The sequence below is a fragment of the Microcebus murinus genome, chromosome 1 (assembly GCF_040939455.1).
Source record: "Microcebus murinus isolate Inina chromosome 1, M.murinus_Inina_mat1.0, whole genome shotgun sequence".
Classification (NCBI taxonomy): domain Eukaryota; kingdom Metazoa; phylum Chordata; class Mammalia; order Primates; family Cheirogaleidae; genus Microcebus; species Microcebus murinus.
In genome coordinates, this window is record NC_134104.1 from 125,116,822 (window position 1) to 125,352,513 (window position 235,692).

At 43.3% G+C, this 235,692-nt stretch overlaps 4 protein-coding genes, 1 non-coding gene and 2 pseudogenes across 7 annotated transcripts; 3 read left to right on the forward strand and 4 right to left on the reverse strand.

Annotated features, from left to right (window-relative positions):
* Positions 1–15,584: 15,584 nt before the first annotated feature.
* CAPN7 (calpain 7) lies at positions 15,585–62,117 on the forward strand. Of its 3 annotated transcripts, none has more exons than XM_076005409.1 (21): positions 15,585–16,018; positions 19,999–20,107; positions 25,006–25,163; positions 26,762–26,829; positions 28,745–28,945; positions 32,168–32,254; positions 36,414–36,540; positions 37,059–37,144; positions 38,419–38,512; positions 40,843–40,989; positions 42,509–42,615; positions 44,046–44,166; positions 51,587–51,731; positions 51,856–51,955; positions 52,248–52,383; positions 52,927–53,002; positions 55,946–56,091; positions 56,888–56,950; positions 57,542–57,672; positions 60,739–60,831; positions 60,924–62,117. In XM_076005409.1, the coding sequence occupies exons 1-21, from the start codon at positions 15,917–15,919 to the stop codon at positions 61,066–61,068; spliced, it is 2,442 nt and encodes an 813-aa protein (XP_075861524.1). In that variant the 5' UTR covers positions 15,585–15,916; the 3' UTR covers positions 61,069–62,117. The 3 variants fall into 3 exon arrangements, with proteins under 3 accessions (XP_075861524.1, XP_075861532.1, XP_075861528.1); XM_076005413.1 differs by lacking the exon at positions 15,585–16,018 and adding an exon at positions 21,460–21,512 and having other exon boundaries at positions 20,004–20,107; XM_076005417.1 differs by lacking the exons at positions 52,248–52,383; positions 55,946–56,091.
* A 2,981-nt stretch (positions 62,118–65,098) lies between these two features.
* Positions 65,099–140,212, reverse strand: SH3BP5 (SH3 domain binding protein 5). The gene is made up of 9 exons (XM_012766928.3): positions 139,813–140,212; positions 138,023–138,085; positions 111,462–111,590; positions 79,190–79,354; positions 72,832–72,962; positions 69,965–70,007; positions 69,022–69,241; positions 67,077–67,337; positions 65,099–66,543 (listed from the first exon to the last, which is right to left on the reverse strand). Exons 1-9 carry the CDS (start codon positions 139,951–139,953, stop codon positions 66,326–66,328), a joined length of 1,371 nt encoding a protein of 456 aa, XP_012622382.1. The 5' UTR covers positions 139,954–140,212; the 3' UTR covers positions 65,099–66,325.
* A 36,137-nt stretch (positions 140,213–176,349) lies between these two features.
* LOC142874944 (U6 spliceosomal RNA) lies at positions 176,350–176,456 on the reverse strand. The gene has a single exon (XR_012922531.1). It is a non-coding gene; the product is annotated as a U6 spliceosomal RNA (small nuclear RNA).
* Positions 176,457–179,895: 3,439 nt separating this feature from the next.
* On the forward strand, positions 179,896–180,916 carry LOC105872701 (cofilin-1 pseudogene; annotated as a pseudogene).
* Positions 180,917–198,180: 17,264 nt separating this feature from the next.
* LOC105872732 (large ribosomal subunit protein uL6 pseudogene) lies at positions 198,181–198,950 on the reverse strand (annotated as a pseudogene).
* Positions 198,951–199,114: 164 nt separating this feature from the next.
* On the reverse strand, positions 199,115–213,732 carry METTL6 (methyltransferase 6, tRNA N3-cytidine). The gene is made up of 6 exons (XM_076005446.1): positions 213,554–213,732; positions 212,370–212,743; positions 211,424–211,558; positions 206,136–206,306; positions 201,749–201,890; positions 199,115–199,871 (listed from the first exon to the last, which is right to left on the reverse strand). The coding sequence occupies exons 2-6, from the start codon at positions 212,592–212,594 to the stop codon at positions 199,690–199,692; spliced, it is 855 nt and encodes a 284-aa protein (XP_075861561.1). The 5' UTR covers positions 212,595–212,743; positions 213,554–213,732; the 3' UTR covers positions 199,115–199,689.
* A 16-nt stretch (positions 213,733–213,748) lies between these two features.
* Positions 213,749–229,739, forward strand: EAF1 (ELL associated factor 1). Its single transcript, XM_012766930.3, has 6 exons — positions 213,749–214,044; positions 216,640–216,734; positions 218,923–219,059; positions 221,036–221,226; positions 224,164–224,394; positions 226,425–229,739. The coding sequence occupies exons 1-6, from the start codon at positions 213,942–213,944 to the stop codon at positions 226,469–226,471; spliced, it is 804 nt and encodes a 267-aa protein (XP_012622384.2). The 5' UTR covers positions 213,749–213,941; the 3' UTR covers positions 226,472–229,739.
* Positions 229,740–235,692: the final 5,953 nt, after the last annotated feature.

Genomic DNA, 235,692 nt, shown 5'->3' on the forward strand with positions numbered 1-235,692 from the left:
ACAAACTTTGGAAAATGGTTTGGCAGTATCTTATTATATAAAGTGAACATATGCATATCTTATGATTCAGTAAGTCCCAGATAGATACCCAAAAGAATTGTATATGTTCACTAAAATACATGTATAAAAATGTTCCTACCAACTTCATTCATAATAGCACGAAACTTGAAATAATCAAATGTTCATCAAGAATAAAATGGATAAGTAAATTATGCAATACGTATATACAAGTGAATGTCATATAGTAATTTTTTTAAAAAGGAATGCAACACAGTTATTGATATAGTCACAAAGATGGCCAAATCTCAAAGATATAATAATGACTTTAAAAATCCAGACTAGGAGGCGGAGCAAGATGGTGGATGAGAAACACCGCCAGACAGAGTGTCTCTGCAGAAAAGACAGATTCTAGGAGAAATTAGAAGAAAGAAGCAAGCAGACAAGCATACATCAAAGGGTCAGAAGGAGGGGTACCTGAGACCCCGGGAGACTCCATGGGAGGAGGGTGCAGAGGAGAACTGGAAGCAGAGACCTCCTGAGTAGCCTGGAGACCAGCGGCAAGTGTAGGTGGAGCTCTTAACTTTCTGCTCCCCTGCATCTTGGACTGCTGGTGGGCTCCCCAGTGGGTGGAGAGACCTGCAGACACCAGCCCAGAGACACCCACCGTAAGCCTGTAGCGGACACAGCAGCAGGTTCCCAACTCCCTTGGGGCATCTCCGTGTGCATAGACCCGAGCCACGACAAGTGCCATATTGCCTTATTCTCCCCTCCCTCCATCCATGACTGCCGAGAGGGACAATATAGCCACCAGCCAGAGGCACCTCCAGGGAACAGGACCTTCCTTTTTGGGGCCCTACAGCTGACTAAGGGGAACTCAGACTAGGAGCTCCCTACCTGCCAGCCCTCCCAAGTGTTACAGGCCCGGTGATCCCAGGAGAATAGGGCAGACCCTGAGAGACATGAACCCAGCTTGGGCTCCCCATGGGTGAATTAGGACTGGCACTCTTCTTCCTGGTGGGGTAAGGGATTGAACTCCAGGGCCCAGAGGTCAGACCTGCGGACCAGATCCCGTGCACCCAGGTCTTGCATTGCCCAGGGCACAGAAGGGACATACGTGAACAGCCTACTGACGTGTGTGTGCCTTCAGAGGCAGGTCAGCATCCTAGAGGGCAACCCTCCTCCCAAAGGGTGGCTGTGCGCCCAGCCCAGGTGGCGTTCCTGAGCAGGGAATCTCCCGGCCGGCATCACAGCTAGCGGAGGCCCGGTGGCGTAAGGTCTGGCCTGCTGGCAAAGGCCCAGGAGTAGCCGAGGAGTTGGGGAAGGTGGAAAGAAGTGAGGCCCGCTCCAGACTGTGGGTCTCAGACAGCCCCAACCCACACGTAGACTTTCTGAATGAGCGGGGCCATTCCAGCCCCTCCCTGACAGCTTTTCCTGGAAGCATAAAACAGAACTTTGACCCCTGCTAACGGCATTGGTGGTGCCTGAGGGCAGGCTTACCCAATGCAGCTCCACCCAGACTCACTCCAAGACCAGCCCTCACTGAGGGGGAGAAAAGGACACACCTGGAAGTCCCAGGGCCCCACTGACCACCTGAGGCACTAGAGTGCCTCTCCAGAGGAACAAGAGCTGGTTACAGCACACAAAAACAACAGCATAGCCTGTTCCTCTGAACAAGTGCCACCTACTGACAGGGAGGACATTCTGCACACATTTTCACAGCACCTACTAACTCATCATATAGGGTGTGGTCGAATCTCACCCACAAACACCATCTACTGGCTCAGAGACTAAACAGGGTGTGTCAATACCCAAACAAAAACCTAAAGACAAGAAGCAACAACTGATCCAGATGGGAAGAAATCAGCAAAGGAACTCCGGAAATATGAAGAACCAAATGGAAACCACACCCCCAAAGAGGAGCACCAGCCCCTTAGAAATGGACATCAACCAAAATCAGACCACTAAAATGACAGAAGAGGAATTTCAAATGTGGATCGCAAGAAAATTCAACAACCTGCAAGAACAACTGGATAACCAAACATAAAGAAAACACAAAAAGACTCCAGGACCCGGAACAAAAATTCACTAAAGAAATTGAAACAATGAAAAAAATTTAACCAAACTCCTGGAAATGAAGAATCAATTCAAGGAACTACAAAACACAGTGGGAAGCCTCAAGAACAGGGTAGATCAAATAGAAGAAAGAATCTCAGAGATTGAAGATAACACTTTCCAATTAAAAAAATCAGTCACAGAAATAGAGCAGAGAAATAAGAGAAAAGAGCAAAGCCTACAAGAGATGTGGGATTATGTGAAGAAACATAATGTGAGGCTCATAGGGTTACCAGAAGGGGAAGAAGAAAACACTCAAAGGTTGGACAAGCTATTTGAAGATATAATAGAGGAAAATTTCCCAGGCCTTGCTAAAAATCTCCAGATACAAGTTCAAGAAACTCAAAGGACCCCTGGGAGATTCAATGCAAACAGGAAAACATCACGACATGCAGTCATCAGACTAACCAAAATATCAACTAAAGAGGCCCTTCTAAGAGCTGTAAGACAAAAGAAGCAAGTAACATACAAAGTAAAGCCAATCCAAATAACACCAGACTTCTCTACTGAAACTTTACAAGCAAGGAGAGACTGGGGCCCCATTCTCACTCTTCTGAAACAGAACAATACCCAGCCTAGCATCTTATTCCCTGCAAAACTAAGTTTTGTATATGAAGGAGAAATCAAGACATCCTCAGATAAGCAAAGACTGAGGAAATTCACCAAGACAAGACCAGTCCTTCAAGAAGTACTCAAAACAGTGTTACCCACAGATCACCACAATAAACACTTATGAATGTAAATCTACTCAAAGCTAAAGATCAAAGCCTAGATAGCACAATGGCTCAAGAGAGAAAACAAAGCAATAAAGTTCAACCCAACATAATGAACAGAAATCTGCTCCACCTATTAGTTATCTCAATAAATGTGAATGGCTTGAACTCCCCACTCAAGAGACATAGGCTGGCTGAATGGATAAAAAAAAAACATAAGCCAAGTATCTGCTGCCTTCAGGAAACACATCTAACCTGCAATGATGCAGCTAGACTAAAGGTAAAGGGGTGGAGAACAATATTTCAAGCAAATGGAAGCCAAAAGAAAGCTGGCATGGCGGTGCTGCTTACAGATAACTTAGTTTTTAAATCAACAAAAGTAATAAAAGACAAAGAAGGTTACTATATAATGGTGAAGGGTACAGTTCAACAAGAAGACATAACAATTCTAAATATATATGCACCCAACCTTGGTGCACCCAGATTCATAAAGCAAACTCTACTTGATCTAAACAAATGGATAAACAACAACACCATAATAGTCGGAGACTTTAACACCCCACTGACAGCACAGGACAGATCCTTCAAACAGAAAATCAACAAAGAAATAATGGACTTAAACAGAACTCTAGAACAAATGGGCCTGACTGACATTTACAGGACATTCTACCCCAAAACCACTGAATATACGTTCTTCTCATCAGCTCATGGGTCATACTCTCAGATTGACCATATCCTAGGACACAAAGCACATCTCAAACAATTTTTAAAAAATAGAAATTATACCATGTATCTTTTCAGACCACAATGGAATAAGTGTATAAATCAATCCTAACGGGAGTTCTCATTTCTACACAAAGTCATGGAAACTAAACAAACTTCTGCTGAATGTTCACTTCATAAACGAGGAAATCAAGATGGAAATGAAAAGATTCTTTGAACTAAATGACAAAGGTGACACAAGTTACCAAACCTGTGGGACACAGCTAAAAAAAACTTCCTAAAATGAAAAGTCCTGGACCAGATGCTTTCACACCCGAATTTTACCACACCTACAAAGAACTGGTGCCTATCCTGTAAAAATTATTCCACAACATTGAAAAGCATGGAATTCTCCCCAATACATTTTATGAAGCAAACGTAACCCTGATACCAAAACCAGGAAAGGATGCAACAAAAAAAAGAAAACTACAGACCAATATCCCTTATGAATATAGATGCAAAAATTCTCAACAAAATCCTAGCCAATCGAATCCAGGTGATTGTCAAGAAAATAATCTGTAAGCTTAGACATGAAATCTTTAAAAATAAAAAAAGAAAAAAAATAAAAAAAATAAAAAAAAAAAAAAGAAAAGAATCTGTCACAACCATGTGGGATTCATCCCAGGGATGCAGAAATGGTTCAACATGCGCAAATCTATAAATGTAATTCACGATATAAACAGAAGCAAAAATAAAGACCATATGATCCTCTCAATAGACGAAGAAAACGCATTTGACAAAATTCAACACAATGAGTGAGATGTGCAACGTTTGGAGGATGGTCATGCTTGAGGCTCTGACTCGAGGGGAGGGCATGGGAAATATATGTAACCTTAACATTTGTACCCCCATAATACACTAAAATGAAAAAAAATTAAATAAAAAAATTTTTTAAATATAAATGAATAAATAAAAATCCAGACTAAAATAGTACATAAATGTATGATTGTAATTGTATAAAATTAAAGGCCAGGAAAAACCAATCTACAGAGATAGAACTTAGAATAGTGGTTATTTCTAGATAGAGGAGGTACCCTAGGAGGTGACATAAAAGAGCCTTCTGAGATATTGGAAATGTTTTATATTTTAATTTGGGTGTGACTAAATAGGTATACACAAATGTAAAGATTTATTGACATATACATGTAAGGCTTGTGTACTTTACTGAAGGATTATCATAACTAAATTTTTAAAAGATTAAACAAATTAGAAGCCTTATGGGCATAGACAATTTGGAGCTGGATATATTAGCAAAATAGTGGCTCTTATTAAATTTTATATGGAATTGTCCAGGCTATGAACCTTACAAGAAATCCCTAAGACCTTGGAAAGTGATCTACAAACTGGCACCCCCACCATAACCCTTTAGAGAGAAAAGGCCACACCACAGTCGAACTACTAAATTAGGAGGGATCAGCACTCCAAGACAAACAGTTCTGGCTCACCCTGGGGGGAAGATTTCCCTCATCCTCACTGAAGGAATGTCTGGAGGCTCCCCATGAGGATAGTTTAAAACGCAGAAAATATAATGTGGAAATTCTGCATTACACTCAGAGACAATGTAGATGGAATGGAGCGCTGAGCAGGGAGCTGTTCTTAAGGCAGGGAAGAGGAACCACCACCAGGAGGTGAACAAGTCACGTAAGCACTCGTTTTTCATTTTGAACTAAAAGGGCTCCTTTTGGGTAGTAGCCAGCTGAGAGCTTTTTCTTTCACGTCCTGCTGATGTTTTAATTCTAATCACATTGGTACGGCTCCCTGTGCCTAGGAAAGAACTGCATATAAGCCAACATAATTTCCATTTATTGCATAATAGGAATATTTGCTACAGTAAAACATAATTTCTTATGGAAAGGGAGAAAGCAATCATTCACCGTTTCTCATCAGAAAAGTATAAACTTCCATAATTTGATGTCATTGCACATTTAATCTTTGGGAATTTATGGGGTGGAAGCTCCTCTAAATTGCTATGCCAGGAAAGGATTGTGGATACTATTTTAGACATCAGCCAGGTGGAAACTGTAACTACTAAAACAATGACAATTCCTCCTCCAGTCCCAGAAACCTTTACCCCCTTTACTTGAAACAATGTACTTTCTTCTTCTGGATACTACAATCAGTTCCATAGCTAACTAGCATAGCTTATAGCATAATAAAAACATATTTTACTTATGACATACATATTATTAGAAGATAGAAACCATACAAGTAAATTGAATAGAAAATTTAACACGAAGAAATGCTAACTCTTAAAAATTGGTTAACTACTAAAAGGGATTTAAAAAAAAAAAAGGACTCTCAGTTCTACAGAAATAGCAATTGCAGAAAGCAGCTGGTACTTCTATGGCTGTGAGAATGGGAACACGGAGGGAACTGAGAAACTGAGGCAAGGGCTACACGCCCTGGCAGGCTGAATGAGAGTCACACCTCTGCAGAGGGTGTGGTTGCCACAGGCACACGCATCTCACCAGAGCAATGTGTTGGAAGGAGAGGCTTACCCCAGCTGGCACAGAAACTTCTGGAAAGTGTGGAAGAAAACTGGCCCATTCACCAGAAGATGAATTTAACACACACACAAAAAGAAACCGACCCATACTAGGAACATGCTGAGTTGTAGGGAAACCTACTGAAGGGCACAGGGTATAGCTAGCGCAATGGACCACTAGTTGGAAGAGAAGGAGCAGAATGCCAGTAGGAGGTACAGAAACTTTCCAGAGGACCCGCACACAGGAAGGGGCACTGAGCCTCACCGTTACCAGGCCACATGCATGCTGACTGGGGGCTGCTGTACCAAAATATGGCACACTGAAAGCAGGAAAAAGTCTGCTCTATGGCTTCTGACTTTGTGGTGTCCTCTTGTATCTTCTATTGGCAAAACGTAATACTGAGTCAGCTAACAAAAGAGAAATATCTGTAGAGTTCAACTCCAATATCACAAAGGAGAACAAAGGAGAGTTGATTTGGCACTGAAAGGCAATAAATTATTATCCAAATCTTTGACTCATCATCCATGTCCCCTTCTACACACATTTCAACTTCCGTACAAGGAAGCAACACTATATTCCACTTAACATGATGCTGCTATGCCTTTGCAAGTGTGCTCATCCTGTCCCCCAAGTGAGACGTATGGTGCCAACAATCACTGTATCCACCACTGACTATACTCAGTATTCCACAAATTCAGTCACAGCCCCCCAAAGTATTCTATTACCTGAACCTAAATTGTGGCCAGGTACAGTGGCTCACAACTGTAATCCTAGCACTTTGGGAGGGTGAGGTGGGAGGATGGCTTGAGGCCAGAAGTTCAAGATCAGCCTGAGGAACATCGAGAAACGCTGTCTCTACAACAAATAAAAAAAATTAGTCAGGCATGGTGGCACATGCCTACAGTCCCAGCTACTTCAGAGGCTGAGGCAAGAGGATCACTTGAGCCCAGGAATTCCAGGTTGCCGTGAGCTATGATGATGCCACTGCACTCAAGCCCAAGCAACAGAGTTATACACTGTCTGAAAAAATAAAAATAAAGAAAAGACTAAATTGTAAAGTTAACATCCCCCAAACTTGAAAATAAATGATGAGGCAGCTAACCAAGATAAAGAAACAGGGCCAGATTGACTCTCCTGACTTTCTTATATATATTCCTTATGTATATAAGATACATATAAAGCCTATAATACCTATAAAACATCATTTTACCACACATTAGACACTATGCAACAGAAAACTCTGATTACTGAGAAACAGGGAACAAATAGGGTAAAACCTATGGCTGCCCAACTTCATGCCTTCAGAAAATTTCCAGAGCAGGATGCAGATTCCTGGAATTAAGGAAGAAGAAAGAGGTGATTTCCCAGAAAGACCAAGTTATCTAACATTCCCAGGGCAGAGCGCTGGAAAGAAAAGTGATCTGTTCAGGGTCCTCAAGTAACAGATTACTGATGAGAGCCTGCACGTGAGGAAACTATCCAAGGCCGAGGAAAGAACCACTGACAAGAACAGAGGAAGCAGCACTCGGCACTCACACAGGGCCGGAACTAGTGTGTGTTCTCACGAGCCGTCTTGGAAAACCTCAAGATTCACAGGACATTGAAGAGAGTATACAGAAGGGTCTTGCCTCGGTAATGGAAAATAATTAGCCCTCCACTGACCACTGCTTCTGTCCTGCCTAACAAATCTTAAAAGCAAATCCCCCCAAATCAGATTTTTCCAAGCAAATCAACTGAGTCGCAGAACAAAACTCAAAAATATATATAGGAATGCAAAAATATCCAGCACTCAAAAAGGTAAAATTCACAATGTCTGGCATACACAATCAAAAATTACCAGTCATGCAAAGAAGTAGGAAAATACAATCCACAATGAGGAGGTAAATCAATCAATCAAAACCAATCCAAACTGACAGAGATATGCAAATTAGCAGACAAGAACAATAAAATGTTTATTATAATCATATTTCCTGGGTTTAAAAAATTGATACCTGAAAGATATAAAAAAGAACCAAATTGAACGCGTAGACATAAAAACTCAGTGTTGGAAAGAAAAAATATACTTGATGGGGTTAATAGCAGATTAAACATTGTAGAAGAAAAGATTAATAAGCTTTAAGGCATAGCAATAGAAACTATCTAAAATGAAACAGAAAAAAAGAACCAAACACAGCATCAGTGTGCTATAGGACAAATTAAAAAAACCTAAGATACATGAACTTAGAGCTCTAAAAAGAAAGGAGAAAGAACACAAAATACATCTGAAGAAATAATGGCAGAATAATTTCCAAATTTGAAAACTGTAACACCATAAACTCAAGAGGCTCAACAAACCTCAGGCATAAGAAGAAAGAAGAAAACCACAACAAGGCACATCAAAATGAAGCTACTCAAAACCAGTAATAAAGAGAAAATTATTAAAGCATCCAGAGAAAAATTAATGTTAAGTACAGCGGCTGTGGCCCTGAGAAGCATACATATAAGTGCAGGTAGCCAACAGAATTTGGTGGGATTAGGGAAGATGGTGACATTGAAGCCAAGTCTTCCACGTATTCATTCTTCCCATAAATATGTTCTTTCAGCACTTCTCTGGCAACTGGCCTCTGCTAGGTGCAGGGGGCAAGGGTCGTGCAAGAGCACATCCCAGGAGTCTTTGCCGGAACAGCTGGCAATGAGTTGAGAACTCATTAGGAGAGCCTCAAGAGCCAGAGTGAACAGAGGTCCTCTGCTTCCCACGAGCACAGAGGAAACTCACAACACAGCATTCTAATGCCCCTCGAGTTAGCCTAGAACTCACCAAATTGCAGCACTGGTGCACTCCATGGGAACCCATTTATTTTCAAGACTTGGGGCTCCCTCCTCCCATAGCTAGACCCAGGTGTTCTTACAAGTTCTGGAAGCCACCATGGCTCTCTATTTACCTGTGATCTTTTCTCTCTGGAATTTAGTTTATCAAGTTTTCTTTGCATGCATTGTTTCTCTTGCTCACATATATATATATTTTTAAGACAGAATCTTACTCTGTTGCCCGGGCTAGAGTGCTGTGGTGTCAGCCTAGCTCACACCAACTTCAAACTCCTGGGCTCAATCGATCCTTCTGCCCCAGCCTCCCGAGTAGCTGGAACTACAGTCACGCGCCACCATGCCCAGCTAATTTTTTCTATATATTTTTAGTTGGCCAATTAATTTCTTTCTATTTTTATTAGAGACAGGGTCTCCCTCTTGCTCAGGCTAGTTTCGAACTCCTGACCTTGAGCGATCCACCCTCCTCGGCCTCCCAGAGTGCTAGGATTACAGGCGTGAGCCACTGCACCTGGCCTGCATGCATTGTTTCCCTAGGAATGTAAAATTCTTATTTTTCTGGAATTTTCTTGCCATTATCCTGAGAAATGTTCTTTGTGTTATCCATCTTTGCCAGAAGTGGAAGTCCTTTCACCTCCATAACTTTTTGTTACAAAAATAGCAAAGAAAAGTTGAAACAATAGTAAACATCCATCTTACTGTGTAGGAGCTGTTCTCTGTGAATTCCAAATTCTGAAACACATTTAACTTAAGGATGTGGCGAAAAACTGTGAACCTGCACTCATCAACTATAAGAAAAGGCCCTGATAAACACATTGCCTGTTAATGACTGAGCTCTTCAGAGGGTTCTGTTGTTGCCTCTATTTCTCAAGATGATTAGAGTCCAGGAAGTAGAATTCCAAACAGCTCAGAGGTAAATGAGATAAAGACAAAATGGTTCTGCAAGCATTTCTTCTGCCCCGGCACTGACAGATTATCCCTAGAACAACCAGAAGAGTAAAAAGCATAGCCCAGCGTTGCTGGATGTAACTGTGTCAAATACTTCACATGTGCCAGGCACTGTACTATAAGGGCTTTACAGACATTATCTCACTCAATCCTCCTAAAATATTATGAGGTAGGTACTAATATACCCATTTTACAGAAGGGAAAATTAAGGCTTCAATCTGTTAGGTAGTGTGCTCGGGGTTTGCAAAGTTAAAAAATAGTAACAAAAATTATGCAATGACTTTCTCCATCAATGTGCTTGTCTTTGCCGTATGGGGAGGAAATATTTTTAATTCTTGACTTTGTTCAATGAAAACTAAAAGTGTAAGATTGATGGATTGTATCAGTGTCAATTTCCTGGGGTTATGATATTGTACTGTATAACTATAGTTTTGCAAGATATTACCTTTGGCAGAAACTGGGTAAAGGGTACCTGAGATCTCTATTATTTCTTACAATGGCATGTTAATTTAGAATGATCTCAAAATAAAAAGTTTAATTTTAAAAAAACTAAAATTGTCCCACAATGATGGTATCTCCTGACTTATTTTATACCTTTTTGAGAGATGATACAATACTTTGGGCAATGCAATAAGAAAACTCAGGGAGAGTTTCATAATGATTATTTATTTCATTATTACTTCATCCATTTAGGCAATCCACCCTTATTCTGTTGTCCTGCTATTTTAGTATTTTTTAAGTATAGCTTGGAATTATAGAGCATGATGGAATAATTCATAGAGTGATAAAACAGCAAAATATTATAACATCGAGGGGAAGATCCCAAAAAGGTAGCTTAGATCCCAAAAGATAGCTTAGATTATAAAATGACCCAGTGGATCCAACAGTAATTGCTAGATAGAATTAATTTTACTATATATGTATATACATATATATTTAAGAAAATTTTCTCTTGGTTCTTGGAAGATCTCTAATAAAGAATAAAAGTTATTGAAATATCAATTACAAATATTTAGAACTCCTCTATAAAGAAACTCAAAAACCAAAATTAGGTCTAGTGGTCCACAATGGTATACTGAGGGTTAAGACAGAAATCCAAACCCTTTACAGGGCCTATAAAGCCCTGCATGGTCTGGTGCCTGACCAAGCACCACCCTCCAAACACACACCTCCCTAGCCACTTTGGATATCTCATCCTGCTCACTCTCTCTGCTCCAGCCACACTGGCCTTCTCCCATTCCAAGTTCAGTCTTGCCCCTGGCCACTGCACAAGCAGTTCCCTCTATCTTGAGGGAAGTCTTGGTTGACTCTCTCGTTTAGGTCTGTTTCCCTTTCATAAGCTCTTACAGAACAGAGCTGGTTATCTTTGGAGTACCCTCTGCATGTGTAAGTATTCCTTCACTAATGGACTTTATTTATTGATGTCTGTGTTCCCCTACTAAGACAAGAGCCCCATAAAAGGAGGGCCATTCCTGTTTTCATGCACTATTGCATCCACGGGTGTCAGCGTTTACCCCCTCTCTCTCCTGAGACCCCTTTAAAACTGCAGTCCCCAACTTCCATGGCCCGTTAGGACCAGACTGTGTGGACAAGCCAGAGAAGCTTCCTCTGTATTTACAGCCGCTCCCCATTCCTCACATCACCACATAAGCTGCACCTCCTGTTAGGTCAGTGGAGGCATGAAATTGTGCATGTGAGGGATCTAGGTTGCAATCTCCTTATGAGAATCTAATGCCTGATGATCTGAGGTGGAGCTGAGACGGCGATGCTAGCGCTGGGGAGCAGCTGCAAATACAAATTATCACTAGCAGAGAGATTTGTACAATAAATGGAATGTACTTGAATCATCCTGAAACCATCCTGCCCCTTGCCCTGGTCTGCGGAAAATTTGTCTTCCATGAAACTGGTCCCTGGTGCCAAAAAAGTTGGGGCCCACTGCTTTAAAATTATGAAAAGGAATAAACTACAAAGCAGAGGATCAAAATAACAGCATGTGGGACCACCATGGTCTGTAGATGTGCAATGCTGTCTCACGGTATTTAGAAAAACATTTAACATTGTTTTTATTTAAAAATCAGGAATTATTATAACAAGATTTGAATTTCCAGCTTCTCTTGATAAAAAAAAAAAATTGGGCCCACATTCCATTGAACTGTCTAGAGTTGAGCAGTGGTTGACACAGTTATGTGGGACATTTATCTCAAATTCACTTCTTACCCCCAAGCCTGCTTCTCAGATTTCCATTCCTTGCCTCAGGGAAGCTGTTATCCCCAAAGAGTCTCAAAGAGGCTTGGGCTTGATAATCATTGTGCTCTTCAAGGACTGTATTTTAAATAAATGCTTGGTGAAAGGATAAATTAGTGACACAGCCCTTATGAGATAACATGCAGCTATGCCCCAGTGCCTTATTTAGCTGCAATGTCGCAAGAGAACACCAGGTGGGCTGTGCTCTCCATAATTTTCATAAATCCAACACGGCTGGTGATGCTCTGTGCTAAATAGGATGAATTGTCCCACCCATGCTTAAGAGATGGTAGCCACCAATGACCAACAGCAACATACCATGCATCGTGAAGGGTCACAGAGGAAGAGATCAGGAAGGAAGGAAGCTTCAAGGCAATGGACCCAGCACAACAGAGGAGGGACCACAGAGAAGGAAATAAACTCACTGCTGTCTTTGCTGTCATCAGCATGACCCAGTCCCCCTGAGCACTGAACTTCAAAGCCATGGAGCCATGGTCAAGAGGCTTGGCTGGCAATAAGCCTTGAGCTCTCAACACCTCCTTTCTAAATCTAGAGCAGTTGTTCTCATAACGTGGAGTCTGCACCGGCAGCATCACCTGTCAGAACCAGTCAGAAATGCAGATTCTAAGGTCCACCCAGACCTACCGAACCAGATTCTCTAGGGTGGGGCCCAGCAATCTGTGTGTGAGCAACCCCTCAGGTGACTCTGAAGCAGTTAAAATGGGAGAACCACTGCTCTGAACTCTCATTTCCCATCACTTCCCACAGCCAGACCCAGGGAACCCTAATCCCCCAACACGCTGGGCTCAACATTCCTGCCTCTAGTTGAGCCTGAGCCATCCCTCTCTTCCTTCCTTGCTTTTCTCTTATTCTGCCTTCAGTATTTCACTCAACCATCATCCCTGCTTCTGGGACACTCCCCAGGCTGATTTAGATGCTGCTACTGTGCTCCTCCCAGCCCCTGACTTAGCTCTCTTATCAAACATCGAATGATGCTTTTAATTGCTGGCTGACACATGTCTGGCTCACTACAGTGTGAGTTGTTGGAGCCGTTTTAGTTTAATCCTCAGTGCTTTGCCAACCAAATTTTTAAAATTTGTTGAACGAAGTAATAAATGACCATCAGCTTGGTTGGCAACCTTGAAAACAGTAATAATAATAATTGTATCTCTTCCACCTACAGAATTTTATATACCTATATATCCTAACTTAATTTTATATATATTTCCTAACTATAAATTCAAAATAATGGATTATATATGTGATTATATACAATTTATAAGTCCCCTGCAAGTCTGAATTTCAAAAGTATGTTTTGTTGCTTCTGATTATAAAACCAGCTATAGTCAGAAAGTGCCAAGGAATTCAGCCATCAACAGCAAGGAGCTTGCTGAGCAGGAGTGGGGTGCTGACCAGTGTCTTCTCAGGCTCCTCCCTCTCTCCAGCTGTGTCTCAGCTGTCAGTGGGGGAGGCTCCCATGCTGCAAGCTGAGGGCATGGTGACGAAGCAGCTCTGAGTGCTTACCACTGGACAGCTTCTACTGCGGTAAATGTCACAGAGCTGGCCTAAGGTGGAGGTGCTACTAGACATTCTGGTGGACGCTGCACAGAGACAACCTGTCAGGAGCATCCACCAACAAACTCACAGAGTTTTTTGGATAATTCATGAGTGCAGAATATGAGGTCAATGTGTTAATGTCAATTCTCTTTCTATATACTAGCAAATTAAAATTAAATAAGCAATATCCTTTACGATAGCATCAAAAATATGAGATGCTTAGAGATAAATTTGTCAAAAGATGAGCAAAACTCGTGCACTTAAAAACTACAAAACATTGCTCAGAGAAATTAAAGGAGTCTTGAATAAATGGAGAAATTTACTGTGTCCATGGATTGAAATACTCAAGTTAGCTAAGACTGCAGATATTTGGAAGCTTCAATTTGATTTTATCCCTGCTCTGTCTCACTCTCTAATATTTGTCTCTGTATCTTCAGTGTCTAACTCTGTACCTGGCACAAAGTAATTTAGTATTCACTGAATAAATGAACAAGGAATAAGGATTAAATTTCTTATAGAAAATAGGGAATATATGAGTAAGTATAGGAAGGGATCACAACTGCCTAAGAGTGCTAGAAAGGGCTTTTTTCAAGATGGACTAAGAATTCTATAAGCTGTGATGAGAAGAGGAACATTAAACACAGTAGTCCTGTTTTGAATGAGTAAAACTGTATTCATCTGCTGTAGCTTGGGGGTCAGTTTGTGCAAGACAGTGACTGAAACACATTAGAAATATGGCCTGAGCTCATGTACTGAAGGACCTTCTACTTTGTGCTAAGTAATTTAGATTTCATTCCTCAAAATCAAGACAGAGGAGGGTGCATTAGATTTAAGTAGGTGGATGCACTCATTCAATATTTTAAAATATTTGTTGAACACTTGCTCTGGACCACAGCTTGTTCTCAATGCTGGGATAAAACTGGTAAACACAGGAACTGTCATCTCTGCTTCAGGTTTAAAACTGTAATAGCCAACTCTGAGAACCATCTTTGTACCAGGCGCAGAATCAAGTTCTTCATGTTCTTTACAAAAGCTTTATGAGGTGGTGGTTGTTATTAACTATGTGAATAAACAGAGTTAAAGAAATAAAGACATGAGAGTCCCTTTTAAACACAGGCCAAATGACTGAATTGTTTGAAATAAAATTAACAAAAAATTAAAAGCACACATTTAAAATGTCCAGTTCAATGAGTTTGGACAAATGTATACATTTTTTCACCACCACCAAGATATAAAACATTTCCGTCATCCCAAGGGATTCCTTTGTATCCCTTCCTAACCATTGATCTGCTTTCCAAATTATAGATTAGTCTGTTCTAGTGTTTCTTATAAATAGGATCATAAATTTTGTACTCTTGTGTCTTGCTTCCTTGACTCAGCACGAATTTTTAGTTTCATCCACAGTGTGGCGCCCATCTCTAGTTCATTTTTAATAACTGCTGCATTCAGACTTGTAAGGGAGAGACGTTAAACAAATAATCATGTAATTAAGCATTTCGTTACAACAACATTAAGGTACCCTGAGGCTTACTAACGAGTGAGAATATATTACCTTGTTTGCTAACAATTAAATCAATACCTACTTAGGTATGCATTGGGGGACTATAGGGTCAAGATTGAGATTGTGGAAAATAAATGTAAGACCCTTATATCCCCACGTTACGTCTCTATTTTTTTGTTTTTTAGTCTGTCCAGGTGATTCTGGAATTGCTCTTCATTGGCTCTATGCCTACGCTCTACACTTCGTAAACGAAAGGCTCGTAAGGCGCATGTCCCTCTCCTGGCAAGATTATCCAACCAGCCTCCACCCGCACCGCCACCTCCACGCAAGCGGAACAGGCGGGCGCACCTCGGACAAGGCACCTGGCCTCGCCCGCCCAATCCTGGGTGCTCTGGTGCACGTGACCGCCGCGGCGCCCTGCCCCGCCACCCCCTCCCGCCGCGGGTCGGCCCCGCCCACCGCCGCGCACTCAGGGCCTCAGCCATCCCAGCTCCGGAGCAGCTCCAGAGGAACTCCCGAGGGCCAGACTGCGCCTGCGCGGTGGGCGAAGCGAAGGACGCGGCCGCGGCGAAGCTGGGCGGCCCGGCGGGCTGCGCCAGGGGGGCGCAGCGTCGCGGAGGGGCCCGGACCGGAACCGGGAAGGCGAGCTTTCCTCCCTCTACCGCCGAAAGTAAACTTCCGCGGCGCTCCCGCGTCTTCGCCGCGGCTGCTGCGCCGCCGCAGGCAGTGAGCAGCAGTCCTGCGACAGGGCCTCGCTCGCTCTCCCTCCCCCGGCGCGGGGCCGCGGCGCCATGGACGCGACGGCGCTCGAGCGGGACGCCGTGCAGTTCGCCCGCCTGGCCGTGCAGCGCGACCACGAGGGCCGCTACCCTGAGGCTGTGTTTTACTACAAGGTAGGGGCGGGAACCGCCGCTTCGGCCGGACTCTCTCCAGTCGGAGTCCGGCGGGGTCTGGTTGCCGAGGCGACCGGGCCCACTGGCTTTGGTCTTCCATCTCCCTCCTCCTCCTCCCTCCACCTCGTCGGGGGGCGGAGACCCGGGCTGCGTCCCGCGCCCGCCGGGGCCCCTGCGGCTGTGGGGAGGCTTAGCTGCGGCTTCTGGGGCCCCGCTTCTCTGGCTGCGGTCTGGGCTGGCGGTGCCCGCCGTAGAGCTGCTTACGGAGCGGTAGTTAGTAGCCATTCTTGCGGTCGCTTGGCTCCGGTTTATGGCCATCAGGAAGTGGTCTGTGATATATAGCAACATAATGCGTGTGCCTTGAGGAAAATAATAAAATGGAGTAAAATTCATTCTCTTATCCTGTCATTTGATGTACAGTTGTTAGGAAGGAGGGTACTTTCTGAGAAATGTGTCGGGCGATTTTGTCTTTATGTGAACAACGTAGTGCGTTTACACAAACCTAGGTGGTACAGCCTACTACACACCTAGGCTCCTGGTATAGCCTATTGCTTTTAGGCTGTATGCTATTAGTACAGCGTGTAACTGTGCTGAATACTATAGGGAATTTTGACACAGTGGTGTTTGTGTATCTGAACATGTCTAAACATAGAAAAGATACAGGAAAAATACATATAAAAAGTAAAAGTGGTACACCTGTATAGGGCACTTGGCCATGAATGAAGCTTGCAGGCCTGGACCTTGCCCTAGGTGAGTCAGTGAGTGGTGAGTGTGAAGGTCTAGGACATTACTGTACACTATTGTAGACGTTATAAACACCGTACACTTAGGCTACACTCAATTTATTTAAACATTTTTTTCTTCAATAATAAATTAATATTGGCTTACTATAACTTTTTATTAATTTTTTTAACTTTTTGAATTTTGTAATAACATTTAGCTTATGACACATTGTACAGCTGCACAAAAAATATTTTCTGTTCATATTCTGTAAGCCTTTTTCTATTCAAAATTTTTTTCTTTTTACTTTTCAAAACTTTTTGCTAAAAACTAAGACAAACACATTAGTCTACACAGGGTCCGTATCATCAATATCACTGTCTTCCATCTCCATATCTTTTTCCACTGGATGGTTTTCAGGAGCAGTAACAGACATGGAGCTGTCATCTTCTGTGAGAACAATGCCTTCTTTGGAATACCTCCTGAAGGACTTGCCTGAGGCTGCTTTACAGTTAACTTTTTTTATGAGTAGAAGAGGAGTACACTCTAAATAATTAAAAGTATAGTATAGTGAATGCATAAACCAGTAACATAGTTGTTTATTATCAAGTATTGTATACTGTACATAATTGCATGTGCCAGACCTTTGTACAACTGTCAGTGCAGGTTTGTTTACACCACCATCACCACAAACACAAGTAAAGTGTTGAACTGTACTACAATATCACTAGGCAGTAGGAATTTTTCAGCTCCATTATAATCTTAGGTGACTACCATTACATATTCCATCTATCCTTGCCTGAAAGGTTGTTATGCAGAGCATAACTATATATCTTTACAGTTTTTCTATGCATGTGTGTATACACTTCTTTAACAGACTTGGATTGTACTGTTTTTAGTAATAATAGTTGCTTAATAGTTCAATATGTGAATGTACCATAATTTATTTACAAATTATTCGGTATTTAGGTTCATTCTGGTTTTTCAGCATTATAATGGTATAATTAGTATCCTTATAACTAATGCTTTCCACATTTTCTTGTTATTTCTTTTGGATAAATTAGTGGGAATGGAATTGCTAAATCAAAGGGTATGAGCTTCCACTGTCCACTGTCTGCTCTCCAATCCTGAGGATTTGCAAATACACCCCTCCAGCTCTAGCCAGTTGTGATGGTAGCTGTGTGATGATGTTATCACCTTTTCTTTTAGAAAGAATGTCAGACTTTGATAATACTGTACAGTAGTAGTAATTTTTTCCATAAGTATGCACTATCAATAAAGCTTGAAATTAATATTATCTTTATTTTATGATCTTTAAGAGATTTTTGGTGCATTTCCGTATTGGACTTTTTTGACAATTATATAAGCTGATTTTTTTTAAAAGAAAAATTATGTGTTTTAGTTTTATGAAATAACTTTGACAAATATTAACAGGTTAAAATAATGCCATGTAAAAATTACCTTTCTAAAGCAAAAGAAACTGCTATGCAATGCCTCTTGTTTTCCTGTAGGTTTACATACATGGCACTTAGGAAGAACTTTTATCCTTGAGAAATTCAAAAAGTGATTTATACCTCTAGAAATTATTTATATAAACTTTGTCAGTTTAATGTTTTCTGCCCTGATACCGTTCTTTAAGCAGTTTCTTAACTGTTAGTTACTTTTGAGTATAAATAAAATGAGTAAAATAAAATTGATACCAGCAATTTTAAGAATTAGCTTTATTTTTTTAAGCAAAACTATTAATATTTGAATATCAAGAATTACCTGCAAGAAGGGGTAATATATACTGAAGGGGGAATATATTGAACAGGTAATATATATTATATACTTATATATAACCGTCAACTTATTGAAGTTAAGTGCAGCTATAACATTTAGTTAATGGTGGTACATATGATACAATATTTAATGTTTACATGTAAATTTATAATTTTCTTTCCTGAAATATCTGAGTTACAGAATCTAAGGAAGGTATATGTTTTCTTTTTTTTTTTTTTGAGACAGAGTCTCACTTTGTTGCCCAGGCTAGAGCCTGCCGTGGCATCAGCCTAGCTCACAGCAACCTCAAACTCCTGGGCTCAAGCAATCCTTCTGCCTCAGCCTCCTGAGTAGCTGGTACTACAGGCATGTGCCACCATGCCCGGCTAATTTTTTCTATATATATTAGTTGGCCAATTAATTTGTTTCTATTTATAGTAGAGACAGGGTCTCTCTCAGGCTGGTTTCCAACTCCTAACCTTGAGCGATCTGCCCGCCTTGGCCTCCCAGAGCGCTAGGATTACAGGCGTGAGCCACTGCACCCGGCCGGTATATGTTTTCTATCCCACAGCCTTCAGGCTGAATTTTGACCAGAGTCGAAACTGTACTTTTCTGTCTGATTTTGTTCAGTCCCGTAAAACAACTGCTGCTCAAATAATTGGATTTAAAAAGTGATCCTCTGTAGATGACTTCTTTGGAAACAGGTGTGAGGCCCCATAAAGTGTACCTTTATGGTTTACTGCAGATAAAGTGCTGTTACTTGGAGAAATCTCTTTCTGCTTTTCTAGGTGGTAGTATTGTTAACCTTCCAAGAATGGTGATGGGGAGAATGGAATCTCTTCCTCACTAGCTATAGCATAACTGGCTATGAAAGTTATGGAATAACTGGAAAAAGAATCCAGGTTTTCTTAATTAAAATAAGTTTATTTCATGCAACTGAAATCTTCCTTAAAATGTGTCACCCCTGGCCAGTATTTTCTGTAGAGAAGAATATTTTCTTTTTACCATGAGACGAGATATTTAATCTTTATAATTTCTCGTAATCTTTTCTTGATATTTAATTTTATGTTAGTGTTTATTATGTTTTATTGTTTTGAAGGCTCAATTCACATTTTCAAGGCATATAATTTTAAGTCTGGTGTAAGGAAAATAGAAAACATGTAAACCACTATTCTAAAGAAATGTTTATGATCACTCCCTTATACTTGAGTTCATAAGTTTTCAACAGTATGTGAAAATTGAGAGCATTGAAAACTGAAGAAAGTACTGGGGCCAATGTAAAAGAAGAAAAGAATTAAAAAAGGAAAAAAATAGAAAACTGAAGAAAAGATATTTTTTTGGTTTTTCATGAAGTATAACTCATTGACTATATGAAAAAAAATGCTGATCTCTTAAAGACATTTTGTCATTCATGGAAACCAATAGTGAATTAGAAAGTGGTAAGCAAAATTAAAATTGTAGTACATCTGTTGGATTCCTTGAATTCTTTTTATTTTTAGGAAGCTGCACAAGCCTTAATTTATGCTGAAATGGCAGGATCAAGCCTAGAACGTATTCAAGAAAAAATAAATGAGTATCTGGAAAGAGTTCAAGCTTTACATTCAGCAGGTTAGTAAAGGACTACTAACCTTGTCACTGTATTTTTTTCCTTCTCTCTCATCACATCTTTTCATGTTTCTCCTCTTCATTTCCATCTTCCGATCTTGTTCCTCACTCTGTTGCTGCTCATTCCTCCTTTGGCAATCACCTCTTTAAAAATCATAATATGGAAGTAAATGATACATCTATCAAAAGGAACCTTAGGGATAATATAGTCCAATTTCCTAATTCTTTGGAGGTACAGAGATGGTGAATTATCTACGGTCAATTTATCATCAGCAAAATTAGGATTAGGACCCTGTTAAAGTCTTTTAAAATATCTGTCACATGTCCCTTCATGATACTAAAATTAAGTGACTATTCTTAGTCACTTAGTCACTATTTTTAGTGTTTAAAGACTTCAGCAGTAGTTCACAGTTTCTTCTCTGTCAGCATCCTCTACCTCCAGACCTTTGCTAAACTCTTTTTTTAAACCGTACCTTGGAAAACAGACATGTAAGAAAATATGTGGAACAGTTCATATTTATTTTTGTAAATAGTGTGACAAGTGCTATTATAGAAATGCATATGAGCTTAATGATTATTTTTGTTGGTTAGAGGCAAGTGGTTTCATGTCAAAATATGCTATTCACATAGGTAGAAAGTTATCACCATTGACATTTGTTTTAGAAATGTGTTTCTCTAGAGCAGGGGTCCTCAAACTTTTTAAACAGGGGGCCAGTTCACTGTCCCTCAGACCGTTGGAGGGCCGGACTATAGTTTTAAAAAAACTGTGAACAAATTCCTATGCACACTGCACATATCTCATTTTGAAGTAAAAAAACAAACGGGCAAAAACACCCACATGTGGCCTGCGGGCTGTAGTTTGAGCACACCTGCTCTAGAGGCTCTTTTTAACCTTCTTTTTCTGTTACTGTATAATAAAGCCACAAGCAGAGTCCATCTTTATTCTGATAGACTTTGAGCTACTTTCTACCACTCATTCTGAATAGGTATGAACAATTATAAGCACATCATTAGGATACAGCAGATTTGACCATAGGATTCCTTGTTATGACAATCGCCTTAAAATAAGATAGTTTATATTCAGACAGTGCCCAGAAATTGCATATATTGAAAATTGGACTGTCTGTGTTATTGGGGCCTCACTAGATACCAAGTTATGTTGATTCATGTATTCAGAATACCATATAATTCAAAAGAACTTCATTTTCTCAGCCAAGTAAATGAAAGTCTTAAATTTAACTGCCCAATAACTAGGAACTTTGTTTCATAAATAATGTTTTCAAATAAAATTATCTTTGAAGTGTGGAAAGTAATCTTTCATGCTTACTTCCATGATCTCCCTGTTTTTTCCATAGATATTTTCCTTCATTTCAACAACCATTTATTGAGTGCATGTTTGGGCTATATGGTAAGTACTGGGTGATAGATGAGTGACAGTCCATGCCCACAAGAAGCCTTTAATCATTTGTGGAGAGATAAATGTGTAAACATTACACTTCATGAAACTCCCTTTCTGAAGCATGCTAGACTTAAATTTTAAAGCAAAGTGCTCCAGAAGATAGAAATCATATGGTGATAACTATTCCAGGAGTAGAAACTCTGGTGGCTAAAGGCATATTTCCATCTTTCCCTTCTATATATACACATTCAATCACACTTATGCCATAGGCTATTACATTTATGCCAACTGGATTACTCTTTAAACCTTTGAAGTCCTTGTAACAATTGGGGAAAAAATAAGAATCACCTTTTTTCTAAAGCATTTTTTTAAAAAAAAATCTTCCTACTGTGTATTAAATATAGATAAGCCCAAAAAATTGCATTTGATTTTTGGGAAATTCTAAACATTAATATTTATAAATGTGACAATTTGGTCACAGAATGAGACAATCCTGATCTCTTGAAGAATAAAGTCTTGCCAATGAAATAATGGATTTTTAAAGCATAACATACCTTAATTATTTTGCCAAGTTTTGACCCATTTTGTTCCATAAACATAATGTGATCTTCAGAGAATTAAATGATTTCCTTATTTATTTAATTATTATTTTAAACAGAAGTGTCCTTTTTCAAATAAAAATCCCGTTTAGAACCCTAAGTTTTTGTTTTTTTGTTTTCCTGAGACAGGGTCTCTCTTTCCTAGGCTAGAGTGAGACCCTCATAGCTCACCGCAAGCTCAAAGAATCCTCTTTCCTTAGCCTGCCAGGTAACTAGGTTTATAGGTATATACCACTACACTAGGACAATCTTTTTAATATTTTATAGAGATAAGGGAGGTCTCATTTTTGCCCAGGCTGGTCTTGTTGAACCCCTGGGGCTTCAAGTGATCCTCCTGCCTTGTCCTCTCAAAGTACTAGTATTAACAGGCATGAGCCACCATGCCAAGCGTAGAACCAGTTTTTTAAAACAAGATAATCTGCTGGCAGTCAAGAGACTTGAGAGAGAAGTTAATTTTGGGGTGGGGAAAGGTAATAATATAGTTTGAAATTAACCAGTGTAGTATAAAGAGCTCAAGACATAGGATTAAAAGATTTATGTTGAGACCTACCCTTCCACTTGTAGCTATGAAACCTTAGACTAGATCAGTAATTCTCAATGGAGAGTGATTTTGCCTTCTAGGAGACATTTGATAATTTCTGGAGAGATTTTTGGTTTTAACACTGCAGATGGAGGGGAATATGCTACTGGCATCTAGTTGGGTAGAATTATCCGGCTCAAAATGTCAATAATGCCAAGGCTAAGATACTCAGGGCTAGGTAATTTTAACATTTTTGAGTTTTAGTGTCTTCATTTTATAAATCGAATTAGTATATATTTCAGAGAGGTGTTGACGAGGATTAAAGTTTTAAAAAACATTAGCACATAGCTTTAAGGAACTAACAAAATGTAAAGCTTTTCTTAAATAATAGGTTTAGCGATACATAATTCACATACCATAAAATTCACCCTTTTAAAGTATACAATTCATTGGTTTTTAGTGTACTCCGAGAGTTGAGCAACATGGCCACTATCTAATTTTTAGGATATTTTCATCACCCCAAAAGAAAACTCCTGCCATTCCTCTGACCCCTAGCCGCTACTAATCTACTTTCTGTTTCTATGGATTTCCCTATTCTTAATATTTCATAAACATGGAATCATGCAATAGGCCTTTTGCTGGCTGGCTTCTTTCACTGAGTTTAGCGTATTGATATACCAAATTTTTGTTTATCCATTCTTGAGTTGATGGACATTTGGGTTGTTTCCATCTTTTGGCTGTTACGAATAACACTGTTATAAACATTCATGTACAGGTTTTTCGTGGACATTTTCAATTCCCTTGGAATTCCACCCAGGAGTAGAATTATAGGATAATAATTATGTGTGGGTTGTAGGATAGCTTTTTGCAGAACTTTCAAATTGTTTTCCAAAGTGGCTCAACTTTTTAAGGAACTTCCAAACTGTTTTCGAAAGCGGCCACACCATTTTACAGTTCAGTGTATCAGGTTCCAGTTCCTTTACATCCTCACCAACGCTTGTTATTATTTTAGCCATTCTTGGGGGTACAAAGTAGCATCTCATGGGTTTTTTTTTTGGTTTTTTTTTTTGAGACAAAGTCTCACTTTGTTGCCCAGGCTAGAGTGAGTGCCATGGCGTCAGCCTGGCTCACACCAACCTCAATCTCCGGGGCTCAGCAATCCTACTGCCTCAGCATCCCGAGTAGCTGGGACTACAGGCATGCGCCACCATGCCCAGCTAATTTTTTGTATATATTTTTTTAGTTGGTCAATTAATTTATTTCTATTTTTGGTAGAGACGGGGTCTCGCTCAGGCTGGTTTCGAACTCCTGACCTTGAGCAATCCGCCCGCCTCGGCCTCCCAAAGTGCTAGGATTACAAGCGTGAGCCACCACGCCTGGCCTGTCTCATGGTTTTGATTTGCACTTTCTTGATAGCTAATGATGTTGAGCATCGTCTCATGTGCCGGTTGACCTTTTGCATATTTAGATCCTTTGCCCATGTCTTAATTGGGTTATCTTTTTATTGTTGAGTTGTAAGAGATCTGTATATATTCTGGATGTAAGTTCTTTCTTTTTTTTTTTTTTTTTTTGAGACAGAGTCTCGCTTTGTTGCCCAGGCTAGAGTGAGTGCCGTGGCGTCAGCCTAGCTCACAGCAACCTCAAACTCCTGGGCTCGAGTGATCCTCCTGCCTCAGCCTCCTGAGTAGGTGGGACTGCAGGCATGCGCCACCATGTCTGGCTAATTTTTTCTATATATATTAGTTGGCCAATTAATTTCTTTGTATTTATAGTAGAGATGGGGTCTTGCTCTTGCTCAGGCTGGTTTCGAACTCCTGACCTCGAGCAATCCGCCCGCCTTGGCCTCCCAGAGTGCTAGGATTACAGGCGTGAGCCACTGCGCCCAGCCTAGTTCTTTCATAGATCTTTATATTAAAAACAAATGGAAATATTTTTTCAAAGAGCAGGAAAAATATATGGTAACTTATTCTGACCCTAGGAGAATAGGAAAAGCTAGAACTGTTTCATCAAGGCTTAGTATATTACATAATTATTGTCTGTAACTAAAAAAAAATATTTTTAATTATCTTAAAATACAATGGAGTTTAAGTAAAGAGAGTGCTGGTAGGGGGAGAAAAATTAGAGGGAAAAAATTTTTAATAAATAATACATAATTAATGTTAACAACTGGAGCCCTTTTTTTAGGCCTTAAGATTAAAATGAAAAGGGGGGAAATTAGTCCTTTTTTAAGGATTTTTTTAACCTTGCTAAGCTTTTTAAATGAAGGATTATAGAGTTTATAGATTATAGGTAAATAATATCTTAAATGTGTTTATGTGGTATGTTGTTCCCTGGCTATGTTTAGGTAATACTTTTTCAATATAGGCTTTTTTTCTCATCCTAGTTCAGTCAAAGAGTGCTGATCCTTTGAAATCAAAACATCAGTTGGACTTAGAGCGTGCCCATTTCCTTGTTACACAAGCTTTTGATGAAGATGAAAAAGAGAATGTTGAAGATGCTATAGAATTGTATACAGAAGCTGTGGATCTCTGTCTGAAAACTGTATGTATAACTATAAATTAAATTTGGTGGAATTATGCTAAGAAATGTCTTCTTTTACTAGTGGATTTTAATAACTTCTTGAAGAAAAAAGCTACTCTATCATTATAAATGGAACTAAGTTACTCCTCAGTAAAAAATCACGAAGAGTGTAAGGTTAACAATAGGTTTTTACATTTTGTTAAAAATTTTGACGGCATTGAGGCCAGACACAGTGGCTCACATCTGTAATCCACCACTTTCATACTGAGGCAGGAGGATCATTTGGGGCCAGGAGTTTGGGACCAGTCTGGGCAACATAGCAAGATCCTGTCTCTACAAAAAATTTAAAAAATGAACTGATTGTGATGGCATGCATATGTAGTCCCAGCTACTTGGGAGGCTGAGGCAGGAAGATCCTTTGAACCCAAGAGTTCAAGGTTGCAGTGAGCTGTCATTGGCCACTGCACTCCAGCAGCCTGGGTAACAGAGCAAGAACTTGTCTCAAAAAATGTTTGGGGGCTGGGCGTGGTGGCTCAGGCCTATAATCCTAGCACTCTGGGAGGCCAAGGCAGGCCGATTGTTTGAGCTCAGGAGTTCTATACCAGCCTGAGCAAGAGCGAGATCCTGTCTCTACTAAAAAAATAGAAAGAAATTAGCTGGGCAACTAAAAAAAGAAATATATATATATATATATATATATATATATATATATATATATATATATATATATTAGCCAGGCACGGTGGTGCATGCCTGTAGTCCCAGGTACTCGAGAGGCCGAGGCAGTACGATTGCTTGAGCCCAGGAGTATGAGATAGCTGTAAGCTAGGCTGATGCCACGGCACTCTAGCCTGGGCAACAGAGTGAGACTCTGTCTCAAAAAAAAAAAAAAAAAATTATTGATGTCATTGGGTCACTAAGCAATTATTTTTTAAATTATAAGACCTATTTTTTAACCTTTTTATACCTTAATAACCAAAATTAACTTACTGTAGGAATAATTCATCACAAATCTATTAGTATAAAATAAACTTACCCTTTTTTTTCTATTTCATACACTAAAAAGTAAGGTAGTGGATTGGGAGAGCTTTATTAATTTGCAGTGTAAAATCCATATGCTGAGTGGCTTTATTGTTCTCTGAGGCGTCTTGGTTGGGACTCTACCTTCAAGGGACATGTAATGCATAAGAGAGCAGTGCATTTGACAGGAGGATGAGGTGTAGTAAAGGCTGGTGTTCTCACTGTCTTTCAGCAGGCTGGCTTTTGGGCAGGTCTCTTGTTCTAAGAAACCACCTAGTCTGATTTCTGTAGGTGACTGAGACCACAGGTATATGCTGATCTTCTGAGGTTCCTACCCACTCCGCCTTCCATGGCACCATGGTTGAACAGTTGTGGTCTAGTTAGCACTTATTAAGTGGTTTAGAGTTTACCTCAGTGACAAATATTCAACACTATTTTAAATGATGTCTTTAAGGATGAAAATAAAATGACCATCTTTGTTTATTCTCTCATAATTTCAAGAAGTGTAATGTGCATTGTAAATTATTTTTGCTTAGAAATACGTATGAAGCAAATTTAAAAATAAGTATGCTTTAGAATGTCTCTTTCTTTCTCTTAAGTCTTATGAAACTGCCGATAAAACCCTACAAAACAAACTGAAACAGTTGGCTCGACAGGCACTAGATAGGTGAGTTTTGATCACTCAAGTTCTTATCCATGGATGGCATGTATTGTGTTACCACATAACAGATTTATCTAAATGTGTGGTAGAGGTCATAGTAACAAACCTCCGTCTTTAAACTGAGATCAAGAGAAAAACCTACTTTTTTCCTCTGAGTGAACTTACCTTCTACCTGCTTTAACCTCAAGAAGTATCAAATCAGTCAAGAAATGTTTTTAGTTTTTACCATGTGTAGAGCAGAAGTAATTATGATATTTGCAATGGAAGAGTTCCCTTCTATTGTACACTATCAGACTTCCAAAGAGATCTTCCAGAGAGCCTCCCAAATCTACTACTAAAAATAGAAAAATTGAGAATGAACTTGCTTATAGCCATACACATGCCCTAAATTATACCTTGTGTGTAGCTCCTTTACCTCTTAGCTCAAATGTCAACTTTTCAATGAGGCCTGCCCTATTTTGTTTAAAATTGAATCTCCCTAGCACTTTTATCCTGCTTGCTCTATTCTAGTGTTCTTTCCCATAGCTCTTAATACTTTCTAAGGTATGTGAGATTTACCACTTATTATATTTGTTGTTAATGTCCATGTCCCCTCTAACTCCTACCCTCCAAATGTAAGCTTTGAAGGCAGAGGATTTTATCTATGTTATTAATAAAGACAGTAACCAAGTACTTAACAGTGCCTAGCATATCATATGTACTCAGTAGATATTTGTTGACAGAATGATTGGATTTGTACAAGAGAATTTATGCCTCTTAAAAGAGTGTTTTAAACAAAGGAAAAGGGTGGAAATTGCATTTAGACCTATGTCATGGATTAATAAAATTGTCTTCTTTTGAGGCTCTGACTAGATAGCTGTACACCCAGCCCTTCTTTTTTTATTGAGGTATAATAGTCATCCCTCCTTTTTATTACTATAATCTACTAACTTTAGTTTTCTTAAATTAATGAAGATATGATCACCTGACACACAGTTGTTGTCTCCATCTTAACTTTTTTCCCCAGACAGAATCATAGGTGACTTTTATTACCAGTGTGGATAGCCCATCAAATATTCTTGAGTGCATCCTTAGAAAAAGGGGTGGGTCAGTCATGGGCTTCTTTGAGGATCTGTTGAAAATTGTGGATCCACTCTCTAGGGAAATGTACATAAAATTTTTTTTGCATGTCATTTCAGAGAGTTTACAAGATTCCTGAAGCTCATATATGGAGCTCAGGTTAAGAATTTCTGTTTTTTAAGCTTGTTCTTTGATGGAACAACCTTGAAATTCCTTTGCATATCATGTAAGACCTTCCATGATCCAACCCCTGCCTTCCTTTCTCTTGTCTCCTGCTGCCTCTTGTTTGTACTTTTCACAGGGGCTACACCAGTTCTTTTGAAATTACCTTCACTCACTATGCTGTTTCATAGTTCTGCACATTTACACCTGTTCCTCTCTTTACTTAGAATGCTTCTTCACTCCCCAAGTAAAGTCCTCTGCAGCTCAAGCATCAATTTAGAGCACCTTCCCTGATTTCACCCTCTCTTCCCAGTCATTAAATCAGTAACTTGTGTTGTGTGTTCATGCGCATGTAATACTTCCATCCTAGCATCTATCATTTTTGATGCAATTATCTTTCCTTACAGAACTATGAACATCTTAAGGGAAAAGATTGTTTTATACATTCTGGTATACTCTTACTTTGCATAGCATCTGGTGTACAATAAGTGCTCAATTAATGTTGTTGGCATATTGTTTTCAAAAACCTTTGAGAGTACCTTAAGAAGTGAGATGTTAATTAGTATGTAAGAATTTTATATAGTGATTTTAAATCAGGAATGCTCCTTAACTAGTTCTCAGAGTAAATTTTATTTCCTAAAAAGCTTAAATGTGAAAAGAAAAACTAGAATAAATGTTTCTGTGCCTCTCTCTATTATAGAGCAGAAGCATTGAGTGAGCCTTTGACAAAGCCATTTTGTAAAATCAAGTCAACAAATATTAAACCAAAGCCACCTCCAACAAGAGCACATTTTCCACTAGGATCTAATCCCTTCCTTGAAAGACCTCAGCCATTTATAAGTCCACAGTCATGTGATGCACAAGGACAGAGATACACAGCAGAAGAAATAGAAGTCCTCAGGTAAATCAGTTTATAACTCATTGTAATGAAGAATTTTATTAACATAATCAATGTAGGTAATTTTATTCTCATTAGCTTTGCTAAATTGTATTTAGATCTTTGCTATACTGTGTTGTGCTATTATGTAATTATACATTTTATCATCATGTGACCACTTGAAATAGTTAAAATTTGTTCTAATATATTTTATTTTATTTTTTTTTTTTTTTTGAGACAGAGTCTCGCTTTGTTGCCTAGGCTAGAATGAGTGCCGTGGCGTCAGCCTAGCTCACAGCAACCTCAAACTCCTGGGCTCAAGCAATCCTTCTGCCTCAGCCTCCCGAGTAGCCGGGACTACAGGCATGCGCCACCATGCCCGGCTAATTTTCTATATATATTAGTTGGCCAATTAATTTCTTTGTATTTATAGTAGAGACGGGGTCTTGCTCTTGCTCAGGCTGGTTTCGAACTCCTGACCTCGAGCAATCCGCCCGCCTTGGCCTCCCAGAGTGCTAGGATTACAGGCGTGAGCCACCGCGCCCGGCTACTAATATATTTTAGTATTAGCACTTTTACTAAACATTTTATGTTTTTTCTGAAAATCCTTGTATTCTACAAAATTGAGCACTAAAGGTTAGTAGCAAAATAGAGCTATGGCAGACCACTCATAATCTGTACAACTTTGTAACTAGAGCCCTAATGGGGAAAATATATTGTTGCTTTGAAAGAGTAGTCTAGGCTGGGGTCAGCAGACCAAAGCCTTGAGCTGTGAATAATTTTTACATTTCTTTAAAGGGCTTTAAAAAATAAAACAAAGCTAGGTATGGTGGCTCACATCTATAAGCCCAGCACTTTGGGAGGCTGAGGTGGGAAGATTGAGACCAGCCTGAGCAACATAGTGAGCCCCTGTCTCTACAAAAAATTTTTTTTAAAAAAATTGGCCAGATATAGCTGAGCGTGGTGGCTCACACCTGTAATCCTAGCACTCTGGGAGGCCGAGCCGGGAGGATCGCTCAAGGTCAGGAATTCGAAACCAGCCTGAACAAGAGACCCCATCTCTACTAAAAATAGAAAGAAATTCATTGGCTGACTAAAAACATATAGAAAAAATAGCCCGGCACGGTGACACATGCCTGTAGTCTCAGCTACTCAGGAGGCTGAGGCAGGAGGATCGCTTGAGCCCAGGAGTTTGAAGTTGCTGTGAGCTAGGCTGACACTATGGCACTCTAGCTGGGGCAACAGAGTAAGACTCTGTCTCAAAAAAAAAAAAAAAATAGCCAGATGTAGTGGCATGTACCTATAGTCCTGGCTACTCAGGAGGCTGAGACAAGAGGATCCCTTCAGCCCAGGATTAGAGGTTACAGTGAGCTATTAATCACACTACTTCATTTCAGCCTGAATGACAGAGCAAGACCCTTTCTCTGAAAAAAACTAAAAAGAAAACAGAAAAGGCCGGAAGAATGTATGTCAGAGACCTCATTGTAAAGCTGGTGGGGAACCTGCACCCTTCTGATTTCAAGATTGTTCTTTTTTAAGCACCAGAGGAAGCAAGAAAAGCTTCATCTTTCTCTGCTGCACCCTTTTTTAATAAAAGGGGTTGTTATGTAAAATTTGGATTCAGTCGAAAGGCATGGCACTTAAGGACCAGGAAGGCCACATTTTCTCCTTAAGGCCACAGGTTCTCCACTCCTGAACATTTGCCAACCTGTGTTCTAGCCAGCCAGCTCAGTATACATGAAAGGAGCCTCAGAAGATATTAAAAATGTAAAACACAGCTCACGCCTGTAATCCTAGCTCTTGGGAGGCCGAGGCGGGCGGATTGCTCAAGGTCAGGAGTTCAAAACCAGCCTGAGCAAGAGCGAGACCCCGTCTCTACTATAAATAGAAAGAAATTAATTGGCCAACTGATATATATATAAAAAATTAGCCGGGCATAGTGGCGCATGCCTGTAGTCCCAGCTACTCGGGAGGCTGAGGCAGAAGGATCACTGGAGCCCAGGAGTTTGAGGTTGCTGTGAGTTAGGCTGACGCCACGGCACTCACTCTAGCCTGGACAACAAAGCGAGACTCTGTCTCAAAAAAAAAAAAAAAAAATGTAAAACACAATAATGTGGAAATCCTTGATGGCCTTCTGAACCAGTGTAAATAGGATAAATCTCTGAGTCAGTGTGGCTGTTCTTAAGTTGGACACTGGAGGAAGTTCAGCCTGGTTAGATCTATGTAAGTCATGTAGGTGCTCGTTTTTCATTTTATAAAATTGAACTGAAAGGGCTCCTTCCTAGGTAGTAGTCATCTGAGAGCATTTTTCCTGCTGAAGATTTTAATTCTACAAATTTGACTCCCTTTGCCTAGGAAAAATTGCATATGAACCAACACAACACAAAATAGGACAAAGAAAGTAATTTTGGAGCTGAGAGACATTCAATTTATAAAATCCAACACTTTGGCTACTCAGAATCCATATGCTCTCTTCTACATACGTTAGAAATTACATACTACAACAATACAACTCTCGTTTTCCACCTAACAAAATGCATTTATCCTTCATACAAGTGAAAAATTTTCATCATCTCCTTAAAATGAGGGTACAATACTCCCAGCAGTCATTGTATCAGTTGCTGACTGTGTTTTTTAATTAGTCCTAAAGTTCACTGAATATTATTAACTAAAGACTAAATTGTGAAGTTACCCTGCAACTTCTTGTAAATAAAATAAACAGATACGAGAAGTAAATAGTTCATATGTACAAATAAACATACACGAAACAAGGAGAAAATATACATGGCTACCACAAACCTCATTTCATTAATTTGTCAACAGACCATAGCTGATATCTATCTGTGACACTTCTTCCTTTCACTACCCTAACTGGAAAATACAAAGATATTTTTTAGTTGTAAATGTCATGTTTTTTAAATTTGGGGCTTAGTATAGAATTGGCTTTGTGTCCTGGACTCTTTCATTACCTCTAGAATAGGCCTACCGTGAGATGAGCGTTTTGTTGTGAGGGATGTTTGTTTTAAAAGAATACTCTTACTGAGTTGGACTGAATCAATTATTATCTGGTATTTAATTACTTATGAAAATTTTATGCAAATAAAGATATCTACAGTGTGAGGTTGTCAGTTTAATTTTAATACAGTACCATATCTTGTCATTGAAATTTTAAAGAGTTTAAGATTGGAAATTGGGATAGACTTGGAATGTTTACTTTAGGTGTTTTTTTTTTCTTATGTTTTATAGGACAACATCAAAAATAAATGGTATAGAATATGTTCCTTTTATGAATGTTGATCTGAGAGAACGTTTTGCCTATCCAATGCCTTTCTGGTAAGTAAGCACTGTTGCAGTTTTTTAGGTGCCAGATCATTTTAATTTTTTCCATACATTTCAGTACTCCTAAGTCCAGTTTAATTCATACTCTCAAAATTAAAGTTTCTCATAAAAAAAAAAAATTCGGCCGGGCGCTGTGGCTCACGCCTGTAATCCTAGCTCTTGGGAGGCCGAGGCGGGCGGATTGCTCAAGGTCAGGAGTTCAAAACCAGCCTGAGCAAGAGCGAGACCCCGTCTCTACTATAAATAGAAGGAAATTAATTGGCCAACTGATATATATATAAAAAATTAGCCGGGCATGGTGGCGCATGCCTGTAGTCCCAGCTGCTTGGGAGGCTGAGGCAGAAGGATCACTTGAGCCCAGGAGTTTGAGGTTGCTGTGAGCTAGGCTGACGCCACGGCACTCACTCTAGCCTGGACAACAAAGCGAGACTCTGTCTCAAAAAAAAAAAAAAAAAAAAAAAAAAATTCGTTGGAAGAGAGGAGTGGCTGTAGGAAAGAGATGGGGCAACATAGCAAAAACACCTTTGTTATTTGCCTTGTTATGGGTATATTTGGATCTCCTTTTGCCTGACATACTCATAGTGCCAAGCACAGCACCTGGCACAAAGTAAGTACTCAGTAAATATTTGTCCAGTTGGTGGTTGACTCTCACAGAAATACAAGCCAGTAAAGGAATTGCATGGAAAAGTGGAGTAGAATGACAGTATCATTATTAACTAAGAAGACCCAATTCAAGAGAGGGTTATTTATGAAAGTATTAGTTTAGCACATTGTTCCAGGTCAGTGGCAGCTTGTCAGGAGTCTTAAAAATATTGTTTGGTTCAGAACTCCCAGCTTCTAGCCCTGAGGAAATCAATCTTCAGTCAGATGTATGTTAAGAGCATTCATCAAAGCATGTTACAGTAAAAAATTACTGAAACAAAGTATCCAGCAATATGGGCATGATTAAATAACACATCCATCCATACAGTCAACTATGCTACCCAAATGAAATACATCTTTAAAAAATATAGGAAAAAATACAACATAGAAATAAAAAAAGAACATATTTTCTTTAGCAGGCACCAAAAAAACCTTATACATGTAACATTCAAACTTTTTTTTTCTTGTGTTTATAGATACATTGAAAAAATGATATAAAGAAATACATCAAAATATTTACAGTGGTTATCTCTAGGTAGCAAAATTGGGTGATTTAACTTTTGTAATCATGTTATGTTCATTATCAGAAAAAATCATCAAAGTTGAATGCTTACTATGTATAGAATATAAAGGCTCTATGGTAGAACAAAAGGGCTACTTTTCATTTTCTAGTGTTTTGCTGTTCTTGATTGGCCAACAGTTAGATGTCTGAAAGCCAGTAGGTTATCAACATAATTTTTCCACTCAGGCAACCATGTGATGCTTGGTGACTGACTGGGATCTAAGAAATTTTTGTATCCAAGAAACTTTATAGCACTTATGTTAAGAGGAAAGTTCTATAGCCAAACTTCCCAGTTCTAAATCCTGTGTAATACTGGGCAAGTTGTTAAATCTGTTTGTTTCCTCATCTCTGAAATAGGAATAGTAATAGAAACTACCTCATAATGTTTCTGTGATGATTAAATGAATTAAGGGTTAACTGCTAAAAGAAATAATTATTTATTTTGTTTAATACTAAATTATATAATAATTTGGTTGTATATTTCAAATACTTTAAAATTTTTTATATCTCTTGGACCAATAATTTTGCTTCAGGAAGCCAATTCTAAGGAATTATTTAGAGATGTACTCAAAGATTTACATAAAAGATATTCATCAGTGTTGATATAATTTTGAGAATGAATCAGTTATTCTGGTTTGTTGTTGAATATATCCAAGTAGAGATTTAAACTTATAGTTTCGATCTTTGTGCAACAAATTAAGATAAATCATATTTTTAATGTTTATGAAACAGAATGTCCATACAAAAAATATTATATAGCCGTGAACAATCAAGTTTTCAAGGAATTTAATAACATAGGAAAATGATCACAATATAATTTGAAAAGTAAAATATAAAACCATATAAACTCCTTTAATTTAGACATGGAACTTGGCACCTGTTGCAGTTGGAAATTTTTTTTCTTTCTTAATGGTAACATGCTTAATGTCTTCCACTCTGGATTATAAGCCTTAGAAAGACAGAGACCATATCTATTTTAACTAAGTTGCAACCCAGTTCTTAGCACAATATCTGGCAAGTTGTAGGTACTCAATAAATATATACTGCATTAATTTAATTTAGAAAAAAATCAAGAATAAAAGAATAAATACTAAAATTAACTACTCTAAGTGGCAAGATTTTTTTCTCTCTTTCTAGATTATTTTATTCTGAGAATAATCGGTAGTAAAGTAACAGTAAACATTTTAAAACTGAGGTAATAGATTAACAGGAAAGGGCTCCATAATTTATAAGTGGTTATCTTTGGTTATATATATTGAACAATTTTTTAAAGTTTTTTTCTACACTGGTCATGTATTATTTTAAAATCATAAAATAAGCATTATTGAATAAAAATTATGTTTATAAAATACTTTAATCTTTAAAGTTCTAAGAAAAAACATTGGATTTGGTAATTTAGTGGTGACTTAAGAGAACAGATATCATGAAATCTTGAATTTACCCTTTATTATGGTTATATCGCAGGTTATTAATACTAAGTAATTAGGTTATAATGAGCCTTAATTTTTGCCCTCAAAATTTTGTAATAGTTGTACTTAAACTTTTCTAAATTCAGTCAGCTTACTTCTATTTACAGTACCAAAAATTTTACCTGGAACACTAGTGGTTCTGTAAGATGAGCAAAGAAGTTTTGTATGCTATATTCTGCTTTAAGAGATTTACAATAAATGTTGGCTTATTAAAAGTCTAGAAGTGTCCTGCAGTGAAAAAAAGCAGTACTTTATCCAGGAGTTTACAGATCACCTGACTACAGAGTCTCTTTCCCCTAATATCTATCAGCATTCTTTGAAAAAAGATTGTTACATTTGTTTTAGTTTGTGTATCATATACCTTATATTATCCAAAAATCTTTGAAATCCAAAGATTTGTTGCACTTACTCTAGAAAAGGTTTGGAGAAAGGTAGATGTTTATTTGGTGCTCTACATCAATTTTTGAGATATGTTACAACACACAGTGAGTAGAGGGTAATGGATGAGAATGGTGGGTTTGGGACCAGAAACCAGGATTCAAATGCCAGTTCTGCTACTACTTAGCTATATGACCTTGATAAGTTACTTAATCACTTTAAGCGTTTTCTAAAAAATATTTGTTGTTAAGAGAGTTGTTTTGAGGACTAAATGGATAATGTGTGTAAAGCACTTCAGCATGATACCTGGCACATGGTTAGTATTTAGTAAATTAGTTACTCATTATTAGCCTTGTAGAGAGGAATTTGTTAAGAGCCAACATAGCTTCCTAGGTCCTTTTGGGTTTTGTTTTTTTTTTTGAGACAGAGTCTCACTTTGTTGCCCAGGCTAGAGTGAGTGCCGTGGCATCAGCCTAGCTCACAGCAACCTCAGTCTCCTGGCTCAAGTGATCCTCCTGCCTCAGCCTCCCAAGTAGCTGGGACTACAGGCATGCACCACCATGCCTGGCTAATATTTTGTATATATATTTTTTAGTTGGTCAATTAATTTCTTTCTATTTTTAGTAGAGACTGGGTCTTGCTCAGGCTGGTTTCGAACTCCTGACCTCAAGCAATCCGCCCGCCTTGGCCTCCCAGAGTGCTAGGATTATAGGCGTGAGCCACCACACCCGGCCCTAGGTCCTTTTGAATGAATCAGCTCGTACTATTGTCAATGGCTCCATTTTATTCATGAATTTCTATCATGAATTTCAGCATAACTATCTTAAATTAATCTTTTAAATTATTAAAGAAAATATAAATACAATGAATTTAGATTGTTCTTCTGATTCAATGATTTATGTATGTCTTTTAGTTGGGGGAAATGATCAGGTTGACTGGATTTAAGTGTAAAGAGCCATATTTGATTGGTGGATTATTTTAGGATAACATAAGTATAGCTAATATCACTATACCAAAAAAAAAATCTCTAAGCAATTCAGTTTTGACTTTGAATCATCTTTTAAGATTAATTTTATTGTTTTAATTTTTATCATTACTTCAGTGATAGATGGGGCAAGCTACCATTATCACCTAAACAAAAAACTACATTTTCCAAATGGGTACGACCAGAAGACCTCACCAACAATCCTACAATGATATATACTGTGTCTAGTTTTAGCATAAAGCAGGTAAACATTTATTTTTTATAATTTTATATGAAAGTTAGCATTGTAAAGTAATTTGAGTATAGATTGGGTGTTTTCTTAGATTTTTATTTTTTATTCAGATGCATGACTATAATTGGAAAAATTATTTACTCTGCACAGTTTGACTGAAGCATACTGAAATAATATAAATATGAATAACTGTTTTGAGCAAGTATAGATTTTTATGTAGACCCCATTTATCTTTAGGTGGTTGTAGATGATAAACTTGAGTATCTGAATTTCACCTTTGATAAGAGATATAAAAGATAGAAAAACATTTATTTAAATATTCTAAACTTCACTGAAATACATTATTCAATTTTTCTAGGATTTGTTTTAATAAAATATGAGTCAGCAGTATGGCATTTCTGTTATTTTCCTACTCAAATAACAATCAAGATTTTAGTATACAAAGTCAGGTGTTTGATGCAATGCTTAAATATTGTGATAGTGTTGAAATTGAATAAATGAACATGTTAATAAATTATTCTTATTAATAGACAATAGTATCGGATTGTTCCTTTGTGGCATCATTGGCTATTAGTGCAGCTTATGAAAGACGATTTAATAAGAAGTTGATTACCAGGTAAAATTTTATATTTCTCCCTTTAACTCTTCATATAATTGTCTCTTAACTAGAAATTAAAAACTTAGGCCTTATTTGTGTAGAAAGTGGAGAGGGCATATCACTCAGAAAATTATGACCCTTCTGTAGAGGTTAAGCTGATGATTTATGAATGTGGAAAAATATGCTAAAACAGTCTAAGAACATAGATACACATGTAGTTAATGTATGTGGAATTATTAATATGTTTTGACATAAATGAAATTGGTCAAAGTAAAATCATATCATATTGATAATACTTGATATATATAATAAGGTAGCCACTAGCTACATGTGGCAATTGAGCACTTGAAGTGAGTTATTCTGAATTGAGTTGGGCTACAAGTGTAAAATGTTACATGAGATTTTGAAAATTTAGCACCAAAAAAATGTAAAATTGCAGACTATCTCACTTTTTTGTATTGGTTATATGTTGAAATCATATTTTGGATATATTAGATTAAATTAAATTATTAAAATTGGTTTTACCTTTTAATGTGGCTACTGGAAAATATAAAATGGCATAATCTCTGTTGGCTAGAACTGCTTTAGAACATACTGAAATGTTTCTGAGATACTACTTCTTTCAGTTTTTTAAAAAAATAGCTTAAAATCATTCATTGTAAAAATTATTAAGCACTATAATTTTTTTGCTCAACTTGTCCTGAGTGGCTTTTGTGTTAACTCCTTTGAGAGTACAAAGGTGAATTAGATTCAGTCCTTAGTTTCCGCTATTTGCCATATAAGTAAATAATTTGCAGTATGTTTGATTTGGTCTAAATTTATTTAAAAGAAAATTGATACTGATAGTTGTCACAAGTATCTTATGTAATTTTATGTAACCTTATTTCAGAGTTGCACCTTATTGCCTTAGTTGTGATTAGGCACAACTAAGTTGTGCCTTGAAGTTGTGCCTTAAAGTGGTCTTCTCTTTACTTCTTATGGTCAGTGGTAAAAGATTATTTTAACTGGCTTAAAATATATCCACTTAATGATTTATTAAAGTGTGTAATTAAAAATTGAGCACTTTTCAGAATGTTGTGAAATTTATGCCTTAATACAAGATACTTAAGTATTTATAGTAAATCACAGACTGGGATAAAATTCTTTTTCTAGGCCTATTAAAGGAAAATATTCTCCTGCTTATTTTTATGAAATTGCCAAGAGAGTAGCATATGTCTAAATGAAATATCTTGTATAGTAGTTGATATTAAATACTAATGTCAGTATTTTAATATTTATTTTCCTTACAAAAGCATAATTTACCCTCAGAATAAGGATGGTGAACCAGAGTACAATCCATGTGGAAAATATATGGTAAAACTTCACCTCAATGGTGTGCCAAGAAAGGTGAATAATATCTCTTCCCACCCCCTACCCCTTCTCTCTCTGCCTTCCCCACCTTTGACTCTTGAGTGGAATCATTAAGAAACGTTATCTATATAAACATTTTTAAAGTCAGTTTAGTTGAATTTGAGTCTCTAGTATGTATTACTATCAGTAACATTGTAGATTAAAAATAAAAACAAGACAAGTATAAAGTTGTTTTTAAAATGATTTTGTTACTGACTACCTGTCCAGGAGAAAAAAAAAAAATAAAGAAAAAAAAAAAAATAAATAAAATGATTTTGAGAAAATTTATACAAAGTTTTAATAAGTATCATTGAACTAGGATTATTAATGCTTAAAATAAATTTTAATCTGAAAATTATTAGTTACCTTTTTTGATTAAAAGGAAATCAGACACTAAATCTGTTAGGTCAGAAGAATTTATATGTAGTCATAACTTGAGATGTAAGAAGCCTGTAAAATTGTTTTCTTTGCAAAATATATGCATAATTTTAAGTTATACTACTTTAATTTCTTTAAGGATTCTGAACTCTGTTATGAGGGCCTTGTGTTATTAGGATTCTCTGGCACCTATCTAATCCCAGATCCATGCATCAATGTCAGCATCACCCAGGAGCTTGTTAGAACTGCAGAATTTCATGCCTTACCCCAGACCTACTGGATCAGAATCTGCATTTTAAAGAGCTGCCCTGGTGATTGCAGTCTGAAAATCATTGCTCTATAGCTCAATAATACAGTTGACCCTTGAACAACACAAGTTTGAACTGCACGGGTCCACTCATACACATGGATTTTTCTTCAACCAACATCAGTTCACAGGATGTGAAACTCATGTATACTGAGGGCTAACTTTTCATAATGTGTACAGGTTTCACAGGGCCAACTGTGGGACTTGAGTATGCTCAGATTTTGGTATGTAGAGGGTTCTAGAACCAATCCCTTGTGTATGCCAAGGGACAACTATACTCAATTTTAGTGTATATAGAATCACCTGGAGGGCTTATTAAAACAAACTCTGCTCATGCCCAGAGTTTCTGATTCTGTAGGATTGGGATGGGACAGAATTTGCATTTCCAACAAGTTTCCTGGTGTGCCAGTGGCCTTGTCTGGAATACCCTTTGAGTATTTAAACTGATTACTTAAAGACTAAACAAAATTATTGAAAATGTTTTTTCTGAACTATAATTCTTTTATCTTTTTTATGCAAGTGTACTCTATAATGAACTCTAATTCTTAACCTCTTATTGAAAGAATCTTAAAACACAGTTGTATAATCTTCCTATTAGTGTTAAATCAGAATTCTTTTTTTTTTTTTTTTTTTGAGACAGGGTCTCACTCTGTCACTAGGTGTAGAGCGCAGTGGCATCATCATAGCTCACTGCAACCTCAAACTCCTGGGCTCAAGTGATATGCCTGCCTCAGCCTCCCAAGTAGCTAGGACTGCAGGCACATGCCACCATGCCTAGCTAATTTTCCTGTTTTTTGCAGAGACAGGGTCTCGCTCTTGCTCAGGTTGGTCTGGAACTCCTGACCTCAAGCAATCCTTCTGCCTGTGCATCATAGAATGCCAGTATTACAGGTGTGAACCACCACGCCTGGCCTCCAAAATTCTTCTTAATCCCATTTCTCCCAAATCACTCTTTCATATGAATTAGAAACTATATCTTTGTGGTGATTATTTCCTCTATTATTTAAATATATTATTAGCCATAATTTTTTACTTTTACAACTATACATGAGTCTTTTTTGCAGGTTTGGCTTAGAATGACAGCAAATAATATGCTTGTTTACCTTAATAGTGAGATGCTTTTGTAATTATTTTAAATATAATATTCATTTCTACTATAGAATCTCATACATGTTGAGTATCCTTTATCCAAAATGCTTCGGTCCAGAAGTGTTTTGAATTTTGTAATGTTTGCAGAATACATGCAGGTTGAGCATCCCTGATTCAAAGATCAAGAATGTTCCAGTAAACATTTTCTTTGAGTATCATATTGGCTCTCAAGAAGTTTTGGATTTTGGAGCATTTTGAATTTTGAATTTTTATGATTTGTGATACCCAGCTTGTTATTTTGGTGGTAGTTAAATGACATTTAACCAATTGGTTCAAGCTTATCACCTGACAGTGAGATTAGCTTGTAAGATTAAAGATATCATATGAAAATAATCAGTATTTTATAATTGGTCTGATTCTGAAAACATGAACTTGCCATTACCTTACTAATAGACATACTGTGCTTTTTATTTTATCAGTATGAAAGATGTTGTTTTTCCTTGATAGAAAGGATTTTAAGGTATTTTATGCCATCTTTATGTTCTCTCTCCAGGTAATAATTGATGACCAGTTACCTGTTGATCATAAGGGAGAATTGCTTTGTTCTTATTCCAACAACAAAAGTGAATTATGGGTTTCTCTCATAGAAAAAGCATACATGAAAGTCATGGGAGGATATGATTTTCCAGGATCTAACTCAGTAAGTAATAGATAGGATGATCCAGACTTATACTATTTAATACGATTATTTTAAATTTGAAAAATTCTTTTTTTTTTTTTTTTGAGATAGAATCTCACTTTTTGCTCTGGCTGGAGTAGCTCACAAGAACCTCAAACTCCTGGGCTTAAGGAATCCTTCTGCCTCAGCCTTCCAAGTAGCTGGGACAACAGGCATACGCCACCATGCCCAGATAATTTTTTCTATATATATTTTTAGTTGGCCAATTAATTTCTTTCTATTTTTAGTAGAGACAGGGTCTCGCTCTTGCTCAGGCTGGTTTCGAACTCCTGACTTTGAGCAATCCGCCCGCCTCGGCCTCCCAGAGTGCTAGGATTACAGGCATGAGCCACCGTGCCTGGCCTGAAAAATTCTTTATGTTGTTTTTACTTTTAGAAAAAAACAGGTTATCAACTCCTGAAAAATGTTGATCCCTTATTATGGGAATACATATTTTCTTGTATAAGGATAGTACACTGTATAATTTCATATCCAGGAAAGCCTAAAATGTCTGTCTACAGTTATTTTGGGTTACAGAACCAATTAAATAACAGTATACCTTTCCAGAGCAGCCTATTCAGATCAAATGGATATGTCATATTTTCATCCTTAGGTATATTTTAATTTGTAAATTCAGGTTTAACTTTAACACAATTTAACCTGTAAAATGGAGATGTGTGTCAGTGTCCTTTAATTACATGAGGTAAACTAGTAGACTTAAGCCAGATATTTGTCAGATTGGCATGACTAAATTTTGACACTAACCAGCCTGTTAAAAAAGGTATTTAACCTGTTTTGGCCTCTTTGCATGTCTGTAGTATATGGATAATATTCACCTCTCAGAGTTGTAAAGATGAAGTAATGTATGCAAAGTACCCATCATTCTTAACTGGTTAGTTTCCCTGCTTAATACCAGGCCTCCTTCAGGCTTCAGGTTCTTTTTAATGCTAGGCAAAGAATGTGTAGGTCATGGTTAAATGCAATAGGATGTATTTAACTCTGTTAAATGTAACTATCCTGTTACAGTTTCTTTCTTGCCAGCCTGCACTTTGAGTTGCTGTATCCTTCAAATACTTTTAGTTTAGTTTTGTAATCCCTTGCATGTTAATTTACCCAGTATAGCTTAGAAAGAATGGGAATGTATGTGAAATATTAGAAGTGACTATTATATTGTAAGAACTCACTAAATGGTGAGTGAGTGACTGTCATTATCAAAGCAGTTTTTTCTGTTACACGTTTTGAGTTCTTATCATATTCACCGGTAAAGCAATTCTCTTGTATTTGGAAAAAGTAGCAAAGGTTATAAAGAAAAAACATGTGTGTTTAAATCCAGTTAAGAATTCGAGTTAAAGAAGAAATTTATTACTGACTGAAAACAACTACCTTCTGATTTATTGCTACCTAAATCATTGTACCAAATCAGTGAGATTTAATAGCTGCCCTGGGGATTTATTTAAGATCTTAAATATGATGTTGACAGTCTGACGTGTTTATGCTGCAGAATATTGATCTTCATGCACTGACTGGATGGATACCGGAAAGGATTGCTATGCATTCAGATAGCCAAACTTTCAGTAAGGATAATTCTTTCAGAATGCTTTATCAAAGGTAAACATTTCTTTTTCCTTTCTTTCTTTTATGGTTAAAAGAGGCCATTTGAAAACATCATGCCTTATTTAGAATAGAGATTGCAGAAGCTGTCATTTTTAGTTGTTATGAGGGCAGTTGTTTTTAAAATAGAATTCACTTTATGTACTTACTACCATCAGTCCTCAGTTATCCCCATTGATGGTTATGGTTAATCCAAATGGTAGATAATCCAAAATATTTTAATCTGGAAGACGTAAAATAAAATTTTTTTTTTTTTTTTTTCATACAGAGTCTCACTTTGTTGCTCAGGCTAGAGTAAGTGCCGTGGCGTCAGTTTAGCTCACAGCAACCTCAATCTCCTGGGCTCAAGTGATCCTCCTGCCTCAGCCTCCCGAGTAGCTGGGACTACAGGCATGTGCCACCATGCCTGGCTAGTTTTTTTTTCTATATATATTAGTTGGCCAATTAATTTCTTTCTGTTTATAGTAGAGATGGGGTCTCGCTCTTGCTCAGGCTAGTTTCGAACTCCTGACCTCGAGCAATCCGCCCGCCTCGGCCTCCCAGTGTGCTAGGATTACAGGCGCGAGCCACCACGCCCAGCGAAAAAAGTATTTTGTACTTACTAATTACTTACCAATTTGAGGAAAGGTGGGAAAAGAGAAGTCTCAGAATTTAAGCCTTAAATGGATAATCCATACATAGGGACTGGAAAATTGTTTAAATAATACACACATTCAGTAGCAAAACTAAAAAGCTCTGATTTGCTACATAAAATGATGTTCCTTTTTGGGAAATGCATTTGGTATTTCACATCTTTATGCTTATTTGTAATCCATGTGAAAATTTAGCATTTGCTTTCCTTCGTTGATAGATTTCTACCTGAGAATTAAATAGTCTAAAACTGGAGGGAAGAAAAGAAGCCAGGAATGTGATAGTATATCTGATATGCTGCGACTTAGAAATGTACTTTTTTTTTTCTTTTTTTTTTTTCAAGACAGGTCTTGCTTTGTTACCCAGTCTGGAGTACAGTTGGAGTGCGGTCATAGCTCATTATAACCTCCAACTCCTTGGCTTAAAGGATCTTCCTAACTCAGGCTCCCAAGTAGCTAGGGTTACAGGCATGCACCACCACATCTGGACAATTTTTTTTATTTTTTGTTGAGATGGGGATCTCACCATGTTGCCTAGGCTAGTCTCAAAATCCTGGCCTTACACAGTCCTCCTTCCTAAGCTTCCCAAAGTGCTAGGATTACAGTTGTGAGCCACTATGCCCAGCAGAAATGTACTTGTTGAAAGCTCTTCAGGGATCTTAGGAATAGCCCATTTTAGAAAAAAAATTAAATTTATAGAAATTTTCATGTAAATGATTAGAATAAAAGATAAGGTGGTGTGATGTGAGATTAAAAATGTGTTTTCCTTTAATTAGTTGTCTTTTGGGGTTATTCCAGATTTCACAAAGGGGATGTCCTCATCACTGCATCAACTGGAATGATGACTGAAGCTGAAGGCGAGAAGTGGGGTTTGGTTCCCACACATGCATATGCTGTTTTGGATATTAGAGAGTTCAAGGTTTTGCCTTCAATCTTTTTCTCTTATTTTTCTTGTTTGATTAGACATTGCAAGGATTGTAAATGATTTATCAGACTTTTGAATACTGACAAATCAAGGTTTAGGTGGAGTTTTTAAGCCATCTACCTATTGCATTAAACAACCTGACCTCTACCATTGGAGATTATGAACTTAAAAAGTGGAAAATGAAATCATAGTGATTGCACAGATATTTATTACAGAATAGAAGTGCTGTTCATCTCTTTTTCTTTTCTATAAATAGCAGTTTTGAGGTGAATACACAGCCCTCAAGGTTCTAGGCTACATGTTAGTACTGAGGTCAGTCACACAGTGTTAAGCTCTAGGGCATAGTAGACACTGCATAATATTTGTGAAAGGGGGAAATACAGGAAAGTAGCTAGGTATAAGACATCTGCAAATTATTGGGTTTGTGTGAGCAAGTATTTCTCTTTAAGCCCTTGCATACTATCAGGCCTTTCAGACCCTTTCTTTGCAATACCTGGGCTCAGATGTTATTCGGTCATTAAATATGAAATGTCCGATTTTAAATCAAAAGTTTAGTTGATTATATCTCTAATAAGAAGCAGTACAATTAATCAAAGTATGTGCCTAAATTATTAACACAGTTTGGCCATCTTAATGGTAGCTTGCTTAGGCCAGCAGCAAAGCCTAGAGAGTAAGTGGCAATGAAATCATGAAAGATGTTTTCCACAGCTTGTTGAAAATCAAATATTTTTCCTTGCAAGAAGTGTTCCAAAGCTTGGAAGAAGTGGTAGTCAGTTGGTGCAAGGTCTGGTACAACAGATGACAAGTTTCAAGATGACAGTCATACAACAGATGACAGTTTCCAAGTCTAGCTTCTGTAGTTTGGGCAGCATTGTTTTTTGTGACATGTAGTCTTGCAAGAGGATTGGCCTGTCTCTACTGACCAATTTTGGCTGCTTAATCACAAGCAGCCTCATCATTTTGTCAAATAGGTTGCAGTAGACATCTACTGTAATCAATTGACCATGTTTCATGAAGCTGTAGTGGATAATGCCAGTGCTGGACCACCAAGCAGACACCATTAGCTTTTTTGGATGAATATTCGGTTTTAGACTGTGTTTTGGCACTTTATGCAACCATTGTGCTGCTCACTTGGGGTTATCAAAAATAATCCATTTTTCATCACACGTAACAATACAGTGTAGAAATGGTTTGCCTTTATGTTGTGACTGCAAAGAAAGGCAAGCTTTGAGACAGTTTCTCTTCTGATGGCCATTTAATTCATGCAGAACTCATCTATCCAGCTTCTTTACCTTGCCGATTTGTTTCAGATGGTCCAGTTTTGTTGGATTAGTAATGTCAGCCCTTGCTGCTAATTCATGCGTAGATTGAGATGGATTTGCTTCCACTACAACTTTAAGCTCATCATTATCCACCTTGGTCTCAGGTCACCAGCATGGTTCATTTTCAAGATTAAAATCACCAGAACAGAACTTTGCAAACCATCGACATACTGTGCATTCATTAGCCACATATTTCCCAAACACTTTCTTGATATTTTGAGCTGTCTACACTGCATTGGTTCCACAACAGAATCATATTTTAAAATAATATGAATTTTTGACTTATCCATGGTTTCACAAAAATTGCTCTAAAAAATATATTTGAAAGATAATCACAAGCCAAAATGCATTTGAAAGAATGAAGATGTACCTTCAGAATAAATAAAATGGGAAGTGTTGAAGTGAAATGTCAGAGATATCAACTGTCAAACCTACTACTTGAGGAAATCAGACATTCTATAATTCATAACCTAAGAGAATATTTGACTTCATTACTTCTCAGGTTTTCGTTAGTTATTTTTAACTGAAAATTTGATTCTATGGATTATAAAGCACAAAGATTATTTAGGAAAGACTCTTCCTTAGTAATAGAAACAATAGAAAGTAGTAGAGATCAGTTAATAATAACTGAGTACCACTCTGTGTTCATTAGACTGGTTTTCTTATGTGGCACGTGGATTTACAGCCATGCATTGTTTAATGACAGGGATACATTCTGAGAAATGCATCTTTAGGTGATTTCATCATTGCGTGAACATCATAGAGTATACTTACAAAAACCTAAATGGCATAGCCTACTACACACCTAAGCTCTATGGTATAGCCTATTACTTCTAGGATAAAAATCTGTACATCATGTTACTGTACTAAATACTGTAGGCACTTGTAACACAGTGATATTTGTTATCTAAACATAGAAAAGATACAGTAAAAATGTAGTATAAAAGATAAAAGTGCTATACTTGAATAGGGCACTTATCATGAGTGGAGCTTGCAGGCTTGGAAGTTGTTCTTCCAAGTAAGTAAGTGAGTGAGTGGTGAGTGAATGTGAAGGTCAAGGACATTACTGTAGACTTTATAAGTACTATATACTTAGGCTACCCTAAATTTATAAAAAAAATTTCTTCAAAAATAAATGAATCTTAGCCTAGTGTAATTTTTCACTTTTTTTTTTAACTTTTTGACTCTTTTGTAATAACACCTAGCTGAAAATACAAACGCATTGTAGAACTGTACAGAAATAGTTTCCTTATATCCTTACTGCTGCATCAGCTTTTTTCTATTAAAACATTTTTTTTTACATTTGAAACTTTTTTGTTCAAAACTAAAACACAAATGCACACATTTTTCATGTTTATTGGCCATTTATATACCTTCTTTTGAAAATGCCTGTTCATGTCATTTGTCCACTTTTCAGGGGGCTTGCTTTTTTCTTGTAGATTCTGGATATTAGTCCTTAGTCAACACATAGTTTGCAAATATTTTCTCCTGTTCTATAGGTTGTCTGTTTACTCTTCTGATTATTTCTTTTGTTGTGCAGAAACTTTTCAGTTTAATTAAGTCCCATTTGTCTGTTGGTTTTCTTACATTTGGTTTTGGAGTCTTAGTCATAAATTCTTTGTCTTCAGTGTCCAGAAGAGTTTTTCCTGTGTTTTCTTGTAAGATTTTTATTGTTTCAGGTCTTATATTTAAGTCTTTAATCCATCTTGAGTTAATTCTTTCATATGGTGAGAGATAGGAATCCAGTTTCATTCTTCTGTATATGGCTATGCAGTTTTCCCAGCACCATTTATTAAAAAGGGTGCCCTTTCCACAGTGTATGTTCTTGTTGACTTTGTCAAAGATCAGTTGTCTGCAAGTGTGTGGTTCCTCTCTTCTGTGTGTCTATTTTTATACCAGTACCACACTGTTTTGGTTATTACAGCCTTGTAGTATAATTTGAAGTCAGGCCATTGCCTCTCCTGCTTTGTTGTTTTTGCTTAGGGTTACTTTGGCTGTGAAGTGTTTTTTTTTTTTTTTTTGTTCCATATTAATTTTATAATTTTTTGTCTAATTCTGTGAAAAATGATGTTGGTAGTTGGATAGGAATTACACTGAATCTGTAGATTGCATTGGGCAGTGTGGTCATTTTAATAATATTGATTCTTCTTGCAAAAGACTTAGGATTATAAAAAAAAATTAAAAAGAAAATTATTGATTCTTCCAGTCCTTGAGCATGGGATATTTTTCCTTTTGTTTGTGTCATCTGTGATTTCTTTTATCAGTGATTTGTAGTTCTCCTTTTAGAGTTCTTTCACCTCCTTGGTTAAATTTATTCCTAGGTATTTTATTTTATTTTATTACTATTTTTTGCAGCTATTGCAAATGGGATTTAGTTTTTGATTTAGTTCTCAGCTTAGTTGTTGGTGGTATATAGAAATACTATTGGTTTTTATATATTGATTTTATATCCTGACACTTTGCTGAATTCACTTATCAAATCTAAGAGTCTTTTGGCAGAGTCTTTAGGTTTTCTTGGTATAATGTCAACAGATAATTTGACTTCCTGTTTTCCATTTAGGGTGCCCCTTATTTCTTTCTGTTGTCTGATTGCTCTGGCTAGGACTTCCAGTACTATGTTGAACAGAAGGGGTGAAAGTGGGCATCCTTTTCTTGTTTCCATTCTCAGGGGGAATGCTTTCAACTTTTACCCATTCAGTATGATGTTGGCTGTGGATTTGTCATATATGGCTTTTATTATTATTCTGAGGTATGTCCCCTTCTATGCTGAGTTTTTTTAGAGTGTTAACATGAAGGGGGATACTGGATTTTATCAAGTGCTTTTTTTGTATCTATTGAAATGATTGTTTTTATTTTTTTTTAATTCTAGTTTATGTGTTCAATGACATTTATCTACTTGCATCTGTTGAACAATCCTTGCATCCCTGGGATAAAATTCATTTGATTATGGTGAATGATCCTTTCATATGCTGTTGGATTCTGTTTACTAGTATTTTTTTTTTCTTTTTTCTTTTTTTTTTTTTTTAACAACCCAGTCAATATAGCATGTTTACTAGTATTTTGTTGAAGATTTTGCATCTGTGTTCATCAGAGATAGTGCTCTGTGATCTTGTTTTTTTGTTGCACCTTTTGCTTTCGTATCAAGGTGATACTGGCTTTGTAGAGTGGGTTAGGGAGGATTCCCTCCTTCTCTATCTTTTGGAATGGTTTCAGCAGGATTGGCACCAATTCTTTGTATATCTGGTAGAATTTGGCAACTGAGAATCCATCTTGACCTGGACTTTTTTGTTTTGGGGAGATTTTTTATGACTTATTCAATCTTGGTACTCATTATTGGTCTGTTCAGGGTCTGTTTCTTCCTGGTTAAAGTTCGGGAGGTTGTTATGTTTTCAGCAGTTCATCCATTTCCTCTAGGTTTTCTAGGTTGTGAGCATATAGTAGTTCATAATAGTCTGATGATCTTTTGTATTTGCACAGTGTCAGTTGGTAATGTCTCCCTTTTCATTTCAGATTGTGTTTATTTGGATTTTCGCTCTCTTCTTTCCTTGGTTAGTCTAGTTAGCGGTTTATCGATTTCATTTGTCTTTTCAAAGAACTAACTTTTCATTTTGTTGATAGTTTGTGGTATTTTTTTGCTCTGTTTCATTTACCGTGTTTCCCCAGAAATAAGACAGGGTCTTATATTTATTATTCCTCAAGAAGACACTCTAGGGCTTATTTTCTTAAGTACGGTACAACAATCTTACATTTATTCAAACATAATTAAGTTGTCATCTTCTGGAACATCATCATAACTCTCCAAACCCTGAATTCCATCCTGAATTTCTTGCAACTCTATTTCCTTTGGAACCATTGGCCCCGATCTCTCATGTCGAGCAATAGAGCTCTCATGGGGCAGATGAGAAGGGCTGCTCATCTTCTTTACCGCTCCACACGAAATGCATGGGTTGTGCAGATATGCTGCATAGCCACACCCATCAGTAGGTCTTATTTTCGGTGTAGGGCTTATATTGCACAAATGCTTAGAGATCCTGGAGGGCTTATTTTACAGGTAGGTCTTATCAGGGAAACACAGTAGTTCTGCTCTGATCTTTGTTATTTCTATTCTTCTAACTCTGTATTTGGTGTGCTTTTATATTTCTAGATCTTTGAGGTACAATGTTAGGTTATTAATTTGTGATCTTTTCTACTTTTATTTTCTTCTTCTTTTTTTTTTTGTTGTTGTTGTTGCTTGTTTGTTTGGAGCCAGAGTTTCACTCTATTGCCCAGTCTAGAGTGCAGTGATGTCTTCATAGCTTACTGCAACCTCAGATACTTTTCTCTTGCTAATTTTAAAATTCTTTCACTTTGACTTTAATTATTCTGATTATATTATACTGTGGTGAAGTCATTTTTGCAGTGTTTTGCCAGGAGCTTATTGAGCCTTTTGTATCTGAATGTCTAACTCTCTTCATAGTTCTGGGATGTTTTCTTCAATTATTTCCTTAAATAGGTTTTCTAAACTTTTTGGTCTTTCTCAACCCTCAGGGAATACCAGTAATTCATAAATTTAGTCGCTTTATGTAGTCGCTTTCATAAATGTAGTCTACATTCATAATTGTAGTCGCTTTCAAATGCTTTGTTCATTTTTTTTTTTTTTTTTTTTTTTGAGACAGAGTCTCGCTTTCTTGCCTAGGCTAGTGTGAGTGCCGTGGCGTCAGCCTAGCTCACAGCAACCTCAAACTCCTGGGCTCAAGCAATCCTACTGCCTCAGCCTCCCGAGTTGCTGGGACTACAGGCACGAGCCACCATGCCCGGCTAATTTTTTTTTTTATATATATATATATATTAGTTGGCCAATTGATTTCTTTCTATTTTTATAGTAGAGACGGGGTCTCACTCAGGCTGGTTTTGAACTCCTGACCTTGAGCAATCCGCCCGCCTCGGCCTCCCAGAGTGCTAGGATTACAAGCGTGAGCCACTGCGCCCGGCCTGTTCATTTTTTTAATTCTTATTTTTTTCTGACTAGATTTTGACGTGTAATCCAGTCAGACAAAGCAGAAATGTTTTCAAGTTCTGCTTCTGTTCAATCTAGTCTATTCTTGAAGCTTTCGAATGTGATTTTGTATTTCCTTCAATTAATTTTTCAGCTCCAGAATTTCTGGTTTTTTGTTTTTGTTTTTTTTTCATGGTATCTATCTCCTTGGTAAATTTCTCATTCATATCCTGAGTTGAATTTTTTTATTTTTTCCAAGACTGATGGTGCCAGAGCAACTTCACACTGGCAGCAGTGCTCGTGCGTCCTGAGGGGCCAGTTCTTGGGCCTTCAGGTGGCTTGCTCAGAAGCTAGTAGTTGAAGCAGAGGGCCAGGTGTGTGCCCCTAAGTTGGTGTGATGTGGGAAATGGCAGTAGTGGTGGTGGAGCTGAGCTACCCACTAAGACCCAAGTGATCTGTGTTGATGTTACTGAGAGAAGAAAGGATAGCTAAAAGGGATCAAAGAGGGCCTTCCAGGAAAAGGGAACATCATGAACAAATGCTTTTAGAAGCAAAATTGAATACAGATTTTATGAGATTATGAAAGCCTAGATTATAGCCAGAGATATATGGGATGTGAGTACTGAAAATATAAAGAGGGGCCAGAATAGAGTGAGGTTTGAAAAGACAGTGAATACTTGATGCTCTAAGGCAGCAATAAGAGAACTTCCTGTGATGATGGAAACATTTTGTATCTGTGCTGTCCAGTGCATTAGCTATTAGCTAAGTGATCATTGAACACTCCAAATGCGGCTAATGTTAAAAATTTAAAAAAAAAAATGTTTAAATAAATGTGACTAGTGGGTCTAAGGAGCTGACTTTTAAATTTTATTTAATTTTAATTTAACTATATGTGGTTAGTGACTACTCTGTTGGACAGCATAGCTCTAGGGAGTAGATAGCCATATACAGTTTTTGATCAGACATACGACTTGGTGAAAAGTGTTAAAGTATTTCAGGTTGATTTGAAGGGAAGAAAATTGATAGGTACTCAAAAGTCATCCTCTCTAATAATAGAATGGTGTAACTAATAAAATTTTTTTGGCAACTTAATGTTTTCTCCTGTTTTTGATAACAGGGGCTGCGATTTATCCAATTGAAAAATCCTTGGAGTCATTTACGTTGGAAAGGAAGATACAGTGAAAATGATGTAAAAAACTGGACTCCAGAGCTGCAAAAGTATTTAAACTTTGATCCCCGAACAGCTCAGAAAATAGACAATGGTAAATAAATCTTTTAAATTTTAATACCGTATGTCTTCAAATAAAATGTTTTAATAAGATGAAATGTATTTAAGTCATTTATCATCAAGTATTTTTTTAGAGTAACAAAAATATTAATTTTTAGGAATATTTTGGATTTCCTGGGATGATCTCTGCCAGTATTATGATGTGATTTATTTGAGTTGGAATCCTGGTCTTTTTAAAGAATCAACATGTATTCACAGGTAACTTTTTGCATTTCAGAGCATAGTTTATAGTGTTCTCCACTTTTTTCTTTTTAAACTGTAATGGCTAATTTAGGAAGACTAATATTCCCTCTTTTTGTCATGGTTACTGTCTTATAATAGTTTTCTTTCTACTTGGTGATGCCAAAAATTTTAAGAACAATAAAACCAAACCAAAAAAATCTGATAGTTTAATTGTAGTTGAAGTAAAACACTTTTTAAAATAGTGTTATATTTTAACTCTATAAGAAATTTAATTACCATCTTCTTCTTTGTTGACTTTATCTTTTAGTACTTGGGATGCTAAGCAAGGACCTGTGAAAGATGCCTATAGCCTGGCCAACAACCCCCAGTACAAACTGGAGGTTCAGTGTCCACAAGGGGGCGCTGCAGTTTGGGTTTTGCTTAGTAGACACATAACAGACAAGGTACTGATAACCTTCTAATGATATCCTGTACAGAAATTTTTTTTAATACAGTTAGACCATTGTGAAACATTTGATTTGATCACCAACCTGTTTAATTTATATAGGTACTCGGAAAATAGTGTTTTCTCAGACAAATGTATATTTTCCTCCAGGATTTATAATCATACACTTAAAATATTGTTCAAAAGTAATCTCTAAAGAGAAATGTGAGGGAGTTTATGTGTTTTAGTGAAAGTTTGGGGATTGATTATATATACTTTAGAACTTAAAATATCCTGAAGAGAATTTGGAAATGTTAAGTCATTAGTCTTGATTTTATAAAAGCTAACCATAATCTCAATAGTTTCAGAATTTTATTTAATGTATTACTTCATACAGTTTGGTCATCTATTGAAATGACAATTTAATTCAGAAAAACAATGTTTTTATAGCAATAAATAGCTGGGAAAAAATACTCTTAAAATTAGAGGATTTTTTTAAACATTAAATAAAGAGCATTTGGAGCTCACTTTTCTAACCACATTGGATTCTTTGTGATTTTAGGATGATTTTGCAAATAATCGAGAATTTATCACAATGGTTGTATACAAGACTGATGGGAAAAAAGTTTATTACCCAGGTATGTGTAGTAGTCAAGAAAATATTAAACATACATTAAAATTTTATTTACATGACTAAGTTGAAAAATGACAAATTTTATGTAAATATTATGCAGAAATTAACAATTATGTTGACAGACTAATAGAAACCACTCAAACAGATTGGGTGGATATTTATGCTGCTCTTTGTCTTGTTTTGATTTGTCATTAGCGACTCCAGGAATTTGGTATTTCCACATTCTTGCACATTGATGTCAGAATTTTAGTTCTGAAACTTAAATCATGCCTTTTCTGTGCTCAAAAATATTCTGTGGTTTTTGTGGGCTCTAGTATAAAATCTGAGCTCTTCAGCGTGGTATAATAAGGCATTTTATATGCTGGCCTTCATCCACCTGCCCCCTTTATTTCACACCTCAGCTTTTCATAGTACCGTCACTGAGTTACTTGCTAGTCTTGAATATACCAGGCCCTTGTTGCCCCTCTTTTCACACCATTTCCTCTGTCAAGACACGCTCTCCGTGCCCTTTACCCACAGACCCTATTCTGCTTAGTGAACATGGTTAAGATTTAGCCTTAAATGTCATCTCCTCAGTGATAACCTTTCCAATTTGCCAGGCAAAATCAATCTTTCCCTCCACAGGGCTTCTGAGGCATTTTACACATTATATTGAAACCACTTTGCTTTCACATCAAAAGAAAAAAAAGTTATCTCTTAGTGATAGGAACTGTTTTAAGGCCAAAGGGAACAGTGGTGAACAAAACAGGACTCTGCTTTCATGGACTTTATGTTCTAGTTAGGGAGGAGATAAGCAAGAAACATATCAAGTAGTGATACGTGTGTGTAAAGAGGTAGAATAAGGTCATGTGTTAGTGACTAGTTGGTTGCTTTGATTGGGTGGTCATGGAGAAAGGGGTAAGAGGAACTGTACATGACAAAAAGGAGTCAGTCGTGTAAAGAAATAGAGGGAAAAGCATTACAAGCAGAGGGAACAGTGAGTGCAAGGGCCCTACAGTGAGAAAAGATTGGTGTGCTTTGGGAATGGAGAAAAGGCCAGTTTGCCTGGGTAGGTCAGAAAGGTATACAGAGGTCAGATCACATGAGGTTCTTACTAAGCCACAGGAAAAGGTTTGGGGGTCTTTGGCAGATCTTAATTAGGAAAATGACATGATCTGATGTTTTTAAAGAACATTTTTGTTCTTTTAAATTTATATTGGAGAGGGCCAGAACTGGAAACAAAGAAACCAATTAAGCAGTTTTATTTATGTAAGCAATGATGGTGATTTGAATTTGGGGCAGTAGGAGTGGACAGATTTTGGTTTCAGTAGGATTGTCAGGACTTAATTGAGTTGAAGTCCTTAATTGTCAGGACTTAACTGAGGAGGGGTGGAATCAAGGACGACTTCTGGTTTTTTAGACGTGAGCAATAGAAAGGTGTACCTTTACTGAGATGGGCAAGAATTGGTGGGGAGAGGAGAGGGAGCAGATCTATTGTGGAGTAAAATCAAAAATTAATTTTTGGTTTGCTAAAATTGTGATATCTATTTGATATATTCAAGTAAAGATGCCAACTTGGCACGTGGATTTTTTAGTAGTTCTAGGGTAAGGTTAGAGGTACAGATTGAGGAGTCAGGAACATATAGATGGCATTTAAAGACAGAACTGTATAAATCACCTATGGAGAGAGTTTTAGGTACACAGATGAATACCTAGGACCTGACCCTTGGGCTCTCAGACAGCTTGAGATTGAGCAGAGGACAAGGTGCCACAAAGGAATTTGAACAGAGCGCCTGATGAAATAAAGTGAGGTTTCACATAACCCAAGCAAAGAAAGTATTTCAAGAGCAGAAGAATGGACAGTTGCATCTATTGCATTTTGAGAGGTCAAATGAGATTAGAGAAGAGACTGTTGGACTTAGCATCCTGGCAGTTATACTGACCTTGACAAGAACAGGCTTGGTAGAGAGGTTGGGCTAGAAACACAATTGGATTGGTTTAAAAAGAGACTGTGATATAAGTTAAGGAAGCAATTACTGATAATTGTTTCAAGGCGGCTATGCAAAGAAATGGGCAGTGGTGGGGAAGATGGGACCAAAATAAAATCATATTTTGTTTAATCATAGGAAATTATGTCTTTCTTCCCCATCACCCTTTGTTGAGGGCAAGCCCGTTTATATTAGTAGGTTCTGGAATGGGCATGGTACATAGTAGTGACAAATATCAAACTAGCCATATTTTCCATTTTTCATATGTTGGTCACTATAAAACTAAAAAAGCACAAATATATTCCTAACATTAAAATGTTATATGGCTTTTAAATTTCAAGTATGTTTGTTATTCTTTTAACTTGGATTTTTTTTAACAATGTTCTCTTTTATGGATAGCGATTTTGCCTTTTCAGAATACTTCCAGGTTTATAGTTAAATGTCATTCATGTGAGAGAATATTATACAGGCAGTTAAAAGGAATAAACTACATAGATAGTTTAGATCTTTACCACATAGATCTTTAAAAATGTTGAGTGAAAAATGAAAGATACAAGACATATCCTTTTTTAGATACATACACAGAAAACATTTGTTCATGCTTTTTTAGGAGGAAGGGAGTGTATGTGTATTAAAGTCTAAAAAAATGCCGACCTGATCCATCAGTAAAAGGGAATAAGATAAAGGTGGATGGATAAAAGGGACTTTGTTTTATGAAAAGCTAGTCTCTTGGTATGATTTTTTTTTTAATGTTAATCCTGAGTGGTGGGAAATACAGACTTATTTTTATGTATTTTGTATCTTTTTTAAAATTTTCACCTTAATTTGAAATTATAGTTCACTAATATCATTATATTTTAAAGACAGAATCAGTTAAGGGGATGTCCATCCATTTAATTATTTTTCCTACCCTCAACCATAAAATTTCAGAAGCTAAAGGAAGAAAAGTCTCTTTTTGTAAACCACCTTGTTGTTTGCAGCTGACCCACCTCCATACATTGATGGGATTCGAATTAACAGCCCTCATTATTTGACTAAGATAAAGCTGACCACACCTGGAACCCATACCTTTACATTAGTGGTGTCTCAGTATGAAAAACAGAACACAATTCATTACACAGTCCGGGTAAGTAAAACCAACATAATGACAAAACACAGCAATATAAAGTATGTAATCTGCTTTGTAAGTGGGATTATGTGGAGAAAAAGTTTATTTCTGCTTCTTGGTCAACCCCCTTCCTGATGTCCAGCTACTGGCAAGAAAAAAGAAAAAGGTTTATTTCTGAAAATTCATTGTTCTCTATTTTTGTGTTTATATATTAATATTATTATGATGCTTCCTATAGAAAATATGCTTTTAAAAAATGTTTTTATTTTGAGTGATCATTTTAATTTTCACAGTAATAGTTTAGTCCTGAGGTAATGTAGTATATTGGACTAATAAATTTAATTTTGCAGCAGACAGTAAAAATTTTAGCTTACTTATTGAAAGACGACTTTGAACTTAGTAAAAGAGAATCAATCACCTAGAAACATACTGCTCTCATGGAGCTGGAAAGGTGATTGTAATTTTGTTCTGCATAGATTTGTTTGCCATAGATAAGTAAAGAAGCTTAAATTGAATAGGTTTTTAGTGATGAAAGGGACATTGGGAGCTGCTGGCACCCCTTCATTCTTCAGATGCAGGAGCCAAGGCATGAAAAGATTGTGATTTGTCCTGAGTCATACAGTTAGTGACTGAAAAGCCACAAGATCCCTAGCTTCGCAGTTCCCAGCTCATTAAACCTGACTTGATACCAGGCTGACTATAGAATAATGACTTGTATATGCCAACTGATTTTTCAGTCTTCCAGTATATTCTTCTATTACGTTGTCTTTGTAAGTATAATATTTATCGGTACAATCATTTTTCTTTAATCTAGGTGTATTCAGCATGCAGCTTTACTTTTTCGAAGATTCCTTCACCATACACCTTATCAAAACGGGTGAGAAAATTCTTTCTCTGGGTCATTATATCAGCATTCTTTAGACTTTCTTTTCTCTTTTCATTTTATTCTTCACATTTAACAATTTATTGTGAAATAACCTGAGATTGATAGGGATATAAGGGAAATGTGTGTGGCCTCCAGTCTAGGTTGGAATTCAAGATCTTCAGTGAGCAATGATAAGTGATTCTGTGGAAAGAAACAAATTCAGAGAAAGAATATTAGTGCAAACTTTGGTTGTTAGAAAAAGCCACGTGGATGAACCTTGAAAGTAGAATTTGAGACTAACTTTGCAAGAGTGGGTTAGATGTGTAGAGGAAGATTTTAAGGAGAATTTCTAGTAAGGATAGCAACTTGATTAAAGGCTGAGAGGTGGAAATAGGGTTTAGTGGAGCAAAGCAGCCTGGCTGAAATGAAGAGTTGGTGAGTTTCATTGACTGTCCATGGCAAATAAAAAATGGGAAGATGGGGTGGAGCCAAGAGTGGAAAATCGGGGTTTTTGTTTTGTTTTTTTTTTAAGGTACAAAGGAATTTTGCTTTGAAGTGGAATTAGAGAATGAAATTTTGTTAATGCAAAAATTTTTCTATTAGATTAATGGAAAGTGGAGTGGTCAGAGTGCTGGAGGATGTGGAAATTTCCAAGAGACTCACAGAAATAATCCCATCTACCAATTCCATATAGAAAAAACTGGGCCATTACTGATTGAGCTACGAGGGCCAAGGTTTGTGATGAGTAACTTTCTTAAATTAATGATGTTATATTAAAAATGGACATATTGAAATAGAATAAAGTTTAGAAATAGATCTAAGTATATATATGTACATTTAATTTATAATGATGACATCGTAGAAGAATGAGGAAAGGACAGTGTTAAATAAATGAGACAGATAATTGAGTATGTGTAAAAAATAGTAATTAAAAAAATAGTAATTAGACCCCTATCTCACATCAAGTCTAAAAATCTATTCCAGGTGTATTAAAAACCTGGAAGTGAAAGACAAAGCAGTACAGCTTTTAGAAGATAATACAGGAGATGTCTTAATAACCTCAGGAGAAGAAAAGATTTCTTGAGACAAAGAGCACATCAAAAGATTTGTAAATATGCAATATTAATAAAAAGTCTCCAGTTTTTATTTAATAAAAACATGTCCTAAAAGAGATAATCCAAATGGCCAGCAAATCATTGTAATAGCCAGAAGTGTTTATCGATGACATTTAACCACTTCGGTACAAGCATTGACTATAGTCGATAGCCACAGATGAACACAGACAGCCGAGTGTTGACTTTAGCCGAGAGCCGTGATATGACTTTTCTAATTTTCATTTATCAAAATAAAATTGTGAACATTTAAAAATAACATAGAAAAATAGAAAATGTTTATGAAAGTGATTTTTTAATATTAAAGCCATACTAAAAAAAAAATAAATAAAAATAACATAATAAAAACATATATGTATATGTTACCTATTCTGATTTACAAGTAAAAGCTGCCTGTAAAGTAAAACAAGCTTTCAGTGCTTTAAAGCTTTCCTCATCACACAAGAGCAAAATGGATTCATCGTTAATGCACAGCACAAACTATCGTGCTGGCTGTGGGCGAGGTTTCACAGCTGATGAGTGCCGTACCGAAGTGGTTAAGATTATGATATAGTCATATAATAGAGTACATTTATATAATAGAGTATGAGTATAACAATGAAAACAAACAAATTACAGCTACACACAACATGACGGATGAGTCTTTTTTTTCAAGACAGTGTCTCTCTTGTCCTGGATAGAGTGCCGTGGCGTCAGCCCTAATTCACAGCAACCTCAAACTCCTGGGCTCAAGCGATCCTTCTGCCTCAGCTACCATGCCCAGCTAATTTTTTCTATTTTTGGTAGAGATGGGGTCTTGCTCTTGCTCGGGCTGGTTTCGAACTCCTGAGCTCAAACAATCTGCCCACCTTGGCTTCCCAGAGTGCTAGGATTACAGGCGTGAGCCACCGTTCCTGGCAAGTGGTTGAATATTAAAAACAGTGCTGAGGCTGGGCACAGAGATTCATGCCTATAATCCTAGCACTTTGGGAGGCCAAGGCAGGAGGATCACTTGACGCCAGGAGTTTGAGACAAGCATAGGCAACATATCATGGCCTCATCTTTACAAAAAATAAAAATTAGCCGAGTATGGTGGCACATGACTGTAGTCCCAGCTCCTTAGGAGGCTGAGTTGGGAGGATTGTTTGAACCCAGGAGTTCGAGGCTGCAGTGAGCTATGATCATGCCACTGCATTCCAGCCCAGGCAACAGAGCAAGACCCCATCTCTTAAAAAAAAAAATAATGCTGAGCAAAAGCCATACATACGGAATGTGTGATTCTATTTCTTTGAAGTCAAGAACAGGCAAAACTAAACAAATGGTGTTTAAGGATACACACTAGGGGTAAAAGACTATAAAACAAATCAAGAAAGTGATTACCGTAAAGCTCTGTGGGAGACAGGATTTGCAATCAGAAAGGAGTATACAAGAGACTTCTGTGGTGCTGAGAGGGCTTGATCTGAGTGGTGGTTACCCAGGTGTTTATTCACTTTACCAATTATTTGTTTATATATTATATATGTTTTATTTACTTTGTGTTGCATTTTATAATTTAAAAGGTTTTAAAAATACAGAGAATACAAATAAAAATAGTATTACCTTCTAAATAAGATTAGGCTCACCTTACAAACTAATTTTGTTTGCCTTACAAACTAATTCAAAGGCAATTAATCCTTTAGATATTTAGGTATGATTAAGCTATTTTTCCACAAGGTCATTTTTAAAACCTCAGCTAATTTGATAGGTAAAGTAGGTATCTAATTGCTCGTTTGTACTTAATTTTTAGATAAATTGAACATGTAAAAATGTTTACTGGCAGTATTTTTTCGTGTATTTATTACCTATTAATGTTTTTGCCCATTTTTCTGTTGTCATTTTTTTTTTAACTGTAAGCATGAATAAGTTAAAGATACTAAATCCTTCATATATTTGCAAATATTTTCCCTAGATTGTCGTTTAAGAAAAAGATTTCATTTTAAAGTAATCAAATCTGTCTTTTCTGGCTGCTTTTTGCTGTGGATAGGAAATCTCACCCATTATTAAATAAATTTTTACCATATTTTCTTCTTCCTTTATGGTTTAATTTTTTTACATTGTATTTTTTTAGTTCATGAATATATTTTTACATTTTGTGTGTAATACAATTTAACAGTAGTTTCAAAACTTTTTGTCACCTCATCACCATCTAAATGGATTTTTCCTTACTGATTTAGAATGTCATGTCTATCATGCTAACTACTTCTCTAAATTTAGATTTTATTTCAGGGCTTGTTTTCCTATTCTATGGGCTTTTCTGCCTATTACAATGACAATATTTTAACTTTTTTTTTCCATTTCTTTGAAAATATATTTATTATTTTCTTTTTTTTTTTCTTTCTTCACACACACCATCAAGGTCTATATTTTAACTTTTAAACTTAAGTGACAATATTTATCTTTTAAATTATTCCCAGAAGAGAGCCTTCAGTTAAGTCTTTTTTTTTAAGTAAGTTTAATATAATGTTAATCTTTATGCTTTCAATTAAAATATATAAATGGTATTTTGTTTGAGAGTAAAAATAGAATGCATGTGTTTCAGGGTACTGTTTTTCACTACTGAAGCTTCAGAAACATATACTTAATAATACATCTGGTCTTTAGACAGTTATTTAAAATCATGTATTTGAGACTATTTAATAATACAGTAATTCTGTTTATTTTAAATGCTAGGCAATACAGTGTTGGATTTGAGGTTGTAACAGTTTCTGTGGTGGGAGATCCTGGTCCCCATGGCTTTCCAAGGAAATCTAGTGGCGACTATCGGTAATGTTGCCATTTTGATTGTATCTAATTTATATTTTACTTTTTGTGACATTATCTTCCATAAACCTCATTCTTATTTTCCCTGAATACAGGTGTGGGTTTTGCTACCTGGAATTAGACAATATACCTGCTGGGATCTTTAATATCATTCCCAGTACTTTCTTGCCTAAACAAGAAGGACCTTTTTTCTTGGACTTTAATAGTATTATCCCCATCAAGATAACACAACTTCAGTGATGGAGAAATCTCAAAAATTACTGGATTTTATATTTACCAAACATCAACTCTTCAATGAGGACACAGATCTTCAGGACAGTAAACACAACAATCAGAATGGAATTAAATCTCTAAAAACATGTTGCAGTAGAATCTGGTGCTTGTCAGGGCATTTGGTGAGAATCGTATGTAGTCAGAATTACCTAAATCACCTAGAAGTATTGTTTACATGGTTTTGTGTATATATAGAGTTGGCTTGCATATAGGGGCCATTTTGTATACAAAGTGCATATGATTAAAATTTAGACTCAGTCATCACTGTGAGATGCCTTTGATAAAAGGATAAAGGAACTAAGACGAGATGGGCAAAATGAGTGGCAAAGATTCATTGAGTGGAATGCTAGGCTAGTTTGATACCCTGAAATATTTACATTATGTTTCCCTTTTTTGCAGAGCATGTTATAAGTTAAACCTGCCTGTGTTGACTCCACTATACATCTTGGGCAACTGATTACCAAATTAATTGTTACCATAACTAATTTTAATTTTGCATTATTTATTATTTTAAATGTTTATTATTGCCCAGATGTTATTAAAGAATAAAGCTAATTCTAATTAGCATGAAGATGCTCATACTTAAGAATGAAGGTTGTTGAGGTTAGATACCTATCTCATTGAATCATGTAGAAAGAACTGAGGTAAGTTCACTATTGCAGTTTTTATTTTTTAAAGTAGTAATTGGAGACATTAAAGACATTACAATTTAGTTTGTATAGTCTTTTTTAAATTGCTCTATAACTCAATGTTCTAGTGGTAACACTTTGAAGAAATTGAGAGTTTAATATATGGCTACTGGGTTATATAGCATTGAGAAAAAGTGAATTGCCAAGATACTAGTGTTGTGTAAATTCCTGGTTTACATAAAAATCCATCAAAACAATGTTCAAGATTTTAAAGGTTTAAAAATGAATAGTGTGGGATTTTTCATTGTCTCTACTTTATAATTATTAAAACTTCTTATTTTGTATTTCTCTACCTTTAACTGAAATAAAATGTTTATACTTATGAAACCATATGTTTAACTTAGAGAAATGATTTATTAAAAGATTTCATCTGTGTTCCATCTAAAAGAGAACAGATTATTTGCATGAAAATACATGCTTCAGCAAAAATGTCTTTTAGATTCAGGGTAATGGTAGATTATTACACTGAGATTTCACTTTGGTAAATATTTAGAGCTTTCAGATTTTAGCTTATTTTAGGTAGATTAATCTGACTAGTTTTCTGTGATCCTTTAAAGAAAAAAGTCTAAAGCATAAGAGCTATATTATAAACACATGATTTGAACCTCTTGTGTGAAAGATCTTGTACAGGATGCAAACAAAACCTAATCCCCTGCTCTCAAATCTATTAGAGATCTGTATATGAACAATTAAATATATTGTAGTATTGAATTCTATAGTGGAGCTCCAAACACAGTGCTATCAATGTATAAGTAAGGGAAAGATTAATTTTGACTGGACCAATATAGAACTTACTTGAATAATTGATACTTTAACCTTAGACCTCATAGAAGAAGCTTTAAAACAGTCTAAAATGTACTGGTTATTGAGTGGTTACTATGTACCTGATGTTTATATATTTTTTAAATCTTCCCAATAGTTGAATAAAGTATAAATACTATTAAATACGTCCTACAACTGGGGAAACAAGCCTAAGATTTACAGATCTTGCAGGTTCACAAGCCTTCTCTCCAGTGCTCTGATTCAGCTGCTCTGCTCCTTTCCATTGGGGGGCAGCAGGGCTATACTTAAAGCGTACACACAGATGGACTAGATCAGACCTATACTTTAGAGGGAGAAAAAACAATCCAGGCCTTTCTGAAGTTCTGAACACAACAGTGAGACACAGTTGGAATGGGAAAAACTGGTCAGTTGCTAAAGCAAGATAGAGGATGACTCAACACATGGACAGATGCTCAGAGAATGTAAGTTTTGATACAAAGTGAAATTGTCCAGAATGTTCACATCTGGAATCAGTGTGGTATAGTAAATGAGATCACCCAGAAAAATCAAAAGTGAAATGTTAACTAAAGATGTTAAGAACTGATTTGGGAGAAATCTTTAGAAAGTTTTTCTAAATTCTTAGAAGAGGTAACTACAAAGAGTGACAACACAAGATACGAGAAAACAGGGAGGTTAGGGGGAAGGTGAAGAAGCCAAGTGGATAGGGAATTCCCAGAAGAGAATAAAATGCCAGATGTAGCAGAGATAAAGTAAGAAGGCTGCAGTGACGGGAACAGGGGTGGGTAGGGGATTACTTTAACCTAGAAATTTGAAAAGAACAAAAGGTGGTTTGCAGTCCCTCTCTGGGTAGGAAACAAGCAAATGGTAGATTGATGGGAAAAGGGGATTGAGACAGAAAATGAGATTATAAAGTTCTAATGCCTAAATAAGGATAGAGCACTATACCTTGGTTGTCCAGGTTTTGTCTTTTTTCAAAGACAAGGGAGGAAGCGGGTGTGCATGGCTTCTGGCTGGAACTTGGCTTTCCAACTTGTTGGAATGGCTGCCCAGCTGGTTGCTACCCTTTGTAAGAAATAAAGCTCTCATTTTTCCAAAGTATAAACCTTAATTTTTTTCTAGTTAACAAATGGCGACTGTTAAGGGACCCAGGGAGACACCCTGCCCCTGCACTGTTTTCCCCAGCATGATTGGAGGTCGATACGCTAACATCTGTGTGAGGCCTTTGATAGCTTAGTTATCTCCCTGACCTCGCTGGAAGAAACTCCGGTAAGCTCCCCTGGATCCAAGACCTCCTGCTTTTAGACAAAGATCTCAGAGACTTTCTCTCTACCCCTGCCCTTCATTTTTCCCGAGTTTGGTTCCCTCCATTTTGGACCCCAGAGAGAATGTCTTTGTAGGTCCCAGGTTTGGTTGGGACCTGGTTGGATTCAGCTGCTCCATAAGGGTTTATGAGAACACGTTTTGGCACTTGGGGAAGATGCTCTCATAAACGTGAAGTTTATGAGAAATAAAAGGGAAAAGAGAAGGAAAGCCCAATGTTACAAAATTCCATCCCACTTTCATTCTCTGCAGGAAGTGCTTAGAGATAAATTTTTGGTCATTAATGAAATGTTCTTTTGTGTTTCCATTTGTGAAAGACAAATGTAATGTGCAACACTATAAGTAATAAACTGTTTGAGCCAGAAATTCACCACACAGATTCTGAACATTTAACTGTGTAAGAACTTTAAACCATCCCAGTCTGGGCTATTTGCCAGGTCATGTTTTTTCTAAGAGGGAAAAGAAAAGAAAAGCCTCAGTTGTGGGGATTTTTGCTAACAGTAAAGTCGAGAAAGTCTCAGTGTCTTTGCTAGAGGTAAAAAGGTCATGGTCTGTAGGGGGATCTTGAGAATATATGGACCCTGAAGGTGACTAGAATTATTAAACATAGTAAAAGGAATTTAACTTTTCCAGATGAAATACTACTAGGTAAAACATCTATATTTGATATTGCAAAGAGTTATCTTTTCTGGAACTATTCTAATCCTCATGATTGGCCAACCATGCACTTTTTCCCACAGGATGCTTTAATATGAAGTGCACAGATTAACAGGTCCATGAGAGAAAGCATCCAGTATGTCATCTGATTCTCAATCATTAATGCATGTTTGCATCACCTGGGGAGCTCTTAAAAGTCCAGTGCCCAAGCATACACCACATCAGTCTCTGGGGATGAGACCAGACAGCAATCCTCAAGCTCCCTAGGAGACTGCAATGTGCAGCTGAGGTTGAGAACCATCCTCCAGCTGGCTGCCTTATCAGTATTTCCCCACCCATTGTCTCCTCATTGCCCAGCTTCAGTAGCAGCAAAAGTAGAATTCTAATACAAACCTTGGTAATTGGGGCTTAAATTATTAGGATTCAGGACCTTAATTGAAAATGAGACATGAGACTGCTGTACTCCATGCTCCTCCTTACAGCAAGAGGGTTGCCTAGAATAGGACATTAAAGCAACACTGGGATTTCTTATTTGAAGTCACAGGAAGTTTTCTTAAGCTGTTTTTATTACACTCAAGGTATTAAGACAAGTACAAAATAATCTTGTGATTAGGATACTGTATCAGTCAAACTGTATGAAGAGATTTACAAATGACTTAAATATACAAGCTGTGACAGAACAATTTGAAATAGGAGGGAGTTGGTTTTTTTCTTTTAGAAATGCTAAATGTTTTAACAAAACAGGACAAATACAGTGTTCTAAATATGCATAACCATGAAAACATTAAAGAAAAGTAGTCTTAACACTATTAGCATAACAGACTCCATTGCTTCTATTTAACAGCCTTTGCCAGCACATGCCTACTCCCTTTCCTAGCTTTAAAGAACTCTTCCTCTAAGGAATACTAGTGCAGCATAACCCTTAAATAATTTCATTTATTTTTAAAGTTACAACCTACAGAGAAATTAACACCTTGTCAGTCTAATAACAATTGAAACCATTCTTCACATGCACTTTTCATAGAATAAATCCCCTTGGCTGGCAGGATAAGGTTTATGCTACAGAACCTTCTTTCCCACAGCCACAAATTCCCTTCTATGATATTTCCCTGCTACCCTCATTCCCCCCACCCCCATCCCTACACCAGCATTCACCTTTCCCACCCCAAAAAGTGCAGTTCATGGTAACCTTTCTAGAAAATGGGTGTCCCAGCATAACACTTTCTAAAGCCCCTCTGAACACCAGAGGTGATGAAAATGAATTGTGTTCTTGGATTTTTTTCTTTAAGCCTTCAAAAAGGTGTGCTCTGAATACTTAAGCTTTTGTTTTGTGTATGTGGCCATTTTTTATTTCATTAAGATACCCTGGGAGATAATGGAGAGAACGGCTCCATTTTCCCCAAACTGAGGGTGAGAAAAGGGAAAGAGAAGCCAGCTGTTGCCCCCACTTTGGCTTAGCTTCCCAGCCCTCTTCCTGGCTCCGGTTCTTTCATAGGAACTAGTTATTGCTTCCATAACGCCGTTACACAGAATGTTCCATAAAGGCTGTGGACCTAGTCACAGTCCACCTGCAACAACTCCTCTGCTCTGAAAAACAAACCAGCCTAAGAGCTCTTACCCAGAAGAAAAATCTTCAGCCCTCAAGGTCACTGAAACCTTTAGTGCAGTTTAGAGTAAACGCTTAAGATTTGGCATATATTAAATGATTATTGGCACAATGTTCTCCAGTTTCGTGTATAAATATTGACACACATGTGGCCAGGGCCTTGGATGGATCAACCAATCTGCACCATTTTTATGTCAGCAATAATCCTGTCTCTTCCCTTTGAGCACTGGAGGGAAAGTTGCTTCATCCGGTTCTCCAAGGCCTGGCTCTCAGGGGAAATGCTGCTTTGGCTCTTACTGCTGCCACCACTGCCACTGCCGTTGCTGAGACCCCGGTTGTTGTTGGCTTTGTCGCTCGTTTTATTCTCTGCCCCTTCTGCCCTGTCTCCTATAGAAATATAAAGATCATCAAAAGTGAGTATTGATTCTCAGAAAAGTCAGTGTTAAAAAAAAAAAAAAAGTGAGTATTGACAATTCAGAGTCACTTGGGCCCAAGCCAACTGAGCCCTTTAAAATTCCCAGTGTTGCCCACTATATGCATATCCGAGAGGGTCCTCCAGCACATAATTACTCGCCTATTGCTTTCATTCCTTACGGTATTTTATATATTCCTTATCTTTAGAGATGAAGCGTGTCATGCTCATTTTATAGCTGGGAGACAAAACTCTCTAGTGTTTGCCAAGAGGTCTATTCTGATGAGAGACACAGGACCTAAGTTCTACTTTATAGAAGCTGAGTAGAGCCCAGGAGCCCCCAGAACAGCACTTGGAAACAGCCTCAGTAACACCAACGGCACATATACAGAGACCCAGTAATGCAGCTCTCGGGGCACAGCAACCTCGCAAAGGCACACAACAGTACAAAGATCAGGCTGCAAAAGCAGTGTGTCATCTGGGACAGGGACAGAGGACTGCAACTCACCTCGTTCCACCTCACATTCGGGGGAGGAGGCCCCACTGCATTCACTTCGAGGGCCCAACACTGGGAAAATCATCCCAAACTCCGACAGGGAAACAGGGCTGGGCAGATCCAGGCTGCCAGGCCTCACAGCTGCAGGGAACTGGTCAGGCATCTCAGACGGGCTCGTTGGTCCTGAACTGAAGCTGGACACAGACTGGGTTTCTGAGTCATCTTCGGACACAAAGTTGCTACAGTTGTCATCTTCAAAGGCCTCCGAGGCCACTAGGACGAGAGAGAACACCAGTCATGTGGGGTCTGACCCTCACCTCGCTCCTCAGACACCTCCAAAAGTGTTTGCTGCTGTCAGGCTGCTGGACACAGCATGGGGACTGCAGAATTTCTGCCATTGTGGGCACCTGATAAAGGAGTGTGATGTCCCAAGCCTGAAGGTCCAGCCTCTAAAGCAGCTTGAAGGGAAGTAGCTGGCAGTCATATCCCATGGATATCTGTGTGTTAAAATAACCTTACAACTCCCGCCTAGAAATCAGTGTCATTAGGCACTGCCTAAAGATGAAGATGAATTCAGCCATAGATCAGGACCTCTTCACCTCATTAACTCCAACAGATTCACATGTGCACAGGAAGGTTTCTGTAGTGTAGTGGTTATCACGTTCGCCTGACACACATGCACAGGAAAAGGTGCTGGCCCTCTGTAACGTATCCCAAACAAAGCCAGTCAGACTGATGGGCTGCTTTCTTCCAAGGCAATAGAAGCAAAAGTTGCTGGAAGAAACAGCCCTGCCGTTGGGACCTTTTTTAACCTTCCAAGTAACTTCTGATCTCATAAAACACACTCAGAATCTACCTAGATCACTATTTGCTGCAAAAGAACAAAAGTCCTTTACAGTGGTCTGCAGCTTGTGCCTTATTTTGTGGACCTGAATATTCCCAAGGTTTCAAAACCTCTTCAGACTTTAGTGATTTTCCCTCAGCCTACATACAATCCCACTTATTAGATCTTTCCTCCTCCCTTCATCTTTAAAAACAGCCTTATAGCATTCAATAGAGGATTGTTACAAATGATAAGTTCTGTAACGTTGAGGACAGAATTCAGATCCTAACTCCACTACTTGCTGTGTCCTTGGGTCAAGTTACTCATCTCTGAGCTACATGATCCTATCCACACAGGGTTTATATGATGTTATATAATAAAGTAATTCACACATAGCTGTTGCTTAAATTATAATTTCCTTTTCCTTGGACCTGGCACCTAAACATTGGATGGAATTAAAGAACTGAGGAAGGAACCTGGGAAAGAGCCAACAGGGATTATTCCACAGAAAAGGAAACGGAAATATGCAAAGATAGTGTTGTAGGAGTTTTCTTGATTAACATAACAGAAGTCAAACCTCTTATCAGTTTCCAGGGGGATGGTGGTCCTGGGAAAAAAAGGTCTCTGTGGTCAGACACCAGTGAGAGCCACCATTTGCTGACTGCTTACTGGGTGCCAGGCGTTGTTTCATATAATCCTAACCACCACTCTACAAAAGGGATAGTATATAGAAGGTACTACCATTTTACAAGTGAAAAAAAAAAAATGAAATATAAAGTTAAGACCTTGCCCACGCCATGTACTAGCAATGATGTGAAAGGCTGGATTTGAATCAATATGATTCCAAAATCCCTATTCTTAGATAACTTCTCAGAGCCCTGAACATTCCCATGTGTACCTTTGAGTCTCAAGGGTCAAAGTGTAACATTTCCCAAAATTACACAGAATCCTGACTGATGACCACGGTGTTCCATAAAACATAGGAAGTCACCAGAAATAACCCTCAGGCCTCCCTAACTCTCCGAGACCCTTCAGTGATGACCAGAGGGTGGAGACACTGGGACAAGACAGCCCTGGAAGCAGATCGCACAAGCTGTATGATCTCCCCACCTGCCCATGGAACCCCCAACTCACCAGAAACGGTATCTGGCTCGGGCTTGCTCCCTGACAGGTCCTCCACAGATGTGCTACTGCCCTCGGCCCCAACGCCGCAGCCCCGAGGTCCCATGGCACTGGAGCGCCGCCGCTCATGGATCTCATCCGAGATCATCTCCAGGTTCTTCAGGGCCGTCTTGTACTCGCCTTTTGCCAGGGTCAGTTTGGCCTGCAGGTCATCCACGGTCTTCTTCAGTTGCTGGTCAGAACAGGAGACTCAGTAAGTGAAGACTGCCCCTGCTTGCCTTGAAATGCTTTCTGAATGCTAGATTCAAGTACATTTTCTGCCCATCCTTCTACCACAAAGAATTTCCCAAGCCTTGACTGAGGACCTGATAACTGAGTACAGCTATCCATTCACCAGACATAAAACCAGCCACTACCACCACCCCCACTCACATCCAGGTGACAAGCTCTAATATCCAGGAACTCTCACTGGTGGAATAAACCCCATCAGGGAAAAAAATAACCAAACACCTCAAAGTCTCACAGTCTAGCTTCTTGGTCCCCAGTACAGTGGTTCTCAAACTTGAGCTTGCATCAGAATCCCCTGGAGTGCTTGTTATAAAGCTCAGATTGCTAGATTTTAACCACAGAGCTTGTGAGTAGGTGTAGGGTGGGACCTGGGCATTTGCATTTCTATCAAGTTTTCCAGGTGGTGCAGATGCTGCTGGTCCCAGGAGCAAGCTGTGAGATCACTGCACTCTAGTACAATACAAAAGCCGAATGGCAGCATTTGAGAGGTTCAGAGACCACTGAAGACCCAACCAAGACCATTTTAAAGTCTGAAAACTCAGTAAAGAATGTATCTCTCCACTCTCCCTTGTAGCAAATGGGCCATTTGAAAACCTGCTATCACAGAAAAGTGGAGCTTTGAGTACAGAAAAATCCTATCAGCAAACAAAGCCAAAGTCACACATACCTCGAGCTGCACGTAGTACTTTGCCTTGAGTTCAAAATAAGGCCTGCAAAAGACAGGAAGGAAAGCCATGAGTAACATGATACAATGACCATACAAAAGACTCCACAAGATGAATGAGAGGCATTAGCCACAGCTGGCCAGGTCATCCGTCCAGGATTTAATAACACTGCCGAGGACATGAGGTGAAGGTGATGCTCCCAGCTATGGGGCCTGACAGACACCAAACAGCAGCTGAGCTCACCTGGGGCTGTGCTGACAAGAGGCCTATCTCCAGACACGGGGAACCCACACATGCGCACACGTATCCTGGGCACCCTGCACCCTCATTCACTTCCCTCTTTGGGGAGGCTGTTTAGGGCCAAACGGTATGTCCAGCAAGGAAGGCGGCCAGGTCTGCTTTCTGACGATGAGGAGCAGATAAGGCTGGAGAAGAGGATGCTGAAACCCCTCGCCTCTGCTGAGGTTGACTGGGAAGAACAGCACTATTCCCATCACTGAGGTCAGCAGGGCCACCATGATGAGGGGTCTCAAGTCGACCCTCCTGGACTTTGTCCAGGACTGGAGGCATTAGACTGTCGGCAGACCCAGCCACATCATGGGCAAGAGAGAGGACAAGAAATGCCAACATCCTACCAGTGGCCTGGGTTCTGGGTCAGCCAGAAGAGCCTGGTTCTCTGCAGGAACTTGGGTTTCTGCGCATTAAGAGCAGGGGTCCTCAAACTTTTTAAACGGGGCCAGTTCACTGTCCCTCAGATCATTGGAGGGCCAGACCATAGTTTAAAAAAAAACTATGAACAAATTCCTATGCACACTGCACATATCTTATTTTGAAGTAAAAAAACAAACAGGCAAAAACACCCACGTGTGGCCCGCGAGCCATAGTTTGAGGATGCCTTATTAAGAGTAATCCAATGCTTTATTGAGCTGTCCATCCTCCACAAATCTTCCCAATCCTGCATCTTGAGGATCCAGATGGATGACAAGGACCTTAGGAGACTACCATTGATGGGTATGGAAGATCTGAGACATGGGAAAAGAATGGGGTGTGCAGGCTCTCTCGCGACCAAAAGGAGTGGCCATCAGCCTGCTCAGGGTGTGGAGAGCGTGAGTGGGCTTGGGAGAGCAAAGGGAAGGTGTCCAGGCAAAAGGAACGTGAGCACCCACGCCAAGGATGGAGAACAGGAAGCAGAGTGTGACCAAAGTGAGGGTTAGAGAGGCAGGGTGGGCATGGAGGAGGCCTGGAAGCCAGTCCATGGAATGCACAGTTCTACATTTTATCCTGTAGCTAGACAGGAGCCACCCGCTTTGGGATCTGTCCCTACATTCTTCTCAAGCACTATAAGGCTGGCAGAGTACAGTCACAGGATTCATTTTCTTAAACAGGTTAATTCATGAGCAATGTATATGTGATATGTGTGCAGGTGGGTTGGGAACTTTTGAGAAAAGATCCAACACATTGATACCAAAGGAAGCAGCATCCAAAGCTGCTCCTCCAGCTCCCTCAGGTATTGCCATACAGTTGATGTCTTTGCTTGCCCAGGGCAGACCCAGGTACTACAGCAACCCTCCCCTCATCAAGAAAATTGCCACGTACACATATATCTGTAATTGGCTTTCAACAGGTCAGCCCTGACACACACACCAAAAACCAAGTCAAAACAAAAATGTACCAATTAAGTGCAGTAGCAAATGATTAGACGTTATTCTGCAGTGGTATGTTCACATGTATGTGGAAGGGAGCAGGTAGGAATCGAAGACAAGCCCAGGGGAAGGTGCCAGGGTAGTAGAGACCAGGGGAGGATGAAATACTTCACAGATCCTCTTTCCCATTGTGCTAGCACCTTCCCCTCAACTGGTGGAGGGCTGGCCATCTGCCAAACTTCCAGTTGACCAGCTAGGACTGGCATCTACTGCCCCAAGGACAGGCATTCAGTAGCCCTGAACACACATTCTGCTCTAAGCCTGTCTTTGGCTGTTGGGTCTAGGCCATCCCAAGTCCTACTCCTTTTGCTTAGAGGCCCAACAATTGGGAATGAATTAGGGGGCTTATCCACAACCAAGAGACACAGCTGTGTTGCCTACCAGGATCATTATTATATAAAAATATAGAAAGTGATAGTGAGAAAAGAATTGAAAAAAACTATTAAAACCAGTCTTACAGCATTTCATCAGCTCTTGATCCGCAGGGAACATGTGTCCTGTGAACACAGGTCATCTCCCCTGTGCTGATAGGTAAACTGAGGGACAGGCTCTGTCAGCCACAGAGCCAAGGGTACAACCTGAGTTTCCTAGATCCCAGGCAATGGGCCCTTTAGCAGTTTGCTTTTGGCCAGGCGTAGTGGCTCATGCCTTTAATCCCAGCTGAGGAGGAGGATCGCTTGAGCTCGGGAGTTTGAGACAAGCCTGAGCAAGAGCGAGACCCGTCTCTACTAAAAATAGAAAAAAATTAGCCAGGCAACTAAAGATAGAAACAAAAATTTAGCCAGGTGTGGTGGCATGCACCTGTAGTCCCAGATGCTTGGGAGGCTGAGGCAGGAGGATTACTTGAGCCCAGGAGTTTGAGGTTGCTGTGAGCTAGGCTGACACCACAGCACTGTAACCTGGGTGACTGAGAGAGACTGTCCCAAAAAAAAGAACAGTTTGCTTTTGAAATTCATGCTTTTGTATCCCCCAAGGCAGTCATATCTAGAGCAGCCCACCCCTCACCATCCTCTGCCTCTGGGGAGGGCAGAGGGCTCCGGTGAGGCCCCAGGGTCTAAGTTAAAGGCTTGCTCGGGCTGGTGCTTAAGCATATGACACACGAAAGGTTGAGAAGATGCGGCAGAGGACAACCACAGGGCCCCACCGGGGGCTGCGCCCAGACTTACTTGGACTTGTTGATGGCTCTCTTGAGTTTCTTCTCCAGCTGCCGCATGCGGCCCATAGCAGCATTGTACCTGGCCGCTGTCTCCTTATGCACCAGCTCGCTCCTTGTCTTGGTCTGCTCCGCCTCCATGACCTTCAAACAATAGCAGAGATCAGCCCAGGACAGCTCCTGGTTGGGGGTATTACTTGTATCATTTTTTTAGAAAATATTTTTTGAGGAAATCAGTGAGCAGACTAAGAATAAACTAACTTCCTAATAAAATTGTATTATTTTTTCCTATTGATTTTATTTTTCTTTTTTTTTCCCCCAAGACAGAGTCTCGCTCTGTTGCCCTGGGTAGAGTGCAGTGGTGTCATCATAGCTCACTGCAACCTCAACCTCCTGGGCTCAAGCCATCCTCCTGCCTCAGCCTCCCGAATAGCTGGGACTACAGGCATGCACCACCAAACCAGGTAATTTTTCTATTTTTTTTTTTCCCTTTTTTTTTTTTTTTTTTGAGACAGAGTCTCACTTTTTTGTCCAGGCTAGAGTGAGTGCCGTGGCGTCAGCCTAGCTCACAGCAACCTCAAACTCCTGGGCTCAAGCGATCCTTCTGCCTCAGCCTCCCGAGTAGCTGGGACTACAGGCATGAGCCACCATGCCCGGCTAATTTTTTATATATATATCAGTTGGCCAATTAATTTCTTTCTATTTATAGTAGAGATGGGGTCTCGCTCTTGCTCAGGCTGGTTTTGAACTCCTGACCTTGAGCAATCCGCCCGCCTCGGCCTCCCAAGAGCTAGGATTACAGGCGTGAGCCACCGCGCCCGGCCTAATTTTTCTATTTTTAATAGAGATGGGATCTTGCTGTTGCTCAGTCTGGTCTCGAACTCCAGACTTCAAGCGATCCTCCCACCTCGGCCTCCCGGAGTACTAGGATTACAGGCATGAGCCACTATGCCCTGCCCTATTGGTCTATTTTGAAAAAGCCCTGTCAGACAGAGAAGATTGAAATTGCTCTGGCAATGACTGGGGAAAAAAATGGAAAAACAAAAATCAGAAAAATCTGTAATGTTTTCTGATTCAACCAATGTTACCTTCTTCTGCTCAGGCCCCCTGGCTCTAAGAGCCACTTTCAAGTCCTTCTGCTTCCTTCTTGGAGCAAAGGCCTGACACACAGGCAAAGGGCCAGAGAGCACCACTGGGAACTGAAGAGACGTCAAGGAACTGGAAGAATAGCAAAACTAAGAACTAGCAACGCCAGGCACAACAGCAGTCAAGCCAACGAGGCAATCCTGATTTTAGCTGTTTGGTCCTTTCCCAAATATCCTGAATTAGCTGGCTGCACATACAAGAATCCAGGATCCAGAAGAGTCAAACTTTAAAGAATTAAATTAAAACCCAGTCAAAACCCAGTCATTCAGAGCCAGGGGCAGTGGTTCATGCCTGTAATCCTAGCAACTTGGAAGTGTGAGGTGGGAGGATCACTTGAAGCCAAAGGTTCAAGACCAATCTGGGCAATATAGGGAGACTTCGTCTCTGAAAAAAAAAAAAATTAAGAAAAATTAGCCAGGCATGGTGGTGCATGCCTGTAGTCCCAGCTACTCAGCAGGCTGAGACAGGAGGATAACTTGAGCCCAGGTGTTTTGAGGCTGCTGTGAGCTAAGACTGCACCACTGCACTCCAGCCTGGGAGACAGAACAAGACCCCATCTCTTTAAAAAAAAGTCATTCCAGTTTTGGGGGTCACAAGAAGGTCACAAAAATTCATTACCAGGAGACTAGTCAGAGTTCTGGTGGGAATATTTTGTTAAGCCTGTTGATAAAAATGAATTTAAGAACCAACAATTAAGGGCCCTCAATGGCCAAAAACAAAGCAGCTCAAAGGCACATTCTCAGAGCCATGGGCAATGCTAGTTCTCTCCTTGCTAACCCAAAGAAAGGCGTGAGAACATGGGCTGCATTGAGGAAAGAGAAAGGCAATAAATGACAGTTTAGGCCACATAAGCAATTTGCAATTTCCTTCCCCATCTTCTACCTGCAACTCACACAGCATCATAAAATGAACCGGAAAGACAGGAGTGAGGTTAGGCTAAAGGACTATTCTGTTTTACCTGAGGAGCACCAGAGAGGAGCCCCGAGGGCCCAGTTACTGATCCACACTCTGGGACTACAGCAGGACAATTTCAGGAGGGCACAACTATCTCTTTCACTCAAGGTTAAAAGGTGAAGCTCACAGAAAGAGGTTGCTAACATCTTACCATTTTCTCCAGACAATGGCCACAGTCAGCTCTAGGATAGTTTATTCACTCATTTATTACTTATAATATGGATTAAAGATGTCAGGAAAAATTATGAAAGACTTTGATATGGGCATAAAATTACAAAGTGTCCTGTCTAGGGTACCCTTCCAGGTTATATCTGACTTTGTCTTGGGGCTATTTTATAACCCTGACAGTAATACAAATGATTCTTACCCAGAGAAATGAAACTGAATTATGTCCTGGTAGAGATGTAATTGATTACTGACTGCCCTATAATGACCAACTTGACATTTGTTTATATATGCATTTCAGCATTCCTGATTTTCTGTGTTTTTTTTTTAATTCTTTTAAGAATCCAATATTCTCAAGAATTGTTATAACATCTTATTGGTTCCCTCCCCCTTAATGAGTTAAATAAAATCTTTTGACACAAGAACATTTTATAATTGTATCACAATTATGTACTTTTAAGAAGTTCAATGCATATCTTTTAACAAAGGTATCAATGCTTGGGATAGTTTTTAAAATAATAAAAACAAAGAGAAGAAAAGTAGGAGGGAACAGAGCTCAGCGGGCATGAGGTGACATACTTGCTAAAATGACTTCTGGAGCAAGAGCCAAAGGGCTGGGAGAATCCTTTCTCTTTGCTTCTGTCATTTCCACAAGGAAACAAAATGTGCTAAAAAAATATCTCATGCCTGACATTTGGGGAAACAGCAGTAACTCCTCAGACTTAAGTCTTAAGCTTTAATGATTTACTGGTCTTACCTTTATGAAAACTGGAAACCCCAAGCTTATCAGACAGACAAAGACCACATAGTGGAGGTGATCTGTCCCATTACAAAAGGATCCAGTGCAAGGTTCACATTTAAGAAGTTGCCTGAATGCATTTTAAATAGACTCTGATTCATAAAAGCTGTAAATTGAGGCTCCTGTACAGAAACAGTCCTCTGCAAGAAACAGGGTTCTCACTAGCTGCACTCGGGCCCTCGCATTCTATCTCGGCCCCTGGGCTGCAAAGGCTTTCTAAAACGAAACACTGTGAAAGCTTCATGCACTTGGCAACAGACTGAGGAGGTGGCCAGTACTTCACTATGCCCTGCCTCACTCATATCAGGCCATGTCACCATATCCTGTCCCAGTCTACCCTTCCTCACATGTACACACAACCTCCAAATCTTGGAAGAGACCCCTACACAAACACACACACATTCAGCTTCCTGCCTCAAGGGAGAAGGCCACCAAGCATTTTGCCTTGGTGATGTCTCCTAGGTAAACAAAGAACTCTTCCACCTGCAGCCTAGAGACCAGGCATTGGTATGGGGGTAGGGCAAGGGAGGAGTAAGGCGGCACAGGGACAGGTGTGGCAGACTGGAACCACCACCCCCTCCCAGAAACCCCAGAGCAGCCAGGTCCTGACGGCCCAGGGAGCATGGGCTCAGCCCCGGCTCCTGCTCATGACAGCCCACAGAAAATATCAGTAGCACCTTCTTTCCTGGGTACCACTTGGGTACAGAACGGGTGTGCCAGCCTGGCTGAGCACAGCCTCCTCACTGGGTCTCACGCCAGAAGAATGACCTGACCTGACCCGACCAGAGGACATCCACCGGCTTTCCACCCTCAGTTACATTCATGACATTTCTTCCCAACACCACAGAACTAAGATCAGGGTCCTCCTCTGCCCAGGGAAGGCAGTGTCGCTGTGTCCTCAGAACCTTGACCAGCTCCTTGCTGATTCTTACCACGTCCCTGGGCCAGTGGGCCCCAAGAAGGCGCTTCTCACCACCGTGGGGAAGGGGGGTGGTGTGAGCCCACCGACATCAAGGGGGCTGCCCTGAGCAGCTCCACACCTGCCACCCAGCTCGCACCCACCGCAGGAGCAGGAAAAGGGGCTGACTCCACGCCCTGTCCTCTCCGGCAGCCACCTGCTACCGGCTCACGAGCACTTGGTACCTCTCCCTTTCCAAGTCAAGTTACCCTCTTCCTCTATCTGAGCTCTTTCAGCAGCCATCAGAAAAGCCACTCTTCCCTCCCAGGATGCCAGCCCTTCTCTCTCCCTTAGGATAAAAAGCCAACACTTTCCCACTGGGGAGCAGCAGGGACCTGGGCCCTGTGCCCTCAGGAGGCCACTCAACTGCAGGCGTGGCAGCTCTGCCTGCCTCACACTGTGCGTGTCTGCCAGAGCCCTCCGCAACCCCAGCACCGCGCAGAGAACTGCTCCCTTGTCCCTGCCTGAGCTATTGTGTGTGGCCTAACAGAGCACGCCAGGACTCCTGACCTCTCCTAGTATTACTGGCTTCAAGCATGACTTCAAAGGTAGCTGCTCAATGTCCCCACGGGAAGTGAGCTGGAAAGGGGAGGAGCCCCATAGATGGCCTCAGGCAAGTAACGTAGGACGCCAGTGTTCTTCCGCTGTGCCTAGAGGGACCATGTGTCCCAAACTGGTGCCACTGCCATTTCTTCAAGACAGTAACACTTCACTTTCTTTGAAAGAAGAGGGAGATGAAGCTCCCTTCTCCTAAAGAAACAAGCTTCCTAGAATATCCAGAAGCCAGACAGGGCAGGGACATTAGGCCCTTCGTCAAGCAGCTTTCAGCAAGCAGAACGTGCTGTGGGGTGTGGGAATGGTCAGCATGAGCCCCACTGGGAGACATGCTAAATGAAGAGAGTTCTCAGATACCTGGTGCTGGTTCAAAGCCAAATACATGAGTGTCTGTCCCAGAGGAAGAACTACATTCTGTGTCATCCACAATCAGAGAGCACCTCCTGTAGTCTGAGTTTCTGAATGATGCAGGGACAGGAGGGGAAAGCTTTGCCACAGGCTTCGTGTCTTGCTTGTGTCAGTTTTGAACTCAGCAGTTCAACGAGAAGCATTTCTAATCTATTCTACTCTGAAGGAATCTGGGAAGAGCAATACCAGCCCCAATGTGGAAATCCTGGCCTGTGACCCAGAACGCCTGGCTAATCTACAGAAGATGCCGCCATGATCAAGAAAACCAAATGACTGGGCCCTTTCTTTCGGTGGCCAGAGAGGGCACATATCGGCTGACCCTCCCAGGCCCCTATGAAGGCCTACACGATCTCAGGAGTCCAGAGCCATCCTGTACAGCCCCACAGGTTGTGCACTGCACAACTCCACAAGGCACTATTCCCAAAGACTGTCGTGCGAATGGTGCCCTGGGTTGTGTGATGTGGAGCCCCTGGGGACACCACTCCTTGAGAGGTCCCCCACCATCCACTAAGGCTCCAGGACTTAAAAAAAAAAAAGATATCCAAAGCAGAAACATGTTTTGTTCATCTTTAAAGAACTGATTAAATGTTGTTGGAAATGACTTCTTATAGGCTGATAAGAATTTCTCTAGCTGGTGTGCAGGGAGGGCAAAAAGAAAGGGTGGCTTCATCTTTCCTTTTGTCTTGGAAAAAAGGACTCTCCTTTTTCTTGTCCTTTTCCTACCAGGCTTTAGCTTGTAAATTTCCAAGATTTCCAACTTCCCCTTCCATTTCTCATGAGATGACCCAGAAAAGCTGGTCCCAGTCCACACACCCACTAGGGGGCAGGAGGCTCAAGACCATACATACAGCCCGGCCAGAAGAACCTCAGGCTTCAGGGAGAGGTGGTATAAAGTCAACACAGATTTGACTCCAAATCATTTGTGTGCCAGGCTTTCTATTTAAGGAAGCACAAGGTCATCTTGAATTATGACATCCCCTAGGACCTGAGCCACTGTGACAGGAGACACATTGAAAATCGAGGTTGCTACCAGCATTAACGCCTACATTTTCCATTTCAGCCCACAGGCAGACTCTCAAGGGCGTCACCAAGACCCCTGGCAGGCCCCAGGCCCACATCACCCCTCTGTCCAGGCCCTTAGCTGGAGCTGCTGATGCCAAGCAGCTCTACCTGTCACTGGGTGACTGTCATCCCTGAGCACGGCTTAGTGCCAGGCCCAGCCAAAAGGCCACATGCAGGTGGCAACCTGTGACTTTCAGAGTGTTTTTAGGCAACCCACCTGGGAGTCGAGTCTGTTACCTCTGCTTGAGGGGACCCGCCACCCACGCGTGTACACAAACGCAGACACTCCCCTCAGCGTGCACACCCGCTGCGTGTGACTCATACCCTCTGAGTGGCGTGATTCAGCATCTCCTGCCAGGCCGAGTCGAACTGCCGCTTGTCATCCTCCAGCAGCCGCTGCTCGGCCAGGGAGATGGTCTCCTTGGCAGCACGGAGCACCTCGGTGGCCCTCTGGAAGTCCTGAGTGGCTTTCTGCGCTTCCAGTTGAGCCTGCAAGAGAAAGATCCCTCGTGAGGCCTTAGGAAATGGCAGCAGCTGCCCGGGGCCCATAGCACCTTTCAAGAAATGAGCATTCCAAGGCCTGGGACATGCTCACATCTGTCTCTCCACTCCCGGAAAAGGCCTGGCCCCTGTAGGTCCTTGTAAATGCCGGATGGGGCACCGGATCAGTGAGCAAACAACTCTCCAGTCCAGGACCCAGCGGGTCAGATAAACTTGTCAGCCCTAGGTCAGGATCAGACGCCACCACCAGCCCCTCGTGGGATGGGGACATCACATGGCCTTTCTCAGAAGCCCTGGCTCCCTAACGAGACCAAGGTGGAGACAGTGGTCCTGACACCTTCCCTGCCCACATCTGTGGCTCGATTCAGGGCATGTCACAACCAGAAAGGACCCCGGGGGTCCAAAAGCTTCATCTTCCAGAAAGGAAACTGAGGCTGGGAGTCCAGAGCCTTCCCCAAGATCACAGATCTGGTTAGGAGCAGAGCTGTGACCAGACTCCAGGCAATGTGAGTCCCAGCCCAGCACTGTCAGCCTGCCAGACAGTGCCCCGCTCAATCACAGGCACTGACACCAGCACCGGGCCAAGGATGGCACCAGGCATGTGAAGGGAGGGACCTAATTGTAACAGTCCCTGCTCTCAAGGAGCATCAAGCAGGAGAATCAACATAAATTTGGCTGATCACGTGTCTAGAGCTGCCACCAGCCACGTGTGGCTACTGAGCATTTGCAATGTGACTAATCCAAATAGAGTGTAAAACACCCCTAGTTTTAAAGACAGTACAAAAAAATGTTAAATATAATTTTTATATCAATTACATAATGAAATGACATTTTAGATCAAATTAATTGCACCTGTGTTTTTACTTTTTACTGTGACTATTAGAAAAATTCCATAGATGACTCACATTCATGTCTTGTGGACAGCAGACACCACCCCCCACCCCAAGAGTGTGCCATATGGTTGCAATTGTGTGACTGCATCAGAAATCGGCAATGAGGCTGGGCGTGATGGCCCATGCCTGTAATCCTAGCACTTTGGGAGGCAGGAGGACCACTTGAGGCCAAGAGTTTGAGACAGCCTGAGCCACTCAGTGAGACTCCACCCTCTACAACAAATAGGAAAATTAGTCGGGCATGGTGGCATGTGCCTGTAGTTCCAGCTACTCAGGCAGGAGGATCATTTGAGCCCGGGAGTTTGAGGCTGCAGTGAGCTATGATGATGCCACTGCACTCTAGCCCGGGCTACAGAGTGAGACCTTGTCTCAAAAAGAAAAAATCGGCAACACACTATGGTCATCATGCTCTACAGGTTCACCTTGAATATCCCCCCCCCCCCAGAGCACAAACCAGCCACTGCCAAAAGCGGACTTGGGGATCTGGCTGACTAAGGGCAGCATTCCGCCTGCCCACGCGTGGTCAGCCAGATCCCACCTCAGTTACAGAGCCCTGGTGGGACACCCCTGGGGCAGCCCCTGGGACTCGAGAAGAGAGGGGAACAACAGGGACTCCACCCTTCCGCACAGCAATTCCCATGTGACTCAGAGGAAGTGTTCAGAAACCACAGGGCTGAGGACGCTTTGTAAAGAAGGTTAGTAGGGAGGGAGAAAAATCAGGAACTCAGAGCACACCCGGTTCCAGAGCAAAGAACAGCTTTGAGACCTCATGGCTACCACCACTCAGTGACCACATACTGTGTGCCAGCCCCAGACCCAACCCTGCAGGAGATGACAATCTGATCATGGAGCTGACGTGGCAGGGAGAGGACATTCAGAAGTCTGTAACACGGTGCTGTATCTGAAAGTGCCACAGGAGGGAGGAAAATGACTTCCAGTAGAGAAGACCAAGGAAGGCTTCTTGGAGGAGGACTGAGGACAGGGCTGATTGGAAAATGCAGGGTGCTGGTGGGTCAGAAGGAAGCCTTTCAGACTCTGAAAACATATTAGGAAACGCAGTATCTACAGGAAATTTGACAAAGCCTTGGATCAAACTTCTAAAAAGGAGTCAAGAGTGGAAGCCTTGAATGAATACCAGGCTAAGCCTCCAACCAAAGTGGCTCATGGACTTGCCTGCTGCCACCCACCACATGGCCCCTGGTCCACTCAGGTGTGGCTCAGCTACACAATGAGGACAGGGACACCTACCCTCTGCAGAGCTGACCACCAATTCGCTAAGTACAGTAAGAAAATCAGGCCAGGCAAGGCGGCTCACGCCTGTAATCCTAGCACTCTGGGAGGCCGAGGCGGGCGGATTGCTTGAGGTCAGGAGTTTGAAACTAGCCTGAGCAAAAGCGAGACCCCATCTCTACTAAAAATAGAAAGAAATTAATTGACCAACTAAAAATATGTATACAAAAAGTTAGCCAGGCATGGTGGCACATGCCTGTAGTCCCAGCTACTTGGGAGGCTGAGGCAGGAGGATTGCTTGAACCCAGGAGTTTGAGGTTGCTGTGAACTAGGCTGACACCAAGGTACTCTGTCTAGCAACAGAGTGAGACTCTAACTCAAAAAAAAAAAAAAAAAATGACTCAATAAAAAAAGAAAATCAATGTCTCGGGGCCACCCCTCCCCAACTCTTGATGCAAAAAGACAAGGTCAAGCCTCAGGCCCCTGTGAAGAGCTGCACAGATCACTGATTAAGGAAATTCCTGGCTAACATTCCATAAGCAAGGACATGCAAACTGTACCTACATCTAGCACCTAAAGCTAACGCCTACCCCATTCCACACTATAAGAATGAATTACAAGTCTATCTCACAGCTGACAGAACTGGAGACGAGACAGAATCAGACATGCTTCCACCTACCCCAGAACATCTACATAACAGATGCTTCCTTCACTCCCTTATTTTATGTCAAATGTAGATTTCCTGGGCCTCATAAGAATGCAACCACTTTGCCTCATCCTCTCCCCTGTTCCTTCTCTCTATATCTCTGCATGCCTTTAATATGCTGAAGGTTCCAACTTCCCTTTCGGAAAAACACCCACCGCTCGTCTGTGGTTCGTGTTTTTCCTAGGTGGATCCTTGCAATCTTAGCTTAATAAACCTTCACTGATTGAGATTTTTGCCTCATTTACTTAGTCAACAGAAGGAAGGAGACAGTACAACGTGCCCTCAGCAGTGCAACTCACCCCTCCCTGCCCCGTATCTGAGGCACATCTGTGGTTCTTTCCCGTGAGGACAACACTCCGGTCCACCTGCCCAGGCAGGTACAGGGAAAGGGTGGCATCACGGGACCTGCTACTTTAAAGTCCCCCCCCCTCCACCCATAGATAGCCTCTTCTACCTCCAGGCTTCAGACCAACGCCAGGGGACAATAATGAATCCCACAGGATCCCAGCATCCAGAATAGGATTTGTATTTGTTTTTAAGAAATCTTAGTATTTCAATGCATTGACATTTAAGTGTAAACTCTCTTCCCCCAGGTCTCCCTGCTTGAATTATGGACCTATTCTTTGTTCAAGAAAAGATGCTCTCGTGAGGACCTTCTAGAAAGTGGATGGTGTACCACAAACCCACCCAGCAACTCTTCACACCCTCAACCATGCACCTGATAAGTTCCAAATGAGGGAACTAGATCTCTGCAAAGAGGGGAAAGAGGAAGCCCATCGGAAGCAGCATTTGAGAAGAACATGCTCTCCATCAAAGTCCTGAAGAGTTTCTGAAGTTTCCACAAGATCCCTTCTCTCCCGTACAGTGGCATCAGAAACATGTTGCCTTGTCCTATCACAGGTCCAACTAAGATGAGTGTTCCTTCCACACTTAACCCACAGACACCAGATGTCACCTCTCCATCATTCATCTGCATATTCATTCACTCAAGTAGGTGTTGTACACCTGTCCTGCACCCGCCATCTATTCTCTCCGACCTGTCTTGGTCTCGGGTTGAAGCAAGGTGCCGCTGGCCCTCACCACAGCTAGTGCCCTTGTTACTGAGCACCAGCTAATGAGAGGTAAATGGACACAGAGTGAGACTTCCAAGAGGGCTCTTGTTATGGACTGAATGTTTACATCCCCCCAAAATTTACCTATTGAAGCCCAACCCCCAATGTGATTGCATTAAGAGGTGGGGTCTTTGGGAATTAGGGTTAGATGAAGTCATGAGGGTGGGACCCTCACAAGGGGATTTGTGACCTTGTAAACTCTCACCCTCTCTCCCTTCACACGCACCAAGGACACACCATGTGAGCTCACAGTGAGAAGGCAGCCATCCAAAAGCCAGGAGGAGAATCTTCGCCAGACACTGAACCTGCTGGCACCTTGATCCTGGACTTCCCAGCCTCCAGAACTGTGAGCAGTAAACATCTGCTGTTGAAGCCAGCCATTCCATGGTATTGTGATAGAGCAGTCTGGGTAGACTAAGCACAGACAAGAAGTGGGGAGCAAGAAGTGGGGAGCTGCTGTACCAAATGCCTAAAACTGTGGAAGCAGCTTTGGAACTGGGTAATGGGTAGAGGCTACAAGTTTTGAGCTACATGCTAGACATCACATTTCATAAAACATTTTCCAAAGCTAGATACACGAGAAAGGACCAGGCAGGAGCACACAAGGAAAGGGAGCATCCTACTGTACCCTCACCAGCAGGATATAGTCCCTTCAACAATTATTAAGTATAATACTTCCTGGAGGCTAAGCTCTGACAGGGAGGGGGCCCACCCCTAAACAAGGGAAGGCAGACACGTCCCTTACAAACGCTAATACAAGACAGACCATGGCAAGTGGTGCAGCTGGAAGTGCAATGGGAATGTAGGGAGGGGAAAAGCTATCTGTCAGATTCCTCAAAGGAGGAGGATGCCAGTATCAGGCTAGGCCAGGCAGATGCAGGAGGCACCAGAGTCTGCCCACGTTTCTAGGGAGAGTCTAGTGCCAAGATTGCTTCCCAGTGTCATCATAGGACACATGGCCTCCAAAGTCAGACGCCAACTCAGCAATCCCAGAGAGCGCCAGCTACCTGGTTCTCACCATCATAGGAAAGACAACAGCTGGAAATCTTTGGCACCACTGATAACATTTACCTTCAAATCCCAACAAAGGACCCAGGCCCGAGTATGAACGCATTGTTAGAATAAGGGCGCTACGCTCCTAGGCTCCATAAAGCGCACGGGTCCCGCGGTGGTTTGCACGCAATGGAGAAACCCAACAAGCAAACAGAAGAGGGGAGGCCCTGCTTGTAACAGGGCCGACGTGGAAAGCGTTAGTTTGGTCTGAGGTGTAAGACGCAAGACGGGAAAAGTTTTAAATAGCTTCATGACTCATGGACACTAACAGCTTTCATGGAAACAGCCCCGTGGAGAGAATTTTAAGAGGCTGCTCATGAATGAATTTGATAAATGACCTTCATCAGACACCGGCCTGTGCCAGCTGTGACTGTGAGGCACTCAGAAACGCGTGGGTGTTCCACAGAGTGTCATCGGCAGACGGGGGTGGCAGAGAGGCTGCAGCCACGCCGCTCTGACCCGGCGCCCACTCGAGCCCACAGCTGCTCTCAGGGAGGAACAAGAGCATCTAGACGTCTGCAAAGGTACCAGGCAGAAGGACGTTTCAAGACCACCCAGTTCCAGCCCCTCACTTTTCAAAGAAGGACTCAAAATAGGTGATGTCACACAGCCATTTAGTGGCCCGCCAGAGCTAGAAAACCAGAGTCTGGGGCTATTTCTGCTCCACCATACAGTGGCTGCCCCCCAGGGTGACTCTGGCATTAACAAAATTGCTGGACAACTGCACGGTCTGCCTGCCAGCAACACACGGCAAGAAGAGCTGCTAAGGCACCAAGGACAAGACGGGAACTCAGAATGTACCCGGGACTGCCGCCTCCCGCCTGCGGCTCCTGACGCCTCATGCGGCTCTCGCTGACACACCAGCCAGTTAGCGCCAGAAACAGGACAAGAGGAGGGTGCCCACAGCCACACTCTAGCAGGTGGTGGCTCCAAGCCAGGAAGAGCACCCGCTAGACTAATCTAGTACCCAACTCCCAACAAATCCGTAAGTCTGGATACAGATGATTACAAAGAACAAAACAATCAGAGCAGTTATTATTTTAGCGTTTATTCTGTGCCAGATAATGTCTATATATAAGATGTTCTGAGTATACCACCTCATTTAAATCTCAAAATAACCCTAGGAGGTCAGTCCAATGATCATCCCTACTTTATAAAGGAGACTAAAGCTCAGAAGGGTTAAATAACCTGCCCAAGATTACAGTGCTACCAAGGATGGAGTCAAGATTCAAGCCTGGCCCCGAGCTGTCATTGCAAACTTCTACTAAATGCCACCTGTTGGGGCTGCAAACTCCTGGCAAAGAAGCATCAGGCAAGCTAAGCCCGGCCCTACTTCTTTACACTAGCCAAGGCCACGGTGGCCACTGCCACATGGATCAGGATGGGTAGGGAGGTTTGCAGAGAGCGTGAGTGAGGAGCCGGGAGGAGGGCCCGCTGCCATGAGAGCCAAGCTGGTCCACAGCCTGGGCGGCGTGTGTATGTGTACATATAGCAAGTCTAGAGAAGCTGGTCCCAAACACCCTGTGCTTCTCTGAGCTCAACTTCTTCTACACCCTACTGCACTTCCTTGCCTGCTCTAAGGAACCACCTGGATCCCACTCATAGGGGAGCCAGGAGGAGGGAGGAGACAGGAAGCACCAGGCAGTCAACATTTCTCCATCTTTTAAAAGCATGCACCTACTCTGAGGGCTGGCCTTCCCTCCTGCTTCCCAGCTTCCTTGAAACCCAAAGAGACTTCCTGTGGTTACTTAGGAACAAGTGCCCCAATGTGCACACCATCCCCCACCCCCACCCAGCACTTGGCCACAGCAACAATGGAGCAGTAAAAGGCTCCCGGAACCCCCCCAGATGCCAGGACATGGACTGGGAGGGGGAGTGCTCCACTTTCTTCTAGAGAGGGCTGGAAAGACACCAGCCAGGGAAGCAGAGGCTGCTCCAAGAAGTCAGCAGCCAGCCTGCAGGCAGCAAGGGGCAGCAGAGCCCTGGAGGGAGGGAAGCCTCAGGGGACAGATCCCAGCCCCACAGGGGCAGGCCAAGGTCCCGGCTGGACAGGGGCAACCACTCGCCAGGAAGCCGCCTGTCCTTTTTAACTTGATATAGTTTTGTCTTTGCCTCTTTACAGCAAATATAGCAGGCACTGCTGGAATGAGCCCATCCCCCAGCTAGAAGCTCATGAAGGTAAGTCTCGGATTCCTTTCCAACCCAATGGGGAAGACAGAAAGCTTCTGAAAGCATGGCCACCACCCCATGGGTGTCAGCGAGGGAGAGATGGCCAGGACCAACACCCAAGTGCACAACAAAAACAGTGTCCATCTCGGCTTCATTAAAGCTGCGGTTTTCTGCCCGTCCTCTGTGGGGGACTGGCTGTAGACATGAGCCTCTCCCTTCCAAAGGCGCCCGTCCTGTCCTGGCACTCCCCTCGCACTCCCAAATGGGGTTCATTCAAGACTGGCCAGAGACAGGTACCTGCCAGTTTGATAACACCACTTTGCCCCTGGGGATGTTTTGGATACATTTTAATCCAAATTATCCCAGAATAAATTTTCATTTGAAAGCATTTTGTAGAGAGAATTCCATGAAGCCCATTTTAGTTCCTTGATTATTTTTCATATCGTGTTTCTAACTTTTTGTTTTTATTTGGTCAAAATTATTTTCATGAGATCAGTTCCTTTCTATTTCCAATCAGCAGATTTGATCCATTAAACAGTTTCATCCATATCAACCTTTACTTAATTACAGCTTGTGCCACAGAGATTTTCCATTATTTCTATACAACTCAACTTTTCCGAATCGGTTTTTTAAAACATCTAAGACTTTGTCAAACATACCAGACATCATTTTTCAGTCATCTCCAAAGGTTACTGTGTACAGTCTGAGCCACTGTCCGTGTGATATTGTGTTGATTATTTCTCCCAACAATGTTTATTGTAATGAGAGATCCATGGTGTGTATTTCTAGAAAACCGCAAAAAGGTGTAAGACACAAGGAGAGCTGGCTGCCGGGTCTGTGGGTGGCTCTTGCAGCTCTTTAATATGTCACAGTAGTGTCAAAAGAGCCTCAGGGGGCTAGAAAAATCAAGGTCAAACAGATTTGCTCTGCCCTGAGGTCAAAGACAAGCTATTTAAAAATTAAAAAAAAAAAAGCCATTACTGGCTTCACCATACAGCTGCACAGCTGGGAGTGAGGCGGGTGAGCAAGGGTGGGGGTGACAGACAACCGCTCAGGGGCTGGTCACTGTAGAAGCCAATGACGGACATACAGGACTCTGTCATACCATCCTCTCTACCTTGTAATAACTGAAATTTCTGACCCACCGTCTGGCAGGACAGTCCCAACCACGTGTGGTCACCCAGGGCCTCAGACTAACCAGGGGCAAGTCTGACTCATGGGTTTCAGCTGGGGACACTGGGGAGGTTCAACAAGAACGGAGCCCACTTTCGTTACCTGCTGTGCCAGACACCCACCTGCAATTCACCTCCGGACACAGCACACACGTCCAAGCCCCCCAGAGGGCTGCGCCTTCCGCTCATGCCGAACCTGTCCCTCTGCCCGGGGCTGGCACGCGGAATCTCCCTGAGTCATCTAAAAGCTGCTGGCAGGAGGGGGACACAGGCCTCCTGCTTCGCCAGGGCACAGCCCCCTGCTTATAGCCCTAACCAGCGTATCAAGGCCGCTCAGCCAGCTGGTTTCTGTGACCCCTCCCCACACTTCTGCCCCCTTCACAGTTACTGGCAGCTTACAGGCCTGCCAGCTGCACACAGCAGGGCCTTCGGGAACAGCGCATCCCAGATCAGATCCTTCCTGTTGCTGCAGGGACACGGCAGACGCCGAGCCTCCTCCCACCCACCCTCGCCAGAAGGGTGCACCCACGGCCCTCCTCTGGCTTCTGCTCGCTCTCTCTCTCCTTCTCTCTCTCTCACACTCTCGCTGCCAGGGCTGGGGCCACGTTCCCCCAGCTACAGACCTACCTACCAACGGGCAGGAGCCCAGGGCCAGGCACGAGGCAGTGCCCTGAGCCGGGGGGGGGGGGGGGGGGGGTGGACAGCACCCCAGGGCGCCACCACCAAACCTAGACTCCTGGCCCACAGGACCAAACCACAGGGTCTTGGTATGGAAGGAGACGGAGGCCATGAGGACCGACTGTTTCATTTTACAGATGAAAATTCAGTGAGCCTAACGAGTAAACTGGCCTGCCTGAAGGGACAAGCCTGGGTATTCCACCAACCCCAATCCAGCCACCTTCCCCACCAGCCACACCCCACCACCGTCGCATGCCCCCTCTCTCTCTGCCCCGCAACATACATGGCACGTGCCCCATCTCTCAAATCCTCAAATGCGTGCGCACGTGGAGAGTTCCTCCACTCTGGTGGGTTTCCAAGCTCAGCAGGGCTGTGCCTTCCTCCCTGCAAGTCCATTCGCATGTGTCTTCCATCTCTGCCTTCGCCCCCACACTGTCATTCCCGGGCCCACAAAGCATCAGCATCTCCCAGACACACACACGCGCCAATCAGGGCAGCCACCCCGTCCTTCCGCTGGGATGCATGATGCAGACCCAGCCACGAAAGGTGGCCTGGCCATCGCCCAAGGATTGAGGGAGTTGAGTGCCGCTTTGTGCCACAGGGCCAGGGAGAGCTGGCATCCCGCACGTGGGAAACGCACAGGCTCGGTAGTTACGCCTCTTGACGAACCTTTGCAGCTCACGAGTGGCTGCTGGTTCCTGACGAGGAGGACGGAGCACAGGCACGAAGAGGTGGGTGTATAAAGAACTAGGACGCCAGACAGGAAGGAGCATCTCCTCCCCTCAGCCACAGCTGGGGAGTCAAGGACCTGATGGCATCCGATGCCCTTGGCAAAGCTCTGATCCCGACTCCTACCTCTGTCCCCTTCCTCTCTTTCCCACTGAAGAGCCAGGTGGCCGGCTGCTCCCTCTCCGGGTTCTGCCTGTGTAGGTACTGCCCTCTCCACCTGGTGACTGTGAGCACAGCTGCCAACACTTCCAGGGACTGCTCTCCAGAGACATGGTCCCACCAGCACCACACGGACAAACAGGCCGCCTGGAGCTCCCCGATCCCCAAGGACCCCAGCTCTTAACGCACCACAATTTCAACAAAAGAAACATTGCCATGCCTTGCACAAAGCTGGTACTGATTGACCAGCACAATTGGGCCACTCTGACCCAGCGGACTGTGTTGAGAGAACTGGGAGGAGCAGGGTGTATTCCTGGCACCAGCAATAACCATTGTCTTGGGTCCACAACCTTGAACAAGTCACTAAGCTTCTCAGATTAGAACTCCAAGGCCTTTGTGAACTCCCAGGGAGCCTTAGTTACAGTTCTGGAAACAGCAGGGGCCCACAAGGAACAGTCTGTAATGCAGTGTCTGGCTTAAACATGTGCAAACAGTGAGCCAGCAGGCTCCTTAACCACTGAGATATTTTGCTTTTGCTATCTTTATTGCTGTACATGTTTGCAAATTTTCCATAATAAAAAGTTTACAAAATTGCTTCTTTATACATTTCTTAATCAGCTATTGCTTTGGTATTTATCTACCACATGGTTCTTTCTTTAAAACTATGTCACTGGGTTGAGCAATAACATACTTTGAGGGGGAAAAAAGGAGGACCACCCTAATTATTGAACCAAAAAACAGCTGTTTCCACTCAAATGCTTTAAGCCAGTCACAAGAAAACACATTTTTAAAACAGCTGGGGAAATTTGAAAAAGGACTGGATACTAGATAATATTAAGGAACTATTAATTTTGTTACATGTAAAAATGTGTTCTTTTAAAGGTTCTTATCAAGGCCGGGCATAGTGGCTCACACCTGTAATCCTAGCACTCTGGGAGACCAAGGTGGGAGGATCGTTCACACTCAAGAGTTTGAGACTAGCCTGAGCAAGAGCGAGACCCTGTCTCTGCTAAAAAAAAAAATAGAAAGAAATTAGCTGGACAACTAAAATCATATAGAAAAAATTAGCCGGGCATGGTGGCGCATGCCTGTAGTCTCAGTTGGGCCCAACATTGGCCCCTAATAGCTTGTTAGTGGCTGAACCAACCACTCCAGCTGTCCAGAAGTCCTCATCTCTGATCTCAGTCTTTTCTCTCTCCCTGGCAGAGACAGCACAAGGACAAAAATACACCCAACTTACAAAGACAAAGCACATCATCTGGACAAAGCACTTTCAACAAGTGCCAAAACCAAACTGCAGGCACCTGAACAAGCCCTGCCCCTCCCTGCACTTTTCTTCCACCGCCCTGACAGAGGGAGGATAAAAGGAATTAGGACGCTCAAGTCAGTGACAAGTTGGACTCTCTCCACGCCACCATATGTATGCCCACTTTGCCACATCCTGTGGCCAAGAGTATCCAAAGGCCCGACAAGCCCAGTCTAACCCCTCCCTGGCCCCCAGCTCTGTACCAAGCAACAGATGGGCTCCAAGGAAACCTCTGCAGATGCATCTGGCATGGCTTCTCACCTAGGTCATTTTTAAAGCCTTCTAACTGGTCTCCTAGTTTCCGATCTCATATGGCCAATTTAAACCCCACATGGTACATATTCAGTCTTGCACAAGTGCATTTGGGATAGCTGGTAATCTTTCTAAAGTGCATATCTGATAGTGTCACTCCCCTGCCTAATCCCTCCCCCTACAAAATCGGGCGACAGCACAAGTTCTCAACTCCCACGCACCCAGTGAGACCCAGCCATTCACTCCTGGCTATGGCACATGCCTTCCCTCTGCCGGGAACACACACCCTTTAAGACCCATCTCAGGATGTTCCATCCTCTGAATTCTGGTTCTGCTACATCCTAGACTCATTTGTTGAATAACACTGTCTTCCTTCTGACTTTTCATAGGTTATAAAAAGATTGTCATCCCTCCACCCCTTCCCTCAGAGTGAAGGGTTCTAGTCTCCTAGGCTTCCTGGTTTCCCCCTTTTTCGAACTCCCACTGAGCTTAAATTTCCCAGCACTTGACAGAGAACTCATTCAAAGATAGCCTCACTGCCCAACAATAGCCGAGCACACAAGAGTCTGCAGAACAGCATTTGTGAGAACAGGAACTGTAGTTTATACCTCATCACCCACGACTCTCAGCACAGAGACGAACACACATCCCGCCAAAGCCATTCTCCCGGGTACTTTTGTTACTCTCCATCCCTACCCCCACCCTGGTCTAGAAGGACTAATTTCCAGCTCCTGTGTGCCATTCTGCATGCTCTGCTGAAATGACTGACAGTCTGTGGTTCCTAAGCCACCCACCCAGAACAAGGACCCCAAACTCCTTCAAATCACATTCAGACTATTACACTAATCTAAGGTTTTGAAGATAACCCATCATTCAGGGATATCATTAAGCTCGGCACAGGAAGGCTCACTCTCTGGATTCAGAGAAAAGAGGCAGCTGGAAACAGGCCAGAGCGTCCATCCGTCCTCACCACCTGCCCGCTCAGCTGGACACGCCACATGCCAAACTCTCATGAGCTAATCCTGTGCTCTGCTTGTCTCCACCAGCGACTGCTTTCCAACACACTTGACATAAATGGACTCAAAGCCGTTAGCATCCCCCATGCCTCTGATGAGCAATACCCAAAAGAAATGATGGAAGGGAGTGTCCGTCAACGGCCCCTCCCTGCAGGCCGGGACCTCTTCACTGGCTGTATCGGCCAGGACTGGTCTCCCGCCAGCCAACACCTCGCACACCACTTGGTCTCACTCTCAAGGGGCTGCCCTTGACAGAAGCAGAGGGCACAGCCTTTCTAGACAAAGTGACTTCGGTTAACACCAACTCACTCTGCAACTCGGAAGCTCAGAGCTTTGTATTCCCAGCCTGCAAGCCTGGGAGAGATCCATAAGGGTGTGTGAAGGAAGGAGAGAACAGGAACAGTGGGCCAACTCAGACCCAGGGACAGCAACACACGCTGGATGACAAGACACCTGGCCGGTCCTCCAGGCCCAGGACCCTCAGAGTCAAGGAGCTACAGCACAAGAGTCCAGTAACCCGCAGCCCTCTGCCTTGTGCACAGTACATGCAACTGCTGTGATCTCGTTACAGCAGCACCACCCTAGTGACCTGGGAAGCCTTATGAGACCCAAAATTGTGTTGCTGAATTTTTTAATCCCCCAAATCTAACATAGTGGCTACCACATTGCAATGACTTAAGAAATATTTTTCTAATTAAGGTACCCAGCAATGGTAAAAATGATAATCTGTAAACAACTCCCTTGTGGTCAATTATTTTAATGCATTTGTATTTTTCTTCTTCTCCTGTGGCTCACACAATTAGACAAATGACTCTCTGAGTGCATTTATCCTTGGAAATGGCCGTTTATGGTGATGTAAAAACCCAACTAAATATGCTCCAAACTGTACACACTAAATAGGTGGTGTGAATGCCATTCTCTCAAGATCCACACAATTGCCCCTGTACTCTACCCTCATCTTTTCCAAGCTGAACGACACATAACCCAGATCCCAGTGAGTCTTCATGAAATCCATGCCTGGGTGAAATTTTACCCTCTCTGCATTCACAAGCTCAAGTTTCTGTCTTTTTTTAGCAGTTTGCCCCATCATATGATAGTGTATGTGAAAACTCGGTATGGAAACTGCTCAACACCATGAACATACTGGCGACACACCTTTTGAATCATCTTACCACTCACTGGGTCATCTCGACAAGGTTACAAACTCAAACTCCTTGAAGGCACTGTGAGCCCCACCGCCACCACCACCATCACCACCATGGCCACCATCAGGATGGCAGAGGATCTGAACATGCAAACAGGTGCTATTCCAAGCCCTTCAGCAGACAGGGACACTGGCTCCCCTCCTCCCGCCTCCTCCAAGTGCAGACTTCCCTGGGTCACCTGACACTATGTGTTGCCTGGTACACACAAGCACAGCCAAAGGAGCCACGGATTCACTGACACATCAAATCTCCACCTCCGACCGTACTTTGCTCTGGGTCAGCATAACTTGGCTTAATTTTAACTACCACCTGCAAGAAGATTTCCAAAAGAATTCAAGGTCAGGGGGACAAAGATAAACATGAGGGATTACTATAAACAAGAGCTAACACAGCATACTTCCCCAGTTGGCACGGCACACGAAAAAGTGGAGGGATCTGTTCTGATGCAAGTGTGAAGACAGGCAGCAAGGCGGTAGCCCGCGGCCAGCACATCGGGGCACAAGAGCACACACATCCAGGGTCCCCTCTGGCCAGCAAAGCCCTGATCACTCCAGGCCACCTAGGGATCTTCGGAATAGATGGGAATGGCCTTGTGACAGGGCCAGGGCAGCAGCTGGGCCCCCTGCCTGGGGCGGCAAGGCTGGCACGAGCTGGCGTGGCAGGGCCTCTCCACGTGAGCCAAGGCTCCCAGCAAATCCCTTCTCTCCACCTGGTAGCACGCCAAGCAAAGCAGGTCCGAGGAACTCGGAGGCATTCTCCTAGCTCTAAAGGGTTGGAACACACCGCAGCCAATGGATCTGAGAAAGAAAAAGGATAAGATGCCCATGTGGAAGAATCCAAATGTCTCGGGGCCGAGAAAAGTATGGTCTTAAACCTTTGTTATACTCTCTCTGTTCCAAGCATTTCTCTTTACAGCAATTATTCACTTCATCTTTACCACGCACCATGCATTATTAAAATACAGAAGGGATAAGATGCAATTCCTGCTCTCGAACTCACATTCCAGGACGGGGTTCTTAACCCATGATTTAGAGATTAAGAACACAGATCCAGACTACAGATGCCTAGGTCAAATCCTGGCCAAGCCACTCATGACCTCTGTTCCCCCAAGCACTTTACTTCTCTGTGCCTCAGCTGCAAAACACAGATAATAACAGAACCTAACCTAGCTCACGTGCTTGGAGGAATGAGTGTGTTCATACGCATAAAGTACTTAGAACAGGCAGACAGTGAGCATTACAGACGTGTAGGTTGTCCTAAGTATGTGGCATTAGCTTGCAGGTATTAACCCACAGGACACGCGTGACATTTAAAGGAAGCTAATAAATACTCTGAAGTTATGTTTACATTTATGCACCCATGCACATATGTCTGTTTTCAGAGGATGACATCCATAACTTCCATCAAATTCTCAAAGAAGCAGAGCTGACAAGAAGCTAAGGGATGGGGACCTCAGGACGGAGAACACAGAAGGGATTCACAGAAGTTATACTGACTTGTGCCTTCATTTTTAATCCAGCAAAGGGTAAAAGCTAAGCACTGCTGTCCAGAACTTTCTGCAATGATGGAAATGTTCTCTATTTTCACTGTCCCAAAATAGTAGCCATCAGGCACATGTGGCTACTGAGCACTCCATATGTGGCTGGCAAGGCAGAAGAAATGACTTCTTTAGTTTAATTTTTAATCAATTTACATTTAAGCAGCTCGTGGCTACCGTCTTGAGCACCACAGGGCTAGTCAGTTTGAGAAGGAGAAAGTCACAGGCAAAGAGAACAGCATATGTAATGATGCAGAACATCTCGTGATGTTCTCGGAAATCGTGAGTACAACACCACGCTGCACCCGGCAACTGAGAGCGGTGGCGGGGCTGAGGGAGGGCAGCCGCTGAAGCACAGCACAGAGAAGTGCAGGTGCAGAGAGGAGAGAGGGGCTGGGCCACACAGAAAAAAGCCTCGTGTGCTGTGCTCGGATCTGGGCTCCACACAGAGACAGGAGAAAAGCGCTGTATTGGGCTGGGCACGGTGGCTCACACCTGTAATCCTAGCACTCTGGGAGACCGAGGCAGGCGGATTGCTCGAGGTCAGGAGTTTGAAACCAGCCTATGCAAGAGTGAGGCCCCATCTCTACTATAAATAGAAAGAAATTAATTGGCCAACTAATATATATAGAAAAAATTAGCCGGGCATGGTGGTGCATGCCTGTAGTCCCAGCTACTCGGGAGGCTGAGGCAGGAGGATCGCTTAAGCCCAGGAGTTTGGGGTTGCTGTGAGGTAGGCTGACGCCACGGCACTCACTCTAGCCTGGGGAACAAAGTGAGACTCTGTCTCAAAAAAACAAATAAATAAATAAAAATAATAATAATAATGAAGGCCGGGCCCGGTGGCTCATGCCTGTAATCCTAGCACTTTGGGAGGCCGAGGAGGGAGGATTGCTCAAGGTCAGGAGTTCGACCCCGTCTCTACTAAAAATAGAAAGAAATTAATTGCCCAACTTATATATATATATAGGAAAAATAAGCCGGGCATGGTGGCGAGTGCCTTTAGTCCCAGCTACTTGGGAGGCTGAGACAGGAGGATTGCTTGAGCCCAGGAGTTTGAGGTTGCTATGAGGTAGGCTGATGCCACGGCACTCTAGCCTGGGCAACAGAGTAAGACTCTGTCTCAAAAAAAACAACAACAAAAAACCTACGGTTTTCTGCCCATCCTCTGTGGGGGACTGGCTGTAGACATGAGCCCTTCTGTCTCATTCAAGACTCTGTCTCAAAAAAAAGAAAAGCGCTATATTAGCCAGGGTTCTCCAGAAAACAGAACCAATAGGATGTACACAGAGACAACAGGATTTAGTACAAGGGACTGTCTCATGTGATTTTGGGAGCTGGCGAGTTCAAAATCCGCAGGGTTCAAAATCTCCAGGCAGGCTGGAGACCCAGGAAAGAGCCGACGTTGCAGTTCGAGCCCAAAGGCCATCTGCTCCAGAATTCCCTCCAGATCGGGGAGGTCTCTTGCTCCATTCAGGCCTTCAACTGATGGATGGAGCCCACCCACATTGAGGAGGGCAATCCTGCTGTACTCAAAGTCCACTGATCTATGTTAGTTTATATGTTAACCTTATCTAAAAACACTCTCAAAGAAATATTCAGAATCAAACAATGACCACATACTGAGCACCATGGCCCAGCCAAGTCGGCACATAAAATTAACCATTACCTGTGCTAAAGTTTTTGTGCCGGACTACCGGCAGAACTGACTTTGGCAAGGTAATTCAGCTGGGAGGCAGCATGGAGAGACAGAGCCATGAGACGGCAGGAAGATCAGTTGAAAGGCTATTTCAACAGAACAGATAAGACACCAAGACTTGTACCAAAAAAGTGTCAATGAGAAATGAGTCATTTAATTAGTATCTGTTAAAGGAAAGTATGAATGAATTCTATGGCTTTACGAAACACACACAGACACATACAGTTTTACGGGAAGCTAGCATTTCCTCATGGATCTCCAACACAATGGAGAAAGGAAAGGAAGTTTTCCATACACCACAGAAGGAGGGAGGTGACACAGTGAGAGATGCGGGCAGGTGCCATATTTCCCTGCTCTAAGGAGTCCTGTGCCTGCTCTGTGGGCCACATATGCCCGCCTCTTTCTAACCCAGAGCCTTTTTAGTATATAAACAAACATGATACAGGCTGTTAGCTGCTTCCCAATATCCATTGTCCCCTTCACCCTCAGAAATAACCCTTCCTAAAAGACTCCAAGCCAAGTTTCTCTTGCAGCTACCTGTGCCTAGGTGAGTGAGTTCTAGCAATGAATGGAAGCAGTATATTGTCTGGGACTTCCAAGTAGATTATTTATTTTTCCCAATCTGGATTCCTTTATTTCATTTTCATGCTATTATAGATTTTGTTTCTTTTCTTTTTTATTTCACAGTATTACAGGGGTACAAACACTTTGGTTACATAAATTGCTTTTGCACCACCCGAGTCTGAGCTACCAAGTAGACTCTTTAAAATAGGAGGGACCTGTGTCCCTTCCTCTTTTCCTCCTTCTGTCCTGAATTGCTTATGAGATGTCTGGAGCTTCTGGGGCCATCTTGGACCAAGAGGTGACTTTGAGGATGGGACTCACATAGTAGGATAGAGCAGCAAATAGGTCTAGGATGACCATAGAGTCACAGCACCAAATAGGTCTAGATCTCAGGTGACCACAGAGTCACAGCACCAATCGCAGACTGCCTAATTTAGGCCTTCTGTTAGGGGAGAGAAGGAATCCTTATGTACTTAGGCCACTGTTTGACTACTCCGTTACTTACAACCAAATGCAATTCCAAATTGATAGAAGATGAGGCTATGACTCTGTTTACAGGGCAATGCAGATTTCAGAATTTCAGGCTGCAGACCTCTATCCTGTCCTATGGCCTTGGGGGTTGGCATGGAGCCAGGCAGAGGAAAAACCTACATAAGCTAATACAGTGCCTTACACCTCCAGCAACTGCTCTCAAAGAAGCCCACGGCAGATGCCTTCTGCCACCTTGGTTGAGTGCCCAGGTCAGTGTGAAAACAGACCTCCCAGTCTTCTCAGTATAAAGAGAACCTTCACTAAGCTGGCCTTACCCTGACATCAAGAGACTTAAGTTCAGAGAACGAGAAAACTTTAGAAGACTTCGATATACTACCACTTTCAGAAATAAAGGTCAAGCACTTTCTCTGGAGTATGGTGCTTTGCCAAAGGGCTGGGGAAAAGCACTTGTGGCTGATAACGAATCAGTGAGCAAAGGGCATCTTTTTCTCCCACTTAAACCACTTCTTCAAAGTGAAACATACAAAGCGAGGCCTCCTCGCCAGAGCTCACGGTTGCCTTCACTGAAGCAAAGAGGCACTCCTTCCTCTATGAGAACGTGAGCTCCACAGTGTCTAGGGTAGATAGATAGATAATCTATCTATCTAATCTATCTATCTATCTATTTAGACAGAGTCTCGCTTTGTTGCCCAGGCTAGAGTGAGTGCCATGGCGTCAGCCTAGCTCACAGCAACCTCAAACTCCTGGCCTCAAGCAATCCTCCTGCCTCAGCCTCCCAAAGTAGCTGGGACTACAGGCACGCACCACCATGCCTGGCTAATTTTTTCTATATATGTTACTTGGCCAATTAATTTCTTTCTATTTATAGTAGAGACGGGCTCTCGCTCTTGCTCAGCCTTGTTTCGAACTCCTGACCTCGAGCAATCCGCCTGCCTTGGCCTCCCAGAGTGCTAGGATTACAGGAGTGATAGGACAGTTTTAAATGGAAAAATTAATGAACTAATAAATGATCAAGCTAACTAGTAAAGGCACTCACAAGCAGAGAAGTGGAGAAAGCTGGGAGGAGGCAGAAACAAGGACGTGGCGGGAGAAGGCAAGAGAAGGAACAGCTAAGGAAACCATATTCCAGAAGATTCTTTTTTGTTTTTTTTTTTGAGAAGGGAGGGGCTCATGTCTATAGCCAATCCCCCACAGAGGATGGGCAGAAAACCATAGGTCTTTTGTTTTTTGGGTTGTTTTTTGAGACAGAGTCTCATTCTGTTGCCCAGGCTAGATTGCCATGGCGTCAGCCTACCTCACAGCAACCTCAAACTCCTGGGCTCAAGCAATCCTCCTGCCTCAGCCTCCCGAGTAGCTGGGACTATAGGCACGCACCACCATGCCCGGCTAATTTTTTTTCTATATATTTTCAGTTGGTCCATTAATTTCTTTCTATTTTTAGTAAAGGCGGGGTCTCGCTCTTGCTCAGGCTGGTCTCAAACTCCTGAGCTCAAACAATCCACCTGCCTCAGCCTCCCAGAGTGCTAGGATTACAGGCGTGAGCCACCGCGCCAGAAGATTCTTCAGAAGAGACCCAGTTGATGGGGCCTCTCATGAAGCCCTTCAGAATTCTGCCTGGCACTGGCCAGCTCTCAGTAACCAAGCTAGTGAGGGCTGTGGGTGGAGGGACAGAAAAAATCTCAAGCACAGCCCCCAACCTTAGAAACCCCATTTCTTCCTAGAAACGCCAGCTGGGGAATAGCAGGACCTGCAGTGTGAGCACGCTGAGTGCTTTTTAGCGTACAAAACACTCCTGCACATGCCTTCACTTGTGCGTGCTCAAGGCTGCAGGCAGAGGGAAGACAAAACAGGGACCCAGAATCCCTCCACAGCTCCACATGCCACGAATTCAGGAGCTGAGACGGCATGGCTGACCCCAAAACTACTTTCTCCATCTGGCTGATGCCTCAACACCACAACTTCCGTCTTTTGTAGGGCTGCCAGATTTAGCAAGTAAAAATACAGGCCTCCTAGTTAAATCTAAACTTCAGGTAAACAATTTTTTTCTTAAAAGATAGGGTCTTGCTCTGACACCCAGGCGGGAGTGCAGTGGTGCGTTCATAGCTCATTGCAGCCTCAAACTCCTGGGCTCAAGCTATCCTCCTGTCTCAGCCTCCTGAGTAGCTATAGGCATGCACCGCCATACATGGCTGATTTTTTTTTTTTTTTTTTGGAGACAGAGTCTCACTATGTTGCCCAGGCTGGTCACAAATTCCTGGCCTCAAGCAATCCTCCTGCCTTGGCCTCCCAAAGTAAAGAGATTACAAGTGTGAGCCACCATATTCAGTCTAAATAACTTTTTTTCTAGTTTATATCCCAGATATGACATGGGACAAATTTATACGTTATTACTGAAATTCAAATTAAACTGAGTGTCCTGTATTCCATCTGCCAACCATACCTTTTAAGCTCCAAAAGAACATTCTACTGCATAGAAATGAAGACTGCTCATGGCCTGGACTTTTACGCATTTCCCTCCTAGTGTGACGGGCACGGCTCCATCTCACACATGTCAAGATGCTCCTGCAGTGTGACAAACCCTAAGCTCGGAATCAGCAGTCCCACCAGGCTGGAAGCAGAGTATCCCAAGCTATGGAAACATTTTTAATTCAGAACTACGTGAAAGCCCTGGAAGGCCATAAATCTAAGTCACAACATTTACTCCTCACCATGAATAAATTCAGCAGATTCTTACGGGTAGATTTTCATAGAAGTAAAGGGGAAAGATATGAGGTCACACCTGGGAGGGGTGAGGAAAAAGAGGTGGAAAAGGCAGGAAAGCAGGGGTATCCCCATGGGAACAGAAGGTACGCCCAAAGTGTGAAGGAGGAACATTGCCATTTGGCCAGGGTCCAAGCCTTGTTGCCTGGCAACATAAAAAGGGCTACCAGTGTTGACAAAACTGGTAGCTGAAATACATCCTATAGTCTGATTTTCTTTAACTGAAAAATTAGTCACCCTGCCACTCTTTCCAGGAATGCCTGTGGTTTACAGAGGGGGAAAGATGGGGGCTATCTGTGTCAACACAATAATTTTATTGAAAATAGAGCACAATTAAAAAGAAAAAGAAACAATAGAGAAGCATCACAGTTTCAGACAGAGTATGAAACTCCACACCCTGCTTTCTCTCTAACCACTATCCTGAGGTGGCAAACCACATCTGTTAGCTTCAGAAAGCACATCACCCACCCACAGCACTGATCGGGAGTCACATGCCTTCGTGCAAATCAGAGGGGACAGGGAACAGGGAATGGTCCGTGACACTAACCTCCCAACTGACAAGGGGGCAGAGGACAGCTCCTCCAATCAAATGCTGCCTGGCTGAGGCTGCTTGCAACCAGTGCCCATGCCAGCTTCCTGCCACCTGCCAGGCAGGAAAGGGTTGAATGCAGTGGCCCATTGCTCCACCGGAAGACAAAACCTCAAGATCAGCAACTCTCTCCCTGCTCCAGCCCCAGCCCGGGACTCCTCAGGGCAGAGCCAGCCACAAGGGAGGTTATGGCCCTTCTGACTGAAGCCCACATGCCTGCTCCGGGTCAGGAGCCTTTGGCCTGGGTCGGAGGCTGCTGCTCTTCTCCCTCCGGACGCCATCCTAATTCAAGACTCTAGGCTTCCAAAACACAGCTGCTGCTTGCCCGGAATCTCCAGCCAAGATTCCAACGCAGGACGCAGTCTTCCAGGCAAGAGAGAGTTAAGCGTCCATGCTCTTTTTCTGCCGTAAATCACAGGGAACTCTGCTATGGGGCAGGTGCCCCATCACCCCGCCGCTGCCCAAGGCAAGGGATGACGCAGTTTCCAGGAACTGGCCCATGGCCACCCAGAGGAAATGTGACCAGGGCCACAGGGATGGACGTCACTGAGCCAGACCTTCTCACCCGAAGCCCCATGGTGAGAACTACCACCTGGCAGGCGAGTGGCTCTGCAGAAATGAAAGTGACCGGGAAGAAGGGAGGTATGACCAAAGCATGCTCAAGTCCTAGCAGAGCTGGGACAGAGTGCCGAGAGGGGAAGAGGTTTCCAAAGGCCCAGATTACTTGGAACAAGAGACAGACTCCCAGTTGCCCCAGCCCAGAAAAGGCAGGGACACGCAGGGAAATAACTGCACAGATGAGCCCAAAATCTGCCTTTAGTCCTACAAGTTGATCATTTCTCTGACCTATTCTCCTTAGACATGCCAGGGTGTCGCTCAGGCATGCAAACTGTCACTAAATGCCTACCATGTGCCAAGCACTAGGCAGCTGCCAGAACCAGGTAGACCTGGGTTTAAATCTTCGCTCCTCTCACAAGGTCTATGGCCTGGGCGAGTTATTTTACTCCCCGATGCCTCCGTTATTATCCCCCCACGGCCCCACCCTATATGATGAAGATAATAGTACCTACCACCTTGTAACTTTGCGCTAAGACTTAAATGAGATAATGTACATAAAAGACCAATGACCACAGATCCAGGCACCTGGCAGATCCCCAACAAATCAGGGCTGTGGGTAGCCCCTCGAAAAATCAACGTCTCTAAGCCTAAGTTTCTTCTTCTGCAAATTCTAAAATAGAAAAGTAACTCCTCATGTATGTAAAACATGTAGAAAAGTGCCTGGTAAAATTACGCTCTTCTGCCTCCTCCCCTCCGTCTTTAAACCTCAGCGTCTCGGTTCTCTCCACACACACACACACTCTTCCAGCAGATTCTGTATGGCGACTCCCGGCCTCCCCTGCATCCTAGCCTGTGACATTCCCACCCAGGCACCCAATCCACTCAACTTTAACATGAGGCATGAATCTGCCCCCTTCCCCCAAAGCCAGATACCTACTCTCTCAACTTCCTGTTGGCTATTCAGTTCAAAACCCTGGAGTTCCCTATGACACAATCTTGACAGCTCATTAACCACTAATCTGTCACAGTCTCCATTCATATTCTCTTAGATTAGGCCACAACACCAGAAAGGTTTATGCAAAGGCCCAGACTCCAAGACTACTTTCCTCGTCTACAATATGGGGACGAAAGGGGAAGACATACAATATCCCCCACACAAAGCAGTATGCACGGTACTTAATGCATCATAAGAGCTCAAAAATGGCCCAGCTATTAAAGCAAGGGCATCAACTTCTCAAACCCAACGTAAGCCCCTTACTCAAGAGTCCACGATGGCTGCTTTGCAGCTTCTCAACCACGTCTGCAGGCCAGGCTGAGGCTGTAAGGCTCTCTCTCTCCTGGCCACACTGTTCCTCTCCCCAGCCTGGCCCTTCAGCTCCCCTACGCCTCCCTTCCCGAGGCCCTGGCATCCTTACCAGTGTTCACACCCACGCTCACCCCTCCTCAGGTCTCTGCTCTTCCGTCCTTTCTACCCAGCCTCCTTCTTGTGCTTCAGGATCCAAGTGTGCCTTTCCCCCAGGGCTTTCCTGATGGGCAGCGCACACATCCACATCCACATGCACACACAGTGAACTCACTCCTCTGACTTCTTCCCCATGCTGTCTACACCAGCACCGTGTGGTTCTGCATTCTAACAGATGAGCCCCCCACCTGGCTCTTTCCTTGGCAAATACAATCAGTCCTCATTATGAATATTATATACCTGCAAAAATTTGCCTACTTGCTAAGCTTTACATGCAACCCCAAAATCAATATTCGTAGTGTTTTCAGGGTCATTAATATGCACAGAGCAGCGACAAAACTCAAGTTACCTGACACACGTCTTCCCAGCTGAGGTTGAACAAGGCACTACTCTGCCTTCTTGTTTCATCTCTCATACGGTAAACAGGCGTCCCCTTCCACGGTCTATTTATTGCCATGTTTTTCCTTTTTGTGCTTTTTCTTGGTGATTTTGCTGCTAAAACTGGCCTCTGAGTATAGTGATGAAGTGCTTTCTAGTGCTCCTAAGCACAAGAAGGCTGGGCTAGATGAGCTTCAAGCAGGAGTTATGGTGGTGTTGGCCATGAGTTCAGTGTTAATGAGTCAACAAAACAATATATCCAGAAAAAGGAAGAGGAAATTTGCCAATCTGAACACGCGTTCACTCCAGTAAATGCCAAAGAAACATCTGCAGTGCATGATAAAACTATGGAAAAGACGGAAAAGCAGCTGAAGTCATGGACTCTGTTTGGCACCAACACCTGAGAGATCATGACAGATTAAAAAAGCAGAGTAAGGCTGGGCTCAGTGGCTCACGCCTGTAATCCCAGCACTCCGGGAGGCCAAGGCAGGAGGATCTCTTGAGGTCAGGAGTTAGAGACCAGCCTGCACAAGAGTGAGACTGTACCTTTACCAAAAATAGAAAAAATTTGCCTTTACCAAAAATAGAAAAATGAGCCACGTGTGGTGGTGTGCACCTGTAGTCCCAGCTACTTAGGAGGCTGACGCAGGAGGATCGCTTGAGCCTGGGAGTTTGAGGTTGTGGTGAGCTGTGATGACACCAATGCACTCTACCCAGAGTGACAGAGTGAGACTCTATCTCAAAAAAATAAATAAATAATAAAAATAAAAATCAGAGTGGATAGCATTGTCGTGAGGCTGAGAGCCAGAAAGATTTACCATCACATTACCATGACTCAGGAGAATGTTCAACCTTTCTCAGCTCATGTTTTATTTTCAAGAAATATTGCATAAATTACTTGTAAGAAATACATATTAAATAAAAGGTCTCTAAACAGAAACACACATAAAACAAGGTTTTATACTGATCCGTTGTCAAAAATATTGTGACCAGAGGCTCTCACGACCCTAACCCTCTATTTCCTTTAGGAGCAATGCCTTGGTACTTGCCAATCTGTTGTTTGCAGCAACTTTATAGAATATAACTACTGCAAACAATAAGCAACCATATTTACGTCTGCCATAGCATAGCACCACCTGCTTCTGTTATAGACAAGGCTCCCAGAGGATGCAGACCACACTTTATGCCCCACCATGGCCAGTGCAGACAAAGGAGAGATGCTCAGGAAATACTCGGAGAGATGCTTCCGTTTGCCAAGCCCCTGGCCCACTGTAATCCTCCTACAGTCTCGCTTTGTATTTCAAATGGAGAAAACACACACATACCTTAATCCAGATCAAAAACAAAGATTCTACTTTTAAGCCGGGCGCGGTGGCTCACGCCTGTAATCCTAGCACTCTGGGAGGCTGAGGCGGGAGGATCGCTCAAGGTGAGCAGTTCAAAACCAGCCTGAGCAAGAGTGAGACCCGTCTCTACTAAAAATAGAAAGAAATTAATTGGACAACTAAATATATATAGAAAAAATTAGCCAGGCATGGTGGTACATGCCTGTAGTCCCAACTACTCGGGAGGCTGAGGCAGAAGGATTGCTTGAGCCTGGGAATGTGAGGTTGCTGTGAGCTAGGCTGATGCCACAGCACTCTAGCCCAAGCAACAGAGTGAGACTCTGTCTCAAAAAAAAAAAAAAAAAAAAGATTCTACTTTTATTCAAAACATCCCATCCCACACACTTTTATAAGAATGCCAAAAAGGGAACGTCAGCTACAAGGACAGAACTTTTGTTTCATCCTGGATATATCTCAAGTGGCTGGAACAGAGCCTGAAACACAGTGGGCACCTTGTCAATAGTTATTGAATGAAATAAAATAAGAAAAAAAAAAATCCCTGGGCAAGTAAAGAAAGTAATAATCCACATTTGACATATCCTTGAGTTTATATCCCACCATTGCAGACCTCGGCCTCTCATTTTCCACTTAGAAAGAGTCTTCTGCAAACGAAATCAACACCTAGAATATCCCAACAAGGGGAAACTAGAGTCTCTGCTCCTCAGGATTAACAAGAATTCAAAGATTATCTGATGCACTGAATCAGTTTCATTTCATTAGAAACATGATTCCCCATCCGGTCAAGGCCCAGGCTACATCATCCCTTTGGGGTTAGAGTGGCTTTGATCAGTCAAATCGGCTACTCCCTCTTCACCATTTTTGATCCTCTGGCACACTTTGTCCTCATAAACAACTGAGTGTATACTCAACCTACCTGGGGTCACTCTTCTACCTGCACGATCTCTACATTTTACATATCCCCCTCCCAGCCACAAAAGCCATGTTTCCTTTTCTGCCCATAGGGGTTTTCTTGTGCTGGTGGTGATGTTTTTAAATGTAGCAGATTCACCACAGCTATATGATGTTTGATAGGAAAACACATCTGGAATAACATTTCTTTGATCCAAATCCTTTATATGTACTAACTCAATCACTAGGGTAGATTATAAAGGTGGCTATGATACTTAGCAGGTGGAGTTTATTTTTTCCCACCTCTTGAATTTGGACTGGCCACATGACTTACGCAAGCCAAGAGGATGTTAATGAACGTGAAACAAGCAGAGGCTTGAAAAGGGCTTGCCCTTTTTGTTAGTGGAATCCGAGCACCATGTGAAAAAGACCAGGCTAGCCTGTTGAGAGACACATGTGGCCCAGTCACCTCTGCCACCCTCGCTGACAACCAATCAACTCCTTGACAAATAAGGCCATCCAAGATCAGCCAGCCCCCAGCCGCCCCACCAACTGATTGTATATGCATAAGATCAGCTGAGCCTGAGATCAGAAAAAACGCCCAGCAAAACCATGAGCTAAATAAATGTTGTAAGCCACTAAGTTTTGGGATGGTTTGTTTTGTAGCAAAAGCTAACTGACATACAAATTCATTTAATAGATTCAAAAAAACCGAGGCACAGAGATTAAGTAACCTGCTAACAGTCCCACAGCTACTAAGTGCTGAGCTGGGATTTGAAGCTGGGCAGTCTGGCTCCCGAGGTCAAGCTTTGCCAGCTGCCCTATAGCTAAGCCACTCTACAAAGTTCAAATGTTTCCCTTCTCACCTACTTTTCTAAAGGTTAAGTGTAGGACATGGCCTTACGTGGCCCCATACACACAGAACAGGCAACTTTCAGCACTGAATACCCCCCACTATTTTGCATTTATGCTGCTCTTCATGTTTGCATGGGGCTTTGCTCTGACACATTCCTGCCATTTAAAAATAACAAGCGTTGCCCAACGTGCACAGATGGATGAACAAAATACGGTATATATATATACTAAATATATATGTGTGTGTATATATATAGTATATATACATAATGAAAAGAAATTCTGACACATGCTATAACACATATGAATGTTGAAGACATCATGCTAAGTGAAATAAGCCAGTCATAAATGTTCAAATACTGTGTGATTCCTCAATACTTACAAGGTTCTCTAAAGCAGTCAAAGTCATGAGACTAGAAAGTAGAATGGTGGTTGCCAGGGGCAGGGCACGGGAGGCATGCGCAGTTACTGTTTAACAGGTACAGAGCTCGGGCTTGGGAAGATGGATGGCAGTGAGGGCTGAACAACAATGAGAATGGGCACTCACACCGTGGAAAGGAATGGCTTAATGCCATTAAACTGGATACTTAAAAATGGTTAAAATGGTAAATTTTGTGTTATGTGTATTTTAACACAAATTCTTCTAAAAACAAACAAACAAAAAAACTCACCTCAGGTGCCCAAGCCCAACAAAAAAATAAAAAAACAACGAAGGTTGTTACCGGCAGTGATAAAATGATGGGTCCAAGGCCAGTTAGACCAGTTAGAACCCAGGGAGCAAAGTAAGCAGCAAGCACTCTGCCGTTCAGCTGTACTGAGTCGCAGGCACGGCTCCGCCCCTTGTCAGACTGCTCCTCCACCACACGCAGAAGGCCAGATGGGCTGGCAGATATGTCAAAGCAGCCTTGAAAACAAGCTCGGGCTCAAGGACAAAAACTCTCAAACAAATCAAAGCCAGTTCCCTGCCCCCAACCCAGCTCAGCAAAGAAAAAAAAAAAAAAAAATCACATTCTACTTCCTCTTGCCAGAATTTAGACTTGATTTTCAAGATCAGAGGATTGGATCTGACTCATTGGTAGGAAAATAAGATCCCATCAGGAACAATAGGGACAACGCAAATTTCTGACAGATAGATACGATTTCTACTAGCCACACAACTACAAATCTTTGTAAGCTCTTCACAGAAAACCACGTTTTAGGAGAATCTTTCCCTCTGTCAGTACTCTCAGATGAGATGCTGAATGGATGGACGTGAGCATTCCAGACATAAGAAACCACCACAGTTATTTTTCCAAATAGTGTAATTATTTTTATTTCAAAATATTCACAAAGTTAAAGGAACTTTTTGTCCTCAACCATTTGAGAGTGAGAACCTAATGCTTCATCACCCCAAGTACTTTTGGGGATATTTCCTACAAATAGGGTCCTTCTCCTACATAATCACAATGCAACCTTCAAAATCAGAAAATTCACACTGACACATGACTACACCATCTAATCCTTGTGATCTCTTATTTAATAAAAAAGAATAGGGATACATCAAGTAGTAAGAAATGGTATTAGATCTTATTTTTTGTCTATTTTCTGAATTTTCTACAATGAATCCTAATCCTTTTTGAGGTAAGGTATCGTTCTGTTACCCAGGTTGGAGTACCATGGCCCCATCATAGCTCACTGCAGCCTCGAACTCCTGAGCTCAAGGGATCTTCTCACCTCAGCTTCCCAAGCAGCTGGGACCACAGGCACACATCACCAAGCCCAGCTAATTTTTTTTTTTAATTTTTTGTAGAGATAGGATATCTTGCTATGTTGCCGAGGCTGGTCTCAAACTCTTGGTCTCAGGCAATCCTCCTGCCTCAGCCTCCCACAGTGCTGGGATAACAGGCAGGAGCTGCCTCGCACTCCCAATCCTAATCTTTAAGGAAGTTCAAACTCACGCAGAGATTCCACTGTCACACGCGTGATCTCATTTACATGAGACCGACCCCATGAGTAGCTAGGGCTGTTCCCTTGACCACCAATGTGTGTCACGGATGAGGACGTGGGGGCTCTGGGGACAAAGTGCCTCATGACACACCCTTCAAGGAAATGCACTGAAGGAATCGCTCAGGCACCATCCTTGCTGTGTGTACATAGTCAGAGGGGTTGTAAGTATAAAAAGGAAAGGGGTGGGGATAAGAGCCAAGGAAGAAAACAGGAAGCCCCACTTGGCAGCAGCTGGAGGTGGACACCACCCCCTTCACCATCAGGAAGGTCAGGGGATCGCTGTACACAAACAAGCTCATCCATGTGGCAGATCCCAGGCAACCCACCCCCTAGAAATGAAATGTGACATCCATGCCCATCTCAGCCTCTGAGCATTCTTCCAGTTCCTTGGCTGTGGACCCAGAAAATCTCCTGGGTTTGCGGGGTGGGGGCCATGCTAACCTTTTCTACCCTTCGTCCTTCCCACCTGTAAGAAGGAAGGAGGTTGCAGGAGGGTTCGCAGGCATAAAGCCGGGTGCGATGCTCTCAACATCCAGCTTGGGCTCTGCCCGTTGAGAGTGAGTCAGTCACCCCAAAACCTGGGCATCAACTGAGTAGAGCTGAGGACTCAGTGGCTTGCCCAAGGGACTCAGTTACTGTCCTGACGATTGTCCTCACTGGCCAAGAGAAGGGAAAAGGAGGAGAGATGCCACCCTGTGCTGCTTCCCAGCAGACCAGGAACCTCCCAGGCAGCTCCCTCCTACCTCCTTTTCCCATCAAGGAGGATTCGGGGTCCAGAAAAGGGAGTGGTGTGAAATCTACTCCAGGATGAGTCACAGCCAGCTGGGGACACACCCGCCAAGTGAGAAGCTGGATTTGCCAGTCGTGTTCCTCCCCCTCTGCTTACCTAGCCACGAGCAGGAGAGAAGCTGTGAGTCTGGTGGGCGACAGAAAGGAAAAGCTCGAGGTGTCAGGGAAGGCAGGGGAGGAACATGTGACCTATTCATCAGTGACTCCACAGCCTGATCATTCACTAGTCTGTCCGTTTATCCATCTGCACTGTGTGTGAACACCTCCCGTGTGCCGGCACTGCAGGCACGGCAGTGAGCCAAACAGATAAAGCTCTGGGAGCTTCACTTACTGTAAACGAGCAAACCAACAAGTCAGATGGGGAGAAGCAGAACAGGGAAAAGCAAGTCAAGCCCATTGTAAATATGTCAGCTGGGATGGCCTCATGGATAGAGGGAAATCTGAGCAGAAACCCGAAGACGATGAGGGAACAGGCCGTGAAGATACCAGACTTAGGACATCACCAAACAGAGAGACGCCAAGTTCAAAGGACTGAGGTGGGAGCATGTTTAGCATCAGCACGGGCAAAGGAGCCACCTGAATCAGAGGGCCAGCTCCAGGCCCTCTTGAACACAAAGCCCCCTGGAGCCATCTCTGCCCTAAAACCTGAGCTCAGGGCACCAGGCAGGAAAACCTCAGGTAGGGAAGCCACTGTCGTGATTCCGAGGGAATGCTTTGACTGATCATTCTTAAAATCATTCTGCAGCATGGGCACATGGGCTGTTTTTAGTAGATAGTTGTGAGCTAAAAAGAATCAGAGAATGATAAATTCAAGTGCTAAAGACATTCAGAAAAAGATTTCACATCTGCCTCAATATTTATCCAATCTTTAAGTTAATGCATCAGAAATTTCCCCTCCAACCTAACCTGAGCCCTTCATACTTTAGCTTTAGATCCAGAACACCAGTACCTTGGGCTACAGTGAGTAGGACACACTCCCAACTTGGGGGGCATCTTAAAGATTAGTGGAATGTGGACACTTTGGCGGAAGATGCCTCAGGTTCAGGAACCCATGGGAATTGGAAAATACCTTTTAGAGAAGGGTTTCTTCTCCCTGGAATTTTAGAGGCCTCGGTGGGGTCCAGCGGAAGGTGGAAAGAGAGAGAGTGGCTGCTCAGGGCAGACCAAGCTTCATCACCTAATGGGAACTTAAATGTTGAACAGCCCGGTTCACCAGGCCAGGAAAGAAGAAGGGTTTCAGGCAGCCATTCTATCTAGGAATAAAAGAAACATGTCTAGCAGGGACCAACCAGAAACCTCAGCTCGGGGCTCAGAGTGCAAAAGCCAAATACAAAGATAGGATCTCAGTAGAACTGCCAAAGAAGCAAGGAGATCCTCTGAGAACTCTGAGACGTGCATGGAGGCAGGGAAAAGAAGAGGAATGGTTAGCTCCTGGCCCTGAATCCTCTATGTGTCTGATCTTAGTATGTTCCTAGATTTCTGGGGCTCAATTTCCAAAGGGCTCGTCCTACCACTACCTTCCCCACAGGGCCCAGCACGCCACGCACAAACACAGCAAGTGCGCAAAGGCTTTTTGTGTGCTGTTGCTGCTCACTCAACATCTTCCTGCAAGCAGGGACTTTTGGAGGCGGCATCTTCCATCACGTTATAAATATGCAACATGGATAGCACCCAATCATTTGTTAGTGAACTACGATTTGGACCAACTGCTTAGATCTTCTTGGGAACTCTGAGCTGTCATCTCACCACAAGGTTGGCGATTGATTTATGCTGAAGAGACACCCGACTGGGAACCCTGAGCAGGCAGAGGAATGACAGAAGCACCCAGCCCCAGGCCCAGCACACAGCAGGCACCCACCGTGCAGCACAGGGCCGGGCTATCAGAGGCTGGAGGTGACACAAGCAGCAAACTGCATCACACTGCATCACATCAGTGGCGATCAAAAGACCCGCTCTGACAGCGGAGCCAATTTCCACGTAGCCCCAGCAATCACCCGACTACAGCTCCACTTTGCCACTGCCTTTCTGGTCTCGCTTTCTCAGCTGCTTACTTGGGCTCTCAGGACAAAGCATCCATGTTTCAAGAGAAGCAAAAGGCCAAATACTCCCAAAGCAGCGAGAGAATGCGAGGGAGGGAGCGAGGCTTCCTGCTGCTGCCTGAAAGGCCATCATTAGGAGAGGAGGAGGAACACGCCTGATGCTCTCAACACACGCACGACCCCGGTAAGCGGGCCCGGCTGCCGGGGGAGCACGTCCGGCACCAACTCAGGCAGGCAGCGCCCACTTGCAGGGTCATCCAAACGCCAGCACCCACATCCTGCTAACAGAGTGAGGGCTGGGATGAAGCAGGGGTGGGGACAAGAGGCTGACTTCAGACGCAGCTACACACGAAGTCACAGCTGCACGGGACTCGAACTTCTAACCTCCCGCGGGAGATACAAACGGCAAAAGGCACCCCCAAAACTCAGGATGGTGGGTGGAGGCAGGGGAGATGTCTACAGGGCTACCTTACCTGCCTCGCCACCCTCCGTGCCTCCCAGTAGGGCTTCGAGTCTTCCACGGCTTTGCCGATTTTCTTCACCAGTTCGTCCAGCTTCACCGTTGCTTCAACCAGAACAGAGCGGAACTTCTGACGGGCATCCTGTCGCCAGAGGAAATCAAGGAAACACAGTTCAGGCATAAGAAGGAATCTGCAAATGCCGACTTTACCTAACCAGAAATACCAGGGAAGGACTTTACCCAACCTACAAACCCCTAAACTGGCTCCTTTACGAGACAGTCAAAAGGCACCCACCCCCAGGCAGCACCATCCAGAACTTCCCGCTGGGGTGAAAACGTCCTGTGATCTGCACTATCCAAGACAGCAGCCACCAGCCCTATGTGGCTATTGTGCACTTGAAATTGGCTAATGTGACTAAGGAAATGAGTTTTTAATTTAATTTTAATTACTTACATTTAAATATTAATAACTATCCAGGCTCAGTGGCTTACACCTGTAATCCTAGCACTTTGAGAGGCAATTTGGCAGGAGAATCTATTTAGGCAGGAGAATCATTTGACCCAGGAGTTCAAGGCTGCAGTGCATTATGATTGTGCCTGTGATCAGCCACTCTACTCCAGCCTGGGCAACATAATGAGACTCCATCTCTTAAAAAAAAAAAAAAAAATTTAAAATTAGCCTGGCATGGTGGTGCAAGTCTGTAGTCCTAGCTACTCCAGACACCAAGGCAGAAGGATTGCTTGAGCCCAGGAATTCAAGGTTGCAATGAGCTATGATCAGCACCACTCCAGCCTGGGCTACAGAGAGAGACCCTGTCTCAAAAAAAAATAAAATAAAATAATGTGGCTAGTGACTACTATATTGGACAGCACAGAGCAGATTAGAAAGGTCTGTCCAGGCCCTCAACCACAACCACACAATTCAGTCAACATTAAACACTGCAAATGTACCACACGCTGAGCCTTGCACATGGCCCTGCCTTCAGGACACGACCAGCCTGGTGGCTGAGGTAGGCGTCACCACCCATCCTAGAACAGCCAGTACCACCTGGATGGGAATGGTACAGGTGCCACGGAACTCAAGCAGCAAAGAACCTCGCCAGACCAGGTTAGAGGGAGAAACTTCCGCAGGAATGATATCTAAACAGAAGCCTGAAACAAGATGGGAACTTGGGGGCAGGAAATACCGCGTCCCAAGCAGCAGCAGAGCCATGCTCAGGGGAGAGGGAGCAGCACAGTGTGCGCCACAAAGGGAAGGACGCTGAGTCTGGATGTGGAGAATGGCAGGAGATGAGGGTGGCCGCCACCTTGGAGACAGCCACCAGCAACCTGGGCCTGGCAGGAGTTTGAGAGGAAGGAACGGGTTAGGCGCTAAGCTTAATCGTGTGGTAAAAGTAAAGCAACCAGATCCATGAGGTACAAGGAGGGGAAAAAATGAAAAAGAAGACATTTAGTCCCTCTTTTGGACAAAAGACGACCCTTAGACATTTAGTCTAGAAGGACGTATTGTTGGAAGCAGGTCGGCACCTCAGAGACCCCACCATCCCCTTCAGGATCTGCCTGGCAGAGCCGCCCGGGGCGGGAAGGGGTGCGGGGAGGCACGCGAGTCTGAGAAAGGGGAAATGGATGCCGAGAAGAGAAGGAACAATACACAATCACGAGCGGTGGGGCTGCCCTGCTGGCGTTAGATGTGTTTCACTGGCCGGAAAGGGCCTGCCTCACTCATAATGATCTGGAAAACCGTATTTCTACACGCGGAATCACAGGGGTCTCACGAGGGTGAAGGAGGCTCTCGTCAGTTCCTCTAACTCATTCGTCACCTCAAGCAGTGGGCCTGCTAGATGGGTTTGACAATGCTGTGGGCATTCTAGGACACAAGGACATGGCCCCTGCCTCCCATGGGAGTGCCCCAGGTCCTCAGCACAAATCCCACTCCCCATGCAGGCTTGGCCCCTTCCCCCCAGTCCTGTGTCATGCTGATTTTCTCTGTCTTCTCTCTTATTGGCAAGGCCTGGAGTCGCCTGCTACAGCTCCTGAAGGCAGAGAACAAGACTAGAGTTGTTCTCCAGGGGAGGTGCCACAGACAGACACCCTGGGGTAGAACACAGAGCTTCTGTGGGACTGAGCCTCCAGGAAGTGGGGGGCAGCATATTGTCAAACCCAGGATCTTTTTTTTTGAGACAGAGTCTTGCTCTGTCACCTGGGTAGAAGAATGCAGTGGCATCGCTGTGGCTCACTGCAAACTCCTGAGGCTCAAGTGGTTCTCCTGCCTCAGCCTCCCGAGTAGCTGGGAGGCCCAGGCCACAACACCCAGCTAATTTTTCTATTTTTAGTAGAGACGGGGTCTTGCTCTTGCTCAGGCTGGTCTCAAACTCCTGATCTCAAGCGATCCTCCTGCATAAGCCTCCCAGAGTGCTAGGATTACAGGTGTGAGCCTCCATGCCCAGCCCCAGGATTTTAATTGGAGACATAGATTCAATGTTAGCTAAACCTCTTTTATGGGGCCCTGATCGGATAACTTCTCAGTGAACCATTTTTATTACCAATAAAATTGTTACTTTCCATCTCAAAGGAAAGTACAAAAGTAAAACACATAACAGTTCCTGAGCACACAGTTGGGGCTCAATGAATGTACACAATTTTTCCTCCAGTTATAAAAAGAAAACTGTGGTCCTAGGTAAAAACCACCCAAGGAGTTTTGAGGCAAGGGTAGCCTGTCACACTGTGCAGGCAGCTGCTTTGCAAGATGTACTCACACACATGACAGCATCCTCACAGTCACCTCCCCGTGAGTGGCAGCGCCTGTGCTGTCCACATTCATACCACAGTGGAAATCTGAGGGTCAGACCAGTCAGCATGTGACTCAGGGCAAGTCACATCACCACCCAGGCCTGCTCTGTTAAATGAGAACTAGGCCCCAAACTAGTGGCTAATGGGCCAACAGGTTTAGTGCATTCTGCCTGTACGCTATATAGTAAATATCAAGGAAAATTCACATGAAAAAAAAGGAGGGTAATTCTCAAATTTTTCGTTTTTGAGTTGGATGATCGGACAACCCTGGGCTCCCCTCCTACCTGGCAATCATATGTAGAAGTGGAGTAGAAGGTCACCCTTAGACAGGGATTGCCTTCTCCAGTCCCCTCTCCTGTGTCTAAATCCCACCCAGCCTGCTTCACTCACTCAGGTTCCCTGCCCAGCCCTTGGAGACATCTGACTTGCCAAGAGCTCTTCAGGGCACTGGTGAAAACCACCCCCAACTCTACCTTTGTGGGAAAGAGTACAGAGTGACCATTTATCACAGGGCAGGCACTACCCTAAGTGCTTTAACCCCATCAATTTGCACAATCTGCTAACAACCTTAACAGGTAGGTGCCATTGTTGTTATTCACATTTTACAAAGAAGGAAACTGAGGTACAGAGAAGGTAGATAACTTGCCCCAGGTCACTGAGCTGGGAAATGGCAGAGCCACCATTTAAACTCAAGCAGTAAATAAGTGGGATGTCGTGTGATGAGTACTAAGACCTAGTACACACACTGCACAACAGACCTACAGCTGGGAAGGCCACCCAAAGAAAGGACTGTCCAACCCAAGCTGGAAGAAAGGGGATTCCCAGAAACAGGGAGGGAAGGGCATTCCAGGCCCCTAGCAGGGACTGGCAGCACAAGCAGCAGGGCTGGAGTGAGGAAGCCTCCTGTGCTGTACAAATGAACTTGAACTTGGTCCCATGGGATACGGAGAGACAAGGTGGGGTTGGTGGGAGGATTTCTTGTTTCTTTCTTTGCAGATTTGTTGGTGCTGGCTCATCACTGAGATTCTTCTGTTCCCATTTTTCTACCATTCTCTTTGCCATTTCTCTTCTTTTGGCCATAAATTACATCCCATGAGCAAACCTTTTAACCTGGGTTTACATGGTGAGTTTTATTTCCCACACAGCCTTTGTCAGAAATGATTTAAGATTGCATTCTACTACAAAAAGGAAAAGTAATCATGGTTTACTAGATGGTTCAACAGTCAATGGTACTTGTGTAGCTGCAATAATGTAATTGCCAAATACTGACCACAATATAATTCTGTTGGGAGGGCAGGGGATGGAAAAAGTGGGTATGTGGTGGGGACAGAGAGGGAAGAAAGAAACAAAAATCTCATCTTCCATAACGGGATGTCAACAGAAAACTCAAACTGAAAAATCAAGAAGTAGCCATATAACACATACTATGTCTATACATATATTTCTGTTTCTTTTTTTAATTTAAAGAGACAGAGTCTTACACTGTCACCCAGGCTGGAACCTCGAAGTCCTGGGCTCAAGTGATCCTCCTCCTTCAGCCTCCCGAGTAGCCAGAACTATAGATGCACATTACTGGACCCTTTTGTTTTTAATCATGGTAAAAAAATACCACAGTGGATTTGTATAAGCAGGGGTGTGACTTCACCAGATTTGGGTTTTTACAAAATTGTTACTGGCTGCAGAGTAATTTTAAAGACTCCTCAGGTGATTCTGATGGGCAGGCTCAGGGCAAACCAGCCCGCTTAATGCCCTTTTTGTGACTATGCGTATTAAATGTGTGACCACCAAAGGGCATTTATTGAACCCAAGAGACTTGATTCGGCACCAACGTCTCCCTCTAACAATGCGGTTCTGTAGCCAGGGATGATGTGCAGCTGCCTGACGTCCCACTGCCAACAAGCTGTTCATCCAAGATGTGTTAAAAGCTAAACACAAAGCCCGTCTTTGCCCACAGAGAAAAGCCCACCCAGTTTTTACCATGCCACCGAGGATCACAGCTGCCTGAGTAACAATTCGGGAGCTCACAAGCCAAAACCTTTCCTGCCTGCCCAAGATAACAGCCTGGCTTTCCCTGGGCCTCGCCCCCACCTCTCCGTCCCTAGCGGAGCAGCTCTGGTCCCCAGCAGCGATGTGACCCAGGCCTGGCCAGTCAGACCTGCACACTCCTAGAACAGCGATTGTTCTGGCGGGCTGGGTGGCCATCACCCATCATAACCAATGAGACTGCATTCTGGGGCTTTTCTGAAACTGTTAGAAAGAGTAACGTTTTTCAGCTGAGATGGCTAAAAAGATGGAATGAAAGCCTAGAACAGAGAGCCACCATCATACTGAGGGGACAGCCTGCTAGAGCAGGAAGGTGGGGGGGGGTCCCAATGGCACTCTGAGCCTCTGGATCCAGCACTACCCTCACTCAGGTACTCCCCCCTCCTCTAAGACAGACCCCTCCCACCACCACCACTGCGGCTTGTTTTGTTCAAACTAGTTGGAATTAGATTGCTGTTGCTTGCAATTGAATTAGCCTTAAAAAAAAAAAAAAACCACAGGAGACAACCCAAGTGCCCATCAATACATGGGTGGATTAATAAAATGTGGTATATGTGTACCATGGAGTACTACTCAACCATAAAAAACAGTGGTGACCTAGCACCTCTTATATTACCCTGGGTGGAGCTAAAACCCATTCTTCAAAGTGAAGTATCCCAAGAATGGAAAAACAAGCACCACATGTACTCGCCATCAAATTGGTACTAACTGATCAACACTTAGGTGCTCACATGGAAGTTAATATTCATCGGGTGCTGGGCAGGTGGGAGGCAGTAGAGGGGATGGGTAAACTCATAACTAATAGGGGCGGAGCACACCGTCTAGGGGATGGGCACACTTGTAGCTCTGGCTTGGGCGATAAAAAGGCATGTTTGTATACCCATAATATTTTTGAAATTTTAAAAAAGAAAATAAATTGAGAAAAATAAAAAACAACACAGGAGATGGAAAGATACACCTTACCACAGTCACATTAACATAGATAGGAAGGGAAGGTCAATCGACATTCTAGACCTTGACAAAGCACTATAATTAAATACAGTTAACTGCTGGAGGGCTTCTGCCCATGACAAGAAGCCTAGAAGAAATAAGAAGCTGTGTTTACAAGGAGCCTAGTCTGAAAATTAACTCGACCTAACCTTTATAAAGCATTTCTTTAAATACAAGCCCGCTTGCCACAGTGGAACTTGTGCTTTTTGCCTTATTTCCTGGTTCAAGAAAAGATTTGATGTGGTTCTTTGTCTCCTTACGATGACAGGCAAATAAGTCTTCCAAGATAGGGGTGGGGGTTTTGCTTCACGAAACGTCCAGAGAGGAGAGAGAAAGCTGACGGTGTTCTGTACAGGAAGTGATCCACGGAGGGGAACAGTTCAGAAGGACAAACTCACCTGGAAGAACGAGCAGACCTTTTTACTCAGTCACGAAAAACAAGCCATCCAGGGCTGCTTGCCGACTGATTTTTCAGATCAGCACTCAAAGGAATTCTAAAGCAGTTGCTTCTGTTTGAATAAGGCCTCAGATCTTCAGATCTGAGAACTGTGTCTCATCCATTAGGTGACTGACTGAGGGTAATTTATTCAAGCAAAGAATTGCTGAGGGTGACAGAGTCTCCCTGTTTGAATGTGTCAGTGTGTCAAAAATACAGCCCTGTATCAGATCAGAACTTCAGCTAAACCAAACCAGCCAGTGTGCCTCAGAAACAGCATGCCGGTGTGTCACCACGCTGGGGACAAGTCCCTGTTTCGCGGCCAATCTGCTCACCCACACCCCAGTCACCTTGCTTGCAAGCTGAGAATGACGGCCTTTCCCTTTCCCCTTCACAGAGGCGTCCCCAGAACCAAGTGAGATAAAAGATGGGATGGTGGTTCTTTAAAAATAACTGTCCTACATATTAGAGATGACATCATACTTCGAAGGAGCCTTACTAATGCCATTTATAAATAAACGGCTTTCAGTGTGCAGACAGAGATTCCACAGGCATTATTATCTGAGGCTCACAACAACCCTGTACGGCAGGCTCTGCAGGAATTACCACCCCCAGTCTGCAGATAAGAACACTGGAGCCCAGCGGTGACCTGATCCCAAGTAAATGTCAGGTGTCAAACAGAAGCACACCTCTTTAGTGTTTTAGTCCTATGTGCCAGACACTTCACCAGTGGTTCTCAAAATATGGCCTACGGGATCCTATGGCAGGGAACGGGTGGTCCCTGAGACATTTTCGGGGAGGAACCATTTTCATAATTTTCACAAAAGACTTATTTGCCTCTTTCACCTTCATCCTCTCACGAGTGTTCAGTGGAGTTTTCCAGAGATACGTGACATGTGACATCATATGTGACATTGCAAGAGACGGAATGCAGAAGCAGGCGAGCGGATCCTGCTATTCTGTAAAGCCACACATTGAAGAGACTTGCAAAACCAATTACTTTTTTCTTTAAAACATTTTTTGGAAAATTGTTTTTTCGTAACACTTTATATTAACATGTAATAGACTTGTCAGTTTTAATAAATTAATACAGATCTTTAAAACGCCTTAGTTTTGACTTCTATATGGCAAATATTGATATTACCCACAAACTCAGAGCTCCCTGGGGTAGTCAACGATTACTAAGAGTCTAAAGGCAGGCGTCCACAAACTGCAGCCCTTGGGCCACATGCGGCCCACCGAGGACATTTATCCGGCCACCGGATGTTTTTGCCGCCACTGCCTGTCCTGCTTAGCAGCCGACTCGTCCCCGGCCCACAGTGCGCATGTGTGGAATGTGCACCGCTCTCTCCAACGGGCCTCCAGTGGTCTGAGGGACAGTGAATTGGCCCTCTGTTTAAAAAGTTTGAGCACCCCTGGTCTAAAGGGGACCTGCGGCCAAAATGTTTCAGGTCTACAGCTGCCTTCAGACCTGTCTGCAAAGACCCCTCCCCCAACCAGAGACAACAGTGTATTTTCAATAAAAGTGAAGTCGTTATTATTCCTCCTCAGATCTCTTTTTAATCCTTCTGATGTTGTCAGGGAAAGTCTCCATGTGGCACTACACTGTCTTCAGCATCTCTTTGCATTTGATAATCTCCTTTTTAAGCTTGAAGCCTTCTACAGCAGCGGTCCCCAACCTTTTTGGCACCAGGGACCAGTTTCATGGAAGACAATTTTTCCATGGGGGGAGGGAGATGGAGCTGTGTGGAGGCAGAACTCTATGTACCTACTGTGTGGACCAGTTCCTAAGTTTCATGGAAGACAATTTTCCCACGGGCAGGCGTGGGGGAGACAGGTGCAGCTGGGGGAGAGGGAGAGCTGGGAGGGTGGGGAGGCAGAGCTCTGCACCTGGTTCCTATTCTTAACAGGCCACAGACCCTATGGTACCAGTCGGGGTTGGAGACCCCAGTTCTACAGAAAAGGGAATCTGTTAGAATTTGATAAGGAAAACAAATCCATTGGAAACAATATAACATTACTGTGAAAGTCACAAACTGTGCTCTTATGAGGTGGGCCCTTCCCACGTGTACATTCTTTAATAAAAAGCTTGCTTTAAAAAACGTATTTTCCTTTGATGGTTTTCCATTTACAGGCATGACATTTCCTTTTCAAACAAACTGAAGTAAAAACACGAATTGATTTAAAAGACAATATGAAATAAATAATATATGCAGTACTAGGCAGTGGCAAAAAATGGTAACAGCAGCAGGAGGATGATAACTGGAGTTAGGGAAACACTGCCCTAGAACGATGAGAAAGTTTGTTAGCAGGAACATTCCAGAATTCTATGATAAAAGGCATCACTGGGCCGGGCGAGGTGGCTCACGCCTATAATCCTAGCACTCTGGGAGGCCGAGGCCGGTGGATCGCTCAAGGTCAGGAGTTCGAAACCAGCCTGAGCAAGAGCCAGACCCCCTCTCTACTAAAAACAGAAATTAATTGGCCAACTAAAATATACAGGAAAAAATTAGCCAGGCATGGTGCCTGGTGCATGCCTATAGTCCCAGCTACTCGGGAGGCTGAGGCAGGAGGATCTCTTTGTGAGCTAGGCTGACGCCACAGCACTCTAGCCTGAAGGCAACAGAGTGAGGAGACTCTGTCTCAAAACAAAACAAAACAAAACAAAAAAAAACAAATGGCACCACTGGGCACATCCTGACTTACTGACCAGCGGTAAGGTACCTGAAACATTTTTAAGTTTACTACAAATCACGATCTCTATTCATCTACCCAATCTATTCTCTAAGAGCACTTGCGGCAGCTACTAGAACACACAAAGAAACCACTTTAAACAGTGCTTGGGTGAAAAGGGAGCAAGTGCTCTCCAGCACTGGCTGACGGAATTTGCAATGATGGGCATGTTCTATATCTGTCCAATACAGAAGTCAGAGCCCCTTGCAGCCAAACAAACACTCAAAAGGTGGCTAGTGCAACTGAGTTTTGTATTTTATTCAGTTTAACAATTACAATTTAAAATGGCTGCATGTGGCTAGTGGCTGCCCTACCGGACAGGCCCAGACCTTTCTCCACTTTGAGAGATGCTGCCATGCTCCTTGGGCCTTCCTTGTCTCTGGCCAGTTCCTCTCAACCCCATCTCCCACAGGGAGGAGTTTTCACAGCCCTGTAAAAAGAGGACCAGAACAATCTGCTTCTACCTTAAGAATTCTGCAGCATGGCCAGGTGTGGTGGTGCGGGCCTGTAGTCCTCACTACGGGGGAGGCTGGGGCAGGAGGATCACCTGAGCCCAGGAGTCCAAGGCTGCAGTGAGCTATGATCACACCACTGCACTCTAGCCTGGGCAACAGAGCAAGACCTTACCTCAGGAAAAAAAAGAAAAAGAAAAAAATTCTGCAGCAGAGCAGAAGCTCAAAGACTCTGCCAGGGTAGAGCAAGGTGGCAAGGGAGCCAAACCAGAGAGGCCGAGGCATGAGAGTGCAAGAGCTGGGGAGCAGCAGAGGTGGAGACGGGGGTGAGGGTGAAGACCACCAGGCAGCTGCTGCCAGCCATAGCACTCCTGGTCACTGTGTAGGCCCAATTCCACATCAGCGGGCATCACCCAGCTAGAAGAACCTGGCAAAACAGCCCCAAAGTGACAGAAACACGAATGGAAAGGGAAGAAAGAAAATACTAGGTAGGATCTTAGGGAAACCTCAGGATCACTGTTGGGGACCAGGGCCTAACTCCCCTCCCTGATTCCTATTCTTTTCCCACCTCCAGCCCTGACTTTAGTAGTAGAGACCTCTCGGAGTGTCCACCAAACCCACTACTTTCTTCTGTGAGGACTGTCCCCCACGTACCAGGTGGGACCTTCTGTCATGTTGCCAACACAAGACCCTCTGTGAGGGATCAGAACAGAGGAAGCTAGAGGAGAGACAGAGGGGGAGGGAGGGAGGGAGGGAGAGAGGGGGAGAGAGAGAGAAAGAGAGAAAGAAGGAGGGAGGGAGGGGGAGGGAGGGAGGGAGAGAAGATGAGAGGGAGGGGGAGAGAGAGAGAGAGAGAGAGAGAGAGAGGGAGAGAGGGAGGGAAGGAGGGAGAGAGAGAGAAAAGCAGAGAACCTGGTGCAGAGAAGTGGTGATCTGGGCTCCTGATTCTAATCCTGCAATAACACAGTCATATGATTTATCAACCAAGCAGGACACATGTCAGACAGGGGTAGGGCACTTGCGATGGGACCGCAGGCACACACCCAGACGGTCAGGGCCACCTGGCATGTGTGGCCTCCCTAAGCATAAGGCCCAGTGACACTTCCCCCTGTCGAATTCCATGAAAGACTCCTATAATCTCTCAGAAAATCCTCCTTTTAAGCTCTTTGAGTGTGTCGTGAGACAAAGTGCAGAAAGGTCTAATCCCAGCTCGGGCATCGCCCGGCTCTAGACGCCAGGCAGCCCCCATGCAGCTCGACAGCTTTGGTGACAAGGCCAGAAGCTGCCTCCTAACCCCAACCCATCCCGAGGCATCACACTGCCTGTCCTGGTTCTGAATCACCAAGAGGTTCCCTCCATTGAGAGGAAAGGAGGAAAAGATGGGGTCATCGTGGTTTCCTCCTGCAATTTCCCTCCTCTGACATTAACAAGGTCTTGGACCCTTTTTAAGCCTAAGTGCAACCTGTTCACTCCTAGACAGAGGGACCTGGTTTAGAGCTCTGATCTGACTACAGAGGGCTTCCAAACAAACAGGTGAGCACCCTGTCCCATCGCCCGGGCATCGCAGCCTTTCTCTGTCTCTCTGGCCCACAAGGGGATTCCGTAACCAAAGGGAAGTGCTGCCATTTGGCGGCCGAGTTAAGGCAGTTGGCAAGTCTCAGAATAGGGAAAAGGCTCTTTAACTTTTTTTTTTTTTTTTTTTTGAGACAGAGTCTCGCTTTGTTGCCCAGGCTAGAGTGAGTGCCGTGGCATCAGCCTAGCTCACAGCAACCTCAAACTCCTGGGCTCGAGCGATCCTGCTGCCTCAGCCTCCCTGGTAGCTGGGACTACAGGCATGCGCCACCATGCCCGGCTAATTTTTTATATATATCAGTTGGCCAATTAATTTCTTTCTATTTATAGTAGAGACGGGGTCTCGCTCTTGCTCAGGCTGGTTTTGAACTCCTGACCTTGAGCAATCCGCCCGCCTCGGCCTCCCAAGAGCTAGGATTACAGGCGTGAGCCACAGCGCCCGGCCTCTTTAACTTTTTAATGTAAAATAATTTGACTTGGAAAAAATGAGGGTAAGATACAGGCATCATGCCCCTTTTACCCTGAAATATTTCAGTGCATATTTCCTGAACATGAGGTCCTCTTACATAACCAGAGTATTAACACTGATACAATAATATTTTGTATAATTTTTTAAATTTCAAAATATTAAGGGGGTACAAATGTTTTTGTTGCCTGGCTACCCTGTATAATGCTGAAGTCAGGGCTTTCTGTGTGCCCGTCACCAAGACAGTGTTCACTGTACCCACAGGTTATGTTTTCATTCCTCGCCTCCATCCACCTGATACAATGCCATTAATCTGATCTACAACCTTATTCAAATTGCTTCAACTGTCCCACTAATGTCTTTTACAATAAAGGGGAAAAAAATGTTTCCCAGTCCACGATTCAATCCATGATTTGCACAGTGCATTTAGTTGTCTTCTCTCTCTAATGTCCTTTCATCTGGAACAGCTCTTCAATCTGTCTTTCATGGCCTCAATTCTTTTTTTTTAATAATATGAGCCAGTTATCTTATATAATAATGTCAAACAACTTGGAAAAGACTTGCTTTCAATTCATCTTTTTGTCAACGTTACACAGGCAAGAGCCACCAGAATGGAAATGAACAAATTACAAAACAATGTTTAAAACAGCCCAAGGTATAAAGCACCACGAACAAAGGAAAAGGCTTTAAACCTTCAGCACGGGGTCAGTCCTACAAGACCCTGGAGGAGGAACGGAAGTCACATAACCACCACCCTGCACGCACAGCTAGAAAGACTGACGGGACCCAGTGCTTTTTCATTCATGGCCAAACACATGTTTTTAAACCCACAGGATTCTTTGCGTGAGAGGCAGCAGAATTGCTAAACCATCAGCGTTTTACTGAATTCAACCACAAGAGAATTATTTCCAAGTTTACACCAAGAGGGTTAACATAATGTCCTCAAAACTTCAAGACACACTTTTTAAAAAATTCACAATCATTAGATTTCAGACAGATTTTACAACTGACGTGCACATTTATCGGGGATGGTGTTTCCATCACCATCCAAGCGTTATGAAATATTAAACACAAGGTCTACTTTTATAATTAGCACAAGTTTTAGAATCAGGGCAATATGATGAGTTCACGGTCCAGCCTTGGAAAGCTCTAGAGATGCATCAGTGCAGCCTCCGTGGGCAACACGCATCCACGCACACATTCCAGGCAAGCTGGCTGTCTGACTTCTGCTGGCTTTTGGATAACCTCCCTCCTGACTGCAGCTCATCGGAATGGGGAGAAAGGGCACAGGATGCAAAAGAACCAAAATCAAAGTCCACTGCTATAACCTTAGGGTCACAGAAGAAACAACCAGAAAAAGCAGCTAAAAACGTCAAAAGTAGTGGCTTCTCAGAGCTGAACTAAGGGTACAGAGGAGTAAGGCAAAGGACTTTCGTTTTTCATTATAACTTATCAGGGGCTTAAAAAAAAAACTATGGGCAAGTATTATTTCATTGTTTCGACACAAAATTTTAAGTCTATTACAACATAGAGTGACTACAGAGCTTTTGTATTTCTCCTGTCATCAAGACTGAGGGTGAATCATAATTTATTCAGGATGTGACTACGTTAAAATTGAAATCCCAGAGTTATACAATTATCAGGGCTGGAAAAGATTTTGCCCATCATTTAGCTCAGATGCTCCCATTTTACAGATGAGGTGACTGAACTCTCAGGAGATAAAGTTCCTCTGCCAAAGATGTATACCTGATTAGTATCAGGGCAAAGATTGAAACCCTGGTCCCCTAAGTCCTAGACTAGTTTTCTTTCATCTCATCAGCCTCAGTGGGGATCTTAGAACATACATCCTTCATACCCCAAAAAACATACCCCAAAACTGTTTAAGTACACGGGCTCCAAACTCAGATTCTTGGATTGAAATCCTGGCTCCACCACCCACTGACCACATGACGTGGGAGAAGTGGCCTTATTGTTCCGTGCCTCCCTTTCTCATCACCGTCCTCCAAGGGCTGTAGTGAGAATGATCTGGATAAACTATATAAACCACTTAGCATATAAGCTTTGACTAAATTGTGTGTTTTTTTTTTTTTAGACAGAGTCTCACTCTGTTGCCTGGGCTAGAGTGCTATGGCATCAGCCTAGCTCACAGCAACCTCAAACTCCTGGGCTCAAGCAATCCTCCTGCCTCAGCCTCCTGAGTAGCTGGGATTACAGGCATGTGCCACCAAGCCCGGCTAATTTTTTCTATATATTTTTCATTGTCCAATTAATTTATTTCTCTTTCTAGGAGAGATAGGGGTCTTACTGTTGCTCAGGCTGGTTTCAAACTCCTGACCTTGAGCAATCCTCCCGCCTCGGCCTCCCAGAGTGCTAGGATTACAGGCGTGAGCCACGGCGCCCAGCCAAAATAAATCGTGTTTCTATGCAGGTACTGTTGTTCAATAAATGACAAGGCGTGGGGAGGAAAGGACCAATATTTGTTGGACATTATATGTCAGGTCCCATGCCAGGTACTTTATAAACATCACTTTATTTAGTCCTTAACAGCCCTGGCAAGATAGATATTGCCCTTTCACAGTTTAGAGAGAAGGAAATTAAAACCCAGAAAGGCTAAAAAACAAAAACTACAACCCCTCCAAGAGAGTACAGAAGAATTCAAAGCCTGCTCTCCTGAGCTCCACAGCCCACACTTTCCACAATCACGTGCTGTGCAGTTAACTTTCGATTAGTTCCAAAAAGAGTTTTCCTATGCTTTTTGACCCCAAGTTTCATAACATTAAAGTGTGGTTTTCTAGGCCGGGTGCAGGTAGCTCATGCCTGTAATTCCAGCACTTTGGTAGGCAGAGGCGGGAGGATCGCTTGAGCCAGGAGTTTGAGAACAGCCTGGGCAACAGGCTGGGCAAACCGAAGGAGACCCTGTCCCCACAAAAAAATTTTAAAAGCAGCTGGACATAGTACCTGCGCCTGTAGTCCTAGCTCCTCGAGAGGCTGAGGGCAGGTGCATCACTTAAGCCCAGGAGTTTGAGGCTGCAGTGAGCTATGATCATGCCACTGCACTCTAACCTGGGTGACAGAGCAAGACTCTGTCCCTTAAGAAAAAAAAAAAAGTATGCTTTTCTTTAACAAGTTCCAACTGAAAGGGTAGATCCAATTTCTACCAAATGAATGCAAGAGCAGGATTCTACATGTGTTTCCCCAGAGGAGACCCAGAAAAAGGAGAGGCAGGGAAAGAAAGCAGCACGACTAACTAGAGTTGCCCAAGGGGCTTTAGCACCCTCCCCCCTGAATTCATAAAGCATCTGCCTAACTATTGTACCTCTGGCTCTAAGCTCCACTGTTTTTTTCCTAACAGGCATTAAAAAGACATGGGGTAATTTTTTCTCAGACAAAATTTTTAAGAAAAGAGCAAAGTGGGAAAGAAGTCCTTATGACAAGACCCATAGCACTGCTAAAAACTGCTCCCTTGTGCCTTTACTGTTGCTGCATTTGGGGTCATTGGGAATACTAACCAGAGTCCTTGCTTGGCTGGCTAGTTAACCATTAAAGCACCTCGACAAGACACTGAAATCTGGTTGTTTATGAAGTCTCCCTCAGTAAAGAAAGGGAGGAAAAAAGGTTTTCAACAGGCCTCAAAACAAGTCACTGCCTTTATGTTACCAAAAGTATGGGCCGGGTGAGGTGGCTCATGCCAGTAAGCCTAGCACTCTGGGAGGCCAAGGCAGGGAGGATTGCTCAAGGTCAGGAGTTCTGAGACCAGCCTGAGCAAGAGCGAGACCCTGTCTCTACTAAAAATAGAAAGAAATTAATTGGACAATTAAAAATACATAGAAAAAAAATTAGGCAGGCATGGTGGCGCATGCCTGTAGTCCCAGCTACCCAGGAGGCTGAGGCAGGAAGATCACCTAAGCCCAGGAGTTTGAGGTTGTTGTGAGCTAGGCTGATACCACTGCACTCTAGCCAGGGCAACGGAGTGAGACTCCGTCTCAAAAAGAAAAAAGTATGGCAGGGGTTTTTTGTTTGGTTTTTGAGACACTGCTCTCTGTCACCCAGGCTACATTGCAGTGATGTCATCATAGCTCACGGCAACCTCAAACCCCTGGGCTCAAGCCATCCTCCTGCCTCAGCTTCCTGAGTAGCTGAGACTACTATGGCATGAGCCATTGTGCCTGGCTGAGTTTTCAAACATGGCCCGGAATTCTCTGGCAATGATCCCGTCAATAGTAATTTGACTTTGGGTGGGCTCGTGACTGCCTAGACCAATAAAATATGACAAAAGTGCTGCATTGGAGGTTCCAAGGCTCAATCAGAAAAAGCCACAAAGCTTCTACCTGGTCATCTTGGGACGATCACTCTGGGGGAAGCCAGATTCCATAAGGAAGTCAGTACCTGAGACCACCACACGGGAAAGGTCAAATGCAGGTGCTCTGACAACCCCACCCGAGGTCCCAGTCAGTGACCACTGTCAGGCACCTGAGTGGGCCATCTTGGACGTCAAGTTGAGTCTTCAAATGACCACAGCCCCAGCTGACCTCTGACTGCATAAAACCCCTCAAGCAAAGACTGCCCAGCTAAGCCAAGTCCTCTCCAATTCCTGACCCACGAATCATGGCCAAAATAAAAAGTTATTTTAAGCTATTAAGGTATAGGGTAATTTGTTAGGTAGAAACAGTAACCAAGAACAATAAAGAAAAGGCTGGGCACTGTGGTTATTGCCTGTAATACTAGCACTTCGGGAGGCCAAGGCAGTTGGATTGCTTGAGGCCAGGAGAGGAGTTTGAGAACAGCCTGAGCAAGACCCCATCTCTATAAAAGACAGAAAAATTAGCTGGGTGTGGTGGCACAAGCCTGTAGTCCCAGCTACCCAAGAAGCTGAGGCAGGAGGAGTTTGGGGTTGAGCTGAGGAGTTTGGGGTTGCAATGAGCTATGATAATGCCACTGCACTCTAGCCAGGGTGACAGAGCGAGACTGTGTCTCAAAAACAAAACAAACATACCTTCCAGTTGTGAATTTGTAAAAAAAAAAAAAAACAAAACAAACAAACAAAAAAACCACTACCACCATTTCATCTCTTCTTCCAAGAAAGCCAAAATCCAAGTAAGAGAACACTAAATCCGTGGGCTTCAAATCTATCAAAACAAAGCTGAATCCTTTTGCATGCTTGAAACAAAAGGGTTTGCTGGACAAAGACAACCAAACCCATTCATCATGCTTTGGGTGAAGGTTTAATGCCAAACAATAAAAGAGTTTATATTAGGAGGGCTTGGCTGTGGTTATGATAAACAGCGGATATTCCTCCCATTGTCTCCTCAATAACAGTTTCTTTCTGTCAGAGAAAACATTAATATCTCTTAGATAATCCAGCAAAACACAGCAAAGGGGGGAAAAAGAAACAGGCAAGAATAGAACAAAATTTTTTTCATCTTCCTTTAAGGAAATGAAAGGGGCGGATTCGCCACACCAAGAGCTGCTTTGCAAATTATTATGCACTGCAAAAAAGCAATATTATGTCTTTACTGTTGAAAACATCTATGTGGCAAAAGGCAGATTAAGTAACTCTCATAGAGGGCTGGGCAAAGATGACTGGGCTTCCTGCCAAGGGATGAGGTTCAAGAGATGTTTAATTCATCCAACCAACACACACACACCACTACATTAAAAGTCCCTACAATAAATGCCGAGAAGGAAAAAGAACAGCTCAATATTAAAAGGCTATAGTCCACCGGGACCGAAGCTCTGTCAACCTGGGGATGTGAAGATTCTTATCAACCATGAGGATAGCAACAAATCCATCAGCTCTCATAGCCTGTCTTCTTTTAAGGTGAGGACACCTGAGGACAGCTTAGAGTCAGAGGGTAGGCACCTTGGATAAACCCCGGGATACAGTCACATGATTATAGAAAAGTCGGCTTGCACTACAAGAGCAAGTGCCCGTGATCCTATGCTAGGTTCCAGCTGAAGAGCCAGCGAAGTCTGTGTATTATCTCACTGGTCCTTATAGCTTCAAAGAAAGACATATCCAGTTTTTTTTAAGGCAATAGAATCAATTTCAATGTTAAATAGCTATTTGTATGTCCTGGCCAATAGCCCATACCAATATCGTTTTGTTAACAGGGATACAGTAAGTGAGGTTGTGCAAGAGAACTTACATGTGCCCACAAGTCTTTATCCATTTGGAATGACGCTAACAGTCAAATACATACAGTAATGAAAATATCTAAATATTCTTGATATTTGGAATATTTTCCACTATTCTATCTTGGTGATACTTCTGTATTTTATAAATAAGCATATAAATGAGGGTTTCTTGGCTTAGACAATCCTAAAAATGCCTTTAAAATACTTTTCATTCTTCCATGAATTACCACAACTTATGCTTAACAATATAGTAATTCACCAGGCAAACCCACTAACATCAGGGTTTATCTACAATTAAGGCAGGAACTCCCAATCCAAAGTTTTTCCCACCAGCCTTCATAGTTCCTAAAATTCCTTCCAGACAAATTCATTTTTTTGGCACATAAAGACATCTTTTTATAATTGGCTTCATTCCCCACCCCCATCCCCTGCCTATAAAAATTATAAAATATGGTCATTGCAAATAATTCAGAAAAAAACGACCAAGAAAGGAAGAATTAAAATCACCAGCATTCTCAGCTACTAGTAGTACAACCACTGGTAACATCTGAGTGTGCATTTCTCTAGAGCCATGTTTTTCGGACTACATGTTGATCTCCCTACCCCCACCAACCCACTGTGAATCAATACTTCTTTAGGATAATAAACTAGGAAAATGAAATGTCCCTTGGATGTCGTGGCAATGTCAAATTACTAAAAAAGAAAAAAAAAATTCTAAAGTCTTCCTCTTAATTTCTGTATTTACTTCACCTTAATTGGTTAACAAGCAGTTCACATTCTTCAGACCACACTAAGAATAACTCTATTCTAGATCTTTTTCTCTCATATGTACATATTCTTTTACTGTATATATAGCTTTACATATAGTTTTGTTAACTAATTTTTTCCACTATATAGATCACGGCCAGTTGTCCATATCCACACATCATCTTTTTTTTTTGAGATAGAATCTAACTCTTTGCCTGGGATAGAGTGCCGTGGCATCACCACGGCCGGCTCATTTTATATATATATATTTTTTTTTTTTTTTAGTTGGCCAATTAATTTGTTTCTATTTTTAGTAGAGACGAGGGTCTCACTCTTGTTCAGGCTGGTTTCGAACTCCTGACCTTGAGCGATCCTCCCGCCTCAGCCTCCCAAAGTGCTAGGATTACAGGCGTGAGCCACCGCTCCCCAGCCCATCTTTTTTTTAATGTGGCAGGTCACTCTTAAAATGCTAACATTTCCGGCCAGGTGTGATGGCTCACACCTGTAATCCTAGCATGCTGAGAGGCCGAGGCAGGGGGGATCCTTTAAGCTCAGGAGTTCAAAACCAGCTTAGGCAAGAGCCAGACCCCGTCTCTACTATAAATAGAAAGAAATTAACTGGAAAACCAAAAATATATAGAAAAAATTAGCCGGGCATAGTGGCGCATGCCTGTAGTCCCAGGTACTCGGCAGGCTGAGGCAGAAGGATCGCTTGAGCCCAGGAGTTTGAGGTTGCTGTGAGCTAGGCTGATGCCACGGCACTCTAACCTAGGCAACACAGTGAGACTCTGTCTCAAAAATAATAATAATAAATAAATAAATAAAAAATGCTAACATCCCCAAGCAGGACAGAATCTTAGGCATTCACAAGCCAACACCTTCATAAGCAAACAGGTTTTGTGGAGGAAAAGGGAGCACAAGGCTGTTTTACCTGTGTCACAACTGTCACCAAGGTCAGCCCTGCCTAAGAACAGCCTGGGGACAAATGCAATTTCTAGGGCTCTCTCTGTTCTAGAGTAAGATATTCGTACACTTCATTATCTGCAAAATGGAGGTGATAATAGTTGTTCTGAGGATTCAATGAGTTTACATATACAAAGTGCTTAGGACAGGGCCTGGCACATAGCAACCACTCATTATTATTATCTGTCATTGTGACTAAAGGGCAGACTGGCAGGGAAGGCATTCCAGGATGCACACAAAACCTTCCTGCGAGTACCCGCCACCATAAAGCCCTCACCCTGCCCTACTTCAGTAACAGCAGCAATAACAGTTACTGATGGCCTACTATGCACCATTGTCAGGATGAGGAAACTGGGCCCAGGGACATTAAGTGGTTCGTCCAAGGTTCACGCAGCTATTATAGGGAAATCTGTTGTTATTCATCTACTCAAACATCTACTGGGCACTTATTTGGTGCCAGGCAAATCCCAGGAGAAGACACACCCTAACAAAGCAGGGCTCACCCAAAGAAGCAAGCCAATTTCCACATCCCTGCCAACAGGCCAGTGCAATGCCTTGCTGATGCAGTGACTGAAAAGTCCATCCTGCTGTAATCCTGGCCCGTACAAGCTTCTCTGGCCCCTTGCCCAGTGCCGGTTCCTCTGACAAAAAAAAAAAAAAAAAGGTCATAGCAGGACCTGGGGAGGAGCCATCCCAGACGCCGTGACCGCCTGGCCCCAGTGTACATCTCGCTGGAGCCTTATGTCCCCGGTGCCAGCCAGGCACACGGGGGGGGGGGGGGGGGGGGGGGCCGGGCTCTCATCTACTCAGGCTGCGCGGCTCTCAAAGCACTCCATTCACAGCAGCCCCTCCTCTCCCCCAGGTACCCAGGGATGTGGGCAAGAATCATGCTCCCCCCAGATTCACAGATGAGACAGGGTTCCAAAGTGCCAAGTACCCCTAAAAAAAGCCATCAGACCTCCGATTTAAACCCCCATCACCAGACACCAAGACCGCTGTCTTCTCTCCACCGGTCTCTTCCCTAGGGCTTTGGATTCTGCTTATTTCACAGCAAAAACTGAGACACAACTCCATTTCGTGAAGAAATTGAGGCACAGAGATTAAACAGCCTGCTGAAGGTCCCCTCTGCTATTAATTGGTGAGCTGGGATTCAAAGCCAGGCCTCCGGAGGCCCAGCTCTGCTCGCTGTCCCATAGCTAAGTCACTCACCGACTTCCCCAAAGGTGGGTGCACAATGTGGGGGAGTGGTGAAGCACAAAGTCCTAAGCACCCCATTCTGATGGCCAAATTCCAGGTCAGACCTGTGGGGGCAGTGGCTGCCCTGCAGCACTGGCTCGAACCACCCTGAAGGTCCTCAGAAAAGGCCTCAAGTGTGTTTATCTTAACAGCTAGCCAACCGCCAAAGGTCCTACTGACAATGCTCTGCCTACCCCCATGACGTTCATCGAGCTGCAGTGGATGTCTGATGCCAGCTCTCTTCCGCCTCCAACTTTAGGCTGCTCTGGATGTTACCTTCAGATGATTTGGGGTGTCCAGGTTTCAATTCTGATGTGTCCCATTCCAACAAAGCTTTGGCTGGCCTCCCCAGGGGCCCTGCGTGACTCTCCCAGCATCTCTCACTCCATTATAACCACATGCTTGGATCCAGGGGACAGCATGCCCCACAAGGGCAGGGAATTGTGTCTGCTGGTCCCTAGTGCCCCACACAGGACTTAGCACGCTGCAGGTGCTACTATTTGCTGCATGAAGGCCTACAGATTATCAATACTTCAAGCAGATCTCACCTGTGTACAAGGTCGTCAGTGGCAATCCCAGCCAAGACTAGGCAGCCTGCCACCAGGCCTGGAATTTGGTGCCAGCTTCAAGAAACAGTTATTCCTCACTTTCCCTGGCCCACCTATCCTTCAAAAGCACAACTAAGTCTTGTAGCCCCTAACCCCTATGCGCCCCACCCACACAGGTCTTGAAAGAGAAAGTGCTAGGACACAACAACACTGTCCTTTACTAAGAAGTTTTCTCTTCTTCTAATTTGCACTAATAATTCATTAGAGAGAGGCCAGGCTGCTTCCAATTCACCCTTCCTTCCCCCTCCCACCTCCAGGTTTCTAAGCTCAAAATAGAGTTGTTTTATTGCTTTTGTGTTGTTTCGTTTTTAAAGAGAAGATGTTTGCTGGTTTCTGGAAAAGGCAGATTCTGGGCTTAGGTCTTACACAAGTTTGGAGAACATGACACCCAGAATCAAATGATTTTTGATGCCCCGTCCCCACCTGAGCAGTAAGGGGAAACACAAACACAATAACTGCTTTTGCCTCCCTTGGAAAGGGCAGGCTGAAAGTCAGCTTTTGATGACTGGGAGCCAGAGGAGCTATACGGTGGCGTAACCAGGCGTCACTGTGTCCTTCCTCCTCCTCCTCTTGGCCCACTGCTCTAGAATAGCTGACCTTCAAAGCAAGCAAGGGAAATGATGAAAACATAACATATCACAGTTAAACAGAGAGGGAGGCACGGAAGATTGCAAATCTTGATTCTGATTAGATTTAGAAATTCTCTGTGCAACATCTGTTTAACATGTGAATAAAGTTAGTTCTATGCAGCATGCATTTTTAATGACATCAGCATATTGACTTTTATTACCTCACCTGGCAGGGTTGTCTCACACCTGAAAGATCCATTGATCTTTGAAGTGTCTCCTTCTCTACCCATTACTCACCCACTCCCAGCACTGTGCTACCCCTTGCTGGTGCTCAGCCAGGACAGACCCACTCCCACCTTAGCACCCGCAGTCCCTTCTGGCTGGAATGTTCTTCCCCCAATTGGCCCAGACACAGCTTCCCTAACCAGGATATTTAACACTGCTTCCCCCTGCTTCCCCTTGCCCCCAAACACCCACAAGCTAGTCTTCCTTTCCAGCTCCAGCTTTGTTTTTCTCCTTAGCACAGGTCACCAGGCAACCTACCATGCACCGTATCTGTTCATTGCACTTCTTCCCCCTCTACAATGGAAGCATCAAAAGGGCAGGGACTTCTGTCCATTCCTTTCCTTGCTCTGTCCCTATCACCTAAAACTGTCCACAGCACATAATAGGTACTCAGTAAATACTTAGGGAATTAATAATTAAAGCTGAATGATCAATGTGTCTGTGGGAAAATACATTTATTTACTTAATTTGAAACAACACGTTTGCATCCAAGGCCCCTCTGGTTAAAAGGTTCCTCCAACAGCGTGAAAAGGCTGGTGCTCTCTCACACAAATCGGCGTGCGAAGGGGGCCCAGGGCTGTTCAAATACGGTCAGAGGCAAACCCGGGTTGCAGGAAGAGACAGCTGTCCAAATGACAACACATCAGAAGGCTGGCACAGTGGCCTTTTGTGACCTCAGATCGAAACAGCCAAGACAAAGACTGGGACGCTAACGGTGAACCCTAGGAGCAGCGCCTCGGCCCACTGCCCACAGACGACTGCGCCATGCTCTGCGAGCAAATTAGCAGCTGCCACAAGCCTGGTCACCGATTTGGCGCAATCAGAGTCCGACACAATGAGCAGAGGCACTGAACACCCCAGATCACAATGAAAACGCAAAGGGAAAGAAAATGAGGGCAAGCAAAACACTCTCCCCTGGGGGCCCTGAAAGTCAGTCCTCATTATTTGTCAGTTCCACACTCGTGGATGTGCCCCCACTAAAATTTACATGTAACCCCCAAAATCAACACTCAGGGTGTTCCCAGGTCCATTCACAGACACACACAGAGCCGTGGGACGCTCGTTCCCAGCTGAGGTCAAAGTACCCCACACACACACCTCCTGGTTTCCGTGCTGACACTATAAACAAGCATCCTTTTCATTCATTGCCTACTTAGCACCACATTTTTCACACTTTTGTGGGGGTTTTGGTGATTTTGCTATTAAAAAGGATCCATAAGAGTAGTGCTGAAGTGCTATTTAGTGTTCCCGAGTGCAAACAGGCTGTTATGTGGCTTACAGAGAAAATATGTCTCAGGTAGGTGGCCATGAATTCCATGTTAATAAATCAATAATATACTAAACAAGGTGTCTTTAAATAGAAACACATGTAAAACAAGGTCATGCATTGATGAGTTGATAAAAGGGTTGCGACCAGAGGCTTGCAGGAACCTAACCCTGTCTTTCCCCTAGCAACAATGGTTCGGTATTGGCTAATTCAGAGTTCATGGCTTCACAGAATACAACTATGGCGAATGAGGACGACTGACCACATCCTTCTGCACTCCCCCTCAGCCTGCTCGCTCCACCTGTTCCTCTTTACACAGGGACACTGTCTTCTGCAGGTTCCTGCTCAGGTGTCCCCAAGCAACACCCCTCCCAGTGTCTGTGACACCACTCTCTTACTGTTGTTATTATAATCGGTAATTATTATCCACCTCTCCACTCCTCACCCCAACTAAAACGTACACTCAAGGCCAAGGACTTTGTCTTGTTCATCTATGTAAATGCAGCGCGGGCCAATAGGGTGCCTGACGCAAAGCTGGTGCCCACAGACCCCTTGACCAAAGCCATGCAGCCCACAGACAGGCACACACGTGGTCCCCTCTCCTCCAGACCCTGGCAGTATGACAGGTGTCCAGAGAACCCGCACCAAGGGTGAAATCCCACAGGGTTCCTCTGTGAGTTTGGCAGGAAACTCGTGCTAAACCTGTGCAGCTCAGTGTCTACCATGTGGCTACTGAGCACTCAGAACACGCCCAGTTCCAACTGAAATGCGCCCTAAGTATAAAACATGCACAAGATCTTGAAGACTTAGCACGAAAATATATGTAAAACACCTCATTAATTATTTTTTAAAATATTGAGTGCATGCTGAAATTTATACTCTCTTGAATATTCTGGGTTAAACCAAATGTATTAAAATGAATTTCGGTTATTTCTTCTTAGTTTTCAATGCGCCTACTAGGGAGTTTTTAAACTACTTATGTAGCTCATATTATATTTCTCTGAGTCAGTCTTGGTTATAATAATATCATGAAAAGGCCAGCCAACAGCCCAGCCCTGGCCACCCCCTTCACGCCCTCCAGGTCACCTGGCACACAGTTCCAAATGCTCTCCAGACCAAGGCAGGAAACACCTGTTGGGTGGCTTCCTGTGACACACAAATATCTAAGTGCATTCAGAAATGGGATTCAGAAATCAGGGCTAAAAAGAGTTTAATAAGATGAGCCAATTTCACCCACAGAAGGTAAGTGTCATGAGGACTAAGACATGGGGCTGTCTTGCTCATTATCCGATGGAACAGTGGCCCCACATAGTAGGTAAACAAATAGAATTTTTAAAAAAAAATTTTTTTTAAAGGGATGGGGGTCTTACTCTGTTGCCCAGGCTGGAGTGCAATGGTGCGATCACGGCTCACCATAACCTCAAATTCCCAGGCTCAAGCTTTCCTCCTACCTCAGCCTCCCAAGTAGCTGGGACTATGGGCACACACCACCACACTCAGCCAATTTTTAAATTTTTTGTAGAGATGGGATCTCACTGTGTTGCCCAGGCTGGTCTCAAACTCCTTGCCTCAAGTGATCCTCCTACCTCAGCTTCCCAAAGTGCTGGGATTACATAGGTGAGCCACTGCACCTGGACTCAATCCTTTTTTGCCCCCCAAAGGAAAAAACAAATTCTAACTTGTCTGTCTACTTGTCTACTCATATTTGGGATGGCAGCTATACAAGCTGGAGGGGATATGGAAAATACCAGGGTCTAGGATGGGAGCCCAGGCTCTACCGTGCCATGGAACCATGAGTTGCTGAGCCTGAGTCCTCACCTGGAGAGCAGGTGGTCCCCACCTTCACTCCCTCTCCAGGCCCGAAACATACTGGAAGTGTTCTCTGCTCTGTCCAATACAGTGGCTACTGAGCTCTTGAAACATGGCTGTTGTGACTGAGGAATTGAATTTTTAATCTCATTTAATTTTAAATTCAAATAACCACATGTTGCACATGGCTACCATATGGGCCAGCACAGCTCCAGGCTGTTGTGACAGGATGGAATGAGATAAAGCGTGTAAAAAATACTTTGTAAATCCTAAAGCCCTATAGGGATGGTAGAAGTTTTGCTGTGTAATGCATTAGAAATCAGATTCTCAGAGGTTCCAATTGCCCCACATCACAAAGAGACTCAATTTATCATAAGTGAAAGAAAATGAAGTAAACACAGATTCTACTTTACTTAGAAGGGCAGCCAGTGTTCATGGACACCTAAAGCTGGAACAGGGGGCTTAGCATTCACACAGCTCAGCGCAAAAAGCTTTTTAATCCACATTGCTACATCCAGACTTGCAGTCAGAAATCAAGACTTCAAGTGAATGCTGGTAGCTTATATTCCTATCTCCCACATTAGTACTCTTAGGGACCAGATGTCTCCTCCTTCCTATTGACTTTTACTATTTTGTTACTTCTGCTAAAGAAACAAGATTTTCCCAAGAGCTCCCTGCAGTTCCTTCGGCTGACAGTCACTCAGAGGCTCCAAGAAATATACAAGGGTTGTTTAAATTTGCTGGCGGGTGGTAAAACCAACCACCCCTGAAAAGCTGTAGGGACTAATTGGTAACTGTAAAGAATGCTAACTTGTTTACACTTAGTTTGGAAAATGCTCATGAAATTCAAATCAAGTCCTAGTCTCCCCAAATTTTTCCCAGCAGGAAAGCCCTTCCCAGTCTAAACATCTTTTTGTTACCATTAAGATAATTATATTCTACACACCAGCAGACAATGAGGAAATGAGCAAGGAAAGGGAAGCGGAAGAGAGGGTGAGTTATTAGAACAGGAAAGTAAAAAAAAAAAAAAAATGGTATAAATCTGAGGAAACACAACAGTTCCAAGTACAAAAGATAGGAACTGCCCTAAAATATGTAAGAGATTTTATGAGCTCATTCACTACTCTCCATGAAAGAGTTCAGCTAATTTTCCCCTCAGTCCTTTCAGCTTTTTCACAGACACATTAAGATCTGGGGCTTGAGCATCGATTGTGAAATGCTCCGCACAGCCCTCGGTTTGGGCCCCATGGAGCTTCCATAATGAAAAACAACATGTGAAATCGGATCCACATGCGTTCCGCCCACAGGTTGGGCTCAGTGGTGTATTTTATTCTGTCAGACAGCGTGCTGTTGCTCAACTCCCAAGGAGGGGACTCCAGCAATAACCCTCAGGCTATTAAAACAAAATTAACCAGCTCAGTGACAGTATGACTGACACGGCGTCACCAAGAACAGAGACTCCACTCTCAGTACCTCAAGTTCAGTCTCCCGTCTGTTGATATCATCCGTGGATTGATTTAACTTCTCCAGTTCTCCCTAGTGAAGAAAAGAGGGAGAAAAAAGATGTAAGGGATCTGTCTTTTGTTTCCAGCATACCTCGGTCCATAACCTGAAAAATTACCTCAAGCCCAATTTGTAGGAAAAGGGAAGAGTCCTGATTGAGTCCCAAGGAAATCAGTTGAGGCTTGGCTGTAAGAGCAAATGAAGGTCAGTCCTTCTGAAACCTTTTTCTTGACAAAGTCCCTTTCAACAATGTCTTAAGGGACATTTGGAATTTGTCTTTTCTTAGAAGGGCAAATATTTATTCCAAAAAGTATGTGCCTTTAGGTAAAATCACCTGTTAAAAATGTTTTAATGGCCCAATAAAAATAGTACCACCTGCCTCAAACAAGAACTTTGCAGAGAAAACAAAGAAAATAAGCAAGGGCAAGCCAAAAGCGGAAACCCAGTGAAATCACTACAGCAAGGGCACAATTCTGGTATTAACTCATCGGTGGTTGAATATTTTTCTTTATAAAGGGATGAAAAACATTTTTTCTTTGCAAACCACCAATTATTCAACCTACCTCGCTGAGTTTTTTAACCTAGTTTTAATCCTGACCCTTTAGATAGACATTTACAAACTGCTTATTTTGTAAAAACATGAAGTTAACTCATATTTACTCTGCAAACAAAGGATCTTGCTAACAGAACTCCATACCAAGAACACAAGATTCAGTAGTAGTCCAACCGGATGGTTTTAATTAACAGAATTCCTGATACAAAGATTTTTTCCACCTGATCTTTATCTTGCTAATTTGCCAAAACAATTCATTTAAACCCCAACCATTGAGTTAAGTGAGCTTTTAATTGATCTGCGCACTGAAAAACCAATTAGGGCTCCAGAAATTACAGAGCATGCTTAAAAGCAATTTTTTAAAAAATGATTTATGGAAAGGGTAGAAAAATGGGTCTTGGAAAAGGATTTGCTGTGCTTTCTGCTTAGGGGTGAAGAGGTGAAGCTGTCACTCCTAGACCTCGGTTTGGAAATTGTTTTTTAATCATCTCTCTTGGAAATGGAGGCACAGAAAGCCAGGCCAATCCCCTCGCCGCCTCCAAACGTCAGCTTTGTACATCAGTTTTCCCTCATTTCTATTCATACCCGACCTCACAACAAGGAAAACCGGGATTTAAGCCAATTCAGGTCAAGCGGAATTGAGCCAGGTGACAATAAACCCCTCGGTTTGCTAACAATGAATCGAAGGAGGAAGACGGCTCAGGCTGGCACTCGGGCCAGGTGAGGGCTCCGAGCCCAGGGCACCGGTGCCAGCCCACGCTGCGGGGACAACGCCCACCCTGCCGGGCTCGCCCGCCCACGGTGCCCGGCGCCCACGGGCACCGGAGGAGGGCGAGCAGGAGGCTGTGCGATGCCCGCGGCGCCGCGAGTTCGGCCGGCCGGGGGGACCCCCAGGCCAGCATGGCGCCCCCGCCCCCTTTCTCCCTTTGTTGCACATCCGCCCGCACCGCTGGGCGCGCTACGGCGACCCCCATCCTGCCAGGGGTCTGCGCGGGCACCGCCGCATCACAGGCAGGCCGCATCCACGCGGGCACTGCAGCCTCCCCACGGGGGCGGAGGGGCGGTGAAACCGGGTATTCAGCCCCGCTCTCCTCGCCGCCAGCCTCCGGACCCCAGGCACCCGGGGCTGCGAGGTGTGAGTGTAGACGCCGACCTCCGCGTCGGCCCTCGCGGAGCCGGGATACAGGACGCTCCCCGCGCGCCCTACCTGGATCCGGGGGTCCACCTCTTCTTCTTCCTCCAGCCCCTGCTCCATGCCCTCTTCCTCCTCCTCCTCCTCCAAGTCCCGGGCAGACGGCAGGAGCTCGGCCGGCTCCTCGGAGCGGCTCCGCTTCGGCGCGGCGTCCATGCGGACAGCCGGAACCCTCCGCAGCCTGGACGCTCGGCGCGCAGTGGGCCCCGCGGGGTCGCAGCCGGAGCCGCCCGGCACGCTCGGGGAGCCGCCGCGGCAGACGGCGGGAGGCGGCGCGCGCCGGTGCGGATCCCTCCGGCCGAGCGGAGGAAATGGGCGCGGCCGCCCCCTTTCTGCCGCGGCCGTCAGCGCAGCGGCGCCCGCTCCGCCCTCGGCCCGCCCGGGCCGCCCATGCCTCGGCCAGCCCCGGTTGCCCAGGCCTCCGTCACAAACCCCCAGCTCCCTGAAAATCTCTAGGGTGGTGAAATAGGAGAGTCCCCACCCCTTTGTAACTTGGCAGCCCAAAGTGGATCACAGCTGCCCGACGCGGGCCGCCTGCTTTGCGGGTAGCTTTCTCTCTTCCTCCCACCTCAGCTGCGGCAAACTGAGTGTACGGAAGGAAAGTTTGGGGTATTTCCACGCTGGTCACCTTTAGAAGCCTGTATGTACTCAGTGGCCCTGGACCAGTTCCAAGACCCGCTGAAACCTCTGTACCCAGAGCACACGTCTCCCCTTGGGTAAACCTTAGGAGTTGCATCTGCTTGGAAATGTCCCCGGAAAGGAAACTAACGTGCATGCTTGTATAGTACAAAGAGGAGAGCGCCGTGCATGGATTCCTTGTCCAAAGGCTGTGGCCCGGCCAGGCAGAGCTCCATACCCAGCACAGAGGGGTGGGATGCTCCTACCTGGATAGCCAGGAAGCGTGGAGAATCCATTGAGTGGGACTTCAAGTGGGTTGTCACTGCCTTTTCAAAGAGGTGGCAAGTGTAACCCTATTGATGAGGACACTCTGGCCAAGGATTTATGAACGAGTGAGTAGTTTCCTGCTCACCAGCAAGTAGGAAGCCAGAGTTTGCCTAGCAAGCACATCGCAAAAGGCCAAACCAAAGGGGCATGTCTGCGCTGTTATGAGATGTCAGGGCCACTGTGATGTCAGACGACTTTAGCAAAGCAGATGGGGACATTGCTACTGAGCACTGCTAATGTCTCTTTTACTGCAGAAATGCAGAACGTGTACACGTTCCGTGCAGAGACCTGTTGCCCATGGGCTCTGTGAGTTTGGAAGATAAACTTGGCTTGAGAAAGGAGCTTCTTTCTGAGAACCTATCATCAAAAGCTAAGGGGTTGCTCCTTAGGCAAGGTACTGTCCTACACATCCTGGCATGGAAGTCTGTTGTCAATGGAGATCTGTCTTCTCTCCTGGGGGCAGTGCAGGTAAATACCATGTGTGGTCTGTCACACCTGTTCATTGTTCTTTAAATTAAGGCTGAGTCAGCAATTGTGAGAGGTATTTTGATGCTGCTTGCTAAAGACATAGTTGCTTTTGGTTTTCCAGTGATAGATGAAGGCAGGAACAAGATGGCCATTAGGGTCACTGTGGGACACAAGAGCCATCGATATTCCCTGCGACTTTGAACTGAGGCTTAACTGGGCAGGTTCATCCTAGCTCTGAATTAACCGAGACAGAGGTTGAAAATGAGAAATGTGACCATGACTGTAAATATTTTTCAGCTGGCAGAACCCCATCCTCACCATTCTAAATGAAACACCCCAAAATCCATTTCTGTTTAAGTTTAGATCTAAAAGCAATAGAATGATTCAAAATGTCTCCATAGGACATGGGCAAACTGCTCTAGAACATCAGTTCAGACTTTGTTGTGTCATTTTTAGAAGACCTGGGCCAGCTATAGTGTTAATCCCAATAGTGTTTTGTTGGGGCTCAGAAACTGATACCCCAAAATATGATGCTTTGACATTGTGAACTGAAGAAGCCTCAGGATCTTTCTGGCCTTCACCTACCCACTGTCTTTCCTAAAGAAGTTGAAGAGACCAAGAATGTAACCACACCTGGACAGATCCCTTCACTGTTTTTGTTATTTTGTTTTTTAGATCTTCATTATTAAAGCCTGTACCTTTCACTGTTAAAGAGAACTATTTGCAAGTTCATCGCTATTCCTGGATCCATTCATTCTCCCTGGTGTTTTGGTTTTTTTGTTTTTTTTTTTAAGACAGAGTCACACTTTGTTGCCCAGGCTAGAGTGAGTGCTGTGGCATCAGCCTAGCTCACAGCAACCTCAATCTCCTGGACTCAAGCAATCCTGCTGCCTCAGCCTCCCAAGTAGCTGGGACTATAGGCATGTGCCACCATGCCCGGCTAATTTTTCTTTCTATATATATTAGTTGGCCAATTAATTTCTATTTATAGTAGAGACGGGTCTCGCTCTTGCTCAGGCTGGTTTCAAACTCCTGACCTCGAGCAATCCACCCGCCTCAGCCCCCAGAGTGCTAGGATTACAGGCGTGAGCCACCGCGCCCAGCCTCTCCCTAGTGTTTTTGTTTTGTTTTGTTTTTGTTTTCCCCTTTTTTGAGGGAAGATCTTGCTCTGTGTCCCAGGCTAGAGTGCAGTGGCATTATCATAGTTCACTGCAATCTCAAATTTCTGTGCTCAAGCAATCCTCCTGCCTCAGCCCACTGAGTAGCTGGGACTATAAGTTCGTGCCACCATGCTCGGCTAATTTTTCTTTTTTCTTTTTGTAAAGACAGTGTCTCACTCTTGTTCAGCTGGTCTCAAACTCCTGGCCACAAGTGATCCTCCTGCCTCATCTTCCCAAAGTGCTAGGATTTACAGGCGTGAACCACCATGCCTGCTCCCTAGTAATCTTCTATTGCCCTGCAACAGAATTCCTCTTCTCCTCCCATCCTGTTCTGCCAGGATGGTAATATAAGCTTCTGAACCCCATTGGGGGGTGGACAATCACTCTGTGATTCTCCCCATGTATATACCTTAAATATTAATAAATTTGTATTCCTTTACTCCAATTAATCTGCCTTTTGTGAGCTGCTTTTTCAGTGAACCTTGACCCTTGGCCCCAACAATTTCTAAAGTTAAAATAAGAAAAATAAATAAACCTCAATCAGTACTATGTACAGTCGCCCTCTGTATCCATGGATTCAACCAAACACAAATCGAAAATAAATTGGAAATAAATTTGGGAAAAAAAACATACAATAACAAAGAATGCAAATAAATAATACAGTATAACAATTATTTACATATAATTTACATTTACATTGTATTAGGTATTATAAGTAATCTAAAGATGATTTAAAGTATAAGAGAGGTTATGCGTAGGTTACATGCAAATACTACACAATTTTGTATAAAGGACTTGAGCATCTCGGACTTTGGTATTATGGGATCCTGGAACCAATCCTCCAGGGATACCCACGGACAACTGTATATGTTTTTTATTGGTACATATATACGCACACAAATGCATAGCAAAAGGCCTGGAAGGATTCATACCCAATAAAGAGTGGCTTGGTCTTCACCCTGTTTCCCGGCATACAAGTAAAATCCCTGGAATTTCCAACATGATGTCCTTTTGTATCCTGATGATTAACTGATAGCTTCAGGATTGTAACAGAGGGAATGGCCTGGGGGGAAAAAAAGGCAAAATATTTTCTGTCTCTTTAACACATCCAAGCACTCTTTTTGAGAACTAAAGCCTGCATCACAGCCTCAGGCCCATGGTTGGGAGGGGCAAGGTAAGTATTTTGTTATTTGTGCAACAAGAGACAGCCCAGCTGGACCTGGTAAAGGGAGGTCCTGGGAGGAGCTCACGATATGGTCTTCAATTGAAATGGCATGACCAGAATCATCAACTATAATTGAACAGCAATTGCATGAAGCTAAGAACCCATCCTTTAAAAGCTCTGTATTTCTGCTTGTTATAAGGACAATGGCATTTCAGACAGGAGTCTCCATCCTCCTCCTTTTGCTGACAATGTAATAATATGTCTCTTTTCTTCCTCCTCAAACCACTTGTCCTTGTTCTTCTGATTCAGCCGGGCTTTCGGTAACAGGATGATGCAGGTAGGTCACCAGACAGAGGAAGGCATTATTAGAGGGTTGGAACTTTCAGCCCTGCCCTGCAATCTCCAAGGAGGGGGAAAGGGCCAAATGTCAAGCTGATCACCAATGACCAATGGTTTAGTCAATTATGTCTATGTAATGAGGCCTTCCATAAAAGCCCAAAAGGACAGGGTTGGAAGAGCTTCAAAATACGTATAGGTTCCTGAGGTGATGCACCTGGGAGAGCATGGAAACTCCACCCCCCAACCCCCATACCTCATCCTATGCAGCTCTTCATCTGTATCCTTTGTAATGTTCTTTATAATAAAGCAGTAAATGGCCAGGAGCGGTGGCTCACGCCTGTAATCCTAGCACTCTGGGAGGCCGAGACGGGAGGATCCCTCAAGGTCAGGAGTTCGAAACCAGCCTAAGCAAGAGCGAGACCCCGTCTCTACTATAAATAGAAAAGAAATTAATTGGCCAACTAAAAATATATAGAAAAAATTAGTCGGGCATAGTGGCGTATGCTTGTAGTCCCAGCTACTTGGGAGGCTGAGGCAGAAGGATTGCTTGAGCCTAGGAGTTTGAGGTTGCTGTGATATAGGCTGACGCCATGGCGCTCTAGCCTGGGCAACAGAGTAAGACTGTCTCTAATAATAATAATAATAATAAAGTAGTAAATGTGTGTCTCTGAGTTCTGTGAGCCACTTTAGCAAATTAAACCCAAAGAGTGAGCCATGGGAACCCCAACTTGAAGCTAATCAGCTGGAGCTTTTGTGGGGTTTTTTGGTTTCTTTTTTTTGAGACAGAGTCTCACTCTGTTGCCCATGGCATCAACCTAGCTCACAGCAACCTCAAACTCCTGGGCTCAAGTGATCCTTCTGCCTCAGCCTCCCAAGTAGCTGGGACTACAGGCATGCGCCACCATGCCCAGCTAATATTTTCTATATATTTTAGTTGGCCAATTAATTTCTTTCTATTTATAGTAGAGACGGGGTCTTGCTCTTGCTCAGGCTAATTTCGAACTGCTGACCTTGAGCGATCCACCCACCTTGGCCTCCCAGAGTGCTAGGATTATAGGTGTGAGCCACCTCAAGAGGCCAGGCTGGAGCTTTTGGAGGCCCAGACTTAAGACTGGTCTTTGAAGGGAGTGGCAGTCTTGTGGGACTGAGCCATTACTCTGTAGGAACTGACACTGTCTCTCAGTAGAGAGCCGGAGGACACTCAGCTCATGTCTGCTGCAGAATCGATTGCTTGTGTGGAAACACCCCCAATACATTTGGTCACAGAAATCTTCTGTCTGGTGATTGTTGTGTTGGTGTGAGAACAGAGGAAAAGCATGGCTTGAGTATTTCCTAAGCATCCTGGGAGGGGGGGGGGCAGGGAGGGGCCCAGGATTGGCTGACATGTGGGAGGGGATGTCAAAGGAAATAGTTTCTCAGTAAGATTTGCATTTCTCACAAGGAGGATGTATTTACAATTATTTATGGAATCTTTTCCCGAGTCCCAATACTGATAAAGCATATGTGTGGAACTTAAAGGTAAATTTAAAATTATAAGCCTGAGAAACATATCAAGACCCTTATTCTACGAAAGAAAGAAAGAAAAGGAAGAGAAAGAAAAAAAGAACAGAACAGAAAAATTAGCCAGACGTGGTGGCGCATGCCTGTAGTCACAGCTACTGGGGAGGCTGAGGCAGGAGGATCACTTGAGCCCCGGTATTTGAGGTTGCAGTAACTATGATGATGCCACTGCACTGTAGCCAGGGCGACAGAGCAAGAGCCTATCTCAAAAAATAAATAAATAAAAAGTTAATATATGCTGTATTTGTTTTCTATTGCCATGTAACAAAGTACCACAAGTTCAAGAGCTTGAAAAAATACTGATTTGTTATCTCATAGGTCTGTAGGGCTGAAGTTCAGGCACAATGGGACTAGGGTCTCTGCTCAGGGTCTCACAGGCTAAATCAGGCTGCTGGCTAGGCGGCTTTCCTTTCTGGACGCTCTGAGGAAGAACTATTTTCAAATTCAGTTCTTTATGTTATGTGACTGAGGTTCCCATCTCCTTGCTATCAGCAAAAGGTCAATCTCACTCCTGGAGACTGCCTGTCCCTTGCCACTTGGCCCCCTCCCTCTTTTATTTATTTATTTATTTTTGAGATAGTCTCACTTTGTTGCCCAGGCTAGAGTGAGTGTCATGGCATCAGCCTAGCTCACAGGAACCTCAAACTCCTGGGCTCGAGCAATCCTACTGTCTCAGCCTCCCAAATGGCTGGGACTACAGGCATGTGCCACCATGCCTGGCTAATTTTTTCTATATATATTAGTTGACCAATTAATTTCTTTCTATTTATAGTAGAGACGGGGGTCTCACTCTTGCTCAGGCTGGTTTCGAACTCCTGACCTCGAGCAATCTGCCCACCTCGGCCTCCCAGAGTGCTAGGATTACAGGCGTTGAGCCATCTCGCCCGGCCCCCCTCCCTCTTCAAACCCAGCAACAAGAGACTCTTGAATATGTTGTGTTCTGCTCACACTTCAATCTCTTCTTTTGGAAGAGCCTTGTCCCTTTTAAGGCTGTACCTGATTAGGTCAGGTGCACCTGCAGTATTCTCCCATTCTCAACATCAAGTCTGCCATATACATAACCTAATCACATTCACAAGTTTCCAAAATTATACAGCAGTATGTACACCGGGGGGCTGGAAATGGGGCGATTTTATTATTCCGCCTACTATACACACTAAGAAGGTGTGGTGATTAATTTTAGGTGTCTGCTTGACTGGATTAAGGGATACCTAGAAACTAGCAAAGCAGTACTCCTGGGTGTGTCTTGGAAGATATTTCCAGAGGAGTCTTGAGTCAGTAGACTGAGTATGGAAGGTCCAATCAGCTGGGGATCTGGATTGACCAGAACAGGCAGAGAAATAGCAATTTCTTCTTTCTCTCCTGGAGGTGGGAAGCTCTTCTCCTGCCTTTGGACATCAGAGCCCCAGGCTCTCCAGCCTTGAGACTCCAGGACTTACATCAGCAGCCTTCCAGATTTTCTCAGGGCTTCCGCTTTGCACTGAGAATGACACCGTCAGCTTCCCTAGTTCTGAGGCCTTCAGATTTGGACAGAACCAATCTACTGGAGTCCCAGGGTCTCCAGCTTGTAAATAGCCTGTCACGGGACTTCTCAGCCTTTGTAATCATGAGCCCATTCCCCTAATAAATCCCCTCTCATCTCTCTCTCCCTCTCCCTCTCTCTCTCTCTCTCTCCTCACATATATCCTGTTGGGTTAGTCTCTCTGGAGAACGCCAACCAATACAGAAGATGTCTCAGCTCAGGATGCTATGATAAAGTACCATAGACTTGGTATATAAATAACGGAAATTTATCTCTCACAATTCTTAAAGCTGGAAATTGAAAAGCAGAGTAACAGCATGGTCGGACAAGGCCCTTGTCAGGGTTGCAGACTGCCAACTTCTCAATGTATCCTCACGTGTCTGAAAGAGGGCTAGAGAGCTCTCTGGGAGTCTCTTTTATAAGAGCACTAATCTCATTCATGAAGGCTCCACCCTCTTAACCTAATTACCTTCCAAGGACCCCCACCTCCTTCAATTTCCCTGGGGTTTTTTGTTGTTGTTGTTGTTGTTGAGACACAGTGTCACTGGGTGTCCCTGGGTAGAGTGTAGTGATTGTCATCACCACAAGCTCCAGGTCCTGGGCTCACGCAATCCTTCTGCCTCAGCCTCCTGGGTAGCTGGGACGACAGGCATGCACCAGCCCAGCTGGGTTTTGTGGTTTCGTGTATTTTTTTTTTTTTTTTTTTTGAGACAGAGTCTCACTTTCTTGCCCAGGCTAGAGTGAGTGCCGTGGTGTCAGCCTGGCTCACAGCAACCTCAAACTCCTGGGCTCAAGCGATCCTCCTGCCTCAGCCTCCCGAGTAGCTGGGACTACAGGCATGCGCCACCATGCCCGGCTAATTTTTTTTGTATATATATTTTTAGTTGGTCAATTAATTTCTTTCTATATTTTGGTAGAGACGGGGTCTTGCTCAGGCTGGTTTTGAACTCCTGACCTCGAGCAATCCGCCCGCCTCGGCCTCCCAGAGTGCTAGGATTACAGGCGTGAGCCACCGCGCCCGGCCGGTTTCGTGTATTTTTTTGTCTTTTTTTGTTTGTTTGTTTCTTGTCTCTAGAGAAGAGGTCTCACTGTGCTCAGGCTGGTGTCGAACCTCTGAGCTGCAGCTGTCCTCCCACCTTGGCCTCCCAGAAAGCTAGGATTACAGGCAGGAGCCATCATGCCTGGCCAGCCCTACCTCCTAATATCATCACCTTAGAAGGTAGCAATTCAGTACATGAATTTGGGGGGGGGGGGACATAAACATTCTGTTCCTAACAGAAGACAAGCCACAGAAGTGGCTTATAAGCCAAGTAAATGCTTAATATTTATTTTAGCTAGCATATTGATCTAGAGCAGTGGTTCTGAATAAACGGGCTAGAGACCCCTGAAGTCTCTGAGACCTTTCAGAATGTCCATCAAATCAAGACTACTTTCAAACTAAGACAATATTTGCCCTTTTCTCTCTCATTCTCTCAAGTATACAACAGAGTTTTCCAGAAACTACATGACATATGATATCACAACAGATTGAATGCAGAAGACATGAGAACCCAGCTGTCTTCTGTTAAGTCACACAGTAAACAGATTTGCAAAACTGTAAAACAATGCCCTTCTTCCCACCATTAGATTTGTTTCACTTTGGAAACTAACTTATTTTTCATTTCGGAAATTATGGTTATTTTTCATAAAATTATGATATTTATGTTAACATGCAGTGGATTTATTGTTGTTAAAGTAATAAAAATGTTTTTAAAATTCTATTTTAATTTCTTTATGGTAACTACTGGTAGATATAACCACATACCCAGAAGTTCTTGGAGATCTTCCATCATTTTAAAGAATATGACGTGGGTCCTGACACCACAAAGTTTGAGAACTGGCAGATTTAGAGGAAATGTAGACTCTAGTTTGAGTTATCTTTGTTTTATTTGTATTTAAATGTTCTACTTCCTCCTTCTCTCAAAAGATGCAAACCAGGACTCCTGCTGGCCACTGTTGGAGTATTTGGGGCATAGTACCTGTTTTCCCATTTCAAAAGATTTTAAGTATGATTTTGATAGGGAAAAACCCCTGCCCAAGGGCACTGCTAATTGGATCCCTGTGAAGCTTCTGGCTGATCCTACTAATGAAGGGGAAAAGCCCCTACCCGAGGGCCCTGAGGCAAAATACATGTGAAAGCTTACGGCTGATCCTACTAATTAGATAACAGTTGATTGGTTGTGTAAATGTATAAGGCTGGGGAAAAATAAGGAAGCCTTGCTCAGAATTTGGTGGTATGCCCCTCTGAGCCTGCCGGCATATCACCAAACTCTGAGCCTACTGGCGTAATAAAAGGCTGATTCTCCGACCCTGTGTGTGCGCTCGGTTCTTTTCCTGGTCTATCACTGGTTATTTGCCGTAACAGTTTGGTTCCCTGACCAGGAAAGCCGACCGCGCTGGCCCCTTGAAGCCACCGGGTAGGGGACGAGCAAAGCGGGACCTCTAGCTCCCGCCGGCCACAGAGCCTCGAACTCACCAGGACACTCCAGAGGGAAGGACCAGTCAGAGGCCAGGACGTGGGACAAGGTAGGGTCCTAGGACCCACCCGAGATAGGTCCGTACTACAGACGGAAGAGGAGCCCAATCACCTAAGGGTAGGCCCGTCAGCGAGACGGAAGAGGAGCTTTATAACCTCCTAGGATAGGGACCCCCCCAGGGAAAGTAATATGTAACCTCTGTGTGAATGTGTGAGTGGAAGGAACTCAGTGACTGCTGAGTTTGTGGTCATTGTGTCTGTGGCCCCACGGCTTCAGCTACGGGTCTGAGTGGGTCCTAACCTGTGGTTCTGTGGTGGTGTCCTACAGCATAATGGCGATTCACTCCCCGTCATGGGGAGTGACTGGGCCCGGGCTGTATACAGGTACGCCTTAGCCAAGACGCGCCTAAGTTCCCATGAGGGACGTAGCCAAGCGGACACCTGAAAGAAGTCCCTACCCCTTGTCTGTCTTGTCTGTCTTGCAACCAAAGGGAAAGGGGAGAAGCCGGAGCAGGGACTAGAGTCTGGGCAGGGACAAGGTTCAGAAAAGGAGTGTTGTCGGTGTTGTAGGAAACGGGAGTGCTGGTTAAACCTGTTAAAACATGGGAGGGTCTGAATCCAAGCCGACAGTTCTAAGGTGCATGCTGATAAGTTTCATATGTTCAGCATGGAGAGCGGTAACCGGGACTCCGGGTCACCCAGAGCAATCGCCATATTATATAGGTTCACGGCTGAAGATGCCCCCTTGGGTTCGGTTTCGCGCTGACGAGGGACAGAGTAGGGTTTTAGTGGCGCTCAACCCACAAGTTATACCACCCTTTTGGGCACCCCTGACTGAAATGTGAGGTCCGCCGTAGGTTCGGGATGATGGAACCATCCATCCCCTGTCCTGTATTATCAGCCTTTCTCCACCACCGACCTATTGAATTGGAAACACCATACCCCGTCCTACTTGGAGAAACCGCAGGCCCTCATCGACCTCCTATAGTCTATCTTCCAGACTCAGCGCCCCACGTGGGAAGATTGCGGGCAACTCCTGCTGACCCTCATCAGTACTGAAGAACAGCGTCGGATCATGACTGGAAGTGGCTGCAGGAGCGGGCACCCTGGATGTGGAACAATGGGTATCACGAGTGTTGCCCGAGACCAACCCAGGGTGGGATTTCAACGCAGCGGAAGGACGAGTGGTACCAAGAGGCCCTTCTCCAAGGAGTGTGGGAAGGGGCCAAAAAGCCAACCAACATGAACAAGGTTACCCAGAAGCCAGAGGAGTCACCCAATGACTTCTACGAGCGCCTGTGCAAGGCATACCGAGTATACAAACCTCTTGACCCAGAGACAGCTGAAAACCAGAGAACGGTGAATGCAGCGTTTGTCGGGCAATCGGCCTCCGACATCCAGAGAAAGCTGCAAAAACTCGAAGGATTTGCAGGCATGAGTATCACGCAGTTATTGGAGGTGGCCCACAAGGTGTACGTCAACCGGGACCGGACAGCTCAGAGGGAGAAAGATTGGAGGATAAAGAAAAAGGCCGCCCTCCTGGCTGCTGCCCTCGGTAGACCCGACTCGTCCAAGCGGCCCAGACCCCCCACGAAAGGGGGAACCAGAGGACGGGCACTCTTGGAAAGAGACCAGTGCGCCAATTGCAAGGGGTTCGGCCACTGGAAGAATGAATGCTCCCACAAGAGAAGTCACCCGTCGCAAGGGAGGGCCCTCATTTGGGACTATCCAACAGAAACCGGAAGCCCAAGAGCTAGTGGGGCTTGCTGGCATTGACTCTGAGTAGGCCCGAGTGGGTTCCTTCAATCTTGGCCCTCGGGAACCTGTGGTCAAGACAAAGTGGGAAACTATAGTAGGAGCTACCGGGACTGGGGTAGCCAGACCCTTCTGCCAGTCCTGGTATGCCAAATGGGGTGCCATCAGATAAGGCACGAGGTCCTCCACATGCCAGACTGTCCGGTGCCTCTCTTGGGATGGGACTTGCTGAGCAAGTGTGAGGCAGACGCCATCCAGAGGACCGAGGAGCTGGAGGAGGCCAAAAAGAAGCTGGCAGAGAAAAATAAGGAGTGCATTAACCTGAGGTGTAACCACCAGCGAGCAGTGGAATCCCTGCAGGCCTCCCTGAATGCTGAGACCCAGGCCCGCAACGAAGCACTGAGGCTCAAGAAGACGGAGGGTGACCTCAATGACCTGGAGCTGCAGCTGGGCCATGTTACCCGTCAGGCCGTGGAGCCCCAGGCAGCCACACAGTTGCTGCAGGCCCAGCTGAAGGAGCAGGCAGGGCGGGATGAGGAGCAGCGGCTGGCAGCTGAGCTCCGAGAGCAGGTGCAGGCCCTGGAGCACCGAGCTGCGCTGGCTTCTGAGCTAGAGGAGTTGAGGGCTGTGCTGGAGCAGGGCAAGCACAGCGGCAGCTGGCGGAGGAGGAGCTGCTGGAGGCCACTGAGCACCTCAACCTCCTGCATTCGCAGAACGCAGGCCTCCTGAACCAGAAGAGGAAGCTTGAGGTGGATTTGGCCCAGCTGAGTGGGAGGTGGAGGAGGGTGCCCAGGAGAGGCGGGAGGCAGAGGAGAAGGCCAAAAAGGCCATCACCGATGCTGCCATGATGGCTGAGGAGCTGAAGGAGCAGGACACAAGTGCACACCTGGAGTGGATGAAGAGGACACTGGAACAGATAGGGCGGGAGCTCCAGGCCCGGCTTGAGGAGGCTGAGCAGGCTGAGCAGGCTGCCCTCAGAGGCGGGAGGAGGCAGGCTGCCCCCAGTAGCTGTGGGCGTACTGACGAGGACTATTAGGCCACTGGCCTGCACCAGGGGCCATCTGTCCAGACAACTGGACTCGGTGGCATCAGGATGGCCGCCTTGCCTAATCAAGGAGGCGGACAAACTAACGCTTGGGCAAGGTATCCGTGTGCGGGTCCCACACGCAGTGGTGGCTTTGGTGAATGCATTGGGACACCAATGGCGTTCTAGCAGTCGGCTGGCACGGTATGACTGCTGTGTGGGGGCCCGCGGGTCGCCATCGAGACTGCAGACCTTAAACCCTGCCACTTTCCTTCCTGCTGGATCAGGGGCCCCGGACCATGACTGTGCCGAGGCAGCGGAGGAGGTCTATGCAAGTCAGCCAGACTTGAAAGATAGTTGGTTGCGGGCGCCTGACCTGGAGTTCTAATCGGAGGATAGGCCGCAGAGCTCACGGAAAGTGGAGCGCATGAACTGAACCCTTAAGGTTACTTTGGCCAAACTTTGTCAAGAGATACAACTACCCTGGGTGGATGTGTTAAGCATCACCTTACTATGGGTGAGATGCACCCCTGGCCCCACTGGGTACTCACCCTTTGAGATCTTAAATGGCAGGCCACCCTCCACCCCATCAAAACCTGAGAGGGGACACTAGCCAGCTGGGAGAATTCAGACTGACACTCCCAGTCCACTCCTATTGACCCAGGCACCTGGTCTAGGTAAAAGATTGGAAGAAAGAATCCCTAGAGCCCACTTGGAAGGGCCACTATACTGTGACATTAGTTACTCCCACTGCTGATGAAGTTGCAGGTGTCACCCCGTGGATCCACCATTCCCGGGTAAAACGAGCCGGGTCGGATGATGCGACCAGCCATTGGATGGTGCAACAAAGTCAACAGGACCCCCTGAAGATTCGGCTCATATGCCTGCCCGCTAAGACGGATTGCCCTGAATCTGGCTGGAAGCCGAGGACTGAATAGGACCACTGACCTGAACTCTTATAGGAATATTGACAGTCTTCTTAGGAATTGGACTCGGGGCCTCTACCCCAAGAGAATGGACTGACTGCTTGGTAATCCTTTCTGGGTCTACATAAGGTACCTCTGGGTTGTCTTGGTTGGGGCTCTTTGGGCCCCCACTCCAATAGACAACAGACTGCCCCTCAAGTATAGGGGGAGGGATAGCAGTTGGGATAGGACTCCCTGCTATCCCTCCAAAGTCAGCTAGACTCACTGGCAAACCCTGCGGGATAGATGGGCACTTGAAAAAAGGAGGGGACTTGTGTGCTCCCAGGAGAAGAATACTGTAGACCACGCGGGGATTGTAAAGGGCTAGAAGAAAGAATCCACAAGAGGAAACAGGAGTTAGGATAGGCTTGGGGCTTTAATTTCGCTATTACCCCTAGGGGAACTTCTACCCAGCTTGCTCAATGCAGAAATTAGATTCATAGAGAGGTTGATGCCCGCTGTGGGAACTGATAAGGGCATCAAAAAGGGGGGAATGATAGGGAAAAAACCCCGTCCAAGGACCCTGCTAATTGGATTCCTGTGAAGCTTACAGGCTGATCCTACTAATTAGATAATAGTTGATTGGTTGTGTAAATGTATAAGACTGGGGAAAAATAAGGAAGCGTTGCTCAGAATTTGGTATGCCCCTCTGGTTCTCCGACCCTCTATGTGCCGCTCGGTTCTTCCCTGGTCTATCGCTGCTTATTTGCCGTAACAATTTAACAATTTGAAATGATCTAGGAGCCGGTTAGCTGGGGTGCAGCTTGTGCGGCATATCTGTGGTAATTTTCTAGATCTGCATTTTTTTCAATTCTTAGAACACATTTTTAATGTTGCACCTGTGGAGAAAACAGTCAACTTCATAATGACCTGTCTGTGACATGGTTTCCAAGAATACACTTCTGCTTGGTGAGGGTGCAGGCAGTCCTGAGTGGTGGGTGGCACCTGGGTCAAAGCAGCAGCATCTTGGCAGGTCCCGAGCACACATGGGCCAAGGTGGAACAAGAACGGCTTTGCTTGAAATGCGCACTCCCTGTTCCATTTGTTTTTATTACCTCCTTGCAGTTTAAGTCCAGATAATTGGGGAAATAGCCATTGTGAACTGAAATAAAATCTTAAGAACCCAACCCTTACCAGCTGGCTGAATGGACCCCCCTCTTGGCCAAGGGGATATCCTAAAACTAAATTGCCTGCCAGGAAGAGGGAGGTCAGACATATCTTATCATGCCCCTCTCCCCTCTTGGGGACATCCTTTGTAACCCGTGAACAAGCCTAAGGGTATGCAAGACAAACCTGCAGGCCCTCAATTTACACAACAAATCTACGTCAGTGGCTTGTCTTGATCAACAGACCTCCTTATCTTAAAATATTCCAAGCCTTTAGACAAAGCTTCATGTCTTTAAAGATTCTTGGATTTGTAATTGGTTAAACACACCCATAACTTGTAAGCACCCCCCCCTTTGAGATGCCCCACCTCTTTGGGCCAAACCAATATATGCCTTCCACATTTTGATCTATGACAGGCGTCCTCAAACTACGGCCCCCAGGCCACATGTGGCCCGCCCAGAACATTTATCCAGCCTGTCCTGCTTAGCAGCTGACTAGTCCCGGGCCCACAGTGCGCATGTGTGGAATGTGTGCTGCACTCTCCAATGGCCCTCCAACGGTCTGAGGGACAGTGAACTGGCCCCCTGTTTTAAAAAGTTTGAGGATGCCTGATCTATGACTTTACCTGTAACCCCTGTCTCCCTGAAATGTATAAAACCAAACTGGAGGCCAGGCGTGGTGGTTCACACCTGTAATCCTAGCACTCTGGGAGGCCCAGGTGGGTGGATCACTCAACGTCAGGAGTTCAAAGCCAGCCTGAGGAAGAGCGAGACCCCATCTCTACTAAAAAAAAAAAATAGAAAAATTAATTGGCCAACTAAAAATATATAGAAAAAATTAGCCGGGCTTGGTGGCACATGCCTGTAGTCCCAGCTTCTTGGGAGACTGAGGCAGAAGGAATGCTTGAGCCCAGGAGTTTGGGGTTGCTGTGAGCTAGGCTGATGCCATGGCACTCTAGCCAGGGTAACAGAGTGAGACTCTGTCTCAAAAATAAAACAAAAAAAAAAACAACCACAAACTGGAACCCAGCCATGGGGAGTCCACTTGCTTAAGGCTTCTTGGGCAATGCTCCGGGTCATGGCCATCAAATTTGGCTCAGAATAAATCTCTTTAAAATTATTTTACAGAGTTCAGTTTCTTTTCCGTTGATACTGTGTGTGTTTGCTCCCTGCCTCACTACTTCCTCAAGTTGTAAATCTTCCTAGGAAATCACAAGTCATAAATCTTCCTTGGAGGAAATCGGCCTTTGCACGGTCCCAGTTGCTTTTTTTTTTTTTTTTTTTTTTTTTTGAGACAGTCTCACTTTGTTGTCCAGGCTAGAGTGAGTGCTGTGGCGTCAGCCTGGCTCACAGCAAGCTCAATCTCCGGGGCTCAGCAATCCTACTGCCTCAGCCTCCCGAGTAGCTGGGACTACAGGCATGCACCACCATGCCCGGCTAACTTTTTGTATATATATTTTTAGTTGGTCAATTAATTTATTTCTATTTTTGGTAGAGATGGGGTCTCGCTCAGGCTGGTTTCGAACTCCTGACCTTGAGCAATCCGCCCGCCTCGGCCTCCCAAAGTGCTAGGATTACAGGTGTGAGCCACCACGCCCGGCCCCAGTTGCTTTTTGAAACAATGAGCTGAAATTTGGAAAGGAGCTGCAAAGTATCTAGCAGGATGCACCTGCACTGACATAGTCTCCAGAATGGGTTCTTACCTGACTTCTTTCATGGATTAAAATCCACCTTTCCTCCTTTAACCCACCTCCTCCCTGATGTCATGCATTTACAACCCCGGCCTGGCCTCCTGGAGTGTTAAACCAAAGAGGTCTCCAGCAAACAGACTCTCTCCTTATTTGGTCCACCCATTGCAGTGGCGAATGCTTGGGGATGTTTCTATTTCTGTAGGTGTGGAGAGAACATTTAGATTTATTTAATAAGCACCCATAGAAAATCCTGCCGTGTTCACAGGATGTCACTCTCCTGTCTTCAGGTGGACAGAGGGAGTCTCCAACTGTCTAAAACATTCCTTGTCCTTTTTTATGAAAAGATATTTCTTAGTGGACAAATGAGATGATTTCTCAGTGACTTCAGAGCACTTGTGCTGAGGTTAGGGCAGAAAGGGAGGCAGAGGCTGATGTTGGCCATTAACGTGGGTTAAGGGGGCAGCATTTTCCCTCCTGGCAGCAGCAAAGGGCCGTGTTACTATTCTGCCTGGAAGGGCCAAGATGGTTTTTACAGATAGGCTGACACTGGGCCTTGAATAATAAACAGCACTTCCTTGAACAAGAGAATAAGATTTTACCACAGAAAGAAAGTCCCAGATAGGGAAAATAACACAAGGCATTGTGGATGGGATGGACTGGCCAAAACAGCAAGGAGGGGATTATCTCAACTTGAGCCCCAGGAAGGGAGGTGGAGAGTGGATGGAGCAGGGGGCGAAGCCTGAAGGATAGTTTGGGGCAGGTCCCCAAGGGCCTTGAATGCCAGGCTAAAAACTCTTGCATGTAGACTGTAGACAACGAGATGCCATTCATGTTTGTTCATTTATTCATCTGACAGATATTTCCTGGGCACTTAGCAAGTTTTAGACACTGTACCAGGTGCCAGGGGTACCATTGAGAACAAGAAAACTAAACTCCCTGCGGTCATGAAGCTTACATTCTGGTAGGGGGAGTGGGTAACAAACAGATAAATGTATGATATGTCTGGGGTGATCGGTGCTAAAGGCAAAAGTCTGGTCACGGCAAAGGCGTCTCTAACAAGGCAAGTGCCAAGTGCTTTTGTGCCGAGCCTGGAGTGGAATGAGACAGCAAACGCAGGTACCCTTGGAGGAAGAGCACCCCAGCCACGGAAGCAGCAAGTGAAAGGTCCTGCGGCGGAACTGTGGCTGGGGTGTTGGAGTGAATGCAAAGTCAGTGCGGTGAGTGGAGCAGAGACAGCCAGGGACAGAACCAGGGAGGTGCAATCAGAGACCAGCAGGTGGGTAGATGATGTAGGCGCTTTAGTCATGGGGAGGAATTTGGATTTTATTCGGAGTGAGTGATCACGGAACGACTCTGGCTGGGGCAGAGGAGACACAAGGAGACCAGTTAGGCTGATGCTCAGCCTCTTCTGATGGCTTCTTCTTCCTTTTTTTTTTTCCTTTCCTGGGAACATCATACATTTGTTTTAGGGCACACTGATTTTTAAAGGGAAAATTCTGAAAGCTCAACTGTCTGTTGTATTTGAAAATAGGGATCCAGGTTATCCAAACATTGAACAAACCCTTTGGAAGGTCTTTCTTGTTGCCTCAATACACTTACCTGCCTTAACAAGTGCATTGCAGGTCATCCGATCCTTGAGAACAATGTAGGTTTTATTGCTGACATTTGGGAGCCTCCAGGAAACAGAGGCACAGTGGAAGTCTCTTCTTTTAGTGTGGCTCAGAGTCACAGTGGCAAGGATTATATACACAGCTGGGTTCAAATTCCAGCTGTAGCACTCATGAGCTGACTTTGAACTTCAGTAGCCTTACCTGTAAAATAAAGATCATAAGACCAGTAGCTCTCTCTCGGAGACGTTATGAAGATTAAATCAAATTATATTTATAGCACTACTGGCACATAACAAAACTTTAATTCATGGTGCTTCCCTTGTCTTTGTTCTCCTCCTCTGTCCTAAGGCTTATTTTTGTTTTGTTTTGTTTTTAATTTATTTTTATTAATTTATTTTTTTGTGTGTTTAAATTTAGCCAACTTCCTACAAGCTTATATGCCCTAAGGCTTAAACCTAAGGGAATCAGATATTTTACACAGAGGATTTTTTTAAAAATGTTTTTAAAGTGAAGTTTGCAAGCTGAAAGTGGTCAGCAACATTAATTCAATATATTTTTTAGTATCTACTAAATGCATGCATTTTTTGGTGTTTGTTTTTGACTAGTCAAAAACTAGTGCAGTAGTGAGAAGGGGGGAAGTAGTAGAACAACAAGCAGTTCTGTGAACAATCAAGTGAAATAACTCACTACCTTCAGACCAGCCTGTGTGCACTATTTCTGGGACCAGTTGGAGCGACCCAAACATATAGAGGGCAAATGCATAGTCTCTTCCTACTTGAGGAGATAGGCCCCTAAAAATATTGTGCCCCACGGTGGCAGCCACATGAGCTCCTCACTGTCAAGCTCTTTCTGTCAAGTTTCAATGCCATTTCAACAAGATTCCCTGCAAGACTGATTTTTTTTTTTTTTTTTAATGCTTTGCAACTGCTTGTTAACTCCTGGAACAGAAACTGCTTTCTGGACTAAGAAAGAAGGAGTCTGTATTCACTCAACGCTCTGGTATCAGTGACTGGAGAAATAGCCAGTATCCTCTCTTGCCCCACCTGTGATCTTTACATGGGGCCGTATGACAGAGGTTGCAAGCTGGGAGCTACTGGCTGGATCCAGACCTGGGGGTATGTGCTGCCTGGCTGGCACAGAGCCTTATAAATTAGAGCCAGCAGTTAAAACTTGGGTGATAGAACATGAAGATTCCGATGTCTCTGCTTGGCGAGAGTGTGGAGGAGATGTGAGGGGTAGATGGCCCCTTTAGAATGGCATGTGCTCTCAAGTTAACCTCAGAGCCCTGTTGGCAGACGACTTACACCTGGCAGGCCCCACACAGGTCAATGTCTAACCTCTCCTCAGCCCCCAACACCCTGCGGTAAGGTGGCCAGGCAAAGTGACTCCATCTGTCTTCCTCCCTACTCTCTCTTCTCTTCCCACAAACCCCCAAGGATCATGGCACATGGCAAGGTGGAAGAGAATTTTAAAGGGAACCATAAATGCTTCAGTATTTTTCAACCTCAAACAACTGGTTCTAAGAACTCAAGAACCTGTAGAAGCCAGTTCTTTGAAAGGGATCAGAGCCTCCACATTCAAGAGGCATCTGGTTAATTCAGCGATTCAGTGACATCAGTGTGTTGCCAAATTGTCTTGCTCTGTGGCCACTCCCCTCCAGTGAGAACCTTCATTTGTGTCCTAAATTGAATTAAATGCAAGTCTTTTGGCCCATATGAATAACAGGCCAGAGCACTTAGAGAACCCAGGAAAGAGACTTTCAATGTTTATCTATGGTCTTAGAGGACCAGCAGATATTTAGAATGGCACTAAAATCCTGAAGATGGAAAAAATGTTCCATTAAAAAGAACAAGGTTCTATCCTCTGCAAGCCAATGAGGGTAACAGAGTCTCACTCTGTCATGCAGGCTACAAGTGCAGTGGTGTGATCACAGCTCACTGCAACCTCAAACTTCCCGAGCAGCTGGGACTACAGGCGTGTACCACTATACCTGGCTATTTTTTCTTATTTGGGGGGATAGAGGTGGGGTCTCACTATATTGCCCAGGCTGGTCTCAAACTCCTGGCCTCAGGTGATCCTCCTGCCTCTGCCTCCCAAAGTCCTGGGATTACAAGTATAAGTCACACCACACCTTAGCATGGATTTTAAAGGAGAAAGGGGACTTCTGTGCCCCTGGAGGAAAAATTACAGATCACTGTGACCCAGCTTGGATTAACCAAGAACAAATCATGCCAGCACTGTTCTCACTTCCTTATTCCACGGTTTATTAGTCTAGAAAGTCTAAGAAGACAGGAGATTTTCACTGCTCAAAGATAACTGGTACTGAGAAAGACCACTAAAATCCACTTATAAAGGAAACCAGAATTTCATATTAAACAGTGAAAAAAGATTGTTGTTGGGACTTTACCCTGCAAAAATGAAACTTGTAAGTTTATTCTTCTTGTATTTTAAAAACTATTGGCTAAGATAGGGTGGTTTACACCTGTAATCCTCCCTAGAACTTGGAAGGCTGGCCAAGGAGGGAGGATTGCTTGAGAGCAGGAGCTGGAGACCAGCCTGAGCAAGAGCAAGACCCCAGTCTCTACCAAAAAAAAAAAAAAAAAAAGTCATTAATATGAAATGTCCAATTTTGAATCAAAAATGTAGCTTATTATATCTCAAACAAGAACCAGTATAATTAATCAAAGTATGTACCCAAACCATCAACTCTGTTTTGCCAACTTAACAATAGCTTGTTTATGCCAGCATTAAAGAAGCCTGGAGAGTAAGTGGTGATGAAATTGCAAAAGGCATTTTCCACAGCTTATTGAAAATTGAATATTTTTCCTTGCAAGAAGTGGTCCAAAGCCTGGAAGAAGTGGTAGTCAGTTGGTGCAAAGTCTGGTGAATACAGTGGGTGACAGAGAGTTTCCAAGTCCAGCTGCTGCAGTTTGAGCAGCGTTTGTGCGATGTGGTTGAGTGTTGTCTTGCAAGAGGATTGGCCTGTCTCTACTGACCAATCTCAGCTGCATAATTGCAAGCATCCTCATCATTTCATCCAACTGGTTGCAGTAGACATCCCCTGTAATAGATTGACCAGGGTTCACGAAGCTGTAGCAGATAATATCAGCGCTAGACGGCCAAACAGACACCATTAGCTTTTTTTGATGAATATTCAGTTTTGGACTATGTTTCGGCACTTCACCTTTATCCAGTCATTGTGCTTGTGATTGTCAAAAAATCCATTTTTCATCACACATAACAATACAGTGTAGAAATTATTCATCTTTTTGTCATGACAGCAAAGAAAGACAAGCTTTGAGATGATTTCTCTTCTGATGCCTGTTTAAACCATGTGGAACTCATCTATTCAGCTTCTTTACCTTGCTGATTTCTTTCAAATGGTCCAATATTGTTGCAATAGTAATATCAAACCTTGCTGCTAATTCACACGTGGGTTGAGATGGATTCACTGCCACCACAGCTTTCAGCTCATCATTATCCACCTTGGTCTCAGGTGGCCCTGATGACTCGTTTTCAAGATTAAAATGACCAGAACCAAACTTCTCAAACCATTGACGTACTGTGTGTTCATTAGCCTCATCCTTCCCAAACTCTTCATTGATATTTCAAGCTGTCTGCACAGCATTGTTTCCAGGATGGAACTCATATTTGAAAATAACATGCATTTTTTACTTATCCATGGCTTCACAAAAATTCTTCTAAAAAAATTTGAAAGATAGGCCGGGGTACCGTGGCTCACGCCTGTAATCCTAGCACTCTGGGAGGCCAAGGCGGGTGGATTCCTCGAGGTCAGGAGTTCAAAACCAGCCTGAGCAAGAGCGAGACCCCGTCTCTACTATAAATAGAAAGAAATTAATTGGCCAACTAACATATATAGAAAAAATTAGCCGGGCATGGTGGTGCATGCCTGTAGTTCCAGCTACTCGGGAGGCTGAGGCAGAAGGATTGCTTGAGCCCAGAAGTTTGAGGTTGCTGTGAGGTAGGCTGACGCCACGGCACTCACTCTAGCCTGCACACCAAAGAGAGACTCTGTCTCAAAAAAAAAAATATTTTTTTTTGAAAGATAATCACAAGCCACAACATGTGTTTTAAAAGACTAAGGATGCAAAAATAAAAATAAAACAAGAAGTGTCAAAGTGAAATGTCAGAGATATCAACTGTCAACTGTCAAACTCAGTACTTAAGGAAACTGGACATTTCATACTTGATAACCTATTGCAAAATCAGCCAGACATAGGGGCGCCCTGCTGTCGTCTCAGTGCCTAGGGAGGCTGAGGCAAGAGGCTCCCTTGAGCCCTGGAGTTTGAGATTGCAGTGAGCTCTGATGGCTCCCTCTGTACTCTGGCCCCCGTCTCAGAAAGAAAAGAAAAGAAAAAAAAAGTCAGCTGCATGTAGGTGATATTTAAAGCCAAGGAACTGAGTACAATTACTTAGGAGAGGGGAGATGTGGAAAGGAACAGGACCAGGACGAAGCTCTGGGGCATCCCAACATTAAGAGATTGAACTTCGAAGGAAAAGCCAGGCAAGAGGACTGCAACCAGCTAATTCTTAAAATAGCAACGGTAATCATAAAAATGAATCAATTCTCAAGGAATTTGTTTGCATATTTTTTCTCGTAAGACTGTATGATCATAGACTATGAAATCTGTCAATTCAGATTTGACTTTGACAGCACAATCATAAACAGTATAATTTTGGCAAAAATATTTGAGGCCTTTGCTAATTTTCCCAGGTGTCTCTCTTACCTCTTTGATATTCAAATTATTCTCATTTGAAGTATCTCTTTAGTTCTTATCTTCATCAGTTTTCTCTCATCTAGGACTGCCATTTCCTCATATGTCATTGGCTTTGCAAATGATTAGGGCAGTTCCCCAAAATTGCTTTCCTAATCTTTTTGAAATCTTGCTTATTTGCAAGACTGACAGTTTCACTTTGCCATCAATTTTTATGTGATCTGCATTGCATTATGCTGTGGTAGCCTGACAACCATAGAAAGAATAATGGACAAAGACTTTGACACAATGAGCAGGAGTAGAAGCTTAGTTTTGAAAGTAAGGGATGTGTGGTCAGTTTATTAGCAATTAATTTTGTGTCATGATGACTTTAGCTGCCCATAGTGGAGACTACAAGCTGTCCACTGAATCCATTCCCCACTTCTTTTTTTTTTTGAGACAGAGTCTCACTTTGTTGCCCAGGCTAGAATGAGTGCCGTGGCGTCAGCCTAGCTCACAGCAACCTCAAACTCCTGGGCTCAAGCAATCTTCCTGCCTCAGCCTCCCGAGTAGCTGTGACTACAGGCATGCACCACCATGCCTGGCTAATTTTTTCTATATATATTAGTTGGTCGATTAATTTCTTTCTATTTATAGTAGAGATGGGGTCTCGCTCTTGCTCAGGCTGGTTTCGAACTCCTGACCTCGAGCAATCCGCCTGCCTTGGCCTCCCAGAGTGCTAGGATTACGGGTGTGAGCCACCGCACCCGGCCGGGACTAACTCTTAATGAGCTGACTTGGCTCATATGCCCATCCTTGAATCAATAACTGAGGCTCAGTGGGAGAGGGAGGTGGTGTAGAATTACTACTTGGCTTGCCCTTGATTGCAAGTTGATCCTGAAGTCCAGACGAAGATGGGGTGGGAAAAGAGAGGAGGCTCAACCACATGGGCAGAAAGGGTAACTTTTTCATTGGAAAACTGAGGTGTTACAGGTTGACCCGAATGATGAAATGGACCAGCCAAATGAACACCTGGGGAAACGTGTTCCAAACAGAGAGAGCAGCTAGTGCTGATGGAGGAATGAGCTAGGTACATTTGAGGAACAGAAAGAAGTTGTCTGTGTTTTAATCATCTGTTGCTATAAAACAAAGCACCAAAATGCAATGGCTAAAACTAATAACCACTTTATGTCTCACAATTCTATGAGATGACTCAACTCAGCTAGAAAGTTCTTCTGCTCCACGTGATGGTAGCTGGCTACAGTCACCTGGAGTCTAGGCTAGGCTGGAACATCCAAGGTGGCTTAATCATGTGGCTGGCAGTCAACGTTGCTGGCTAGGGGAGCTATGGCCTCGAGTCCCCAGTTCTCCCCCATGTGGCTGTTCTGTATGGCTTTTGAATTCTTACAGCACGATAGCGGGATTCCAAGAAGAGGTAGCAGAAGCTGCCAATCTTCCGAAGGCCTCAGCTCAGAAATCCCAGAACATCAATTCTGCCACAAGCACTCACAGGCCTGCATATATACACATTAGTGTATAGGGAGGGAAGGCATTGGTGGCAGCCACCCTGAGAGGCTCCCCACTCCAGCCAGGAGTAGGTAAGACTGGGCCTAGTGAAGGCAGAGTGGTGTGCAGTGGGATTGGAAAGGCAGGGAGGGGCTGGATCATGGGTCAGCAATCTACAACCCATAGGCCAAACCCAGCCCGCTGCCTATTTTTGTAAATAAAGTCTTATTGGAACACGGCTACATTCACGTGGTTACCATAATATCTATGATCGGGTCCAGCAGCAGAGTTGAGTGGTTGCAACAGGGACCATATGGCTCACATACCCTAAAGTATTTACTGTCTGGACCTTTACAGAAAACTTTGCTGATCCCTGGGCTAAGTTATAGGGTGACTTGTAAGTCTTGTTGAGGGATCTGAATTTTATTTTAAGTGTGATGGGAAGGCACTGGTCGGGGGGTTCTAAACCAGTGAGTGAGCCATACTGTCTGACCTACATTTTTAAAAGATCCACGCTAGGAATGGATTATAGGAGGATAATCATGAAAGCAGGGAAATCAGTAGCAGGCTATACAATAATCCAGAGGAGGCATGTCAGGGGGAAACAGGGCTAAGAGGAAGAATCTGGCACATGCAGTCAGGAGAAGGAGCCCACAGGACTTGCTGAGCTGTTGGGCACAGGGACGAGAAAAGGAGAAGAATCAAGGATGACTCCTAAGTGCATTGCTTGAGCAACTGGGTGAAGGGTGGTTCCATTAACTGAGAAGAGAAAGATCGAGGGCGGTGGTGGGGGGGAGCAGGACAGGGTGGGAGATATGAGCTTGTTGGGAGAAGCAGCACCAAGAGTTCTGTTTTTGTGTTTTTGTTTTTTTTTTTTGAGACAGAGTCTCGCTTTGTTGCCCAGGTTAAAGTGGGGGCCATGGCGTCAGCCTACCTCACAGCAACCTCAAACTCCTGGGCTCAAGCAATCTTCCTGCCTCAGCCTCCCAAGTAGCTGGGACTACAGGCATGGGCCACCATGCCTGGCTAATTTTTTGTATATATATATTTTAGTTGGTCGATTCATTTCTTTCTATTTTTAGTAGAGACAGGGTCTTGCTCAGGCTGGTTTTGAACTCCTGACCTCGAGCAATCCGCCCGCCTTGGCTTCCCAGAGCGCTAGGATTACAGGTGTGAGCCACCGTGCCCGGCCAGGTTAGTGGCCTTTAAAGTCCCTTTCAATCCTGAGGATACTGCTTCTGTGAAGCATCTCCTATGTACCAGCCCATTACCTGTCTAGGATCCCAGTGAAGAATTTCTTTCTAAAAGGCTCAGTGGGAAACTGGACTGAACACAACAGAAATCCCTATCTGTAGCTGAGAGAGAGAGAGAGAGAGAGAAAAATAAATGTTTTCAGCCACAGAGAGGCAAGTGGAGATTTTCATAAGGGTTTCTCCACATTGTAAGGAGATCTTCAAACCCACAAAGGCAAGAGTTTCGTTTCTGCTGCGTGTGCACACAAATTCTTCCTTCCACACTTTCAAAGGAAGCTTATTCATGCAAATGTCAAAAATCTGCTGCCAAATATAAATGTGTGACCCAAAAAATACGCAGATTTTCATGATCAGGACACAAATGTATCTTGTAGAAAGATAAGAAGTATTATTTTTGTTTTAATGTTTTATTATTTGTTTCTGGAAAACATTAGTTTCTTATGACAAACTTCCAATACCAAAAAAATAAAAAAACACATATTCAAACACACAGAACCTATTGCTATTAAAAATAATAATGTTTAAGTGCACACTGTAAAGAAGACATAAAGATAATTTTGTATCTAATTCCACTCCGTGATGGTCTTCAAAAGAGATTATCTGACCCCAGAGTCTAAGTGCTGAACCATTAGCGGTACTATTTTATAGAGGCACAGGCTGACCTGGTAGGTTGCCTGCCTTCCTGGATCTATTGAAAGATACCTACGTAATCATAACAGGAGCCATAGTTCTGTCTTTGCTCGTGAACGAGTTTAAACTCCCAGCTCTGCTACTAATGAAGACACATGACTCTGAGTAAGTCATTTAACTTCTGTGAGCCACATTTGCTTCCTTCGTCAACTGGTAATAACAGATCTACTTTGCAGCTGTGTATTAAATTAGCTAAAGTAGGTAATGTCTGTATTCACACTCTGAGTACCATACATGGTAGTTACCATGATGAATATGTTTATGAGTATACCCAGTCCACACTGAAAAGGCCAATCTATGTCACCAACTACTAAGAAAGGTCTCAGATCTCCCAAGTTAACCTATTCCATAGTCAGGATTGTTTGCCTATTGTTTTTAAGAATAATCTTGATGTTTTGGGGATCCTATAGATGGCACCATAATTTTAAGCAAATACCCTTGAGAGTCACAGGCTTTAGAAGTCAATTTTTTGTGTTTTTTTTAAAAATGTATTTATTTATCTATCTATTTATTTTAGAGACAGGATCTCACTGTCTCACCCAGGCTGGAGTGAGTGCTGTGATCTCAGCTCACTGCAGCCTTGAACTCCTGGGCTCAAGTGATCCTTCTACCTCAGCCTCCCGAGTAGCTGGGACTACAGGCATGAGCCACTGCACCCAGCCTATAAAGTCATCGGTTGACGTGCTGAGGTGTCTCCTGTAAATGGCACCCCGAGAGCTTCCTGCTAAGCCCCCCAACCTTTCCCCTGCCCATACCCAAGCTCTTGGCAGTCATCCAGACTTGCTTTGGTTGCCCCTGTGAGTTCTTCCCAATGAGTTCCCCACAATGAGGAAGAACTTCTACCTTGTCTTCTCTAGCTTTGAAGACATTACCATAGGAATTGCCCTTCTGTGGAAATAACTGTGATCCCATTTGGACCAGTTTGCAACTTGGCTTTGAATATTCTCAAAGCCTCAGGTTATGTTGACCAGATAACTAGAACTATCTGCATTATGTATGCAGCATGGGTTTTTATTATTTTTACCTAAAGACATCTTTTTAGGTAATAATAAATGTGCTTTTTAAAAAAGCGTGGTTTTTCTCTATGCCTTTAAAGGTTTTGTTTTTTGTTTTTTTGAGACAGAGTGCCGTGGCATCAGCCTAGCTCACAGCAACCTCAAACTCCTGGGCTCAAGTGATCTTCCTGCCTCAGCCTCCCAAGTAGCTGGGACTACAGGCATGTGCCACCATGGCCAGCTAATTTTTTTTCTACATATTTTTAGTTGGCCAATTAATTTCTTTCTATTTTTAGTAGAGACAGGGTCTTGCTCTTGCTCAGGCTGGTTTCAAACTGCTGACCTTGAGCGATCCACCCGCCTCAGCCTCCCAGAGTGCTAGGATTACAGGCGTGAGCCACCGTACCCAGCCTCCTTTAAAGATTTTTAAATTGTTTCATATCTGGTCAAGTTGAGATTTTTAAGAACTTCATTTTTAATTTGTAATAAAATTTCACAAACTTGAATTTTTTAAAAAGTCAACAAACTGCAAGCACCTGTTAATAAAAGTCTTAAATAATTAAAAAAAAAAACACAAAAAACCTTAGATTAGACAAGAAGGGAAAGTTCTATCTCTGAGCCCCATCCACCTCTAGGTCAACTTGCTTAAAGACTCTGAGGAAGAGTGTGACAACAGGGCTGGGGCTGAGCGTCTTTTTGGTCTGACGTTAGCTAGTGAAACTCACTGACCGTAGGAACACGCGGGAGCTAGAAGACGAGGGAGGAACTCCAGGGGAAGGGCTCTTTCCGCCGGCCCCGCCCTGACCGTGTGCACGCCGCTGTCTCTGAGTGTTCCCTCTTCCTGACACTAAGAAACAGCAGCAGAAGTTATATCAGGTCACGGGGCTGTTTCCATTGTTAAATGTTTTGTTTTTGTTTTTTGAGGTGGGTGAGGAAAATAGCTCTAAATTACTATTTGTGAATAGCTGCAGATGCCATCTGGGCTCTTTGCCACATCCCCTCAGCCAGCGTGGGATTCCAGCTGCGGCCAGAGTGGACATTCTCCACCCATGCTGCCAGCGCCCACCTCAGGCCTCTGCAGATCCCTTCGACTTTTCCACCCCAGGGTTTTGTTCTTGTCTTTTGTTTTTTTGAAGCTTTGGTATTCACTTAGTCCATACACAGAGCAGCCCATGAGCAGGAGAGTGTTGACACCTCAGGGCACAATGAGTGAGATGCGCAACATTTGGGGGATGGTCACACTTGAGGCTCTGACTCGAGGGGGGGAGGGGGAGCATGGGCAATATACATGACCTTAACACTTGTACCCCCATAATACGCTAAAATAAAATAAATAAATAAAAATAAAATAAAATAAAAAGCACCCCAGGGCAACCCTCAACCATGAGAGGAAGGGAAAGTCAGTGGGAAAAGGCCCTCGCCTCTGGTTCTTCAGAGGCACAATTCTGGGGTATATTCTACATGGTTTCTCAGAGGGTCCCCAGCAAGAGCAAGTGCTGGCTGCCCATAACATTAAGCGGAAAAATAATATATCCCTTCCTGGCTTTTTTCTCCTCTCGCTCTCCTTACTCCCTCACTCCAACTTCCTAGCTTCCCCTCTCAAAAAGGTTGTCTGCACCCAAGACCTGAGTCCTTATCTGAGGTTTTGTCTTTGGGAGAACTTAAACTAAGATGTGCATCAATGCACATGTTGAGAACTTAATATTCAGAAATAGAGTTGCTCTTTTGCTGAACAAGAATGAAAAGGGAAACGGCCACTATTGAGAAGAGGTGTTCTTCAAGCTGAAGGAGCGGGAACTCACTTCTGACCACTGGTAACCAAGTTAAGCCTTCACGGTGACTGTACATCTTAGGCCAGGATTTGTTGGTGGCTGGAAGGGGGGAGTATCCTGGCTGACTAGTGTAGAGGTATTTCTTACTCGCAGTCCTAGTGCTGGGGGCTGGAGGTGGAATGTAGGAGTGGAAAAGGCTGTGGGCTGAGACAGGGACAAATGTTCAAAACAGATCATGAAGGCCTGGGAAGCCCGAACCAAGGTTAGAGTCAGAGAACCAAGCGAGCAAGACAGATCTGTGAAGTGTGAGGCGGTCTGGGCTCATTTTAGGGACCACGGGTGAGGCCTTCTATCCCTTTTGGATATTTGTGTGGGGGGCCGGCCATGGAATGATGCCCCTAATAGTCCCAGTGGATCTAATAGCAACACTTCCCCCAATTGTGGATCTATTTGTACAGGAGGAAAAGAAAAGAAAAGGAGAAGGAGACAGGGAAAAAAAGCATTCAGGTCCAGTAAGGACACCTGCATCCCAAGGGCATAATTTTGGGGGAGGGGGGAGGAAGAGCAAAACAAAAGGTCACCATTACCAAAGGGGGATTTCCAAGAACAATCAACAATAACAGAGAAATCAATCACCTGCCTTCCTTCCTGCTGACTTTATGAGGCTGTTTTTTCTTTCTTACTTAGATTTATGGGTCTATAGAGGAGATACTGTGTTTCCAGGGAAGAAATATTTTTCCAGGTGCTAGAGCCAGAGAGCAATTTTTTAAAATTAATAAACTTTATTTTATAGAGCACTTTTAGGTTCACAGCAAAATTGAGTGAAAAGTATAGAGAGGGCCAAGTACAGAAAGTTTCCAAGTAGAGAGACACACCTGTCCCGAAACACGAATACCCTCTTCCACTATCAACGTCTTTTTTTTTTTTGAGACAGAGTCTCACTTTGTTGCCCAGGCTAGAGGGGGTGCCATGGCGTCAGCCTAGCTCACAGCAACCTCAATTTCCTGGGCTCAAGCAATTCTGCTGCCTCAGCCTCCCGAGTAGCTGGGACTACAGGCATGCGCCATCATGCCCAGCTAATTTTTTCTATATATATAATAGTTGGCCAATTAATTTCTTTCTATTTATAGTACAGACGGGGTCTCACTCTTGCTCAGGTTGGTTTTGAACTCCTGACCTTGAGCAATCTGCCTGCTTTGGCCTCCCAGAGTGCTAGGATTACAACTATTAGCGTCTTGCACTAGAGTGGTATATTTTGCAACAGTCATTGAGCCTACACTGAACAATCACTATCACCCAAAGTCCATAATTTACCTTAGGGTTCAATCTTGTACATTCTGTGGGTTTTGACAAATGTCTAATGACATGTACCCATCATTGTGAGTATCATACAGAACAGTTTCACTGCCCTAAAAATCTTCTGTGCTCCAGCAGAGCAATTTTATTTCCACAAAAAAGCTGAGTGGTCAGCTACAAGTACAGTTGTCAAAATTGGAAAATAAATACTTTGTGAAATAAATCAGTTTCTTGGCTGGGCACAGTGGCTCACTCCTGTAATCCTAGCACTTTGGGAGGCCAAGGCAAGAAGATTGCTTGACCCCAGGAGTTCGAGACCAGCCTGAGCAACAAAGTGAGACCCTTATCACTACAAAACATGGGAAAATTAGCTTGGCATGGTGGTGTGCACCTGTAGTCCCCGCTTAATCAGGAGGCTGAGGCAGGAGGATTACTTGAGCCCAGGAGTTTGAGGTTGCATTGAACTATGATGATGCTGCTGCACTCCAGCCTGGGCAACAGAGAGAGATCCTGTCTCCAAAAATAAAAAATAAATAAGATAAATCAGATTCTCCTGCAATTGATAGCCCATGGGAACCCACCAAAAAGCTATAGAATAAGAATCCTGGCTGTACTTCAAATGATTATATTATCCTAAACTGGACAACCTCTATCCCACCCACAATCAAACCAAACCAAAAAAGCGTACCCAAGACCCCAAGGTTCTCCCAAACTGTAGGTCCTTATCTGTGACATTGTAATTTCTACCAGCTACTGCTAGTAGCTTTAGTTCAATAATTATAATAATCAGGTAGATCTATTACTGTAGATTATCACGGCTGTTCCTTTAGGAGGACAGGATGCAGTTTCCTGAAAAAGGACATAACCTTTAATCCTAGTTAAAATCCTCTCTTCTTAAGTCCTAGTCTCAAAATTACCTTTTTGCCATGTTAATTTCAAACAGCTTCTATATGAGCAGACCATAGTGATTTAACTGCCAAGACCTAAAAATGAAATTCCTTGAGTACATTAAAAAATTCCTCAGGGCCATATGAAAATTAGTTCTTAAAAAAGTAAAGATCACAGAGATGAGTGTTCATTTATAGAACAGAAATCAACATATACCTTTCTTGTTGTTTTTTCAAATTATCACTGGATCTCTGCGTGAAAACCATTCTCTCTTCACAAATAATCTTGAAGTCTCTAGATTATCGTCAGTAATACAGGATACCTCTAGGGCTGCACTGTCCAATACAGCAGCCACCTGTGGCTATTTGAAATATAGCTAGTAAGAACTGAGATGTGCTATAAGATACTTATCAGACTTGGGGGATCTAGTATAAAAAATAGAATGTAAAATATCTCAATAATTTTTATATTGATTACATGCTGAAATGACAATACTTTTAACATATTGGGTTCGAGACAATATATTTTTTAAGTTAATTCCACCTGTTTCTTATGTTTGTAATGTACCTACTACAAAATTTAAAAGTGTGTACGTGGCTCCCATCATATTTCTATCGCACAGTGCTGCTGGTGCCTGTCTACTAGCAGGTGCTCAGGGACGCAATCTGTTGAAAGGAGGTCAGGAGGCTTGTCGTGGAGATGCCTTGACACGGCAAGTACAGTTTTTTCTTAGAGTGTGTGTTTGAGGAGGTTTATTTGTGGGGCTGCTGGAGGTTACTTGTTGGGGGAGGTGTTATAAACCTTGCCAGAAACCCTTGAAATCTCCAGTCCCGTTGAACTTTGCTGTCACAGTAACTGGAAGTTTTCTTTTCTTTATTTTATTTTATTTTATTTGAGTCTTTATTTTTTATTTTTTATATATTTTTTTGAGACAAAGTCTCGCTTTGTTGCCCAGGCTACAGTGAGTACCGTGGCGTCAGCCTAGCTCACAGCAACCTCAAACTCCTGGGCTCAAGTGATCCTCCTGCCTCAGCCTCCTGAGTAGCTGGGACTACAGGCATGCGCCACCACACCCGGCTAATTTCTTCTGTGTATATTTTTAGTTGTTCGACTAATTTCTTTCTATTTCTTTTTTAGTAGAGATGGGATCTTGCTCTTGCTCAGGCTGGTCTCAAACTCCTGAGCTCAAATAATCCTCCTGCCTCAGCCTCCCAGAGTACTAGGATTATAGGCATGAGCCACCTCTGGCCCAGAAGTTTTCTTATATTTCTTTCCACAGAAAGAAATATATTAATATATTTATATTAAATATATTTTAATATATTAAAATATAAAGAAATGTATTTCTTTCCACATATATTTCTTATATTTCTTTAAACAGCTTTATTGTATAATTTCTGTGTCATAAAATCCACAGTTTGATGAGTTTTACTAAATTTATAGAATTGTGCGACCATCACCACATTCCGGTTTTAAGACAATTCCATTACCCCCAAAATTTTCCCTGTGCCATTTATGCTCGATCCCTGTTCCCAGCAGCCACTAGGTGACCACTGATCTGCTTTCTGTATCCACAGCTTTGCCTTTTCTAGAAATTTCATATACCTGAGGTCATATAATACATGCTCTTTTGTGTCTGGCGTCCTCTTGGCGTACTGTTTCTGAGGTTCATTCTTGTTCACAGTGCTCTTCTTGCCAGTCCCAATGTTTCGGCCTACTTTTAGAGAAAACAAAAATGAGTGGTAGGAAATTTGGGGAAATTCCTTAGTAACTTGGTCTGAGCCTAGAAAATTTGCCAAAGTTAATGAAAAGCACATTGGAAGCACTGGGATTTGATTTTAAGGCTATTGCTGATCTCTCTTTCCTCCTGTTTTTAAAAGAAAATTGACTGCATTGGCAAAAGGATATTCATTTCCCCATTTTATCTTCCTGTTCTTGTCTATAAACCTACATAATTTATATATCATTGTGCTCATGTAGTAGATAAAAACGCAGTGTTCTGCATTTCTTTTTCTTTACCATCCAGTGCTTTTAAAAATAATGATGATAACTTTGCTCTTCAGCATCCACACTCTCTCACCTGGAAACTGACAGATGGAACTGCTTTTTATGGAATTTAACACCATGACAGTCATTCATTTATTTAACTAAGTATAAGCTCTTATGGCACTATTTTATACTGAAATCTAACTAGATGAATCTAACATCCCACGGCCCTAATATTTTGCATCACAAGTCATGGGGTATGTTTAAATAACAGACTACAACAAAAGAGAAACACTTCAGGACTCAATTTTCCCTGCTAATAAGCAGGTACCAAAATAATGAATATCTTCTGAGTACTCCCCCAAATCCCTGAAAAGTTTACTCATAATAATAACAATATGTGGGCTTTGAAGTGGGTAGTTGGAATTTCTCATAAACACACCCTTAAAGACTAAACCACAGCCGGGCGCGCGGTGGCTCACGCCTGTAATCCTAGCACTCTGGGAGGCCAAGGCGGGAGGATCACTCAAGGTCAGAAGTTTGAAACCAGCTCTGAGCAAGAGCAAGACCCTGTCTTTACTATAAATAGAAAGAAATTAATTGGACAATTAAAATTATATTAAAAAAAATTAGCTGGGCATGGTGGCGCATGCCTGTAGTGCCAGCTCCTGGGGAGGCTGAAGCAGGAGGATCGCTTAAACCCAGGAGTTTGAGGTTGCTGTGAGCTAGGCTGACGCCATGGCACTCTAGTTTGGGCAACACAGCGAGATTCTGTCTCAAAAAAAAAGACTAAACCACACATAAGTTGCTAAAAATCATCTGTGAAAATCAGACCGAGACACGGTGGGGTGGGCAGGAAGGAGAAGTTGAAAGACCCAGGCTGGGGCCAAACCTCTCCCAGTTACAATTTTAATCAAAGAAAGTCAAAACCAGTGTTTTGTGTCTCTTTTGCTTATGACTGACAGCTGTGTTTAACTTAGCCCTCCCCACTGGAGCAGGCAGTGTCACTCCCAGGTCACCTGTGGCTTTGGAAGACAACTCCTGTGCACACCGGCTTTCTCGTCCAGGCACGTGTGTCTGGGGCTTTTCTGCCACAGCAGCCGCTGAGCCCACAAACAGGGCCGAGGTGCTGGGAAGTAGCACCCCCAGGACAGCCCTCCATGGATGAAGGATAAGAGCTGGCAAATCAATCCACCAGCCTCCACACCTCCGTCTCCGAGGGTCCCCAGCAGGATCAACCCTTAAATAACAGAGGTTTGAACTGCACAGCTCCACTTACGTGGGGATTTTTCACACTCAAAGGGTTGGAGCATTTCCGACCCTGCGTACATGGAGGGCCAACCCTTCGTGTGCGGTTACCTCTCGCCCTCCAGAGGCAACCTGCTCATCACCCTACCTTATTCTCTTCCCCATCTCACTTCCCCACTCCTCGCCCTGCTTCCTGGGATCGCTTCCCAAATATGCTATTTCCCCCAGTTTTTTGCCTCAGGGTCTACTTTTGTGGGAACTCAACTAAGACATTTACCAAAATTTTAGATAGCAACAGACTTTAAAAGGATTCTATTATTACTTTTTTTTTTTGAGACAGAGTCTCGCTCTGTTGCCCGGGCTAGAGTGCTGTGGCGTCAGCCTAGCTCACAGCAACCTCAAACTCCTGGGCTCAAGCAATCCTCCTGCCTCAGCCTCCCAAGTAGCTGGGACTACAGGCATGCGCAACCATGCCTGGCTAATTTTTCTATATATATATTAGTTGGCCAATTAATTTGTTTCTATTTATAGTAGAGACGGGGTCTCGCTCTTGCTCAGGCTGGTCTCGAACTCCTCAGCTCAAGCGATCCTCCTGCCTTGGCCTCCCAGAGTGCTAGGATTACAGGCATGAGCCCCCGCGCCCAACCCTATTATTACTTTCTAACAGAAATTTCTGTGTCTGAGTAAGACCCAGAGAAAAGAAACCCCAATAGCAAGAGCTGCAGAGGGTGGCTCTGCTCTCAAGTCGTGTCACCTGAGGCCATCATGCCTCCCTCAGCCTGTGCTCTGGAGGCAGCCGGGCAGGGAGCTGGGCACTAAAGCTTCACACACATTCATCTCATTCTCACAACAGTCTCGTGAGATGAGTACTGTTATTGTCCTCATTTTACAGAGGAGGGAGCAGGGAGCTTAAGCTAATTTGACAGAGGTAACCTGGCTAGAAAATGTGGGGTCAGGACTCCAGCCCGGCAGCCTGCTTCCAGGGTCTCCGCTCAGCCCTAGCACGGAGGTGTGAGAGCAGCCTGCTTGATGTGGGAGTTACCGCGAGGAGAGAAAGGAAATGGAAAGAAGATGGGTTACATAATATCTTCAAATATTTCAGGACTTTGAGCAATGAACCCCTTGGTGGTCAGTGAAGCCTTTCCTAATACATGGATCCTCTCCCAGAATAATATTTTTAAGTGTGTAAGAGAAAGCACACAGGATTACAAAGGAAACCATTTATATTGAAATGCACTTATTAAAATGCTACCCAAAAGGGTGACATAGCAATACTGTCATTCCTCCGTATACTCGGGGGATTGGTTCCAGGACCCCCTGTGTACACCAAAAATGCCAAACTCCACTCTTACTGAAGTCCGGCAGTCAGCCCTGTGGAACCCACTTATACAAAAAATCAGCCCCCATATACGCAGGGTTGAAATGCCCCAACGCTTTGGTTGTAAAAAAAAACAAACAAACCCAATACGATCTGTGTTGTTTAAGGCTGCAGTCCCCAAGCCCCGGGCTGCGGGGCTGCCTGATACGGTCCCGTCTGTGGCCTGTTAGGAACCCGGCGGGCATCACCACCTGACATCCGCCTCGCTGCGCTCCCCTACCCGTCTGGAAACTTAGAAAGGGTCCCCACCTCCGCAGGAGGTGAGCCAGTCCCAAAGCTTCTTCTCTATTTGCAGCCGCTCCCCAGGGCTCGCAACTCGGCCTGTGCTCCGCCCCTCTACCTCCCAACCCCCTCACCCCATTGGTGGAAAAATTGTCTTCCACGAAACCAGTCCCTGGTGCCAAAAAGGTTGGGGACTGCTGGCTTAAGGGTCAACTGTATATACATCCATCCTATGGGGGTGACTTCACGTTGGAATGGTCAATTCTGTCATTAGATAGTGGCAGGAATGGGCTGAGCCACCCAAATGGTGGGTTGCTTTCAGGATAGACATCCCTGGCTGGTTCCAGAAACCCAGACTCTAGACCCATGTGGAGCTATTAGGCCCATGTCTCCCAGTTCTCCACCCCCCAGTCATAGTAAATGCCCTGCTGTCCTGCATGTGCCACACTTCACATTTGGGGTGGGGGAGGCAGTATGCTGTGTCTGCCTGGAGTGAGTGAATGCCTGTCTCTCGGCTGAGACTTCCGTGCACAGTTCTCGACTAGCCCCTCTCCCAGGTGAAATTAGTCTCCCTCCTCCAAGCGCCCATAACTCTTCCCACATGCCTCTACTATTAACACGTTCTATTATAGTCATCGTGAACACACATTAGGGCCTACTGCATGAACAGTATCTTATTAATCTTAAACAGGACCTGAGAATACCTCACCCAGGACTAGAGTTCAGTAGATGTTGGTTGAAATTGATTTGAGGGTGGAGGGTGAATAGTTCATTAGACATAAGTTTTTGGGTTTGCTTGTTTTTTTCTGTCATCCTTGTACAGGGGCCATGCTAATCTCCTCTGTATCATTCCAGTTTTAGTATATATGCTGCAGAAGCGAGCACTAGACATAAATTCGAGAGGCCTGCATGGATTATCTCAGTAGTTCCCGCCAAAGATCGTGGATCTTTGAGAGTCTGGTAACGAAGCCTGCAGGGCCCACCAAAATTGAAAACTTGTGTTTATCTTAAAATTTTGTGCATAGCTGGCTGTGTCTTCCAGAATGCATTAATGCTTGTTATTCGAATAATTTTCAAGTAAAATGAACATGGCTAAAAAAGCTCTCCTCTTTCTTTTGGGGCTTCTTTTATCCTCTGGCCTGCCAATAATCCGTGTGCACAGGCGCCCAGGTTGCAGGGACCTGGAGGGCTCCTCCCCTGACCCTGGGACCCAGGGCACCATCTGGTTGGCTTTAACTAGAAGCCCCAGGAGAACCCTCCTCCCTCCCCCAGGCAGCTGGGTGATAAACACACAGCCTCTGGCATGACTCTGCCCCCCAGTAAACAGTTCAGATAAGTGATGATTCCAGAACCCATCCATTTTCTAATCTTTCTCCAAAGTCTTTCGGGATGACTCATTCTGTGAAGTGAATTGCAGGGTTTTTCCATGATGTTCCTTTGTGTTTGTTACTGTTTTCATTGTTTTCGGGACTTTAGCATCCCTGCCGTGTGACTTCCTTCTGGTCCTCATGGGGCACACCTTTCTCTTCTTTGCCTGAGGAGGGCCTGAGCATGTGCCCTAGGTCTTTGCTTCTGTTTGAGTTTGATCTAACGCTCTACATTTTAACTGTGGTGGAGAGGAAACCACATGGATTTTTAAGTCAGGTAGGGCTGGTTTCAATCCTAGCTCTGCTATTAACTGACTGTACAATACGGTACAGTGTAACCTCTTCCAGTCTCAATATCCTCCTCATCAAAAATGCACATTCATATCCACTTCCCAGGATGTTGTGAGAGCTAAATGAGATTAGGTTTCTTTTTTTTTTTTGAGACAGAGTCTCACTCTGTTGCCCAGGCTAGAGTGAGTGCCGTGCCATCAGCCTAGCTCACAGCAACCTCAGACTCCTGGGCTCAAGCAATCCTGCCTCAGCCTCCCGAGTAGCTGGGACTACAGGCACGCACCACCATGCCTGGCTAATTTTTTCTATATATATTAATTAGTTGGCCAATAATTTCTATTTATAGTAGAGACGGGGGTCTTGCTCTCGCTCAGGCTGGTTTCGAACTCCTGACATAGAGCAATCCGTCTGCCTTGCCTCCCAGAGTGCTAGGATTACAGATGTGAGCCACGGCGCCCGGCCAGAGATTAGGTTTCTTACTCAGTATCTGGCACAGAGTAAATACTCAATAAATGTGAATTTTCATTTTCTTCGTTCTATGAGAGTATCTAGATCTGTGGTTCACACCCCTCAGTCAGTGTTGGTGCAATAAGGAGACAGTCACCATGAATCAGCAGACGGCCACTCCCCAGCCGAAGGCTGGGTCTGTGCCTCCACCCTTGGTACCTCCAGCTCCCGCCCATCATGGGATGTGGCACCTACTGGGGATTCGATCGATGTCTATCGAATGAATTAATGGATAGATGAGTGAGTGAATACGCTTCTCTAGAATGGTAAAGGATTTCAGATAAATAGCTAAGCTATGTCAAAGTAATCAAATAATTTGCAATATGTGAAACTCATCTCCAAAAATCTAACTGATCCTTACACCTCTGACACTATAATATGTTAATGAAAAGTCGGTTGTGAAAGTCTACAACGCTGAGCGAGGGGGGCACATAGAGGGAAGGCAGAGGCCTTCAGAAATTCAAGCACACTACCAGGCAAGAGCAGGTGGGCTGAGCAGATCACTGGCTTGCAGGAGTTAATTGTTAGGGCAATCAGGATTTAGGGAAGGCGAGCAGAGGAGTTGCCCTGTAATTACGATTGTTTCAGCATAAATATATATTTTTTTTCTGGCAAGTAATTGCTGTGTATCTGAGTTGCAGGGGTAGGTTCTGACTGCAGCGATGTCTTTGAGGAATGGCTCCGATGATTAAGCACAGCCTGGCATCAGCAGATGGTTTGCTGTGGTCCGTCTCAGGCTGAGGCAGCAGCCTCCCAGCGAGGCTGCTCCTTCCACGCTCGCCCCATCACATTCCAGGGCAGAGGGAGTGAAAATTGACTTTGCATATCTAAACAACACGAGAGTTTATTGGAAAGATATCAGAAGCTCATAGTTCCAGGAGAGACTGCTATGATTAAGCCAAGGAAGTGAGGAAATGCAGGGCAGAGTAGATGAGCCACCGAGGATGTCAAGGCCAGCCAAGGACGTCTGCAGGGCAGGAAACCCATCCCTTTGTTTCCCGGGCACATGAGGTGGGCCCCTGCCCTCTCTCTTCCGTTTCTTTCAGGGTTGAGAAGAGGCAAAGTTGTCCGAAGCAGGATATCCATGGACTAAGGAAGCGGCGCGGTTTCCCCTGTCAGCTCTGCTGCTGAAAAATGAGGGGATGACGGTAACATCTTCGTCATCTACCTCCAAAGGACCTGATCAAGCCCTCTAGGGGAAAAGTGGCCCCGGCAAGGTTAGGCCAGGCCTGACTTGGCAGTAAAGCAGGTGTCACAAACTGACATGCCTTGGGGACCAGCAGGTCAGGGAATACGTGCAGCCAGCTGGTGAGGGACAACACAGAATGGCGATACTTGTGCCAAGGTGGAGTTCAAGCCTGCCTCAGGCATCCAATCCTAAACACACTTCATATGGCGATGGGATTTTACTTCTTAAATGTATTGACAGAATGGATTCCTCAATGGACTTCCTATTTTTTTTTTTTAAGACAAGAGTCTGACCCTGTTGCCCAGGCTACAGTGAGTGCCGTGGCATCAGCCTAGCTCACAGCAACCTCAAACTGCTGGGCTCAAGCAATCCTCCTGCCTCAGCCTCCCAAGTAGCTGGGACTACAGGCATGCGCCACCCTGCCCAGCTAATTTTTTCTATATCTTTTTAGTTGTCCAGCTAATTTCTGTTTTCAGTAGAGACGGGGGTCTCTCTCTTGCTCAGGCTGGTCTCGAACTCCTGAGCTCAAACAATTCTCCTGCCTCGGCCTCCCAGAGTGCTAGGATTACAGGCACAAGCCACTGCACCTGGCTAAATTATTTTTAAAAGGCAAATTGTTGATATCTTCAAGGACTTGGAAATTCTTAAAAGCAATGTAATTTATTTGACAAAAAAATTTACTAGAACTTCTAGGAAAAAATGCAATAACCAAAATATGTACATACATATGTACATACATAGACACTATCTTCAATGGCTAGATTTAACAACAAAAGAAATACAGCTAAAGAGAGAAGTAAGGAATTGGCAGATAGGTCTGAAGAATGTACTTCCAAGAAATAAAAAGAGAGGAAACATAGAAGAGCAGATATAAGACATAGAAAACATATAAAGAATCTGGTGTTCAGTTGGGTCCCGGCCGCAGTGGCAGCGGCTCTCTTCTTCTCACACTCTCCCTGCCGTCACCCTTTTGCTTCTGGAAACATGGCCTCTTGTGTGGCTGTCTCTGATGGCGTCATCAAGGTGTTCAATGACATGAAGGTGCGCAAGTCTTCGACACCAGAGGAGGTGAAGCAGCGCAAGAAGGCAGTGCTCTTCTGCCTGAGTGAGGACAAAAAGAACATCATCCTGGAGGAGGGCAAGGAGATCCTGGTAGGTGACGTGGGCCAGACTGTTGACGATCCCTACGCCACCTTTGTCAAGGTGCTTCCAGACAAGGACTGCCACTATGCCCTCTATGATGCAACCTACGAGACCAAGGAGAGTAAGAAGGAAGACCTGGTGCTTATCTTTTGGGTCCCTGCGTGTGCACCCCTTAAGAGCAATATGATCTATGCCAGCTCTAAGGATGCCGTCAAGAAGAAGCTGACAGGGATCAAGCATGAATTACAAGCAAACTGCTATGAGGAGGTCAAGGACCGCTGCACCCTGGCAGAGAAGCTGGGGGGCAGTGCTGTCATCTCCCTGGAGGGGCAAGCCTTTGCGAGCCCCCTCCGACCGCCTGCCTGGAGCATCTGGCAGCCCCAGACCTGCCCCTGGGGGTTGCAGGCTGCCCCTTTCCTGCCAGACTGGAGGGGCTGGGGGGATCCCAGCAGGGGGAGGGCAATCCCTTTACCCCAGTTGCCAAACAGTCCCCCCACCCCCTGGATTTTCCCCCTCCCTCCATGCCTGATGGTTCTGGCCTTCGCAAACCGCTTTTGATCTTCTGATTCCTCTTGGGTTGAAGCAGACCAAGTTCCTCCCAGGCACCCCAGTTACCAATGTTGGGGGCGGCTGTATTTTTTTTAACAACACCCCTACTCCTCACCTGTTCCATCCTTTCCCATGCTGCCAACTTCTAACCGCAATAGTGACTCTGTGCTTGTCTGTTTAGTTCTGTGTATAAATGGAGTGTTGTGGAGATGACCCTTCCTTTTTCTCTGGTCAGCCACTCATGGAAGCAGGACCAGTAAGGGACCTTCGATTAAAAAAAAAAAAGACACAAAAATAAAGAGGCTCACTAATGGGAAAAAAAAAAAAGAATCTGGTGTACATTTCACCGGAGATGCAGAAGGAGTGAGGGAGGACAGACAGTGGCAATGCTGAAGACAGACTGGGTGACAAGGTGGTCTTAACAGCGCTGACCAGCAGTAAGGGGCTGCTGTAAAGAAACAGGTGGATTACAGCAGTCCTCAATTAGAAAAAAGAAAAAAGAAAACAAACAAAAAAGAAACAGGTGGTCTCCGTGCCAGTGCGAGCTGATGGCTCCTTTTCCTTGGGATCCGAAAATCAGAATCAAAGGGCTCCACTTCCAGTCTCCTCCCTGGCTACAATAGTTCCCTCCAGATGTCTTCTTGTTTCATCTATTTTCAGTAGGTCCTTATTCAGTGTGAAAAAAATAAAAATCTGGTGTTTATTTTGGATCTCACACACATAGCAGGCATAGTTTCTAGACCAAAATATATAATTCAGTGATCAAGAGTTTTGAGGCTGGGCGAGGTGGTTCACTCTGATAATCCCAGCACTTTGGGAGGCCAAGGAAGGAGGATTGCTTGAGGCCAGGAGTTTGAGACCAGCCTGGGCAACACAGTGAGATCTCATTTCTACAAAAACCAAACCAACAAACAATTAAATTGCACTTGACATGTGTGCTGGGAGAAAAAAAAGAAAGAAAGAAAAACAAAAAATAAAAAAATTAGCTGGGCATGGTGGCACACACCTATAGTCCCAGCTACTCGGGAGGCTGAGGCAGGAGGATTGCTTGAGCCCAGGAGTTTGAGGTTGTAGTGAGCTATGATGATGCCACTGTACTTTAGCTGGGGCAACACAGTGAGACCCTGTCTCAAAAAAAAAAAAAAAAAAAAAAAAAAGGAGTTTTGTGTTTTCTGTCACTGTTGCTGTTAGAGGCATCTGGGACAAGGAATAAATCTCTCCGGAGTCTCACAGCAGGCCTGCCACCTACATTGTGGGATTTGTGGACTGCACAAAGGTGCCTACTAAGAGGATGGGGGCCTGAAATCCAGCCATGGACCTGCTTGCCAAGCAGTGTGTCCCAGCTAAGGCCTAGCAGAAGGGTGCCTTCTACCAAAGGGGCTACCCCAAGCTGCAAGTGTTACATATGCCCAGAACAGGCCTCTTTTCTATTTTGCACAAAAGCACTCATTGCTCAGTGGTTTTCTGCCAAATCGTGCACTGAGAAATGTCTAACAAGAGACAAATCCATTCCCAGGTACTTCGCCAAGGCCAGCGGAGGCTAGGAAACAGTGGTAGAGTGTGGCTCGCAGGATGGCTGACTGCCAGGTTTGCCCCGTGCTAAGAGGTTTTCCGACACGTGTTGCTGCCATGCTAAAGTCGGGACGGTCCCTGCAAATGTCACAGCTGAAGTCTCCCCATACAAAGTACGAATATAGCAGAATGCTCCGTGTCAAACTCAGATATCTTGGCTGACTTGGAAAGTCACTTCTTTTCTCCCCACCCGAATCCTCCCAAAGAGCAGGCTTGTCTGCTACTCCTGTACTCTGTGCGCCATTCTGTTCCCTTTTCCTGACTCCCGCTGCCTTCCCTCGGAGCACTCATTCTCTGCTCTTTGGACCCCTGGATAATCAGTTCCTTTCCCAATCTGGCCTCCAGTTCTACTGTCAGTTTTCAGTCTGAAAGGATGATTCTTGGCAAGCTCATGGGTGAAGAATGACCAGACATGCCAAAGTAAGGCAAGCACGAAAATGAGGTTTATTGAGGAGAGAAAGATAGGATTATAGAGCAAGAGCAAGATACAGGTTTATAGAGCATGGCACACACGCCACAGATGACGAATGACCCCATCATCACTGCAAAGGGAGAGCAGAAGGAAGGGCCACGAAAGGGATTGCTTATGGTCTGCATCTTGCTCTATGGTGCCTGGATTAGGGGATTGGAACCTCCCTAGTGGCTCCGACATCACCATGTAACCCCTTTGATTGGACAGCTGGGAGTTGTGTGACCTGAGTCTTACTACGCAAATGGGTTGTTCTAGGTCAGTTTCTGGATTCTAGGGAACCTATGCAGCTTGGCCCAAGAGCTGGAGAGTCTTCTGCATTCTTTTGCAGCTGGCGTCCTGTTATTTATGATTGGCAGCTTCACAGGGTATTTCCTCCTCCCCCAGGTATGGAGAGGATTAGGGTGGGGCAGGACCAAGATGAGGGCCTGGGGTCCACCCTTGTTTTTCTTCCTAGATGGGGCAATTGCACCAAGGCAACAGCACCCACTTTCACCCCTTGCTATCTACCCGACACTACCGCTGAGCTTCAGGTTGAAGCAGAAAAATATTAACATTTTATGGTACTAAATTTCTTGCCAGGGTATTTTTCTGTCCATATTTTTATGTAGTCCAGGAAAGACTGTCAAATTTTATATCTAGCTTTTTTTTACTTATCATTATGACATGAACATTCTATTAAAATGTTAAACACACTTTTTCCTAGACACAATGTTCATTGACTATATTGTATTTCTTTTCCTTGAGACAGAGTCTCACTCTGTCACCCCAGCTAGAGTACAGTGATGTCATCATAGCTCACTGCAGCTTTGAACTCCTGAGCTCCAGCAATCCTCCCACCTCAGCCTCCTGAGAAGCTAGGACAGGTGCACGCCACCAAGCCCGGCTAAGTATTTTTAAATTTTTTGTAGAGATGGGGTCTCACCATATTGCCCAGGCTTGTATCAAACTCTTGGCCTCAAGTGATCCTCCTGCCTTGGCCTCCCAAAGTGCTGGGATTCACCGGGCACCACACCAAGCCCATTTCTTTTATTTATTTATTTATTTTGAGACAGAGTCTCGCTTTATTGCCCAGGCTAGAGTGAGTGCTGTGGCGTCAGCTTAGCTCACAGCAACCTTAAACTCCTGGGCTCAGGCAATCCTCCTGCCTCAGCCTCCCGAGTAGCTGGGACTACAGGCATGCACCACTGTGCCCGGCTAATGTTTTCCATATATATTAGCTGGCCAATTAATTTCTTTCTATTTATAGTAGAACAGGGTCTCACTCTTGCTCAGGCTGGTTTCGAACTCCTGACCTGGAGCAATCCACATGCCTTGGCCTCCCGGAGTGCTAGGATTATAGGCATGAGCCACCACACCCGGCCCCATTTATCTTATTAATCTGTATTTTGTGAATTGATTTTTCAGTGAAACTTCAAACGACAAAAGGGAAACTTTTCCCTGGCCCCAACCCCTTCAAAATTATTTAAAGTACAGACTTAAAATTTTTCACGACAAAAAAATAAGTATGTGAGGTGACAGATATGTTCATTTGCTTTGGGAATAACACTCCCCAAACCATGCTTTCCTCTAAAATGCACAACAGTCAGCACAGAAGAGGACTTCTGTGACTGGGTGACCTCTAACTCAATGTCGATGTTATCTACCTGGAGATACATCAGATCCCACAGGTTGAGGGCTCGGTCTCCAAGATAGTGCCCCAGGCACTGGTCACAACACCAGGCCTCCAGAGCTTCTGACAGACCGGCTTCAAGTTGAGGTTCCCACGACCTCCCCCTTTGGGTTTGATTAATTTGCTGGAGTGGCTCACAGAAATCAGGGGAATACTTAAATTTACCAATTTCTTATAGAGGATATTACAAAGGATACAGATGAAGAGACATGTAGGTTGAGGGGAAGGGGAAGGGGCCTCCATGCCCTCCCTGGGCACCCGACCCCCAAGGAACCTCCGAGTGTTCAGCTATCTGGAAGCTCTCCGTCCTCTTGGGTTTGCGTGGAGGCTCCATTACGTAGGCATGCTTGACACCCGTGTAGAAAGGTGACTGGCCAAAAAGCACATGATCTATACTCAGCAAGGCCTGTCTGCTCAGATTCTCCCTGGCCTCTGTGTGCAGAATTCCTTCCTCCAGGGTATGGGGCAGGACCCTCTCTGGAATCAGGGTTTTTGAAGCCACAATCAGATTAGTGTCCTGGTCCTGCTTGGGGCAGGTGAAAGAAGGATGGGAGGTCAGAGAGAGAGATTCTATCTCCTGAGGCCTGCAGTGCCCCAACATTAGAACAGAAACTGTGGGAGTTATGGGCCGGGAGCCATGGATGAAAACCAATGTATATATCTTAACACTGTTAGGGACCGACCTTCCACAGCCCCACCGGACAGAAAAGCAGAGACATTGAGGATGCAATCACACAAGAGGAGGTTTATTTTCTGGCTAGCCAGGGTCCACGCCCCAGAGCACCAACGCAGTGGCCACTCTCGCAGGCAAGGACCCTGACTGGAACAACGGCATGCCTTTTATCCCCATGGTGCACAAGCTGCGCACAAGCCGACTACGCCTGGATCATGCGTTGACCTTTAAAATGATTGGTTGCCCACTATTGCCTTTTGAAATAATTGGCGGGTTGGTTGCCCCCTATTGCCTGATGGGCCAGTCGCCCATGCTTTAATGACCTCATCCCATAATTCCCCATACAGCGGTGTAGCAAGCAAGCAATGACCAGAAGCAAAGGTTTGTGGTTAGCTCATTGCCCCACCCAAGTAAATTCCCCACAATTGGAAAAACTCCTCTGCCCTTCCTCTGTCCTACAAATTCCTCTGCCCTACAACACCACACAGTTAGCTTGTTGGAATAATCATTCCACAGTGTATACCTATATCAAAACATCATATTGTAACCCCTAAAGTATATAATTATTATCTGTAAATTAAAAATAAAAATTTAGGCTGGGCGCGGTGGCTCACGCCTGTAGTCCTAGCTCTCTGGGAGGCCGAGGCGGGCGGATTGCTCCAGTTCAGGAGTTCGAAACCAGCCTGAGCAAGAGCGAGACCCCGTCTCTACTATAAATGGAAAGAAATTAATTGGCCAACTAAAAATATATACAAAAAATTAGCCAGGCATGGTGGCGCATGCCTGTAGTCCCAGCTACTTGGGAGGCTGAGGCAGGAGGATTGCTTGAGTCCAGGAGTTTGAGGTTGCTGTGAGCTAGGCTGACGCCACGGCACTCACTCTAGCTTGGGCAACAAAGCAAGACTCTGTCTCAAAAAAAAATAAAAATAAAAAAATAAAAAAATAAAAAAAAATAAAAATAAAAATAAAAATTTAAAAATTTGAGGGGCTGAGAAGCAGAGTATGAATAGCAACTGACTTAGCAGTTGACTTAGCAGAGTCTAACGCCAGTAGTGAGGAAAGACTAGAGCAAGTCAATTTGCATTGATGGGATAGAGCTGCAACTCCTCTTAGGGGCCTGCGGGGTGGGCTGGGGGGTCCAGGCATGGAAATAAAGGAAAAATCTTGAGTCCCATCAAGGGGAATTCCAGGATCCTAGCTAGCCTTGAGAAGTAAAAGGGGAAACTGACAAGCAAGAAGATGGTAATAACTTAAACACCAGCCTCCCAAGAAAGTCAGAATCTTAAAGTGTCCTGACTCCATATAGAAACTGAAAGACAACATCTTTACATATGTTCTTGTTTTTCAGAAACTGTGACCCCGGACAGATGGAAAATGCCAACTGCCAAGGAACTGAGGACTGAACTCTGACCTCCTTTCTTTGTTCTAGATTTCTTCCTGAGGGTCCTGGAGAGAGTCCTGCCCATAGGCCACACTTTAACATTCCTTTCGCTGACCCCAAGTTTTTAGACAGAGCCTTGCTTCCTTAACCAATTACAAACCAAAGAATCCCTGAATTCTTTGAAAGCCTTTGCTTTTAACATATTCCTCCTTTCTGGGCCAAACCAATGTATAACTTGCATGTATTGATTTGCAATTTTGCCTATAACTTCTGCTTTCCTGAAATGTACCCCTGCCTTTAAAAAACCTTGCTTGGTCCATGCCTGTAATTCCCATGATTGGGAGGCTGAGGTGGGAGGATCACTTGAGGCCAGGAGTTCAAGACCAGCCTGGGAAACAGAGCAGGACCCTATCTCTATAAAAAAAATAGAAAAATTAGCTGGGCTTGGTGGCACACACCTGTAGTTCCAGCTATTCAGGAGGTTGAGGCAGGAGGATCACTTGAGCCCAAGAGTTTGAGGCTGTTGTGAGCTAGGCTGACGCCACAGCACTCTAGCCTGGGCAACAGAGAAAGACCCTGTCTCAAAACAAATAAAAAAACCTGAGAGAAAGGTATTATATTTAAAATGATTTAGGCTAGATCAGGTTGCATTCTTGATCATTTTTCCTGCAATATAATGAGAGAACAGGGAGGGGAAGGGAAGTCAATTGTTCTTTTGATCAGTCTGCTTTATGCAAATAGAAGAAAAAGCCTCTTCCAATGCTTTTTGATCTTGAAGAGCCTTTAATTCAAAATATCCTTTGTACCAAGGAGTCATATTTTGGGGTGAAATTTCCTGAGCTCCTTCCATCTCCATTAGTGGGAAAGATAGATTTGAGGCAGTTTCTCCTGTTCTCCTGACAAGACATCTTTCATATTAAGTAAATTCCTTTCTTTTCTTTTTTTTGAAACAGAGTCTTGCTTTGTTGCCCAGGCTAGAGTGAGTGCCGTGGCGTCAGCCTAGCTCACAGCAACCTCAAACTCCTGGGCTCAAGCCATCCTACTGCCTTAGCCTCCCAAGTAGCTGGGACTACAGGCATGCGCCACCATGCCCAGCTAATTTTTTCTATATATATGTTAGTTGGCCAATTAATTTCTTTCTATTTATAGTAGAGACAGGGTCTCGCTCAGGCTGGTTTCGAACTCCTGACCTTGAGCGATCCCCCTGCCTCAGCCTCCCAGAGTGCTAGGATTACAGGCCTGAGCCACCGCGCCCGGCCTATTAAGTAAATTCCTTTCTTCCTTCGCAATCCTTGATTCAACAATTGGATGTTTGTGTGACAAGTAACTGGACCTAGGCCAAAATACCCCTTGATGTCTTGATAACAAGTGTTTGACTTTTTTGTTGTTGTTTTTGAGACAGAGTCTCACTCTGTTGCCTAGGCTAGAGTGCCGTGGCATCAGCCTACCTCACAGCAACCTCAAACTCCTGGGCTCAAACGATCCTCCTGCCTCAGCCTCCCGAGAAGCTGGGACTACAGGCATGGGCCACCATGCCCGGCTAATTTTTTCTATATATTTTTAGTTGTGCTGCTATTTCTTTCTATTTTTAGTAGAGATGGGGTCTTGCTCTTACTCGGGCTGGTCTCTAACTCCTGAGCTCAAAGGATCCTCTTGCCTCAGCCTCCTAGAAAGCTAGGATTACAGGCGTGAGCCATCATGCCGGGCCACAAGTGTTTGTTTTTTTTCTGCGTGCTTGGTGAGTGCTTCCAAGTTCATTTTGGTAAGACTGAGAACTCCCAGAGGTTTTGTGGCTCAGGATGTGGTAGCACCAGCTGTCTCTAGAAATGGGGGTGCATATGAGACTGAAACAGGAGGATTGGTTGGAAGTCTATGAGAAGCAGTTAGACCCCCCAATTCTCTCCCCCAGTCCACACAGTCAGACAATGGTACATCCCCCATGCAAGAGCAAGATTAGAAGTTGAAAACAAAAGGTCTCTGGATAAGGGGACGCCAGGCTAAATCAAAAGTGGGATACTATGCTGAAAATAGTACCATGTTGAAGGTTATCTTCTGTGGGTCATTTAATACAACTGCCCAGCAGGATCACCATAAAAAGAAGTCCATACTGACAACTGCTTCTCATGCACTCAGAACTTCCAAGCAGCTTTTTAGCTTCCCATTTAAAAATATGAATGGAAAACCAAGGATCACCACACATCTAAGCAAAGCCCCTAGTAAAGGTAGAGACCCAAACAGGAAAGGTATTATATTTAAAATGATTTTAAATATGAAACAAAAAAAGAGGAACTATGCAGAGAGAAATTAAATATTAAAAACATGATTTTGGCCGGGCACAGTGGCTCACGCCTGTAATTCTAGCACTCTGGGAGGCTGAGGCGGGAGGATTGCTTGAGCTCAGGAGTTCAAGCAAGACCAGCCTGAGCAAGAGCAAGACCCCATCTCTACTATAAATATAAATTAGCCAAAACAACTGAAAATAGAAAAGATTAGCTTGGCCTGGTGGCACATGCCTGTAGTCCCAGCTACTCAGGAGGCTGAGGCAGGAGGATCGCTTGAGCCCAGGAGTTTGAGGTTGCTGTGACCTAGGCTAACATCATGGCACTCTAGCCTAGGCAAGAAAGTGAGACTGTGTCTCAAAAAAACCCAAAATGAAACAAAAAATAAACAAACATGATTTTGTTGAACAGGCTTGAGTTTTGGAGGGCCACAGATCATTGTAATATATAAGGTATTTTTGCCAATCTTCAAAGAACCAATTTTTGCCCCCTTGCGGTGTTACTGAAAGCTCGGTACTTGTCCCCCAGACCAAATCAATGAGAACAAGGAACAAGGACAAGTGGTTTGAGGAAAAAGGAAAGATAAGCTTATTAATTTGCCAGCGAATGAGGAGTGCGGTGGACTAGCATCTCAAAGACCACTATCCTGTATTTAAGCAGGAATACAGCAGCAGGGCTTGGACCTACTTGACCAGTGTCTCATGTCACAGCTTTGGGCTGTTGTTGCTTAACTATAATTGGTGATTTCAGTCTTGGGCCATTGTGACCTTATCTCTAGTGACTAAGACCTGTGACCCTTGTCTGGACAATTGGGTTCTCAGATAATAGAGAGCAAACTGCAAAGAACACTTTTTCTGCTCCTTTGATCACTGACCTGGGGATGGAATGCAAGCGTTAATTCCTGGAAAGGGTGGGGCATTTTAAAGAGACAACTTGTAAAACATTGTGTTGCCCTTTTTTCAGACCTTTGCCTCTGTTACATGAGCACAATATTGCCCCTTTGGAAAACACATGCCTTAGAGAGATAAAAGAAGACTTGGCATCTGTGAAATGAGGTTACTATAATATTTAAAGAATGAACATTGAAGTGAGAAAGAAAAGTAGCTCAGAGCAGTGTGAAGAATGTGTGGTACAAAGAATATCACGCATCAGGCCCGAGACACCTGAGAATGAGTTATGCCTCCCTTCGGCCCCCTTCCCATACCCATGCCTGGGGGCAATTATTTAAAGGTGTTTCGTCCTTTCTTTCCTTCCCCATAGTTTCCAGACTAGCTGATAAATTATCTGAAATGCTATCACAAGTTGCACAATGTGGCCCTCACCCATTCTCTTCATGTTTCTGCAATTTGTGATAGAAAGGATAATCTATAGTCAATCAGTGAATATAGCTTATGTTCAACTTAGGAACTACCTCTTTTTTCCTTGAAAAACCCACTTGTAACTGCTGCTCATCAGGGCACATATTCAAGCCAAATTTGCAGTCCTCAAATTTGACTCAAATAAACTCTCCACTTACGTTAATTTTGTCTCAGTTTCTTTCTTCAGGTTGACAGAAAGAATAAGAAAGAGCTTCTTGGAACCGTAGGGGCCAAGGGGCCAAACTTCCCCTTCACCCTCTTAAGGATCCCTGAATATCGACTCCCAAAATGCAGATTAATGAGAGAAATGAGGCTGGGTTGAAATGCCTGTAACTCAGCACTCTGGGGGGCTGGGTAAGGATGGGGAACATAGTGATCCTGTTGAGGGGCAGTAGGTGATTACTACAGAGAATGAATGGATCTGGGAAGAGAGGTTAATTTGTAAGTGGTTCTCTTTGGAAGCTGGTCTTCTTTTCTGCAGTAGATAATGAGCTAACAGAGAGGGGAAGGAAAAACAGTTGTTCTCCTTGGTGGGTCTGTGTGGTCTTTATGTAGATGGGGGAAAGTCTCTTCCAGTGTCTGTTGACCTCTAAAGGCCTTTAGTTCAAAATACTCACATCAAGGAGCCATATGTTGGGGTAAAGTTCCCTTTATTCCTTCAGAGTTTAAAAATATAAAAGCAGAAATTAAAAACTCAATGAAAAGATTGTGAGTTAAATCTCCTAGAAGGTAAAACACTGAGAGATGGCAGAGAAGGAGAGAATCGATTGTAAAATTGTATCATCAGTTCACGAAGTTCAACATTTTAACAATAAGAGTTCCAGAGAGAGAAGAAAATGTGTGTTTGTGGGGAGGGGGTGTAGTGTTGGAAGTGGTAGGGCATCAGAAAATAAATAATTAAATTTCTCCAAACTAAAGATTATGAATTTCCAAATTCATAGTACCCATGGAGGACCCAGCCTAACTGATGAAAATATCCCCAGTTAGAGGAAACTCACCATGACATTCCAGTACCTGGGAACTCTTGGGGTGAAGGACACACTGCCCCAAAATATGACTGTGGGAGACTGAAATATGCCACCCCAAAATAAACTTCTTTGGCATATTTCGAGATGGCTATTCAGGAAAACTGCAGATATAGAAATAGCTGTGAAAAGCTCTCCTTTTGTAAAAGAAATATATATCTATAAAGGAAACTTACATTAGTAAACAGCAAATGCTACCGGAGGCTTTCTCTGAGGCCCCTCTGTCTTCCTAAGGATGAATTTAGAAAAGATCATACCAAAGGAAGAAGAGATTGGGGGTAAAACACCTTGCAGAGATTACCACGGCAGTAACTTATTCTTCTGATGGCTGCTACCTGAGAGACTTTATCTGTGTAAGATGACAGTCACCTTTGCTGGCTGTGCTTTTCCTCCCCTCCCCCTCCCCCCCACGCCCCTGCCCCATAACTTGTGTCTGGACCTCCCCCCAATCCCCAGAAGCTGCAGGTCCCTATTCCTTTCTGTGACCTCAAGATAGTATACAAACTTCAATTATCTGGCCCTTTAGGGAGTCTCATGCTTTGTGAGGCTCCTGGGCACATGTGCCCATAATAAATTTGTATGACTTCTTTCCTGATGATCTGCTTACTGTCAAGTTTATTCCAGAGACTCAAATTATTGAACCTTCAGAGGGTGGAAAGAAAGTTCCTTTTGTTTCTACAGAACAAAGAAAATATTCTAAGAGCACCGATTCATTTTTTTTTTTTTTTTTTTTTGAGACAGAGTCTTACTTTGTTGTCCAGGCTAGAGTGAGTGCCATGGTGTCAGCCTAGCTCACAGCAACCTCAAACTCCTGGGCTCAAGTGATCCTTCTGCCTCAGCCTCCCTAGTAGCTGGGACTACAGGCATGTGCCACCATGCCTGGCTATTTTTTCTACATATTTTTAGTTGGCCAATTAATTTCTATTTTTTAGTAGAGACAGGGTCTCACTCTTACTCAGGCTGGTCTCAAACTCCTGACCTTGAGTGATCCTCCCACTTCAGCCTCCCAGAATGCTAGGATTACAGGTGTGAGCCACTGCACCCGGACTGTCTGACTATATTAATATATAGATTTAAATGTAATTTAAAAATTAGTTCTTCTGTTGCATTAGCCACTAGCTGCAGTTCTCAATAGCCACATGTGGCTAATGGCTACCGTATTGGATAATGCAGGTAGAGAACAGTTCCATCATTGTAGAAAGTTCTAGTAGACAGAGTTATTTTAGAAAATCATACTTTCTGTACCTCCATAATGTCTCTCTGCTCCTTCACCAACATTAAGTATTATTTTTTAAACTTTCTTAGTTTGATAGGCAAAAATAGAGTCTCAATTTAATTTACAATTACTTCTAATTAGAATTGACCATTTTGCCCATTTTGTTAGCAGTTGTATTTCCTTCAGAAATTGTCTCACTTGGCCAGTCTTGATATTTTTCTTATAGATCTATACATGTTTGGCAAGATACTCTGAGGAGCTATGTGTCATGTTCTCCTCTCCATGGCCATGTCCCAGACCAGAGAATACGACGTCTTTGCTGTGAAAATGTGGAAATGTTCTTTCCAAATGATGGTCACAGTTGTCACACTCAAGTTTTCCATGTCTTTCCTTCCTCCTTTTTCTTTCTCTGATGCTCTGTTTGTGTTTTGGTTTCCTAGCTATCTTCTTCTGACTTAGTGGACATGTGGCTGGAGCTGTTTCTCTACCTCCCAGCATGCGCCCACACCATCCTCTGTCCGCTCACCCTAACTTTGCATTCCAGCTAGTGGCCCCTGCGCGTGCCCTGCGCACTGGTACCTACTGAACATTATTTAATGAAATGCTACACATTTGAGAAGGACGGCAGGCAAAGTGAAGAAACATCTAATAATTTTATTTTTAATGGAACATTTGGTTTCAGTAGAACTTAAATTTGTATGGAATATTTGCTCCCCAATAGAAAACATGGTCCCGCAAAGCACTCTTGGTTTACTTGATTTATTAAACAATTTTCCCTTCCTTGGTTGACAACTATGAAATAGGGAACCAAATGTTACCAAGGATAACTATGAATAATGTGTGAGTCAGACAAGAGTCCATGTTGCAGCCCCTGCTCTTGCTTTGGCCTCAATCCCACGCACAGTAAAAGCAAATCCACAGAACCATTTAGGTACAAGGGAGGTGCAAAGGGATGTTTTATTTACCCACAGGTAAAAAACTTTAGGATCCTTGATTGACATCTAGCATATGTTTATGCTCCCCAATGTGTTTAGGGCCTTGCAGACACTTTTAGAGCCCATCACAGACATTGCCTTAAAAAATGTTGCCCAAATTTAGTTGAAAGCAAATGCCTTCAATAGGTAGACTGTTAAGTAAAAGCACCCTTATTTTCTTATCTCCACAGTGAGGCTCAAACTGATCTTGTCAGCTAAAGTTGACACAGAAAGCATGTTTGTAACAAATATTTTTCTTCCTCTTCAATGACAATAAAAATGGACACTATATAAAAGTAATTGTCAATAAAGGACATTTAGCGTCTAGCGCCACCTTGTGGTAGCACATCCAAATCCCAGGACCTCGCAAGGACCCTGAGATTAAAAATGACTGAGTCTTCTTGAAAAGGCGTTGGCTTATGAACTCTTCCACCATTTGGATGTAACAATAATCATGGGAGAGGTTACCTTCTGGGGGAATACAAAATAATAGAAATAACTAGCACATGACTGGCACTTCATAGTAAACAAAGCAGCACTCCCACCTGAATGATCTCATTTAATCCTGGTAGCAACCCTGCCAGAGACCAGGTTCTAGAATGTCAGTCTTACACATGTGAGAACTGAGGTTCAGAGAAGTTGCTGATTTGTATTGGGCAAGCCTGGACTTGAACATATGCTCATACTCCAAATCTTGTAATATAATTTTATTAGTACCATTGTATAGAATGTATATATAGTACTATACTATATATTACCAAAAGTTCAAAAGAAACATTATGTAAAATGGCATAATATATTTTAATATAACTATAGTACTTATTCTATTTTTTTTCCTTTTGAGACATAGTCTCACTCTGTTGCCCAGGCTAGAGTGCCGTGGCATCAGCCTACCTCACAGCAACCTCAAATTCCTGGGCTCAAGCAATCCTTCTGCTTCACCCTCCCGAAGAACTGGGACTACAGGCATGTGCCACCATGCCCAACTAATTTTTTCTATATATCTTTAGTTGTTCAGCTAATTTCTTTCTATTTTTGGTAGAGATGGGGTCTCACTCTTGCTCAGGATGGTCTTGAACTCCTGACCTTGAGAAATCCTCCCGCCTCGGCCTCTCAGAGTGCTAGGATTACAGGCGTGAGCCATCATGCCTGGCCTTATTCTATTTTCTACAGTACTATCAACCAGTACTCACTATCTTTCTGGAGGTTTTCTGTCTGTGAAGACAAGGCAGTATCGGTTGACTCTTTGCATTGTGATTCCACAAATGCTGTTACAAGTTTTTGTTGTTGTTGTTTTATGAGAAGAGTTTTGCTACTAAACCGACCATGACCTTGCTTTCTTTGCCCATGAGGGCACCCAGACTGTGGGAGAACCTGCTCTTCTGTTGTCTTAATTTAGGATGCACTCAGGGAAGTGTGCCCAGGGAGAATGAATACCCGGACATTGCAGCAATAGGACTGAAACCATGTTTTTATTATGTTTGACCTTTAAAAAAAATCCTTTCCGTTTACTTATTATACTAATCTGCTGGCTCATAGCTAAAGCACTGCTGGGTGTAGTGGCATACACCCATAGTCCCAGTTACTTGGGAGGCTGACGCAGGATTGCTTGAACCTAGGGGTTTGAAGCTATGGTATGCTGATAGCACCTGTGAATAGCCACCATTTACAGCCTGTGCATCGCATGAGACCCTGTCTCAAAAACAAAAAATCCCCCCAAAAGCCACTGATGGACTAGGTCACTTCATTCATTTAATAAGTTTATTTTGCAATCAATGTATCTTAAAGTTATGTCTTACTGTATCTTAAAAATATCTGAGAGGTAACATTGCTCAGTGTCAGAGATCAGCATGTTATTAAACTAACTTTACATATTCTAAGTGAAAACTTTCACAGCCTGGCTTTATGGGGTAGGAATTTGAGGCCATAATTGCTCTTGGTGGTAGAGGCAACTCCAAGTTGTTTGAAGGAAACTGTTGGCTCCATTCACAGGTGTCCCCTCAGCCAACTATCGGCAGAGAGAGGTCTTCACCAGCCCATTCTGCTTTCTTTGGAGTCATTAACTCTTGGCCAGGTGGTCTGCCCAATACCTGCACTTCTCAGAGAGGATAACCTACCAGGGGTCCTCAAACTTTTTAAACAGGGGGCCAGTTCACTGTCCCTCAGACCGTTGGAGGACCACTGGAGAGTGCAGCTCACATTCCACACATGCGCACTGTGGGCCCGGACAAGTCAGCTGCACAGGACAGGCAGCGGTGGCAAAAACACCGGGCAGGCTGGATAAATGTCCTGGCAGGCTGCATGTGGCCTGCAGGCCGTAATTTGAGAACCCAAGTCCTAGACTCTCTGGTTCCTGGAGTCACATCAAACCCTCAACGGAGGCCGGGTGTGGCTCCCGCCTGTAATCCTAGCACTCTGGGAGGCCGAGGTGGGTGGAACACTCAAGGTCAGGAGTTCGAGACCAACCTGAGCAGGAGCGAGACCTCATCTCTACTAAAAATAGAAATTAATTGGCCAACTAAAAATACATAGAAAAAATTAGCCAGGCATGGTGGCACATGCCTGTAGTTCCAGCTACTCAGGAGGCTGAGACAGAAGGATTGCTTGAGCCCAGGAGTTTGAGGTTGCTGTGAGCTAGGCTGATGCCATGGCACTCTAGCCCAGGCAACAGAATGAGACTCTGCCTCAAAAAAAAAAAAAAAAAAAAAAAACCCACCTCAGCGGAGAACACTACTGATGGAAGATTGCCAGAAGGACCAAGTTTCCATCAACCAGTCTTCCAGGAATTCTAAAACCTACCTGGACCATCTCCTTTCAGTCCTCTCCACAGATAACAGACTAGTCATTTGGGGTTATATTTACATTAAGCAATATTATTAGAAACAATGTTTTGACGCTTGTATTTATTAGTGGTGAAGTTACTAAAAATGTGGTTTGCTATATTAGTGTTCTCTTTATAAGAACTGAAGGGAAAGATTCCTTGAGTAGCTGCCTCAGTTTGATCTTACAGAATCTGGATTAGATCTTGTTTCCTTCTTTACACTACCCACTAGGAAGCCAAATTTGTAATTTTATCTTTTAAATGTATCAGACCACTGATGATGCAGTTTGTGTGCTAACCCTATTCCTGGCCTCAACTTTTTTTCCTTTAGCCTATTTCCTTACAAATGAGGAATCAAGGTTCAAACAGGTTAAAGGAATTAGGTTAAAATTCCAAATGACTTCTGAAAACAAAAGCCCACACCTATTCTATCACATAACACTGCTCCCTACTTTTGTACTTTGAATAGCTTATCTTTATCCAGCTTAATGACTGAAACCCAAGTGACACTGGTCAGACTTATTGGAGATATAGGTGAAAAGACTTGTGGAGGGGGTGCTGGGTAACATGTGGGCTGGAGCTGGCTCTGGGACTCATCTGGCAGAGGGGCTTATGGAGAAAGCCCTGCACTGATGTGAGGAAGCCTGATGCTGGGCGTGGACAAGGCTTGACCCTCACTCTGTGAGAAGGCCTAGGAGCCTCCCTATAGGCCCATTTCTTTCCAGGTTAATTTCAGAAGAAAACACTGTAAAGGACAAATTCTATACCACTCCTATATCAGTTTTGCTCTTACTGGGAATAGCCATCTTCCAGCCTCCAAACGAAGGGGAGAGAATATACAAAGCAACAGACCAGCAAGAGGTAGGGGTTGTTCTAGCTTCCTCCATCAGCCCCACCCAAGAAGTTGAGGACAGATGGCAGAGTCAGGACACCCAGCAAGCATGCTGAGTCCTGCTGCCCATCCCCCTTCTCTCCAGGAGCCAGTAGGATTTATTCTGACTGTACAGAACTGCCGTGACTATTGCAGTGGGACCCTGTCCCACCGGGATCCCTACTCTCCAGGTGTGGCAGGGGTTGAAGGGCCCAGGCTTACTGCACATGCAGTCCCATCACGGACTCGAGACAGCAGTCTCATGAACAGTTTTCTGCAGAAAGAGAAACATAAAGGCTTACAGGATCAACTTTTGTGACCAGATCAAAAGAATTTAGATTTTATTTCATAAAATTAAAGTCATTATATGGCAATGCTTGGGAAACAGGTCAGCAGACCAACTAAGGGATTTCCCCATACTCCACCACAACACTAGCTGTGTGATTTCTGGACTCATCACATCACTCATCTGCTTCCTCATTTCCCAACAGGGACTTGGGACAGTCCATTCTAATGCCCCTCTCAACTCTGAAATTCTCTTTTTTTTTTTACCCATTGCACATGTATGAAATTCTAACTCTTAACTAGATGTTGCAGTCTTCCCAGAGAAATTGCACTGCACAGGAAGAATAGGTTGTGGCCTTCCCCTCTCTCCCAGGGCAAACAGTGTGGCCAGGAACTGGCTCAACTATAGGAGGTCTCAAGAATCAGGCAGAGGGCAACAGTGGGTTCCGGAGCAGAGACATAATAGCAAAAGTGGTTTCTGTGGAACAATGGTCTTGAATAGGTACATAAATGAACTAAAAGGGAGGAAAATAGGCAAATATGAGACACTGGAAGAGAAGGGAACAATCCTTCAGGCTAAAAATACATAGGAATGTCTTGTCTTAGCGTATTGGCCTCATTTCTCTACAGGGTTGTCTAACATGCTGCCTGGAGGCACACTTTCAGAGTTGTATGAGTAATGACAAGGATCTCTAAAGTGCTACAGGGTCCTTATGCTTTCCTTTGTGGAATTTTACAGGCAGACAACATGGCTAAATTCTGTTATACTATAAAACTTTCTTTGCTTTTCAGGCTTTGAACTTTTATTTGCATTTCTTTTTTTATTTATTTATTTTTTGAGACAGGGTCTCAATCTGTTGCTCAGGCTAGAGTGCCATGGCATCAGCCAGCTCACAGCAACCTCAAACTCCTGGGATCAGGCAATCATTCTGCCTCAGCCTCCTGAGTAGCTGGGATTGCAGGCATGTACCACCATGCCTGAATTTTTTTTTTTTTTTTTTCCCAAACCAACAGCTCTTTTATTGCACCATCAAAATTACAAATACATCTTAGTAATCATGTGGTGTCTTCATGTGGCTGGACAACTCTTAGATCTTATTCATCAGCCTGCTGAACTGTTCCTTTTTCAGAGACATAGATACCATCCAAAAATTTTCTGATATCCTTGTTTTTAACTGTTGTGGCCTGCTGAATCAATGCAGCCGAATTTGAAACAAGCTCAATGTCATTTCCTTCGAGGATCAATTCATCTTTCTGTGCTTGAGATACTGAACAAGCAACACCTGGCCTCATCCGAACCCTGCAGATGTATTTTTCACCTAAGAAATTTCGTATTTCAACAAGAGACCCATTCTTCTGGATAACAACATTGATGGGGAAGTGAGCATACACAGACCTCATCTTGTAACGGAAACCCAGTGTGACACCCTTGATCATGTTCTGTACATGACTACAAATAGTGCGAACAGTAGCCAGTTCCTTTCTATTTCCCCACCATTTGTCAACCCGGAGCCTCTTCTTTTTCTTTCCAAGGAGACTAAGTTCTACATTGATGTGATTGAAGTCCCTCCGCAGGGTTCCTCTGGGACCCTTCACGATAACTGTACGTCCCTTAAGAGTGATGTCCACATTTTCTGGAATGTCGACAGTCTGATTGCTGAGAATGGTCTTCATTCTCGCGGGAGATATGGCAAAGAGACAGCATCTGTCGTCATCACGTTCTTGTATCCCCCTGAATTTTTTTATATGTATGTTTTTTAGTTGTCCTGCTAATTTCTTTCTATTTTTTTTTTATTTTTATTTTTTTTAAAGCCAGTCAAATTTAGCAGTGGGGGGTTGAATACCAACTTTAGTGACACTAATGTGAATAAGTTCTGATAACCCACTACCATTGGACCAGCCTATTTTTTTTTTTAGTAGAGACAGGGTCTCGCTCTTGCTGAGGCTGGTCTCAAACTCCTGAGCTCAAACGATCTGCCCACCTCAGCCTCCCAGAGGGCTAGGATTATAGGCGTGAGCCACTACACCTGGCCTACATTTCTATAATACACACAACTTGCTACTTTTTAATACAAAAATCATATAGTAGTCCCCCTTATTCACTGGGGATACATCTGAAGACCTCCAGTGGATACCAGAAATCGGTGGATAGCACCAAACTCTATATATTTCTTATATATACAATGTTTTTCCCTATGTGCACATAGCTATGGTAAAGTTTAATATGTAAATTAGGTAACAACTAAAAATAAAATAGAACAATTATAATATACTGTAATAAATGTTATGTGAATGTGTTCTCTCTCAAAACATTAATAAAAATAACTACCACAGTTGACCGCAGGTAACTGAAACCGTGGATATAGGGGACTACTGCATATGCTCATTTAAAAAATCAAAATACAAAAATATAAAGTAAAAAGAGTGATTTTAAGTGGTCTTCTTCAAGAAGGGGCAAAAACACCATCATGAAAGGTCAGGACTTATGTCTCAGGTCCAGGGTCACAGGACTTGGGTTCTTTGGAGGCTTCTGAAATTTGCTCTGCAGGAAAACTCTCGACACACACAGGCCTTCTTTTTTATTCACCGTCTCTCGAAACACATATTCATTCACCACTTCCTCATAACCTGTGTCCATAAAGAGCTGAGCCAGGAATTCTGTAAGACAAGCAGGTCAACAATGCTCAAAGTTGTAACAACATCACCTTCGCTTTGCAGTAGTAAGGAGGAAGGGTAGAGGGCCTAGATTAATTTTTTTTTTTTAAATGAAAACTTCAATGTTAAAAATTTTCTTTCTTTCTCTCTCTCTCCTTTAATAGATTTTAGGGGGTACAAGTATATACATGTGTGTATATATTATATAGTGGTGAAGTCTGGGCCTTTGGTGTACCCACCATCCAAGAAGTATACGCCGTAATTTTCATCCCTTCCTGGCTCCCAGCCTCCCCTCCCTACTTTTGAGCCTCCAACGTTCATTATATCACTCTGTGTATCCTTGTGTAGCCATAGTTTAGCTCCCATTTATAAGTGAGAACATGTGGCATTGGTTTTTCTGTTCTGGAGTTAATTCACTTAGGATAATGGCCTCTAGTTCCATGCAAGTTGCAAAAAAAGACATTATTTCATTCTTTTTTTAGTGCTAAAATTTAAAGAAGGTTTTGTTTTGGGAACTAATACATTCCTACTTCTCACCTTACACCCAAATAGAAATCTCCAGTTAAACAATTTAATCAGAAAGAAGTAAAGGACAATCTGGTGTACTCATCCTGCCCTATCATCAGTTCTCAAATACAAAAGCCTGAGTAAAAAGAAACAAAATTCTAAATTCATACAAGATTTGAGAGTGGAAAAAAATCACCTGATAGTGATATACTTTCAGGTAAATTTAACTCAAATAATACACCACTACACGTTAAATAAAATAAGTAGAATAAATGACTATGTAGAAACAGGACTCTTACTAAAAGCATCACTCCAAAGAATGTGCTATGAAGCACTTTGCAGATATCAATGCATCTTCTCAACTATTTATAATTGGTTTAGTCAGATTTTATGAATCAGAAACATTAAAATACCTTTTCAATTTTCACCTCACATTTTAATGATTTTACAGTTTTTTAATGGTAATCACTCATTTTTAGTTTCATTTTAGTATCTAGAAGAATATTTCATTTTAAGAAATAAAAATGATTGTAAAAACAGAGCTTAAGAAGGTAATTATCTGGCCGGGCGCGGTGGCTCACGCCTGTAATCCTAGCACTCTGGGAGGCCGAGGCGGGCGGATCGCTTGAGGTCAGGAGTTCGAAACCAGCCTGAGCAAGAGCGAGACCTCGTCTCTACTATAAATAGAAAGAAATTAATTGGCCAACTAACATATATAGAAAAAAAATAAAAAATAAAGTTAGTGTTAAAAAAAAAAAAAAAAGAAGGTAATTATCTTTGATCACAGGTAATAGCATAGAAAAAAAAAAGAAGGTAATTATGTCATGGTCCAGATTATTAGGTAGACTTGAAACTAACGTTCAAGACACTGGAAGAAAATGTTTATTTTCTTACCAAAAATGACTATTTAAAATACCACTTTATAGCAAATTTGTATAAAAACAGATCCAATTAAGTCTATAGAAAAAAGTATCTTGCTTTTGTGCTGTAGGAAAGTAATATCAAGGCATTATACTGTCCTATTTGCTTTATTTTTAACTGGATAAAGAGCAGTTCCTGACTTACCCTCCATCTTTTTTTGAGCACAGTTCCTGGCAAGGCATCCATGTGGCATGTCAAAGCCTGTCTATCAACCTAGGTTAACTATGTGGCAGGCACTGTCACCAGAGAAGGCTTGTGAACTCTCCACGGGCAGGGGCCATGTCTGTGCCTGGCCAGGTGCTACATAAGTGGCGTCAGCTTGTTCAAGGGGCCTGTGGATCTGTGCTAAGTGTAGTCGCAAGCCCTCCCCAACCAGCATTGCAGTGATAATGCAATCAAACAAACAGAAACAAAGAATAGAACATCTTAAAGCTAGATTCCATTCATCTTACCATCAGTAAAAAAATACGATCTGGTTCCATCTTGTCTAACATAAAAGTTTTCTCCAAGTTTGCTGCCAGCTTTAAACCTAAGCATGGCATGATCATATAGCCCATAGTCACGAAATAAGACGCTTTTGCCTGGTTTTAATACCTATGAAACAAAAGCAGGTTGCACGTCAACGCTGGAGAACCCAGTCAAATAAAATAAAATCTGATCAAGTTAGGAATTAAAATAACTTAGATTTGTGATGATTATGAAAGGGGTCAGACTGACATATTCATAATATGAAGGAAAAAGGGCCTGCTAGTCAAAGGGACAGGAAGACTTGGCAGGGCCCTTACTATTGGAGACACTTCTTGAGCACCTACCTCCAAGAGCACTCTGGAATGTCCAGTGTCATACAATTAAAATGTTAAAGACAATAAACGAAACAGTCTTATCCTCATCCCCACTTTCTCCCATATGTTATTAGCCTCATCTCCTAGTATTCAATTGTCTCTTTAAAAAAACAGGATGTCATTTTGGCTTTTTACTGATTTGGGCTGGTATTCCTCATTCTGAGTGCCAGCTCTGGTTTCACTGTGCTACAATAATGTATAGCTCAATCAATGTGCTAATAACTGGATACATGCCTAGCACTTGACAGCTTACCAGACATTTTCTCACTGTATTTTCACTCAATTCTAGGAGGAAGGAGTGTGATTATTATCCTTACATGAAACGGGGAAACTGACATTTGAAAAATTTAAGTGATCTGCCCATGATCACATATTAGCTATTAAGTCAGGGGAGTCAGGACCAGGACTCACACTTAGTTCTAAAGGTCTCATACTGGAGAATCAGAGATTTTTGTTAGTCATGGGAGGGTTAGGTAGGTAGTATCACTCCATTCACACTAAAAATAAGAAAAGAAAGGCTCAGTTGGGCATGGTGGCTTGTGCCTGTAATCCCAGCTACTCAGGATTGCTTGAGCCCAGGAGTTTGAGGCTGCAGTGGGCTATGATTGAGCCACTGCACTCCAGCCTGGGTGACAGAGTGAGGCTCATCTCCTAAAAAACAAAACAAATAAACAAACAACCCCTCCTTAAAACAAACAAACAAAAAATCAGAACAGATAGTGAGGCTCAGAAGGGAGGGAGAGGGGTAACCCACTGTGCTGGAATTCTTGATATGAAGAGTGAATCCTCAGGCCAGAGTGCAATAGTTTAGGGAAGGAGATTGTCAGGACCAAGTGGTGAGTCCCAAAAGAAAGCTTTTCAGAGATACGATGTCAGAGAATAGGTGTCTCAAAAATTAGAAGGCAAGATTCACAGGGTGTATGCACAACTGCCCCCATCTTACAAAGCAAACAGCCATATGCTTTTCAGAATGAAAACGGGTAGACATTGTGACACTTGCTTTTTGTGTGAAAATTCTTTCAAACTATATAACACTACCAAATGAGAAGGAACTTCAAAAGGGGCATTATTAAATCATTTTATTTTTTTTTGAAACAGGGTCTCAATCTGTTGCCCAGGCTGGAGTGCAGTGGACAATTATAGCTTACGGTAACCTCATACTGGGACTACAGTTGTGTACTACCATACCTGGCTAATTTTTCTATTTTTTTTTTGTAGAGATGGGGTCTCACTATGTTGCTCAGGCTGTCTTGAATTCCTGGCCTTTAGCAATCCTCCTGCCTCAGCCACTCAAAGTGCTGGGATTACAGGTGTAAGCCACCATGCCTGGCCATGTTGCTCTTTTCTTGTGTGTTAAAATATATATATATATGTGTATATATATATATATATATAATTTACCATTTTAACCATTTTAAGTATGTAGTTCTGTGAAATTAAGTACATTCATCTTAAGCTTTTACAACTCTTTTATATTTTCTGATATTTTATGCACATGTAAGTTTTGTTTTCTTTCTTTCTTATCCTTAAATATTTTCTTTTTCTTGTATGTTTTGAGCTGACTAGCACTCCCAGTAGAATGCTGAAGAGAAGTTCTGATGGTGGGCAATCTTGTCCTCATAAAGCTCTGGATAGTCTTTCTTCCACTCCTCCCTAATACCTGAAACTCTTCATTAGTGAAATCACTAGTATCCACCACCTCTTCTGGATGTTCCCTTCACATTCTTAGTGCTCACAGAAACCTGACTGTACCCTGAGGACACTGTTTCCCTGACAACCTCTCAAGTCATGGCTGTGTTTTCTCCTATTACCCTTGTACCACAGGACCTGGTAACAGGGCTAGTGTTCTCCTCACTCCTCATTGCTATTTTCTGTGCATTTTCCTTTCCCCTTTCTAAACCCCTAACTCTGAATCTCCTGTCATCACACTACATTACCCTCTATCCCTTATTGTCACTGCTATCAGTTCCAGGGTTACTTTCCTCCATGAAGCCCATGACTCGAGTAGTTGAACCTTGGAAGCTTTCTAGAACACGCACCCTTGCACTTTAGTGCCCCAGAAGAGCTGCATGTTCACCATCAGCCACTTGTCTTTGTTCCCAAGATTGCTTACACCAGTTGTGCTTGGATTGATTGATTGATATATTTTTTTGAGACAGTCTCACCTTGTTGTCTAGGCTAGAGTGAGTGGTGCCATGGCATTGGCCTAGCTCACAGCAACCTCAATCTCTTGGGCTTAAGCATCCTTCTGCCTCAGCCTCTCAAGTAGCTGAGACTACAGGCATGCACCACCATGCCTGGCTAATTTTTTTTTCTATATACATTAGTTGGCCAATTAATTTCTTTCTATTTTTAGTAGAGATGGGGTCTCGCTCTTGCTCAGGCTGGTTTCGAACTCCTGACCTTGAGCCATCCTCCCACCTCGGCCTCCCAGAGTGCTAGAATTACAGGCGTGAGCCACCGCGCCCTGCCTGTTTTTTAAGTTCTTGCTTCACTTTTTTTTTTCTTTTTTTGAGACAGAGTCTTGCTCTATTGCCCCAGTTAGAGTATAGTGGTGTCATCATAGCTCACTGCAACATCAAACTCTGGTGTTTAAGCAATCTTCCTGCCTCAGCCTCCTGAGTAGTTGGAACTACAGGCATTCACCACCACGCCTGGCTAAATTTTTTTCTATTTTGGTAGAGATTGGGTTTTGCTCTTGCTAAGGCTGGTCTTGAACTCCTGATCTCAAGTGATCCTCACACCTTGGCCTCCCAGAGAGCTAGGATTACAGGCATGAGCCATGGTGCCTGGCCTTTGCTCCGCTTTTAAAGAAACCAAAACTCTATTATGTGGGTGGCTTATGTAAGAAAGATGATCAACGGTCTTATACTTAAAGACAAGACCTTAGCCCCACATCAAAAGATTGATGAACAAATATTTATAGATTATTAAGTTATAATAATATGTTTTAAGTTAAGTACCATTTTGAGTGATATCTTGATTTAGATGACTTTTTTAAATTAACCAATACTGCTACCAGTTGTTTATATAGGTCGGAGAGCTTCCATTGCAGCACTCATACATGATCTTATCTGCATCTCATAACCACCTTGTGTGTGAGAGACACTTCCATTTTACAGACAAGGAAGCTGAGGCTCAGAGATGGAAGGTGAGGTGGCTTATCTTCAATCACATGACTAATGAGTAAAGCTTTTACTTCCTGAGTGCTAGAGCAGCCTCCTGGTGGCCATGGCAGTTTGGGTCTCCCCAGTCTATTCACAATTATGATGGTAGTAACAATAATAATGGCTGGCTTTTAAAGAGCACTTACCATGTTCTAGGCATTGTGCTAAGCACTTTATACCTATCTCATTTAATCTACCCCAATCCTAGCATCTGAGAATTATTACCTCAACATTTTACTGGTAAAGAAACTGAGGCTCAGAGAGGTAAAGGAACTTGCCTAAGTGGTGAAGCCAGGCTTTAAAACTAGGCACTCTGACTCCCTGCTACTCAGGAGGCTGAGGTAGGAGGACTGCTCGGACTCAGGAGTTTGAGGTTGTGGTGAGCTATGTGATTGCACCACTGTACTCTATCCTGGACAACTGAGCAAGACCCTGTCTAAAAAGGAGTCACAGAACAACCCACCACCCTAAAATATGGAGAGAGACAGGTGTCCTCAGGGAGATACAGGACCCAGCCCATGTGCCCTTGACCACTAAACCATATTTCCTCTCATCTTACAGCAGGGCTCCTCGGATCCCAGGTAAATGCAAAATCATCCTTGCTCCAGGGCTGGCCAACCTTTCTGAAGAGCAGCAATAGCACTGTCACAAATCAGAATTTAGGGTGGATGTTATGCCAGAGAACTCCTTTCTACATACTGACTACAAAGCTTACCTAATGAGAATGGAGAGACTATGTGTACCTAGGCAACAGTACATGAGCCTCAGAGGAAAGGTGAGCAAGAAATTAGGATTCTCCAACCCTTAAGCGCAGGCCCCGAACTACTGACCTTGTAAACATTTTGTAGGACAAGGTGCATTTTATCAGGGTGAACAGCTGAAAGCACAAATATCAACAAGACAACATCCACGGACTCTGGTGGAATATGATCTAGCAGGTCATCTTTAGTCAGATCACACTGGAATACCTTGCATCTTTCTGTGTTATACAAAGGATTTTGCTAGAGAGGGGAAAAAACACAAATGAATTTTAACACAACCACTATGCTGATACATATAGAAAAATATAGCATCCTATTTAATATTTCCATTTGTGTACTGCTGCATAAAAATGAGCAATCACTTTGTTACTGGATAAAACTGAATACTAAGTCATTTGCATATAAAGCATGTAATATTCAATATCACTACAAGGGGCAATATTTCATTTTAGTAATCACTTTTAACAAAGGATAGAATATAGCCTATTACATATCCAAAACTGAACATTTTAGAAGCATATATTTCCAGAGGGATGATAGTCCAAAACTGCCCTCTGCTTCCTTAATCCTTCTTTAAATCATCCACTACAAAACTATAGGCTGTGAGAATACCTGCAAACTCTCCTTACTGAGATGCTCCCATCAACCTCACTAGCATGGAAAATTAAGAAAGAAAAATAAAAAATTAAAAGAAAAAAAAAAAGAGATGCTCCCACAGTTCTACTGGGGTGTATTTTTCCTTGATGCAGCAAGCTAAATAAACTTAATCTTTTTTGACTGTGTGTTCCTAGAACATTTTAGTTGGTAGGCTTCAACATATGTGTAAGTGTATTATGAATAAAAATATTAAATATCTTCATGTAAATGAGGACCTGAAATAAATATAGTTTGTGGGAATTTTTTTTTTTTTTTGAGACAGATTCTTGCTCTGTTACCCAGGCTAGAGTTCCATGGCATCAACCTAGCTCACAGCAACCTCAAACTCCTGGGCTCAACCAATTCTCCTGACTCAGTCTCCTGAGTGGCTGGGACCACAGGCATGTGCCACCACACCTGGCTAATTTTTTTTCTATATATTTTTAGTTGTCCAGCTAATTTCTTTCTATTTTTAGTAGAGACGGGGTCTTGCTCTTGCTCAGGCTGGTCTGGAACTCCTAACCTTGAGCCATCCTTCCACCTTGGCCTTCCCAGAGTGCTCCGATTACAGGCATGAGCCACCACCCTTGCCTGGGTGGGAAAATTAACACTGACAAGATGTCAATTCTACCCATAATTTCACTTATAAATCCAATGTAATCTCAAATGAATCCCAATAGTTTTCCAGAAACTTGAAAAGGTGAATCTAATTCTTCAGGAAGTAAAAATCTTTAGGAATAGCCAAGTCAATTTTTAAATAAAAGGAAGAACAACAGAAGAATGAAGGAGGAAGTACACTACTAGACATCAAAACATATTATAAAATGTAGTAATACAACAATGTGATTTGAGAATGGGGACATATAGATCACTGAATAGAGTCCTCAACACTCACCTGTGTATACTACACACACACACACACACACACACACACAGGAATTTAGTATTTTCCATAAGATAAAGGTGACAATTAGATTAAAAGGTAGATAATAAAGGTGGCAATTATCAATGAGAAAAAATTAATTTCTCATTCAATTTATTGTGTTCAGACAACTGGCTACCCATTTGAATTAAAGGATAATTGGCTACTCATATGCATTAAAGGACTCCCAATTTCAGCCAAGAGATGTATATAAAAGTGGAAAGACACAGCTCCCATCCTTAACAAGAAAAAACAGAACAGAAAGTAAAGTAATAACTTTTCTGTGAACCTAGAAGAACAGAGGTCAAGCCTGGGCAACAAGTGAGACTCCTTCTCTACCAAAAATAAAAAAACTTAGTCAGGTGTAGTGGTGCCTGCCTGTAGTCCCAGCTACTCAGGTGGCTGAGGTGGGAGGACTACTTGAGTTCAAGGTGTGGTGAGTTATTATTGCACCACTGTACTCCATCCTGGCTGACAGAGCAAGACCCTGTCTCAAAGAAAAAAAAGAAAAAAACAACAGAAAAAAAAGAAAAAAACAACAAAAAAAACAACGCACCGCCATCCTAAAATTTGGAAAAAGACAGGCACTCTTAGGGAGACACAGGATCCAAGCACTTGCTTACCTGAGGCCAAAGCCTCCAGAGTGGAAAGATAAAACTAGAAAGTTGACAGATGGTTGGAGACCAAGTATGGCCATTAGACTTCACAGGGATGTTCCCACCCCTCTGCAGGTATTTCCACCAGAAATATCACCCAGGCCCTCACACAGAGGATGGTGCTCTTTCCAGTGTGGGCCTTTCTCTTCTCCTTTAAGGAAGAAAAGGCTGAATCTAGAGGGGAGAGATTAGCTGAGGCCTGTAGCCTAAGGGCACTGGTGGAATACCACTGCAGCTAGGAGAAAGGAACTGTTCTGCCCAGACTTAGTCCTTATCTGCAGGGAGAACAGCCTCAAGATCATAGCAGAGGACACTGGTGAATAACTCCTGCAGCTGGGGGAGAAACGCAGGAGAAAAGCTTTATTCTTGGAGATAGAAACACTTGTGAAGGCCACACCCTTGAGACACAGGCCCACCGTACAGTTCGAAAATGGAGAAGCAGAACAGTAGAGAACAATCCCCTCCCCGAGACACTCCACCAACCAGTGTCCAACAACAGTAATGCAGCTGGGAGAGCTGCAACAGACTGACCCTTTTGGGGACACACCACAAAGAGAAGACCCCAAACCAAAAAGGGAGACAAAAACAAAGTCCAAGAGGAGTTTGAAGTCTCTGGTACCACAGCAATGACAAACCTCACAGATAACTGTAGCAACAACAGACTTCAAACACAGTGCAACTCCTGACTACATTATTACAAATCTCTATTACCTCAGTATCAACTGCCCTGTTTCAACCAAAAAATGCAAGGTATACCAAAAGGCAAGAAAAAATACATCTGAAGAGAAAAAGCAATAATCATCAGAGCCAGACTCAAATATGACACAGATGTTGGAACTAAAAGTTAGGGTATTTAAAATAACTATGATTAAGGCTGGGCCCAGCGCTCATGCCTGTAATCCTAGCACTCTGGGAGGACGAGGTGGGCGGATTGTTTGAGCTCAGGAGTTCAAGACCAGCCTGAGCAAGAGTGAGACTCCGTCTCTACTAAAAATAGAAAGAAATTAGCTGGACAACTAAAAATATATAGAAAAAATTAGCCAGGCATAGTGGCGCATGCCTGTAGTCCCAGCTACTTGGGAGGCTGAGGCAGTAGGGTTGCTTGAGCCCAGGAGCTGGAGGTTGCTGTGAGTTAGGCTGATGCCACGGCACTCTAGCCCGGGCAACAGAGTGAGACTCTGTCTCAAAAAAAAAAAAAAAAAATGTATAGGTGATTGTGTCTACATCCTAGGAGTAAAGAACTCCTAAACAAGATATAAAACATAAGCACCTCAAAGGGAAAAGATTAATATATTTGACATGATAATTTAAATCCCATGAAAGAGAAGAGGTACCATAAAACAATGCTGAATGAACTGGAAGAAATGTTTGCAATGTATATATCAGAATATTCAAATATATTCTGAAAATAAGAAAGGAAATGACAAACCAATAGAAAAATGGACAAAGGTCATAAAGGGACAATTCCTACTATAATATAAGCTTCACATGGGCAAGGATTTTTGTCTGTTCACTGCTTACCCCTAGTTCTTAGGATAGTGACTGACACACATTAAGCTCTCAATAAACATGTGGAATAAAGGAACTCACAGGTAACTAACACTATTTACCTATTATAAGTTAGTTTAACCTCGCTGGTAATTTGGAAAAAAACAAATTAAAATATGGAGACATTATTTTCTGCCCATAAAATTAGTAAATATTAATATAAAAAAGACTAGTATCAAATATTGAGGAAATAGAGAAAAAGGTACCTTTATATTATTGGTGAAATTATAAATTGATACGATCTTTTTAGAAGGAAACTTGACATTATCTATTAAAATTTAATAGATAAATTAAATTTTATTTTCTTCTTCCAAGGAATTCTACTTCTTCCATTACTCATCACAGAAAAATGTGCACATACTGTTTTGGGAAGTACGTGTACGATGCTGGTCACATTAACCCTATTTGTAAGAGCAAAGAATTAGAAGTGATTCAAATGAATATCAACAGGGCAATTGTTAAAGTATGGTATATTCATTCTATGGAACACTATAGCAGGTAAATAAAATCTACATGTGCTAAAATAAAAAACTAAGATACACTAATGCTAAGAAAGTTATAGTAAGTGTGATACCACTATAATTTAAAAAAAGTTCTAATGAATGCTAAAATTGTGAAAAGCTAATGGGGAATTAGATATTTGCATGTTGCCAGAAGTGTCCCCCACATATTTGTTAATGGCAAAAGGGAAACATTTTTTACAACAGGGGACTTAGGCAGTTACTACCTTAACCCTATGGTCAAAATTAATATCATTTATAGTGAGATCACTGGACAGTATTGCCTCCTGTCAGGATGTAATATGCAAGATACAACATCACCTATTAAAGTATTTTTGACAAAAATATTTTGCCTGACTTAAATTTAACTTCTAATTTACAAGAAATACAAAAAGATAGAGGAATAAGCTAAATAATAACATAAAGAAACAATCTGATCTCTGTAGAAGTATGTTCTGTGTCTACAGAAAAAAAAAAAAAAAAAGAAACAATCTGATCAATCTGAAACATGGGACTTTATGATAGAAAATTGCCTTGATCTCTCCAAGAACTCACTGTAAATGAGGAAAAAGGTAAAGGGTAGAGCAGGAGTATTTTAGGTTAAGGAGATTTAAAGGATGCAATGGAAGAGTTAAGAGGTAGCCCTTGATTGGATTAAAAATAGTAATAAAAGACACCTGGAACTATTTGGGGACCTCTAAATCTGGAATGGGAATGAATGACCTTAGGGGATTAGTTATTTTTGTTAGATATGACAAGCTTATTACGGTCATATAGAAAAAGGCCCTCTTTTTTGGAGATGTGTGTAGACACATTTAGGAGTGAAATGTCTTTATGTTTGTAATTTACTTTAAAATAGTTCAGCAAAAAGTCTATAAAGCAAAAGGTGTTAAGCATATGGGTGGTGTTATGGTATTTTTTCCTACTTTTCTTGAATAAACCTGTTTCTATATGTACTGTATAGGTAGGTGAACAGGAAAACTATATTCATGGTGATCACAGCTGGTTAGCTCCAGGGAAGACTGGAATTGGGCAAACGGGTGTAGAGGGCAGGTCAAACAGAAACACAGCAGAATATATAGATGGTGCACCAACCTTTACATATTCAACTGCTCTTGGAGAAAAATCACAGGCATAAGCAAAGATATTCACATCTTCTTCTAAAAGTGGAAATAAACAGTTTCCAACCCCACAGCCAGCTTCAAGCACTATCAACTTTTGATCTTCAAACTAGAGAAAGAGAACCCAAAGTTACAGTATATTATATTTGCATAATGAAGAAACAAACCAAACTCATGGCTAACTGAATAGGCTCTGGAGTTAAACTGCCTACACTCAAATCCCAGCTCCTTCCCTGCCCCTGATTTCTATTCTTGGGCGAATCACTAAAATAGCTTTGTCTCAATTTCACCTGCAAATGGGGGTAATACCGGTACGAATACTTACACTTCACAGAGTTATTATATTAGAAGGCTTAAATGAGAAAACACATGCAAAGTTCTTAAAAAAAAGGGCCATAGTAAATAGTTCACTAACATTAACGATTATTATTATTTTGAATCTGTCACTGAAGCCATTCAGTATGAATTTATTTATTTATTTATTTTTACTTAAGAGACAGAGACTCACACCGTGTTGCCCTGGCTGTAATGCAGTGGCTAATCACAGGTGCAATCATCACACACTACAGCCACAAATTCCTGGGCTCAAGCAATCCTCCTGCCTCAGCCTTCAGAGTAGCTGGGACTATAGTCCCAAGCCACTGAACCTGGCTCTTGAATTTAATATTTACTGTTTACAACTTTCAGATTAGCATTAAAGAGGTAAAAAGTGCCCCAATAACATTCTCTTTCCTATGTATTAAACCAGAAACTGCTAAAAACTACTTGAGACCCAACAGTACATTTCTCTGCTAAGGTGCAAAGCATTTTGACAGGCTTCATAAATTCTCTAGTTCATACGCCATGCGAATGCAATAAAGCATCCCCCTCTACACATTTTAAAGGAAGAACAATTCAGATAAAGTAGAATATTAGCTTACCTCCCTACATGATCTTAGCTCCTCAAATTCTCTGGTGGTCCAGTGTCTATCTTTGAAGAAATTAGTGCTATTTCTTTTGTAAAAAAGGTCCCAGTTCTTCTGAGCCTCTTTTTCCAACTTTTGTTGTTTAAAATCAGACACCAAAGCTTGATCTCTTTTCAGTTTCTCCTCTTCTTCATAGCTTAGAGTCCTTGCCTGCAGCCCTTTTCTTTGCAAAGAAGCCATCTCATAAATGGAAGGTAATTCATTTAACACTGCTAAAGAGTCTCCATCCCTAAATAATCTGAGGAATCCATACTGACACTGCAGACACAGGGTTTTCTCTGATACGTTTCCTCAGGTGGATTTCACGCCTCAGATAGCACAGGGTGCTTCTAAAGAAAAAGAATGAGATTCTGTTTAGTGGTTCTAGATCAGTTCAGCACACTGAGTTAGCAGTTCTACAACAGTTAAGACGCTGGGTTCAATTCACCAAACATTTACCAGATGCTGACCCTAAGAAAAATCCTGCCTGTTAATGCGAGGAGAGGTCACAAAGACAACAAGTCACAGTCCCTACCTTCAGAGGTTATATTCAGTGCTCAGGATTGTCTCATGCATCTAACCATGCATTCAAACCCAAATGAGCCAACTATTACAATAAATCGGTTTAGTTTAGGAAAGATAAAAAGGACCCTTCCACGAACTGACTGAGAAACCCTGAGGAGAAAATACTCATCAATTTCCGGGGTCCCTGAAAGGGGTGACTTAAAAACCACAACAGCGGCCCGAACTGGAAGCTGTAGTCAATTGCCAGACAGAAGTGGGGTCATTGTTTCCCAAGGGCAGGAGCTCTGTTTTTTCAGGGGATATGTCACTGAACCTGAGCGGCCTCAGTTTCTGAGCGCACTCACAAGAGGCTGTCGCACGAACCAGAAAAGGCGTCGCTTTCCCAGGGACTGAAGCCCTCGCACCGCCATCACCGCGCGAAGTGGAGGAAAAGAGCTGGTAGGCGCGAGGCTAAGGTCCCTAGGATCCACCTCTCTCAGCACACTCGGGATAAACTAGGCTGCACAGGCCCCTAGGGCCCGCAGAGGGCAGCCCATGTTGGCTATCAGACCTGCGTTAACCTAGTCAGCCACGCTCTGGGCTCACCGTCATCAGTTTCTGAATTCATCTCTAGGGGTAGGGCCGGGCGTACTCACCCCGTAGCTGGGCCCAGGCCTAGGAGGCAGAATTTGGAAGCAGCTGGGGACAAAGCCTGAAACTGGACAAGCCAGGCATAAAGACCTCGAATTGGGATTCTCCCGGAGGAATTCTTTTGCCATGGTACCGCCCCCGCCACTTCCGCTAGGAACCCGGAAGTTCCTCCCCGACGCCGGAAGTCCCGCGGCCTTGCATCCTCAGAGTCTCCCCCAACCCAGACGCCGAGGAGAAGACTTGCTTCCGGCACTGGTTGGGTGCCGGCTGGGCTCGCGGTGCGCTCCGGAGTGGTGTCCCGGGAGCACCGTCCTCCCACACGCCGGCGCCGGAAGCCTGGGCTGCGGCCGCGCCAGGAGAGCGCCGCTCTCGGCGCTAGGCCCGTGCGCGGCCATGAACGGGACCGCGAACCCGCTGCTGGACCGCGAGGAACATTGTCTGCGGCTCGGGGAGAGCTTCGAGAAGCGGCCGCGGGCCTCCTTCCACACCATTCGCTGTAAGTCAATGCTCCCGCGTGTCCCTTCGGCAGCTCCAGCCGCCACATGCCAACCTCGACTCCTTTCTTTCTTTCCTCTGTCCTCCAAAGTCCAGGGAACTCCCTGCCAACGTTAGTTTCCCTCTTTTCTTACCCAGATTCTCCGGGACTTCTGTCTGTTCCTTCTTTTAACAGATCAGTCCTCCCAAACCTTCGTCACTCTCAACTATTCTTCTACCTCATAATTCCAAAAGTCATTGGCCCTTTTCCATTTCCATTCTCCCCCCAGATCTTAAGACAAACCACTCTCTCTTCTCAGGGTCCAGGTCTTCTTCCACGATCCACCCTCCCCTTTCTGATTACCCCATCAGGGTTCTCCACATGTAATAGACTCTTCCCGTTTGCTATGAGCCTAATCTGTTCTCTCCTGATGCATTCTCTTCCCTGCTTTTCTCGTCTTTCCATCTTGGTCTTAGTCCGGGACACGCTGATACTGCGCTTTGTCCCCTCTACAGCCAAAGAATTTTCATTCTCTCTGCGCCGCGTCAGTCTTCCTCTGCCTCCTTCCCGTGCCTCGTTTTACTTCGATGTCTTTTGAAGTCACCTGTACCACTCTGACTTTTCCCCAGGACCAAGTCCCTTGTGGGTAAAGAATAAAATTAGAATTTGTGAGCCGGGGATAGGTTAAAGCTTGATCTATGTTTGGAAGAAGAGAGCAGGCATAAGGAATGTCGAAATAGTCATTATGCTGAACCTTTTTCCACATGATTATAGACTCTGTTTAGACAGTACACTTCCACTCTATGCCCTGGGTGAAGATTTGGTTGTTAGGAATTGGCTGACTGAGCATCCCTCCATGATTCACAGCCTTTTGGTTTCCCGTAGCACTAACACTGGTTAAGACTTGTTTTTGTCAGAGGAGGTAATAATAGATGTGACTCAACTTATATGAAGAGGGTGTGTTAGATAATGAAGTTCCAGCTTTGTGTGATCATTTGCTGTGCCATTACTGCGCTTCCTATTGACAGCAGATCCAGCTTTTTCAGAGAGACAATACTGGGAATATGATAAGAACATCTTTTCCTGAGTAGTTTGTTAAGTTGCTGTTTTCCTGTAGTGAATGGGAATATGGAATTTAAATGAGATCATTTGTGTATGCACACGACCTGTAGTTTGAGGCCGGTGTGTGTTAATGTGAAGGAAGATGGCCATTGATGTTGTGCTCTAACTGCAGTTCAGAAACTTGAGCAGGATAACCTTTAGAGATACAGTTCGGTTGTCTGCTCTGAACATCTACAGAAGCACCTTTGTTAAAGCTGTGATCTGTGTTTGGAAACGTGGCAAATCCTAATTTTAACATTTTTTATGCAAAATGAAATCAGCTTTTATGAGGCTGTGGCCTTTTATATTCATATAGGTTTTACAATCACAGAATCTTTTTCATATGCTCTTTTTCATATGCTTGTGGTCCTCACAACTCTAATAAAACATGTTATGGATAATGAGGCATTAATTTTCATCTATCTCTTTTATTATCTTTGTTTAATAAAATGGTATGTAAATTCTACCTTTTTCCCCTCCAGAATAAACTAGTCGGGGGTCAGAGGAAAAATATGTGGTAGATGAAACAAGATCATCCCTGAGTTGGTAATAATTGAAGCTGGATGATGGTACACCAGGGTTCACTGTCTAGTCTATGTTTGCATATGTGAAGTTTTCTATAATGAAATAGTTTTTAAGAATTCTGAATTGGCCTGGTGTGGTGGCTCACTCCTATAATCCTAGCACTCTGGGAGGCAGAAGCAGGAGGATTGCTTGAGGTCAGGGGTTCAAGACCAGCCTCGGCGAGAGCAAGATCCTGTCTCTACTAAAAAATAGAAAGAAATTAGCTGGGCAACTAAAAATAGAAAAAGTTAGCTGGGCATGGTGGTTCATGCCTGTAGTTCTAGCTACTTGGGAGGCTGAGGCAGCAGGATCTCTTGAGGTTGCTGTGAGCTAGGCTGACGCCATGGCACTTTAGCCTGGGCAACAGAGAGAGACTGTGTCTCAAAAAAAAAAAAAGAAGAAGAATTTGAAATCATTTTTTTTTATATCAGCATATTATAGGGGTACAAATGTTAAGGTTACATATATTGCCCATGCCCCCCTCCCCCTGAAATCATTTTTATTTTCCATTTATTTGAGTAATAAAAGCTTAATTATTTTTTATTTATTTATTTTTTTGAGAGAGTCTCACTCTTGCCCGGCTAGAGTGCTGTGGTGTCAGCTTAGCTCACGGCAATCTCAAATTCCTGGGCTCAAGCGATCCTGCTGCCTTAGCCTCCCGAGTAGCTGGGCTACAGGCATGTCCACCATGTCCAGCTAACTTTTTCTATGTATTTTTAGTTGGCCAATTAATTTCTTTCTATTTTTAGTAGAGACAGGGTCTTACTCTTGCTCAGGCTGGTTTCGAACTCCTGACCTTGAGTGATCCACAGGCCTGGGCCTCCCAGAGTGCTAGGATTACAGGTGTGAGCCACCGTGCCCAGTCCAAAAGTTTAATTCTTAAATGAAAATACCGAAAGAACCCTATTATAAGTAACCTGGTGGTTAAATGTTGTTATCCTTTCCCATTAGATGATTTTAAGCCAGCATCTATAGACACTTCCTGTGAAGGAGAGCTTCAGGTTGGCAAAGGAGATGAAGTCACAATTACACTGCCACATATCCCTGTAAGTTTATTTCGTTTTTTAAAAATATAGGATCATAGTGAATTCTCATATTTTGTTACTGCAATTTAAACTTCCTACTGTTTAAAAATGTCTAGATTTCTAAAGTACCAACGTTGGGAAAAATGGAATTCTAAGTGGTAGAGGGGGGCAGAATTCATGCTACTCAAGTGGTTCATTAAAAATGATTCTTTGCCATTTTTCCCAACTTCCCCTTTCCTCCATTTGCTACGCAGTAGACAAGGTTCCTGTCTGGACACTTTTTTCTCCTAAGTAACTCCAAAGAGAAAAGCCTTAGGTGCCCTGCTGTTTATATAGGTATAGTAGCTTTGGAGTGTGGAACAACCTAGCCAGGAATTAAGACAAGTGAGAGCAGGATGGATGTCTTTCTATCTGGCAAGGGGTCAAGTGCATGCTGTTAGTCTCAGGCAGGAACCAGAGGTTTGGAGCATTCAGCTAATATAGGGATGAAGAACTTAGTTAAAAGCTGTATTGAAAAACCTTACAAAGAAAGACTTCTGTGAAGCCCTGCCCAAGGCAGCACTGATCACAAAGCCCAAAGGGTTACATGATGTTCTTAATGAACATGTGTCATTGCATGTCACAGCCCTGTCCAGGAACATAATACGTTCTTGGTAGCTGATGACAGAATGAAAAGGCTCTGGACACAAAGACCTGGAAACCTTTGTGCTGAGGAAAAATTGTCTGCCTGTTCAAACTGCTACTTCATTACTTGTTGCTTTTGGCAGGTTACATCATCTCCCTTTGGACCTTAGTTTCCTAAATGGAAAATGAAAGAGTTAGATAAATGGTCCCCAAAGTCCCTTCCAATTCTAAATTTTTATTGTATGAATAAGAAGTCAAAGAGCCAAGCAGTTTTGATTCTAAGCAAGGCATTAAATCCTATATTCAGCAAATATTAATTGAATGCTTACCGTGTTGTTGGCCCATTACTAGGCACTAAGAATACACTCTCAAACAAAACAAGCATATTTTCTTGCCTTTGTGGACCTTATGGTTTGGAGTTTAAGTAAATATAAGAAAATATAGGCTTGGCATGGTAGCTCATGCCTGTAATCCTAGCACTCTCAGAGGCTGAGGTGGGAGGATCGTTTGAGCTCAAAAGTTTAAGACCAGCCTGAGCAAGAGTGAGACCCCCCTCTACCAGAAATAGAAAAATTTGCTGGGTGCAGTGGTGCTCTCCTGTAGTCCCCAGCTACTTGGGAGGTTGAGGCAGAAGGATTGCTTGAGCCCAGGAATTGGGGGTTGCAGTGAGCTATGATGACACCACTGCACTGCAGCCTAGTTGACAGAGTGAGACCTTGTCTTGGAAAAAAAAAAAGAAAATACAGCATTTATTCTCAATAATCAGGGAAGACTTCCCTTAAGGAAGTAACCTTTGAGCAGATCTGGAGATTGAGTAAATTAAAGAGAAAGGGGTAAGACAAAGCAGGCAGAAGCCTTATTAAAGCCCTGAGGCAGGGAAGATCTCGAGGAGGAGAGAAGCCAGTTATCATCTGCTCTTGAAACACACGGAGCCCAGAGGCTCATGGTACAGGGTGAGGCTGGAGAGCCAGGGAAGAACCAGGTGGTGCAAGGTCAGATAGCTGGCCTAAAATTTTATCCCGTGGCCTGAGAGCAACAGAGGAGTGATAGAAGGGCTTAGGCAGGTGAGTGGCATGATCACTACTCTGAGCTAACCAGGAGACAACCTGCCCTTGGAGTGGCCTCTGTTGGTTACTTGCTATAAGAGAGGGAAGCCCCGGACTCTTCAGTTACAAAGAAATATGAAAGAAAACGAAAACAAGATTGCTCTCTTGTTTTACTGTGCAAAGTGATAGTTCTACTTAGTGTAATGCAAGTAATAGTTAATTTATTTTTCTAAGTTTGTACTTTACCATTATTTGTAATGTTTCCCCAATCCCTTAGAAACATGTACAGTAATTTAAAATTTTTACACTACTTTTCTTAATTACTTAGAATCGGTTGCACAGTCACAGATTTTTTCTGTATTATTATATCTCTTTTATTTTTGCCTGGGAACTCAGAAGGAGTTAACATAGAAATCAGTTCATTCTGTTCATTTTGAGTGGCTTTGATAAAAGATTTTATCACATAAAGTCATCTATAAATTCAGTTTTGTTATTTATAACTGTTTAGTTTGATCATCTTATACTTTTGTGGCAAATAGGGATCCACACCACCAATGACTGTGTTCAAGGGAAACAAACGGCCTTACCAGAAAGACTGTGTGCTTATTATTAATCATGACACTGGTGAATATGTGCTGGAAAAACTCAGTAGTAGCATTCAGGTGAAGAAAACAAGGTATGTAAATAACCAGATACAGATTTATATCATATTTCTAAACCTTTGTGTTACCTATTAAGTTTTTAGAAGGTTGTGAGCATCTGCTTGCTCATAGTGTTCTATTGATAATCTTAACTGCACATGTGTCTTCTCAGACAAATCAATAAAATATATCTTCTCAAATAAAATAAAATGAAGTATTTTAAGACCTAAAGTGTGGGAGCCATTGGCTAAAGGGATGTACTTTAAGCCAATTTTGTTAATCTTATGATTGTTGATATAATACCACCTAAGGGATAACATTTTAATTTATACATTTATAATTATGAAATAATAATTAAACATATTCTTTATTAAGGCTAAACATTAATTTTTTTACAAGGTACATTTGAGGTCATTATAGTACCAAAACTGCCTATTTTTTAAAATAGTGAACTCCTTCACCCAGGTAATACATAATCTAATATGAAGCCAGTTAGAGTTTATTTGAAAGTCAAAATTAATTCTATTAATAGAAGTAACCAGGTGGTTCTATTTGTTACATTGTAATATAGTAATTATTATAGTAATTAAATTTTAAAGAGAGCCTCACAGCCTGATGTTTTTCTGTTCATGCTTTCTCAAGCCATTTTTCTTCATTCACTCATTCCACAAAAAATAGCTTCGATTTATTGAGGGGTTATGTGCTTGGCACTGTGCTAGATGCTTTGTGTACATTATCTTATCTAATCTTTATGAGTAATTTATAGGTGCTATTATTATCCTGAAAAAAAAAAAAAAACAAAACAGATAAGGAGACTGAGGATTAGAGAGATTGTGACTTACCCAAATTTGAGTGCTAGAGCTGAGAACTAGCCCAGGCAGGGTGTGCTGCAGAGCCCTTGCTCTAGAGCCCTTGCTCCTATTCTGCTCCTATTTGTGTTCATTGTGTACAGTGAACCAGGTGCTGCAGTTACCCTCCAATGTCTGGTGGTTGTGGTATATTTCTTTACGACTCAGTGTAAAGTGGGGACTAGCAGCATCGTATCACATGGGTACTCGTTAGACATGCAACATCTCAAGACCTACTAGGTCTGAATCTGCAGAGTTCCCCAGGCAATTAGTACATATGCTAAAGTTTGAGAAGTACTCGGCTAGTTCATTTACAAGAGAAGTTATTAATGGAAAGAATTTTCTCAGTTTGGGGTGGAACTCTGCTTGTCTGCCAACAAGAGCTGGCATGTGATGAAATGAGCAAGCAGTATATAGATAATGGAAAAATTCACAAGTTGGCCAGTATTTTAAGAGCTAGTTTGTTTAGGAACCCATGCACTCATGATTGTAATTCATATTGCACACAGTGAAGTAGTCACACAGTCATGTACTGCATAATGATGTTTTGGTCAATGACAGGCTGCATATACAACAGTGGTCCCATTAGATTATAATGGAGCATATATGGAAACCTGATATATGACACTTGATACTGGTATTGCAGATCAAGTAGGGGAAATGACTGATATTATTAATGGTGCTGGGACATCGGGTTTTCCATATGAAAAAATTTATATAAATAAAAATATATATACTATCTAGGTTTGTGTAAGTACACTTCATGATGTTCGTATGATGATGAAATCACCTGGCAATACATTTAGAACATACCATTGTTAAGTGATGCATAACTATTTTCTACTAGTAAAACGGATTCTCATAATCACATTATATCTTATATCTATTTTATCTCCTTCTTGCTATAAAATGTGAGCTCCTTGAGGGCAGTGAGTCTGTTTTATTCATCCCTGTATCCCTGGTGCATAATACAGTGCTGGAACGCAGTAGACATTGTGATGTTGAATGAGTCGTTCATATAATAAAATTATAAATATCAATATTTTTCAGTGGTCTGGAAAGAGCATGGGATTCTGCAGAGACTTCTGGGTGCTTGATCACCTGGACAGATTTGAGAACCGCTGTTTTTTCCCCTCTGATTTAGTGTCTGTATGTCCTTTCAGAGCTGAGGGGAGCAGTAAAATCCAGGCCCGAATGGAACAGCAGCCTACTCGAACCCCACAGCCGTCACAGCCACCACCACCTCCACCACCTATGCCATTCAGAGCTCCAATGAAGCCTCCAGTGGGACCCAAAACTTCTCCCGTAAAAGATAACCCCTCACCTGAACCTCAGTTGGATGATATCAAAAGAGGTAGAGAACATTTTTTGGAGCCATGGTAGCAACTTGGAGTAGAGCGTTGATGTTCTTTTAGAGATCACAAGGCTGCTGTATTGACGTGGCGGGAACATTCACTGCCATCAAAAAAATTTCTGTACAGCTCACTGTTCCAGAGGTGGTAAGGATAGGGGCTTCTGCCACTTATCTCATTTGACAAGGGCGAGTCCTTGAATAGTGACTTGAATTGTGGCTATTTTGGTAGCATTCTGCTTAGAGGTCCAGGGTAACAAGCGTGACTGCCATCTAAAGCTCCATATGGCATGCTTCTAAGGCTTTGGAGAAAGAAAGGATTCTAGGTGTTGGGAGTGAAAACCAAATGTAGCAATGTTTCTGAGCTGTATATTAATATAGTGTCTGGATTAGAGGGGCCAGGTGTGGTGGTGCACACCTATAGTCCCAACTATTTGGGAGGTTGAGGCAGGAGGATCTCTTCAGGCCAGGTGTTTGAGGCATTGGTGTACTGTCATGCTTATGAATAAACTGTACTCTAACCTGGGCAACACAGCAAGATCCTGTCTGTTTTAAAAAAAATTAAAGGCTGTAATCGGGAGGTGGGCAGGTGGAAGGGGGGAGGAAGGGAAGGGTATGTATTTACACGGTGGGTGCGGTGCGCAGCACCTGGAGGCTGGACACACTTGAAGCTCTGGCATAGCGGGGTGTGGGAAGGGGGGCAGGGACAAGATATGTAATCCTAACAATATTTGTACTCCCATAATATGAGGTAATAAAAAAAGAATAGATTAGAGGGCTATTTAAAATACCATGACCAAATGTTTTGTGCTGATGCAAAGTGTATAAATATGAACAAGGCCACGAGGACCAGTGGAAATGGATACTGGTCTAGAAAGACTCAAAGTCTGGGTTGGCTCTCTCCATTGCAAACCTGAGACAAAGGCATTTACTTTGTCTTTCTCCCCCATACAATGGATGGGTTTTAGTCCTCTGGAGTCTTATAAGTTATGAGGCTAAGCGGCATATTTCATATCTGTAAGTTTTATGAAGCAAAATTAAATCTGTAATAATAATAGATAGGGAAATATAAAGAGTGGGAAGTTTGCCTGTTCCACCCTATAGAGAGGCTGCCTTTTAGCAAATGAAATCACTCTGTGCACAGCTGTACGTGTCTTGATTTTTTTTTTTATTTTTTTTATTTTTTTTTATTTTTGAGACAGAGTCTCACTTTCTTGCCCAGGCTAGAGTGAGTGCCGTGGCGTCAGCCTGGCTCACAGCAACCTCAATCTCCTGGGCTCAGCAATCCTACTGCCTCAGCCTCCCTAGTAGCTGGGACTACAGGCATGCGCCACCATGCCCGGCTAATTTTTTTTTGTATATATATTTTTAGTTAGTCAATTAATTTCTTTCTATATTTTGGTAGAGACGGGGTCTTGCTCAGGCTGGTTTTGAACTCCTGACCTCGAGCAATCCGCCCGCCTCGGCCTCCCAGAGTGCTAGGATTACAGGCGTGAGCCACCGCGCCCGACCTGTCTTGATTTTTTTTTCCTCGTGATTATTAGAATGCTGTTATGGAAGTTTCTGCTCAAGTTAAATAGGAATGAGATCATGAGTGCTTGGTTGTTGCCAGTTATGTATGCTTAAAGGAGCCATAGCCATTTAAGGTCACCTGGTGTGTTTGGACAGGAAAACCTGGCATCTTTCTATACATACTATGATGATGTATCCTTGATGTATTCAGTGACTTTGAAATGGCTAGGTAAAATGTTTTTTCTTCCCTACTTAATGTCTGTCAAAAAGGCATGGCTGGCTGGGCGGGGTGGCTCACGCCTGTAATCCTAGCACTCTGGGAGGCCAAGGCGGGCAGATTGCTCGAGGTCAGGAGTTCGAAATCAGCCTGAGAAAGAGCGAGACCCTGTCTCTACTGTAAATAGAAATAAATTAATTGGCCAACTAATATATATAGAAAAAATTAGCTGGGCATGGTAGCGCATGCCTGTAGTCCCAGCTGCTCGGGAGGCTGAGGCAGCATGATTACTTGAGCCCAGGAGTTTGAGGTTGCTGTGAGCTAGGCTGACGCCAGGGCACTCACTCTAGCCTGGGCAACAAATTGAGACTCTGTCTCAAAAAAAAAAAAGGCATGGCTGTCAGTCAGGTATTCGTAGAGTGGAGAGGAGGAATGTTGTTCCACCATTTTTCTTAGCTGGAAAGGACCTCAGAGGCTATCTGGCCTTAATTTTTCCAGAGTGACTTGGAATATTCATTGACTTCCACCTAAGTCTCACTGCTGGTTAGAGGAAGATCCAAAAAAAGCATTCAGACCCTCCAACTCCTAGTTAAGTATTTTTCAGACTTTTAGCATAATATTTCCCTTATTTGGGAATTATGGTTTTATCCCATAATTCACAGTCTTTTTTGTTGTTGTGTGGGGTTTTTTTTTGTTTTTTTTTTTTTAGTAGATAAAGGTAAAATAGACTTAAATCATTTCTTATACAGAATAGTCATTATCCTGAAACAGTTTGCTTTTTATTTTGGGTGCATTTAGTGGTTTCATTGTCTCTCTATAAACAGGTTTGTTTGTTTTGGTGTTGTTAATTTTGTTTGTGTGTTTTTTAATGAATTGAGAAGTAGGGCTTTGTTTAAAATATTTTTATTTATTTTTTTTCTTTTTGAGACAGAGTCTCAACTCTGTTGTCCTGGCTAGAGTGCCATGGTGTCAGCCTAACTCATAGCAACCTCAAACTCCTGGGCTCAAGCGATCTTCCTGCCTCAGCCTCCCAAGTAGCTGGGACTACAGGCATGCACCACCATGCCCGGCTAATTTTTTATACATATATTTTTTAGTTTGTAAAATATTGTTAATTCTTTTGGTTTTGCTGATTTACTATTTATAGAAGCTTCAGTGCACTGCCATGGGAATGGGTGCTGTGCTGACCCATATCACGTCATTTATTCCAGAACTGAGAGCCGAAGTCGACGTTATTGAACAGATGAGCAGCAGCAGTGGGAGCAGCTCCTCAGACTCTGAGAGCTCCTCGGGAAGTGATGACGATAGCTCCAGCAGTGGAGGCGAGGACAATGGCCCAGCCTCTCCACAGCCTTCACACCAGCAACCCTACAACAGCAGGCCTGCCATTGCCAATGGAACCAGCCGGCCACAAGGAAGCAACCAGCTCATGAACACCCTCAGTAAGTGTGCTCTCCCTCTCATGGCTGAGAGAGGGCTATTGATGCAGCTTCTATTTATCTCACAGCAGAACCCGTAAACCTAAAGACATTTAGGGCCTAGGAAAGGATCTTGGCAAAGATAATCTGGAGCAGAAAGGAGTGAGTTACATAACATTAGAAAAGGGAAGCACAAGACTCAAAATCTGTTCTCCTTCTTTCCCATTCCCCACTGACACACATTGAGTTTTGTGAATTTTGGAAAATGCTAGAACATGAACAGGTAGGCTCTTTGCTTTTGCTTATATATAGGCGTAGGGGACCCACCTGCCACCACAGTACTCCCTGCCTCCAGGTCTTTCATAGAAAAGAATCCGCTGTCTCCTCAGTGTGGTGTGCTATAGCTCACAGACTTGGGAACCTTTGCTATTAGGATATATTTGGAGACCTATTAACCTCTGGCAAGAGGGAAAGAAATGGTATTGTAACATCTGGTGGCTTTTAATGTAGTTGATAACTAAAGTAAAACAGGAAAACGAGAACAAAAATTTCTTTGATTTAGAGGTGGGGAGAGGGCTGATTTTCTATGCTTTTTCTCTTTCTGGGAGCCTGATGAATGTTCTCTCCTGGTACACCTCCTTTTGAGGATATTGGAAGATCTGGAGACAACAGTGGGGAAGCTAACCTAGTTAACTCTACTATTGTGGACCAAGCAAAGATAATCTTAACCTTGGCACTCTGGACATTTTGGGCTGGAAGTATCTTTGTTGTGGGGGCTATCCTGTGCATGGTAGGATGTTTAAGAGCATCCCTGACCTCTGCTCAATAGATGCTGGTACCATTCCCCCATTACCACTGCCCCCAACACACACTCTACAACCAAAAATGTCTGAAGACATTGCCATATGTGTCCTGTCTTCAACATAGGTTGAAGTGTGTAAAGAAAATGTTATTGCACAGGTAGTTAGAAAAGGAAGGACCTTGGGGTCAGACCCCATGAAAAAGTCTCAGGGACTCCAGAGTCCTCAGAACAGACTTTGAGAAGAGCTAGCCTGGAGATTAGCAATCCAGAAATACAGAAGTTCACTTTTGTTTTTTAATCCAAATGGTATCACCTGGGGCTCTGTTGTATGTATTTCTATTATATTAGATTGAAAGGTTGAGTACTTAAAATCTTTTACTCCTGGCCGGGCGCTGTGGCTCACGCCTGTAATCCTAGCTCTTGGGAGGCGGAGGCGGGCGGATTGCTCAAGGTCAGGAGTTCAAAACCAGCCTGAGCGAGACCCCGTCTCTACTATAAATAGAAAGGAATTAATTGGCCAACTGATATATATATAAAAAATTAGCCGGGCATGGTGGCGCATGCCTGTAGTCCCAGCTACCCGGGAGGCTGAGGCAGAAGGATCACTCGAGCCCAGGAGATTGAGGTTGCTGTGAGCTAGGCTGACGCCACGGCACTCACTCTAGCCCGGGCAACAAAGTGAGACTCTGTCTCAAAAAAAAAAAAAAAAAATCTTTTACTCCTAAATTCTGCACACTAAACAGGAATCTGGGGTTTTGTAAAACTCTTAAATTCAGATTTGAGGTTTAAAATAACGTGTATTCTGGACAGAGGTGTACAGAGGGAGTATTGCATTAGTATATTATTGTTGTTAGCAGTGTTCAGCTTCCTTAACAAGAAGCTTAACTTGGTGTTTTCTTAGCTTTTATAAAGCAACTTAATGTGAACAGTTCTACCAAATGGTGAATCAGTTATTTATAAATATTTTCTTGCTACTTACTAACACATTTAAAAGCTTTCTAGCCTACTCTTCCCTTGCTCCATCCTAATCAGTATTGCTGTGCTTTGCAGATACCTAACATAGCATCTCTTTTAAAATGTTGATTATACCAGTGTTTTTTTTCACTGAGCTAAATTGACTTTTCTCCCTAATTAAGTTGAATTAGCAAGATTTTACTGTAGTGTGATAGCCAAGGCAGTCAACCAAAAAATGGAGAGGAAGTCATTTTTAAATCCTGTACTTTTGGTTTTATTCTTTTTTTTTTTTTTGCAGGAAATGACTTGCAGTTGAGTGAGTCTGGCAGTGACAGTGATGACTAGCACTGGATCTTTCAAAATCGACTTTTTGGTGCACAAACATGCTACAAGACCGGGCTACTTTAGCATGGAGTCCATTGCCAAGAGGAAAATGTTATGAATCAGTGACTGTAGTAGGAGTTTGAGGCTCTGGAGCTCTCAGATATTCAAACCTTTAACTTAGTGGTGATGGGTGATTTTCTCATGTAATTTTTGAACAATCTCATGTTTCAAAGTAGATCTATAGAAGAACTAACAGAATTACATTTCTATTTAGTTAACATTGTTAATGAGAAATAGACAAATGTGCCCTGGTCTAGGTTACCCAAAGGCTATGTCTTCACCAGGCCAGTCAGTTTGGCTAAGTGGTTTGCACCAGTGAAATGAAACAGTCTTTGAGGGGATAGGAGAGAGGGGTAAACCTCAAATTACATCACCAAAATATGTTAAAACCACTTTAAATTGTTGACACAAAGTGGTAAGGAAGTTATCTGACCCAGCCTAATAAGCCTGGGTAGAAATGGATTTCAAGACTGAGTGCTTGTGTGTCAGCTGGTTAGGAACCAGGAGACCTGGCTAGCTCAACCCCCCATTTACAGACTAGGAAAAGGAAGCACACAGCCAGCTATGGCAGTCTCCTGTGTACTGCCTGCCCTTTCCCGGGCTTTTCTCTCTCTTGAATCTCTTTTGTTGGAATCAGAGATTTCTTATACATGGAACTTTTAGATGTACATTGAAGCTTCGATTTGATTCCAAAAGACAAAAGTGTTGGGTACTTCTAGCTTGAATTCAGATCCACACAGTCCCTAAACACTTGAGGCTGGATGAGCAGCAGATTAAATCAGCAGCTTCTATGCTGATGCATGTGACTGAATTAAATTGGGACTTTTGGTTCCATGTGGATCCATAATTAGTATTCTTCATTGAGTGGATCTTAGCAGGGGGAGATAAGAGTAGAAGAGAGGTGTAGTGAAGAACCTCTCTGAACAAATGAACCAGCAGTAAGTTTCCAAAAACCAGAATCTAGGTAGGAGTTCTGCAGTGTGAAATGACACATTCTTTGATAGGGGATTTCTGTTCATGCTATTGTACCACTGTTTGTGCCTGACTCCCAGACTGATTTGTATTTTTTATATACAACTAGAAGAAAGTCACAAGATTGCCTTCTGCAGTGTGCAGTTTCCAAATGAATTTGTTGTTGCAGGAAACTGATCACTAGTAAATGTTCCATATTGAATGAATGTGTGATAAATTGTCCTGTAATTAGTATAGAGTAGCCCATTTCTGTAGTTTGAACATGTTCTGAGAAATTTCCATCAAGACAGTAATAATAATTTTTCCTCTTTGAGTCCCCCCACTCAGATGGCCTCCCCCGCCCCAGCTAGTGGAGGGAAGTAGTCCAGACCTAGAAAGGTAAGAGTCTGTGGTGGGGGATTTTATTTGAGTTGTACCTTGTAGAGTTGACTATTTTCATCCACATAGTGACCGCAGTGGGCTGGAGATGGGGACAGAGCCAGTGCCCAGCAGCACGCTCACACCACTCCACCCAAGTTTAGGTCATAGCTATGCACTAGTACTCTGTGCTGGGTTCTCAGCTGTTGTGAAGTTGTGACGTTTCAGTGGATTTAGTGGCAGGTAGGAACTTATTTATAGTGGATTGATAATGACAGCTCAGGGAAGGTGAAGGTCATGATTGGGAGACTTGAATTGTTACTGGATGTGGGAATTGTTTCACTACTCTTAACTTGCTCAACCTGGGGCAGGTTTTAGGAACTTGAACTAAAAATATCTATTTAAGCCTCTCTTTTTCTTTCCCTTTTTTTTTTGAAAGCCTTGATTTATTTATATAGACAGAACTGTGGTTTTCGGTATGTTGGGCCAAGATGTTTGTTTCTATAGGAAATACTTACATGTGGCACTGGGCTCAGTGAGTTAAGCTTTCTGAGCTTCAGACCCTTTCCTCCCTGGCGTCTGTCCTACCCAACACCGGATGGTTATTCTATAGCACAGGTCCAGTTTTGTTCTCTGCACAAAACCTTTGGTGGTTCCGGTCCCCTACCCTCTATTTGTACCCACCAGAGTAAGGAATTTTTCTTTTTGGAAATCAAGAATTTGGCCTCACAGATGACTTCTCTTAATACCCTCGTGCCAGCCAAACTAGACTTAGTTCTTCCTGCCTCTGTGCCTTCTCTCAGCCTCTCCTCCTCCCCTCCACCTCCAAACCCCACTCCTGAGGCTCTGTGGGGCCATCTTTGTGGACCCTTTTTATGTTTCAACCACATGGAGTGTCCTGTGTGTACATACTGACCTTTCTCTTGCCTGAATTTGAGTTGGTATGGGCTCCTCAAAAGCAGAGTCTATCACTCTCATCTCTATTTCTTGGTGTGTCCACAGGAATAGACATTCAGATGCTTATAGCCTGGTCGGGGAGGAGGCAGAGAAAACTAACCAGTGAAGTACAGGGGATAGACATAGAGAAAACATTCCAGGCATTTGGAGATAGCTGAAAATATTCATGTTGATTTTCATGATTTAAAAGTCTTTAGCTGAATTGTTAAAATTGCCTTTTCTTTGCTCTATACTGTGGGTCATTTAGGCAAGATGAAAAGACCGAAGTCTAAAGTGTCTGAAGTGCCATGGCAAGCCTTAGTAAAGATGTGATTTGGGGAAACTTAATACAAATAAACTAGAGATTTGTAATAATGCCACTCACGAACTATTTTATTTCTGTAGCAGAACCATTTTTTCTATGGAGGTGTTAATATGTATGTGTATCAGTGGTGGGAAAACTTGAAAATTCCAAAATCCTTACTTCCCTATTTGAGAGGCTGGTTCAGCAGAGTGTGTGTGTGTGTGTGTGTGTGTGAGAGAGAGAGAGAGAGAGAGAGAGAGAGAGTATGAATGAGAGAATGAGTGATGTATTTATTACATTATTTTGGAAGATAATTAGTCTGTTATATGGATATATATTAGGTACAGCCAAATTGGATGTTTCCATTTGGCAAGGAAGGTAGGACTTCTGAAACTCAGGCCTTAACCAGTAGGTTAGAAGAGAAGACCAATTGAAGCGTTATGAAATGTATGTTTTTATTGCTCCTGTTATTTCTCACTTGAGTTCATTGTTTTATTTGCTTCAATGATTTTTAAAATTTTGTGCCTAAAAGTTTATTTTGCTTAATTATTAAGTAGACATGCATGTTTACATTTATGTAAAATATTTGCTGTGTAAAGTTTTTTTTGTTTATTCTCTTAAAGGATCATTGTATTTAAATAAAAATGAAGGTCAGCAATACATTTTAACATCTTTGTGGCTTTTATTTTCCTACTAGCAATCAATGAGCCATATAGGTTCTTTTAAGACTTTTGTGCTATGTCTAATCAGCTAACTAGAGTGATTCCTTTTTAATTTGGTGTGTATGATCATTAGGAGAAGTATACCTCAGTTTTTAAAAGGTGTGACATTCAAAACTGAAGGATAGGCCAGGCATGGTGGCTCGTGCCTTTAATCCTAGCACTCTGGGAGGCCGAGGAGGGCGGATCATTTGAGCTAAGGAGTTCGAAACCAACCTGAGCAAGAGTGAGACCCCGTCTCTACCAAAAATAGAAATTAATTGGCCAACTAAAAATATATAGAAAAAATTAGCTGAGCATGGCGGCACATGCCTGTAGTCCCAGGTACTTGGGAGACTGAGGCAGGAGGATCACTTAAGTCCAGGAGTTTGAGGTTGCTGTGAGCTAGGCTGACACCATGGCACTCTAGCCCGGGCAACAAGAGTGAGACTCCGTCTCCAAAAAAAACAAAAACCAAAAAAACTGAAGGATGAACTTCAGTTTTTAAAAGGTATGAAATTCAGAAGTGAAGGATGTCTTTGGTAAGCCACATAACATCTGAGGGCTTTTTACTTGATCTGGAAAAGCAGGCTTAGCTTTAGGTCTGAGAACTATGTAAGGGTTAAACTGAGTCCCTAGGTATCCTGCAGTCATTTTAGTTTACCAAATTCCCTGCACCCGGGATGCCATACTACAGGTACACAAACACCTCTGACCCTCAGTGGACATTCAGCTGGGGGTGATCTGCATTCCTTCCATTCTGTACTTCTGCTCCAGCAGTGCTTGCGTCTGCCTTGTCTTGGCTCCTCTCCTAGACTGTAAACTCCTAGGTGGGCAGTGACTGTATTCCTTTTTAATTCTCTGTGATGTTTCTAATGGGTGCTCAGTAAATTTGGGTTGAATAAAATTACATGTTAAGTTTCTAGGAATTCTCTGCTGATTATTCTGCAGCTGGTGCTCATTCCCTTAGGTGGAAATAAGAGTTAAGCTTGAACCCTGTATACATTCATCACCTAAGGGAGTTTTATTTTCAGTTAACTGTGGCCACTATAATGGTATAAACAAACCATCCCAAAACTCAATGGCTTAATAAGCATTTATTTTGCTCACAAGTCTGTGGATTGGTGACTTAGACTGGCCTTGGCTAGTCTTGACTGGTTCCCTCATATGTCCTGGCTGTTGACTAAGGTTAAACTGATCTAGGATGGCTTTGGCCAACACAGTGGGGACAGTTCAACTTGTATCTCAGCCTCCAGTAACCTAGCCTGGGCATGCTGTGGCAAAGATATGCAAGAGAGGGAGGAAACAGGAAATGCTTCCATCACAAGTGCTAGCACGTCATTGGCCAAAGCAAGTTACGGGCCCAAGGGGTGGAGAATTACATTCTGCCAATTGATGGGAGGAATTGCAAAGTACATTGGAAAGGGTGTGGATGCAGGGAGGTGGGAAGAATTGGGGCTATTAATGCAATCAATCTGCTATATCCACATACCCCATGGTCAAGAACATTGGACCATGTGATCTCTAAGACCCCTCACAGCTCTGGCATTTTCTCTGGTCAGATAAATAGGAGTCCCAGCAGGAGTTAAGACATACTTCTATTCATGATTCCTGCAGAGGGTGCCAAATGCAAGCTAATACCTGGCTCCTCTTGGCTTGGCAACCCCACCCTCACCCTTTATTCACTGCGTGTAGTTTGCTTTCCTCCTACCGTTTTACCAGAGCACTGTTCTGCTTATCTGTTGTTAACTAATAAACTACCCCAAAACTTAGTGGCTTAAAACAACATTTTATCTCATGAAATCTGTTGGTTAGGAATTGGGACAGAGCTTAGCTGGGCAAGTCTGCTCCTTGTGGCTTCAGCTGAGGTCACTCAGTGGTACTCAGCTGGCAGATGGGCTGGACTGAAGAATCCAAGCTGTCTTCACTCACATGGCGGGCACTCTGGTGGGGATTTCTGGAAGCAGGCTCATCGGGACTGTCAACCAGAGCCTCCTCCGCCTCTCCAGAATGGCCATCGCAGGGTAGAGGGTCTTCTTCCACAATGGCTGGCTTCTTCTAAAATGAGTGTTCTGAGAAGCTGCATGGCCTCTTACAACCTAGCCTGGGAAGTCATATAGCATCATATCCATAGTATTCTGTTGTTCAAAGCAGTCTAAAACTTACCTGGATTCAAGAGGAGGGGGCATAGACTATACTGCTTGAATGGAAGAATATCAGAAAGCCACCCACCCAGTGTCCCTACCTTTCTTCCCTGTGCTCTTTCTATCCAGTTTTCTGCCATTATTCTCAGATGAACCATCTCTCCAAAGCAGTAGCTCTTAAAATGTGATCCTGGACCTAATATCATCAGCATTTTCTGGGCTGTTGTTAGAAATGCAACTTCTCAAGCCTACTAACTTGGAAACTCTGGGGTGGGGGCCCAGTAACCTTTGTGACAAGCCCTCCAGGTTGATTCTGGTGAACACTAAAGCTTGAGAACCACTGCCCCAGGACATAACGGCCTCCCTTGCTGAGCCTCAAGGAATGATCTGTGATCATGATGGCTGCCTTCAGCTTTCCCTGCTGGGTGAGAAAAGGTTGAGGCAACCTGAGGGTGGGACATGCAGTGGCATGTAGTACTGTTGATGGGTTGGCACATCAAAGACCAAAATGTAGAAGAGCTGGGGGATAGGGAAGACAAGCTACTTCCTCATTATCCTTGAAGAAATTCAGGGGCCAAAATAACTCCAACTGAAATTCTTATGAGGTACTAGTGTCTTTGCAGCAGAATTCAGTGTTACATGTGGCCCCTTTTCAGTTCTACAAAGGGGTAGGTGGTGGGGCAAGGAGCAACAGAGGGCAGGGGAAATAGTTAATTTCTTCCTTTATTAAGGTTGTGTTGCTTGTGGAATGGTCTGACTCTAAATGCCAACTGTCTGCGACAGAAAAGACCTCAGGGTTAGCCCCCAGAGAGAAAGCCCCAGATGAAGGCAATGTGAGTTCTTTCACTGTTTCCTCAGGCAGAATTGGATGAGGTGGGAGCCGGGAGTCCTTAGCCCACCCACCACTCCTGTGATTTGCAACTCTCAGAATGGTTGCAAAGGAGGATGCAGGAGAATAAACCATCCTTCCAGAACCTCTGGGCCTAGGGTTGGTAATAGTGGGTGCTTCAGTGCAGCAATCTCCTTGGTGAATTACCATTGTCCTTGATCTGTGAGCTGATTGTCACTGCACAAGTGGAAGAACTGAGTTTCACTGAGAATTTTAATTGGCTCAGTCTACTGCGGGGAGGGATGGGACTGGACCACTCCAGTGAAGCCATCACTGGGGCACAGGTCGGCCCGTTCATGGTAATGAGCTCTAGAGCAATTTGATCCATTCATGTCCTCCATGCCCCAACAGAGTGACGCACACCCTATGTGTCTTTGCCAGGAGACACTCAGAAACTTTTTGTCCTGCTACCTTCAGCACTAGTTCCTAAGTGTCTGGTGACCAAGCTTCCTTCGAAAACCTTACTTTGCTTACAAATTTATTACTGAAATAGCTTTGCAGGTACATAGAGGCCTGGGGCCAATCCCCATCCCACACTTCCCTGGTGATGGTGGGAGCTTCTGGGCTGGCCCAGAGAACCCCAGGGACAGGCTGGATCCTTGGGTGGCAGTTGAGCAAAGCACGGGCCTCTGTTACTGGTGCAAGCATCCAAACCAGCCCAACTGAAAGAGTGAGAAAATGGGTCCAGACTGAGTAAAAGTCAGCCCTGTGTCCCCGCCATGCGTCACACTGCCTTGGCTGACGCCCAGAACACCCGCTGCAAACGGAAAGCAGTATTTCTCCCAAGGTCACCACTGTAGTTGCAAAGTGTCATAATCACTCTTTTCTTTGAGTGAGTGCTGCTTTCTTTTCAATGACATCCCCAGCCTTTCTTTGTGACTCTCTCCACCTGAAAAAAAGTCCCACAAAACTTGGCGACTGAAGTCAGAGGCTGTCAAAACTTTGCAGTTTGAAAGATCCTGTAAGAATGGAATAATCCACTCTTGCCTGGAAGATCTGGGCCTCGGGAGTCACTCTGACACCCAGAAGCAAGTTTCAATTTCCAACCTAGATGCAGAATTTCTGCTGGTTTTTCAGGCACGAAAATATATATCTAGCTCCAAGGCTCTGAGGGATCCGGACCTGGTCCCCCACACAGCTTGGGCCTGTGTGGTCCCCTTATGCACGGCCTGCTTTACTTTGAGCCTCTCATCACCACTCCATTCCCATTCTCCTGAAACCCCATCCCTTCCCAGATCCTATCAGAATCTTGTCTTTCTTGGTTCGATAAAATGCCCATTGTTCTTTGGGTGTTTGCTCTCCCTACTACAGGTCAGTAACCTGGTGGTGTGTGTCAGAGGGGCTCTTATGCAGAGTGTGAGAACCACTGCTACTTTTCTTTGTTTGTTTTTAGAGATGGAGTCTTACTATGATGCCCAGGCTGGAATGCAGTGGCTATTCACAGTCGAGATCCTAGCACACTGCAGCCTCAAACTTCTGGCCTCAAGTGATCTTCCTGCCTCAGCCTCCCAAGTAGCTAGGACTATAAGTACACACCACTGCTCCTGGCTCCACTGCTCTTTTTTACTGCTTTGCAATAAAGGCTGTGGTCTAAACTGCTGTCCAAAGTGAATTCACATAATCAGCCTGAAAGAGAGGAGAAAAATACCCCTAGCTCCTCAAAGAGGTGATTGAATTCAGCCTGAGCCACTAAATAATGATAATGACACAGATAAAATCCAACACTTCCTAAACAGCTTCTAGGTGGCAGGAATTTTAACCATATTATCACTCAAATTCACCACAACCTTGAAATAAGGTACTATTATTCTCAGTTTCTAGATGAGCAAGCAGAGACTCGAAGTTAAGTAAATTTTGCAGGATAATTAAAGTTAGCAGCACAGCCAGGATTCAAATCCAGATGTGTGATTCCAGTCCCTGCTTTCTCACTCCACATCTTACTTGACCTACAGCACCCTGTGAAAGTCAACCTCTCTGAGTGCACTTATCGGAATCAATCAAGAACCTTCTGGGTTTGGGCAGTTTTCCCAAATATTTGCTCCAAGTGCTCAGCGCCTATTCCTTCCAAAAGGAGAAGCAAAACCGGAGATGACCACTGTCATGGACACTGTGTGTGCCTGGCACCCATTCTCCCCGTTCTTGCTCTCCCATATTCAGTCCAGTAGCCCCCCAGTCCCCATCTAGCCTGTGTGCTTCTGGAGAAACCCCAGGGGATAGGCTAAGAGTGATTGCATAACCTTTGCCACCAGGGGTTCAGGAACCCAGCTAATTAGCAGGTGCCATTCTCCTGATAAATAGGAACTGGTTCAGGAATAGGCATGTGACCTGAAACAGGCCAAGGAGGCTCATAGCAAGACTTGCTAGCTGAGAGAGAGCAGGGAAATGGAGTGGGGAGGCCTTGATTGAGCCATGCCTGATCTCCACCCTACCAGTGGACTTTTTAAGTCTTATGAGCCAATAAATATCACCTTGTAGTATTCAGATTGCATTTTCTGTTTCTTGCCAACAAAAGCATCTGAACAGGCAGAGCCTCCTTTGGTGACCAACTGCATCTCTGAAGACCATGTCATATTCTAAGCCACTCATGTGACAACCTCGGGAGTAGCTGAGGGAATCCATGACCACTCCTAGGACACGTGCTGTCAGAGCTAGAGAGAAGAGTCCACATTCACAAGCTGTTAGAGTTGGAAGAAAATTCAGCCCTTGTCTACAGGCTCTTTCAGGTGAGGAAATAGAGACTGTGTGAGAGTCTGAACACAGGTACTCCAACTCCCAGTTCAGTGTTCTTCCCTCTACATTGTAGCATCTCAGCCTCCTACTGGACCAGCAAAGTATCTCAGGAAACATTTACCTGGTCCGGTCGAGCTCTTGGGTACCTATTA

Coding starts and splice junctions, on each gene's coding strand:
- CAPN7 (XM_076005409.1), top strand. CDS start 15,917: ATGGACGCGACGGCGCTCGAGCGGGACGCCGTGCAGTTCGCCCGCCTG. Junction 26,830..28,744: donor GCTCGACAGGCACTAGATAG/GTGAGTTTTGAT, acceptor TCTCTATTATAG/AGCAGAAGCATTGAGTGAGC. Junction 51,732..51,855: donor AGCTCAGAAAATAGACAATG/GTAAATAAATCT, acceptor ATTAATTTTTAG/GAATATTTTGGATTTCCTGG.
- SH3BP5 (XM_012766928.3), bottom strand. CDS start 139,953: ATGGACGCCGCGCCGAAGCGGAGCCGCTCCGAGGAGCCGGCCGAGCTC. Junction 111,591..138,022: donor GACGGGAGACTGAACTTGAG/GTACTGAGAGTG, acceptor CTCTGGCGACAG/GATGCCCGTCAGAAGTTCCG. Junction 67,338..69,021: donor CGAGCCAGATACCGTTTCTG/GTGAGTTGGGGG, acceptor CTCTCGTCCTAG/TGGCCTCGGAGGCCTTTGAA.
- METTL6 (XM_076005446.1), bottom strand. CDS start 212,594: ATGGCTTCTTTGCAAAGAAAAGGGCTGCAGGCAAGGACTCTAAGCTAT. Junction 211,559..212,369: donor AGCTAAGATCATGTAGGGAG/GTAAGCTAATAT, acceptor CTCTTTCTCTAG/TTTGAAGATCAAAAGTTGAT. Junction 206,307..211,423: donor GAGCAGTTGAATATGTAAAG/GTTGGTGCACCA, acceptor TCCCCTCTCTAG/CAAAATCCTTTGTATAACAC.
- EAF1 (XM_012766930.3), top strand. CDS start 213,942: ATGAACGGGACCGCGAACCCGCTGCTGGACCGCGAGGAACATTGTCTG. Junction 214,045..216,639: donor CTCCTTCCACACCATTCGCT/GTAAGTCAATGC, acceptor CTTTCCCATTAG/ATGATTTTAAGCCAGCATCT. Junction 216,735..218,922: donor TTACACTGCCACATATCCCT/GTAAGTTTATTT, acceptor TGTGGCAAATAG/GGATCCACACCACCAATGAC.